Raw genomic sequence first — 256,841 nt, 5'->3', positions numbered from 1 at the left:
AGTAATTTGTCAACCCAATCAGCAATGTGTCGGACTCGAGCGCCAGTTAGGCAGCACACCGTTCAACGATCCCCGTCTTTGTGACAGATTGCCCTATCTGTTCCCCTAATAATTGAGTCCCCCACTACTAGCATCTGTCTGGCCTGCCCTGCTCTCCTATTTCCCTCCTTACTGTAGCAGACATTCCTCCGGCTTTCAGAGGACATGCCTGGCTGCAGCAGTGCTACCCCTGTACTGGCACCCCCCTCATCTGCCAACTTAGCAAACTTATTGGGGTGTGCCAGATCAGGACTAGCCTCCCTGGCACTCTTCCCTCTACCCAGCCTTCTGTCACCCAGCTTGCTACTTCACCGTCCTGCAGCTCCATCCCACCATCCCCCCCTCATCTATCCCATTGAGCGTCTGCTCAGTGAGCAGAAGACTCCTCTCCATATTGTCTATGGATCTCAGTGTTGCCAGCTGCACATTTAGATCCAGAACCCGGGCTTCCAAATGTACAACGTGCTCACATCTCGCACAGCAGTATGCACCCTCGACCGGCTGCTCAAGGATTGCATACATGTGGCAAGATGTGCACTGGATGGCATTAACAATAGTGGAGCACATTTCCTAATGGGGATTGCAGCAGACAGAAAAGTTAAATAAAAAATAAATGCAAAGTATTAATAAAATACAGCTGGCAATTCAGTAATTCCTCCCTTGGAAACCCCCTGAATCAAAAATCACTGAATCACAAATCACACACTTAGGGTACGTTCACACTAGCGTTGCGCCGCCCTGCGTCGGTGACGCAACGCGCGACGCATCGAAAAACGCGCGCAAACGCGCGCAAAAACGCGCGCGTTTTGCGAAGCGTGCGTCGTTTTTGACCAAAATCGGACGCACAGAAAATGCAACTTGTAGCGTTTTCGTGCGTCCGACGCCAGCGTCGGAAACGACGCACACGGCGAAAAACGCAAACAAAAAGACGCACGCGTCCCCTATGTTAAACATAGGGGCGCGTCGCCGCTGCGTCGCCGACGCAACAGCGGCGCAACGCTAATGTGAACTTAGCCTTACCGTCGTTCACACTTACGCTCTGATCACACATAGCTCGTTCAGCTGAAGATTTAAAGAGTTTTTTTTTTTTGCTTGATAGAGGCCATTAGAGTATCCTTTTGATCTCCATCTAACCAATATACATCTGCATACTGCAAAATACTGTAAAAAAAGGAAGATTTTACGACTGCCATAGCAGCCTATAGGTAGAAAGATATCACTGTATGGCATCCATCACTTGTCTCCGTTAGTTGTTTTTGTCTGGAGGCTCTGTCATTGGTGTCTCATCTATGGACCCTTACATCACTGGACCTCCCTGTGAAAGATGGCAGAAGGAGTCATTCTATGATATAGTCACCAGTAATTATACCAATCTTGTGTTTTTATGTTTAATTTTTTTTTAACAATAATAATAAACATTGCATTAAGGAAGAACCTTGTTTTATTCATTCTATTATTTATTTTTAAACTTTGCTTGATTTTGGACATTAAAACAATTAGAAAGTGCGGTCAGAGGACTGTTGCATCTGAGGTATCAAAGAAGAACTCCTCATATCAAAGTTTTTATCTTCTTAATTTATTGCAATAATCATATGATATAGCACTGTGTACTTACAATTGCTCATTTTGCCTTTCTACCAATGAATTCTTCTCTTTTCTCTGCTCTATGAAAAAAACAGGAAGTCTTTTCACCTCTTCAACTCTTTCACCAAGCTGTTTCCTCCTGCCAGAGACTCCTGCAGGGAAAATTCACCTCCTGTTTCTACATAGAGATTAGAAGGATTCAGCTAGTCAATTAATAATCATGTGATGCCATAGACCTAATGGAAAAGAGAAGAATTATCTCGATAGAAAGGCAAAATGAGCAATTGTAAGTGCACAGTGCTGTATAATATGATGATTGCAATATAGTAAGAGGATAAAATGGTGATGCGTGTGCTTCTATAAGTTCATTTTAACCTTTGAATTACAAAAAAGTAAATGAGTGCACCTTTTTTTGACAAAACTGCTCAGACTGAATGCTAGTCAGGGCAGTAGGAAAGACAAAGGCTTAGACAGGAATAATCTTTATTGCTCTTCATAGAGTAGAGGTGAGAAGCCACATGAGAAAGGAGAACTGGCAAAACAACACTGGAAAATACATGATTTATGCAGACTAAGTAATAGTGATTACTAACAACTCAACCCCCTGTGGAGGCACTGGTACCAAAGACTGTATTATTAATTGTGTGGGATGGAGGGAGGCGCAGAAAATATGACAGCACTTTGGGAACTGGAGAACACTTATTGAAGAAGAGATGAAATAAGGAGGCAGGAGGACCAGTGAAGATTGGAGTGGCGGAGGCAGTAAGGAGAGCATTTCACTGTTATGTTAAATTACTATCCCTCTTAACAGCCTGAGCCGACAGACGTTGAAGGCAGGCACAGCACTGATGCTACTCAATAGCAGTACTTCCAAGTTCCTGCCCTGCCTGACCTCTGTATTGGTTAGTCTTTAGACACCATCTTGTGCAGCTGCCCGCCTCTTCTTCCTGCAGGCTCTGCTCCTATGAAAGTAACAAAACTGCAGCTGTTAGAGCAGAGTAAATTAAGTTTACTAACCTGGTGAAATTCATATTAAAAATATATATATAAATATATCACCCAACCTAGAGACAAATCATTTATTCATGTGGATCATGTGAAGTAGAAAAATCTGTGTAATAAAACTTATCTGCTGGCAGATCCATACGTATATACGTATGTATACTATGCCTGTTTGTGGTTTTTGAAGGAAAGCGGGCACCCGAACACCCTCATTGCACAGGGGCCCCTTGGGACATTGTCAGCCCCCAGAATTAGATACTATTTAATTATGGCGTTTTGGCTGCTCTCACATAAACCAGTATATTCAGGTGACAGGTGTGCTTTCAATTACTTGTAATCATTCACAAAATAGGAGAAAAATAAGCTACAAACCAATATTTAAGAACATGTATACAATAAACAGCTTTCTTTGTGTATATACTGTAGTAAATGTTTTATTTGTGAGCCCATTTTCAATTCAGCCTTGCAAGAGTTTGCAAGTAATTCTGCAGCAAGGTCGCAGTGCGCTGGCAAACAGGACTCACAATAAAGCCCTTTTACGCACTCGCACAATATCTCAGCGTCTCCAGAGACAATGTGGCTATTGTTACAGGAATTCGTGCATGAAACGGCTGCTTTTTACTCCTCAACCTCTATGTTCATCTGAACTTGGGCACAGATTCATTCAGCTCTTTCCACAAGTATTTGTTGGAAGGGTCAACAAGAGGAAACCCAGGCAGCTGCTACAAGGCCTTTGGAAAAAGAGGACCTATCCCCCTTGTTACCAGAACATGTGTAGGACTTTGGAGGAACAACATTATCAGCAAACAAGATGATGGAAGAACAGCAAAGGGCAGAAACAGTGGTGTGGAGTGGGAGATTGCGGGTGTTTTCCCCAAGTGCCAATTTTCACCCTCCACCACCACTTATGCTTCATCCAGGAGGTACTTGGCGAACTAGATGATTAAACTAGCCAGGCTATGCTTTTAGATCAGTGTCACAGATTCTCATACAGAGCACGGCAGTGCTGCATTCTGCATAGAAAGCAACTATGATTAAAAAAAAAACTCTCACTATGAATTGATCTTTGTCATCTTGCTTGCTGCCTATGCAGAGCACCATGCCCTAGTAGTAGACAACCCCTTTAAGCAGCAACTGAGATAGCAAATGCTGCACTGTGGCTTCTCATAGGTCCTTGCCTCTTCTTTCACTTGTGATTTTGTAAGGGGAGACTGAGAAATGAATTTCCTACATTTAAAATTATTCCATGTAAAAAAACAAAAACAAACAATCCACTAATGATATAATGAATGTTAAAGTTGTACACGTTTTTTTTCTAACTCTAATCAGTGTCAATTTAGGAATAGAACACTAAGACACGAGTAGTTTCTTTTTTTTTATTTTATACCGCCATGTATTGTGCCATTTTTTCCCCTGGCGTTGTACCAGTCATATAAATACTCATGTGTTAATGTTTTTTATTTTTTTTAATCAGTGTGATGTTTTTAATTATTGATCCAACCTTTGATGGGTGGTAACCTTTATTATGTGTATAAGGAGGTCTTCTCTGCTAACAATATAAACATAATGAAGACCTTATAGTTGTAACTCATGGGAAACAGTCTCTGTCCCTTTGACTTAACCTCTTCCACTCTGGGCAAACTCCCAAACTCAACTCTAACTCTCCCTCCTGTTGGGCAACACAGAATACCAACACTGTTAACCCATGTCACCATTCACATTTCACAAGACAGCATTACACTTCTTCATGGGGAAACGTGGGCAATATGTCCATCTCCTTACAGGTATGCTGCTAAAATATCCCCTCTTTTGTTGATTATCCACACGTCATGTGACTGTGCACTAGGACAGGGAGTAGATTGTAAGACTGGTGAGCAGGATTTTCACTTTATTTGTGCAATGTTTAACTTTATATTTTACATTTTATGTCTAACAGTGCCCAGGCTAGAGTGCCCGAAATACTTGCCTTGCCCAGGCACTGGTCACCCACGCTGGGTCACTGGCTACACCAAACTTCAGACCCTTATGTCCGGTTTGGCAAAATCCAGCACTGTAATGGAGGGTTAGTTCTCAATGATCTTTGCTATAGGTAGATATGAGCACAGTTATTTAGGGTGTATTCAGATTGTGCAGTTGAGCTGCAGTTACAACTGAATAAAAAAAAAACACAAAAAATTAATGAGGTTCTATGCGGCTTTGTTTTTTGTAAGTCAAAAGTGTATATTATGTGATCATTGGAACAATTAGAGAAAAAGTATAACAGAAACATAAGCACCACTTCTGCATTTATCACCCACTCCTGGTTTTGGCTTACAAATACTGATGTAAAATACTGACCAAATACTGCTTGTGTGACAGCAGCCTTAGTTTTATAGCACTCGGCACTGAAAAATATATGGTGGTCTAATTAGCAGCACGGGTCTCACTCCTCTGATGTGTGAACAGTGTCTTGATGGTGGCGGGTGTGTGAGAATGTCTACTACGGTCAGGCAGCAAACACACAAGTCCCATGGCGATACTGACAATATGTTATCTTGGTGCTATTTAAGAGAGAGTTTGATAGAATGAATGTAGCCATGCAGGTGAGAGTTGCTGCCCTTATTTATCAGGCAAGTTCCCGGATCACAGCTCCGCACCATCACACTGCTTCTCGGTAGCGAAATCAGGGGCGGCCATACTGTCAGTGCAGCTATACAAGAGGTAAGGGCAGTCGTGCCCTGATGGCGGCCTGGGGTAGGGAGTCCACTTGTACCTCCATAAACTGATCCCACTCGGGGGCCATATACTGATCCTGCACAGGAGTCCATACACTGATCCTGCACAGGGGCCATATACTGATCCTGCTCGGGGACCATAGCTCCCAACCGTCCCTCATTCTGCGGGACTGTCCCGATTTTCAGGCTTTGCCCCGCAGTCCCGCACGGGACTCTGCTTCTCCTGTAGACAGCAGGAGAAGCAGCCGACACGCCATGCCCCTTCCCCTGCAGTCTATCTTCCAGTGTTCGTGGTACAGCTCATAGGGAGAGAGAGGGGACATTTTTGAGGTGCGTGTCACGGAGGGGGTGTGTGTGTGTGTAGGTGCTGAAATCGTTGCCTGCATTGTAAGCAGAGCTGCTGGAAGTGGGACACATCTACAGCCGGGAGCCCCACCTGTACACTGGCATCTAACACCAGGGCTCTTACCTGCCGGACACAGCCTGGGCGTCAATGTAAGCAGCAGTGGCGCTAATGCCTGGCTTATCCTGCGTGGAATGAGTGGGGCTGAGCATGGAGGGATGGACACTGACAGCCTTTCCTGTTACTGGCCTCTGCTGCTATGATTGCAGATTGACGTATCAGGTATGGAGAAGTCTGTGCAGTTAGCCGTGTGTGTATGAGGTGTATGGAACGGAGCTGAATATGTACGAGGTGTATGGAGCGGAGCTGAAAGTGTACGAGGTGTATGGAGTGGAGCTGAATGTGTACGAGGTGTATGGAGCAGAGCCGTGTGTGTATGAGGTGTATGGAGTGGAGCTAAATGTGTACGAGGTGTACAGAGCAGAGCTGAATGTGTATGAGGTGTATGGAGCGGAGCCGTGTGTGTACGAGGTGTATGGAGCGGAACTGAATGTGTATGAGGTGTATGGAGCGGAGCTAAATGTGAACAAGGAGTATGGAGCGGAGCTGAATGTGTACGAGGTGTGTGGAGCGGAGCCGTGTGTGTATGAGGTGTATGGAGCAGAGCCGTGTGTGTGTATGAGGTGTATGGAGCGGAGCTGAATGTATATGAGGTGTATGGAGCAGAGCCGTGTGTGTATAAGGTGTATGGAGCAGGAGCCGTGTGTGTACGAGGTGTATGGAGCGGAGCTGAATGTGTATGAGGTGTATGGAGCGGAGCTGAATGTGTATGAGGTGTATGGAGCAGAGCCGTGTGTGTATGAGGTGTATGGAGCGGAGCTGAATGTATATGAGGTGTATGGAGCAGAGCCGTGTGTGTATGAGGTGTATGGAGCAGGAGCCGTGTGTGTACAAGGTGTATGGAGTGGAGCTGAATGTGTACAAGGTGTATGGAGCGGAGCCGTGTGTGTACGAGGTGTATGGAGTGGAGCTGAATGTGTACGAGGTGTATGGAGCAGAGCTGAATGTGTACGAGGTGTATGGAGCGGAACCGTGTGTGTATGAGGTGTATGGAGCGGAGCTGAATGTATATGAGGTGTATAGAGCGGAGCTGAATGTGTACAAGGTGTATGGAACGGAGCTGAATGTGTACGAGATGTATGGAGCGGAGCCGTGTGTGTATGAGGTGTATGGAGCGGAGCTGAATGTGTATGAGGTGTATCGAGCGGAGCTGAATGTGTACGAGGTGTATGGAGCGGAGCAGTGTGTGTATGAGGTGTATGGAGCGGAGCCATGTGTGTATGAGGTGTATGGTAGCGGAGCTGAATGTGTACAAGGTGTATGGAGTGGAGCCTGTTGTGAATTCTGTTGTCGGGCTCTCTCCTGTGGTCATGAATGGTACTTCGGCTGGTTCTGTCCATGGACTTTCTCTGGTGGCTGTGGGTGTTTCTGAGTTTCCTTCCACAGGTGACGAGGTTAATTCGTTAGCTGCTGCTCTATTTAACTCCACTTAGATCTTTGCTCCATGCCACCTGTCAATGTTCCAGTATTGGTCTAGTTCACTCCTGGATCGTTCTTGTGACCTGTCTTCCCAGCAGAAGCTAAGTGACTGCTTGTTTTTCTCTGGTTTGCTATTTTTCTGTCCAGCTTGCTATTCTGATTGTTGTCTTACTTGCTGGAAGCTCTGGGACGCAGAGGGAGCGCCTCCGCACCGTGAGTCGGTGCGGAGGGTCTTTTTGCGCCCTCTGCGTGGTCTTTTTGTAGGTTTTTGTGCTGACCGCAAAGCTACCTTTCCTATCCTCAGTCTATTCAGTAAGTCGGGCCTCACTTTGCTAAATCTATTTCATCTCTGTGTTTGTATTTTCATCTTTACTTACGGTCATTATATGTGGGGGGCTGCCTTTTCCTTTGGGAAATTTCTCTGAGGCAAGGTAGGCTTTATTTTTCTATCTTCAGGGCTAGCTAGTTCCTTAGGCTGTGCCGAGTTGCATAGGGAGCGTTAGGCGCAATCCACGGCTATTTCTAGTGTGGTTGATAGGATTAGGGATTGCGGTCAGCAGAGTTCCACGTCCCAGAGCTCGTCCTATATTATCAGTAATTATCTGGTCATTCCGTGTGCTCTTAACCACCAGGTCCATTATTGTCCTGACCACCAGGTCATAACAGTACAGGTGGCCCAAAGTACTAATGCATCTCAATAGAGGGATAAGAGAAGTTCTGAGACCATTTTTTTTTCTTTGCAGTGTGTTTTGTCTCTCTTTTCCCCTTTACATCTGGGTGGTTCAGAACACAGGTGTAGACATGGACATTCAAGGTCTGTCCTCTTTGATGGATAATCTCACTATAAGTGTACAAAACATTCAAGATTTTGTGGTTCAGAATCCGATGTCAGAGCCTAGGATTCCTATTCCTGATTTGTTTTTTGGTGATAGATCTAAGTTTTTGAATTTCAAAAATAATTGTAAATTGTTTCTTGCATTGAAACCTCGCTCCTCAGGTGACCCTGTTCAACAAGTAAAGATCATTATTTCTTTGTTACGTGGTGACCCTCAAGACTGGGCATTTTCCCTTGCGCCAGGAGATCCGGCATTGCGTGATGTTGATGCGTTTTTCCTGGCGCTTGGATTGCTTTATGACGAACCTAATTCAGTGGATCAGGCAGAGAAAATCTTGCTGGCTCTGTGTCAGGGTCAGGATGAAGCGGAGATATATTGTCAGAAGTTTAGAAAGTGGTCTGTGCTCACTCAGTGGAATGAATGTGCCCTGGCAGCAATCTTCAGAAAGGGTCTCTCTGAAGCCCTTAAGGATGTCATGGTGGGATTTCCCATGCCTGCTGGTCTGAATGAGTCTATGTCTTTGGCCATTCAGATCGATCGACGCTTGCGTGAGCGTAAAGCTGTGCACCATTTGGCGGTACTATCTGAGCATGGGCCTGAGCCTATGCAATGTGATAGGACTTTGACCAGAGCTGAACGGCAAGAACACAGACGTCGGAATGGGCTATGTTTTTACTGTGGTGATTCCACTCATGCTATCTCCGATTGTCCTAGGCGCACTAAGCGGTTCGCTAGGTCTGACACCATTGGTACGGTACAGTCTAAATTTCTATTGTCCGTTACTCTGATTTGCTCTTTGTCATCCTATTCTGTTATGGCATTTGTGGGCGCTGCCCTGAATTTGATGGACTTGGAGTATGCTAGGCGCTGTGGTTTTTTCTTGGAGCCCTTGCAGTATCCTATTCCATTGAGAGGAATTGATGCTACGCCTTTGGCCAAGAATAAGCCTCAGTACTGGACCCAATTGACCATGTGCATGGCTCCTGCACATCAGGAGGATATCCGCTTTCTGGTGTTGCATAATCTGCATGATGTGGTCGTTTTGGGGTTGCCATGGCTACAGGTTCATAATCCAGTATTGGACTGGAAATCTATGTCTGTGTCCAGCTGGGGTTGCCAGGGGGTACATGGTGATGTTCCATTTTTGTCTATTTCGTCTTCCACTCCTTCTGAAGTTCCAGAGTTTTTGTCGGATTATCGGGATGTATTTGATGAGCCCAAAGCCAGTGCCCTACCTCCTCATAGGGATTGTGATTGTGCAATTAATTTGATTCCTGGTAGTAAGTTTCCTAAGGGCCGATTGTTCAATTTATCTGTGCCAGAACACGCCGCTATGCGGAGTTATATAAAGGAATCCTTGGAGAAAGGCCATATTCGCCCGTCATCATCACCGTTAGGAGCAGGGTTCTTTTTTGTGGCCAAGAAGGATGGTTCTTTGAGACCTTGTATTGATTACCGCCTTCTTAATAAAATTACAGTCAAATTTCAGTATCCTTTGCCGTTGCTGTCTGATTTGTTTGCTCGTATTAAAGGGGTCTAGTTGGTTCACCAAGATAGATCTTCGAGGGGCGTATAATCTTGTGCGTATTAAACAAGGCGATGAATGGAAAACAGCATTTAATACGCCCGAGGGCCATTTTGAGTACCTGGTTATGCCATTCGGGCTTTCCAATGCTCCATCAGTATTTCAGTCCTTTATGCATGACATCTTCCGAGAGTACCTGGATAAATTCCTGATTGTGTATTTGGATGATATTTTGGTCTTTTCGGATGATTGGGAGTCTCCTGTGAAGCAGGTCAGAATGGTGTTCCAGGTCCTTCGTGCGAATTCCTTGTTTGTGAAGGGGTCAAAGTGTCTCTTTGGAGTTCAGAAGGTTTCATTTTTGGGGTTAATTTTTTCCCCTTCTACTATCGAGATGGACCCTGTTAAAGTCCAGGCCATTTACGATTGGACCCAGCCGACATCTGTGAAGAGCCTGCAAAAGTTCCTGGGCTTTGCTAATTTTTATCGGCGCTTCATCGCTAATTTTTCTAGTGTTGCTAAACCGTTGACTGATTTGACCAAGAAGGGTGCTGATGTGGTCAATTGGTCTTCTGCAGCTGTAGAGGCTTTTCAGGAGTTGAAGCGTTGTTTTTCTTCTGCCCCTGTGTTGTGCCAGCCAGATGTTTCGCTCCCGTTTCAGGTTGAGGTTGATGCTTCTGAGATTGGAGCTGGGGCTGTTTTGTCGCAAAGAAGTTCTGATGGCTCGGTGATGAAGCCATGTGCTTTCTTTTCTAGAAAGTTTTCGCCTGCTGAGCGCAATTATGATGTTGTTAATCGAGAGTTGTTGGCCATGAAGTGGGCATTCGAGGAGTGGCGTCATTGGCTTGAAGGAGCCAAGCATCGCGTGGTGGTCTTGACAGATCACAAGAATTTGACTTATCTTGAGTTTGCCAAACGGTTGAATCCGAGACAGGCTCGATGGTCGTTATTTTTCTCCCGTTTTGATTTTGTGGTTTCGTACCTTCCGGGCTCTAAGAATGTGAAGGCTGATGCCCTGTCAAGGAGTTTTGTGCCTGACTCTCCGGGTGTTCCTGAGCCGGCGGGTATTCTCAAAGAGGGGGTAATTTTGTCTGCCATCTCCCCTGATTTGCGGCGGGTGCTGCAAAAATTTCAGGCTGATAGACCTGACCGTTGCCCAGCGGAGAAACTGTTTGTCCCTGATAGATGGACTGGTAGAGTTATCTCTGAGATTCATTGTTCAGTGTTGGCTGGGCATCCTGGAATCTTTGGTACCAGAGATTTGGTGGCTAGATCCTTTTGGTGGCCGTCTTTGTCACGGGATGTGCGTTCTTTTGTGCAGTCCTGTGGGACTTGTGCTCGGGCTAAGCCCTGCTGTTCTCGTGCCAGTGGGTTGCTTTTGCCCTTGCCGGTCCCGAAGAGGCCCTGGACGCATATTTCTATGGATTTTATTTCGGATCTCCCCGTCTCTCAAAAGATGTCGGTCATTTGGGTGGTTTGTGATCGCTTTTCTAAGATGGTCCATTTGGTACCTTTGTCTAAATTGCCTTCCTCCTCTGATTTGGTGCCATTATTTTTCCAGCATGTGGTTCGTTTACATGGTATCCCAGAGAACATCGTTTCTGACAGAGGTTCCCAGTTTGTTTCGAGGTTTTGGCGATCTTTTTGTGCTAGGATGGGCATTGATTTGTCTTTTTCCTCGGCTTTCCATCCTCAGACAAATGGCCAAACCGAACGAACTAATCAGACTTTGGAAACATATCTGAGATGCTTTGTTTCTGCTGATCAGGATGATTGGGTGTCCTTTTTGCCGTTGGCTGAGTTCGCCCTTAATAATCGGGCCAGCTCGGCTACTTTGGTTTCGCCGTTTTTCTGCAATTCTGCAATTCTCTTCCATCCGCGTTTCTCTTCAGGGCAGGTTGAGTCTTCGGACTGTCCTGGTGTAGATACTGTGGTGGATAGGTTGCAGCAGATTTGGACTCATGTGGTGGACAATTTGACATTGTCCCAGGAGAAGGCTCAACGTTTCGCTAACCGCCGGCGTTGTGTGGGTCCCCGACTTCGTGTTGGGGATTTGGTTTGGTTGTCGTCTCGTTATGTTCCTATGAAGGTTTCCTCTCCTAAGTTTAAGCCTCATTTCAATGGTCCGTATAAGATTTCTGAGGTTATTAATCCTGTGTCATTTCGTTTGGCCCTTCCTGCTTCTTTTGCCATCCATAATGTGTTCCATAGGTTGTTATTGCGGAGATACGTGGCGCCTGTGGTTCCATCCGTTGATCCTCCTGCCCCGGTGTTGGTTGAGGGGGAGTTGGAGTATGTGGTGGAGAAGATTTTGGATTCTCGTATTTCGAGACGGAAACTCCAGTACCTGGTCAAGTGGAAGGGTTATGGTCAGGAAGATAATTCCTGGGTTTTTGCCTCTGATGTTCATGCTGCCAATCTGGTTCGTGCCTTTCATTTGGCTCATCCTGGTCGGCCTGGGGGCTCTGGTGAGGGTTCGGTGACCCCTCCTCAAGGGGGGGGGGGGTACTGTTGTGAATTCTGTTGTCGGGCTCCCTCCTGTGGTCATGAATGGTACTTCGGCTGGTTCTGTCCATGGACTTTCTCTGGTGGCTGTGGGTGTTTCTGAGTTTCCTTCCACAGGTGACGAGGTTAATTCGTTAGCTGCTGCTCTATTTTACTCCACTTAGATCTTTGCTCCATGCTCCTTTGCTCTTAACCACCAGGTCCATTATTGTCCTGACCACCAGGTCATAACAGGAGCCGTGTGTGTATGGAGCGGAGCTGAATGTGTACGAGGTGTATGGAGCGGAGCCTTGTGTGTATGGAGCGGAGCTGAATGTGTACGAGGTGTATGGAGCGGAGCTGAATGTGTACGAGGTGTATGGAGCGGAGCCTTGTGTGTATGGAGCGGAGCTGAATGTGTACGAGGTGTATGGAGCGGAGCCTTGTGTGTATGGAGCGGAGCTGAATGTGTACGAGGTGTATGGAGCGGAGCTGAATGTGTACGAGGTGTGTGGAGCGGAGCTGAATGTGTACGAGGTGTATGGAGCGGAGCTGAATGTGTACGAGGTGTATGGAGTGGAGCTGAATGTGTACGAGGTGTACGGAGCGGAGCCGTGTGTGTATGAGGTGTACGGAGCGGAGCTGAATGTGTACAAGGTGTATGGAGCGGAGCTGAATGTGTACGGTGTATGGAGCGGAGCTGAATGTGCACGAGGTGTACGCAACGGAGCCGTGTGTGCATGAGATGTATGGAGTGGAGCCGTGTGTATGAAGCGGAGCCGTGTGTGCAAAGTGTACCGAGCGCAGCCGCATGTGTAGCAGTAGCTATGTGTGGCCATTATACGGTACAAAGTATCATATGCGGCCAATATACAGTATGGAGCATCATGTGCGGTCATTATACAGTATAGAGCATCATGTTCAGTCATTATACAGTATGGAGCATCGTGTGCGGCCATTATACAGTATGGAGCATCATGTGCGGTCATTATACAGTATGGAGCATCATGTGCAGCCAATATACAGTATGGAGCATCATGTGCAGTCAATAAACAGTATGGAGCATCATGTGCAGTCATTATACAGTATGGAGCATCATGTGTGGCCATTATACAGTATGGAGCATCATGTGTGGCCATTATACAGTATGGAGCATCATGTGCAGTCATTATACAGTATGGAGCATCATGTGCGGTCATTATACAGTATGGAGCATCATGTGTGGCCATTATACAGTATGGAGCATCATGTGTGGCTATTATACAGTATGGAGCATCATGTGTGGCCATTATACAGTATGGAGCATCATGTGTGGCCATTATACAGTATGGAGCATCATGTGCGGTCATTATACAGTATGGAGCATCACGTGTGGCCATTATACAGTATGGAGCATCATGTGTGGCTATTATACAGTATGGAGCATCATGTGTGGCCATTATACAGTATTGAGCATCATGTGTGGCCATTATACAGTATGGAGCATCATGTGCAGCCATTATACAGTATGGAGCATCATGTGCAGTCATTATACAGTATGGAGCATCATGTGCGGTCATTATACAGTATGGAGCATCATGTACAGCCAATATACAGTATGGAGCATCATGTGCGGTCATTATACAGTATGGAGCATCATGTGTGGCTATTATACAGTATGGAGCATCATGTGCAGTCATTATACAGTATGGAGCATCATGTGCGGTCATTATACAGTATGGAGCATCATGTACAGCCAATATACAGTATGGAGCATCATGTGCGGTCATTATACAGTATGGAGCATCACGTGTGGCCATTATACAGTATGGAGCATCATGTGCAGTCATTATACAGTATGGAGCATCATGTGCGGTCATTATACAGTATGGAGCATCATGTACAGCCAATATACAGTATGGAGCATCATGTGCGGTCATTATACAGTATGGAGCATCATGTGTGGCTATTATACAGTATGGAGCATCATGTGCAGTCATTATACAGTATGGAGCATCAACCCCTTTTCCCTCCAGATCAGGATGTCAGTAGGGTCGCTCACCCTAAACAGGCTTAGAGCTCCCCCTTCTGGTCTGGAGTGTGAACATGTTGCATGTGTGTGATACCTGAATGTGGTTGTCTTTCATTGCCTTCAGACATGACATCACTTATCCCCTCAAAGGATAATGACATCACTGCGACGACCAGGACACTGGGGTGCCGCAGGGGCATAGGTGCAACTGGTGCGGGTGCACAGGTGTGACTAGTGCGGAGGCACAGGTGCGACTGGTGTGGGGGGCACAGGTGCGATGGCACAGGTGTGACTGGTGCGGGGGGCACAGGTGAGACTGGTGCGAGGGCACAGGTGCAACTGGTGCGGGGGCACAGGTGTGACTGGTGTGGGGGCACAGGTGTGACTGGTGCGGGGGCACAGGTGAGACTGGTGCGGGGGGCACAGGTGAGACTGGTGCGGGGGGCACAGGTGAGACTGGTGCGGGGGGCACAGGTGTGACTGGTGCGGGGGGCACAGGTGTGACGTGCGGGGGGCACAGGTGAGACTGGTGTGGGGGCACAGGTGTGACTGGTGCGGGGGGCACAGGTGTGACTGGTGCGGGGGGGCACAGGTGAGACTGGTGCGGGGGGGCACAGGTGAGACTGGTGCGGGGGGCACAGGTGAGACTGGTGCGGGGGGCACAGGTGAGACTGGTGCGGGGGGCACAGGTGAGACTGGTGCGCCGGGGCAGGCACAGGATGGAAGCTTTACTGCTCCAGTTTACACTCCCGCTCTTAGGGCTGGTCCAATGGTAATGAAGTACTGGCGAGATCCCGGGCTGTGATTGGACAGCGATGTGAAGCTCGCCCTGTGTGTCCTGATCCCTGGCTCCGGTACTCTGGGGCTCAGCAGGCCCCGCCCCCTCCAGTGACAGCTGCCCGCCCCGCCCCGCGCTCCAGCAGTGACAGCAGCCGGACGGCGCGCCGCTCACCAGTGTGTGCCCACCAGTACCCACAGCATGGGCTGCAGCCACTCGTCATCCGCGGGAGGTAAGGAGACGTCACGGCGCTGAGTGCAGCTGTCATGGTGCTAACATTGCCTGCACAGAGGGCTCCACCGGGAATAATGCAGCCAGCGGTGACAGTGCCTGTCCGGAGCATGGCGTGCTGCACCCGGGTACAGGGGGTATATGGCAGGGTGCCAGCCGCTGATCGCCCGTACATGGGCTCCTGAGCTGCTTGCCCTTTACTGCTGGTGTATTTAGAGGACTGTATTCCTTGTCAGCTCCATCTATCTACCCTGTTAGGACAAATGGAGAGAACGGTGGTCGGAGATCGGCACCCGTCGGCTGGACGATCTGATTGTAATCGCCGCCGGCTTCACTGTGTGTTTGCTACTGACAACCTCTATAGTCACACTTATCATCCCGGGTCACTACACACCTAAACTACATGGCGTCCATGGGATCTTCTGTGGGCACACATGGGCCATCCGAATGTGGTTGGCGGGGCGGGGGGGAGGTGTGGGGGGGGGGTCTTTTTTTCTTTTGCTTAAATGCCTGTATTTCTGGATAAAATAATGTTTGCAATTCATTACAACTTGTGCACAATGTTCCCTCTGTAGCATGTGATCCCCTGTCTTGCTGGCTGCAGAATGAGTAAACTGAGGATCCATCAGTGAGCTGTTCTAATGGGAGACTTTGTAACTATTTTTCTTTTTATGAGTTAATCTTAGATGATTTGTGGCCTCAGGCAACATCAATATTGAATTTGCAGGGAAAAAATGTGTAAAAGCAAAATGGTACTCATTTATTTTAGTGAAACCTGGTTCCAAAAATGATTTTAACTGTAAAAAAAAAACGTTCCACAAGGCGAACAATGCATTTAAATCAGTCTGCATATTTTATTCTGACTTCTCACCATATTGGGTAGGCTTGTGGAGCACTGTGCCCCCTGAAGATGGAGGGACATGCCGGAGATGATGGTATAGAGATGAGGACGGTAGGTACACAAGAACGGGAAGATTTCTCTGGTTAATGGAACCATATCCTGGTTTGGGCAGCACGGTGGCGCAGTGGTTAGCACTGTATCCTTGCAGCACTGGGGTCCCCGGGTTCAAATCCCACCTTGGACAACATCTGCAAGGAGTTTGTATGTTCTCTCCGTGTTTGCCTGGGTTTCCTCCGGGTTCTCCGGTTTCCTCCCACATTCCAAAGACATACTGATAGGGAATTTAGATTGTGAGCCCCATCGGGGACAGCGATGATAATGTGTGCAAACTGAAGCGCTGCGGAATATGTTAGTGCTATATAAAAATAAAAGATTATATGTAAAGATTATATCCTGGATAACTATTGTGGATACTCTTATTTTTTTAATGAGATATTTTTCCATCAAGTGTTCTTTGCAGCCTTCTGATTGGACAGCGCTTATTTTGGAGACACTCAAGACCATTTTCATATAAGTGACATGCACTTTCTTTTTTTTTTTTCAACACTTCTTCAGGGGAAAAAAAACTAAAAAAAAACTTCTCATATGAACAGCAAAGTGGTTTTCTATTAGAAATGAGTTGGAAAAGTTTCCCTAAAGCCTTAGTGCAGTTTCTCAGGAGGATTTTGGAGAGAACATAAGAGAAGCTCCAGGCTGTTTGATATCTCACAAGATACTTGCCGATATTCACATTTTTCTATAACGTATTATTAATCTCAAATGGAAGAAATGTTGCCGGTTTGTCTTAGGCCACTTTCACACGTTCAGTATTTGGTCAGTATTTTACCTCAGTATTTGTAAGCCACAGCGAGGAGTGGAACAATCAGAGGAAACATATCATAGAAATACGTCACCACTTCTGTATTTATCACCCACTCCTGCTTTTGGCTTACAAATACTGATGTAAAATACTGACCAAATACTGCTAGTGTGCACGTGGCCTTAAAGCGTGATAGAATTTCTATTTTCACAGTATTTGTTCTTTTAGGATATGTTAATTCTTCAAGGAATTTGGTGAGGATTTGGGGCGATCGAATTTTGTGCCTAAATGCTCATCACACATTTAAAGGAAACCTGTCACCCTGTGAAGCGCTATTTACCTGTATATATGGGGTTAATCTGCAAGTAAATAGCATTCCAATGCTCTCCTTGCACCTTAGGCCTGTCCCACACGTCCATATAATTCCGGTGCCGGAGTTATCCGTGTCTGTGTGCTCACGTGGTACATCAGTGTGGCACACGTGCGGCAGCCGTGTTCCGTCCGTGTGCCGACTGGGTACCACACGCACAGTGCAGGAGACAGCGCTAGAATTAAGCGCTGTCCCCTGCTTTGGGTGCTGAATCCAGAATTCATTCCTTCTTCCCAGCAGCGTTCGCTGGAGAGAAGGAATGAAAAATAATTTTTTAAAAATTTTTTTGTTGTTAAAATAAAGTTCCCGCTTATTACAGTGATGAATATGCGGCTCCACCCCTATGGGAGGTGGAGCCGCATATTCATCACTGTAATGTGTGGCACCACGTGACCGCTCATACAGGAAGAGCTGCGACGCTGAGATGAAGCGCCGAGGGAGCTAGGTAAGTATTTTAATGCCAGCGGGCGGGCGCACAGGGGGAGGGAGGGGTGAGATTACCGGGAACTTTATTTTAACAACAAAAAAAATTTTAAAAAAAGTTTTTTCATTCCTTTTCTCCAGCGAACGCTGCTGGAGAGAAGAAATGAATGGGGCTTCAGCACCACAAGCTGGGGGGACAGCGCTTACTGTAGCGCTGTCTCCTGCACGGCACACGGACTGCACATGGACAGCATCCGTGTGCGGTACGTGTTTTACTCGGACCCATTGACCTTAATGGGTCCGTGTGATCCGTGCATTCCCACAAACACTGACATGTCTCTGTGTCTTTCAAACGGACACACGGTCCGTGAAAACACGCTGACATGTGCAGAGACACATTGATTTTAATGTGTCTACGTGCTGGAGCCACTGACGTGTGAAACCGGCCTTAATGAGAGTGTGGCTACCGGGAGAGAATTAACTTATTTCCTCCATAGAGCCGCCAGTCATGGGATTGGTGAAGAAAATGATTATAGGCCTTGTAATCAGTTCCTGCATTGCCTCATGACTGAAAGACGGCGGCTCTATGGAGGAAATAAGTTCATTTTCTCCCGGTAGCTGCAACCTCAGAGTAAGGCTGCTGTCACACTATCAGTATTTGGTCAGTATTTTACATCAGTATTTGTAAGCCAAAACCAGGAGTAGGTGATAAATACAGAAGTGGTGCATATGTTTCTATTATACTTTTCCTCTAATTGTTCCACTCCTGGTTTTGGCTTACAAATACTGATGTAAAATACTGACCAAATACTGATAGTGTGACGGCAGCCTAAGACGCAAGGACAGCATTGGAACACTATTTACCTGAAGATTAACCCCATATATGCAGGTAAATAGCGCTTTCCTAGGTGACAGGTTTCCTTTAATACAACTGAAGACTCACAAGAAATACAGATTTCTGGAGCAGATTCTTTGAAAACTGCACATCAGATTTGTCTATGGCAAATCCTAAACATGTGAACATACCCTTAACTATTTTAGGAGTAACTCTTGGCAGTCAGTAATAGTAAGCTGTCTATTTTTCTGTAGTCTCCACATATGCTATCAATTGAATTTCAGCTTAGAGCAGAATGTATCCAGTACAGTAGGAAGATCAATGCTAGTTAATAGATGAAATGACAGATGAACAATGTCCTTTTCACTTGAGCAATAACCAGTTCACGAGTATTAAGGGTTCATACCAGGACATCCACAGTAATGCAGAACTGCTTATTCTGAAAGCCACTGGTACCTAGCACTGAGCCTGTACTGCTAGTCCTCAAAGTGTTAATATCATGTATGCAATAATAGAAATGCGTATTTCATGGATATACCAAAGCTAAGTGCAGCCCCTGAAATAATGGCATACACTGCCGGAGATTAGTTAGGAAACACTTCTCATAAAACTAAAGATAGGGTAAAGTCACATATAGCACCCAAGGTTCAACTCGAGGATGTACTGCAGCCAAAATATGCGACAGCATCCAGTTTTATAAAAAAATCATCAGTTTTTTTCATTTTGTTTATGTCCACAGTTTTATGCAGGTAAAACATCATTTTATTAAAGGGATTCTGTCAAAAGGTTTTTTATTTATAACTTGAGAACAGCACAATACAGGGCAAGAAAGCCAAATTCTAGAAATGTTAGCTTTCCCCCCTCACACACACGCCCAACTGGCAGCTTCCTGTGTACACTGTGCATTGTGAGTAAGCTGCTAATCTGTAGTGGGGGCGGAGTTACACAAATTAGCCTGACAGGCCTGCATGTGAGAACTAGTCCTCTAGTGATAATCTCCTCCTGATAAAATACTGATTGTATTGAAACAACAACACACAGCCCTGGAATCAGGCCCTATATTATGCTGCTCTCAGATTAAATGTCTAAAATCATCTGACGGATTCCCTTTGATGCTTGATGGAAAAAATGTAACATCGGTTTAATCAACTCACTCCGGTAGTCTGAGAAGCGTAGGTGAAAAAGGGCCCAGAAATCAACTAATTAGTGCTCAAATAAGTCAAAATATCGCAACCAGGTTCCTTTACTGTGCTTTCCCCAGCTAATATTGAAATTTTATGTGAAACCATAAGATCACTTTCAGTAAAATGTTGACAGATCCCCCATATAACGCTGTAAATAACATACAGAAGACAGAACATCATGCTACATCCTCTTTGATTTCATAGCATTAGAGGCCTAGCTGTGTTTTAGAAGCCTCTGAATAGGTACAAGGCGTGTTATCCGCTTACTTGGCCACCATCGGGAGATTTCCGCCAGTTTTTACTCACGTACACATCACATTTTTCATTTTATTCTTTATCTTCTTCTAATGAAGATATTTATTGGCTCAGTCAGGACTCCTTCATAAATGCTGTAGTGTTAGTAGGTTTTAATAACTGGAAAAAATTGGCATACATTTAAAAATACTCTTTCAGGGGAATTTTTGAAGACTGGCATGTCATAAAATGGTAACCCTGATGCATGCAGACTTTTCACTCTATGGCTGTCAGTGCAAACACATAGCACTTTAATGGATCATGTTATCCATGTTATGGATATGTGATCCATTGAAAATCTACTATAGATAGCGGATCCTTCCTTGAATATAGAGGCACTTTACTTTACAACTATACATAGTTCTGCAGCGAGCACATTATTTTAATCAATAGAGACCTTTCACACTTGTATCTATTGCATTGTATTGATCATCCAGTATGCGTACTTTCCGATGTAAGGGTAAATTCACACAGGGCATTTTTTCAGTATTTTTTTTTCCAGCAGCAAAACCTGATCTCTTGGCAGGAAAGAAGCTGCAGTAAAAAGCAGGTATTGCTTGTTTTTTTTTTTCTGGCCTTTTTGCTATGTTTTTGTGTGTGTATTTTTGCTGTGCTTTTGGCATGCTAGATTTGTCTCTTGTGCATGCTGATAAAGTTTAGTGCAAAAAAAGACCTATTCTACAGAATCAGGTTTTGGCCCCAAAAACACAGCAAAACCCGATACCTGCATTTTTGCTGTCGATTTTCAGCATTTTTTCACTACCCATTCATATCATTGTGTGAAAAACGCTGAAAAAAAACATGAAAGAAGTGACATGCTCTATTGTGGAAAAAAAAAATGCAAAGCACAAAATACTGATAAAAAAACCCAACCTGTGTGCATGAGATTTCTGGTACTGTAAAATTCAGCTGAAAATTTGCATTAAATATGCTGAAAAAATGCCAAGTGTGAACTTACCTTAAAAGCCTGCATGATATTGGATTGCTACATTTGGGAAATCCCTGCTTGTTTTTAATTAATTTTTTTTATCCGGATTTATAATAAAGAATTAATATTTTAAAATACATACGGTATATAGCATATGTACCGCCTTGCTCTGAGATTTAGTATCTCGGGTAGTGTTTTTTGACTGGTGTTTCATAAAGCACAGAAAGACACCCCAAACTTAAGAAGCTCACAAACGAATCTACGCCAGTTATGAGTTGATGTAGACTTCATGTATAATTTATGGCAATTTCTGCCAATTAAGGCTTGAGTTTTTGGAGTTTTTTCAAAACTGGAAAAAATAAGTTTCCCCTTTTTTGCGTTGTTTTTCTTTCTCTATACCACTATAGACTTTAAATGAACATTTCACCTTATGTTTTTCGCCTCCTTGCCAAATATGAGCCATAAAAATGATGAGAATGTCAAAGAAAAGGCTGTAAAGTGCTGCTTGAAAGTTGCTTAAATGATCTGTCGGACCCGATGTAGGAAGAATACAGCTTTTGAACTCGCATCCAAGCCAAGACGTTAGCAGTTCTCTATGCTCAATCCCCAGCTGCTTTCTCTAGAATATTAGCGCTCAGCCACAGGGCAGTGATTGCTTTTCACAGGAGATTGTTTCCCCCCTAGTGGCTGAGTTGATGGTCATCCCTATTTAAATTCATGATGCATCATTCGGCAAAATGAGGGGTTAATTGTGTTCTGCTGGAGGCTGCTCAGCTTCCGTTTTACAATAATCCAGTGTGGGTTTTTGATAAATTCATTTAAGAAAAAAAATGAAATGAATGATCGCATCGGAGTGGTGAAGCAACTGAAAAATGTTGCTCAGTATCTAGCTGTGAGGTGCATTTCTACTACATGATTATCGGGAACAAGTTTTCCTACGAACGGTCATTTCCTGCTAATCATACAGTGTAAACAGGCTGCCGATCAGCCAGGGAACAAGCAAAATGCTCTTTCATTGGGTGAAATTATCTTTTGGTTTGCATAAGGGATCATCGTTCTCGGCAGCACATCGTTCTATGTAAACAGGACCTGCACTGCCAAGTACAATGGCAGCCTTTGTTCCCAGAATGATTCTTTACTGATCGTTTTGTGCACCTCTGAAGAACCGGCTGCCTGTTTAAACAGGCTATCAAATGACCGCCGATTAGCAAACGTTTAACACCAGTTAGTCTGGTCTAAACCAAGCAGCTTTGGGTACTAACCACACACGGACCATGGACCAGGTCCGGGCATTGGCCACAAACAGACCAGGGAAGCAGGTTAAGACACTGGCCACATATGGACCAGGGGAGCAAGTTCAGGAACTGGCCAGACATGGACCAGGGGTTTGGATTCAGGACCTGGCCACACAAGGACCAGTGGATCTAACAACCCACTAGTTCCAAACTAACTTACTAATGAATCAATATTGCTTAGGCACTTTTCTATTGAGAAGGGTGCCTTTTATACAAGATGGCTCCCAACTATTGGCTGGGGGCAACTTAGCAGGTGCGTGCGCTGCCCCTTTAAGAACAGGTCTGCACGTTCACTAGGCACAAAGACAGGGGCAGTGAGACACAACCAGGACCACATCATGTGACTGAGGCAGTATGTCCCTTGTGATGCAGTGACCCCTGTTACATCTAGGGGGCGCTGCATGTCCTCCTCAGGATATGCATGGAGGCATATCTGTGGTTATAATTGTTGAACTAGCCACCTCCCACCTATGGGAGTGGTTACAAGTATATAATGTGACCATGTGGTCACATGGGAAAAGATGGATGGACCTGAGTGGTCTGAGTGCCAGGTCCTGGAGAGCCTCTGTGTTGGGAGGTCCTGGGAGTAGGACTAGATCCCTGAAGAGCACATGGGGGAGGCCTTGGACCTGGGGCCTGTGTGTTGGACGGTCCCAGATGGGGATGGACGTCCTGAATAGCGCACAGAGAGGACGCGTGTGCAGAGTCCGTGATGGCACTGCGTTTGGGGAAGCTACAGCCCGTCTGAGGATCTGGACTGTCAGGTGACCTGGTGAGCAAGGCATTGCCTGGGACAGTGATCCCAGTTCGGCAGCTTCCCTGAGAGAGAGAGAGAGAGAGAGTACTGACAGGAGTCAGCGTATGGAACAGGAGCTCCTGGAAGGTAACCGAGCTTATGGGGAACTGTGCAGCCACCCATGGTAACTGGATGGAGTAAAGTCCAGCATGATTAGAGACTGCAACTGTAATGTCGTATGTTGATGCCTGTTGTGCTCCATGGACATTAATGAACCGTATGGCGTGCGGTCACCCACGATAACTGGACACAGAGGTTTGGCATGTTTAGTGACCGCATTTCAAAGCCGTATACTATGATGTGAAGATTGATGTAAAGACTGTGTGCTTGTTGTTAATGTTTCTGTGGCTTATGACTCCATAATAAACAACATGGACTGTAAGGGTATGTTTCCACAATCAGGAAACGCTGCGTGTTTGACGCTGTGTAGAGCCACAGCATCAAACACGCAGCGTCCAGATGTTACAGCATAGTGGAGGGGAGTTCATAAAATCCCGTCTCCACTATGCGGGAAAACACGCAGGCAGCAGACCCGCGTAAACGGACATGCGGCGCGTCTTTTCAGAACGTAGCATGTCTGTTTGGTATGCGGCGACGCTCCGTTGCCACGCCGTAAATGTACCATAGACTATCATTAGATGCGATAAAATCGCATCTAATGATTAGTCACACGGGTAGAAACTGCGTAAATGTCTGCCGGCTCACCTGTCCTGAAGTCCTTCGTCCACTGCAGTTCTCGCGATAACTTATGTTATCGCGAAAACTGCCGTGCACGTGACCGGGACTTATCTCCGGTCACTAGTCTGGTTCTCGCAAACAGCTGATCAGCTGTTTGTGAGAACGCTGTAGTGTAGGTGATCGCTGGAGAGTTATCTCCGGTGATCATCTACCAGCTCTGCTTCATCTGGATGTCAGGCATCCAGATGTAGCAGAGCTGGACTCGTCTAGACTGTGTGAACATACACCACACAACATACACCATACAACATAACCATGCAACGACATGCGACAACATACAACATGTGACAACATGCTACATGTTACATGCTGCAGCATGCAACATGTGACAACATGCGACAAGCTGCAACAACATGCGACATGCTACATGCAACAACATGCGACAACATGCAACATGCGACATGCAACATGCAGAAACATGTGACATGCAACATGTGACAACATGCGACATGCAACAACATGCGACATGCACCATACAACATGCAACATACACCATACAACACATACATACAGACATACAGTACATATAACATAGATTACATACTCACCATCACTTGTCACTTTGATCCCCGAAGCCAGTGTCACCTGTAAAAAATATTAAAATAATAAGCAAACAATATACTCCCTAATCCACAGAAATCCAATTAAAACGAGTGTCCCACGATGATCTCCCGTGAAAGCAGCAGCATCAGCTGATGCGACCGCTCTCCAGGGGCTCCAGGAATACAATGAAGGAAGGTATCCTTCCACACTGTATTCCTCCGCCACTGTAAAAAAAATAGTCCCTAATCTCACTTGTGGCACTGCTGTGTGAGAAAGTTCCCACGCAGCAATGCCATAAAGTGAGACCCTGAACTGAGGTAACCTCAGTGATACACTGCAGGAGCCATTGTCTCCTGTCAGTGTGTCACTGGAGGGCATATAGAGCAGTGACATTACCAGATGTCACTGTTCTATAGGGGAGATCGTCGTGAGACACTCGTTATTAATTGGACTATGGCGGACAGGTAGTATACAGTTTATTATTTTTCATTTTTTTGTAGGTGATCGAGTATGGTTAAATTAAGAATAATAAAATACTTTTTTTCTGGCTGTGTCTTTATTTTGTTTTTTAACTCTTTCACTACTCTAAGATTTATAATGGATAGGCGTCTTATTGACGCCTCTCCATTATTAACCCGGCTTAATGTCACCTTACAATAGCAAGGTGACATTAACCCCTTATTACCCCATATCCCACTGCTACACAGGAGTGGGAAGAGAGGGGCTAAGTGCTGGAATTGGTGCATCTTACAGATTTCAGATATTTCTGGGTTGCTGGGGGCTGGTATGTGTAGCCGGGGGGGGGGGGGGGGGCAATATCCATGACCCCTCTCTAGGCTATGAATATCAGCCCGCAGCTGTCTGCGTAGCCTTTCTGGCTATAAAATATAGGGGGACCCCACGTCTTTTTTTTTGGGGGGGGTCCCCCTATCTTTATAGCCAGTAAAGGCTACGCAGACAGCTGCGGGCTGATATTCATAGCCTAGAGAGGGGCCATGGGTATTACCCCCTTCACAGGCTACAAATATTGGCCCCCAGCCGTCGGCTTTCCCCCTCTGGCGCAGAAAATTGCGCGGGAGCCCACGCTGTTTCCCCCCCCCCCCCCCTTTTTTTTTTTTAAATTAAACGTTCATTCATAAACATCGGCCTTGCTATTACATATCTACTAGATCGTGGCCCGATTTTAATGCATCGGGTATTCTAGAATATGTATGTATGTACGTCGCGCTGTGAGTGGGGGTTAGATTCTGCACCAATATCGCTGATTGGTCACAGCCGGCCAACGTAGTATATAGCACAGCCACGTAGTATATAGCACAGCGATGTAGTATATTTCACAGCCCACGTAGTATATATCACAGCCCATGTAGTATATAGCACAGCCACGTAGTATATAGCACAGCCCAAGTAGTATATAACACAGCCACGTAGTATATAGCACAGCCCACGTAGTATATATCACAGCCACGTAGTATATAACACAGCCAACACAGTAGATAGCACAGCCACATAGTATATAGCACAGCGATGTAGTATATAACACAGCCCACGTAGTATATAGCACAGCCACGTAGTATATAGCACAGCCACGTAGTATATAGCACAGCCACGTAGTATATAGCATAGCCACGTAGTATATAGCACAGCGATGTAGTATATAACACAGCCATGTAGTATATAGCACAGCCAATGCAGTAGATAGCACAGCCACGTAGTATATAGCAGCCACGTAGTAAATAACACAGCCCACAAAAAGAATGAAAATAAAAAATAGTTATATACTCACCTTCCGTCGTCCACCGAAGCTGTCCCGCTCCTCGCGATGTGGCTGACAGCTTCCGTTCCCAGAGATGCATTGCGAAATTACCTAGATGACTTAGCGGTCTTTGCCAGAGACCGCTAAGTCATCTGTGTAATTTCGCAATGCATCTCTGGGAATGGAAGCTGCCGAGAGCATCGGGAGGAGCAGGAAAGCTGCGGAGGCGACGGAAGATCAGAATAGCATGATTTTTAATTTTTTTTAATTACTTTTACCATTATATCTTTTTAATATTGATGCTGCATAATCACGGTCCACGGTGCCCAAGGTTACAAAAATGTGATCACACACGGAGGTGAAGCATGAATGCAGTTTGTAAACGCCTTTCAAGGTTTCTAAACCTCTTCATCCTTGTGGTTTCATCCTGATGTACTTGAGAAAGACCCATCTGTGGTTGAAATGTTGTAGTTGCTATGGCAGAATAAAACTTCAGGTATTTTAACCCCTTCATGACCCAGCCTATTTTGACCTTAAAGACCTTGCCGTTTTTTGCAATTCTGACCAGTGTCCCTTTATGAGGTAATAACTCTGGAACGCTTCAACGGATCCTAGCGGTTCTGAGATTATTTTGGGCTTCATGTTAGTGGTAAATTTAGGTCAATAAATTCTGCATTTATTTGTGATAAAAACGGAAATTTGGTGAAAATTTTGAAAATTTCGCAATTTTCACATTTTGAATTTTTATTCTGTTAAACTAGAGAGTTATGTGACACAAAATAGTTAATAAATAACATTTCCCACATGTATACTTTACATCAGCACAATTTTGGAAACAAAATTTTTTTTTGCTAGGAAGTTATAAGGGTTAAAATTTGACAAGCGATTTCTCATTTTTACAACGAAATTTACAAAACCATTTTTTTTAGGGACCACCTCACATTTGAAGTCAGTTTGAGGGGTCTATATGGCTGAAAATACCCAAAAGTGACACCATTCTAAAAACTTCACCCCTCAAGGTACTCAAAACCACATTCAAGAAGTTTATTAGCCCTTCAGGTGCTTCACAGCATCAGAAGCAACATGGAAGGAAAAAATGAACATTTAACTTTTTAATCACAAAAATTATCTTTTAGCAACAATTTTTTTATTTTCCCCAATGGTAAAAGGAGAAACTGAACCACGAAAGTTGTTGTCCAATTTGTCCTGAGTACGCTGATACCTCATATGTGGGGGTAAACCACTGTTTGGGCGCACGGCAGGGCTTGGAAGGGAAGGAGCGCCATTTGACTTTTTGAATGAAAAATTGGCTGCACTCTTTAGCGTACACCATGTCACGTTTGGAGAGCCCCCGTGTGCCTAAAAATTGGAGGTCCCCCACAAGTGACCCCATTTTGGAAACTAGACGCCCCAAGGAACTTATCTAGATGCATAGTGAGCACTTTGAACCCCCAGTTGCTTCACAAATTGATCCGTAAAAATGAAAAAGTACTTTTTTTTCACAAAAAAATTATTTTAGCCTCAAGTTTTTCATTTTCACATGGGCAACAGGATAAAATGGATCCTAAAATTTGTTGGGCAATTTCTCCTGAGTACACCAATACCTCACATGTGGGGGTAAACCACTGTTTGGGCACATGGTAAGGCTCGGAAGGGAAGGAGCGCCATTTGACTTTTTGAATGAAAAATTATCTCCATCGTTAGCGGACACCATGTCGCGTTTGGAGAGCCCCTGTGTGCCTAAACATTGGCGCTCCCCCACAAGTGACCCCATTTTGGAAACTAGACCCCCAAGGAACTTATCTAGATGCCTAGAGAGCACTTTAAACCCCCAGGTGCTTCACAGAAGTTTATAACGCAGAGCCATGAAAAAAAAAAAAAAAATTATTTTCTCAAAAATGATCTTTTAGTCTGCAATTTTTTATTTTCCCAAGGGTAACAGGAGAAATTTGACCCCAAAAGTTGTTGTCCAGTTTCTCCTGAGTACGCTGATACCCCATATGTGGGGGTAAACCACTGTTTGGGCACATGCCGGGGCTCGGAAGTGAAGTAGTGACGTTTTGAAATGCAGACTTTGATGGAATGCTCTGTGGGCGTCACGTTGCATTTGCAGAGCCCCTGATGTGGCTAAACAGTAGAAACCCCCCACAAGTGACCCCATTTTGGAAACTAGACCCCGAAAGGAACTTATCTAGATGTGTGGTGAGCACTTTGAACCCCCAAGTGCTTCACAGAAGTTTATAATGCAGAGCCGTGAAAATAATAAATACGTTTTCTTTCCTCAAAAATAATTATTTAGCCCAGAATTTTTTATTTTCCCAAGGGTTACAGGAGAAATTGGACCCCAAAAGTTGTTGTCCAGTTTCTCCTGAGTACGCTGATACCCCATGTGTGGAGGTAAACCACTGTTTGGGCACACATCGGGGCTCAGAAGGGAAGTAGTGACTTTTGAAATGCAGAATTTGATGGAATGGTCTGCGGGCGTCACGTTGCGTTTGCAGAGCCCCTGGTGTTCCTAAACAGTAGAAACCCCCCACAAGTGACCCCATTTTAGAAAGTAGACCCCCCAAGGAACTTATCGAGATATGTGGTGAGCACTTTGAACCCCCAAGTGCTTCACAGACGTTTACAACGCAGAGCCGTGAAAATAAAAAATCATTTTTCTTTCCTCAAAAATGATGTTTTAGCAAGCAATTCACAAGGGTAACAGGATAAATTGGACCCCAGTAATTGTTGTGCAGTTTATCCTGAGTATGCTGGTACCCCATATGTGGGGGTAAACCACTGTTTGGGCGCACGTCGGGGCTCGGAAGTGAGGGAGCACCATTTGACTTTTTGTACACGAGATTGGCTGGAATCAATGGTGGCGCCATGTTGCGTTTGGAGACCCCTGATGTGCCTAAACAGTGGAAACCCCTCAATTCTACCTCCAGCACTAAAAACTCCCACACCCCTAACCCTAATCCCAACTGTAGCCATAACCCTAATCACACCCCTAACTACAACCCTAATTCCAACCCTAACCCTAATCCCAACTGTAGCCATAACCCTAATCACAACCCTAATTCCAACCCTAACCCTAAGGCTATGTGCCCACGTTGCGGATTCGTGTGAGATTTTTCAGCATCATTTTTGAAAAATCCGCGGGTAAAAGGCACTGCGTTTTACCTGCGGATTTTCCGCGGATTTCCGGTGTTTTTGTGCGGATTTCACCTGCGGATTCCTATTGAGGAACATGTGTAAAACGCTGCGGAATCCGCACAAAGAATTGACATGCTGCGGAGAATACAACGCAGCGTTTCCGCGCGGTATTTTTCGCACCATGGGCACAGCGGATTTGGTTTTCCATAGGTTTACATGGTACTGTAAACCTGATGGAACACTGCTGTGAATCCGCAGCGGCCAATCCGCTGCGGATCCGCAGCCAAATCCGCACCGTGTACACATGGCCTAATTCTAAAGTTATGTGCACACGCTGCGGATCCGCAGCAGTTTCCCATGAGTTTACAGTTCAATGTAAACCTATGGGAAACAAAAATCGCTGTACACATGCTGCGGAAAAACTGCACGGAAACGCAGCGGTTTACATTCCGCAGCATGTCACTTCTTTGTGCGGATTCCGCAGCGGTTTTACAACTGCTCAAATAGAAAATCGCAGTTGTAAAACCGCAGTGAAATGCGCAGAAAAAACGCGGTAAATCCGCCATAAATCCGCAGCGGTTTAGCACTGCGGATTTATCAAATCCGCAGCGGAAAAATCCGCAGAGGACCAGAATACGTGTGCACATACCGAAACCCTAACCCTACCACTACCCCTAACCCTACCCCTAACCCTAGCCCTAACCCTACCCCTAACCCTATTCTAACATTAGTGGAAAAAAAAAATTCTTTATTTTTTTATTGTCCCTACCTATGGGGGTGACAAAGGGGGGGGGGTCATTTATTATTTTTTTATTTTGATCACTGAGATATAATCTATCTCGGTGATCAAAATGCACTTTGGAACGAATCTGCGCATGCGCCCGCCATTTTGGAAGATGGCAGCGCCCAGGGAGAAGACGGACGGACCACGGCAGGATCTGTAAGTATGATGGGGTGGGGGGGAGCACGGGGAAGGGGATCGGAGCATGGGGGGGTGGATCGGAGCGCGGGAGGGGTGGAACGGAGCACGGGGGAGGGGTGGAACAGAGCACGGGGGGGTGGAACGGAGCACGGGGGGGTGGAACGGAGCACGGGGGGGTGTGGATCGGAGTGCAGGGGGGGTGATTGGAGCACGGGGGGGTGATTGGAGCACGGGGGGAGTGGACAAGAGCATGGGGGGGAGCGGAGCACAGGACGGAGGGGAGCCGGAGCAGTGTACCGGACAGATCGGAGGGCTGGGGGGGCGATCGGTGGGGTGGGGTGGGGGCACATTAGTGTTTCCAGCCATGGCCGATGATATTGCAGCATCGGCCATGGCTGGATTGTAATATTTCACCAGTTATAATAGGTGAAATATTACAAATCGCTCTGATTGGCAGTTTCACTTTCAACAGCCAATCAGAGCGATCGTAGCCACGGGGGGGTGAAGCCACCCCCCTGGGCTAAACTACCACTCCCCCTGTCCCTGCAGATCGGGTGAAATGGGAGTTAACCCTTTCACCCGATCTGCAGGGACGCGATCTTTCCATGACGCCACATAGGCGTCATGGGTCGGATTGGCACAGACTTTCATGACGCCTACGTGGCGTCATGGGTCGGGAAGGGGTTAAAATTTCACCCTGTATTGGACATTGTATACACTTTTTTTATTTGCTGGCTCTGAAGATCCAGTATTTGTTTATGAAGATTATGATGGCCCCCAACGTGTATGATATCATCCTCTAATATCTGTACCTTGTCAGTAAGCTGTGACAGGCTAGTAGTGAGGGAATGTATTTCAGTTTTGTATGTGCTCTCCATCCTCTGTATATATTTCTCCATGTCTTGTTTAGTAGGGACAGATGTTATATGATGTTTCAAATCAATTATGGCGTGTGCCATATCCGAATCCCTTGTGAAGGAAGCGCTGTTGAGTGTGTGGGCGTGAGAGTACAAGGAAACTCATTGAGCTGTTTTCTTGTGAGGCGGTAAATTCGCGTTTTACCTGCGGATTTTTTAAAAGTGGTGCGGAAGAATATCCGCACATGAATCCGCAACGTGGGCACATAGCCTCAGAGAGGACAAGTTGGTGCAGGACTTACAAACCTGAGATATCTGGCATCAAAAATGTTAAGACTACTTCTTGTTCCATGCTGAGGTGAGGCAGTAAAGGCACCTTCATACTAAACAACTTCACAACGATATCGCTAGCGATCCGTGACGTTGCAGCATCCTGGCTAGCGATATTGTTGTGTTTGACAGGCAGCAGCGATCAGGATCCTGCTGTGCCATCGTTGGTCGCTGCAGAAAGTCCAGAACTTTATTTTGTCGCTGGACTCCCTGCAGACATCGCTGAATCGGCGTGTGTGACGCCGATTCAGCGATGTCTTCACTGGTAACCAGGGTAAACATCGGGTTATTAAGCGCAGGGCCGCGCTTAGTAACCCGATGTTTACCCTGGTTACCATCGTAAAAGTAAAAAAACAAACACTACATACTTACCTTCTGCTGTCTGTCCCCGGCGCTCTGCTTTCCTGCACTGACTGTGAGCGCCGGCCAGCCGGAAAGCACAGCGGTGACGTCACCACTCTGCTTTCCGGCCGCTGTGCTCATGTAGTGTTTGTTTTTTTACTTTTACAATGGTAACCATGGTAAACATCGGGTTACTAAGCGCAGCCCTGCGCTTAGTAACCCGATGTTTACCCTGGTTACCGGCATCGTTGGTCGCTGCAGAGCTGTCTGTGTGACAGCTCTCCAGCGACCAAATAGCGACGCTGCAGCGATCCGGATCGTTGTCGGTATCGCTGCAGCGTCGCTTAGTGTGAAGGTAGTTTAATAGTGCCCACCCGCTGCCCAGTGGGAAGAGGAGCCCTCTGATAAGAAATCTGCATACCTATTGTGCTGGCAGAGGTGGAGAACCTCAGATTAACCTCTTATCTCCTGAATTCTTTACCATAATAGACTGCATGTGTTAGGCTGTTTATTGCTTTTAATTGTCCTAGGAACAGTCTGACAAGAGAACTCTGTGTGTGTGTAACACCCCAGGTAACAGGTTGTTAGGCTACGTTCACATTAGCGTTACGCTAATGTGCGTCGCTGTTGCGTCGGCGATGCAGCGGCGACGCGCCCCTATGTTTAACATAGGGGACGCGTGCGTTTTTTTGTTAGCGTTTTTCGACACGTGCGTCGTTTACAACAAGTTGCATTTTTCGTGCGTCCGATTTTCGTCAAAAAACGACGCACGCGTCGCAAAACGCAGCGTTTTTGCGCGCGTTTTTGGTGCGTCGTGCGTTGCGTCGCCGTTGAGTCGCCGACGTACCGGCGCGCAACGCTAATGTGAACGTAGCCTTACAGTGATGTTGCCTTCCTTTCGGGGAGGGTGATTTCATGCGTGAAGGCAAGGAGGATTCCCTTTACCAGGTAATTAACCTACATGCAATACATTCTGAATCCAGGCCAGAAGGGGGAGCTCTGAACCCGGATTCAGGGGAGCTTCCCCAGATATATGTATTCTCTGGTCTGGAGGATGAGTTAGGAAGTTGTTCAGACGAGACAGTGGAGGAGAGAGGAGTGAGAACAGAGAGTGGGGCCGTGCAGCCACGTGTGAAGCTGCTGCTCCAGGACGGAAGAGAACCAGAAAGGTTGCAGTGATAGTGAGCACTTGAGGGGAGACGCAAATGAGAAGAAGGAGCTTGGAGGGGAACTGTGACCGGGCACCCTCTTAGCTAGATCGCAGAAACCGGAGCCCAAGGCTGTGTCTTGTTTCACGTTCCACAGCAGAACCGGAAGGACAGAAGATTGTATGTCATCTGTCTGCACCCACACCCGAAGGTGCAGCAGTACACAGAGAACCTGGGTCGTGATAGAGACACCGTAAAAAGGCTCTCATTGCCAACCATACGGGGTACTGTCCCAGGACAGGAGAGAGAGGACTTTGTAAGGGAGCCACAGGCAACAAGGACCATGCATAAGAGCGCGAGCAGGAAGGCTTACAAACCTCACGTGAGAGGAATCCACCATTGCCTCCAGGCCGGCCAGACCACATCACCACCTGTTGCTGGTACCCTGGACCGTGGCTTACTACAACCAGTAAACCAGGTAAAGAGACTGCAATCCTGTGTCATCTGTTTATTCTGGCACCACACCACTCTGGACAAACACATCGAGAGCCCTGGGGACCCTGCTTCACCTGTGGGAAGCGACACTATATTTGCTGCATCACCATCGCCCCCAGAGGACCCTTTTAAGCAGTGTCGGTCACCCCTGACCGAGTACCACAGGTGGCGTCACAAACTTTTATTATTTTCACAACCCCTTTTAAAGACTGTCCCTTTTACTTGGGCACCCAGGGCCACTGACTGGGTCGCCGCCACCGTGACCTCCCCTTTTACAAAGACCGGACCTGGTACCGAGTACCCCTCAGCCCTGGCGGGCATTCCAAGTGCGTTCTCTCAGTGCCATGTCCAGGCCACGTCCCCCTTCACTTTTCTATTAAACAGAACAGCTCATACTGATGGAACTGTGAGATCTGCAGCTCATCGGTGGCCTCTGATAGCCTGCAGCACTCACGTGACATAAGCAATATCATGAGATCGCCCGAGAATCAGTGCCAGTTTGGGAAGTAAATATGGGGCATTTAAAAGGAGTTGTGCACTAGTTGAGCTGTGCACCCCCTTTGATTTTTTTTTTTTTTTTTAAATCCACAAGTAATTTCTGGTATCTAATCTTCATCACAATGTAATATGACTTTGGAAAATATTCTTGTCAGTGCAACCTGTAGGCCTTGGCAAAGGTATATTAGTTTTGGGAGTCATGTCATTTTTTTCTTTAATGCAGAAATGAGATTTCCATTAAGGCCAATAGGGATCATGTAATGGGAGGATGTAATTGGTGGAAAAATGGTCTGAATAAGAGGTGGTTCCTAAATGGTAGAAGTGGGAAGCAGACAATCTGAAAGGGTAGTTAGATTCCAGGGGAGTAAATTTGTGGTGAATGGGGCATATATTAAACCTGTCAGTTCACCCCTCCCTCTCTCCCAAAACACATGACTATGAAGGCAATAGGCATACCAATTATTCTATCCCATTATTAAGAAAAAATGCTACTGTATTACTGAGAAATCCACTTTCGAAATGCTATGCAAATGAGACTGGAAGTGTTCTGGGCGGGACAGAGCACTTCCACTGCCTCAGTTCCCTACTACATTCTCAGGCTATGGCTAGGGTCACACAGCAAACAGAGACAAAACAGGATAAAGCTATGTTCACACGTTGCGTTTTTGCTTCTTCTTTTTTTTTCTCCTTCCAAAACTTGCTCTCTTGGCAGTGAAGAAGTTAAAGTAGATTTTGCTGAGTTTTGTTCAGGTACATTTGTCTATTGTGCATGTTGATTGAAGTTTAGTGCCCCCAAAAGGAATTTGATGCAATTTCCTGTGTTTTCTGCACCAAAAACCCAGCAAAACCTGATACCTGCATTTTTTTCACTTACTAATTTTTTTCTATGGGTGTAAAAAAATGCTGAAAGAAGTGACATGCTGCAGTTTTCAAAAACGTTTTCCAATTCAGTCAAGAAAACCCAAAATGTGTCCATGAGATTTCTGACATCTCGTAGATTTTGCTGGTACTGTAAAACGCAGTTTAAAATTTGCATTAAAAAACCAGCAAAAACGCAACTTGTGAACATGGCCTAAAAGTTGTTGAAGGTTTGGAACTGTAATGGGGGGGCTGAGTAAAAGTAAAAAGGATGTCCTCCACAAAGGTGATGAACCTACGGATACTGGCCACTCAATACCAGCCTAAGTTTGGAGAATAGAAGGTTTGAAAAATACTGATCTGTTTTATAGTTCATGTGGATTATATATTTAGTGGTGGATACAATAATATTAGACTAAGTAACTAAACGCAAAAAAATAAAACAATAAAAATCTTGTTCCTCTTAAATTTGGTGCTTCGAACCTCTAAGAATATATGCAAAGTGCTGACGGCTGGGCAGGATTTCTGATATCGCCTGCACATTAAGGTTAAGAGTCGGTACGTTAATGTGTGTAAAAGCCACTTTAGCGAAGTTAAAGTGCACTTTTGTCCCTGCAGTATATAGGTCAGGGCTGCAAATGTTATAGAAGGATGACTCTGCAAACAGTATGTCCATTAAACATAAATGTTGTGCAGGCACTCAACGTCGCCGTTCAGTATGTAATGGCAAAGGTGATGTTTGTTTAAAAATACGAACAATGTGATAATTGGGGGCTCATTTCTATAATTGCCACATCTCCTGAAAAATTGTGTATGTGTTGTATGAGGTTTAGTGATGAGCGAGTGTACTTGTTGCTCGGGTGACCTCCGAGTATTTGTTAGTGTTCGGAGATTTAGTTTTCATCACGGCAGCTGAATGATTTACAGCTGTTAGTTAGGCTGAGTACATGTGGGGGTTGCCTGGTTGCTTGGTAATCCCCACATGTAATCAAGCTGGCTACTAGCTGTAAATCATGCTGCTGAGGCGATAAAAACTTAATCTCCGAGCAGTCATAAATACTCGGAGACCACCCGAGGGTGCTCGGGAAAACCCGAGCAACGAGTACACCCGCTCATCAGTAATGAGGACTTGTTTTCTCCGACAGATGACCACATCAGAGACCTAGCAGAAGTCCATATAATGGGTTTAAATATGAAATAAACATCTTTATCAAGCAAGAATAACCTTGAAAGTGTTAAATAACGTCATAAGAAATTGATCGCGTAAGAGAGCAGCTAGGCACCATCAACTCCGTCTCTGCTAGAGCGGGGCACCCTTATGCTCAGTATCTCACAATTTTGTATTTTAGATATGGTATGTCCTGTGCTGTCTGTGTGTCCTGGAGGATTAGAGAGCACTGGATGTTTCGTAGCACTCTGTGAAATAATTGTTTAAAGTGCACATTCTCTTTTCAAAGTGATTGTAAAAGATAAAAGTGGGGTCCCACTGATAGTACAGGACATGGAAATGCCAAGCCATTTCCATGTATTATGTGGATGCTTTTACAGTTAATAATCCTTACATTAAGATGGCAACATCTGTGTGTTGCGTCTTCTTGCATCTCCTAGAGGAAATTATGAATTGATTGGGGTTTCCGTTACAAAATTACATACCATTCTTGTGATTTGTTTGAGGTTTTTTTTTTAACTACCAACAACCAGGCAAACTTTATAGCTGGAGAGGAGAGGGTAGAGAAGTCGGCATACAAACGGGAGAACAGGTCTCAAGTTAATACAAAGCATGGCTGGAAAACAGGACAGGGTGGATGCAGACATTAACCACATGGATTTCCCTGCAGGTGATGGAACCTACATTAGGGGCGCCACAGAAGAACGCATTGAGGACCATTGCATGTACAATTCTACCAGAGAAGAATGGAAAAATGTAGCCCACAGCAAAGCCATGAGCGCAGTGACCCATGATTAACTTTGTAGGGAAAGCAGGGGTTAAAATAAATAGCAATTTGCACGAGGCACCAAGAGCAAAGGTCACACCCTCCCATCCCTTTAATTAGGGGGCTCAAGTAAGGTTAAATTATCACGATGTTGGATAATGATGCCATTGGATCATTTCGGCAAGTGGTGGTGAGGAGGTTCTTGGAGTTGGTGGCAAAATTGTGGTGGAGGGGGTTGTATATCAGATGGATGGTAACTTCCCCTTTATGTTTGGATTTTGGTTAATTGCCTGACGGATTTTGTGACTCTTCAGGGTGGGGTCATTGTGAGTCAGTGTTATGGAAAAGGTGTTCCAGCAACAAAGGTGCCCCTGAGCCTGTGGTCCTGGTTGGAGGTAATGCTGGATAGTTAATTATTATTTACTGGTTTCCGTCAGGTTTTGGAGCTCCAAGAACTTCGTTAAGAAAAAGGTTATTTATTGTAATGTTTGTATAATGGCCAATATTTCAAAAGGAAAGGTGTTATGAGTCTTCATTTAGGGGGTCTGTGGGAGCGTGGGGTGGTTATAAAGGAGACAGTTGGAGGGAAGCCTCTACAATACTGCAGTCATGCAAAAGGGACTGTGTGTACCTTGCAATGGCCTTGATGTAATCTATGAAAAACATTATTGTGAAGTTGTGGGTGGAAGGAATTTTTCATGGTGTGGAATAGGAAGCATGGATAGATTTCATGACCAAGTGGCCGCATCTTGTTGCTTGTAAAAAGTAAGATAATATTTAGACAGATGCCAGTTTCTACTGAATCTGGTGTTGTGTTTCTTTTGTTCCAGAGCCTCTTTTTTTTCTGAGATATGTCCGCACCTCGTTTTGTATAAATCTATTTATTTAGCCATATAGATGTGATCCTCAACTCCTCTATGTTCTTCTGTGATCCTCAACTCTTCTCTATGGGTGTCTTCTTGAGGACCACACCCAGTTACTAAAAAGACTTTGGAGGCGATTCATTAAGACTGGCATTGCACATGAATGAAGCGCTTGCTATAGTAAACTGACCTGATTCATTAAGTGTCATCTGATATAAGGCGCGTCTGATATCCAGCATGTGCCACAACTAATAATGTACACCAGTTTGGGGCTGGCATACATTTCTGGAGTAAGTTATGCCACTTTAGTGGTGTAACTTATGATAAAATTGACAGGCTGGTGTGACCATGCCTTGTCCCCCACCCCCCCATATTGGAGCAGCTGGCGAGGACAGGCATGCAAAACACCAAAGAATGCAATATTTATGCGGAACTGCCAAATTGCACAAAAATTTTGCAACTTATTAACCCCTTAAGCCCCAAGGGTGGTTTGCACGTTAATGACCGGGCCAATTTTTACAATTCTGACCACTGTCCCTTTATGAGGTTATAACTTGGGAACCCTTCAACGGATCGTGGTGATTCTGACATTGTTTTCTCATGACATATTGGGCTTCATGATAGTGGTAACATTTCTTTGATATTACCTGCGATTATTTGTGAAAAAAACGGAAATTTGGCGAAAGTTTTGAAAATTTCGCAATTTTCCAAATTTGAATCTTTATGCCCTTAAATTACAGAGATTTGTCACACAAAATACTTAATAAGTAACATTTCCCACATGTCTACTTTACATCAGCACAAGTTTGGAATGGAACCAAATTTTTTTTTTGTTATGTAGTTATAAGGGTTAAAAGTTGCCCAGCAATTTCTAATTTTTACAACACCATTTTTCTTTAGGGACCACATCACATTTGAAGTCACTTTGAGGGGTCTATATGATAGAAAATAACCAAGTGTGACTCCATTCTAAAAACTGCACCCCTCAAGGTGCTCAAAACCACATTCAAGAAGTTTATTAACCCTTCAGGTGTTTCACAGGAATTTTTGGAATGTTTAAAATGAACATTTAACTTTTTTTCACATAAAATTTACTTCAGCTCCAATTTGTTTTATTTTACCAAGGGTAACAGGAGAAAATGGACCCCAAAAGTTGTTGTACAATTTGTCCTGAGTACGCCGATACCCCATATGTGGGGTAAACCACTGTTTGCTTGCATGGCAGAGTTCGGAAGGGAAGGAGCTCCATTTGACTTTTCAATGCAAAATTGACTGGAATTGAGATGAACGCTTGTTGCGTTTGGAGAGCCCCTAATGTGCCTAATCATTGAAACCCCCCACAAGTGACACCATTTTGGAAAGTAGACCCCCTAAGGAACATATCTAGATATGTGGTGAGCACTTTGCATTATAAACTTCTGTGAAGCACTTGGTTGGTCAGAGCCGTAAAAATAAAAAATAATTTATTTTCACAAAAATGATCTTTCAGCCCCCAATTTTTTATTTTCCAAGGGTAAGAGAAGAAATTGGACCCCAAAAGTTGTTGTGCAATTTGTCCTGAGTACGCTGATACCCCTTATGTGGGGGTAAACCACTGTTTGGGTGCATGGCAGAGCTCGGAAGGGAAGGAGCGCCGTTTGACTTTTCAATGCAAAATTGGCTGGAATTGAGATGGAACGCCATGTTGCGTTTGGAGAGCCCCTGATGTGCCTAAACATTGAAACTCCCTACAAGTGACACCATTTTGGAAAGTAGACCCCCTAGGGAACTTATCTAGATGTGTTGTGAGAGCTTTGAACCCCCAAGTGTTTCACTACAGTTTATAGCGCAGAGCCGTGAAAATAAAAATCCTTTTTTTTTCCACAAAAGTTATTTTTTAGCTCCCAGTTTTGTATTTTCACAAGGGTAACAGGAGAAATTGGACCCCAAAAGTTGTTGTCTAATTTATCCTCAGTACTCTGATACCTTATATGTGGGGGGGAACCACCGTTTGGGCACATGGCAGAGCTCGGAAGGGAAAGAGCGCCATTTGGAATGCAGACTTAGATGGATTGCTCTGCAGGCGTCACATTGCATTTGCGGAGCCACTGATGTACCTAAACAGTAGAAACCCCCCACAAGTGACCCCATATTGGAAACTAGACCCCGCAAGGAACTTATCTAGATGTGTTGTGAGAACTTTGAACCCCCAAGTGTTTCACTACAGTTTGACACAGAGCCGTGAAAATAAAAAATCATTTTTTTCTCATAAAAATGGTTTCTTAGCCCCCCAAATTTTAATTTTCCCAAGGGTAACTGTTGTGAATTCTGTGGTCAAGCTCCCTCCTGTGGTCATGAGTGGTACTTCGGCTGGTTCTGTCTATGAGCTTCCTCTGGTGGATGTGAGTGGGGCTGCGGCTTCTGAGTTCCCTTCCTCTGGTACGAGGTTAAGTCGTTAGGTGCTGCTCTATTTAACTCCACCTAGTTCTTTGTTCCTGGCCTCCAGTCAATGTTCCAGTATTGGTCTTGCTCTCTCCTGGATCGTCTTGTGGCCTGTCTGCCCTGCATAAGCTAAGTTCTGCTTGTGTTACTTTTGTTTGCTATTTTTTCTGTCCAGCTTGCTATATTGGTTTTTCTTGCTTGCTGAAAGCTCTGGGACGCAGAGGGAGCACCTCCGTGCCGTTAGTCGGTACAGAGGGTCTTTTTGCGCCCTCTGCGTGGTTGTTTGTAGGTTTTTGTGCTGACCGCAAAGCTATCTTTACTATCCTCGGTCTATTCAGTAAGTCGGGCCTCACTTTGCTAAAACCTATTTCAACTCTGGAATTGAAATCGGATGTCACGTTTGGAGAGCCCTGATGTACCTAAACAGTGGAAACCCCCAATTGTAACTGAAACCCTAATCCCAACCACACCCCTAAACCTCGTTTTTTTGCGGGACAAGATGACGTTCTCTGTTGTGAATTCTGTGGCTGAGTTCACTTCTGTGGTCACAAGTGGTATTGCAGTCTCTGGGCTTCCTCCCTCAGGTGTTTTGGTGAGCTCGTTGGCTGCCTTGCTATTTAGCTCCACCTGAGTCTGTCTTCCTTGCTCCTTGTCAATGTTCCAGTGTTGGATCTGAGCTACTGCATCTTTCCTTGGGCCTGCTGCTCTGCTAGATAAGTGCTTCTAGTTTGTTTTCTGTTTTTTCTGTCCAGCTTGCTATTAACTTTTGCTGGAAGCTCTGAGAAGCAAAGGGGTGCACCGCCGTGCTGTTAGTTCGGCACGGTGGGTCTTTTTGCCCCTTTGCGTGGTTTTCGTTTTAGGGTTTTTTGTAGACTGCATAGTTCTCTTTGCTATCCTCGCTCTGTCTAGAATATCGGGCCTCACTTTGCTGAATCTATTTCATTCCTACGTTTGTCTTTTCATCTTGCTAACAGTCATTATATGTGGGGGGCTGCCTATTCCTTTGGGGTATTTCTCTGAGGTAAGTCAGGCTTGTATTTCTATCTTCAGGCTAGTCAGCTCCTCAGGCAGTGCCGAGTTGCATAGGTAGTTGATAGGCGCAATCCACTGCTGCTTATAGTTGTGTGAGGATAGATCAGGTACTGCAGTCTACAGAGATTCCACGTCTCAGAGCTCGTCCTATTGTTTTTGGTTATTGCCAGATCTCTGTATGTGCGCTGATTACTGCACGCTGTGTTGCCTGATTGCCTGCCATAACAGTACAAGGAGCCCTCCAATGATTTCCAATAGAGGGAAAAAAGAAATCCTGACATCATTTTTTTTTCTTAGCTCTGTCTTCAGTCTTTTTTTTTTCCCCTAGACATTAGAGTGCTTCAGGACACAGCTGTGGACATGGATATTCAGGCTCTGTGCTCCTCAATGGATAATCTCGTTGTAAATGTACAAAAGATTCAAGATACTATTGATCAGAAATCGATGCTAGAACCAAGAATTCCGATTCCTGATTTGTTTTTTGGTGACAGAACTAAGTTCCTGAGCTTCAGAAATAATTGTAAGCTATTTTTGGCCTTGAAACCTCATTCTTCTGGTAATCCTATTCAACAGGTTTTGATTATTATTTCTTTTTTGCGCGGCGACCCACAGGACTGGGCGTTTTCTCTTGCACCAGGAGATTCTGCATTGAGTAATGTTGATGCATTTTTCCAGGCGCTGGGATTGCTTTACGATGAGCCTAATTCAGTGGATCAAGCTGAGAAAAATCTGCTGGCTTTATGCCAGGGTCAGGATGATGTAGAAGTATATTGTCAGAAATTTAGGAAATGGTCAGTACTCACTCTGTGGAATGAATCTGCACTAGCGGCTTTGTTCAGAAAGGGTCTCTCTGAAGCTCTTAAGGATGTAATGGTGGGATTTCCTATGCCTGCTGGTTTGAATGAGTCTATGTCCTTGGCCATTCAGATCGGTCGTCGCTTGCGCGAGCGTAAATCTGTGCACCATCTGGCGGTATTGTCTGAGAGTAAGCCTGAGCTTATGCAGTGCGACAGGACTATGACTAAAGTAGAACGGCACGAACACAGACGTCTGAACAGACTGTGTTTCTATTGTGGTGATTCTACTCATGCTATTTCTAATTGTCCTAAACGCACTAGGCGGTTCGATAGCTCTGCCGTTATTGGTACTGTACAGTCCAAATTCCTTTTGTCCATTACCTTAATGTGCTCTTTGTCATCTTATTCTGTCATGGCGTTTGTGGATTCAGGCGCTGCCCTGAATCTGATGGATTTGGATTATGCTAAACGTTGTGGATTTTTCTTGGAGCCTTTGCGGTGTCCTATTCCGTTGAGAGGAATTGATGCTACACCTTTGGCCAAGAATAAGCCTCAGTACTGGGCCCAGCTGACCATGTGCATGGCTCCTGCACATCAGGAAGTTATTCGCTTTTTGGTACTGCATAATTTGCATGATGTGGTCGTGTTGGGGTTGCCATGGCTACAAACCCATAATCCAGTATTGGATTGGAACTCTATGTCGGTAACCAGCTGGGGTTGTCAGGGAGTACATGGTGATGTTCCATTTTTGTCTATTTCGTCATCCATTCCTTCTGACATCCCAGAGTTCTTGTCGGACTTTCAGGATGTATTTGAAGAGTCTAAGTCTGATGCCCTACCTCCGCATAGGAATTGTGATTGTGCTATCGATTTGATTCCTGGTAGTAAATTCCCTAAGGGTCGTTTATTTAATTTGTCCGTACCTGAACACACCGCTATGCGCAGTTATGTGAAGGAGTCCCTGGAGAAGGGACATATTCGCCCATCGTCGTCACCATTGGGAGCAGGGTTCTTTTTTGTAGCCAAGAAGGATGGTTCGCTAAGACCGTGTATTGATTACCGCCTTCTTAATAAGATCACTGTTAAGTTTCAGTATCCCTTGCCATTGATTTCTGACTTGTTTGCTCGGATTAAGGGGGCTAGTTGGTTTACTAAGATTGATCTTCGTGGTGCGTATAATCTGGTGAGAATCAGGCAGGGAGATGAATGGAAAACGGCATTTAATACGCCCGAGGGTCATTTTGAGTATCTGGTGATGCCGTTCGGACTTGCCAATGCTCCATCTGTTTTTCAGTCTTTTATGCATGACATTTTCCGTGAGTATCTGGATAAATTCTTGATTGTTTACTTGGATGACATTTTGATCTTCTCAGATGATTGGGAGTCTCATGTGAAGCAAGTCAGAATGGTTTTCCAGGTACTGCGTGCTAATTCCTTGTTCGTGAAGGGATCAAAGTGTCTCTTCGGTGTGCAGAAAGTTTCATTTTTGGGGTTCATCTTTTCCCCTTCTACTATCGAGATGGATCCGGTTAAGGTTCAGGCCATCCAGGATTGGACTCAGCCGACATCTCTAAAAAGTCTGCAGAAATTCCTGGGCTTTGCTAATTTTTATCGTCGCTTCATCTGTAATTTTTCTAGCATTGCCAGACCATTGACCGATTTGACCAAGAAGGGTGCTGATTTGGTTAATTGGTCTTCTGCTGCCGTGGAAGCTTTTCAGGAGTTGAAGCGTCGTTTTTGCTGTGCCCCTGTGTTGTGTCAACCTGATGTTTCTCTTCCGTTCCAGGTCGAGGTTGATGCTTCTGAGATTGGTGCAGGGGCGGTTTTGTCACAGAGAGGTTCTGGTTGCTCAGTGTTCAAACCATGTGCTTTCTTTTCCAGGAAATTTTCTGCTGCTGAGCGTAATTATGATGTGGGCAACCGAGAGTTGCTGGCCATGAAGTGGGCATTCGAGGAGTGGCGTCATTGGCTTGAGGGTGCTAAGCATCGCGTGGTGGTTTTGACTGATCATAAGAACCTTACTTATCTTGAGTCTGCCAAGCGCTTGAATCCTAGACAGGCCCGTTGGTCGTTATTTTTTGCTCGTTTTGATTTTGTGATTTCATACCTTCCGGGCTCTAAAAATGTGAAGGCGGATGCTCTGTCTAGGAGTTTTGTGCCCGACTCTCCGGGGTTATCTGAGCCGGCGAGTATCCTCAAGGAAGGAGTCATTGTGTCTGCCATCTCCCCTGATTTGCGGAGAGTGTTGCAGAAATTTCAGGCTAATAAACCTGATCGTTGTCCGGCCGAGAAACTGTTCGTCCCTGATAGGTGGACTAGTAAAGTTATCTCTGAACTTCATTGTTCGGTGCTGGCCGGTCATCCAGGAATCTTTGGTACCAGGGAGTTGGTTGCTAGATCCTTCTGGTGGCCATCTCTGTCACGGGATGTGCGTGCTTTTGTGCAGTCCTGTGGAATTTGTGCTAGGGCTAAGCCCTGCTGTTCACGTGCCAGTGGGTTGCTTTTGCCCTTGCCGGTCCCGAAGAGGCCTTGGACACATATTTCGATGGATTTCATTTCTGACCTTCCCGTTTCTCAAAAAATGTCGGTCATTTGGGTGGTCTGTGATCGCTTTTCTAAAATGGTCCATCTGGTGCCCTTGGTTAAATTGCCTTCCTCCTCTGATTTGGTGCCTTTGTTCTTCCAGCATGTGGTTCGTTTACATGGCATTCCTGAGAATATTGTTTCTGACAGAGGTTCCCAGTTTGTCTCGAGGTTCTGGCGAGCCTTTTGTGGTAGGATGGGCATTGACCTATCTTTTTCCTCGGCCTTCCATCCTCAGACTAATGGCCAGACCGAACGAACCAATCAGACCTTGGAAACATATCTGAGATGTTTTGTTTCCGCTGACCAGGATGATTGGGTGTCATTTTTGCCGTTGGCTGAGTTCGCCCTTAATAATCGGGCCAGCTCGGCTACCTTGGTCTCTCCATTTTTCTGCAATTCTGGGTTCCATCCTCGTTTCTCTTCAGGACAGGTTGAGTCTTCGGACTGTCCTGGTGTGGATTATGTGGTGGACAGGTTGCAGCAGATCTGGACTCAGGTAGTGGACAATTTGACCTTGTCCCAGGAGAAGGCTCAGCTTTTCGCTAATCGCAGACGCCGTGTGGGACCCCGACTTCGTGTTGGGGATCTGGTTTGGTTATCTTCTCGTCATATTCCTATGAAGGTTTCCTCTCCTAAATTTAAACCTCGTTTTATTGGTCCGTATAGGATTTCTGAGATTCTCAATCCGGTGTCTTTTCGTCTGACCCTCCCAGACTCCTTTTCCATACATAATGTATTCCATAGGTCGTTGTTGAGGAGATACGTGGCACCTATGGTTCCATCTGTGGAGCCTCCTGCCCCTGTTTTGGTGGAGGGGGAATTGGAGTATATTGTGGAGAAGATTTTGGATTCTCGTGTCTCTAGACGGAAACTCCAGTATCTGGTCAAATGGAAGGGTTATGCTCAGGAAGATAATTCCTGGGTTTTTGCCTCTGATGTCCATGCCCCAGATCTTGTTCGTGCCTTTCATGTGGCTCATCCTGGTCGGCCTGGGGGTTCTGGTGAGGGTTCGGTGACCCCTCCTCAAGGGGGGGGTACTGTTGTGAATTCTGTGGCTGAGTTCACTTCTGTGGTCACAAGTGGTATTGCAGTCTCTGGGCTTCCTCCCTCAGGTGTTTTGGTGAGCTCGTTGGCTGCCTTGCTATTTAGCTCCACCTGAGTCTGTCTTCCTTGCTCCTTGTCAATGTTCCAGTGTTGGATCTGAGCTACTGCATCTTTCCTTGGGCCTGCTGCTCTGCTAGATAAGTGCTTCTAGTTTGTTTTCTGTTTTTTCTGTCCAGCTTGCTATTAACTTTTGCTGGAAGCTCTGAGAAGCAAAGGGGTGCACCGCCGTGCTGTTAGTTCGGCACAGTGGGTCTTTTTGCCCCTTTGCGTGGTTTTCGTTTTAGGGTTTTTTGTAGACTGCATAGTTCTCTTTGCTATCCTCGCTCTGTCTAGAATATCGGGCCTCACTTTGCTGAATCTATTTCATTCCTACGTTTGTCTTTTCATCTTGCTAACAGTCATTATATGTGGGGGGCTGCCTATTCCTTTGGGGTATTTCTCTGAGGTAAGTCAGGCTTGTATTTCTATCTTCAGGCTAGTCAGCTCCTCAGGCAGTGCCGAGTTGCATAGGTAGTTGATAGGCGCAATCCACTGCTGCTTATAGTTGTGTGAGGATAGATCAGGTACTGCAGTCTACAGAGATTCCACGTCTCAGAGCTCGTCCTATTGTTTTTGGTTATTGCCAGATCTCTGTATGTGCGCTGATTACTGCACGCTGTGTTGCCTGATTGCCTGCCATAACAGTTCTCCCTAAACTGGGTTGTCTGGGGTTCGCCGTGGTGTGGGGGCATGTTTTTACTGTGGGCAGACTGGTCATTTTATCAATGTCTGCCCAGCTCGCGCCAAGATACCTGTTCCATCTAAAAAGCCCGTCCCCCTGGTTGTGTGGAAGGAAGCGACCAGGGAGTGTATATTTCCTCCATTTTTTCGTCTCAGTGTACCTTACCTGCCGATGTGGTTGTAGGTGGGGTAACTGAGAATATTCTGTGCTTGTGGACAGTGGAGCAGGAGTCATTTTGGTGGATGCTCGTTTTGTCCAGAACCATGGCTGTTGTGAATTCTGTTGTCAGGCTCCCTCCTGTGGTCATGAATGGTACTTCGGCTGGTTCTGTCCATGGACTTTCTCTGGTGCCTGTGGGTGTTTCTGAGTTTCCTTCCACAGGTGACGAGGCTAATTCGTTAGTGGGCTGCTCTATTTAACTCCACTTAGATCTTTGCCCCATGCCAGCTGTCATTGTTGTACTATGGCTCTAGTTCGCTCCTGGATCGTTCTGAGTTCCTGTTACTCCGGCAGAAGCTAAGTTCCTCTGTGCTATTTTGCTTGTTTGCTATTTTTTCTGTCCAGCTTGCTTTTGTCAATATTTCCTTGCTTGCTGGAAGCTCTGGGATGCAGAGGGGCGCCTCCCGCACCGTGAGTCTGTGCGGAAGGTATTTTTCCCTGCACTCTCTGCGTGGTTTTTTGTAGGTTTTTGTGCTGACCGCAAAGTAACCTTTCCTATCCTTGGTCTGTTCAGTAAGTCGGGCCTCACTTTGCTAAATCTATTTCATCTCTGTGTTTGTATTTTCGTCTTTACTCACAGTCATTATATGTGGGGGGCTGCCTTTTCCTTTGGGGAATTTCTCTGAGGCAAGGTAGGCTTTATTTTTCTATCTTCAGGGCTAGCTAGTTTCTTAGGCTGTGCCGAGTTGCATAGGGAGCGTTAGGCGCAATCCACGGCTATTTCTAGTGTGTTTTGATAGGTTTAGGGATTGCGGTCAACAGAGTTTCCACGTCCCAGAGCTCGTCCTTATTATCAGTAACTATCAGTTCCATTATTTGTCCAAACCACCGGATCACAACAGTACAGCTGGCCAAAAGTATTTATGCATCTCAATAGAGGGATAAGTGAAGCTCTGAGACCATTTTTTTTTTCTTTGCAGCGTGTTCTGTCTCACTTTTCCCCTTTACCTCTGGGTGGTTCAGGACACTGGTGTAAACATGGACATTCAAGGTCTGTCCTCTTTGATGGATAATCTCACTACAAGGGTACAAAACATTCAAGATTTTGTGGTTCAGAATCCGATGTCAGAGCCTAGGATTCCAATTCCTGATTTATTTTTTGGTGATAGATCTAAGTTCTTGAATTTCAAAAATAATTGTAAATTGTTTCTAGCTTTGAAACCTCGCTCCTCAGGTGATCCTGTTCAACAGGTAAGGATCATTGTTTCCTTATTACGTGGTGACCCTCAAGACTGGGCATTTTCCCTTGCGCCAGGAGACCCGGCATTGCGTGATGTAGATGCGTTTTTCCTGGCGCTCGGATTGCTTTATGACGAACCTAATTCAGTGGATCAGGCAGAGAAAATCTTGCTGGCTCTATGTCAGGGTCAGGATGAAGCAGAGATATATTGTCAGAAGTTTAGAAAGTGGTCTGTGCTCACTCAGTGGAATGAATGTGCCCTGGCAGCAATCTTCAGAAAGGGTCTCTCTGAAGCCCTTAAAGATGTCATGGTGGGATTTCCCATGCCTGCTGGTCTGAATGAGTCTATGTCTTTGGCTATTCAGATCGATCGGCGCTTGCGTGAGCGTAAAGCTGTGCACCATTTGGCGGCACTATCTGAGCATGGGCCTGAGCCTATGCAGTGTGATAGGACTTTGACTAGAGCTGAACGGCAAGAACACAGACGTCGGAATGGGCTGTGTTTTTACTGTGGTGATTCCACTCATGCTATTTTCGATTGTCCTAAGCGCACTAAGCGGTTCGCTAGGTCTGCCACCATTAGTATGGTACAGTCTAAATTTCTTTTGTCCGTTACTCTAATTTGCTCTTTGTCGTCCTATTGTGTTATGGCATTTGTGGATTCAGGCGCTGCCCTGAATTTGATGGACTTGGAGTATGCTAGGCGCTGTGGTTTTTTCTTGGAGCCCTTGCAGTATCCTATTCCATTGAGAGGAATTGATGCTACGCCTTTGGCCAAGAATAAGCCTCAGTACTGGACCCAATTGACCATGTGCATGGCTCCTGCACATCAGGAGGATATCTGTTTTTTGGTGTTACATAATCTGCATGATGTGGTCGATTTAGGGTTACCATGGCTACAGGTCCATAATCCAGTATTGGACTGGAAATCTATGTCTGTGTCCAGCTGGGGTTGCCAGGGGGTACATGGTGATGTTCCATTTTTGTCAATTTCGTCTTCTACTCCTTCTGAAGTTCCGGAGTTTTTGTCGGATTATCAGGATGTATTTGATGAGCCCAAAGCCAGTGCCCTACCTCCTCATAGGGATTGCGATTGTGCAATTAATTTGATTCCTGGTAGTAAGTTTCCTAAGGGCCGATTGTTCAATTTATCTGTGCCAGAACACGCCGCTATGCGGAGTTATATAAAGGAATCCTTGGAGAAAGGCCATATTCGCCCATCGTCATCACCGTTGGGAGCAGGGTTCTTTTTTGTGGCCAAGAAGGATGGTTCTTTGAGACCTTGTATTGATTACCGCCTTCTCAATAAAATTACAGTCAAATTTCAGTATCTTTTGCCGTTGCTGTCCGACTTGTTTGCTCGTATTAAAGGGGCTAGTTGGTTTACCAAGATAGACCTTCGAGGGGCGTATAATCTTGTGCGTATTAAACGGGGCGATGAATGGAAAACAGCATTTAATACGCCCGAGGGCCATTTTGAGTACCTGGTGATGCCATTCGGGCTTTCCAATGCTCCATCAGTATTTCAGTCTTTTATGCATGACATCTTCCGAGAGTACCTGGATAAATTCCTGATTGTGTATTTGGATGATATTTTGGTCTTTTCGGATGATTGGGAGTCTCATGTGAAGCAGGTCAGAATGGTGTTCCAGGTCCTTCTTGCTAATTCCTTGTTTGTGAAGGGGTCAAAGTGTCTCTTTGGAGTTCAGAAGGTTTCATTTTTGGGGTTCATTTTTTCCCCTTCTACTGTCGAGATGGACCCTGTTAAAGTCCAGGCCATTCATGATTGGACTCAGCCGACATCTGCGAAGAGCCTGCAAAAGTTCCTGGGCTTTGCTAATTTTTATCGTCTCTTCATCGCTAATTTTTCTAGTGTTGCTAAACCGTTGACTGATTTGACCAAGAAGGGTGCTGATGTGGTCAATTGGTCTTCTGCGGCCGTGGATGCTTTTCAGGAATTGAAGCGTCGTTTTTCTTCTGCCCCTGTGTTGTGCCAGCCAGATGTTTCGCTCCTGTTTCAGGTTGAGGTTGATGCCTCTGAGATTGGGGCAGGGGCTGTTTTGTCGCAAAAAAGTTCTGATGGCTCGGAAATGAAGCCATGTGCTTTCTTTTCTAGAAAGTTTTTGCCTGCTGAGCGCAATTATAATGTTGGTAATCGAGAGTTGTTGGCCATGAAGTAGGCATTCGAGGAGTGGCGTCATTGGCTTGAAGGAGCCAAGCATCGCGTGGTGGTCTTGACAGATCACAAGAATTTGACTTATCTTGAGTCTGCCAAATGGTTGAATCCGAGACAGGCTCGATGGGCGTTGTTTTTCTCCCGTTTTGATTTTGTGGTTTCGTACCTTCCGGGCTCTAAGAATGTGAAGGCTGATGACCTGTCAAGGAGTTTTGTGCCTGACTCTCCGGGTGTTTCTGAGCCGGCAGGTATTCTCAAAGAGGAGATAATTTTGTGTGCCATCTCCCCTGATTTGCGGCGGGTGCTGCAAAAATTTCAGGCTGATAGACCTGACCGTTGCCCAGCAGAGAAACTGTTTGTCCCTGATAAATGGACTAGTAGAGTTATCTCTGAGCTTCATTGTTCGGTGTTGGCTTGGCATCCTGAAATCTTTGGTACCAGAGATTTGGTGGCTAGATCCTTTTGGTGGCCGTCTTTGTCACGGGATGTGCGTTCTTTTGTGCAGTCCTGTGGGACTTGTGCTCGGGCTAAGCCCTGCTGTTCTCGTGCTAGTGGGTTGCTTTTGCCCTTGCCGGTCCCGAAGAGGCCCTGGACGCATATTTCTATGGATTTTATTTCGGATCTCCCCGTCTCTCAAAAGATGTCGGTCATTTGGGTGGTTTGTGATCGCTTTTCTAAGATGGTCCATTTGGTACCCTTGTCTAAGTTGCCTACCTCCTCTGCTTTGGTGCCATTGTTTTTCCAGCATGTGGTTCGTTTACATGGCATCCCGGAGAACATCGTTTCGGACAGAGGTTCCCAGTTTGTTTCGAGGTTTTGGCGATCCTTTTGTGCTAGGATGGGCATTGATTTGTCTTTTTCCTCGGCTTTCCATCCTCAGACAAATGGCCAAACCGAACGAACTAATCAGACATTGGAAACATATCTGAGATGCTTTGTTTCTGCTGATCAGGATGATTGGGTGTCCTTTTTGCCGTTGGATGAGTTTGCCCTTAATAATCGGGCCAGCTCGGCTACTTTGGTTTCGCTGTTTTTCTGCAATTCTGGTTTCCATCCTCGTTTCTCTTCGGGGCAGGTGGAGTCTTCGGACTGTCCTGGTGTAGATACTGTGGTGGATAGGTTGCAGCAGATTTGGACTCATGTGGTGGACAATTTGACATTGTCCCAGGAGAGGGCTCAACGTTTCGCTAACCGCCGGCGCTGTGTGGGTCCCCGACTTCGTGTTGGGGATTTAATTTGGTTGTCGTCTCGTTATGTTCCTATGAAGGTTTCCTCTCCTAAGTTTAAGCCTCGTTTCATTGGTCCGTATAAAATATCTGAGGTTATCAATCCTGTGTCATTTCGTTTGGCCCTTCCAGATTCTTTTGCCATCCATAATGTGTTCCATAGGTCGTTATTGCGGAGATACGTGGCGCCTGTGGTTCCATCCGATGACCCTCCTGCTCCGGTGTTGGTTGAGGGGGAGTTGGAGTATGTGGTGGAGAATATTTTGGATTCTCGTATTTCGAGACGGAAACTCCAGTACTTGGGCAAGTGGAAGGGTTATGGTCAGGAGGATAATTCCTGGGTTTTTGCCTCTGATGTTCATGCAGCCGATCTGGTTCGTGCCTTTCATTTGGCTCATCCTGGTCGGCTTGGGGGCTCTCGTGAGGGTTCGGTGACCCCTCCTCAAGGGGGGGGGGGGGTACTGTTGTGAATTCTGTTGTCAGGCTCCCTCCTGTGGTCATGAATGGTACTTCGGCTGGTTCTGTCCATGGACTTTCTCTGGTGCCTGTGGGTGTTTCTGAGTTTCCTTCCACAGGTGACGAGGCTAATTCGTTAGTGGGCTGCTCTATTTAACTCCACTTAGATCTTTGCCCCATGCCAGCTGTCATTGTTGTACTATGGCTCTAGTTCGCTCCTGGATCGTTCTGAGTTCCTGTTACTCCGGCAGAAGCTAAGTTCCTCTGTGCTATTTTGCTTGTTTGCTATTTTTTCTGTCCAGCTTGCTTTTGTCAATATTTCCTTGCTTGCTGGAAGCTCTGGGATGCAGAGGGGCGCCTCCCGCACCGTGAGTCTGTGCGGAAGGTATTTTTCCCTGCACTCTTTGCGTGGTTTTTTGTATGTTTTTGTGCTGACCGCAAAGTAACCTTTCCTATCCTTGGTCTGTTCAGTAAGTCGGGCCTCACTTTGCTAAATCTATTTCATCTCTGTGTTTGTATTTTCGTCTTTACTCACAGTCATTATATGTGGGGGGCTGCCTTTTCCTTTGGGGAATTTCTCTGAGGCAAGGTAGGCTTTATTTTTCTATCTTCAGGGCTAGCTAGTTTCTTAGGCTGTGCCGAGTTGCATAGGGAGCGTTAGGCGCAATCCACGGCTATTTCTAGTGTGTTTTGATAGGTTTAGGGATTGCGGTCAACAGAGTTTCCACGTCCCAGAGCTCGTCCTTATTATCAGTAACTATCAGTTCCATTATTTGTCCAAACCACCGGATCACAACAGTACAGCTGGCCAAAAGTATTTATGCATCTCAATAGAGGGATAAGTGAAGCTCTGAGACCATTTTTTTTTTCTTTGCAGCGTGTTCTGTCTCACTTTTCCCCTTTACCTCTGGGTGGTTCAGGACACTGGTGTAAACATGGACATTCAAGGTCTGTCCTCTTTGATGGATAATCTCACTACAAGGGTACAAAATATTCAAGATTTTGTGGTTCAGAATCCGATGTCAGAGCCTAGGATTCCAATTCCTGATTTATTTTTTGGTGATAGATCTAAGTTCTTGAATTTCAAAAATAATTGTAAATTGTTTCTAGCTTTGAAACCTCGCTCCTCAGGTGATCCTGTTCAACAGGTAAGGATCATTGTTTCCTTATTACGTGGTGACCCTCAAGACTGGGCATTTTCCCTTGCGCCAGGAGACCCGGCATTGCGTGATGTAGATGCGTTTTTCCTGGCGCTCGGATTGCTTTATGACGAACCTAATTCAGTGGATCAGGCAGAGAAAATCTTGCTGGCTCTATGTCAGGGTCAGGATGAAGCAGAGATATATTGTCAGAAGTTTAGAAAGTGGTCTGTGCTCACTCAGTGGAATGAATGTGCCCTGGCAGCAATCTTCAGAAAGGGTCTCTCTGAAGCCCTTAAAGATGTCATGGTGGGATTTCCCATGCCTGCTGGTCTGAATGAGTCTATGTCTTTGGCTATTCAGATCGATCGGCGCTTGCGTGAGCGTAAAGCTGTGCACCATTTGGCGGCACTATCTGAGCATGGGCCTGAGCCTATGCAGTGTGATAGGACTTTGACTAGAGCTGAACGGCAAGAACACAGACGTCGGAATGGGCTGTGTTTTTACTGTGGTGATTCCACTCATGCTATTTTCGATTGTCCTAAGCGCACTAAGCGGTTCGCTAGGTCTGCCACCATTAGTATGGTACAGTCTAAATTTCTTTTGTCCGTTACTCTAATTTGCTCTTTGTCGTCCTATTGTGTTATGGCATTTGTGGATTCAGGCGCTGCCCTGAATTTGATGGACTTGGAGTATGCTAGGCGCTGTGGTTTTTTCTTGGAGCCCTTGCAGTATCCTATTCCATTGAGAGGAATTGATGCTACGCCTTTGGCCAAGAATAAGCCTCAGTACTGGACCCAATTGACCATGTGCATGGCTCCTGCACATCAGGAGGATATCTGTTTTTTGGTGTTACATAATCTGCATGATGTGGTCGATTTAGGGTTACCATGGCTACAGGTCCATAATCCAGTATTGGACTGGAAATCTATGTCTGTGTCCAGCTGGGGTTGCCAGGGGGTACATGGTGATGTTCCATTTTTGTCAATTTCGTCTTCTACTCCTTCTGAAGTTCCGGAGTTTTTGTCGGATTATCAGGATGTATTTGATGAGCCCAAAGCCAGTGCCCTACCTCCTCATAGGGATTGCGATTGTGCAATTAATTTGATTCCTGGTAGTAAGTTTCCTAAGGGCCGATTGTTCAATTTATCTGTGCCAGAACACGCCGCTATGCGGAGTTATATAAAGGAATCCTTGGAGAAAGGCCATATTCGCCCATCGTCATCACCGTTGGGAGCAGGGTTCTTTTTTGTGGCCAAGAAGGATGGTTCTTTGAGACCTTGTATTGATTACCGCCTTCTCAATAAAATTACAGTCAAATTTCAGTATCTTTTGCCGTTGCTGTCCGACTTGTTTGCTCGTATTAAAGGGGCTAGTTGGTTTACCAAGATAGACCTTCGAGGGGCGTATAATCTTGTGCGTATTAAACGGGGCGATGAATGGAAAACAGCATTTAATACGCCCGAGGGCCATTTTGAGTACCTGGTGATGCCATTCGGGCTTTCCAATGCTCCATCAGTATTTCAGTCTTTTATGCATGACATCTTCCGAGAGTACCTGGATAAATTCCTGATTGTGTATTTGGATGATATTTTGGTCTTTTCGGATGATTGGGAGTCTCATGTGAAGCAGGTCAGAATGGTGTTCCAGGTCCTTCTTGCTAATTCCTTGTTTGTGAAGGGGTCAAAGTGTCTCTTTGGAGTTCAGAAGGTTTCATTTTTGGGGTTCATTTTTTCCCCTTCTACTGTCGAGATGGACCCTGTTAAAGTCCAGGCCATTCATGATTGGACTCAGCCGACATCTGCGAAGAGCCTGCAAAAGTTCCTGGGCTTTGCTAATTTTTATCGTCTCTTCATCGCTAATTTTTCTAGTGTTGCTAAACCGTTGACTGATTTGACCAAGAAGGGTGCTGATGTGGTCAATTGGTCTTCTGCGGCCGTGGATGCTTTTCAGGAATTGAAGCGTCGTTTTTCTTCTGCCCCTGTGTTGTGCCAGCCAGATGTTTCGCTCCTGTTTCAGGTTGAGGTTGATGCCTCTGAGATTGGGGCAGGGGCTGTTTTGTCGCAAAAAAGTTCTGATGGCTCGGAAATGAAGCCATGTGCTTTCTTTTCTAGAAAGTTTTTGCCTGCTGAGCGCAATTATAATGTTGGTAATCGAGAGTTGTTGGCCATGAAGTAGGCATTCGAGGAGTGGCGTCATTGGCTTGAAGGAGCCAAGCATCGCGTGGTGGTCTTGACAGATCACAAGAATTTGACTTATCTTGAGTCTGCCAAATGGTTGAATCCGAGACAGGCTCGATGGGCGTTGTTTTTCTCCCGTTTTGATTTTGTGGTTTCGTACCTTCCGGGCTCTAAGAATGTGAAGGCTGATGACCTGTCAAGGAGTTTTGTGCCTGACTCTCCGGGTGTTTCTGAGCCGGCAGGTATTCTCAAAGAGGAGATAATTTTGTGTGCCATCTCCCCTGATTTGCGGCGGGTGCTGCAAAAATTTCAGGCTGATAGACCTGACCGTTGCCCAGCAGAGAAACTGTTTGTCCCTGATAAATGGACTAGTAGAGTTATCTCTGAGCTTCATTGTTCGGTGTTGGCTTGGCATCCTGGAATCTTTGGTACCAGAGATTTGGTGGCTAGATCCTTTTGGTGGCCGTCTTTGTCACGGGATGTGCGTTCTTTTGTGCAGTCCTGTGGGACTTGTGCTCGGGCTAAGCCCTGCTGTTCTCGTGCTAGTGGGTTGCTTTTGCCCTTGCCGGTCCCGAAGAGGCCCTGGACGCATATTTCTATGGATTTTATTTCGGATCTCCCCGTCTCTCAAAAGATGTCGGTCATTTGGGTGGTTTGTGATCGCTTTTCTAAGATGGTCCATTTGGTACCCTTGTCTAAGTTGCCTACCTCCTCTGCTTTGGTGCCATTGTTTTTCCAGCATGTGGTTCGTTTACATGGCATCCCGGAGAACATCGTTTCGGACAGAGGTTCCCAGTTTGTTTCGAGGTTTTGGCGATCCTTTTGTGCTAGGATGGGCATTGATTTGTCTTTTTCCTCGGCTTTCCATCCTCAGACAAATGGCCAAACCGAACGAACTAATCAGACATTGGAAACATATCTGAGATGCTTTGTTTCTGCTGATCAGGATGATTGGGTGTCCTTTTTGCCGTTGGATGAGTTTGCCCTTAATAATCGGGCCAGCTCGGCTACTTTGGTTTCGCTGTTTTTCTGCAATTCTGGTTTCCATCCTCGTTTCTCTTCGGGGCAGGTGGAGTCTTCGGACTGTCCTGGTGTAGATACTGTGGTGGATAGGTTGCAGCAGATTTGGACTCATGTGGTGGACAATTTGACATTGTCCCAGGAGAGGGCTCAACGTTTCGCTAACCGCCGGCGCTGTGTGGGTCCCCGACTTCGTGTTGGGGATTTAATTTGGTTGTCGTCTCGTTATGTTCCTATGAAGGTTTCCTCTCCTAAGTTTAAGCCTCGTTTCATTGGTCCGTATAAAATATCTGAGGTTATCAATCCTGTGTCATTTCGTTTGGCCCTTCCAGATTCTTTTGCCATCCATAATGTGTTCCATAGGTCGTTATTGCGGAGATACGTGGCGCCTGTGGTTCCATCCGATGACCCTCCTGCTCCGGTGTTGGTTGAGGGGGAGTTGGAGTATGTGGTGGAGAATATTTTGGATTCTCGTATTTCGAGACGGAAACTCCAGTACTTGGGCAAGTGGAAGGGTTATGGTCAGGAGGATAATTCCTGGGTTTTTGCCTCTGATGTTCATGCAGCCGATCTGGTTCGTGCCTTTCATTTGGCTCATCCTGGTCGGCTTGGGGGCTCTCGTGAGGGTTCGGTGACCCCTCCTCAAGGGGGGGGGGGGGGGGTACTGTTGTGAATTCTGTTGTCAGGCTCCCTCCTGTGGTCATGAATGGTACTTCGGCTGGTTCTGTCCATGGACTTTCTCTGGTGCCTGTGGGTGTTTCTGAGTTTCCTTCCACAGGTGACGAGGCTAATTCGTTAGTGGGCTGCTCTATTTAACTCCACTTAGATCTTTGCCCCATGCCAGCTGTCAATGTTGTACTATGGCTCTAGTTCACTCCTGGATCGTTCTGAGTTCCTGTTACTCCAGCAGAAGCTAAGTTCCTCTGTGCTATTTTGCTTGTTTGCTATTTTTTCTGTCCAGCTTGCTTTTGTCAATATTTCCTTGCTTGCTGGAAGCTCTGGGACGCAGAGGGGCGCCTCCCGCACCGTGAGTCGGTGCAGAAGGTATTTTTCCCTGCACGCTCTGCGTGGTTTTTTGTAGGTTTTTGTGCTGACCGCAAAGTAACCTTTCCTATCCTCGGTCTGTTCAGTAAGTCGGGCCTCACTTTGCTAAATCTATTTAATCTCTGTGTTTGTATTTTCGTCTTTACTCACAGTCATTATATGTGGGGGGCTGCCTTTTCCTTTGGGGAATTTCTCTGAGGCAAGGTAGGCTTTATTTTTCTATCTTCAGGGCTAGCTAGTTTCTTAGGCTGTGCCGAGTTGCATAGGGAGCGTTAGGCGCAATCCACGGCTATTTCTAGTGTGTTTTGATAGGTTTAGGGATTGCGATCAGCAGAGTTTCCACGTCCCAGAGCTCGTCCTTATTATCAGTAACTATCAGGTCCATTATTTGCCCAAACCACCGGATCACAACACATGGCCTGATGAGTAGGTCGCTAGCTATACCCCTAAGCATTCAGGCCATTGACTCCGCCCCCACCCAGCCAGTGGAGCATAACCCAAGTCATAGACAATATACATCTGCGTATAGGGGCTTGTCATGAAGATTCCCTGTCTTGCTACGTCTTGGAGGGCATACCAACTCCCATGGTCTTAGGTCTCCCTTGGTTAAAAAAACGCAACCCGGTCATAGACTGGTGGTCCAGAGAAGTAGTCAGCTGGCGTCAGTCGTGTGAGGACTGCTGCCCAGGAGCTATGATCTCAGCCGTCCTTCTACAACCTGTCCCTTCTTCTCCAGTGGGGGCAGTAGAGGTGCTCGAAGGGAGGAGTGGGGGCAAGACTCTACCCTCACTACTTTCTAACCCGGTATGTCAGAGACCTCTTACGAGGAAGGGTCAGAGGAGGGTGGTGGTTCCCTCGGTGCATAGTGGGGGTGTGAGTCTGGTGATACAGGGGGACGCCACTGTTGTCGGTTCTGAAAAGAGTTCACCATCTTGTGGCAGACGCATGCGTGAAAATAAACGTCCAGGTCCGGACCTGTGTGTGAATGATTACGTATGGGTGTCCACCAAAAATATCAGGTGGAACTGGAATCTGGAGTTCCAGGGTAATCGGGCCATATCGGGTGTCAGCCATTGTCAGTCCAAAGACTTACCAGTTGGAGTTACCCTCAATAATGCCCATACACAACTCATTCCACAGGTCGGCACTTTGGAGATTTGTGCCACCTATGTTGTCATCTCCATCGTGCTGTGTTCACCGTAAATCTGAGGGTCAGGTGACTGAGGAGGTGAACTCTGGTGAATCGAGACGTTCTCACTGTAGGTTGTTTACTGGTGAGGTCCAGTGTTAAGGGTCCAGAGTCCCCTCATTGAATGGGGGGTACTGTCACGATCTATGTTTGGATCTGTGGCAGATCTGGTTTCCTTCAGATTAAAACGTTTTTTCCTTTCTGGTCATTGGGGGTTAATGCAGATTTCTCCCCCCGGTGGCCGCTGGTGATATTGCATTGCATTGCTGCCGGGTCAGCTGATGTTTGTTACCACTCCCACCTTCCTTTAAAATGTCACCTGGTGCATCAGCTGACTGTTGGTTATACAGGTCCTTTGGATACCAACCTTTCTGGAATTGCTGCTTGCTAAGTGCTTTGGTTCTGCAGCTGAATCCTCATTCCTGGTGCCTTACTCTGCTGCGCGGTGCATTGCAGCAGAGAAAGGTAAGTGTGCTGTTATTGTTTCTTTGTCCCTTTGTTGTGTAACTCTCCTTGTGTTGTATTAGTGCAGCGATGGGACCAGTGCTCTCACCTGCCAGTTCCCTACATAGGGATTAGAGCAGGGCAAGTGAGGGACAAGGTATCCTGGTCAGCGAGGGGTTGAAAGAACCCGTATAGGGACGGTAGTAAGATCAGGGCACAGCCTCAGGTGAGTGCAGGAGGTGCCCATTCCCCGTTCCTTACCATCAGGGCCCACCGTTGTTAAAGTGTCCCCGGTGTACCCTTGTGTGTTCCGTCGTTTTGTGACACCTGGACAGTCACTTCGTGACAATAGCATTCTGAACCTGCCGGGCGCCTGCACTTAGAGCCCCGTTGCCAGTAGGAAATTAACTTTATTCCTCCCAGCAGCCTCGCTCTTTCAGTCATGAGGGCGGAGCCAGCACGGGTTCAGTCACCGCTGTGTGTATAGAGCAGCGGCTGTAACTTCGCCCCCGACCCTGACTGACAGTGGCTCAGCATTAGGGCTGGCTGTCAGCCAGTGCCAGGGTTGCATGACTGAAATCTGAACACTGCTGGAAGGAATAAAGTTAGTTTCCTCTCTGCAACTGGGCCTGACTGCTGGTACCAGGCAGGTTCAGAACACTATTAACCTACAGGTTAACCCCATATCTGAAGGTTAATACCATTTTTTTCATGTTACATGCTCCCTTTAACCAACCCTACTCTAGCCCTCCAATTCCTCCTTACTCCTACCATCACACTTAGGGAGCTTGCTTAACCCCTTTCTGCCATTGGACATACAATTCCGTCCATGTGGGGTGGGCCCTAATTCCCAAGGACAGAATAGTACGTCCAGAGCGATCAGCGACGCTCACGGGGGGAGCGCGGCCGGGTGTCAGCTGACTATCGCAGCTGACATCCAGCACTATGTGCCAGGGGCGGTCACGGACTGCCCCCGGCACACTAACCCCCGGCACACTGCGATCAAACATGATCGCAGTGTTCTGGTGGTATAGGGAAGCATCGCGCAGGGAGGGGGCTCCCTGCGGGCTTCCCTGAGACCCCCGGAGCAATGCGATGTGATCGCGTTGCTCCGAGGGTCTCCTACCTCCTTCCTCCCTGCAGCAGGCCTGGATCCAAAATGGCCACGGCATCCGTGTTCTGCCGGGAGGTGGCTTCACAGTGCCTGCTCAGAGCAGGCGCTGGGAAGCCTCACTGCTGTGCACGTCAGATCGCTGATCTGACACAGTGCACAGCAAAGTGTCAGATCAGCGATCTTACACTATAAAAAACCCGCTATAAAAGTAAACCTCCCTTCATCACCCCCTTAGTTAGGGAAAAATAAAAAAATTAAAAAATGTATTTATTTCCATTTTCCCATTAGGGCTAGGTCTAGGGTTAGGGTTGGGGCTAGGGTTAAGGCTACAGTTAAGGTTGGGGCTAAAGTTAGGGTTAGGGTTTGGATTACATTTACGGTTGGGAATAGGGTTAGGATTAGGGTTAGGGGTGTGTCAGGGTTAGGGGTGTGGTTAGGGTTACCATTGGGAATAGGGTTAGGGGTGTGTTTGGATTAGGGTTTGTTATAATTGGGGATTTCCACTGTTTAGGCACATCAAGGGCTCTCCAAACGCGACATTTCAGCCAATTCTGTGTTGAAAAAGTAAAACAGTGCTCCTTCCATTCCGAGCTCTCCCACGCACCCAAACGGGTTTACCCCCACATATGGGGTATCAGCGTACTCAGGAGAAATTGGACAACAACTTTTGGGGTCCAATTTCTCCTGTTACCCTTGGGAAAATACAAAACTGGGGGCTAAAAAATAATTTTTGTGGAAAAATAAAGAATTTTTATTTTCACGGCTCTGCGTTATAAACTGTAGTTAAACACTTGGGGGTTCAAAGCTCTCACAACACATCTAGATGAGTTCCTTAGGGGGTCTGCTTTCCAAAATGGTGTCACTTGTGGGGGGTTTCAATGTCTAGGCACGTCAGTGGCTCTCTAAACGCAACATGGCGTCCCATCTCAATTCCAGTAAATTTTGCATTGAAAAGTCAAACGCCGCTCCTTCCCTTCCGAGCTCTGCTACGCGCCCAAACAGCAGTTTACCCCCACATATGGGGTATCAGCGTACTCAAGACAAATTGTACAACAACTTTTGAGGTCCAATTTCTTCTTACCCTTGGGGAAATAAAAAATTAGGGGCGAAAAGATCATTTTTGTGAAAATATGATTTTTTATTTTTACGGCTCTGCATTATAAACTTCTGTGAAGCACTTGGTGGGTCAAAGTGCTCACCACACGGGATCCGTTGAAGCGTTCCAGAGTTATAACCTCATAAAGGGACAGTAGTCAGAATTGTAAAAATTGGTACGGTCATTAACGTGCAAACCACCCTTGGGGGTAAAGGGGTTAAAGGGGATGTCTGGTCAAAACTGATAAATCTGCAGTCACTGTAGACTTATGAATCCCACCAGCGCATGCACTGTGTGCTGCAGGCATTCACCGGTTTCAAATCCAGGAATGGAGGGTATGTATGAGTTATATATACCCCCGGCCAGTGGCCACGGCCTTGCTCCATACACTTGTATTGAGCCAAAGCCACGCCCCGACCAGTGACGCAGAGGGCCAGTGAGCTTGTCCGACTAGAGCAGACCTGGGCAAGATGCGGCCCGCGGGCCGCATCCGGCCCGCCTGATGATTTTAAACGGCCCGCCAGCTAGCTGTCACTTCTGGCACCGCTCGGCCAGCCGCTTCTGAAGACCACTGGCGGCTGGAGTGAAGGCGACACGCTGTCGGAACTGCGCTTGCAGAGCTGACGGTGATGAGGAGCCATGTTCCCCTGTGCTGTGTGAGCAGAGCTGCGGGTGATGAGAAGCCATGTTCCCTTGTGCAGGAGGATGCAGCAGCAGCGCCGCCAGGTTCCTGTTTCCTTCTCAATCTTCTGCCCTCCCCCCGCATCCCAGAAGTCAACATGTCGAGTCTGCACACAAGAGCAAGTAAGAGCTGCAGAAGAGGGCAGTCCTGGGCCGGTCATGGGGGCTGCAGGTGGGAGAGGAGGGGTGCATGCAAGGCTCGGGGCAGCCTGCCAGCAGGGGTGACTGGGGGGCAGTTGCTGTCTCTGTGTGGGGGGATAGGAGGGCTCCATGCCTGTGCACCTGTATAGAAAGCTCCTGCTTTGTATCATGCATTGTGTGTTCTATATAACAGATACAAACTCTGTACATCTAGTGCTGCGTGTGATCTCGGGGGGTGCGGAGACCCCATTTCAGTGTTTGGGTGGTCCCCCAGGACACTATGAGGCTGTTACAGATACCTCAGCACTTGGGGCTCCTGTCAGCCCCATAGCCATTGCACATACAGTATGTGTTCCACCACTTGGGCGCAGGATCTTGTGAGCAGACGATCCCTCCTGTGATCAGACAGACAGCTCTTTTCCTGTAGAGGGGTCATAATTGCTCTTCACGGGCCAACCCCTTTAAAAGGGAACTTCCTGGATGTTTTTTCTTTTAAATACGGAAGCAGTGGTGTAAATGTGTCAGTGCTTGTCCCCCCATAAAAAATGAGACTTTTTTTGTAATGATCCAATGTGCTAATCTTGAGAAATCTTGCATAGAAACCATATGCAAATCATGCAAAAAGTGCACTGTGGAATGTCAATGCACTTAAAAGACAATACTGCTGCAGTGACACGCCCCCAGTGCACGTCCAGCCTGATTTGCATGTGACGTCTATACTAGATTTCTCAATATTGGTCCGTTGGATTGCTATACAAAAGGTGTATTGTTATTGGGGACAAAAAGCTCCTCCACAGCAATATTCCTACTGCCAGCTGTAAAGACGCGCTGACGGGCCCCTTTAAGCATTTTACCTTGTCATCCAGTCACTGGGGGTAGGTTTCCCTTTTTTAAGCAGTGATCAGACCCCAACTGGAAAATCCATAGTGCTTTTATGTTACAGTGGGTGGATTTGCTGTTTTAGTACAGTCTTAAAGGGGTTGTCCAAGATTAGGAAAACATGGCTGCATTACTCCAAAAACAGAGCCATCCCTGTCTGTTTGTTTATGAAAAGATAGCATATGTATACTACAGTATGGGTGAAAATGAGTTAATTATATTAGTCCGGCCCTCTAAAACCATCCCAATTTCTCATGCGGCCCCATGGCAAAATTAATTGCCCACCCCTGGACTAGAGGGTGCGGCCTTGCTCCATACGAGTGTATGGAGAGCTAGTCCACGCCCACTGGCTGGGGGTATGTATAACTCGTACTTATCCTCCATTCCCTGGTTTAAAACCAGCAAAACCCCTCAGTGCATAGTGCGGTTTTGACCAGACAACACCTTTTAAAGAAGTGGTCTAGAATTACAATATAGGTTTGCGTTTTTTTTCGCCCTGAAACTGCCAGCCCATGGACAAGAGATGTGGTGTTCCTGGAAAAATAAAGCAGACTTTTTTTTTTTTTTGCACTTGTGGGCAATCTCTTTGAAAACCATTGTAATCATGTGCAAAAAGCCCTTTATATACCGTAGTTACAACATACCTGCTCATTTAGTCATAGGGGTGTGCTTCATCGGGTTTGATCACGGTTGTCGCCGCCCACACAATTTGAATGATGATCCCCGGGTTGTGCTGACATCACTCAAATCCGATTTGAAAATTCCCGTGCTTGCGCAGTGTTGGTAGGGTAGTGTCGATCGCATACGTGTTGGTGATGCACATTGCATTACTAGCAAGGCACTGGTGACAGTTTACATTCTACAAATGACAAGACAGGTTCCCCTAAAGCTGTATTAAATGGAGCGCTAAAGCCAATAAAACTTATACTGTATAATTACTTTGAATAGATTTTTGGACCTGAAATAATTTTCAATGTTTAAGTTACAATTTAGCGGGAAACTGTTATGAGTTTAGACCCCTCTATCTTAGGGCATGTGATAGCGGGGTCTCCTGGAGATCCCAGAAATGCACAGTGAATGAATGGCACCACATGGCTGCTTTGTCTGTCATAAGTGGGTATAAAATACAAAGGTTTTATCTATTTGTACTTTGCTTCGTGCCATGTAAGAATAGGAATTGGATCTCCTGTATGAATTCTGCAGTGGAGCTGCCCATTGCTATAGAAGATAAACGACCATTGTGTCTGGCACATTCTCTTCTCCAGTATGCTGACCTTCACATAATGATCAATACTCTGGGACTAATTAATCTCTTGTGATTTTGTTAAGTCACTTTTCTTTAGGTATTCACTGACCTTTTCATGCCAAATTCATCACATGCAGTTCATGAATTTTTCTAGAATAAAATACACTCTTTATTTTAGTTTTTAACCTGTTTTGCAACTTTTTAGCGCAAAAGGGCACAGGTTCTGTTAAAATGTGGCAAAATTTGCATCAAAATGTCTGGCATACATAAAATCACTCGGAGGATGGTCCGTAGTACATTTGCATCTATACACAGTAGTATACAGCACTGCCCACACAGTAGTATATAGCACAGCCCACCAAATCTTCTGATGCAGATCCAGATAAAGTTCACAAATAATTCCAGGAATATCCCACAGCCAGAATCGCGAAGCGCAGGAATCCACAGTGTCTATTAGTTATCATGAAATTCTTAATACAAGATTGTCCTTAAATAGGCTGTGATTCCTATCTAGCTATCCCTAGCTAACTACACAGTCGGTGAGCAGTCACACTTCTCTGTTTCCTCACAAGAATAGCTTTCTTGAAATCACACAGTCCCAAAACAGGAATGCCTCAAGATCTGGATTCCCCACTCTCCATCACCGCGCTGCTTCTTCTCAAACGCCCAGAAACTCTCTCTGAGGTAACTGTCCTGTTTCCAGAATCTACTTGTCTTTTACTCATGGGTGACCTCTGGTGGCTGAACAAAATTACTGCAACAACATTGTAATTATCCTATTACTCAAGGGTGACCTCCGGTGGCTGAACACAGTTACTGTAGCCACACTGTTTATGATAGAAAAAAAAAACATCACCATTTTACAGTGCTGAGGTGCGTGGTTCGTAAAAATCATCTTTCCATTGATGGTTCGCTCTTAAAAGGGATTTGTCTTTAAGTTTTTTTCCCTATAATGTGAAAGGAATACAATGTATAGAGGCCCTGATTCCAGTGATGGCACTTACTTGGCTGCTTGCTGTAGTTTGGGTAAGATCACTTGAGAACTAGTAAACCTGCTGCCATCTAATCAAGAATATTCATGAGCTCTGTATAACCCCGCCCCATCACTGATTGGAAGCTTTCTGCTTAGGCACAATGTACACTGTCAGTCAGTGGTGTGGGCGGAATTATACAGAGCTCAGCATTTGGAGAGCTGCAGCAAAAAACAAAATCCTGGCGATGGGTTCCCTTTAATTGCTAGAATTATTCAGGAGCAAGGATTTTCAGACCTCTGCCAAGGAGGAAGCAATAGGAATGTTCTTTAGAAATTTTGTGCTTTCTTTAATCTAAGGGGAAAGGTTTCTCCTTGTGGAGAGTGACATGCCAGGTTTGGCATGCCAGTATGAGGAGACTTAAATGCCTTTCATGCTCCTCTAGGAAGTTATATACCCAAAGAGGAAGAGGACTTGAACTTTAGTGCCACCTATTAACTGTATTACTATTGGTATAATTTACTGAATTAATTTGAACACCTTCTTTTTACTTTCTAGGTAACAAAGGTCCCAGTAAAGACATGTGAGTATGATGTATGCATATACACTATGTAAGCTTCTTATGACTTACTGTATTGGTTCCTAGATGGATCCATTCTCCATATACACCATATACCTTCCTCTAGAAAAGGTTGTTTTTACACGTCCCTTTCCACTTGGTTATAGAAGCAGGGTGAGTGACAGCAGTGCCACCCCACAGCTTCTGCCGTCACCCTAAAACTAATAGTCATCATGAGGCGACGCTGCTGTCACCCTACTTCTGTTACAGCCCCCGGATGTTTCGTTTCAGTGAATGAGGTGGCAGGGACAGAAGAAGTGTAGCAGCATGGAGAAGTGTCCGCTGCTTCTATCATCACCTCTACTGAAATGGGACATCAGCATTAGATGGTGAGTAAAGAAGCTGTGGTGAGTAACAGCAGTGCCACCCCTTGATGACAATTCGATATAGGGCACTAAAGGAAGCAGTGGGAGTGACAGCAGCCTCCTGATGATGATCCGTTTGAGAATACCCAGAGCATGCTGTGAGAAGCAAACTAATAATTATTGGGAAAAAAAAACATAAGTCGGTGTAGAGAGGGAATGGTAGGGAATTTTTAATTGAGGTACATTAGAAAAGGGGTTAGATTATTGGATTAAATAGTTAAACATGTATGAAATTGACTGTTAGATTCAGACAACCCTTTTAGACACACTCCTGTTGGGGAAAGTCGAGGACCTGACAACTGTATATCAGTATTTCATAAGGCATATCTAGAGCTGCTCACCCCATTTCCTTGTGAAGACATTAATTCACTAACTGAGGGTACATCTTTTGTTCAAAGTCAATTACACCAAGTCTGAATGACTCAACGTTTCTCTAACGCCAGTACAACACATTACCCAAAACTCCCCTTTTCAGTGGCAATCGCTTAAGGGGTACAAATGCAAATTCCTGTTGATCTCATGGTTTGCAGCTCTCATGGTTTGGGAGTATAAATTCTCTAAAAATAGGGATCTTACCCTTTTTTATAGTTAGTAGGAAAAAAAACGTGCACTACTGCAAAAAAAAAAAAAGAAGTAGGACATGGTCATCAAAGCAGAAAATACTTCAGCACTCAACTTGTAAAAAATAATGCAATCATTTTATGAAATCGGCTCAAGTGAAAAGACACAGTTTAATTGTATCTCCACCATATAGTCTTGGTACTATAACTCGGGATGTTATTTACTTTTTCATTTTTTTTATTACATTTTTACAGATATATCTTGAAAAATGTGGTGTTTGGGCTAAATGTTGGATGTCTTTTTTTTCTGTCTTTTCACTTGGGTTGATTTAATAAAATGATTTCATTATTCTTCAAGTTGAGCACGAAAGCATTTATTTTATTGATAATCTTTTTCATATACATGTTTCAAGCAGGCTTATAGCTCCTTCTTTAGTCTTTTAATAAAATTGCGCTCTACCATGATTAATTTTATTTTGGGGGTGGATTATGCCCAGGATAGGTTGGAGGAAAACTTTCTGATCTCAAACTGTGTCATTCAAGATCTCTTCTTATCAGAACATTAGATTGTTCATGTAATTGCCAATCTAAGCTATGGGTATCTCTGTAACAAAAGACTAGTGATATTCCCATAAAATATCTGCCATGTCTCTCTCCCACTCAGACAGCAGCACACCACAACCTCCTGTTTGAACAAAAGACTCCTTCATAAGAAAATCCATGTTATCCAGATCACAGAAGACTCCCATTCCCTTATTGCATAATTCCACTTTTGAGCTAATCTTTCTAGAGACTCTCCAACATCATTAATTCCCTTGTTTTCTCCCTACTCAATACCATATCTTTGATTTAGACTCTTAATTGGCGTACTGGGTATGTTAGCGTGGATAACACTCAGGAATGGAAAACCTTGAAGATTTATTTTCAGGAATATCAGAAAGCCTTTCTATACACACAAATTGTCGACTTTTTGCCGGGCACAAGAAGACAAGTTCAAAATATTGGCAAGATTATTTGGCTACCATTCACTGCTTCCCCATATAGCCCAAAATACTCCTTAAGTTGCCCTACTATCAATACTTCCAAGCACTATTAGGTTTCAGAAAAAAATATATTGTCTGCAATGTTTATCCCACCCAATACATCCCCTTCTATGGCATAGTGGCAGCAGGAAACGTTCTAAATTGAAAGGCGTAACTATTGACAGAGTTCTAGGGAGATTGAGGTATTCTCTAGGTAATCCGATTTCCACACACTGTTCTCCATGGTAGGTGATTGTTGTGGTGCTCCTTCCATTTTCCTCCTTTTCTCTCAATTACTCCTTCCATTTTCACCATCTCTTTTAACCATTTTACTGACCCTCGCTTTTCTCTTTCTAAAGCCGGAGTTACATTAAACGTATGAAAAATCGGTCCGATTCTTCCTGCCAAGAGTCGCACGAGTGTCATGTCAGAACTATCCAATTTTTCACAACTAGCATCCGATTTACAGTACAGAAGTTTGGAGACACATTTTCATTTAAAGATTTTTCTGTATTTTCATGACTATGAAAATTGTACATTCACACTGAAGGCATCAAAACTATGAATTAACACATGTGGAAATATATACTAATGTGGCACCCCTAGGGGTATTTGCCACAAAAATAGTTACTGACAGTAAGTACAAATACTAAAATAGCAAGACTGCACTACCACCTCCGGCCAGAAGGGGGAGCTCCAGAGACTTCCCTTGATCCATTCTGGTCTGAGAGAAGAAATGGCAGTTGGGCCAAGGAGCTGAAAGTGAGAGGTCATACAGTTGAATCTCTAACAGCCCTGTGACTGTTACCAGGCCTAAATCTCCGGCCTGAGGAGAAGAGGGATAGAGAAAAAGGACATTGTGAGAACCGGGTAGCATTAATCACTACCCAGAACAGGCGCAAAGACGGATACCGGATCCGTGGCTGTATTCATTATATATAATACAGCAACCGGAAAAACGTGAGGTGATATCTGCTTCACTAGGGTCGGATGCAGCAACAGACACAGAGTTCAGCGGTACTCCCAGAGGGGGTAAACCGATAAAAGGACTCGGGTTGCCCGTCGAACCAGGACCCGGAGGGGACAGATTGGGCCGGCAGCCAGTTCACATACAGCAGCAGGGCCACACAGAAATTGCGCACAATAAGAGGCGAAGACCCCGGCAGGGTCAAAGTAACTCAGAGTTCCCATACAGACTCCGGTGACAGGACTGGTTGTAAATCCTTTTATGTTAAAGTAAACTGGTTAAACGTTTCAGTGCCTCAGTCTTTCATTTGGACAATAGCCATCTATCCAGGATCGAGATCGTCACCGCTGGGAGAACCTGCTGCTGATCAAGTAAGTGCCTGTCCCCTCATGATACCCCTTACACTGTGCATTGCCTGAGGCCACAGCACCGGGTCAAGCCACCCGTGACATCCCCCTCAAGAGACAGACTCCATTGGTCCGGTGCTGGGTATCCCGGTCTCCTGGGCGTCACAATTGGCGTCACGAACAGGATCTAGCCAGCCCGTATACCGGGTATTGTGTGCCGTGATTGGAGCCCAAAACTGTGAAAACTGGGATGAAAAATCTTGAAAATTGACTTTATTAAAGAAAAATCCATTCCCCATTGAAAACTATTGAAAGTGACTTTTCCCCATTGGTTATAATGGAGTAAAGATGGCCGCCATCCCCTGAGGTAATCACTTCATAACCGTTAGGCACGAGACTGTTAATTGAGCTACGCCATCACCTGAGCCCCAGTCTAACTGAAAAACTTCAGAATCCGCCATTACAGAGCGCGGTGGGTGGGAGCAGCAGGGGGCGTGTCATTGTGGGCGGCACCAAGCTGAGCGCTCTGACATCAGAGCAAGGGGAAAATCGATCCTGCTGCACAGCGGAACGAATCTACACTATCCCGACGGAAGCGGAGGACCGGAAGGGTCCTGATTAACTAAGGGGGCACAGTATGTCGCAGCACGGAGACGCCGCAGCACTCGGCAACGCTAATGCAGCTGAAAGACAGAGTGTCAATAGAGAGTCCGGCAGCGCAGCGGTGCAAGGAGTGGCGCCCATCATGCCAGTGCTGATGCCATATACCCCGGGTGGCCCATGGCTTCCAATGTATGAAGGTGAGCCTAATACCCTTGACGATTTCAGAGAAAAGATGCTGGCCCATTTTGACATGTTCCCTGTGGGTGAAGTTCAGCGTGTTAGTCTCCTGATGATGCAGTTAAGTGGCCATGCTAAGCGAGAAGTCACAGCATGGGCAGCTGATCTAAAAGGCACTGTTGAACGCATATTTGCTGGATTAAAAGCTACATTTGAAACCACGGCCAGCAGCAAAGCTAAAATACGATTCTTTAGTTGCAAACAAAAAGCTAATGAGGGCGTGAGAGACTTTGCCTTAAACCTGCAGGAAGCCCTTAAATCACTTACACTGGCTGAACCCATTTTTAACACCGGAGCGGATAAACTGCTAAGAGATCAATTTATTGAGGGACTCTACACCCCTTCTCACCGGGGGCATGTGAGCATGCTTGTTTTTAAGAACCCTGAATTGACATTTGCCCAATTAAAGGAGAGCGCTATACGTCTCCAGCTGGCAGAGACACCTCGGGATCAGGATCCTGCGCAACCCATGGCAGAGGCACCTCAACAACAGGGAGTGCCAGTGACATCAGCTATGTCTGGGGCCATTGCTAAGCCCCTGGGGCCCAGTACTAATGAGGCTCTTCAACAAAAGCTTGACTCTTTAGCTGATGTTGTTGCTTCAATGGCTAAAACCATGCAGGAGATGAGAGGACACAAGATGGAGTTGGCAAACTGTAGAGAGGATGTTCCATGGATGAGACCCCGGAGATACCCGACATGGAGAGGACGACCCCGCGACCGCTACCAACCGGATGGACAGCCTATTTGCCGCCGTTGCCAGCAGCCGGGCCACTTTGCACGAGATTGTGATTTAAACGGGAATCCCCTGGGAATGCGGGCCGCTTCGCAGGAATGAACTTTCAAGGCCCAACACCCTGGCACGACAGGTACATCGGAGGACGACCCATTATCCCTATCGTGCTGGACGGAATTCCCCTCAACGCTTTGCTGGACACAGGTTCCCAGCTTTCATCTATACCGTATATCCTTTATAAGAGGTACTGGGCTGATGCAGATATTGATAAAGGGCCCTCTGATGTTGAACTAGATATATGGGCCAGTAATGGTAAGTTGGAACCGAAACTAGGATTCAGGGAGATGACCATAAAGATTGGTAAAGTAGAACTGAAGAAACAGGGTATAATTGTTGTTGATGTTGACCGGCGGAACTGTGAACCAACTGTATTGATAGGAATGAATGTGTTAGAGAACTGCTTTTCCGAAGTCATTTCTGTCTTACAGCAAATTGCTGAAACTGCCCAATCCTGCCAGCAGAGAGTTCTCCGGAGGGAAATAAAAGTATTGATGTTAAGGCAACAGGTAGAAGTTGCAGGTGGAGAAATCGGCAGTGTGAGGGTAAGTGATCCAACGTCTATTGTAATCCCACCAAAAACAGAAATGCTGGTATGGTGTAGAGCAGCCATTGGTACTAAGGGACGAGATTATCAAGCCTTAATAGAACCAGTGTACACCGACAGCAGGCCCACTATACTCACAGCACGAGGGATAGTCGAGGTACACCGGGGACGAGTGCCGGTACGACTTTTGAACTGTGGAGAGGAAGAGGTCACTTTGCCAAGGTATGCTACAATGGCAAAGCTATATACTGTTGACAACAATGCCATCACAACCATTGAGCCCTTAGAACCAACCTGTCAGGTGGAAGGCAATGGCTCAGATGGAGAAATGGAGGATTGGTGCCAACAGCTACACGTGGGCATAAATTCAACACCTACCCATCAAAAACAAGGGGTGTATAGGCTAGTGACGGAATATGAACAAGTCTTCAGTAAACACCCATTGGACTTCGGACGGATAGAAGGGGTAGAACACACAATCCCCACAGGTGACCATCCCCCAATAAAAGAAAGATATAGACCCATACCGCCCGCTCACTATCAATGTGCAAAAGATATGCTGAGGGAAATGAAACAGGCCGGGGTAATAAGAGACAGCTGTAGCCCCTGGGCGGCCCCTCTAGTGATTGTCAAAAAAAAGGACGGAACCATGAGAATGTGCGTAGACTACCGGAAGATTAATAACATCACCCATAAAGACGCCTACCCCTTGCCTAGGATAGAAGAGTCCTTAACTGCTTTGAAATCTGCTAATTATTTTTCCACCTTAGACTTAACAAGCGGGTATTGGCAAGTCCCTGTGGCTGAGAGAGATAAGGAAAAGACGGCATTCACCACACCAATGGGTCTATTTGAATTTAATCGCATGCCGTTCGGACTCTGCAACGCATCCGGTACCTTCCAGCGGCTGATGGAATGCTGCCTCGGACACAAGAACTTCGAGACCGTCCTCCTGTACCTAGATGATGTGATCGTCTACTCAAAGACTTACGAACAACACTTAATAGACCTGGCAGAAGTGTTCGAAGCCTTATCCAGGTATGGCATGAAAGTCAAGCCATCCAAATGTCACCTTCTCAAGCCAAAGGTACAGTACCTGGGACACATCGTGAGTTCGGAGGGAGTAGCACCAGATCCCGAGAAAATAAGCGCCATAAGGGATTGGCCAAGACCTACCAGCGCAAAAGAAGTGAGACAATTCCTGGGATTGGTGGGTTACTATCGCAGATTTATAAAAGGATTTACCAAGTTGGCAGCACCCTTGCAAGACACCTTGGTAGGGCAGACGAAGAAACCTTCAAACCGAAACCCTCCTTTTCAGTGGAACGACGAAAGGGAAGACTCCTTTGAACAACTAAAGAAGGCACTAACCGGAGAAGAGGTTCTGGCATACCCAGATTACCATAAACCTTTCATCCTCTACACCGATGCCAGTAATGTGGGACTAGGAGCGGTGCTGTCACAAAAGCAAGAAGGTCGGGAGAAAGTCATCGCCTTTGCAAGTAGAAAGCTCCGGCCTACTGAAAGAAATTCAGAAAATTACAGCTCCTTCAAATTGGAACTACTGGCAGTAGTTTGGGCTGTGACGGAGCGTTTCAAACACTATCTGGCCGCTGCAGAATTTATTGTCTATACTGACAACAATCCGTTGACCCACCTGGACACAGCCAAATTAGGTGCGTTAGAACAGCGATGGATAGCCCGGTTATCTAATTACAACTTCATAATCAAGTATCGAGCAGGTCGCAAGAATGGAAATGCCGATGCCCTATCCCGGATGCCACACTTGAGAGATGTAGAAGAGGAAACGGGGGAGCTTGAAGAAATTGAACTACCAGCCTTCCATCGTCCCAAGGCAAAACATCATCAGTCAAGTACCTATCAGAAACAACAAGAGGTGAATTTTAATCCGTTAGCACACCATAGATGGGCTGACACCCAAGACAGCAATCCGGCTGTGAAGTTGGTGAAGGAACTGTTGACTGAGCAAAGTGCATATCCCTATGAGGATGCCCCAGAAGAGACGCATCAACTCTGGAAAGAGAGAGGCAAAATGTTCCTGTATCAAGGGAAGCTCTGTAGAAGATACACCAATCCGAAAACACATGAATTGGTTTGGCAGATTATTGTGCCTAAACAAGATGTGAAGATGGTCCTCGAAGCTTACCATAATGGTGCTGGTCACTTCGGTTGGAAAAAGTTAGAAGTACTTCTAAGAGAAAGATTTTATTGGGTCGGGATGAGAAAATCAATCGAACAGTGGTGCAGAAATTGTGGCCCGTGTAACCTCAGAAGAAACGATCAAAAGAACCAAAGAGCACCACTGCAGCCCATAATCACCAAACAACCACTTGAACTTGTAGCCATGGACCACGTGAAGTTGACACCAAGCCGGTCCGGCTATGTCTATGCCTTGACCATCGTGGACCATTATTCACGTTTCTTGGTAGTAGTACCCGTAAAAGATCTGACAGCAAAAACAGCAGCCAAAGCGTTCCAAACGTACTTTTGTAGACCCCATGGATATCCGGAACAGGTTCTCACCGACCAAGGTACAGCCTTTGAATCAGAGATCTTCAGAGAATTCTGTAATATGTATGGTTGCAAAAAGATCCGGACGACGGCCTATCATCCACAAACAAACGGCTTATGCGAGAAGATGAACCATATTGTAATAGACCTACTAAAGACTTTACCTGAGACAGAAAGGAATCAATGGCCAGAGAAATTGCCTGACTTGGTGAATCTGTATAATCATGTCCCAGTGAGCTCCACCAACTGCACCCCAGCTTACCTTATGCGTGCAAGACCCGGCCAATTACCAATCGATCTAGAAATGGGAATTCTGAAACCAGACGCAGAAGTTCAAGACTCCAATTGGGATATCATACGGCAAAAGCAGTATCGCCAAGTGCAAGAGAGTGTGGAAAGAAGCCTTCAGCAAACTAGAGAAAGACAAGAGCGAACTTTCAACCAGAATGCTCTAGCGACCCCATTAAGACCGGGTGACCAAGTGCTCAAGAGAAATCGTCGAACCAATAAACTGGACAATCAGTGGGAAGCCGTACCCTACACAGTTTTACCAACAAGAGTGGATAATCCTAAAATGTGTCTCATTAGCAAAAACGGAGGCTTAACATCTGTACTAGTGTCAAGAGACAATCTTAAATTATGTCCGGAAGCATTGAAAGAGCCAGACGTTGTCCAGCCAGAACCAGAAGTTATTCAACCCATACAGGTTCAACCAGTAAAGGAAAAAGAAGAGGAAGTGTATCACACCTGTATAGGAGACTTTCCCAAAACCCTACTAACATACCATGGTGCAGTAGTGGTTCCCATGGTGGCCTTTTACCCAACACCGAACCCAATACCAGAAGTCCCAAGACAGGAAGAGGCTGACCCCGTACTACAGGAGGTTCCAGGCCAGGAAGAACAGATTCCTGGTCAGAGTAATCCCATTCACGGTGGACTTGCCAACTCCATAGTCGTGGAATTATCTTTAGCAGAGCGGGCAGATACTATATCCGCAGTAGACAGTAGTACACCACATGAAGAGACACCGCTATTACGTAGATCACAGCGTAGTACCCAGGGTCAATTACCGGCCAGGTATGCAGATTACCAACTATAAAGCTCATAATGTGAATTGTATATATGTTATGCCGTATATAGTTAAACAGAAAATGTAGTATAGTCATTGCTATCAGTCTGCAACGTTTAAGCCCAGTGCCTACAGAGACTTGTCTGTATGAACTTATTGCATATTCTTGAACTTTTTATCAGGCCGGAGGCACTAAATCAAAGCTCCGGAAAGACTGCTTTTTGAACTTTGCTTTTTGCTCTTTTTGAACTTTCTTTAGACTTTATATTGATAACTCCGTTGGAAAAATGGAACTAAATTCCTGGACACTAAGTACAGTGCCGTTCCTAATACCTTCAAGGATAGAACTGTATTAATGGACGCTATTTGAAGTGACTTTTTACAGAACTCTATTTTTGTTTCCTTGAGTGGTTTTTGTAACTTTTCATTTTTAAGACTCTGTACATATTAATTGTTATTTCAAAATGTTATTGTCCCACAGTCCCGGAGTACTGTTCTTAACTAAGGGGGAATGTGGCACCCCTAGGGGTATTTGCCACAAAAATAGTTACTGACAGTAAGTACAAATACTAAAATAGCAAGACTGCACTACCACCTCCGGCCAGAAGGGGGAGCTCCAGAGACTTCCCTTGATCCATTCTGGTCTGAGAGAAGAAATGGCAGTTGGGCCAAGGAGCTGAAAGTGAGAGGTCATACAGTTGAATCTCTAACAGCCCTGTGACTGTTACCAGGCCTAAATCTCCGGCCTGAGGAGAAGAGGGATAGAGAAAAAGGACATTGTGAGAACCGGGTAGCATTAATCACTACCCAGAACAGGCGCAAAGACGGATACCGGATCCGTGGCTGTATTCATTATATATAATACAGCAACCGGAAAAACGTGAGGTGATATCAGCTTCACTAGGGTCGGATGCAGCAACAGACACAGAGTTCAGCGGTACTCCCAGAGGGGGTAAACCGATAAAAGGACTCGGGTTGCCCGTCGAACCAGGACCCGGAGGGGACAGATTGGGCCGGCAGCCAGTTCACATACAGCAGCAGGGCCACACAGAAATTGCGCACAATAAGAGGCGAAGACCCCGGCAGGGTCAAAGTAACTCAGAGTTCCCATACAGACTCCGATGACAGGACTGGTTGTAAATCCTTTTATGTTAAAGTAAACTGGTTAAACGTTTCAGTGCCTCAGTCTTTCATTTGGACAATAGCCATCTATCCAGGATCGAGATCGTCACCGCTGGGAGAACCTGCTGCTGATCAAGTAAGTGCCTGTCCCCTCATGATACCCCTTACACTGTGCATTGCCTGAGGCCACAGCACCGGGTCAAGCCACCCGTGACATCCCCCTCAAGAGACAGACTCCATTGGTCCGGTGCTGGGTATCCCGGTCTCCTGGGCGTCACACTTATAAACAACTGAAATTATGTCTTACATTCTAGGTTCTTCAAAGTAGCCACCTTTTGCTTTGATGACTGCTTTGCACACTCTTGGCATTCTCTTGATGAGCTTCAAGAGGTAGTCACCAGGAATGGTTTTAAACCTGACAGGGCACACCTGTGAATTGAATAAGTGGGATTTCTTGCCTTATAAATGGGGTTGGGACCATCAGTTGTGTTGTGCAGAAGTCTGGTGGATACAAAGCTGATAGTCCTACTGAATAGACTGTTAGAATTTGTATTATGGCAAGAAAAAAGTAGCTAAGTAAAGAAAAATGAGTGGCCATCATTACTTTAAGAAATGAAAGTCAGTCAGTCCCAAAAACATTGGGCAAACTTTGAAAGTGTCCCCAAGTGCAGTGGCAAAAACCATCAAGCACTACAAAGAAACTGGCTCACATGTGGACCGCCCAAGGAAAGGAAGACCAAGAGTCACCTCTGCTTCTGATAAGTTTATCCGAGTCACCAGCCTCAGAAATCGCAGATTAACAGCAGCTCAGATTAGAGACCAGGTCAATGCCACACAGAGTTTTAGCAGCAGACACATCTCTACAACAACTGTTAAGAGGAGACTTTGTGCAGCAGGCTTTCATGGTAAAACAGCTCCTAGGAAACCACCACTAAGGACAGGCAACAAGTAGAAGAGACTTGTTTGGGCTAAAGAACACAAGGAATGGACATCAGACCAGTGGAAAGCTGTGCTTTGGTTTTGTGAGTCCAAATTTGAGATCTTTCGTTCCAACCACCGTGTCTTTGTGCGATGCAGAAAAGGTGAACGGATGGACTCTACATGCCTGGTTCCCACCGTGAAGCATGGATGAGGTGTGATGGTGTGGGAGTGCTTTGCTGGTAACACTGTTGGGGATTTATTCAAAACTGAAGGCATATTGAACCAGCATGGCTAACACAGCATCTTGCAGTGGCATGTTATTCTATCCGGTTTGCGTTTAGTTGGACCACCATTTATTTTTCAGCAGGCCAATGACCCCAAACACACCTCCAGGCTGTGTAAGGGCTATTTGACCAAGAAGGAGAGTGACCTGACCTCCACAGTCACCAGACCTGAACCCAATCGAGATGGTTTGGGGTGAGCTGGACTGCAGAGTGAAGGCAAAAGGGCCAACAAGTGCCAAGCATCTCTGGGAACTCCTTCAAGATTGTTGGAAGACCATTCCCGGTGACTACCTCTTGAAGCTCATCAAGAGAATGCCAAGAGTGTGTAAAGCAGTCATCAAAGCAAAAGGTGGCTACTTTGAAAAACCTAGAATATAAGACATAATTTCAGTTGTGTCACACTTTTTGTGAAGTATATAATTCCACATGTGTTAATTCATAGTTTTGATGCCTTCAGTGTGAATATACAATTTTCATAGTCATGAAAATACAGAAAAATCTTTAAATAAGGTGTGTCCAAACTTTTGGTCTGTACTGTACATCCGAATGCAGTGCGATTGCTATCCAATTGCAATGCGATTTTAACATGAGCTTTTACATAGAGCAATTTTCTGTCATTTACACATCGTTTTCAAAGGAAATATTTGTCAAAACATACACACACAAATAGAATAAAAGCTGGCAATTCATCTGCCGTGTCCAGTAAAATCACAGCAGGAGCCGACCGGATAGCAGAGATGGATTACATACAGTAAAGACATATAGAATAGATATATAGTTGTCAGTGACAAATACAATTAGTGCAGTGTGTGGGCAAATTACCTCATGTATTTAATTAATGAAAGATTAATTTTCGTAAAAAAATTATGTGGGCTCCTGCACAATTTTGTAACCAGCAGAGGGAAAGCCGACGGCTGGGGCAGATGCTTATAGCCTGGGAAGGGGATAATACCCTTGGAGTTTCCCAGGCTATTAATATCAGCTCACAACTGTACACTTAGCCTTTACTGGCTATTAAATTTGAGGAGCCCACGCCATTTTTTGTTTCTGAAAAATAATTTATTAATTAAATACATGTACAGTAATTTGCACACACATTGTACTAATTGTAATTGTCACAGACATCTATATATTTATCTATTCTATCTGTATTTACTGTATGTAATCCATCTCTTCTACCCCATCCAGCCAATCTGAGCAATCGTGGGCGAAGAGCCTTGGTGAGAGAGGTAAAGAAGAACCTAAGATCACTGTGGCTGAGTTTCAGAGATGCAGTAGGTGGATGGGAGAAAGTCCCACAAAGTCAACTATCACTGCAGTCCTCCACCAGTTGGGCCTTTATGGCAGAGTGGCCCGACGGAAGCCTCTCCTCAGTGCAAGATATGAAAGCCCGCATAGAGTTTGCTAAAAAAGCACATGAAGCACTCCAAGACTATGAGAAATAAAATTCTCTGGTTTGATGAGATGAAGATAGACCTTTTTGGTGAAAATTCTAAGCGGTATGCGTGGAGAAAACCAGGCAGTGCTCATCACCACCCAATACAATCCCAACAGTGAAACATGGTGGTGGCAGCATCATGCTATGGGGGTGTTTTTTAGCTGCAGGGACAGGACGACTGGTTGTCATTGAAGGAAACATGAATGCTGCCAAGTACAGAGATATCCTGGATGAAAACCTCTTCCAGTGCGCCCTGGACCTTCCAACTAGATAATGACCCTAAGCACACAGCTAAAATAACAAATGAGTGGCTTCAGAACAACTCTGACCATTCTTGACTGGCCCAGCCAGAACCCTGACCTAAACCCTATTGAGCATCTCTGGAGAGACCTGAAACTGGCTGTCCACCATCCAACCTGATGGAACTGTAGAGGATCTGCAAGGAAGAATGGCAGAGGATCCCCATATCCAAGTGTGAAAAACTTGTTGCATCATTCCCAAGAAGACTCATGGCTGTACTAGCTCAAAAGGGTGCTTCTACTCAATACTGAGAAAAGGGTCTGAATACCTATGGCCATGTGATATTTCAGTTTTTCTTTTTAAGAAATGTGCAAAAATTTCTACATGTTTTTTTTCAGTCAAGATGGGGTGCAGAGTGTGCAATTAATGAGAAAAAAAAAGAACTTTAATTTACCAAATGGCTGCAAATGAAACCAAAGAGTGAAAAATTTAAAGGGGTATGAATACTTTCCGTACCTACTGTATGTATTCTATCTATTTTAGATATTCTATTCTAACCTGTCAGTGTGATTTTACTGTACACGGCACATGAATTAAAATCAGACAGCACACGCATAGTCTGAGTGCTGTGGCTGTGCGATTTTAATTTTTTTCTCGCACCCATAGGCTTGCATTGGTGAGTCTTGGCCGAGTCTCAGTGACATTTGCTGCATGCTGCGATTTTACACGCACACTGAATACGCTCAAGAAAATAAATGGTAATATGAGCTGCCCCATAGATTAACACTGGGCTGAGTGCTATGCGATATTTTCTCTCATGGCACTCACCCGTATTCTACGGTAGTGTGACGCTGGCCTAAAATGCAGAGTTGTCTTGGCTCATTGACATGGTATGATTGATAAGGTATTATTAATTCAAGTTCTCTCTCTCACCTGACATTTTCAAGAGTCTTTTTGTCGTTTATTGTACCAATAATAGGCTTGCCCCAGCAGTATGTGTTGTTTGCCGCCTTTGTAATACTTTTTAAGCACTATTTTCTATTCAGTTTCTTTTGTATATGTCTTTTAGTCCTGCACTACCTGCAAGTGTGTGATTTCTTTTTGTTATCCCAAAATATTTTAAATAAAACGGATTAAAAACAGAAAATCATACATGCACACTGTTTATATGGGGTCCACAGATAAATAGCTTGTTAAAACAAGTTTGTAATCGATCAGATCTGAGTTTATTTTCTTACACAAAGTAAAAAGCATCAGAAATCTTTGATAAATGAGCTACGCTTTATAAAACTCCAAATCTCCGGCCACTTTTCAGATTTATGTGTAGGTCACACATTTCATGACTAAAAATCTTCACAACTTTCTTTATATAATGCTTCAGCGGTTTAAATCCTCACTAGGGCCTGTAAATTGCCTCTTCTGAGAAAAAGAGGACTTAAACTCTATAGCGCCACCTGTTGGAAGTAGCGATCCTACAAGTCACAATCAACCCTTTAAACGAGTCGTGCAATATGACTTAGGATAAAAGCCAAATCAGTATCTCAATTCGCAGACACGGTGTTTCGGGCTGTTGTCCCTCGTCAGTGCGAAGCATGAGAACTAATTTGGCTAGGTGAGAGGCTCTAGACTGGGGTCTAAGGGGTATCGTTTCTCCTTATGGAGAGTGACATACCAGCTCTGGCTTGTCAAGGTAAGGAGGCTTATTAATCAATAGAGCCTGTTAATTTTAGGAATTACGGGTGAAGTCAGTAATCTTAGACCAAAAATGGAACAATAGAGTACGACCACACAATGTTTGGTCGCGTGCAGTTCTCTCTACTGTAATGGCCAATTGCTACAAGACTGTTTCATATTCGTGCAGCTATTGGTGCCCAACGGGCGGACACAACTTTTGCCACAGTCAGCCGCTGCCTTAAGACATTTTGATTAGATTTTACATTGTAGTCAAAGATTGTATGATAGAATGTCTGCAAGCTTTTAAAAGCCTCCTCTGATTTACAGGTCTGGTAATGTTACATCTCAAGACGACAAACACAGGTATTTGGTCCAATGTTTAATTTATTTGAAATGGTATGCGTCATGAATATTCATTCTAGCAGTACAGGGGCGTCTAACTATTGGCGCAGTGGTAGCCTTTATAGTCCTGGTTAGCATTTTGATTCTACACTCAGCAGAGAGGCTTGTATGTGCATAAGAAATTGTTTTAAAGAGGGTGACTATATTCTGGTCACTAGAAGAGGGGTTCCAAGACCCCTGATCCTCTTCCCTTCACGACCATATTCCGAATTGGAATGGCACAATGCAGATCACTTCAGTATCAGAAATAGCTGAGCAGTCATGGAGTAAGGAGAAGCAGGAGGCTGGGGGCACACTGTATTGCAATCATGGCTCCAGCAAAAAGACAATTATCACTTATCCTATGAATAACTGGTAAACTTCCTTTGTGGGACAATCCCTTCAATGTAATATATTAAGTTTATCACATGAAGTTAGTGTTTTTAATGTATTTTCTTTAAGGAATTATGGAGGAGTATATGTTGGTCTCCCAACAGATACAACGACTACATACAGAGATCCAAAAGGAGCAGAAGGTATTTATGCAATATGTTTTCTTTTTCAGTTGACTTATACCATGTACAAGTGTACTATGTAGGCACGTGCACACAAACACACAGTGGGCCATTAACAGATTATAACCTAGAATTAAAACAAAGAATACATACCCTGCAGTAAGTAAATAAATAGTACAGCATCTAAAAAAAAATAAGTTAAACTTAGTTCACATTTTTTAATTAAAAAAGTGTAAAAGCCATCCCACGTTAACAATGTGTTCCCAATCAGGATGGTTCCCAACTTCGTTATGTGCTAGCAGCCCAAAAGAGACAGGGGCTTGAGAAGGACCTGGGCCTAACTGTTCTGCACCTGCCTGTGTGGAAGCTAAATAGACAATGGGGACACCCCCAAATGTACAAAGTACAAGAAACTAAAGCAAAACCAAGCACTACCTTTGACAAGAGATTATGATCTGGACCCGTGTAAGGATTATCAACTGAAACAACTCCTTCACTGCCGGTGACGTACATGTACATCAAAAGGAGTGTCGCTGTCTTTGTTGTGTGCTGCAGCAGATCCCCGTGCCTGTCATTTTGAATCTCCTGTGAACGCCGGCTCTTGGCCGGTGTTCATAGATCATGATTTCTGCTCTGGTATGTGTGGTACACGTGATCGACGATCGCAGCTTCAAGTATCCAAAGGGGACTAGTGTAAAAATAGTAAAAAAAAAAAAAGTTTTTAAATCTGAAATAAAAATAAAAGTTCAAATTTGCCTTCTTTTGACCCATTAAAAAAAATCATTTGTCCTGTGTTCAGAAATATCCAATCAAAATTTTAAATAAATTCATGCAATCTGAAAGCAGCGTAACGAGAAAAAAAAAAGTCAGAATTATGTCCGATCAAAATATAAAATAATGCAATCTGTAAGCACTGGTCTAAAAAACATAATTCTGTCTTTTAAAAAACAAAAGCTCAAACCCTGAACATGGCCTCACCATCTCCTATGAAGCTCAGTCTGAGTTGATCATTGTACCAAGATGTCAGCCATGGCATAAATTTGCTGCCGTCGATGACTTACAGCAGCATCTAAATGGCTAAAAGCAGCGGTTAGAGCGGAGCTACGACTTCTGCTGTTAAGACACAGATGCCTGCTATGTAACACAGCTAGCCTTTACCACACGTGTAGAGATCTCAGCTCCTGCGCCCTCTGCACACATCAGTGTGGCTGGATTGGTTGCATCCATATGCATTAAAAACAATTAGGAGGCTGATAAATCTCTTAGATTGCATGATAGGGGTAATCTCTGTGACAGTTTACTGTTAATAATGTATGCAGTTTGTAATGTGAAATATGGTGACATATCAACTTTATACATTTGCGTTTTTGACCAGTTTCACCAATAGCTCAGCAATCTAGTCAATTATTCTGCGATTCTGTGTAAATAAAGTCAGTAAGAAACTTATCACTGTGTGTTTGCCAATGGCCAGAGGAATTCAGGAGAGTAACAGAATTAGTTACCCAGAATATGCCTACACTGGCCTGAAAGAATTACCGTAATCAAACCGTGAAAGCACATTACGCCTCTAAGCTTGTAGTCTTCTACCTCCAAAATTCACTAAAAATTAGTTGTGGGAATGTAGCCTTAGGAAGCAAGTTTTGTAGATTTTACCATGGATACGTTCCCACAAGGAGTTTAATTATTTTTTTATGCTGTGTATTTTTGAAAAAATGCAAGTAACCTATTTTACTTAATGGGTGCAGAATATCTGCAACATCAAAACTCACCAAAAGCTCATTGTGGGAACGTAGCCTTAGGCCGGGGTCACACTTGCATGTGCAATGCGAGAAACTTGCGCATCAATACCCTGCAGAAATATACACTGCTTAAAAAAATAAAGGGAACACTTAAACAACAGACTATAACTCCAAGTAAATCAAACTTCTTTGAAATCAAACTGTCCACTTATGAAGCAACACTGTTTGACAATCAATTTCACATGCTGTTGTGCAAATGGAATAGACAACCGATGGAAATTATTGGCAATTATTAAGACACTCAAAGGAGAGGTTCTGCAGGTGGAGACGACATCTCAGTACCAATGCTTTCTGGCTGATGTTTTGAATGTTGGTTGTGTTTTCACACTCGTGGTAGCATGAAACAGACTCTACAACTCACACAAGTGGCTCAGTGCAGCTCATCCAGGATGGCACATCAATGCGAGCTGTGGAAAGGTTTGCTGTGGCAGCGTAGTGTCCAGAGGCTGGAGGTGCTACCAGGAGACAGGCCAGTACACCAGGAGATGTGGAGGGTGCCGTAGAAGGGCATCAACCCAGCAGCAGGACTGCTACCTCACCTTTGTGCAAGGAGGAACAGGAGGAGCACTGCCAGAGCCCTGCAAAATAACCTCCAGCAGGCCACAAATGTGCATGTGTCTGCACAAATGGTTAGAAACCAACTCCATGAGGATGGTCTAAGTGCCCAACGTATACAGATTGGGGTTGTGCTCACAGCCCAACACCATGCAGGACACTTGGCATTTGCCACAGAACACTTGGCATTTGCCACAGAACACCAGGATTAACAAATTCGCCGCTGGTGCTCTGTGCTCTTCAAAGATGAAAGCAGGTTCACACTGGAGCACACGTGACTAAGTCTGGAGACGCTGTGGAGAGCTATCTGCCTGCAACATCCTTCCTCATGACCGGTTTGGCAGTGGGTCAGTAATGGTGTGGGGTGGCATTTCTTTGGAGGGCCGCACAGCCCTCCATGTGCTCGCCAGAGGTAGCCTGACTGCCATTAGGTACCAAGATGAGATCCTCAGACCCCTTGTGAGACCATATGCTGGTGCGGTTGGCCCTGGGTTCCTCCTAATGCAGGACATGCCAGACCTCATGTGGCTGGAGTGTGGCAGCAGTTCTTGCAAGATGATGGCATTGAAGTTATGGACTGGCCCACCCATTCCCCAGACCTGAATCCGATTGAACACATCTGGGACATCATGTCTCGCACCATCCACCAACGTCACATTGCACAACAGACTGTCCAGGAGTTGGCGAATGCTTTAGTCCAGGTCTGGGAGATCCCTCAGGAAACTATCCGCTGCCTCATCAGGAGCATGCCCAGGCATTGTAGGGAGATCATACAGGCACGTGGAGGCCACACACACTACTGAGCATCATTTCCTTATCTTGAGGCATTTCCACTGAAGTTGGATCAGCCTGTAACTTCATTTTCCACTTTGATTTTGAGCATCGATCCAATTCCAGACCTCCGTGGGATATTAGTTGTGATTTACGTGAATCATTTTTAGGTTTTATTTTTCTCAACACATTCCACTATGTAATGAATAAAGATTTACAACTGGAATATTTCATTCAGTGATATCTAGGATGAGGGATTTGTGTTCCCTTTATTTTTTTGAGCAGTGTACTTAGACTAGTTTCCGCTCCATTTTCACTCATTTGAGGTCTCAACATTAAAGGGAACCTGTCACCCCAAAAATCGAAGATGAGCTGCGGCCACCGGCATCAGGGGCATATCTACAGCATTCTGTAATGCTGTAGATAAGCCCCAGATGTATCCTGAAAGCTGAGAAAAAGAAGTTATATTATACTCACCCAGGGGCGGTCCCGGTCCAATAGAAGGCCCCAGACCAGACCACGAGGCCCATCGGAGCGGGACCGGCCCTGGGTGAGTATAATATAACCTCTTTTTCTCATCTTTCATCATACATCGGGGGCTTATCTACAGCATTACAGAATGCTGTAGATAAGCCCCTGATGCTGGTGGCCGCAGCTCATCTTCGATTTTTGGGGTGACAGGTTCCCTTTAATGTAGTAGGAAATCCTAATCCCATGTATCCCTCAGAAGACCGTATTCATAAAAAAAAAATAAAGGATTCAGTAGTCCGTGATTTATTAAGCATGGTCATAAAACTGTTGTGGCAGCAATAAATTAATTTTATTTTGTATGTATGGTGACCAAATGTAATTAACATCTGTAAATTGTTACAGCTGCCAGCCAGTCGAAAGAACGGAGCACAACGCCTGGATCTCCTCTGCCGGAGAATGTCTGCTAGCATAACACTTGACTAAGAACTTTTAGTACCAAATACGGGTAACCACAAGTCCACGATTCTGATGCGACGTCTCATGGATTGTGCATTCTGGAGAGGACACTGTGGGTCACATCTCAGCTGCCGCTCCTGATTGAAGCAAACAGACTATGATGATTCAATGTTATCAAACCACAAATGAGAGCCTGGAACAAGATCACTGCGCAACTGAAAAGTGTTTTTTTTTTTTTTTTTTTTAAACTAGTTAATAATAAATTATACTTTAGATTAACAGACCAATTTGCCTCTGACAAAAAGGCTTGTAAAAATCCATTGCAGTAACTAATAGGAATATACCTTTCAGCTTAAATGGTTATCCAGTTCTATGTACATATTCACTCTAAATTAATATTTAGCAAATTTCTAATTATTATAAAATCTGTTCGCTGTCCTTGAGAGTAACCCACTAGACCTAATATTTCTCTTAGATGTGGCCACAATTATATTCAGTCTGTGAGCCATATAACGGACTTGAGGACGCTGAATTTTACCTACAAATACCTGTATAGGAATTGCAGAACTTTTAATTAATTGAAGTGGCTGTCCACTATTTGGACAACCCCCTCTAAAATGCCCAAATTCCTTGAGGAAAATAAGAAAACCCTATACTCCCCTCCTGCCAAATGCTGTTGCAGGGATTCACTCGGATGTAATATTAAGGACCAGCAGCCGATCACTGATTATGTCACGTGAGATTATGTTCTGCTATAGGTGCCGGCATAGCTGGAACGGGGCTTGTGCGGGAGGAGAGAATAAGGTTTTCATTATTTTATTCAGGGAACTTTGACATTTAAGAAGGAGGATGCCCCATTAAGCAGAGATTTACGCAAATACATAATTGGTTTTTAGTGTGAACTTCTTACTCGTGCATCACAAAGTGAGTTGTTGGAGGAGAAACTTACACTAATCAAAATTTGTGTTTTTTTGAACTCCTTGTGGTTTTGGAGAGTTTCTGCATCAAAAACTACTGAAAAATACAAAAAAAACAAACAGTGTGATCATATGAAGGCTGTATTCCCACAATGCGTGTTTGACGCTGCCTGTTTTCGCTGAGTACACAGTTCCAACATGGATGGGAATTATAGAAGCCTCATGCCCACATTGCTTTTCTTTCCTGAACACAAATTGACCTGGAGTGCGCATTTCAGATCCCCAATGTGTTAAAATTTCAGCGTAAAAAATGAATAGAGAAAAACGCACTTGAAAATGCAATGAACCTAGTTAACATAATAGGTGTAGAAAATCTGCAACAAACATTCACCAAATACTCTTCACTAAGAGATTATGGTGGACATTTGGGCAGTTATAGCAGTCATGGGAACACTAGGCGCAATAAATGGGCTTCTGACACTATGGTCTTGGATAATGACTGTGGGGAAGGATTGGGAAGCCCATCTTATTGTTGGTTGATATGATCACATTTCTGCTCTTTCGTCGATTTTTATATAAGTAGAAAAAAAATACTAAATAAAATTTTATACATTCTAAATTAATAAAAGGATTTTTCTGTAATTTTATGGATTAATTGGCTTCCAGTTTAAGTGCTGGCTCACACTAGTGTATAAATCGGATGTTATTTAATGATATAATGCAGATCAGTGATTATTTTCTTTAGCTGTATTGGGCATGAGGGGGGAAAAGAAAAAAAATTTGCAGCAAATCTGTACAATGCGAGAAAAAAAAAAAATACATGTCATAAGGACTATCAGTATGGCATCAGATTTTTATGGCTACATTACAATTCTGTAACATGCAAGTATGAGCGAACCCTTATACCATCAATTTTGCACAGTCCATACTAGACTACATTGCATTTCTCTCCTCTTTCCTATATGCATGATAAAAATGTATTAAAAGGATGCCCATCAGCAGAATTATTCATTCAGCTGCATCCCTCATTACAAAGGATTTCATTTTAAGTGTTATAAATCATAAAAATTGGCCTCTTTTTTAATATAAACCTGATGTTTCGCCAAATACAGTTTCCCCATCTTACAAAACTGTAATAGAACTGATCCATACAAAGGGAGTCTATAATTTTTGGCTTTTTTTTTTTTGCACACCTATTGAGGTTGAACAAATCTGATCCAAAATAAACCCAAACAGATCAGAGTAGTGAATTTTCTCTCTCTATTTATACAGGTGTAAAAGCTTTCATCTGAAATCCTCCACTCACTTGCATTAGTCTGTGTACTGTCCTTTTGATACAAGAACTAATTACTCACTGGTCTGAATGAACCCTTACTCTGACACTTTGGTATTTTTAAGACCATATTTAAAAAGCCCCAGGTACAGGGGAACCTTTTCATATAGATCGCAGCCATTTAGTGATGCAGAACTGGGCACAGAGAAGCCAGAGGTGAGACATCTTCCACAGCCTGACATAGCCCATAGTCACTGGATTTCACATTTTTTGTGCAGTGGAGGTTAGAAAATAAAACTTATAAGCATTTGTATGTTAATAGAATACCTATAAAGAATGAGTGCATTTCAATACATAAAAAATAAACGACTGGAAGAAAGAAAAATCTGTTATATAAAAAGGTGAATACCGTATTTTTCGGACTAAAAGACGCACTGGGGGGTGCGTCTAATAGTCGCAATGCAGGCTTACCTAGGTGGCAGAGGTGCGGTGGCAGAGGTGCGGTGGCAGAGGTGCGGTGGCAGAGGTGTGGCGGCAGAGGAGGCGCAGTAAGCGGGGTCCCTTTCCCCGGTATGGTGATGCAGCAGGCCCGGTATGCAGCAGAGCCGGGTGAATCCTCTTGTTATCGGTGGTGGCGGCCATTTTCCGGAGGCCGCGCGTGCGCAGATTGAGCGCTCTGCTTCCCGGGGCTTCAGGAAAATGGCCGCCGCGATCTCCATCTGCGCACGCGCGGCCTCCCGCGGCCATTTTCCTGAAGCCCCGGGAGCAGAGCGCTTCATCTGCACACGCGCGGCCTCAGGAAGATGGCCGCGCCCACCGATAACAAGAGGATTCACCCGGCTCTGCTGCATACCGGGCCTGCTGCATCACCATACCGGGGAAAGGGACCCCGCTTCCTGCGCCTCCTCTGCTGCCACACCCCCGCCACCGCACCTCTGCCACCGGACCTCTGCCACCGCACCTCTGCCACCTAGGTAAGCCTGCATGGTACGCCAGGGACCCCTCTCACGCCATACCTCTCACTGCACCTCCTGATCCCAGCACCTCCTGATCCCAGCACCTCCTGATCCCAGCACCTCCTCATCCCAGCACCTCCTCATCCCAGCACCTCCTCATCCCAGCACCTCCTCATCCCAGCACCTCCTCATCCCAGCACCTCCTCATCCCAGCACCTCCTCATCCCAGCACCTTCTCATCCCAGCACCTCCTCATCCCAGCATCACCCCACCTTGCCTCCTGTGACCCTGCTCTGCCACCGCCATAAGATACTGTAAATTCGGACAATAAGACGGACCCCCATGTTATAAAAAAATCTTTTTTTCTGCAATTTTCACCCCAAATTTGGGGTGCGTCTTATTGTCCGGTGCGTCTTATAGTCCGAAAAATACGGTACATCATGAAGGAAAGTCCAAAGATCTAGAATATGTACAAACAAAGTCATCTAAAATACATGAAAGTAATGCACTGAACACACCAGGACATTATGAGATAGATATATAACGGTCACAAATATGTGCAGGTTAGTGAACATAGAACTCAATTTAATGAGACTTTCAAGCTATATTGATGTGAAAAATCAGTATAGTATACAGATTTTGCTAAAGTGATGGTAGCAAGCTAAGCAAAGTGTAAGACAATCAAAACCTCATGATATATACATAATATATAATGTGTTACCTATGCACACCCGACGCGCGTTTCACGGAGGCTTCATCATTGGGGCGGAGGCGTGTTTCGTGCTTCAGTGGGGCGATTAAATATAATACTGTAACGTTTTTTTTTATGTATCTGTTCTTATTATTTACACAGGCCCTGTGGCTAGCTGTCACTTGTTAGCAGGCTTTTTTTTTTTTTTAAAGGGACTCTGTCACCTGAATTTGGAGGGAACAATCTTCAGCCATAGGGGCGGGGTTTTGGGGTGTTTGATTCACCCTTTCCTTACCCGCTGGCTGCAATATTGGATTGAAGTTCATTCTATGTCCTCCATAGTACACGCCTGTGCAAGGCAAGATTGCTTTGTGCAGGCATGTACTATGGAGGACATAGAATGAACTTCAATCCAATATTGCAGCCAGCGGGTAAGGAAAGGGTGAATCAAACACCCAAAAACCCCGCCCCTATGGCTGAAGATTGTTCCCTCCAAATTCAGGTGACAGAGTCCCTTTAACTATGTGTTTTACCAGACTGGCATGAACAGAAACTTGTAAAATATACAGCTAACTTTCTCTAAACTACTTTAATAATGCGCAGGTAAACCCTTAAATATACCTATAAAAAGTACAGACAAATCTTATTCAGAAAAAGCTCATCATCATGATTTATTGTAGCATGGAGAATACAAATACTTCATGGATTTTGTTGCAATCCCGTGATTAAAGGCAGTAATTTCTAAATAATTTAGCTCAAATAGAAACTTCTGAAAACAATGTTGTGGGGATAATTACATTATCCATCCACATGCAAGTCTTTGGCCACCAGCAGTGCAGTCACTGGATGCATGAAGGCTCTATTCTTGAGGAAAGTGCTGACTGCTTGGTCCCGGGCTTTGTCAAAGTTGTAGAGGTCCCTAAAGAGTATACACAAAGTAAAACAGTTAGGCTGGGCTCAGATAAGTGTGCAAACATCATCCACTTTTCATCCAGAAAAAATACTTTTTCTTCATTATTATCTGTATCAGTTGTTTGTTTTTTTTTATCCATATAGCTTCCAACTTTTAAATGAAGAATTTATTAAAAGGTTAAATACAGTTTCCTGTGCTAATGATTAATAGATCCGTGAAAGACGCAAGACATACGGATAGGAAAGGGTTTGTGATGTTTTTGGCACACCCATTACTTATGGGAGAGTCAGATGTGAACTATGGATCAAAGTGCATGCTGTCATTAATATTTTAACGTAGATCATTGTTCAAATCTGTCAATACGTTCTTGTTAGTCAACGTGCTGACTTGCATTGGTCAGTCGCTGTCCGTACACTACCCATTTTTTCCATAGGGAAAGCACAAAGTCTGATTACACTCTAGTCTGAAACAGCGTTTTTTTGTTTTTTAAATGGACTGTCAGCACAGAATGACTGTTAAAACTAAGTCCCGCCACTCGGTGCATCACGGCAGGGCCAACCCTTTGTATACACCTTCCCACCTGACGTAGAGAAACAATCTCCAACCCCCTTATTTGATTGACAGCCCTGGCTTCATAGAGCCAGAGAAGGGTGGGGATAGATGGAAACCAAGCAGGTGGGACGGTGTATATAACTGACTGGCCCCGCCATGAAGCACCCGTACTTGGCTTGAAAAGTCATTCTGTGCTGAAAGTCCCTTTAGGGTATGTGCACACGTTGCGGATTCATGTGCGCATTTTTCTGCACAGATTCTGAGAAATCCGCAGGTAAAACACCCTGCATTTTACCCTCGGATTTACCATGGTTTTTACATCTGCGGATTCCAATTATGGAACAGGTGTAAAACGCTGCGGAATCCGCACAAAGAATTGACATGAGGAAAATAAACCACAGCATTTCCGCGCGGCATTTTCTGCAGCATGGGCACTGCGGATTTAGTTTTCCATAGGTTTACATGGTACTGTAGAACGCATGGAAAACTGCTGCGAATCCGCAACGTGTGCACAGATCCTTAGGAGCTCATACAGCTGTCTGATGAAGGAAGTGATTTTTTTTTTTCCTTTATTGTCCTCAGATGCGTAAATTTACTGTGTAATATCAGAGCAAAGTAAATATAAAAACCGATGCCAACGTAAAAGGGGTGCTAAACCTCTATAAAACAATCATTTGCAGATCCAAAACTCTGCAGCGAGTAATTTACCATGGTAGTTGTTGAAGAATTTTACAAATTAATAAACTGCACTAAGCATTAAAAAATAAATAGCCTATTAAAACCTTTTCCACCCATGTTCCATGGGTCCCCAACAGGCTTTGTCTCCTTTGCTGGAGTAGTGATGTCACTTTCTAGCCACGTGATGCTGCCGCCAAGCACTAGCCTCAGCAGTGTGTGCTCAATGATTGGCTGCAGCAGTCAAGTGGATGTATAGCATTTTGTTGCTGCAGGAAATGAAAACTGAGAATTACAGGGACTTCTGGAGCCACTGTGGATTTAACAAGTAAGTAACCTTTATTTTGATACTATTTAATAAAAGTATAATTGAAGACACAAACAAATCAGATGCATTTTTTTCAGATACAGACTTAAAATCCGATGTAATTACTATAATATTGTCTGCCTCTAGCCGCCACTAGAGGGAGCTTGAAGTCTTATTGCAAACTGTTGTGTAATGTTTTACAGTGAGCTCCCCTAGTGGTAACTGCAGGCAGCAAGACTGTTATCCGACATCTACGCAAGGGACCTGGAGCCCTTTATAGCAGAAGTCCATTCAAAACCAGACACAATCAGTGCATAATTCTGCATAGTAGAAGCTTAACATTCACTTTGATGCTCTATTTGGTTCCAAAATCCTTTTCATATCTTACCGATACAATGGCCGAGTAAATTTCATCCGACCCTGCTCTGTTGCCATTTTTAAAGCCAAAGGAATAACGTCTTCCCACTTTGCAAGAATACAAAGTCGCAACCATCTATATGTGCAAAAAAAATAAAAAACAAAGCTCTTTAAACTTTCAGTAAGTACTAAGATTTAAAACTATTAAAAAAAAAAATTAAAAGGTAATTAAATAAATCAAGGTAGTAGTCAGAAGATATGTCTGACATGTTTACAGTATTTTTGACATTTAAATTGTAAGTCAGGCAGAGGATAAATGTATGTCAAGTAGAACTACATCATATAACAAAATAATGTAATTGTTCTTCACTGAAATTATGGTGAAAAAAATGGAAACAAGTATTTAAAACACAAAAAAACACTTCACACAGATTAGCACTAGGTCTCAAATGTACCAGCAGAGGGCAGGCCTCACTAGGATGGCAACAGGTTTTCCATTGTACCTTATGAACAGTTACATACCTAAATAGAATCTCAGAGTTCTTGACATCATTGAAGTTGTATACCTCTTGCATACGCTTCACATGAGACGCCGGCAATGGATCCTGCTCAGAAAAAAAAAAAAAAAAAAATTATAGTCTGTTCTACACTCACATTGTATTATATGAAAAGTTTCAAATGCTTCTCACTAAATTAGAATATCATCAAAAAGTCAATTTATTTCAGTTTTTCAATACAAAAAGTGAAACTCATTCTATAGAGTCATTATAAACAGGATGATTCTGAACAAGAAGGTTGTTTATTCCTTATTAGGGAAGCACCTTCCTTCCCCAAACTGGCAATCTATTTATTTATTTAACCTTCCTCCACTGATGATTTGAAAAAAATGAAACACGTTGGGAGGCCATGGGGATAACCTTTGATGCTGTAGTATCCTAATGGTGGGTTCTTAATTTTACGGGGACTGAAGTATACCCGTTTCCCCACAATTGTTTGGGATCAAGTTGAAGCATCTTTCTGGAGCCGTTCGTGAGAGACCAGGAGGAACCTATGCATATGAATCTGGGTGAGACTGTTCCATTATTTCAGCAGATGTCTTTTTTATTTTTGGCTGTCAGGCATTATTTGACACCTATTTAGCACAGCTAGATTCTCTGTTCATTGAGAATATAGAAAACAGTTGCATGAGGCCAAAGGTCACTGCTTTACTACTATTGCTCAAACTGTAAGAGTCCACTGGCTGAGAGACTTTGGAATTTATTTGAGTAATTTTTTGATACACCCATAAAAGACGGATATGCAATTTTGGGTGTATATTTGTTATTGTCTGTAATTAGTGTTTGTTTTGTTGTTCTTGTTCAAATTGGTTTTAAAATACTAATATTAAAAGTTAAATTTTATTTAATCTAGTACCACATCTAGCTTGCTGTATACCTGGGCCAAGGAGAAAAAGAACTGGACTGTTGCTCAGTGGTCCAAGCTGTTGTTTTCAGATGAAAGTAAATTTTGCATTTCATTTGGAAATCAAGGTCCCAGAGACTGGAGGATGAGTGGAGAGGCCACAATCCAGGCTGCTTGAAGTCTAGTGTGAGGTTGCCACAGTCAGTGATGGTTTGGAGAGCCGTGTCATCTGCTGGTGTAGGTCCAAAATCAGTGCAGCCATCTACCAGGAAATTTTAGAGCACTTCATGCTTCCCTCTGCAGACAAGCTTTTTGGAGATGGAAATTTCATTCTCCAGCAGGACTTGGCTCCTGTCCACACTGCCAAAAGTATCAATACTTGGTTTAAAAACAAACAGTATCACTGTGATTGATTGTCCAGCAAACTCACCTGACTTTAACCCCATAGAGAATCTATGGAGTATTGTCAAGAGGAAGATGAGACACCAGACCCAACAACGCAGATGAGCTGAAGGCTGCTATCAAAGCAACCTGGGCTTCCATAACACCTCAGCAGTGCCACAGGCTAATCGCCTCTATGCCACGGAGCATTGATGTAGTAATTGATGCAAAAGGAGCCCCGACCAAGAATTGAGTGCATTTACTGGACATGCATTTCAGTAGGCCAACATTTTGGATTTTAAAATAATTTTTCAAGCTGGTGATATAAAGTATTTTTAATTTACTGAGATAATGACTTTTTGGTTTTGATCATTGGATGTAAGTCATAATCATCAACATTAACAAAAATAAACACTTGAAATAGATCACTTTGTTTGTAATGACTATATAATATGGAGTTCCACTTTTTGTACTGAAGAGCTAAAATAAATTACCGTATATACTCATGTATAAGCAGAGATTTTCAGCACTTTTTTGTGCTGAAAATGCCCCCTCAGCTTATACACAAGTCTTTGTTCCTGAAAGTCAACAGGGGAGGGGGAGGGGAGCAGCGGCAGGAGCCGGCGGCTGTGACATCATACTCACCGGGGAACAGGAGAGCCACGCATGACGGGGGAGCCACACAGAGCAGGACAGGGATGAGGGGGACAATAAATACCCGGCTTATATGCGAGTCAGTAAGCTTACCCAGTTTTCCGTGGCAAAATTAGGTGCCTCGGCTTATACTCGGGTCGGCTTATACTAGAGTATATATGGTAACTTTCATGATATTCTAATTTAGCGAGAAGCACTTGTATATAGCACATTTATTTGGACAACAGCGATTTCAGACTAACCCTAACAATAGAGAAAAATCAAGTATATGTCCTTAAAGGGCGTCTGTCAGCTTAACATGTGGCCCTAGGTAAGGACAGTTATATTACACCTACAGGTTCCTGCATCCAGTAGCCCAAATGGCTCAAAACGTGTGCAGTTTGGCGAATAGATGTGCTGAAAGAATACAAGTCCTGTATTTAGGAGAGCACTATAATAGCGCCTCAAGGTGGTAAATGGCAGAATAGCTTGTATGCATGCATAAATAGACTGCCAATCACTACAATCCTAGTACTTCTATTAAAGCACAGAAGTACTTGAAACCAAGCACCAGCGCCTGGAACCACTTGGAATGGCCAAATAGTTCAGTGACATTAGTATTTTTTAGTCCATCTCCACCCTCAACTCCTTCGTGACTGGGCGATTTTCAGGCTTTCATTTTCTCCTCCCGATTTTCCAAGAGCTATAACTTTAATTTTCCATTGACACAGCCATATGAGGACTTGCATCATCAAAAACTCACAACTTGGCCAGCAAAAAACAATTGATTTACCATTTAATGTACTAGAAAATAGCAATAAAATTTCAAGTGCAGTGAAATTCATAAACAAATAAATTTGGTTTGTTGCCATTTCCCGTGATCTGTAGCTTTTTTTTTTTGTTTTTGCAGGTTTATGGAGCTGTGTGAGGGCTACTTTTTTGTGTGGCAAGCTGATGTTTTTATTGATATTGATCGTATTTTGGGAGATCCATCATTTCGATCACTTCGTTTTGCAATTTTTGACGAAGCTGTGGCGACTGAAAAGCCGCAGTTCTGGAGTTTTGAATTTTGGGCTGCCAATGTTCAGAAAGCCGTAACACAGCCTAGCCAAAGGTTGGCACTTTCTGAGATGGGATAGCAATTTAAATGGAATCTGTCAATAAATTGTTGTCCCCTAAGGCACCATATATCACTTCTTCGAAAAGTTACATAAAGCATCCATATTATATAAAATTTAAAAGGGTATTCCCATCGCCAAGATGCTATTCCAATATGTAGTAAGTTTAAAAATAATAATATTAGCAAATACCTCTAAAAAGTAATATAGTACGTATAGTACTTTTAATTTGCTATGTCGCTTACCCCATGTGCAGGGCATTGCAGTAGATTGAGGGTATGTGCACACGATCAGGAACAGGCAACCGCTGCGTCCAAAGCGCTGCCGGCGATTGAACGCAGGTGAATCCGCATGTGGTCACTGAACCATGCGGATTTACCACGTCCAATACATTGTATGGGTGAGATTTATCAAGCAGAGACTCACATCTCAGCAAGATAAATAGACATGCTGCAGTCTGGAGAGATGCGCCGCATGTCTGTCTCCGCAGGTGAGCCGTGGGCGATGGTGCACACATAGTGGACATGGGGTTTCTTGAGTTTCCATCCACTATGCTGTAACATCTGGACACTGCACAAGTACGCAGCGTCCAACCCGCAGCATTTACTGATTGTGTGCACATACCCCAAGTATCCATGTTTGCAACCACTCAGTGACAGCTAGTTGATAGTGGTTGTAACCATGGATACCTAAAGGTACTGCAATGCCCTGCATATATTGAAAGAGAAATGTAGTGCAGTTCTTCTGATTTGTTATGTCTACTTGGAGAATAATAATAAATAATATTACACCTACTACATATTTAGGTAGGAATATCCCTTTAACATGGCACTGTCAGAAATGTTCCTTATGGCATTGCATAGGTAAGTCACCCTAAAACCCAGCAGTACATTGACATGCTAGAGTTTTAAAGGTACAAACATTTTGTGACAGGTCACCTTTAAAGCATATTTACTTTAGTTAGCGGTAAAGTATGCAGTATAATCTCTATGGAATTGTCCGCTTCTCCTGGACTATAGGTGCCAAGATCACTGTGAATAGATTTTACTTTTAAAAAACATGCTTGGCCTATCTTGTACCTGCTTCATCCTAGAAGCATCATTATTAGTAAAGTGGAATCAATGCAAAACAGTTTTCATAATATAATATATTAATACTACAGCGAAGAAGGAACAATTACCTTAAGAAGCAAGAGAGTCAGGAACTCAATTTGCTGATGAGATGATAATTCTTTCAGGTCGGCGGCAGTGAATGAACTCAAATCACTCGCCTTAGCCTAAACAAAATGACAAAAATATGAAAAAAAAAAAAATGATAAAAGCTTTGCCCCAAAAAATAAATAAACGGTGCAATCTGATCTAATTGGTCTTCATGTGACAATCAATCATTTCAGTCTATTAAAAGAAGACCTTTATGTATACATCCTGATCTGCAGACAGTGGAGGAGCTGATCGCATTGATGTACATTTTCGTTGCAATCCCTGGTGTTTGAATAGGACCGCCCACTGGACACATACACAGAGATTGACGGCCATCTTTTCACGTTCATTCATACAGGGAAGACTGTCAATCACTGAACAGGACCGCCCCCTATACAAATTATACTCATTTTTTCCGCCGAACCTATACATCATTCTGCTCAGCTTCTCCTTCTCTATACCATGCTGCCAGCAGATCAGACTGCATGTACAGCATGACGGGTTCCCTTTAAAGTGGCTGTCTTATTTAAAATTAATCCGTAATAGGGCGTATAAAACTTCGAAAGATGCTACCAACAACTAATGGGCAAGTTTTTTTTCTTCTTCTCACGAGAACGCCTTTAGCGTATGTGTCGGGACCAATCCACAAAATAGGCAAATTGTGAAGTTTACGCTGCGGTTGTGCCGCATATTTCACCCTCTCCTCTACCATGATGGTAGTGCATGCTCAGCGGCTTCGCTGTACCATTAATCTTCTGACCGATAGAAACCGGTTACAGCCAAGAAGGACGTTGCACCTCTTACCTCTGTCCATCTGTTGCCAAGTAGAATACAGGCATTGGCAAGAGTCATATCGTACCTGCAAAAGAGATGGACGATATCAGCCCCCAGAGCAGAAAACTACATATGGATTCTCATCGGGGCTAGAGGGGGGAGAAAGAGTCCAAGTAAAACAAACATTGAGGTTTTGAAATTAAAGGCAAAAGATAAATTGGAAAGATCCATTAAGAAGCTTTTCCAGCACATGCAATGGTGTGCATAGAGCTAGATAACAATAATATACCAAGTTATGAGGTAAGTGACTAATACAGGGGAAAGATGGAGGGGTTAGCCTATAGCTACACTCTGGACCACCACTTTCATCCTATATCTTGCCCTACAATAGAGACGAATGGGCTCTATCGGGATATTCTAACCAATGTCTTTACACTGGCTGCCACAAATAATTAGCATCAAGATATATCCTTTTCTCATGTCAAGACTGCTTCTCCCAGACCCCGACTGCTTGTTTAAGAGTCACGCAAACCGAGAATTCCCCTTCCTTGGGTCCAGCTCTAGTACTTCGCTGCTGCACCAGTCTCCGTGCTAATGATGCGCCAGCCAATCTGCGGCTCAGTCTACTTGGGCAGAGCCGCTGAACTCACTCATTCGGTGCAACATTTTCAACGTGACTGACTGGATGGGTGGCCCTTAGAAGGGCAACCAATACTCCAATAGCTACTACAGACTATGAAAAAGGTTTCTGAAAGGGAAGTACCCCTTTAATTTCCGGAAATAAGGGTCTACCCCAACAGTTTAGTGTTTTTGCTCAAGGCATACTTTGAAGACGACTACCCTATTTTAGACCTTGTCACAGTGGCGGGAGGGGCGACTGTGTAAACACGGTCCAGAAACACATTTATCTTCAATATCCAAAGACAGAAATTTGTCATTCGACTCTCGATGGTTTATGGACGACTCTCCAGGGTTTATGCCTAATGAACGTTTATCAGTACTGGAGACAAGTGATACGTAAAAATAGTGTAGACATTAATAAAACTAATAATCTTTATACACAACACCAAGACATTATCAAGCGGTTTTCCAGGTCAGGCAGCAGCTTTGGCAGGGAGTGTATTGTGCCGTATACCAACAGTGTGTAACATATGTACTGTTAGGATTGTCCTCGTGTGACCGCTCATATCTAAGTTACATTTTTGTGGTCACCTGCCAAGTTGCCTCTATTGGATCTATCTGTGAAAGAGACTGAGAACAAGTACAAAAAAGATGCAAATGTGAATGCAGCCTTAGACTTGTGCCACTATTTTAGAAATTCAAATTACAAAATGCGAATAAGGAAGCAATGGCAACGTCCTGATAATTATAATGTGCTTTATTTCAAGTTAATGCTTCACCTACGCATTTTAGGCCATTAGTGGACCTTAAGTATAACGTAACACAAATCGCATTATTAAAAACTTTAGACCAACCATGCATTCCATATTTTTGATATTCGGAAATAAAGCTTCAGTCATAGTAGAGTTGGAAGGGACCTTGTCGGTCATCTGGTCCAACCCCCTGCTCAAAGTGACTAGGATGAACAGACTGCTGGCTTTGCCTTCTTGCGCACATCAACTCTGGCTTTGAAATCAGCCATGCATCCATGTAATTGTGGGTGAGCAGATATGTTCTTAACATAATGACAAGCTAATTATATAATGCTTTCACCTATTTGATCTGGAACAACATATCAATTTATTTAAAAGAATGTACTTTTTGTTTTTAGGTTTGCATAATGTGTACTGTGTGTCTTTTCTACAAAAGTAAAACAAAAAAAAAAACTATACACTGAACAGCATCCTCTAAGTGAAGTGATTTCAGAAATGTATTTAAAGACTGCACACAATGAGAAATAATTTCCTCTGTAAATGTTTGAACAGATAGGTCGAGTTCACACGTTGTGGAATCCGCACGGAAATTCGCAATATAATACACAAATGGGTTTTTTGAAAGCCCAGTCTCACGTTGTGGAAAAAGAGTCCACGTGAAAATAAAAGCATGGGAAAGATAAGAAGCATGCGCATTATTATGAGTATTTCCATAGCACCCTATTCAATGCTTGGTAAAGGGGGGGAGGGGGGTGGAGGGTAGATTTTCCTGCGGATTTCGCTCTACTCCAATAAAATCCATAAATACATTCAGATTTGTTGTAACCAAATCTTCAGCAGAAAATCTCACCAATGTGTATGAACAGCCATAGGGGGAAAAGCATATTAACAATAGAAGCAACAGAAACTCACTTGGGTTGCACTGGCGGCATGCCTGGTGTGTGCATCCACCCATTCCAGTCAACGTTATCAAGAATCTCCACCTGTATTCATGGACAAGAGGAAAACATCATCTATGTTGAACTAGGAAAACAATAACCCAGGGGCAAAAAACAAACAAAACACAACCAAAACCACACTTGTACCTTGTCTTTGAAATATGAATACAGGAACGTTTTCCATTCCTCGGTGGTTACACTTTTATAAGCAAACGCCTGGATGTAGGTTTTCAAAAATCCAAGAAACACATCTAGAAAATAAATTTGTAATTACAATGAACAAAAAAAATTAAAAAAAATCTAGAAATATATCAGAAGGAATAATCAATATTCATAACATAAAAAAGACGGTCAAAGTATAAGTCTTTCAGTATTATATACAATGTCGTGCCGAGAAAAGATGGAAGCGTCAGCCAATAGTAGGAAGCAATGGCCGAGAACAAGGGTGGCACTGTTATTTCCTATGGTATACAGAACTCCAGGCATCTTAAAAATGTGTGTTCCCAGTACAAGAAAAAAAATATATAGTATATGATAAATGTAGGACACACACAAACCATTTTACAAGTTGGGAAAATGGGATTGCAGGTTTACGTTAAATTGTGCATCTTAAACACTTGCTGTAATAAGTTCCACAGTATTGTCGCCCAGCTCTAGCATATACAGTGCCTTGCGAAAGTATTCGGCCCCCTGGAACTTTTAAACCTTTTCCCACATATCAGGCTTAAAACAAAGATACCAAATGTACATTTTTGGTGAAGAATCAACAACAAGTGGAACACAATTGTGAAGTTAAACGAAATTTATTGGTTATTTTACATTTTTGTGGGAATTCAAAAACTGAAAAGTGGGGCGTGCAATATTATTCGGCTCCTTTAACTTAATACTTTGTTGCGCCATGTTTTGCTGTGATTACAGCTGCAAGTCCCTTGGGGTATGTCCCTATCAGTTTTGTACATTGAGAGACTGAAATTCTTGCCCATTCTTCCTTGGCAAACCGCTCGAGCTCAGTGAGTTTTGATGGAGATCGTTTGTGAACAGCAGTTTTCAGCCCTTTCCACAGATTCTCGATTGGATTGAGGTCTGGGCTTTGACTTGGCCATTCTAACACCAGGATACGTTTATTTGTGAACCATTTCATTGTAGATTTTGCTTTATGTTTGGGATCATTGTCTTGTTAGAAGACAAATTTCTGTCCCAATCTCAGGTCTTTAGCAGACTTCAACAGGTTTTCTTCAAGAATGATCCTGTTTTTGGCTCCATCCATTTTCCCATCAATTTTAACCATCTTCCCTGTCCCTACTGAAGAAAGGCAGGTCCAAACTATGATGCTGCCACCACCATGTTTGACAGTGGGGATGGTGTGTTCAGGGCGATGAGCTGTGTTGCCTTTACGCCAAACATATCATTTGGCATTGTTGCCAAAAAGTCTGATTTTGGTTTCATCTGACAAGAGCACCTTCTTCCACATGTTTGGTGTGTCTCCCAGGTGGCTAGTTGCAAACTTTAAACGACACTTTTTATGGATATCTTTGAGAAATGGCTTTCTTCTTGCCACTCTTCCATAAAGGCCAGATCTGTGCAGTGTACGACTGATTGTTGTCCTATGGACAGACTGTCCCATCTCAGCTGTAGATCTCTGCAGTTCATCCAGAGTGATCATGGGCCTCTTGGCTGCATCTCTGTTCAGTCTTCTCTTTGTTTGAGATGAAAATTTAGAGGGACGGCCGGGTCTTGGTAGATTTGCAGTGGTATGATACTCCTTCCATTTCAATATGATCGCTTGCACAGTGCTCCTTGGGATGTTTAAAGTTTTGGAAATCATTTTGTATCCAAATCCGGCTTTAAACTTCTCCACAACAGTATCACTGACCTGCCTGTTGTGTGCCTTGGTCTTCAAACAGAACCCTGAGACTATCACAGAGCAGGTGCATTTATACGGAGACTTGATTACACACAGGTGGATTATATTTATCATCATTAGGCATTTAGGACAACATTGGATCATTCAGAGATCCACAATGAACTTCTGGAGTGAGTTTGCTGCTCTTAAAAGTAAAGGGGCCGAAGAATATTGCACGCCCCACTTTTCAGTTTTTGAATTTCCACAAAAATTTAAAATAACCAATAAATTTAGTTAAACTTCACAATTGTGTTCCACTTGTTGATTCTTCACCAAAAATTTACTTTGGTATCTTTATGTTTGAGGCATGATATGTGGGAAAAGGTTGAAAAGTTCCAGGGAGCCAAATACTTTTGCAAGACACTATATATTAAAAGGATGTTCAAGACTTTTTTTTTCCCCTGAAACTAGGTCATATGTTAACAGGTGTATGTGCCATTACAGGTACCACAGCCAAGTATATATGGGATCTAATGCTATAACATAGGTGACGAATAGGTGCTGTAAAGGTAACCAAACTGGTTCCAATGTAACTTTTCCAAAAAAAAATCTTTAAAAAAATAATAGGAGGTCTGTAAAGCAATATGCTGCCCTAGTTAAGGAGGTATAACATAGGGATAGGTGTATTGTAAGAAAAAGCCTAAATAACACAAGACAATATTGCAACTTTAGGCTTGTAACCCAATACAATACTTCAGGCACATAGTTAGGAATCCAGAATATTCATGAGGAGAGCGCTCCCCTGCCTCTCCAGTCATCAGTGGACCTTTATGGCATACTGCACATATCTACAGGTCTTTAATGTCTGGATTTTGGGAGGTGGTGATTAGAACAAGTCCGATATTTTAATAATGGGTATATTATTATCTATTAGAAAGTTTGTTTTTGGTAAAAATCGGCAGATACTTTATAGTTTTCCAGAAAAGCAATTTTAGAAAAGAAAATGCAGAATATCCACATTTCCTATTGCTGCAGATGGATTGATGAAATATAGAATTGTGAAACCTAACAACTCATTGCATCAGCTATGTGTAACCAACAAAAACCTTTTTGAATGAGCCAAGGATTTCTTTAGAAACGACCATCAATATATAATAATGAATGTAACAAAGAATCACCAACATAAAGGAGTGTTCTTGGTTCATGGTGAAGGTTTCCTGTAGAGGTTGTAGAGCATTGTGTGAGCAATACTATGGAAACACTCAAACAACGAGGGAGAAGGACTGGTGTTCGTCTAGAATAACATAGTGTAATGAAATGATTCAATATATGAGGAGGATGGTAAATAAGCCAACCTTGTGTAGGTACAAAATGTAAAAGACCAAGTGTTCCATAAAAACTAATTCCAAGTGTTCCTAAATCACAAGGCAAGAGTATTGTCCGGTAGTGACCCGGTTGGTGGCAGTTATTCAACGTGACCACCATTCAAAAATGGAGCTGCAGGTTGCAGGTAGTAAAAGTCAGTACTCACACAACCTAGGTAGGGAATCTAGACTGTGAGCCCAGTGCCAATAATGTAAAATTAATGGTGCTATATAAGCGAGTAAAAAATAGAGCTTTAATCTTGTGCTGGATTGGGAATGACTATTCTGCAGCAGGTAGTTTAGAGCTTTAAGTAGCGTCTGTGGTGATTTATAGCTTTATCGTCTTCACACAGAAGTTTATTCTCATGTGACCTGGAAGAAAAACCTACAGTTATCACATGGGTTCTGATCTGAAGGTAGAATTTTAGGATGGTACCCAAAATGCTAAATAATAATCTTTCACACGTCTTCCACATCCAACATTTACAGACCTGGTCCACCAAGAAGCTGCTCCAAGTAGAACAAAAGGGCAAATCCTTTCTCGTATGGTACAGAGGAGAATGCTGCATCCACATCAACTTCATGTAGATTGGGGACCAGGTTGGTGAGCGGATTAGTAGCACCGAAGGTGTTCACCTGTATCGCAGAGAGAATGCCCAGAATATTAGTCAAGTACTTAGTGCAATGGAAGAACAAAAACTGAAGTCGAAAAACAAAAGGAGCGCATGTGGTTCCTATGGCTTCTAGATTTCCAGTTGCTGGGCAATGGTGCACAGTTTGGAGGATCATCATCAGTTTGGAGGATCATCATCATCCATTCATCATCATCATCCATTCATCGTCATCATCATCATCATCATCATCATCATCATCATCCATCATCAAATTCATCATCATCATCCATCCTCATCATCATCAATCCATCATGATCATCCATCCATCATCAACTCTCCAAAGCTGCAAGCTTTGCCTCCGCAGCAAGACCGAGACTGTAGCTGGCCAAAACAGGTCAACTTTAGAGAAACGCTTGCAAGCTCTATAACAAAGAGCTTGTAAGCGCTATACTCCTTATCCAGCACACAGGTCACCGGTGATTGACTGCAGAGGTGGCCAGTAACTTAACCAATAAACAGTAAAATTAAAAATCCCTCCAGTCATGAGAACAGAGAGGATTTTTTTTAAATAAGTAATTTCACAGTACATTTTTTAGGACCACTTTGCAATTGTACCCATTTAGGAAGATGAAAGGACACACTTTAAATCCTGCACTGCCTACTTTTGTCAGACACCAAGCATAACACAAATGGGTCTTCCCATAAAGTTCCTTTCATATATTTACAGCTTGAACAATACCAGACTAAATTATAACGCCGTCCGTCTACAACTGGAGTAAAATTATCACAATTCCTAATATATACACATAATGAAGATAAGACATTCCTACATACAGCGTTTTGAAGTTCTTTCCATCCCCCCAAAGCCTTGAACTGTCGGAACTGCTCTCCATACAGAAGTCCATCAATTCTCCTTTCCAGATAGACCGTGTGACCTTCATTTAACCTGAAACAAAGAGCTGCGACTATATATTCTCTAACATAAACGGGTGAATTACTGACTGATACAAACAAAGGGTCTTTTAACCCCTTAATGACCGTCAATACGTCTTTTAACTGACCTGAGATATAAGAGAATAGCCTCCCCATACAGATGACAATCCAGCATCTGTTGGTTGTACACTATAGCTGACAACTTGCTGTATCAGCCACGATCAGTATTTGCACCATCTAAATCTGTTTAACCCCTTAGATGCTGCTGTCAATAGTGACTACATCATTATAAATGGTTAACAGAGTGTGGGGGCTTCTTCTTTGTCACAATTGGTGCCCTCAGATCATGATTCTGTTGTCCTGATGTTTGCCATGGCAATTCATGACCAAATAGTGGCCTTAGAGTCAGACGACTATAGTAATCTGTTTAGAAGTTAGCAACATTTAAGTGGTAAAAATACACATTTTCATTTCTGTCATACCACTTTGCATTAATTCCTGTAAAGCACTTGAAGGGTTAATAAACTACCTGACAGCAGTTTTCAATATGTCAGGGGGTGCTGTTTTTAAAATGGTATCACGTTTGTGGGTTTCCCAATATCCGAGACCCCTAAAGTCACTTCAAACATGGATAAGTCCCTAAAAAAATACATTTTGTAAATTTCTTTGAAAAAATGAAAAATTGCTGCTACATTTTTAAACCTCCTAAAATGCTAACAAAATAAAATAACATTTTACAAATGGTGCTGATGTAAAGCCGACATGTGGGAAATGTTATTTATTAATGGTTTGCTGTTGTATGACTATCTGGATTAAAGGGATAATCATTCAAATTTAGAAAATTGCTAATTTTTTAACATTTTTCTCAAATTTTTGATATTTTTTATAAATAAACATAAAAAATGTTGAACAAAATTTACCATTATCATAAAGTATAATGTGTCACGAAAAAACAATCTCAAAATCACTGGGATTTGTTGAAGCTTTGCAGAGTTATTACCACATAAAGGGACACTGGTCAGATTTACAAAATATGGCTCGGTCACTAAGGGGTTAATCTGAGAAATACTGCCACAATTACATGTGGGCTGTGTCAGGTACTGCAGCTCAGCTTCGTTCACTTTCATAAAGATAAGCTGTAATACCAGAAACAGCCCATAGACACTGGAAATAAGGAGGCCCAGTTTATGACCACAGAAATTCCCTTTATAATAAAGAAATGAAACATGTCCTATAGCTTCTAAATGCCTTACAATCAATAGCTAGAGGCGCTAAGGCAAAGCTTATGGAAAAGGTCATACTGGCCGGTTATGTATCCCAATCTGGTGGCAATATAAAATAGTAACAGAGACCCCCAATTCCAGCTGTCACTTACTTGGCTTTTTGCAATAGTTTTGATAAAACCTTGATTTTATTTGCCATTTCTCTCTGCCACAACACTTATTGACAGTTTCCTGCCTGCGCTGTGCATAGGCAGAAAGCTGCCATTATATAGTCGGGATGGAGAGAGCAAGAGCTCATGAATATGGAGGACTACACCGCAAGAGCTTATCACTGCAGAGGATGAAGCAGAATTTTATGAAAACTACAGCAAGAAGCCTAGTAAGTGACATCGCTGGAAGCAGGGTCTCTTTCTCTATATTATGCTGCTATTGGATGGAAAAAAAACTGATGAAAAATTCCTTTTAACCACTTGTAATAAGCGCTACGTTTTTGTTTTTTTTTCAGTCACCCACTGATTTTCCATAGGCACTATGTAGAGTTTTTCTAAGTATGGAAATCCGTTGCTGATGATGCATTATCTGCATTATGCTGCTTGAATTTGATCAAAAGTAAAAATACTTGATCAAGCTATAATTTTTTTTTAAAGACAAATATTTTACTTTATGCTTTTTGCACAAGGAAGGATTTCACATTAATTTATTACCTATAGAAAGTGGACCAATATAACGGCAGCCCCATAAGGTGCCATGGTAAGTTTTCGTATGCTTTCCTCACCAGCTAATACAGTTTTTGCTTGGGGATGACAAAGACAACCATGTAAGGAGATCGTCAATCAGACATGTACATACCAGAAATTTTCCCAGGTTCTGTTTGTGACCAAGTTTCCTGTCCAGCTGTGTGAGATTTCATGTGCAATGACCTACAGATTAAATGGGTAAGAGATCCATTTCTGACATCCAGCAGATTAGACATCTGTGAACATTACGGAATGTAACCAAACTCATGAACTAGAAATATATTGTTAAAAGATCCGAAAACCAGTGCAGAGAAATAAAAAAAAAAATGGGGGAGCTGAAAATCATCGTAATGCGACTTTTCAAGCATGATATTCCAACGCAGCTTCCACGGTTGAACGAGGAGAGTAGAAGACATTTCTAGGTTGTAACTGTGCAAAAATTACAGTTGCAGGAAAAAAAAAAAAATAGATCGGCAAGGAGGACTTTCTACATGCACCTTTGATGACCACTACATATAAAACATAGGGATACTAATGAGTCCTTACCATCAGAAGGGAATCGGACGGATTATTTTCATCAGCGTTTGATTAAAGTTTGGTACAAGTGTCAAGCAAATTTCTTGTAAGTGGAGAGAAGAAAAAAAAAAAATCTCCACTCTGACAGCCTATGAAAATGGGACCGCACTTGGATGCAATCCGAGTGCAGTCTGATTTTTATGGACCCATTTGCATTACCATTTTTGACAAGGAAAAAAAAAAAAAAAAAAAAAAAGAATACAGACGTGAATGGCCATTCATAGACTATGAAGATCATGGATAGCCCTCGTATGCAAAAATCGGAGGTGAGAATGAGGTCTTATGTTCACACTACGATTTGCAATTAGTGTCAGAAACAGATCCATTGCGTAACTGGGAAGAACCTGAGGCGGAGGGAATTCACTGATTATTATGGGTTCTGATGTGGGAGTTTTTAGAAAGAAGAAAGCGTTCTGCATAACTCGCTTTTTCTTCCGTTCTGAAACTGACACAAAAGAAACAAGACGACCCCAATCATAATCAATGGGGTTTGTCTTCTATTTTCATCAATTTTGTCAAAGATTTTTTTTCTAGGAACATACAAGGAATGTCAAAACGTAAATGTGAGTGCAACCTTGGCTTCACTTCCCAATTTTTGCAAACAAATAAACAATGGCAAATTGCTATGATGAGAAGTTATATCTGCAATAAATATTTGCTATGGCTTAAAATTTTTATTATACAGTATTTTCATGTGTTTTTTTTTATCAGACATTTTCAATTTTTTACATTTATTAGTTTTCACCAAAATGCACTGCTTTAAGCCGGCTGTCAGTGAGTGGAAGCTGTAACCATGACCGACACTGACTATGTACTGAGCGGTGACTGAAGCCGGAGGCTGCTGGTTCATTTCCTCCCGGTGGCTGTCTCATTCAGTGCGGCGGCTGCAAATCATTAGAATGCTATTAAAATGCAGCTTTAAACTATTTCTGCAGGTTAACAGCGGGTTTTGTTTTTTTACCACATGACCGGGTCCCTTTAAGGCTCATATAGATAATAAGGCCGGGGTCTTTGATCAGACCCTCTGCTCTACTATGCTGTCAATGAGCTTGAGCTTTTCTTATCTGCAGCTATGGACTTCTGGACCAGCATGAGGACTATGCTCATCAGGGGGCAGCTACTGCTTGCCACTTACATCGAGCATGCTTTCCACATCTTGATGAAGTGGTAACATAGGTAAAGTGGTTTAGAAAACCTACAAAGAAATTACATAATGGATGACCGTTCAGGATGAAATTGCAAATCTAACCTGTGGTATAATTTACACTAGTTTCTGCCGAAAGGTATTAATAAATCTATCAATAAGAAGATACCGCGCTACAGGGTATATGATCTATGTGTAAAATGATCACTAGTTCTTTGATGTACATATAAAATGGTAACAAATGAAACTGCAATAAACCACACCTGGGTATGTGCCTTTAAATTAAATGCAGGCAGTGTGTCTATACGATCCCTAGTTCATAAGTGGACATCCAGATGGTACCATGTGGGAGTGCAATACTTAGTCTGTGTCTTAAACCATGGATACAAACAGTCACCAATATGTAGAGATTTAGGGAATAAACCTGGGCCACTTACTAGGATGGAGGAGGGAACCCTGATGAAAGATGAAGTCCTTTGAAATGCGTCAGTTTTTGGTCTTCTTGCTCATCCGTCACTGAGTTTTTGGTGATGTCACCTTGACCACGCCCCCTACCAACCTCGTTACTACACGGTGGGACTTCCGGCCAGAGCGCACCGCCGGTGTCTCAGCTCTAATACTAAGCGGGATCGTACTGCTACGGGAGGACACTCCCCAGGCATCTTACCTCCCGCACAGAGCTTCCAATACCATCGGACTTACAACTTGTGGACCGTGTCCACCACCATCCTAGTAAGTGGCCCAGGTTTATTCCCTAATTGTCTACATATTGGTGACCATTTGTATCCATGGTTTAAGACACATACCATAGTAACATAGTTAGCAAGGCCGAAAATAGACATTTATCCATCCAGTTCAGCATGTATTCCGTCAGAATAAATCCCCCGATCTACGTCCTTCTAGAGAACCTAATAATTGTATGATATAATATTGTTCTGCTCCAGGAAGACATCCAGGCCTCTCTTGAACCCCTCGACTGAGTTTGCCATCACCACCTCCTCAGGCAAGCAATTCCAGATTCTCACTGCCCTAACAGTAAAGAATCCTCTTCTATGTTGGTGGAAAAAGCTTCTCTCCTCCAGACGCAAAGAATGCCCCCTTGTGACCAAGTATTTCACTGCACTCCTACATGGTACCATCTGGATGTCCGCTTATGAACTAGGGATCGTATAGACACACTGCCTGCATTTAATTTAAAGGCACATACCCAGGTGGGGTTTATTGCAATTTCATTTGGTACCATTTTATATGTACATCAAAGAACTAGTGATCATTTTACACATAGATCACATACCCTGTAGCACGGTATCTTCTTATTGATATATTTTGCTTTCTATGCCTAGGTGACAGAATAAGCAGCTGCTTTAGCCCACTGCATACCTGAGAGTGCCATTGTGTTTTACCCTTCGCCACTGTTTTAATAAATCTGCCCTCTCCCAGTTTACCTGGCAAGCTTTTCAAAATAAGCGGGAAACATGAAAGTCAGAAATTTTAGTGCAAATATACCGTTTATCAAAATGTGCTAATTTCTCAAGTCAAAATAGCAAAAGAAATCTGCTAATAAAAGCACTACAATACTTACACTTGCTAAAGATCGATCGCCAGCCTGGAAAATAGAAACATACAAGAACTAGATTCAGACGGATATACCCTGTAACATGTAAAAAGCATAAGAGTAGAGAAGTAAATAATGAAAAAAAATAAATAAATAAAACCTCATTGCATGCATTTATCCCTTAAAAGGGAACCGGTCACCCCCAAAATCAAAGGTGAGCTAAGCCCACCAGCATCAGGGGCTTATCTACAGCATTCTGTAATGCTGTAGATAAGCCCCCGATGTATCCTGAAAGAGGAGAAAAAGAGGTTATGTTATACTCACCTGGGCGGGCGGTCCGATGGGCGTCGCGATCCGGTCCGGGGCCTCCCATCTTCATAGGATTGCGTCCTCTTCTTATCTTCACGCTGTGGCTCCGGCGCAGGCGTACTTTATCTCCCTGTTGAGGGCAGAGCAAAGTACTGCAGTGCGCAGGGCCTCTCTGACCTTTCCCGGCGGCTGCGCACTGCAGTACTTTGCTCTCCCCTCAACAGGCCAGACAAAGTACGCCTGCCCTGGAGCCGCAGTGTGAATACAAGAAGAGAACGTCATCCTATTAAGATGGGAGGCCCCGGACCGGACCGCGACGTCCATCGCATCAGACCGCCCGCTCGCCCGCCCAGGTGAGTACAATATAACCTCTTTATTTATCTCATCTTTCAGGATACATCGGGGGCTTATCTACAGCATTCCAGAATGCTGTAGATAAGCCCCTGATGCCGGCGGGCGTAGCTCACCTTCGATTTTGGGGGTGACAAGTTCCCTTTAATGACCAAGTCTGAAAAGACATCAATGACCAGTCTAATATTTGATTTTGCCTCTCTGGTTTATCAGCAGTTATGACTATTTTTTCACCAAAGTGGCTATATGAAAGTGTTTTATGCAGAAGAAATGATTTTATTTTTTCAACAATTTTTTTTTAGTGTTATTGTGTAATTTATGTCACTTGTGTGATGTGACTACAGAATGAAAAGTCTACTGTTTGATTATTTATAATATGGTTCACTGTAAATAATATTCATTATGATAATTCGTGACATTACTACATTAGCGTGGATACCGAATATATAAGGTTTTTTCTGATTTATATATGCAATAAAATAAGTTTTATACTAAATGGTGTTTTTTGTACTTTTTTTTCCCTTTGGGGGAGGTTTTGATTACACACATATATAATATATCCGACAGTCTTTTACAGCCGGAGACCCTACTTTTATCTTTCTACAGGAATTTTATGGTACTAAAATAAAACTCTGCATTTCTTATTCCCCAAACTGCAACACTCTTATCAATAAGCTGTCTAAATGTTAAGGCTCTTCCCAAGTCAATGTGCATTAACATCAGCCACAGCAAAACACACAAACCCCAAGAACAGGCCAAATCACCTTTCCTGGGCTATAAATGCTCTGTTTGAGCGTCATTATACAGTTAGAGCAACCACTGAGATGTATGGTATTTATTCTTATATTAAAAGGGTTGGGTCCAACACTTAAAGAGGTTGTCCACTACTTTTACATTGAAGGCTTACCCTTAGGATGTCGTCACACTAGCAGTATTTGGTCAGTATTTTACCTCAGTATTTGTAAGCCAAAACCAGGAGTGGGTGATATATACAGAATTGGTGCATATGTTTCTATTATACTTTTCCTCTAATTGTTCCACTCCTGGTTTTGGCTTACACATACTGATGTAAAATACTGACCAAATACTGATAGTGTAATGGCAACCTTAGTATAGGTCATTAATGCTGTTATCGGTACTCACATGCCAAGCTGCTCATTTTACATGCAGTGGCTGCCGCAGGGTGCTGCACATCCACCGCCGATCAGTCTCAATAGTACGAAGCCCCAGCCACTACAAATAGACGGAGCAGGTCGGCAAGTGAGAACTTCCGGCCAGCAGCCACCACCAATAACAGCTGATGTTTACAGGTGCTGGGTGTTGGACCTTGGCAAATCAGACATTGATGACCTATCCTTAGGACAGGTCATCAATGTAAAAGTAGTGGACAACCGCTTTAAATATTGATGGCTTCACCTAAGTAGAAGTCATCAGTATCAGATTGGTGGGGTTCGACACCTTGCAACCCAACAATCAGACCTTTGCATCTCCTGCTGTGGAACAAAACAGCTCCCTAGTCGCTGTATTAAAGGTACTGCAGTTCAGCTCTGATTAGAATGAAAGCTGAGCTGCAGTACCCAAAAATGACCACTACAAAGTGTATAGCGCTGTTCACTTCCAGATCTGTACAGTGCGAACATACAGAGATCCCAATTTTCTGACCTATAGATAGGTCATCAATATACAAATTCCTGGAAAACTCCTTTACACCTCAAACTAATTTTTTTAATTTTTTTTGTATTTAAAGGCAAATTCATCTAGACAGTAATTTACTTCTGGGTATAAGCCAAGAACCCATTTTTGGAAATGGTATAATTTGTTTATTTTATTTAAGCCTTTTTTTTTTTTTTTTTTTTTTTTTACATAGATAAACTTTATTGCAACATGTTTGTTCCTATCTAATGAACATATATTGCATAAATTACAGTGTCAAAGCCAGCATCACACAGCACCGTATTATATACTGATACATGAACTACTTACCAGCACAGTTGGCGTTACAAACGTAAGGCAAGGGTTCTCCATTCCTCCGTATGGGAATGATGGAGGCAAAATGAGCAAGTCATATTTCTCCCAGACGTAGGGGCCTGCCAGAGACTCGGCAAATTTCAGCATTTTTTCTGTCTACAAAGTAGAACACCATAAATTATTTACACACAAATGAGTCTCAAACTTTTTTCTTCTTTTTGAGAAAAGCTGAACATTTAATGTAGCGCTCAGACAACAGCATGCCATTAGCGTCTCATTCTCATGTACAACACCATGGAATCAATGGCGAGCGAAAAATACATTAATTTTAACCACATAAAGGACCTGCGAATTTTTTTTTTTTCCTCGCCTTATTCCAAAAGCCATAACTTTTTTAATTTTCCTCAACATATCTGTATGATGGCTTTTTTTGTGGGATAAGTTATACTTTTAAATGACAACATCCATTTTATCATGTGATGTACTGGAAAGTGGGAAAAAAAAATTCACAGTGTCGCGAAATACGAAAAGGATTGCAATTCCACAATTGTTGTTTGGGTTTTTTATTCAGAGCGTTCACTTTCCAGTAAAAAGTACCTGGCAACATGATTTTCCATGGTTAGTAGGATCACAGAGATTCCAAACATGAAAAGTTTTACTTAAGTGGTGCATAAAAGGGGTGTCTTTTTTTGTCCCTTCTCATTCTCAGGTCCTCTACCAGAGGCCTGGGAGTTTGAGAGTTCTGCGCAGGATCTTAACTGTTCCCAGCATTGCGTTTTTCTGGACAGAGGGCTCAGATGTTGCTCCTGAGATCTGTTGTAGCCATTCTTCCAACTTAGGAGCACTGGGAGCAGTGACCCCTATCACCACTGGAATCACTGATGCTTTCACCTTCCACATCTTCTCCAGTTCTCCTTTGAGGCCCTCCAGCTCCTCATATTCCTTCTTTCTGATGTTGCTGTCACTTGGCATTGCCACGTCTATCATTGCAGTCTTCTGATCCTTGTCTACTATCACAATGTCTGGTTGGTTAGCCAACACCTGCTTATCCGTCTGGATCTTGAAGGCCCACAGGATTTTAGCCCTTTCATTCACCATTTCACCACTTTTTCTGGGGTCTCCCACCTGGACTTAAGGGGACTTAGCCCATATGCGGTGCAGATGTTCCTGTATACAATCCCCGCTACTTGGTTGTGGCGTTCGGTATATTCTGTTCCTTCTTGCATTTTACATCCTGCTACTATGTGTTGGACGGTTTCTGAGGTTTCTTTGCATAGTCTGCACCTTGGATTCCTGCTTCTATGGATCTGGTACTTAGAGCTGCCTCTTGTGCCGCTATGAGTAGTGCCTCTGTGCTGTCTCAGAGTCCAGCTTTCTCCAGCCTTGGTAGGATTTCTCCATGTCAGCCACCTCCATTATCTGTCGACGATACATCCCATGAAGCGGCTTGTCTTGCCATGGTGCTTCATGTTCCCGTTCTTCATGGTAAGGTTTTTAATATTAGACAGCATAGAACTGTCCTGATCAGTGTCACCTTGTCAATGATAGGTTGGCTTTTATGCCATTTTTGATCAAAAATAGCATTCTGTGCAAGCCGGGGTGTGGCCTCCCTCTCCTGAGTTGGAAATTACATTTAAAGGCTTCCCCAAACTGGTGTCCATAGATTGGGATCAGGTCCTTTTGTCTGCCCTTATTCACACCCTGAGGTCAACTTTGACACATGGTAAGGTTTTTAATATTAGACGGTGTAGGACCGTCCGGATTAGGGTCACCTTGTGGATGGTGCGATGGCTTTTATGCTATTTTTGATCTAAAACAGTATTACCAAGTACCCTGTGCTATTTAAATGCACTTTTGCTTTTTACTTATTAAGTTACAGCAGGGTTTTTGCTCATTTTGTCTCTTGTAGGTTTTGTATGGTTTATGGCCAATGTGAACATGCGTTTGTATGCTGCATGTATACCAACTTAAACCAAGCTCAAGCTGGCATCAAAGTCAAGAATATAGCATATGACATACAATGCAAGTCATAGGTCGTTAAGGGCTTAACAGAATTATAAAGCTGTAAAGGCCCACCTCAGCAAATTCATAGGCAGAAGCTTCCAGAGACTCTTTCTCAGTCCATACTGTGGTCCTTGGACCAATCTTCCTGAAAATAATGATATTAAATCATGAATATTGTATGTAAAAGGTGTTTCACAGTTTACAGGGGAAAAAAATGCTTTTGCATGTGGATTAAGATTGGTAGATTTCACCAATTACGGCACAACTTTTGAAATGAAGACATTATTAGAAAAAAAAGAAAAAAAAAAAATCAGAAATAGAGCAAGAAGATCAGGCGCTTTTCATGAATTTGATGGGCAGGCGTAGCCACGCCCAATCTCTGTCCACTTTGGCAGAACTGCATCCATTGCCAAAAAACTAGGCATTGTGCAGAAGTGTTGCTACTTTTTAAAAAGTGGCAAAAATACCTTGATGAATTGCCCCTATCCTCCTCAAGTTCATTTTCTACCAGTATTACTTCAGTACAGTGGCCTGACAGCACTGTTATGCTATTTATATGCAAATTAACTCTACATCTGCAGGTAAATAGCGGTGATACATTCCCTTTAAATATAGGCATTACTTGCTGCAAAATGCAATCACTTACTGATAGATGGGAGGAAGCGGTGTCAATATGCTTTGACCCCCACCTCTTCTTGAAATACTCGTAAAGATGCTGGATGAAGAGCTAAGCAATGTGGTTTCTTATCAATGATTCCCTCCATAGATTTGGTCCTGCTATGAAGAAATACCACAGCCTCTTTAACTTGGCTGTAGCCGTGTTGTAATCCCTTGGGCAGTGGGAAGCCAAGATTGTCAACGTGAAGGAAAATACAATATGGGGATGGCCTATAGCCATTGATTTTTCAGATCGGCAAAGAATACAAATGTTAGACTCTTGTTAATCAGAACACTATAACATATCTTAGCAGTATACTATAACAAGAAGCTGTGCAATTTTTGCCTGTATAGTGAAGAATAGGCCCTTGTATATAGTGTATAACCATTTTAGTTAATTAGCCAAAAAAGCTCATGCAGACGTCCATAAAACAATCCAAGCACGGACCACAGTGCACGCACTGGCTGCGGGTCTCCTGTCCTGAGCATGCCAGCATCATAGAAATTTTTAATGCAGTCACACTCAGGTCGAGAGATCGACAACCAGTCCAATGTCTGCATGAGCCCCAAGGGTGTTATCCATCATATTTACTCTTACTTCCCTGCGATATTGTTCCCCTCAAGTAGTCTGCTCTATGCATTACAGAACATTAACTCTCCATTCTAAGGACAGCAGTGACAGATCAGCGACAGAACTGATGTGCCTTAACTCACACTGCTGAGACTCTCTATATTCCTATGAGATATTGTTTCAACCTGCTATCACCTGAAAGGGAGTAACCAGGAATTTTGGTCTAAAATGATGAGAGTTCTAAATCTCCTGATTTATACAATGTTTCTTTGCTATCTGGATGTACAATTTCCAGTATATTTCATTAAGATGTATCCAAAACAAACAAAGAAGAAAGTTTGACCGCACAGCTGCTGTGAGATCAGTGTGCTGACAACAATGCCTCCAGGCTTGAATAAAGATTGTTGCACCACACTGGACCGGTGAGTGTTGCCGTACTTCTCTTGAGATTTCTTGTTATTTCATTAAGATGCTGCTCCAGTCTATCCCCTATTTATTACTTGTGATAAGCGTCTACCTGTCAGCTCGAAAGCCCTTACAAGCAGAAGGCAGAGAAAGCAGTGTGACAATACAATGGATATTCTGCACACAGTACTAAAACAGCATTGAAAGGCCGTATAACTCAAGGGAATTTTATAACTCACCAGCTAACAACTGTATGGAAACATCTAGATATGCAGCATAATGGGCAAATATAGTGTCGGGGACACTAGTGTAAATAGCGATTCAGATCCGCACAATGGAAGATTTGTATAAAATCTTGTTCAAAGGGAAATGTGAGCAATTGCCCATTTCAACCAAACAAGTGCTCATTTTTTTCAGAGAATATTGGGCATGTTCTGACTGGTTGCGATATGTTTTTTTTTATTTTTATAGCACCAGCATATTGCACTGCACTTCATAATACAGAGGGGACATGTACAGACAATAAAGACATTACAGAGCAACACATAACTCTGCACATACAAAGGGAGTGAGGGCCCTGCTCGCAAGCTTACAATTCATTGTGATGGGCAATTTTGCCATTGCTCTAGAGCGTTGGGCTACGTTCCCATGATGAGTTTTTTTTTTATGTAGGGCATTTTCAATAAAATGCTAGTAACCAATTTTACTTAAGAGGTGCAGAAATGCTGCATAAAATCTGCAACATTACAAATCTCACTAAAAGCTCATTGTGGAAATGTAGCCTAAGAGTCTCTTACAATGTGGATAAGGTAGCAGAGACAGGAACAAGTGCTGTCAGACACACAGCTTAGAGAAGTTGCAGATATAAGACCATTGTATCAAATGGTGATAACTAATTCTAAAACTTTTCGTGGGCGTTTTTTTTTTGCACTCTAACACTACAAATAGTTGTGAACACATTATGTCATATTTCATAATCTGCACTACAAATGGTAACAATTGTGTTTTATGCAATGTACAGTACAACAAGCTTATCCAGGAGTACACTTACCTCCCCTCCAAAGCACCAACCACTAGAGCAATTAAGTAGCTTGGTATTGGCACCTGTTAAAAAAAAAAAAAAAAATGATAATTATTTTAAAAATTGGCATTCTGTAAGGTTAATTTCACACATTTACGCTGATTTTAACCAAACAGTATTTGTTCCCAACATAGTTAGAACTAGAGTTTTTTTATTTTTTTTTTTGCACTTGTTTCTCTTATATTTAACCATGGACGATGCCATCTGGTAGAATTGTTCAGTTTACTACTGTACAAAGCAATACAAGACTATTGTGCGATCTATTTTATGTATAACAAGTCCTGAAAACATTATTGCTCTGTAACCCAGGTGAAAACAAACAAAACAATATCTCAGATGGTCAAAGTAAAAAAGATAAAATTAAAGAAAAAAAAAAATATATATGTTTTACATGTAAGAAAAAAAAAATGAAAGGAGACCCTACATTTTGCTTGAAGCGAAAGATCTTCCTTTTGCAGTCTTGTGGATCAATAAAATCTCCATCATTTAGAGCGCTCATTAATGCAACCAACTCCTTCGGAACGGACACCTACAGACATAAAGGGGGTTTCTCAAACACTGACAGCTTCAATTATTTCAATACTGCAATGGTAAAAATTAATAGGTTCAATTGCTATAAAATGTCACAGAACCCCCCCCAACAAAAACACAAATTTTATAAAACTGTATTAAAACCTCAGGATCCAGTCACCATTGCTGTGGGATTTGCAATTTAGCTGGTAAGGTGAAATACTACAACAGTAAAAAACCCCATAAGATCAAAGCCAAAATAAAAACTGTAGTGTAGTCAATCGTACACTGGTTTTCAATAAACTTTTGTGGTAATGATAGATTTGATAGATTTCGTTTGGTGCCCTTTGTGTTGGGCATTGGAGGAGAGGTTTTAGCTCTCATGAGAGCCTAGCTGGTGGATCAATCTTTAGCCATTATGCTTTTTAAATGTTTTTAACAATGTGTCATTATGGATTTGACGCTAAATAAAGTATTTATTGCCTAATATTAGATGATCCTTACTCATTAGCTCCTATTCTCACTTGTTTTTTGCTGTTGTCAGCTGATCCCACATTTATCGGTAGTGCCCTCAGCTATTTTTTTGTCCAACTCTGCCCCGAAAACCTCAAAATATTTGTGCAACTCAGCATTACGTAAAAACGTTGTTATAACTTTTCAATCGATTTATGCCAGAATTTTGAAGTAATCGCTTAGGCTACTTTCACACTTCCATCTTTTGTGTCACGTCGAAATCCGTCGATTTTTGAAAATGCAGGATCCTGCATTTTCCCATAGGCTTGTATTAGCAACGGATTGTGACGGATGGCCATCCGTCGTGCACTGCATCCATCGGAAAATAGCGGTCCATCGTGGAGAGAAAACGTTCAGAGGAACGTTTTTTTCTGCACGTCAGAAATTCGGTCAGTGACGGGTCCTGCGCTGTCTGACGTCGGCTATAATGGAAGCCTATGGACGCAGGATCCGTCGCTGACCGTCACACACAGGAATCCAACGACGGGTCACTTTTTTTTTTCTCTCTCTCCCCCCTCCCCCCCGCCGACCCTTTGAATCCCATCATTACACTGGATGCGTCACACGTCTTTACTATTTTCGTGACATCCGTCGATACGTCATTTTACTGCAGAACGACACACAGCAGAAGACGGAAGTGTGAATGAGGCCTTAGATGAACCAGGGCCAAGTGTTTCTACTTGGAGAACATTTTAAAAAAAGTTGCAAAAGAATGCATTTTCAGACTTAGCTCCACCACAAAAAAAACCAAAACCCTCAATGTGAGAGATTTATCAAGCTACATGTGTCTTTCGTGACTGGCATCATAATCACCGAGTTTTAGAGAATTTCTTGTGTGAGGAGGATGGTCTCTCTGCCAAAGAACATGTCTTTTTGTAAGAGGATAGCCTTGTGTACCAAAACCACGGCCGGGACAAGGCATAGCAGGTTAGGCGCCCGCCTATGGCACTACCCCTTGCCTACCTTAGGGGGGCACATTTTGGAAAAATTGCTTCCCCCAGACACATGCATTCAGCACTGACAGACGTGGTGCAGGCACACAGGGGAGCAGTCTCAGTCACTGACACCATTCACCTCTCTCTGACTGCCATCGCTCCCTCCCTGCACTCAGTTGTATTTGCGTCAGTAAGAGCCACCGGGACAGGAGCAGAGGAGCTGAAATCAGCCTCCTGTTCCACCAGTAACACAGGATACTCCTGGCCTGCATCCTATTGGTGATGTCAGATGGCACAATGCAGTGACGTCAATAGACCCACTGCTATACAGGATAGAAGAGGAGACGATGGACAGGGAGCATAAGGATTTTTTTTTTTTTTTAATTTGTGTATTGTTTGGCCACAAAATGAGGGGCTGTGCAAAGTGGGGGGAGGACAGTAAAGTACATGAAGGGTTGTGGTGACCATACAATATATGGGGCAGTGGAGGACATTATACTGGGAGTTGTGTTGACCATACGGGACAGGGGACTGTGGTTGATATACTGTGAGGGGTGCCGTGGGGGAATCATACTATACATGGGGGTTGTTTTGGACATCATACTATATGTGGGAGGCTGAGGTGGCCATACTTTATATGGGGGGGTTGTTGTGGTTACCATATCATATGGGCATGATTGGTGACCATCATAATGTGTAGGGGACAGTTTGAGTAGTCGTTACAGTTTGAAGAAGGTAGCGTGGTGATATGACAGCACAGAATGGATATGGAGAGTGGACAGCGTGAAATGGGGGCACAGTATGGAGAGAGGTTAGCATGACAGGGGGACAGTGTGGAGATATAGAAAGTGTAATGGACAATTAGAGAGGGGACTGCCATGGTATAGACCATGGTTCATAAATGTGGACGGTGGGTCATTTATAGCCGATAATGGTAGACAGTGTGGTGACCATATACCATAAGAGGCTAATTTATGGTACAGTATGGACAAATATTTTTATGCAGAGGGCATTTTAATAACGCTCTTATTTTTAAAGGCACTGTTTGGGGATGTGCTGTAGAAGACTGGAGAAGAGGGAGGTCTGCAGAGTCAAGCTGTAGATGTGAAAAGTCAACATGGCATCTAGATAAGATGGTGATAAAAAAGGAAGACGACTCCAAAAAAGAGGTCATCTATAAAAGGTGCCTGATACTAACTGTCTCTCATCAGCTCTGTGGTTCATGTATGGTCCACAGTCTGATAATGGCTGGTAAACAACTCCCAGTATCTTCTTAGCATTGTTAAGCACATACTGGGAGTTTTGGGGTTGTAGGTTCACGTAATACAATTGTTTATGGGCCGACTTGACATTGCAATTGATCATTGTACTTACAGTTAGGGCCAGAAATATTTGGACAGTGACACAAGTTTTGTTATTTTAGCTGTTTACAAAAACATGTTCAGAAATACAATTATATATATAATATGGGCTGAAAGTGCACACTCCCAGCTGCAATATGATAGTTTCCACATCCAAATCGGAGAAAGGGTTTAGGAATCATAGCTCTGTAATGCATAGCGTCCTCTTTTTCAAGGGACCAAAAGTAATTGGACAATGGACTCTAAGGGCTGCAATTAACTCTGAAGGCGTCTCCCTCGTTAACCTGTAATCAATGAAGTAGTTAAAAGGTCAGGGGTGGATTCCAGGTGTGTGGTTTTGCATTTGGATGCTGTTGCTGTGAGCAGACAACATGCGGTCAAAGGAACTCTCAATTGAGGTGAAGCAGAACATCCTGAGGCTGAAAAAAAAGAAAAAATCCATCAGAGAGATAGCAGACATGCTTGGAGTAGCAAAATCAACAGTTGGGTACATTCTGAGAAAAAAGGAATTGACTGGTGAGCTTGGGAACTCAAAAAGGCCTGGGCGTCCACGGATGACAACAGTGGTGGCAGATCGCCGCATACTTAATTTGGTGAAGAAGAACCCGTTCACAACATCAACTGAAGTCCAGAACACTCTCAGTGAAGTAGGTGTATCTGTCTCTAAGTCAACAGTAAAGAGAAGACTCCATGACAGTAAATACAAAGGGTTCACATCTAGATGCAAACCATTCATCAATACCAAAAATAGACAGGCCAGAGTTAAATTTGCAGAAAAACACCTCAAGAAGCCAGCTCAGTTCTGGAAAAGTATTCTATGGACAGATGAGACAAAGATCAACCTGTACCAGAATGATGGGAAGAAAAAAGTTTGGAGAAGAAAGGGAACGGCACATGATCCAAGGCACACCACATCCTCTGTAAAACATGGTGGAGGCAACGTGATGGCATGGGCATGCATGGCTTTCAATGGCACTGGGTCACTTGTGTTTATTGATGACATAAGAGCAGACAAGAGTAGCTGGATGAACTCTGAAGTGTACCGGGATATACTTTCAGCCCAGATTCAGCCAAATGCTGCAAAGTTGATTGGACGGCGCTTCATAGTACAGATGGACAATGACCCCAAGCATACAGCCAAAGCTACCCAGGAGTTCATGAGTGCCAAAAAGTGGAACATTCTGCAATGGCCAAGTCAATCTCCAGATCTAAACCCAATTGAGCATGCATTTCACTTGCTCAAATCCAGACTTAAGACAGAAAGACCCACAAACAAGCAAGACCTGAAGGCTGCGGCTGTAAAGGCCTGGCAAAGCATTAAGAAGGAGGAAACCCAGCGTTTGGTGATGTCCATGGGTTCCAGACTTAAGGCAGTGATTGCCTCCAAAGGATTTGCAACAAAATATTGAAAATAAAAATATTTTGTTTGGGTTATGTTTATTTGTCCAATTACTTTTGACCTCCTAAAATGTGGAGTGTTTGTAAAGAAATGTGTACAATTCCTACATTTTCTATCAGATATTTTTGTTCAACCCTTCAAATTAAACGTTACAATCTGCACTTGAATTCTGTTGTAGAGGTTTCATTTCAAATCCAATGTGGTGGCATGCAGAGCCCAAATCGCGAAAATTGTGTCACTGTCCAAATATTTCTGGCCCTAACTGTAAGTACTTGTGGTCCTGTGATTTATTCACATACTTGTGTTTCTGGTGTTGTAGTCATGTACTGATGGTGGTTCTGGTGATGTATTTAATTTACTGATCATGTTTCTGTTGCCATATTAATGTACTATTGATGGCTCTGATACTCTAATTATGTACTGATGATGATTTTCGTTCCACATTCATGTACTGATGATGGTCCTGGTAATGAATACATTTACGGAATCATCATCACTACATGAATACATCACCAGAGCCATCAAAAGTACATGAACATAGCACCAGAATCACCATCATTACATGTATATGTCACCAGAACCAGAATACATCACCAGAACCACCATCAGTATATGAATGCACCACCAGAAACACCATCAGTTTTGTGCAAGTTGTATATGCCTCACATGACAGATGCAAAAACTATCAAAATGTATCCCTTTATCAATGATGAGGTCGGTTAATTTTCCATGAGTGTATCTGTCAAATGCTGCACACTTAAATGAAGCCAAACAGCCCCATTATTGTTAAGCTTTATTAGTTTCCCTGACTAACATTGGATTTTGCATTAAAAATATAGAACATCGGGGATGAATATCCCTATTTTAATTCGCATCGTGTAAATAGTCTGCAAAAGAGATTGACTTTATATCCAACTTTGAAATTTCCCTGCTGAGTTACAAACCTAGAGTACACCACTTTTTTACTTTTGCTGGCATTTTTTTGGTGAAAAACGTAATATTTCTGGTGGAAATGGTTGTCACATCTCGTTACCTAACTCATCGGTGGGGCAGGTCCATTATGGGTCCTGTTACCTTAGTCTCTTACCCATACCCTTTGCTTTGGGTTGGAGGAAGGGGGAAAGAGTCAAGGGGTGGGCGCCATTGACGTCATTTACCTAGGGCACCAAAATACTTGGTCCCGGCCATGACCAAAAACATAGCACAAATATCTGGCACAAAGCATGTCCATTAGTAAGTGGTGTAAACTTGGTCAAATCAGTGTAAAAATTATGCAAAAATGTAAAAGAGCTTGAAGAACTATGATAAATCTGATACATTTGAAGACTGAAGTCTAAGTTTGCATTCTCTAAAAATTAGACAGTGGGGGGGGGGGGGGGGGGATTAAAAACTAGCTTTTTTATGCCAGTCTTAATAAAATTGGCTCATCTTACCCCAGCGTGCTTAATATTAAGAGGTGTAGCTTAAAATCTTCGCCGTGGTCATGCTATTATAGCGGCGCTTTAGAGATGACCTGTCACCAGGTCTAGAGTAGCCAGTTTTTTCTCTTATTTTATTCCCCCTGCTCCCCTGAGTATTAAGGGTTTTTGTTTTTTGTTTTTTAATAAATCTGCCAAACTGTTCTAGAAATATGGAACGTTTTATTCAGCGACAATTTTATGGTCTTTCAAGGAAATGGTGCACACAGAATTCTCTGTGGGGGTGTCTTTGGGCTGCTCTGCATTATTATCCTGTGATCTATGCCCCCTTGTAAAGATCATAAAAATCAGAAGAAAATAAAGGAGGCCCCATATCTCAGGAACTATGGGATTAAAAACAAAACCAAACAAGTGAAAAACTGAAAGCATCAGGGCAAAAACTGCCACAAATGATTTGTGACAGGTCGTGTGACACAAATTTACATTCAATTTAGTAAGACACCAAGCACTGTTGCCATCATCAGGATATCTTAAACGCACGAGTCACATCAGTGTACTAGTAGGGTCCTAGAATAATCCCAGCTTCTAGTATCTTTTCTTTTGGTAACAAACCTGACAATAATAGGTGAATTTTATTGATGGAGTATCTTGACAAGGAATTATAGTTCTGCAATGTGTAGCCTGGAAAACAGAAAAGAAAAATATGATTGGTAATACATCAGTGATAACTAGAGATGAGCGAATAAATTAGAGTGGAATGGAATTTGACATTAAAGCACATTTGCCAAAATGAAGATTTTTTTTGCAATCTGCCATTTCTCTGAAGCATGAAAAGCAATCAAAAGGTTTAAAAAGAAAAATGTATCCTTATACTCACCTTACGGCTCAGTTGTCCAGTTTGTGGTTGTTGGACTGTAACCCTGAAAACACCCCATGCAGCCTAATGGCATCCATGGCTCTTCTTTTGATTGGCTGACCTTGTCATAACATTACGTGTGCATCATGCCAATATGATGATGTCGTGTCAGGACAGCTAATCAAAAAGGAGCTGTAAATACCGCGCGGCAAGAGGTGGTTCTCCAGGCTTATGTTCTGAGACCACAGGTTACTGACACTTCGTTATCTACCAATGGGGCTTTGAAGGGAACCTGTCAAGTCTAAAAATGTCATTTACCTGCAGAGCGAGCTGTCAGTGTACAGTGAGCCATCACCATTGTCCTTTTGTGCACGCCCGTATGAATAAAAGCGATTGGCTCCCAGGTGCATACAAGTTCATTTGCTCCCGGTAGCGCGCTTTCAGTAAGGCGACCATGCAGCAGGCTAATCTGCAGGTAAATAGCTTTTTTGTTTTAAATAATATGACCGTTTCCCTACAACAAGACGCTGAGTTCAGCGTTAGACAAGGAATAGCAAACAGCAGGACGCCTGGCTGCTTGGGTTTAGCTGGAGAGTATAAGATAAGTTACATGGAAGTTCCTTTTAGTCACTGGATCACGGGTGGTGCATATGTGACAAATGAGTGAGGCTTCAATAAACCATGGGCTTGCTGCCACCCAGGTAAAGGTGTATGTGTAATACCTGCAAAAGGAAGCGGGTATTCCAAATATGACTAAGTAATGTCTGTAGTACGTGATGTGTGTTACCAACATATGTGTAATATATTAGTGACTAAAATACACAATACAGGCATGCAGTATACACCTCCTTATTTGTGAGTGGTGTGTGTTTCAGGCTCTATGATCACATCACATTTTTGCCGCTTCAATGGCTCCATCGACCGCCAACAGGGTTATTGACTTAATTGAAGCAAACAGTAACTTTGCGCTGTTTGACCTAGTTTTCAGTAGTGTCCGCCTTTTTGAGGTTGGCATAAGAGCGTTGTCAACCATTTTTTTGAGCCATCCTTAAAAAGGCAGTGAGTAAAGCGCATTTTTAAAAAATTATTATTACTACAAACTGCATCCAGGGACCAAGGTTTCCAGCCAGGTGTAGGCTGACAGCCATAATACCTTGCAATGCATTTGAATTATAATGTAATATACTAGCAATCAAAGGTATGCATGTTCCTAAAGAAATAAGAGGAAAACCACCCAGTCACAATTAAGAATGGGGGAAAAAAAATTTGATCTGTAGCAGAATAATACTTGCACTTAATTTGTGGTTTGTTTTTTTTTTGTTTTTTTTTTTACACTTATGTGAATGCGTTTTCTAAACTATTTTTGCGCTGAACTTTATTTTAATTAAAAAAAAAAAAAAAAGCACAATACAGAGTTTTTACATTGGCTATATGGCATACACTTGAAAAAATTAGTACAATTTTATAAATACAAACTGGCAAAGTGGGCTTCAAGCACAAGAACTGGTGTGGACTACGAGCGTCAAGTTCCAGGTATGCGATTGCTCTGGGCAACAATTTGTCACCAAAAGAATTGTGAATTAATACAATATATGACAACAAAGGATTACATGTGAGAAGGTCGTCTTATTACCTGGCACTGACTGAAGAGATAAGGATGACTCTTCCCTGCAGTCTGCTCAGGGTTAAGCCACTGAAGGGCCGATGATTTTGGGGAGGTTTCAGAACAGATTTCCAAAATGGCTTCTTGTCCTCTATACAAATTAAACAAAAATGATGATCCAAAGCTATACGAACGTTCCTTTATATAGAGTTAAATATGTGTACAGCAGATCAGGTTTTTAAACTTCCTAAACCATTCCATGATTAGGGATTGTTTTAATTTTCACTTTGTGCTCCAATTTTTTTTTCCCTTCCCCTTGCTCCAAGAGCCATAACTTACCGTAATTTACCATAGACTTAGCCATATGAGGACTTGTTTGTTGCAGACCCCCTTAATTTTGCCATATACCGTTAAGTACTGAAAAATAGGGAATAAAATCCAAGTGTGGTGAAATTATGGGGAAACCCCGGCCTGCCGTTTCACCATGGTTTTTAGGGTTTTGTTTTCACATTTGACATTTTGAGGAGTGAGGGTTGGAGTGAAGTTTTTTAGTCACGCTGTCAAGCACTTCATCCATGCTGACGAAGAGCCTGCATGAAGCGATTGACAGCGTGAACCAGCCGTCACCTCATCCTTCTGTATCCTCTGTCCGGTAATTAATAAAAGGACTATGTTAGTCACGGGTGAGTGCCACAAATTTTTCTATTGTTTGCGCCTTGTAATAAAGATGCAAATGTTCCCTTCAACAAACTAGCATATATCACAAAATTTACCTGTGGGTGCAGCTTAGTTTTGATTGGCCAATAGAGGAGGAGAAATGGCAAATGCCTACATAAAAGTTCTGCTGTAAAAGTCCGGGTGGTTGAAGGGAAAGTTTACACTAATATTACCAGGTGCATAACTTTAGAGACACACAGAAGAAAAAAAAAATCCTCTCATTCGCAATCTCCTTTCCAGGAAGTGCAGATAGTCTACAACCTGGGAAAGAAGCGACATAATCAGGCGCAAAAATGTGTCACATTTTATATTGTGATGTAATAAAAAGGGAAAAAAATACTCCATGCACAAAAATATAAAAACCTTGCTGCATTTTTAGATGTAAATTCTTCAGCCAAATGTATGAATTTATCTATAAATTAATATGAAACACAGACCTCATACATTGTGGGGAGTTCCCCTGCTAAGGTGTCCTGTCTGTCAGCCAAAGTAGGGAGCCAACTTCCAGTGGCTGCACCCCCCAGGAATACAGATGGATTGCAGGGGGTTTCTACAGCATTTAAAAAAAATAAAAAATGCATCCAGACCTCACCCCAAACTGATTAAAAGCCACAGTCATCAATTATTCTTGCTTTTCTATTACAGACATAGTCAATTTAATGGCGGGTGCTACTTTCTATTGGTCACTTCTACAGTGCCACCACAATATGCCTTGGGAGGATTGCATGTAACCTAAGGGAACTCTATGAATGCTGTAGCTCTACTGGCTAATATATAGATGCACAATAAAATAAAGAAGATGAGAAACCAAGGTCTGAATCAATAAAGTGATAAACATTGTACTTAGCTCAGTCATTATGTACACGCTCATTCAGCTGTGATAGAAGGACAAGTAATAATACTGGTCAGAGTCTTCACAACGTACAAGGTTGCAAAATGTAATCACGTATTCAAAGCATTCCAAAGTCTTAAAAGTCAAAGAACCTTATGACGTTTAATCAGGATCTCCTACCGTACAAGAACAAATTATTTGCCTGCGAAGACCAGCCATGATATATAGCGATTCACTGGATGAGCAGATAAAAGTAAACTCTAAAAGAAATCTTAGGTACTTACCGGTAACGGGATTTTACAGAACCCATGATAGCACCACCTGAGAGAGGGTGTCCTTGAAAAGGGCAGTACTTCTCCGCCCCAGTTTGAGTTTCAGAGAATGAGAGGACGTCCAGGCAGTTAGTAACACAACCATCACCAATAAACATTATTTCTTAAAATACACACCACTAGTGATAAAAGGGGAGAGAATATAAGGGTGCCGTCATGGGCTCTGTAAAATCCTGTTATCGGTAAGTACCATAACTAAGATTTTTTCCCCTTCTCCCATGATGGCATCGCCTGAGAGATTTACTTAGACCAAGGCACCTTAGGGAGGGATCACAGCTTGTAACAACTTTCTCCCAAAAAACAGGTCATCAGATAGATTAAGACGGTGATGCTTATAAAAGGTCGAAGGGGAAGACCATGTCGCTGCCTTACATATCCTGCCGATCGATACCTCCGCTTTCTTAGCCCAGGAGGTTGCCATGGTCCTAGTCGTATGAGCTTTCAGTTTCCTACTTGAGGAGTACGCTAAGCTAATGACATCCCTAATCCATCTAGTTACGGTACCCCTTGATACTTTAAGACCTCCCCTAGTTTCCTGGAATAACATGAATAAAGACTCACTCTTTCCCCACTGCTTTGACATGGCTAAATTTTGCACTAAGACCCTTCTAACATCTAACGTGAAGTTTCCGTTTCTCTGCATTTTTTGGGCTGCTAAAAAAGGAGGGGAAAACTATTTCTTGCTTCCTATGAAATGTTGAGGCTACTTTCGGAAGATACGCTGGTTCTGGTCTCAAAATAACTATCTTCCGAGATCTGTATATTCGGGTTGTTGACAGATAAGGCCTGTAAATCACTGACCCAGCAGGCTGATGTTAGGGCCACTAATATCACAATTTTTAGTGCGAGTATTCTGGCTCGTAACTAGTGATGAGCGAATATACTCGTTACTCGAGATTTCCTCCGAGTATTTTTTAGTGCTCAGAGATTTAGTTTTCTTCACCGCAGCTGGATGATTTACAGCTACTAGCCTGCTTGATTACATGTGGGGATTCCCTAGCAAGCAGGCAACCCCCACATGTACTTAGCCTGGCTAATAGCTGTAAATCATTCAGCTGAGGCGATGAAAACTAAATCTCCGAGCACTGAAAAATACTCGGAGGACACCCTAGCGTGCTCGAGAAATCTCGAGTAACGAGTATATTCGCTCATCACTACTCGTAACAATTCTAAGGGTTCAAACGGAGATTTTGTTAGCGTTTCAGAAACCAGGTTTAATCCCAATGCAGCATCTTTGGTGACAGTATTGGCCTTTGTCTATCACACGCTTTAATGAACCTTATTATCCACCTATCTGCTGCTAGGTTGTAATTATATAGTGCTCCTAAGGTCGGAGTCACACTAGCGTATAATAGGGAACATCGCATAACTCTCGGACCAGTGTTAATCTATGGGGAAGCTCACGTCACGTTTTTTTTCCTCAAGCGCATTCTTCGTGCGAGTGAAATCGCAACATGCTGCGATTGTACGCGTATATCGGCCAAGTCTCACCAATGCAAGTCTATGGGTGCGAGGAAAAAGAAAAAAAAAAAAAAGAAAATCTGACACCACACAGAACATCAGTGTGATTTGCGACAAATACGCAACCATTTTCCTCATTTCAGCCCATTGAACCATTAAATTCATTGGGGAAAAGCAGTGAGAAATGTAAAGCCATACGAATGTCATACGGATATATAGGTGCGAGGAAATCTCAGCATCGCATTGCAAACGCATTACACACGGATGACCATACGGAGAACATTTGTGCGACTCTTGGGAGAGAGAATCGGACCGATTTTTCGTACGTTGCATCAGACTCCGGCCTAAAGCAGATACCTGCACCTTAAGGGTGCTAGTGGCTAGACCCATCTCCATACACTTTCGAAGAAACTTTAATATGGCCTTTATCAGGACTTAATCCCCCACGGACCATCCTGAACTAGACAAGAATTTAGCCCATGTTCTCCCATAGATCCTAGTTGTTACTGGCTTCCTGCTCTGCAGCAGGGTAGAGACTAAAGGTACCGTCACACATAACGATAGCGTTAACGATATCGTTGCTTTTTGTTACGTAGCAACGATATCGTTAAGGAAATCGTTATGTGTGACAGCGACCAACGATCAGGCCCCTGCTGGGAGATCGTTGGTCGCTGAAGAAAGTCCAGAACTTTATTTCGTCGCTGGATCTCCCGCTGACATCGCTGAATCGGCGTGTGTGACACCGATCCAGCGATGTCTTCACTGGTAACCAGGATAAACATCGGGTAACTAAGCGCAGGGCCGCGCTTAGTAACCCGATGTTTACCCCGGTTACCAGCGTAAAAGTAAAAAAAAAAAAAACAGTACATACTTACCTACCACTGTCTGTCCCCGGCGCTCAGCTTCTCTGCACTCCTCCTGCACTGACTGTGAGCACAGCAGTCGGAAAGCAGAGTGGTGACGTCACCGCTCTGCTTTCCGGCCGCTGTGCTCACAGTCAGTGCAGAGGAGTGCAGAGAAGCACAGCGCCGGAGGACAGACAGCGGTAGGTAAGTATGTACTGTTTTTTTTTTTTTTTTTACTTTTACGCTGGTAACCAGGGTAAACATCGGGTTACTAAGCGCGGCCCTGCGCTTAGTAACCCGATGTTTACCCTGGTTACCCGGGGACTTCAGGATCGTTGGTCGCTGGAGAGCTGTCTGTGTGACAGCTCTCCAGCGACGCTGCAGCGATCGACATCGTTGTCGGTATCGCTGCAGCGTCGCTTAGTGTGACGGTACCTTAAGGCCGGGGAGAAGCCCTTTTGTATTAATAGTGACCTCTCAAACTCCAAGCCGTCAAATGCAGGCCTGACATCTGAGGATGACACACTGGGCCATGCCCTGCTTGAGAAGATCCGGAGATTCCTGGGATCTGATAAGGACATCCCCCTCATCCACGAGAACAATGGCCTCTTGGGCAAAATGGAGCAATGAGAAAGACATCTCCTCTTTCTTTCCGAGTCTTCCTTAGGACTGCCGGAATTAACACCAACGTGGTGGAAGGCGTAGGCTAGTTTGAAGTCCCAGGAAATGTGTAGTGCATCCACCGCATATGGCTTTTCTCTTGGATATAAAGAGCAAAAATGGTTTTCCTGTTTTGCTTGTTGATGAACAAGTCTATTTCTGTTTGCCTCATCGATCTAAAATCTGCTGAAATAATAGTGGATTCAGTTCCCATTCCCCTTGTTTCAGGGTATTGTGGCTGAGGAAGTCTTCCACCTTGTTTTCCTTCCCTCTTAAGTGTAGTGCGGTCAGCATCAATTGATGTTGTTCCATGAACAGAAGAATCTTTTCTGACAATAACATCAGGGGTTGAGATTTTGTACCCCCCGATGACTGATGTAAGCAACTGTCATCCAGTTGTCTGACATAACTCGAACGTGCTGCCCCCTCTTAGGTTCCCTCAAGGACAGGAAACCAAAACGGATGTGGAGGAGAGGTACTGCCCTTTCATTCAGTAGGTTTCCTGTCCCTCTCTCGGGTGGTACTGTAATGGGAGGGGAAAATACACGATTTCCACCACATAAAAGTGTCTCATCAATGCATCAGGGCAGCATTTCGCAAACCCCGTCCTCACAGCCCCCAACACGTCATTTTTTTGAGGGTCTCCTTAGTAGCTGTGGCCATTTCTGATGCCTTGATTGTAGTTACATTACTTGTGCAATATCTAGGACATCCTGAAAACCGGACGTGTTGGGGGCCGTGAGGACTGACGTTTGGGAAATGCTGCATTAGGGAAAAGGCGACTGTACCTGGTCAGGGGGGACGGAAGAGTGATTTCCAGTGGTGTGCCTTTAAAGCTGTGAGCTGCCCCAAGGGAAAATTTTGCCTCTTGACCATTTAGAGAAACTTTTTTGACAGTGAGATCTTTGGTGTCCAAAATCTATGGAGAATAAAAAAAAAATTTAAACAAGCACACAACGAAGAAGGGCAATTGCTCAGCGGTAAGAATGCTAAAGGGTTAAACTAAGCATAAACTGCTATGCTATTCCTAGGGCATGTGAGTGGTGTGTGATCAGTGGTCACGGCTCTCACCTACATGCTGTGGCTGGTATTGCACCAAACTCCGGTCATGTCATACAATACACAGTGAAGAGAGGAGATTGCCATTCCAAAATAAAAAAAAGAACGACAGCCAAACTTGCAATTATTAGTGGGACCTGACTATCTTCTAATAATACATAGAGGTGGTCTGACTTTTCCCTGATGACAGAAGTAAGGAAAAAGAAGGATCGGGCCATCTTGGATTTTAATACTCATGCCTTAGCTCTCATTGGAAGCAAGCCACCACCAGATCATCCCCTTCTTTCCATGGGGAACACGTGCACATTTGGCTGAGTGTCCATGTGCAAGAAGGGGAGGGTTAAAGGAAACCTGTCACATCGAATAACGCGAATAATCCTATATGTGTTACAAACCTGTCCAGCCGTCTTGCTGAAATTGCAGCTGCCTGGACAAAATTGTCCCCAATACTGAAAGCCAGCAGAGCACCGACAGTCAGCGCTCACTATACTGTACTGTGAGCGGAGGCATTAATCACTGACAGATGCTCTGCAGAACATCAGCGTAGAGCCAGCCGTCATTTAAGTCCTGATGTGTGACTATATCCGCAGCTCAGTGCTGACAGCAGTGACTGAAGCCTCTATGGGCACTGCCTCTATGACTTAGAGCTGGCAGATGGGCACCAGATCATCTTTTGATAAGTTTATTGCTGTAGAAAAAGCACAATGTTTCAAGCACCTGGGGCCTTTATCAAGTCACAGAAAAAGAGAGATATGCCATAGGTTGATAAAGGCCCTGCCAGACCAAATTTTCTGCACTAATAAAGATAGCTGGACAGCATTGTAACACTGTAAACCCACAGGTTAACCCTATATCAGCAGTTAAATATCTAAGGTGAGTTTCCCTTTAAGGAGAAATTGCAGTTGGCCAACAGCCATCTGGGGTACATAGCCGGCCATAGATCAATCCAGCTACCTAGAAACACACAATATTGGTGGTGAAGAAAGAAAACAGTTGAACAATCCTGAGAAATAGACAATAGACTAGAAAGAAATTAAATTACTAAAGTTACAAAGTATAGCATTACAAAGTCGAAAATCAATACATCAGAGAACTGCTACACTTAAAAACAAAAATTCTTGGCAAGAAAGTGCAGCAAGTACAGAGGAGCTACAATGGTGTCATAGAACAGATTGTAAATCTGACACATGATATTATTAACCTGCACAGATAAAGCCATGACAGTGTGCAGTATATCATAGGGAATGTTAGTGTGCCAATCATCTCTCAGGCCGCATCCAGACGTCAGCGTTCCGTGTCTTCACGGATAGTATGAGAGCCCATTATAGACTATAGGGCTGTTCACATACAGGTGCATCTCACAAAATTAGCCTATCATCAAAAAGTTAATTTATTTCAGATCTTCAATAAAAAAGTGAAACTCATATTGCGTCATTACAAACAGAGTGATCTATTTCAAGTGTTTATTCTGTTAATGTTGATGATTATGGCTTACAGCCAATGAAAATTCAAAAGTCATTATCTCAGTAAATTAGAATACTTTATAACACCAGCTTAAAAATGATTTTAAAATTCAAAATGTTGGCCTATTGAAAATGTATGTTCAGTAAATGCACTCAATACTTGGTCGGGGCTCCTTTTGCATCAATTACTGCATCAATGCGGTGTGACATGGAGGCGATTAGCCTGTGGCGCTGCTGAGGTGTTATGGAAGCCCAGGTTGCTTTAAAGGGAACCTGTCACCCCGTTTTTTGAGATTGAGATATAAATACTGGTAAATAGGGCCTGCGCTGTGCGTTACTATAGTGTATGTAGTGTACCCCGATTCCCCACCTATGCTGAGAAATACATTACCAAAGTCGCCGTTTTCGCCTGTCAATCAGGCTGGTCAGGTCAGGTGGGCGTGTTCACAGCGCTGTTTCTTCCTCAGCTTTACGTTGGTGGCGTAGTGGTGTGCGCATGTTGAAGTGACTAATCCACTGTGGGCACGTGAACAAGCAGCGCGCGATCTGCGCTGTCATCCCTTTCATCGGTGGGGGCGGCCATCTTCCTGGGGCCGCGCGTGCGCAGAGAGTGCTCTGCTGCATGGGGCTTCAGGAAAATGGCCGCGGGATGCCGCGCGTGCGCACAAGAGTTCGCGGCGGCCATTTTCCCAAAGCCGAGTTTGCATCTCGGCTTTGGGAAAATGGCCGCCGCGATCTCTTCTGCGCACGCGCGGCATCCCGCGGCCATTTTCCTGAAGCCCCGTGCAGCAGAGCACGCTATCTGCGCACGCGCGGCCCCAGGAAGATGGCCGCCCCCACCGATGAAAGGGATGACAGCGCAGATCGCGCGCTGTGTCTTCACGTGCGCTCAGGGAATTCGGAACTTGGACATGCGCACACCACTACACCACCAACGGAAAGCTGGGGAAGAAAAGAGCGATGTCACCACGCCCACCCGACCTGACCAGCCTGATTGACAGGCGAAAACGGCGACTTTGGTAATGTATTTCTCAGCATAGGTGGGGAATCAGGGTACACTACATACACTATAGTAACGCACAGCGCAGGCCCTATTTAACAGTATTTATATCTCAATCTGAAAAAACGGGGGTGACAGGTTCCCTTTAATAGAAGCCTTCAGCTCATCTGCATTGTTGGGTCTGGTGTCTCATCTTCCTCTTGACAATACCCCATAGATTCTCTATGAGGCTATGGTCAGGCGAGTTTGCTGGCCAATCAAGCACAGTTGTACTGTTTTTAAACCAGGTATTGGTACTTTTGGCAGTGTGGACAGGTGCCAAGTCCTGCTGGAGAATTAGATTTCCATCTCCAAAAAGCTTGTCGGCAGAGGGAAGCATGAAGTGCTCAAAAATGTCCTGGTGGACGGCTGCGCTGAGTTTGGTCTGGATAATGCACAGTGGACCTACACCAGCAGATTACATTACTCCCCAAACCATCACTGATTGTGGAAACTTTACACTAGACCTCCAGCTGCTTGGATTGTGGTCTCTCCACTCTTCCTCCAGACTCTGGGACCTTGATTTCCAAGGTCTAGTGTTAAGCATTCACAATCAATGATGGTTTGGGGAGCCATGTTATCTGGTTTTGTAGGTCTACTGTGTTTTATGAAGACCAAAGTCAGCGCAGCTGTCTACTCGGAAATTTTAGAGCACTTAATGCTTCCTTCTGCCGACAAGCTGTTTTGAGATGGAAATGTAATTCTCCTGCAGGACTTGGCACCTATCCACTCTGCTAAAAGTACCAATACCTGGTTTAAAAACCAACAGTATCACTGTGCTTGATTGGCCAGCAAACCCATCTGACCTTAACCCCATAGAGAATCTATGGGGTATTGTCAAGAGGATGAGACACCAGACCCAACAATGCAAACAACCTGAAGGCTGCTATCAAAGCAACCTGGGCTTCCATAACACCTCAGCAGTTCCACAGGCTGATCACCTCCATGCCAAGCCACATTGATGCAGTAATTGATGCAAATGGAGCCCCGACCAAGTATTGAGTGCATTTACTGAACATACATTTCAGTAGGCCAACATTTCGGATGTTAAAAAATAATTTTTTAAGCTGGTGTTATAAAGTATTCTAATTTACTGAGATAATGACTTTTGGGTTTTCATTGGCTGTAAGTCATAATCATCAACATTAACAGAAATAAACACTTGAAATAGATCACTCTGTTTGTAATGACTCTATATTTCAGTTTTTCAATACAAAAAGTAAACTCATATGTAATAAAGTAACTTTTTGATGATATTCTAATTTTGCGAGATGCACCTGTAACTCTTTTTAGCAAACGGTGCGGAGACCAAGTCATGGACCAAGCTCACCCATTAAAGTCTTTGAGCCTGTAACAAACTCAGACGGCACATGGATAACATGAGAGTTGCATCCTAGTGCTGTCCATGTGTTAGGCTGCTGTCACACTAGCAGTATTTGGTCAGTATTTTACCTCAGTATTTGTAGCCAGAACCAGGAGTAGGTGATAAATGCAGAATTGGTGCATATGTTTCTATTATACTTTTCCTCTAATTGTTCCACTCCTAGTTTTGGCTACAAATACTGATGTAAAATACTGACCACAAACTGATAGTGTGACAACAGCCTTACGCTTTGCTAGAAGCTGGAGAAACCTGCATTAGTTTAACATATGGGAAATACTAATGGGAACCACTGTCTGAACACTGACCAGAAGGCTGCAATCACAGATGTGGGCACAGACTTATTAGAGGTACAAAATATGGCAGCTTACGTATTAATCTACCGCTCTGACGTACAGTCCTGGTAGTGATGGCCTAATGGGAGTAATACAGTAAGAGGACAGAAGTGTTCAGTACCACTAATGGGGTCTCTAGCCGGACGCTGGATAGGTGGAGCCATATCTGGGGAAATCTGATATTGATAATTCCAGAATTACAATACTTGATGGCATTTAACAGTAGGAAATATATATCTGACAGTATGAGCAGGCTCTCTGCACAGATCTGAATGCCATTTAAAGGGGGTCTCCTAAAATCACCCGTGTAATTAGGAATAGGTCTACCAGTGGGTAACAGGAGTGAGCCTGCACTGACACAAGCTGATCCTGGTGCACCCAATGGAGCAGAGTCCTAGAGACCCTCAGTCACAGACTATACAGGTCACCACCACACATGGGTGCTGCACCCAGAGGAAGCGGAGCAGGCACTATAGAATGGGCACAGGTACCAGGCTGGAGAGCGAGTCCTGCAGGCAGCGCACGGTCAGGGCACTGGAGGCGGCGATCACACGGGTGCTGAAGTCCACTCTCAGGTGCAGGCTCAGGTGCCGGGTGATGAACTGCTCCGGGGAACAGAACGAGCTGGGGTCAGACATGATGACAGACTCACGAGCAGAGCACACTGACGGCAAACTGTGACGGCTGCCACACAAGAGCTGCTAGAAAGTAGCCAATCCCTGTGTGTGACGGGGCCACGTGACCGCGAAAGCCCTTATGGGAGTTGTAGTTTTGTTCTGTACGTGTCGCAATTTCCCTTCCAGGAAGAGCAGAGCAGAGTCTACCACCTCACGGGAAGCGGCATATTGGGCATAAGGCACGGAGAGGCTGAGTGACGGCACTTCCATGTTCTACCACTGTGCACCAGGCTTACTTACATGGGGCTGCCTTTTGGAGGCATAGGCTATGTGCACACGTTGCGGATTTTGCTGCGGATCCGCAGCGGAATGGACACTGCAGTTTCGTAGTTTTCCCTGAGTTTACTGTCCCGTGTAAACCTATGGAAAACAAAATCTGCAGTGCACATGGTGTGGAAAAAAAAAAACGAGTGGAAACGTAGCGCTGTTTATTCCGCAGCATGTCAATTCTTTGTGCGGATTCCGCAGCAGTTTACACCTGCTCCATAATAGGAATCCGCAGGTGTAAAATCGCAGGTGGAATCTGCACCAAAAAATTGCGGTAAATCCGCAGTGCGGTTTACCTGCAGATTTACCAAAATCAGTGCGGAAAAATTTTGCAACACTTTACACAATGTGTGCACATACCCTAAATAGACGCAGGCTGTGTAGGTAAATGGCTCAAGTACGCAGATGTGAAGGTGCATATGCAATAAAACCTTTTCTTCAGGCTTTCAGAGCTGAGCCGACCGTTCTTCAGGTGTTTTCTGTCAGGACGCTGCTCCAGATTATACACTGGAAAGCCACGCAGAGGTCCAGGCATCTTTTTGAGCATTTTGTCAGCATTTTCATCCTCAAAAAGTGGGAGAATTTGGGATGTACGAAAAGGAATGAACATAATAACTTATAGGTCCAAAGATATGGAGACGTAGTATAGATTTATTATGCAGCTTGGATATGAGATGAGCATGAATCATTTGTAGACAATTAGCCAATCAACACAGATCCCATATAAACAGCTGTGCATAATATTCCGTGAGCTTGATAGGTGGGGAATGAACAGGAAACATAAGTAGATAATAGGAGAATGAACACATCCCATATAAACAGGTATTTACTATATAATTGTCTAAGGGTCACTTCCATCTTTCTGTCTGTCCTTCTGTCTGTCTTTCACGGATATTCATTGGTCGCGGCCTCTGTCATGGAATCCAAGTCGCTGACAACATGGCTGCTCCTTCCTCCCCGCTGTTAGTGCCCGCTCCGTACTCCCCTCCAGTCAGCGCTCACACAGGGTTAATGGCAGCACTAATGGACCATGTTATGCCACGGTGTAACGCACTCCATTAACGCTGCTATTAACCCTGTGTGACCCAAAGAATGTAATACAGCACAGCCCCCATAGAATGTAATACAGCCCCCCCAATAGCCCCACAATGCAGTTGCTATATTTAAAAAAAACACTACTCACCTCTCCTCGTGCCCGCGCTGCTCCCGGCTCTGGTGTCAGCAGCTGCAGTCTGCCCGCCCGACACACAGAAGGTGCATGATGATATGACGTCATCGCACACCCGCAGTGACAGAGGCAGAGTGAGGAATGATGGGAGAGGGAGCAGACGCTCTCTCCTCCATCATTGCATTCAACTGTACCGGCGTCATAGATGTCGGTATAGTTGAATGCGGCGGCGCTGGTGGGGGGGGAGGCGGCGCTGGCGATCGCCCCACGACTGCCACCTGCCCTTCTGGCATTTGCCAGAAATGCCCGATGGCCAGTCCGGCCCTGAATACGCCATATGTGGAGAAAAAATAATAATTACCGGTAATTTGATTTTCCAGAGCCATGACAGCACCATTACATGAGAGATGGCTCCCGCCCCCAGGAACAGGAAGCCTAGAGCGGAGATAAAAGATAGGGGCAGCACCTGTCTCCTCAGTTTGTTTCCAGAGTATGCAAGGTAACTGCTTTGTTAGTTCGGGTTTATGTACATTACATTTATTTCCAAGGGTTGTTACTTGGTATTAATTACATATTTAATGTATATATTATCCCCATCAGTTTTTTTTTTTTTTTGTAGAGTTCCTCTACCTTTTTTTTTTTTTTTATATTACACAACCATCATTAAGATAGGGCGGGAATTAGTGTGGTGCTGTCATGGATCTGGAAAATCAAATTCCCGGTAAGTAATTATCATTTTTTCCCTTCCCCATGACAGCACTGTTACATGAGTGAAAGAAATAGAAAAAGACTCCTAGGGTGGGACAATAGCAGATAAAACTTTTCTCCCAAAGGCAAGACTTGAAAGCCCCAGATCTAGCCTATAGTGTCGGAAGAAAGTAGAGGGTGAAGACCATACTGCAGCATTGCAAATTTGTTCTCCCGATGCATTTGCCATTTCCGCCCAGGATGTGGGGATAGCTCTTATAGAGTGGGCCGTTACACCCAGTGGAGGGGCTTGCCCCGAAGAAGAGTAGGAAAGTGAGATAGCCATACGTAGCCATAGTAGAGTTGTGGCCTTTTTTTCTCCTGTTTCTCCCCTGGAAGGAGACAAAAAGGGCTGAAGACTGTTGCCATGGTTTTGATACTTCTAGATACTGAAGTAGGCAACGTCTGACATCAAGGCAATGAAAGGTTTCTTCTCCCTGGGATTTTGGGTTGGCACAAAACGAGGGCAAAACTATCTCCTGGTCCCTGTGGAATTTTGAATTTACCTTTGGTAAGAAGGCCGAGTCATTTTTAATTATTACTCTGTCATCCAAAAAGGTATTGTATGGGGGCTCTACAGAGATAGCTTGGAGTTCACTAATACGTCAGACTGACGTAAGGGCAACCAGGAGAACAGTTTTTAAGGTTAGCGCTTTCACTGAGATGGAAGTAAGAGGCTCATAGGGAGGAGAGGTTAAGGCCTTCAGTAGGGTTGAGCGAAACGGATCGTTCATTTTCAAAAGTCGCCGACTTTTGGCAAAGTCGGGTTTCATGAAACCCGACCCGATCCCTGTGTGGGGTCGGCCATGCGGTACGCGACTTTCGCGCCAAAGTCGCGTTTCGTATGACGCGCTTGGCGCCATTTTTTTTCAGCTAATGAAGGGGCGTGGGCAGAGTGATGACATAGGCGTCCACGCCCCTAAGACCTATCGCCATGTTGTCGCTTGTGCGCTGTAGCGATTTGCACTGTGTAATACCAGCTTTTCAGTTGAGGGAGAGGGAGAGGGGGAGAGAGAGAGAGAGAAAAAAAATATATATATATATATCCCATTGGCTTTGCATTGGGTTTCGTGTTTCGGTCGATCCTCGACTTTTCGCCATAATCGGCCGATTTCACTCGACTCGACTTTTGAGATAGTCGGGTTTCGCGAAACCCGGCTCGACCCTAAAAAAGTCAAGGTCGCTCAACCCTAGCCTTCAGCACTAAATTTAGATCCCAGAGAGCTACCTTTGGCCGAGGTTTAAATGGTCTGGCCGAGTAGGAGGCTCGGATGAACCTATATACCCAGGGGTGATCAGCCAATTTTTGGTCAAACAAGGCGCTAAGCGCCGAAACTTGCACGTTTAGGGTGCTGGTAGACAATCCTCTTTCCAACCCTTTTTGGAGGAACTCTAGGACCTTGGTTATTGGGACTTTTTGGGTGGTATTCGACAGGTGTCATCCTGAAAATTCTAGAAATTTTTCCCACGCTTTCTGATATTTATCAGTTTTGATTTTTTCCTGCTAGATAGCAGAGTGGCAACTAACCGATCTGAGAATCCCTTTGCTAGCAGAAGTCTCCTCTCAATTTCCAGGTAGTGAGATTTAGGCTGTGCACTTGAGGATGTGGTATTGGACCCTGGTGTAGGAGAATTGGAACATCTGGAAGGATCCATGGGTCCGAGATGGACATACGTCTGAGCCAGGTGTACCATGCCCTCTTCGGCCAGAAGGGTGCGACCAGAATTATTCACGTTCCATCCTCTCGGATTTTCTTCAGGACTGTAGGGATTAGCGAAATCTGGAAAAACGCGTAGGCAAGTTGGAATTTCCATTGATGCAACAGGACATCCACTCCTTCTGGGTTTTCCCTTGGGTTTAGGGAATAGAATCTCTTTACCTTCCGGTTTTGTTTTGTGGCAAAGAGATCCACTTGTGGAGAACTCCAGATGGCGCAGATTTCTCCAAAAATTTCCTGATTTAAGGACCACTCGCCCTGGTGCAGCACGTTCCGGCTTAAGAAGTCCGCAACAAGGTTGTCCGTCCCCTTTAGGTGTGTGCTTGTCAAGGATAAGAGGTGGTTTTCCACCCAAGAAAACAGTCTTTTGGCCTCTTCCATCAGAGACCTCGATCTTGTTCCCCTTGTCGATTTATGTATGAGACTGCTGTGCTGTTGTTGGACAATACCACTAAGTGCCTTCCTTTGATGTTTTCTTCTGTTTGAAGAATTGCCTGCCTTACCGCCATTAGTTCTTTCAGGTTTGAGGATGTTGCCTCCATTTGAGGATCCCACAGGCCTTGTAAAACTTGATCTGTTAAATGCGCCTCCCAGCCTAATGGGCTCGCATCCGTGGTTAGTACCAATGGATTTTGGACCGACCATGGCACCCATTTTTTTAGATTTTCCGATTTTAGCCACCAATTTAAAGAGACCCGAATTTGTGGCCATAGAACGATTTTCCGATTTAGATTGCAGGGGCTTTTTGCTTGTACGGCCAGGATCTGCCACTGTAACTCCCGTAAATTCCAAGAAAAAAGAGAAAAGTGTTCCAGCTTCTTGATAAAATGTAAAACTTTAATCCATCATATTAAAATTGTAAAGGACACACTCCTGAGACAATGCCATAGCACATGTGAAGAGAGCTACGCGTTTCGACCAGATGGTCTTTGTCACAGCTGATCTACTTAGTAATCCATCCGGTATAAGAAGGACTACTGCACCAATAGAAAGGTGAGACTCGAAGGTCCTACAATGTGAAAACCAAATATAAAACATTGCCATATTATTATAAACATACAAAAAATACATCTAATAAGATATATCAAATACAGAAAAGAACAGAAAAAACTTAAAAATACAAATATGCATGACAGTACTGCTGTTAACCATGTTTAATAGTGAAACATAAGTTCACTCTTTTTATTCAGACCATGCGGAAATCTTGTGCCTAAATTAAATATCCAAAAGGCTTCCCGTGTGAGCAGAGCCCTATGCATATCCCCTCCCCGCGGAGATTTTTTTATTTTTTCAATGCTCGTTACTCTTAGGGAATCCGTGTTCCGTGAATGTGTTTCAATAAAATGTCTGGCTGCAGAAGAGACGGTACGACTGTTGTTAGTTGTACATTTGATATCGTACAAATGTTCTGATATGCGGTTTTTTTAGTTTTCTTATCGTGCAACCAATATATGATTTTTCACATGAGACACAATCTATTTTATACACTGTGAAGCGTGTGTTACAGTTGATAAAGGTTTTAATTTTATACTTATTCTCCGTACCGCTCATACCAAAAAATTTTGTGGTTATTAAATGTTTACAGGTGGTGTAGTTGGTAACATTACATTTATAGCAACCCGTACAACTTAGCCAGGTGCTATTAGGTTGTTCAGAGGAAAAACAATTAGGAGATAATATATTACCTAACGTGGGCACCCTTCTGGCTATAATGTTGCAACCGTGGTTTAAAGGGAACCTGTCACCCCGAAAATCGCGGGTGAGGTAATCCCACCTGCATCAGGGGCTTATCTGCAGCATTCTGTAATGCTGTAGATAAGCATATATATTATATTTATATTATACTCACCCAGGGTCGGTCCCGCTGCTGGTCAGGTCGGATGGGCGTCTCCGGTCCGCTGCGGCGCCTCCTATCTTCTTTCCATGACGTCCTCTTCTGATCTTCAGCCACGGCTCTGGCGCAGGCGTACTTTGCTCTGCCCTCTTGAGGGCAGAGGATAGTACTGCAGTGCGCAGGCGCCGGAAAGGTCAGAGGCCCGGCGCCTGCGCACTGCAGTACTTTGTCTGCCCTCAACAGGGCAGAGCAAAGTACGCCTGCGCCGGAGCCGTGGCTGAAGATCAGAAGAGGACGTCATGGAAAGAAGATAGGAGGCGCCGGAGCGGACCGGAGACGCCCATCCGACCTGACCAGCAGCAGGACCGCCCCTGGGTGAGTATAATCTAACGTCTTTTTCTCCTTTTTCAGGTAACATCGGGGGCTTATCTACAGCATTACAGAATGCTGCAGATAAGCCCCTGATGCCGGTGGGATTACCTCACCCACGATTTTCGGGGTGACAGGTTCCCTTTAATAATAAAGCAAGAGTGGGATCTTCAAATAGAAATTAAAGCCATGAAAGATATAGTTATAAAAACAAGTGATAAGGGGGGTGTAATCGTTATAATGAATTCTATAGATTACAAAAATGAGATCTCCAAATTAATCTCAGACAATAATATCTATAAAAAATTAATCTCTGACCCTACCGCCCTTTTCAAACAACAAATTGACACAATGATTAAAGAAGGTGTTGCTTTGGGGGTTTTAACCTCCAAACAAGCGGATTATTTACATGGTTCACACCCTGTCATGCCCATATTATATGGGCTCCCCAAAATCCATAAGCAGGCTGTATTTCCCCCAATGAGACCTATAGTCTCTAGCATAGGGTCACTAAATGAATTTTTAGGTCAATGGCTTGATTCTCTGCTACAGCCATTAGTTGTAAGAACTCCAGGACATATCAGGGATACCAAAGATGTTCTAGGTATCATAACACAAAAACAGTGGAAATCAGACTTCACATGGTTACGATGTGATGAAGTATCATTGTATACTTGTATTCCGCATGACATTGCGATGTCAGCACTTCAATTTCACCTAAATAAATACAGTACTTATTCGGAGGATCTTACTAATTTTATTTTACAGGTCACTTTTTTTCTATTAACTCATAATTTCTTTTCTTTTGATGCTGAATATTATTTGCAGCGCACAAGTGTTTCTATGGGCGCAAAGTTTTCACCATCTTTGGCAAATTTAGTGATGGCCCATTGGGAATATTTATATTTATTTTCACTGTCCAATCCGTTTTCTTCATTCATCCATTGGTATGGCAGATACATCGACGATACGTTGATCATATGGAAGGGCGATGCATCTGCCATACAAGAATTTATGGATTATATTAATAATAATAACTTTAACATAAAATTTACATTTGTACATGCGGTTTCTAAAATTTCATTCTTAGATCTGGAATTGACAGGTATTCCTGATGAACTAGTGTCCACACGCACATTTATAAAACCAACGGCAGGCAACACGGTTCTCCATGCCAAAAGTAGCCATCCCAGGCACACAATCAAAGCTATCCCCGTAGGTGAATTCACCAGACTGAAGCGGAACTGCAACAATAATAATGATCTGGATAAAGATTTATTCCAATCACGAAATAAATTCAGGAAGCGGGGTTACCCTAACTAGATGCTCAATAGGGTGTTAAATGTGGCTAATCTGAAATATCAATCAGATCTCATTCATGCAGAATCAAATAGCAAGAAGAATAAGAACAAAAATAATAATAAAAATATTTAAAAAACTTCTAACAAACCATATGTTTGTTTACAATTCAGTCCGCAATTTAATTTAATAAAATTAAAACTATCATCAATCGGGCTATTCCAATTCTATTTGAAGATCCCACTCTTGCTTTATTATTAAACAACGGTTGCAACATTATAGCCAGAAGGGCGCTTCACAGTGTATAAAATAGATTGTGTCTCATGTGAAAAATCATATATTGGTTGCACGATAAGAAAACTAAAAAACCGCATATCAGAACATTTGTACGATATCAAATGTACAACTAACAACAGTCGTACCGTCTCTTCTGCAGCCAGACATTTTATTGAAAAACATTCACGGAACACGGATTCCCTAAGAGTAGCGGGCATTGAAAAAATAAAAAAATCTCCGCGGGGAGGGGATATGCATAGGGCTCTGCTCACACGGGAAGCCTTTTGGATATTTAATTTAGGCACAAGATTTCCGCATGGTCTGAATAAAAAGAATGAACTTATGTTTCACTATTAAACATGGTTAACAGCAGTACTGTCATGCATATTTGTATTTGCATTTTTAAGTTTTTTCTGTTCTTTTCTGTATTTGATATACCTTATTAGATCTATTTTTTTTTTGTATGTTTATAATAATATGGCAATGTTTTATATTTGGTTTTCACATTGTAGGACCTTTGGGTCAGGTGAGTTTTTCTCACCTTTCTATTGGTGCAGTAGTCCTTCTTATACCGGATGGATTACTAAGTAGATCAGCTGTGACAAAGACCGTCTGATCGAAACGCGTAGCTCTCTTCACATGTGCTATGGCATTGTCCCAGGAGTGTGTCCTTTACAATTTTAATATGATGGATTAAAGTTTTACATTTTATGAAGAAGCTGGAACACTTTTTTCTTGAAATTCCACTACGTCGAGTTAGGACGAAGTTCCGTGCCTCTTGCATCTATCGGTGAGCTGGCTTTTTTCTCTTTCTTGTTTAACTCCCGTAAATGCATTTGTGCCCATTGAACCATTGTTGCCATTAACATCTCTAGAAGGGACATGGCCTCCCTTACCGAGATGGACCGGGCCGTCTGTGTTTGTTTTATCTTTTGTTTTATGACTTCAATTTTCCTGTCTGGAAGGACACAAACTTGTTTGATCGAGTTTAGCTGAATCCCAAGGAATTCTTGTATCTGAACTGGAAACATTCTTTTTTACGTTTATTATCCATCCCAGCTTGGACAGCAGGTCTCGTACTCTTGTAACTGCTTTTACGCAGTCTCCCTGGTTGTCTGCTATAAGGAGAAAATCGTCTAGATAGGGTACTAGTAGGATATTTTCCATCCTCACAAAGGATGCTATCTCGGAAATTATCTTTGTAAAGATTCGAGGGGCCACTGATAGCCCGAAGGGGAGACACTCGTACTGTAGATGAGTGGGAATTTGATCTAGCTGTACTACCAACCTCAAATATTGTTGATGTTCTACGCAAATTGGAACATGGTAGTAAGCATATGTTAGATCTATCACTGCCATGTAACAGCCCGGATATAGCAGTTTTACCGTTGATTTTAATGTTTCCATTTTGAATTTTTCTACTCGGATGTATTGGTTCAGTGATTTTAAATTGAAAATAGTTCTTAGTGAACCATCTGGTTTTGGTGTGAGGAACAGGGTGCTGTAAAACCCCTTTCCTATCTCTTGTGGTGGTACTTTTACGAGGACTTCTTTTGCCATAAGGAGATGAACTTCCCTTTCTAATATTACTTGGTTTCTTTTGGCCACATGGGTGATTTTTACCTGCTGAGCGGGGTTTGGGGTGATGAAGTTTAACCGTAGGCCTTCGTATAAGAGACTGATTATCCATTGTGCGGTTTCTATTTTCACCCACTGCTTAACAAAGAACCAAAGCCTTCTCCCTACCTGGAACTCGGCGTCATTGTTGTTTGGGGTCTGAGGGGGCTTATTGAAGATGAATCCTCTCTTCTCTCGTTCCAGGACTTTCCTCGCATGGACTTATCCCCTGGCTGACCCCAGCCTGCTTTCCCTGATCCCCAAAAGGATCGTCGAGTATCACTCCAACGGCATCTAGAGAAGGGGGGAGGAGGGAAGTGTTTTTTCTTATCTGTCGCTTTCTCTAGAATTTCGTCTAATGCTTTCCCAAACAAATATTGCCCTTCGCAAGGGACTGCGCAGAGTTTAACTTTTGACTGAAAGTCAGCAGTCCAATTTTTTAACCATAATGCTCTTCTGTCAGAGTTGGAGAGGGCACATGCATGGGCAGCAAAACGTACTGAGTCAATGGCGTCATCCGCTAGGAAACCTGCCGCATTTTGTAATGAGGGTATTACTTCCAAGAGTCTATCTCTTGGACACTTGTCTCTTATTTGCTCGCTCAGTTCTTCTAACCATTTAACCATGGCCCGAGCCGTGCAAGTGGCGGCTACCCCGGTTTAAATGCCCATGTTGATGCTTCCCATGCCGATTTTAGAAAGGCATCTGCCTCTTTGTCAAGGGGATCTTTTAAGGCTCCCATGTCCTCGAAAGGAAGCGCTATGCCCCTGGAGGTACTCGCAATTGCGGCGTCTAGTTTAGGCGCTTTTTCCCATTTCTCACAGATTTCTTCGTGAAACGGATATTTACGCTTAAGGGCCTTAGGGACTGACATTTTTTATTTGGCTTTTTCCATTCTCTCTTAACCCCTTCATGACCTTGGGATTTTTCATTTTTCCGTGTTCGTTTTTCACTCCCCTCCTTCCCAGAGCCATAACTTTTTTATTTTTCCGTCAATTTGGCCATGTGAGGGATTATTTTTTTGCGGGACGAGTTGTACTTTTGAACAACATCATTGGTTTTACCATGTCGTGTACTAGAAAACGGGAAAAAAATTCCAAGTGCGGTGAAATTGCAAAAAAAGTGCAATCCCACACTTGTTTTTTATTTGGCTTTTTTGCTAGGTTCACTAAATGCTAAAACTGACCTGCAATTATGATTCTCCAGGTCAGTACGAGTTCATAGACACCTAACATGACTAGGTTATTTTTTTTATCTAAGTGGTGAAAAAAAATTCCAAACTTTGCTAAAAAAAAAAAAAATTGCGCCATTTTCCGATACTCATAGCGTCTCCATTTTTCGTGATCTGGGGTCCGTTGAGGGCTTATTTTTTGCGTGCCGAGATGACGTTTTTAATGATAGCATTTTGGTGCAGATACGTTCTTTTGATCGCCCGTTATTGCATTTTAATGCAATGTCGCAGCGACCTAAAAAACGTAATTCTGGCGTTTCTAATTTTTTTCTCGCTACGCCGTTTAGCGATTAGGTTAATGCTTTTTTTTATTTGATAGATCGGGCGATTCTGAGCGCGGCGATACCAAATATGTGTAGATTTGATTTTTTTTTTATTGATTTATTTTGATTGGGGCGAAACGGGGGTGATTTAAACTTTTATTTTTTTTTTTTTCCCTTTTTTTAACTTTTTTTTTAACTTTTGCCATGCTTCAATAGCCTCCATGGGAGGCTAGAAGCAGGCACAACTCGATCGCTGCTGATCGCTGCTATGTAGCAGAAATGGAGGTGTGCTGTGAGCGCCGACCACAGGGTGGCGCTCACAGCCACCGGTGATCAGTAACCATAGAGGTCTCCAGGACCTCTATGGTTACCATCCTGACGCATCGCCGACCCCCGATCATGTGACGGGGGTCGCCGATGACGTCATTTCTGGCCGCCCGGCCGGAAGCGGAAGTTAAATGCCGCTGTCTGCGTTTGACAGCGGCATTTAACTAGTTAATAGGTGCGGGCAGATCGCGATTCTGCCCGCGCCTATTACGGGCACATGTCAGCTGTTCAAAACAGCTGAAATGTCCCGGCTTTGATGCGGGCTCACCGCGGAGCCCTGCATCAAAGCAGGGGATCTGACCTCGGACGTACTATCCCGTCCGAGGTCAGAAAGGGGTTAATTACGTTTAATACATTATCATGGAAAGGAAAAACTCTCCGTTTTTTTCCCTTCGGATTGCTAAACATAGAGTCCTGGATTGATTTTTGCTCTTTTGGTGTTTCAACCCCCAGGGTAGATCTGACTAGCTTAAGTAGCTTCCCAACGTCTTCAGATAGTACATACGGGCGACCACACTCTTCATCTGAATAGTCAGTCTGAGTTATCACCGGGTGGTAATTCCCCCGGTTCACCTTCAGATTCCATGTCAGAGATTTGGACAGGCATAGGAGGTGGATTTTCAGAGCTATGTAAACCATGCTGTTTCATTTGCTCTTTTAAGGTACCGTCACACAAAACTATATCATTAAGGATATCGTTGCAACGTCATGCTTTTTTGTGATGTAGTAACGATCCCACTAACGATATCTTTATGTGTGACAGCGACCAACGATCAGGCCCCTGCTCGGTGATCCTTGGTCGTGGGGAATGATCAGGACCTTTTTTTGGTCACTGATCACCCGCTGTCATCGCTAGATCGGCGTGTGTGACGCTGATCTAGCGATGTGTTCACCTGTAACCAGGGTAAACATCGGGTTACTAAGCGCGGCCCTGCACTTAGTAACCCAATGTTTACCCGGGGAATTCGGCATGATTGAAGACAGTTTCAACGATGCCGAAGTCTTTCCCCGGATCGTTGGTCGCTGGAGAGAGCTGTCTGTGTGACAGCTCCCCAGCGACCACACAACGACTTACCAATGATCATGGCCAGGTCGCGCTGGTCGTGATCGTTGGTAAATCGTTTAGTGTAACGGTACCTTTACTGTGATTTTATCTTCATCCCTAACAATAACCTTTATGTTTTGGAGTAAGGATGACAACAACTCCTCAGCCACAGTTTTATTTATACATGATGGGCAAATCCGCTTCTCGTATGTTTTAGGGAGAGCTTTATCACAGAGTGCACACACTTTATTTTTCTGTTTGGCCGTAGCTTTCTTTCCCTGCATAACATGATACCGAAAGACACTATTACTGACGTGTTTTTTGCCTTAGAAAGGCACTCACCCACTAGAACCTCAATACCATGGCAGCCTGTGGGTTGCTTTCCACTGGAACTGGCGATTCCGCGGTCGGGTCCGCCATTCTGCCAGAGACTCTATTACCACCGTTGCTTCTGCTCTGCCTCTTTAAATGTTATAGGGTGAGAGCGGTGTGAGCGTCCCTGAACTCTCTCCCCCCCGGGAGTGTCAGCACACTGCTCCCCCTCGGCGTGCGACGTCACTTCTGGTTAAACCAGAAGTCATCCCATTCACTTAGCGCCAGCTTTGTGATGGGCACGCCTCTTACCCTGGCCCAGCCTCCGGCCAGGAGCGGTCGCCGGGGAGTCCGACGCAGGGAGGATGCATCGCAAGGCAGCTTCCGGATCGGTGAGTGGCGCGCACCCTGCCGCACCCAGCTACCTTTTCGTGGACCTTGGTCTCCGGACCAGTATTGACAGAGGGGGATCATTCTGGTACAGCACCGCAGGCTCTCCGCAGGAACAGGAAACCAAACTGAGAAGAGAGGTGCCGCTCCTATCTTTTGTCTCCACTGCAGCTTTCCTGTTCCTGGGGGCGGGAGCCATCTCTCATGTAACGATGCTGTCATGGGGAAGGGAAAAATACTGTTTGGTAGGGAAGGAGCGCCATTTTACTTTTTGAACACAAAATTGGCTGGAATCAAGAGCAGACACCATGTTGCATTTGGAGACCTCTGATGTGCCTAAACAGGGGAAACCCCCCAGAAGTGAGCCCATTTTGGATACTAGTCCACTCAAGGAACTTATCTAGATGTGTGGTGAGCACCTTGAACCGCCAGGTACTTCACAGAAATTTAGAACGTTCAGCCATAAAAACAAAGAAGAATGTTCTTTTAGCCCCAAATTTTTTATTCACAGAAGGGTAACATGACAAAATGTACCTTAAAAATTGTTGTGCAATGTCTCTTTAGTATGCCGATGCCCCATATGTGGGGGAAAATTACTGTTTAGGCGCAAGGCAGTGACTTAGAAGGGAAGGAGCAACGTTTGACTTTTTGAACACAAAATTGGCTGGAATCAGTAGCGGATGCAATGTCGTGTTTGGAGAGGCCTTGATGTGCCTAAACAGTGGAACCCCCCCACAAGTGACCCCATTTTGGAATATAAACCCCTCAAGGAAAAATACCGTTTGGGCGCACGGCAGGGCTCAGAAAGTAATAAGTGTTTTGGAATGCAGACTTTGATGTAATGGTCTGAGGGTGTCATGTTGGGCTTACAGTACCCCTGATGTACCTAGACAGTGGAACCCCTACAATTGACCTAATTTTGGAAGCTAGACCCCTCAAGGAATTTATTGAGATGTGTGGTGAGCATCTTGAACCCCCAGATTCTTTATAGTATTTTACAATATTGATATTGGATCCTATAGGTAAAGATCTCTCAACTATCAAACAAGACCTCAACCAACTGGGTCATAGAATAGAAGCGGTAGAAGCCTCCCAATCAGAATTAGCCCAATGCACTAACTCCTCCCTGAACTGCCATGTACAACAGGAAGAGCACATAAATCGAATTTATAACATACTAGAAGACCATGAAAACAGGGAGAGAAGAAATAATCTCAGACTAAAAGGCGTTCCAGAATCGATTCTCCCAGAAGCATTGATCCCTACCGCCATTGAAATTTTTCGTTCAATCCTCAACCCATCAGACCCTCTCGAGATTGATCTAGTGAGAGTTTATAGAGCTCTGAGACCAAAACCGAAACCTGATGAGACACCACGAGACGTCCTTTGCCGCTTTCTTGATTATAGAACCAAAGACCTGTTACTAAAAAGAGCCAGAGAGGCAGAATCCATCACTCATGGAGGAACTCAAATCCAAATCTTTCAAGACCTCTCTGCCTCTACCCTTTATAAGAGACGTCTCTTGAGACCCCTCACTTCTGTTCTCCAGCAGAGACTCTACCCCTACCGCTGGCTATTCCCCTTTGGCATCTCCATATCGGCTAAAGACCGGAAATTCCTGATCAGATCTACGGCTGATATAAAAAATGTCTGCAAGGAACTAGAGATCCAACTCGATCAACCACTCATCTTGGAGACTGTCCATGAAACCCACAGGCTGAGGCCTCTCCCTGTGCCCCTCCCTTGGCAAGATTCCTCGGCCTCCAAATCTGCTCGATCCAAGCGACGTCCCTCCAAGACTACATCGCCAAGAGACAGAGATCACGATCCAGACTGATTAAGCTCTAGGGCAAGATGAAGGAAAATTGAAAGAAAGTGAAAATTTCTGTTATCTTTTGCTCTTTCACATATATCTCTTGAATTCATATGATTCTTGCTTCAGTTTATTGATATTTTGCTGTTTTCCCCTCGATCTGTAAAGATTTGTAGTTATGTAGCCAGGGCCGGCGTCAGCACCCGGCGCACCCGGGCAAGTGCTGGGGCCCTGGCGAGATGGGGGGCCCATTGAAAGTACGACACTGAGGCTCCTGGGGGGCCCCCGCAGCTGGACTACATCCCCTGTCCCCTGTAATACACACAACTCCCAGGACTCGGAGCACATCTCAGGCAGCAGGTGGCACAGAGCTCTAGGAGTTTCGCAGCTGCTGGAGAGCCATGACGCGTCGCCATTGATCAGCAGTCTCACCATGGATACCCAAAGTGACATCCGGTTTGTGTTATCACTTCCGGGTGAGAATGAGGACGAGCTCGTAATCCTAAGAGCGGTCCGTTATGCCCTGGGAATCATCAACGTCCAGCACCGCGGCACGCGGGGTCTGACCGTCCAGTGCCCGGAGAATGAGCAGCACGTCGCCAAGCAGAAAGACGAGCAGCAGTGCAGCATCAGTCTGTGTCCGTGATGGGGAAAGTGAAGAAGTCTTCCATCCTGGAGCAAAGACCTACAGTATGGCATCTGAGTAAGTGAGTGATGCTGGGACATGTAGACTACTGTCTGTATATACTACACTACATGGCTGTGTTATATACTACGTGGGCTGTGCTATATACTACGTGGGCTGTGCTATATACTATGTGGACTGTTAATCTGGCATTGTACTATACCTATATTTCTCTGCTGTATCTGTGGATCATGAATTGTGGTTTGTGTTAAAAGTAGGGGGGCCCACTGAGACTCTTTCGCCCGGGGCCCTCAATAACCTGGAGCCGGCCCTGTATGTAGCGCTCTTGCTGCAATCATTGGAGTATTAGAACTCTAATATTTTCTTGTTATATTTGACTCCCCCCTCTAACCTCCTTCTCCATCCCCCGACGAAAGCTATGAAAAATTTCATACTACTCAACGTTGCCCCCTCTTATTTACTATGTTCTATATACAGTGGGGCAAAAAAGTATTTAGTCAGTCACCAATAGTGCAAGTTCCACCACTTAAAAAGATGAGAGGCGTCTGTAATTTACATCATAGGTAGACCTCAACTATGGGAGACAAACTGAGAAAAAAAAATCCAGAAAATCATATTGTCTGTTTTTTTAACAATTTATTTGCATATTATGGTGGAAAATAAGTATTTGGTCAGAAACAAAATTTCATCTCAATACTTTGTAATATATCCTTTGTTGGCAATGACAGAGGTCAAACGTTTTCTGTAAGTCTTCACAAGGTTGCCACACACTGTTGTTGGTATGTTGGCCCATTCCTCCATGCAGATCTCCTCTAGAGCAGTGATGTTTTTGGGTTTTCGCTTGGCAACACGGACTTTCAACTCCCTCCAAAGGTTTTCTATAGGGTTGAGATCTGGAGACTGGCTAGGCCACTCCAGGACCTTGAAATGCTTCTTACAAAGCCACTCCTTCGTTGCCCTGGCGGTGTGCTTTGGATCATTGTCATGTTGAAAGACCCAGCCACGTTTCATCTTCAATGCCCTTGCTGATGGAAGGAGGTTTGCACTCAAAATCTCACGATACATGGCCCCATTCATTCTTTCATGTACCCGAATCAGTCGTCCTGGCCCCTTTGCAGAGAAACAGCCCCAAAGCATGATGTTTCCACCACCATGCTTTACAGTAGGTATGGTGTTTGATGGATGCAACTCAGTATTCATTTTCCTCCAAACACAACAAGTTGTGTTTCTACCAAACAGTTCCAGTTTGGTTTGATCAGACCATAGGACATTCTCCCAAAACTCCTCTGGATCATCCAAATGCTCTCTAGCAAACTTCAGACGGGTCCGGACATGTACTGGCTTAAGCAGTGGGACACGTCTGGCACTGCAGGATCTGAGTCCATGGTGGCGTAGTGTGTTACTTATGGTAGGCCTTGTTACATTGGTCCCAGCTCTCTGCAGTTCATTCACTAGGTCCCCCTGCGTGGTTCTGGGATTTTTGCTCACCGTTCTTGTGATCATTCTGACCCCACGGGGTGGGATTTTGAGTGGAGCCCCAGATCGAGGGAGATTATCAGTGGTCTTGTATGTCTTCCATTTTCTAATTATTGCTCCCACTGTTGATTTCTTCACTCCAAACTGGTTGGCTATTGCAGATTCAGTCTTCCCAGCCTGGTGCAGGGCTACAATTTTGTTTCTGGTGTCCTTTGACAGCTCTTTGGTCTTCACCATAGTGGAGTTTGGAGTCAGACTGTTTGAGGGTGTGCACAGGTGTCTTTTTATACTGATAACAAGTTTAAACAGGTGCCATTACTACAGGTAATGAGTTGAGGAAAGAGGAGACTCTTAAAGAAGAAGTTACAGGTCTGTCAGAGCCAGAAATCTTGATTGTTTGTTTCTGACCAAATACTTATTTTCCACCATAATATGCAAATAAATTGTTAAAAAAACAGACAATGTGATTTTCTGGATTTTTTTTTCTCAGTTTGTCTCCCATAGTTGAGGTCTATCTATGATGTAAATGACAGACGCCTCTCATCTTTTTAAGTGGTGGAACTTGCACTATTGCTGACTGACTAAATACTTTTTTGCCCCACTGTACTTTGTTTTCTCATGTCTCTATGATTCTAATTTTTTCTCTTTTCCATCCATCCTCATTCCTGGACACCCCTCTTCTCCTCAGGATCTGCGGGACGAGCCATCCCTCCGCTTGAATTGCTCTATACTACACACATTATGGCGGTAAACCGTAAGTCTTTTCAGGTTATATCACATAACGTACACGGACTAAACTCCCCAATTCCCAGGTCGCAAACCTTAAATTCCTTCAAAAAATCTAAATATGACATTCTACTCTTACAAGAGACCCATTTTACTAAAGATAAAACCCCTTCATTCGAAAAATGTTTCTTCGACAGGTGGTTTCATTCTACTTCCCCCCCAAAAAAAATCGAGAGGCGTTTCAATAGCTTTCGCTAGAGATATCCCTTTCCTTCTCGTAGAATGTCTATCAGACCCCGAAGGCCGTTATATTTTTATCAAAGGCCTCATAGCCGGCAATATGGTCACCGTAGGCAACATATACGCTCCTAATAAACATCACCTGAAATGGTTACGCAAAGCCTTAACCAAATTACGAACATTCCAGGAAGGCGCGGTTATTTTAGGAGGCGACCTTAATGTAGCATTAGATCCCACCCTAGACACCTCAACCAAAAAAAGCTCCATCTCCTTAAAGGATCTGGCCCGTCTCAAATCACTTATCCATTCCCTCGAATTGGTTGATGCCTGGCGCTACTTACACCCAACCGATATTGACTACACCTTTTATTCACATCCTCACAACTCCTATCATCGTCTGGATTACATCTTACTCTCTAGACCCCTCCTCCACTCTACCATAAGCATAAATATAATTCCCGCTATCCATTCTGACCACTCTATAGTCCTAATTAACCTAGAATTTCACAAACCTTACTCTAACTCTAGGTCATGGAGGCTTAATGAATCGTTACTACAACGAGAAGATGTCAAAAGCCGTATCCGTGAATCACTTCAAGAATTTTTTAAACTTAATACCACTCCTGATATTGACCCTCCACTATTGTGGAAGGCTCATAAGGCCACGATTCGCGGAATATTCATTTCAATTGCCTCGTTCTTAAATAAACAAAAAAAAGCAGAAATCCTAGCCCTGTATAATGATATTGTAGCCTTGGATGCTTGTCATAAGAAAGAATTATCAAATGACGTACTTTCTCAACTCACGAAAAAGCGCCAGTCTCTAAAAGATCTATTAAATGTTCGAACCTCCAAATACTACTTATCCTGGAAGAACAAAATTTTTGCTCACGGAGATAAAGCCTCTAAACTTATGATCTCCTTGATCAAAAAACGCCAGGCTCGAACATTTATCCATAAAATCAAATCTACAGACGGTCAGACTACGCAACAATACAATCAGATCACTGATGTCTTTTTGACCTTTTTTAAAGATTTATATCAACTTCGTCAAAACGATTCAAAGGAAGACAAAAATCAAAGGCACTCCAAAATCCAAGCTTTTCTATCCTCCCTACACCTCCCCCAACTCTCTGCCCTTCAACAAGAATGCCTGCTCAGACCTTTTGACCTCTCTGAAATACAGTCCACCCTGTCTGGGAAGGCAAAGGGGAAATCCCCGGGCCCGGACGGTCTTCCCAAAATATATTACAAATCTTTCTTTGACATTTTGGGTCCCCACCTAGTAAATGTTTGCAATGCAGTTCTGGGAGGAAAATCTTTCCCCCCCCCCCAAGCGCTAGAAGCCCACATTTCCCTCCTTCATAAAGAAGGGAAAGACCCAGAATGTTGTGGAAGCTACAGGCCTATTTCACTGCTTAATGTGGACTTAAAAATGTATGCAAGTCTTATTGCAAAGAGACTAGCAGAGCTACTACCACAACTCATTTCACCCAACCAGACGGGCTTTGTGACAGGCCGGGAGGGGAGTGACAACACCTCCAGAATTCTGCACCTGATTCAATATGCAAAAATTCATGGGACTCGTCTTGTTTTATTGGGGACAGATGCCGAAAAAGCCTTCGACAGGGTGGACTGGACATTCCTACGCGAAACTCTTCTCGCATTTCATATCCCCCCTCAGTTGGTGGACGCAATTTTTCAGATGTACACCACCCCCTCAGCCCGTTTAAAAATTAATAACTTATTATCAGACCCCTTCTATATCCAAAATGGTACGAGGCAGGGATGTCCCCTCTCTCCGATCTTATATGTGCTGGCTATGGAGCCTCTTATCCAATGCATCCAACATGATGCAGATATCAAAGGGATCCAAGTAGGCGGCTTCCATCATAAGTCCGCAGCGTTCGCAGACGATCTCCTGGTAGTGCTGTCTGATCCGGGGAGGGGTATCCCTGCCTTCGTCCGCACATTAGAGCTTTATGGGGAACTATCCAACTATAAAATCAACACCACAAAGTCGGAAGCATTGAGCCTCAACATTAACAAATCCGAAATAGATAGACTGAAAAAATTGTACCCTTTCAAGTGGCCCCCCAAATTCATTACAAATCTGGGTATCAAAATTGGGAGGTCGATGGGAGAGCTCTTGGAATTCAATATTATGCCCTTACTAAAACAGGCTACTTCCACGGTCAACTCCTGGAAAGCCCCCTTCCTTTCCTGGATGGGTAGAAAAAATCTGCTGAAAAGCATTATATTACCTAAATTCCTATATCTCTTTCAGATGCTCCCTATCTACATTCCAAAACACTATTTGGCTAAAATTAATTCCTTCTTCATCAACTTTATTTGGAACAATAAACGCCCTCGAATCAATTCTACCATATTAGCTTTACCAAAATCAGAAGGAGGCATGGGCTTCCCTGATATCTTCCAATATTATAAAGCCGCTATGCTCACTAGAGTAGTTGACTGGATCAGAAGACCCATTGAAAAGCTATGGCTGCCCATTGAAGAACACCTCGCTCCTATGCCTCTGAGAACCATAGCACTACTACATGACTACTCCAACTTAAATCAACTTCCTTCTAACGAATTGACAACAGCTATACTCAAAATTTGGAGAACCGAATTTCCAAGACTGACACCGCCTATCTCCCCAATTCTGACAATACAGGACGTCATTGGCTCGATCCCCCTTAAATTACCCCATGGGGACGTGCCCAGATCACCGCTACCAATTGATGTCTTTTTTATTGAGGGCTCAATGATGAGCTTCCCAGAATTCCAGGCATCTAATCTCCAATTAAACATCACTTTCCTTCACTATAAAATATTGAGGAATTATTGCTATAAAAAGAAAGATCAGCTTAATCTATTCCGCCCAATCACACCCTTTGAACAACTCTGTGCTCAACATAACCCACCAAAAAAGGTTTTATCTATACTCTACAAAACTCTGATTACCGAAAAAGCCATTGCCAAGAGAGCATTCATAGGACTCTGGGAACGGGATCTCAATATTTCGTTCACACAAGACCAGATTACTTCCATCTATAATAAATCACACGGTCCTTCCCAATGTGTGAAGTTACAAGAAAACTCCTACAAAGTGATATCAAGATGGTACCGCCCCCCCTCTCAGATACACCTGTGGCATCCATCCACCTCCGAGACATGCTGGAGGTGCAACACCGATGCAGGTTCCTACCTACATATTTGGTGGTCTTGTCCAAAAATCATGCTCTTTTGGCAACTAATAGCAGATATTATATCCTCGGTACTAGGCAGAGTTCCATCCCTTGACCCTCAGTCTGTGCTACTTAACTTCCCCCTTTGGCCCAAAGAAACTCAAATTTCCAAACTGGCTGGCAATATTATAGCGGCTGGAAAATACCTAATTCCCTCCCTATGGAAGTCTACTCTTATCCCCACAAAAAAGCAAGTCCTAGATAAAATAGATCTATTATACTACACAGCCGAATTAGTAGCAAACACTCAAGAGTCTCTCGCTTCTTTCCGGAACATATGGGAGCCGTGGTCCGTGTACCGTTCCAGCCCTGACTTTTTATTTAATACCTCAATAACCGCAGACAACTAATTGATTAATATTCTCTTCCAAGTAGTATCACTCATGGGATGGCTCGCCCTGGATTATCACCCTATCCTGGATCATCACCACCTTCCAGATCCTCTCCCCCCCCCCTTAACTCTCTCTCCTCCCTCTTACTCTCCCCCTTCGTCTTTCTCTTTTCCATTATCCCAGGTTGCTGGCATGCATAGCTCCAAGGCTAATCAAAAACTAATATGACTCACTTCCTTTTTCTTGGACCTCTCAAGTTAGCTCATCAGTTAATAGTTATAATTGGGTCCTTTAGTCACGTTCAATTTAACTTTTTGTGATTCTACATGTTTATCTGTTTCTCCTTGCGGGCGTTGTAGTGTCGTACACCTGGTTCGTGTAATCTGTGTCTTTTTCCTTTCCTGTATTATACCTTTTTCATTAATAAAAAGAAAGTTGAAAGAAAGAATAGAGGGATAAGAGAAGTTCTGAGACCATTTTTTTTTTTCTCTGCAGTGTTTTTTGTCTTTCTTTTCCCCTAAACCTCTGGGTGGTTCAGGACACAGGTGTAGATATGGACATTCAAGGTCTGTCCTCTTGTGTGGATCATCTCACTGCAAGGGTACAAAACATTCAAGATTTTGTGGTTCAGAATCCGATGTTAGAGCCTAGAATTCCAATTCCTGATTTGTTTTCTGGGGATAGATCTAAGTTCCTGAATTTCAAAAATAATTGTAAACTGTTTCTAGCTTTGAAACCCCGCTCCTCTGGTGACCCCGTTCAACAAGTAAAAATCATTATTTCTTTGTTGCGTGGTGACCCTCAAGACTGGGCATTTTCCCTTGCGCCAGGAGATCCTGCATTGCGTGATGTAGATGCGTTTTTTCTGGTGCTTGGATTGCTTCATGATGAACCTAATTCAGTGGATCAGGAAGAGAAAATCTTGCTGGCTTTGTGTCAGGGTCAGGATGAAGCGGAGGTGTACTGTCAGAAGTTTAGAAAGTGGTCTGTGCTTACTCAGTGGAATGAGTGTGCCCTGGCGGCAATTATTAGAAAGGGTCTTTCTGAAGCCCTTAAGGATGTCATGGTGGGATTTCCCACGCCTGCTGGTCTGAATGAGTCTATGTCCTTGGCCATTCAGATCGATCGGCGCTTGCGTGAGCGCAAAGCTGTGCACCATTTGGCGGTATTCTCTGAGCATAGGCCTGAGCCTATGCAGTGTGATAGGACTTTGACTAGAGCTGAACGGCAAGAACACAGACGTCGGAATGGGCTGTGTTTTTACTGTGGTGATTCCACTCATGCTATTTCCGATTGTCCTAAGCGCACTAAGCGGTTCGCTAGGTCTGCCACCATTAGTATGGTACAGTCTAAATTTCTTTTGTCCGTTACTCTGATTTGCTCTCTGTCGTCCTATTCTGTTATGGCATTTGTGGATTCAGGCGCTGCCCTGAATTTGATGGACTTGGAGTTTGCCAGGCGCTGTGGTTTTTTCTTGGAGCCCTTGCAGTATCCTATTCCATTGAGAGGAATTGATGCTACGCCTTTGGCCAAGAATAAGCCTCAGTACTGGACCCAATTGACCATGTGCATGGCTCCTGCACATCAGGAGGATATTCGCTTTTTGGTGTTGCATAATCTGCATGATGTGGTTGTTTTGGGGTTGCCATGGCTACAGGTCCATAATCCAGTATTGGATTGGAAATCTATGTCTGTGTCCAGCTGGGGTTGTCAGGGGGTACATGGTGATGTTCCATTGCTGTCAATTTCGCCTTCCACTCCTTCTGAAGTTCCTGAGTTTTTGTCAGATTACCGGGATGTATTTGAAGAGCCCAAATCCGGTGCCTTACCTCTTCATAGGGATTGCGATTGTGCTATTAATTTGATTCCTGGTAGTAAGTTTCCTAAGGGCCGACTGTTTAATTTATCTGTGCCAGAGCACGCCGCTATGCGGAGTTATATAAAGGAAATCTTGGAGAAAGGTCATATTCGCCCGTCGTCATCACCGTTGGGAGCAGGGTTCTTTTTTGTGGCCAAGAAGGATGGCTCTTTGAGACCTTGTATTGATTACCGCCTTCTTAATAAGATCACAGTCAAATTTCAGTACCCTTTGCCGCTGCTGTCTGATTTGTTTGCTCGGATTAAGGGGGCTAGTTGGTTCACCAAGATAGATCTTCGAGGGGCGTATAATCTTGTGCGAATTAAACAGGGCGATGAATGGAAAACAGCATTTAATACGCCCGAGGGCCATTTTGAGTACCTGGTTATGCCATTCGGGCTTTCTAATGCTCCATCTGTGTTTCAGTCCTTTATGCATGACATCTTCCGAGACTACCTGGATAGATTCATGATTGTATATTTGGATGATATTTTGGTCTTTTCGGATGATTGGGAGTCTCATGTGAAGCAGGTCAGAATGGTGTTCCAGGTCTATCGTGCAAATTCCTTGTTTGTGAAGGGGTCGAAATGTCTCTTTGGTGTTCAGAAGGTTTCATTTTTGGGTTTCATTTTTTCCCCTTCTACTATCGAGATGGACCCTGATAAAGTTCAGGCCATTTATGATTGGACTCAGCCGACATCTGTGAAGAGCCTGCAGAAGTTCCTGGGCTTTGCTAATTTTTACCGTCGCTTCATCGCTAATTTTTCTAGTGTTGCTAAACCGTTGACTGATTTGACCAAGAAAGGTGCTGATGTGGTCAATTGGTCCTCTGCGGCTGTAGAGGCTTTTCAGGAGTTGAAGCGTCGTTTTTCTTCTGCCCCTGTGTTGTGCCAGCCAGATGTTTCGCTCCCGTTTCAGGTCGAGGTTGATGCTTCTGAGATTGGAGCAGGGGCTGTTTTGTCGCAAAGAAGTTCTGATGGCTCGGTGATGAAACCATGTGCCTTCTTTTCTAGAAAATTCTCGCCTGCTGAGCGCAATTATGATGTTGGCAATCGAGAGTTGTTGGCCATGAAGTAGGCATTCGAGGAGTGGCGACATTGGCTTGAAGGAGCCAAGCATCGCGTGGTGGTCTTGATGGATCACAAGAATTTGACTTATCTCGAGTCTGCCAAACGGTTGAATCCTAGACAGGCTCGATGGTCACTGTTTTTCTCCCGTTTTGATTTTGTGGTTTCGTACCTTCCGGGCTCTAAGAATGTGAAGGCTGATGCCCTGTCAAGGAGTTTTGTGCCTGACTCTCCGGGTGTTCCTGAGCCGGCGGGTATTCTCAAAGAGGGGGTAATTTTGTCTGCCATCTCCCCTGATTTGCGGCGCGTGCTGCAGAAGTTTCAGGCTGATAGACCTGACCGTTGTCCAGCAGAGAAACTGTTTGTCCCTGATAGATGGACTAGTAGAGTTATCTCTGAGGTTCATTGTTCGGTGTTGGCGGGTCATCCTGGAATCTTTGGTACCAGAGATTTGGTGGCTAGATCCTTTTGGTGGCCTTCTTTGTCACGGGATGTGCGTTCTTTTGTGCAGTCCTGTGGGACTTGTGCTCGGGCTAAGCCCTGCTGTTCTCGTGCCAGTGGGTTGCTTTTGCCCTTGCCGGTCCCGAAGAGGCCCTGGACGCATATTTCCATGGATTTTATTTCAGATCTCCCTGTCTCTCAAAGGATGTCGGTCATTTGGGTGGTTTGTGATCGCTTCTCTAAGATGGTCCATTTGGTACCCTTGTCTAAATTGCCTTCCTCCTCTGATTTGGTGCCATTGTTTTTCCAGCATGTGGTTCATTTGCATGGCATTCCGGATAACATCGTCTCGGACAGAGGTTCCCAGTTTGTTTCGAGGTTTTGGCGGTCCTTTTGTGCTAAGATGGGCATTGATTTGTCTTTTTCTTCGGCTTTCCATCCTCAGACAAATGGCCAAACCGAACTAACTAATCAGACTTTGGAAACATATCTGAGATGCTTTGTTTCTGCTGATCAGGATGATTGGGTGTCCTTCTTGCCTTTGGCTGAGTTCGCCCTTAATAATCGGGGCAGCTCGGCTACTTTGGTTTCGCCTTTTTTCTGTAATTCTGGTTTCCATCCTCGTTTCTCTTCAGGGCAGGTTGAGCCTTCGGACTGTCCTGGTGTGGATACGGTGGTGGACAGGTTGCAGCAGATTTGGACTCATGTGGTGGACAATTTGACATTGTCCCAGGAGAAGGCTCAACGTTTCGCTAACCGCCGGCGCTGTGTTGGTCCCCAACTTCATGTTGGGGATTTGGTTTGGTTGTCATCTCGTCATGTTCCTATGAAGGTTTCCTCTCCTAAGTTTAAGCCTCGTTTCATTGGTCCGTATAAGATTTCTGAAGTTCTCAATCCTGTGTCATTTCGTTTAGCCCTTCCAGCTTCTTTTGCCATCCATAATGTGTCCCATAGGTCGTTATTGCGGAGATCTGTGGCGCCTATGGTTCCCTCCGTTGATCCTCCTGCCCCGGTGTTGGTCGAGGGGGAGTTGGAGTATGTGGTGGAGAAGATTTTGGATTCTCGTATTTCGAGACGGAAACTCCAGTACCTGGTCAAGTGGAAGGGTTATGGTCAGGAAGATAATTCCTGGGTTTTTGCCTCTGATGTTCATGCTGCCGATCTAGTTCGTGCCTTTCATTTGGCTCGTCCTGATCGGCCTGGGGGCTCTGGTGAGGGTTCGGTGACCCCTCCTCAAGGGGGGGGTACTGTTGTGAATTCTGTTATCGAACTCCCTCCTGTGGTCATGAATGGTACTTCGGCGAGTTCTGTCCATGGACTCCCTCTGGTGGCTGTGAGTGGAGCTGCTGCTTCTGAGGTTCCTTCCACAGGTGACGTAGTTTATTCTTTGGCTGGCTGTTCTATTTAACTCCACTCAGATCGTTACTCCATGCCAGCTGTCAATGTTCTTGTACTGGTTCAGTTCGCTCTTGGATCTTTCTGGTGACCTGTCTACTCCAGCAGAAGCTAAGTCCCTGCTAGTTATTTATTTGTTCATAGTTTCCTTGTCCAGCTGGCTATCATGATCTTGCCCTGCTAGCTGGAAGCTCTGGGATGCAGAGTGGCACCTCCGCACCGTGAGTCGGTGCGGAGGTCTTTTTGCACACTCTGCGTGGTCTTTTTGTAGGGTTTTGTGCAGACCGCAAAGATACCTTTCCTGTCCTCAGTCTGTTTAGTAAGTCTGGCCTCCCTTTGCTAAAACCTGTTTCATTTCTGTGTTTGTGACTTCATCTTAACTCACAGTCAATATATGTGGGGGGCTGTCTTTTCCTTTGGGGAATTTCTCTGAGGCAAGGTAGGCTTTATTTTCTATCTTTAGGGCTAGTTAGCTCTTAGGCTGTGAAGAGGCGTCTAGATCGTGTTAGGTACACTCCACGGCTATTTTTAGTTGTGTGATAGGATTAGGGGTTGCGGTCAGCAGAGCTCCCACTTCCCAGAGCTTGTCCTGTGTGAGTTTAACCATCAGGTCGTTCCGGGTGCTCCTAACCACCAGGTCCATAACAGGTACGACCGGGTAGTTCCGAGAATACTTGTTCATTCTCTTGCACTAATTTCCGGACCTCTCAATGCTGTTGTTTAGAGAGAGAGTGTCTTCTATTTTTATCTCTCTCTCGGCCTCGTCTTTGGCCGGTGACAGAGGGTTCCCTGTTGGTGCGACAGGGGTCGCCTCCATGACCAAACATTCCTGGTCCTTCCAGGCTTTTAGTAGGTTCACATGATATAATTGTTTGGGTTTTCTCTTCCCGGGCTGGTAAACAGGTAGTTCACTTCCCCCACTTTTTCCCAAACGTCATATGGACCTTGCCACTTGGCCATAAATTTACTGTTTGCAGTGCGCACCAGCAATAACACCCGATCCCCTTCTTTAAAGGATCTGACTGTGGCATTTTTATTATATGTGCAGCATGGGCATCAATCAGATGTTCCTTTACTATGGACCTGACTGTAATCCGGTTCTGCATACTTGCGACATGCTCGATTACACTCCTATGTGAAATTGGCTCCTGTTTCCACGTCTCCTTAGCTACTTCCAGCAACCCCATCGGATGCCTGCTATGCAATAGCTCAAAAGGAGAGAAACCTGTGGAAGCCTGAGGTACCTCGCGGATAGCGAACATCAGATAGGGCAATAACATGTCCCAATCCCTCCTGTCCTTGGAGACCACCTTTTTGAGCATGGACTTGACGGTTTTGTTGAAACACTCAACTAATCCGTCCATCTGAGGATGATACACCGACCTGCGCAATTGCTTTATCTTGAAGAGCTTCCACAGCTCCTATATCACCTTGGACATAAAAGGAGTCCCTTGATCAGTAAGGATCTCCTTCAGTAGCCCAAGGCAACAGAACATGGCAAACAACTGACGGGCTATAAGTTTAGCTGAGGTGTGCCGAAGCGGCATGGCCTCCTGGTGGCATAATCTACAACCACTAATATATGCTGGTGGCCCCGGGCAGATTTAACTATTGGCCTTACCAGATCCATCACAATCCGCTCAAAATGTACCTCTATAATGGGCAGAGGTACCAATGAACTCTGGTAGCTTGCAGTGGGTGAGGTTAGTTGGCACTCAGTACATGTTCCGCAGAACCTCTGCACCTCAGCTTAGACCCCAGACCAAAAAAACACTGCAATATGCACTCCTGTGTCTTTTTGGTTCCCAAGTGCCCTCCAGCATATGTGTGTGAGCCATTTCGAGCACCGCCCAACGGTAGGATTGGGGCACTACCAGTTGTTCTACGTCCTCATCCTGGATTTTATCAACCCTGTATAATAACTCCTGGTTGGTCGCCATACGTGGGAACACCGTCTCCGCACCCGGTTGTTGAGCCACCCGATTTACCTCGATTACTCTTTCCTGTGCTCGGTCAGAGTGGTATCCTGGAGCTGAGCTGTTCCAAACGTACCAGGGGACACGTCCAGCTTGGTGATCGATGGGGTCTCCTCGACCTCTCCTGCCAATACCTCTAGGGGAAACCTATTGAGGTTACACTCTGTCTCTAGGTTAGCGACCCCTTCGGCAGGTATCCCCAACTTGGGATCGTCGGGTTCCGTGCCTGGAATAGCATTTACCTTGGGAGGGTTCATTTTATTTTTCCATAGAAACCAGAAGAGGGTCCATAAGGAAGGGTCTCCACTACCCCCACCACATATTTAATTTCCCCGCAAATGAGACCTCCACTGTTGGGCACTCACGGAGTTCACCATGAATGCATACAACACCCACATTTTTCCCAGTGTGACTGCAATGCAATCCAGCGGCTTATACACTTCTATACGCATCCTGGGAGACACATAGCGACCCTCGCATATAACACCTGTCACTGCCTCACCATCTTTTCAGAAGTGCACAAAACGGTGGCCAACAGCACTTTTATGCAATCCTAAAAAGACTGATACTGCTGCATCACAGGTCCTATGGCATCCACTGTGCCTCCATCTGCCTTATTTTAGGGAATCTTCCCCCGGGTTTCGGACTGAATCACGTATTTCAGAGATTTATAACCCCAATAGAAGCACTCAGCGCAGAGCTCAGGATAAATGTGTGCCGAGCCTTACTGCGATCTTTGGGAGACAGAATGAACAAATCAAAAGCATGTGAACAATTGGTTTTATTTTTTACGCCGTTCCTTGTGTGGTATAAGTAATAAGATAATAAAGGTTAATATTACTATAAGATGACTTTGCTTGGGTCGGTGCGATAACAGTGATATCAGATATACAGGGTGGGCCATTTATATGGATACACCTACAGTACATACCAAAAGTTTGGACACACCTTCTCATTTAAAGATTTTTCTGTATTTTCATGACTATGAAAATTGTACATTCACACTGAAGGCATCAAAACTATGAATTAACACATTTGGAATTATATACTTAACAAAAAAGTGTGAAACAACTGAAAATATGTCTTATATTCTAGGTTCTTCAAAGTAGCCACCTTTTGCTTTGATGACTGCTTTGCACACTCTTTACATTCTCTTGATAAGCTTCAAGAGGTAGTCATCGGAAATGGTCTTCCAACAATCTTGAAGGAGTTCCCAGAGATGCTTTGCACTTGTTGGCCCTTTTGCTTTCACTCTGCGGTCCAGCTCACCCCAAACCATCTCCATTGGGTTCAGGTCTGGTGACTGTGGAGGCCAGGTCATCTGGCGTAGCACCCCATCACTCTCCTTCTTGGTCAAATAGCCCTTACACAGCCTGGAGGTGTGTTTGGGGTCATTGTCCTGTTGAAAAATAAATGATGGTCCAACTAAACGCAAACTGGATGGAATAGCATGCCGCTGTAAGATGCTTTGGTAGCCATGCTGGTTCAGTATGCCTTAAATTTTGAATAAATCCCCAACAGTGTCACCCCACACCATCACACCTCCTCCATGCTTCATGGTGGGAACCAGGCATGTAGAGTCCATCCGTTCACCTTTTCTGCATCGCACAAAGACACGGTGGTTGGAACCAAACATCTAAAATTTGGATCCATCAGACCAAAGCACAGATTTCCACTGGTCTAATGTCCATTCCTTGTGTTCTTTAGCCCAAACAAATTTCTTCTGCTTGTTGCCTGTCCTTAGAAGTGGTTTCCTAGCAGCTTTTTTTATCATGAAGGCCTGCTGCAGAAAGTCTCCTCTTAACAGTTGTTGTAGAGATGTGTCTGCTGCTAGAACTCTGTGTGGCATTGACCTGGTCTCTAATCTGAGCTGCTGTTAACCTGCGATTTCTGAGGCTGGTGACTAGGATAAACTTATCCTCAGAAGCAGAGGTGACTCTTGGTCTTCCTTTCCTGGGGTGGTCCTCATGTGAGCCAGTTTCTTTGTAGCGCTTGATGGTTTTTGCAACTGCACTTGGGGACACTTTCAAAGTTTTCCCAATTTTTCAGACTGACTGACCTTCATTTCTTAAAGTAATGATGGCCACTCATTTTTCTTTACTTAGCTGCTTTTTTCTTGCCATAATACAAATTCTAACAGTCTGCTCAACACAACTCATGGTCCCAACCCCATTTCTAAGGTATGAAATCCCACTTATTAAACCTGACAGGGCACACCTGTGAAGTGAAAACCATTTCTGGTGACTTGAAGCTCATCAAGAGAATGCCAAGAGTGTGCAAGCAGTCATCAAAGCAAAAGGTGGCTACTTTGAAGAACCTAGAATATAAGACATATTTTCAGTTGTTTCACACTTTTTTGTTAAGTATATAATTTCACATGTGTTAATTCATAGTTTTGATGCCTTCAGTGTGAATGTACAATTTTCATAGTCATGAAAATACAGAAAAATCTTTAAATGAGAAGGTGTGTCCAAACTTTTGGTCTGTACTGTAAATAAAATGGGAATGGTTGGTGTTATCAACTTCCTGTTTGTGGCACATCAGTATATGTTGCACATCTCGTATCTTCACAGCATAGATAATTGCCTTCAGATGACCCCAGCATCTGAAACAACGGATACTGGAAGCCTGTGCTAGCACTTCTTCTGCGGTATTGCTATCAGTGTGTCAAGAGTGGGGGAAGAGGGTTGCATTAACAATCCAACACAATGGGCAGCACTTTGAACACATTTTATAAGTGGTCATAAACTTGTAAATAACTTATGAAAGAAAAAGGTACATTAAAACCAAGCACACCATTGTTTTTCTTGTGAAATTCTCAATATGTTTGATGTGTCACATGACCCTCTTCCATTGGAAAAAATAAAGTTGGATCCAAAATGGGCGACTTCAAAATGGTCGCCATGGTCACGACCCATCGTGAAAAGTTTTTTCCCCTTCTCATATACTAATGTGCCACAAACAGGAAGTTGATATCACCAACCATTCCCATCTTATTTAGGTGTATCTAAATGGCCCACTCTGAAATAATCTTTTCATAATTTTCTATAATTTTTTATAATCTTTATTTTTATATAGCGCTAACATATTCCGCAGCGCTTTACAGTTTGCACACATTATCATCACTGTCCCTGATGGGGCTCACAATCTAGAATCCCTATCAGTATGTCTTTGGAATGTGGGAAGAAACCGGAGTGCCCGGAGGAAACCCACGCAAACACGGAGAGAACATACAAACTCTGCAGATGTTGTCCTGGGTGGGATTAGAACCCAGGACCCCAGCGCTGCAAGGCTGCAGTGCTAACCACTGCGCCACCGTGCTGCCCGATTGTTTTTTTTATGTTTGGTTGCTGTAACACACTAAAAGACGCTTTTTTTTTCAAAACTATTTTTTGCATCGCCATATTTTGATAGCTATCATTTTTCCGCATTTCTGCTGACAGTCATGTGGGAGCTACTTTTTTGCAGGACGAGTTGATGTTTTTATTGGTACTATTATTGGGCAAAAAAGGGGGAGAAGCCAGCGCTGCCTATGGTCAGAACGCAATACATACAGTGGGGCAAAAAAGTATTTAGTCAGTCAGCAATAGTGCAAGTTCCACCACTTAAAAAGATGAGAGGCGTCTGTAATTTACATCATAGGTAGACCTCAACTATGGGAGACAAACTGAGAAAAAAAATCCAGTAAATCACATTGTCTGTTTTTTTAACAATTTATTTGCATATAATGGTGGAAAATAAGTATTTGGTCAGAAACAAACAATCAAGATTTCTGGCTCTCACAGACCTGTAACTTCTTCTTTAAGAGTCTCCTCTTTCCTCCACTCATTACCTGTAGTAATGGCACCTGTTTAAACTTGTTATCAGTATAAAAAGACACCTGTGCACACCCTCAAACAGTCTGACTCCAAACTCCACTATGGTGAAGACCAAAGAGCTGTCAAAGGACACCAGAAACAAAATTGTAGCCCTGCACCAGGCTGGGAAGACTGAATCTGCAATAGCCAACCAGCTTGGAGTGAAGAAATCAACAGTGGGAGCAATAATTAGAAAATGGAAGACATACAAGACCACTGATAATCTCCCTCAATCTGGGGCTCCACTCAAAATCCCACCCCGTGGGGTCAGAATGATCAAAAGAACGGTGAGCAAAAATCCCAGAACCACGCGGGGGGACCTAGTGAATGAACTGCAGAGAGCTGGGACCAATGTAACAAGGCCTACCATAAGTAACTCACTACGCCACCATGGACTCAGATCCTGCAGTGCCAGACGTGTCCCACTGCTTAAGCCAGTACATGTCCGGGCCCGTCTGAAGTTTGCTAGGGAGCATTTGGATGATCCAGAGGAGTTTTGGGAGAATGTCCTATGGTCTGATGAAACCAAACTGAAACTGTTTGGTAGAAACACAACTTGTCGTGTTTGGAGGAAAAAGAATACTGAGTTGCATCCATCAAACACCATACCTACTGTAAAGCATGGTGGTGGAAACATCATGCTTTGGGGCTGTTTCTCTGCAAAGGGGCCAGGACGACTGATCCGGGTACATGAAAGAATTAATGGGGCCATGTATCGTGAGATTTTGAGTGCAAACCTCCTTCCATCAGCAAGGGCATTGAAGATGAAACGTGGCTGGGTCTTTCAACATGACAATGATCCAAAGCACACCGCCAGGGCAACGAAGGAGTGGCTTCGTAAGAAGCATTTCAAGGTCCTGGAGTGGCCTAGCCAGTCTCCAGATCTCAACCCTATAGAAAACCTTTGGAGGGAGTTGAAAGTCAGTGTTGCCAAGCGAAAAGCCAAAAACATCACTGCTCTAGAGGAGATCTGCATGGAGGAATGGGCCAACATACCAACAACAGTGTGTGGCAACCTTGTGAAGACTTACAGAAAACGTTTGACCTCTGTCATTGCCAACAAAGGATATATTACAAAGTATTGAGATGAAATTTTGTTTCTGACCAAATACTTATTTTCCACCATAATATGCAAATAAATTGTTAAAAAAAACAGACAATGTAATTTTCTGGATTTTTTTTTCTCAGTTTGTCTCCCATAGTTGAGGTCTACCTATGATGTAAATTACAGACGCCTCTCATCTTTTTAAGTGGTGGAACTTGCACTCTTGCTGACTGACTAAATACTTTTTTGCCCCACTGTAAAGTGCAAATGCACATATTGATTTCTAACTGTATTTCAAAATGAGACATTTAGCAAACAATTGATCAATTCTTTGAGCTACCCCGCCTTAGGCTTTGTTTAATTATGCACCTGTGTCTCAGCCTGTCTCATTCTTTATCTGTGGTGCTGGATGGGCAGTGTGGAGGTTGGATCTGAAATGTCTGTCTGGACCTGGTCAACCTTTATCCTCGCTTGCCTCTCTGGTGCCATGGGGGTGACTCAATAATGCTCCGGTACAGTTTGCATTTAATGTGGTCTTGCTTTTAGTTCATTTAGGAGGCCTTTATGGCACAGCGAATATAAAAGACGTAGTGTAGGACTGCCCCATTATGAGAATGCCGTGAAGTGGCGGGGTGGCTCAAAGAATTGATCAATTGTTTGCTAAATGTCTCATTTTGAAAATACAGTTAAAAATTAATATGTGCATTTGCACTTTATGTATTGCGTTCTGACCATAGGCAGCGCTGGCTTCTCCCCTTTGTTACTATTATTGGGCACATTACATCTTGTTGCTCGCTTTCTATTCCGAATTTTGGGAAGCAGAATGAGCAAAGACCAGCAATTCAGGAATTTGTTTTTGTTTTTTTGCCATTCCGAGCGTAGACAAATTGATAAGGCAGCTTTATTCTTTTTGTCAGTATGATTGCAGCGATACCACATTTATATAGTTTTTTATGTTTTGCCACTTTTACACAAGTAAAACTATATTATAGAAAAAATTATCATTTTTTTTGCATCACTTTATTCAGAGAGCTATAGCTCTTATTTTTCCACTGATGGAGCTGTTTGATGGCTTGTGTTTTGCAGGAGAAGATGACATTTTCACCTATACCATTTTTATTTACATTCGTCTTTTTAATCGTGTTTCCACTTTTTGCTCGGTGGTATGATAAAGCATCAATTTTTTTGAGATCATGCACTATGCATGATCTAGCTAACTTGCTAGAGCCTTGTTACCCGGATATCGTCAAGATGACATCAGGTCACCATGGCAACGATCGGACCCCCACAATGGGCCCCCAACTATTGGGGGTGCCAATTGTAGGGCTCCCTCCCTCTGCTTGTCTTCTAAATGCTGCGATCAATATCGATTGCAGCATTTTGGGGTTAATCTGCTGGTTAATCTGCCGGGAGACTTATTAAGGTGTTTTATGCCAGAATTGTGACATAAAAACATGAATCAGCCCCTAACTAGTTATCATGAATGGGTGAGTTGTATATTTTGAGTAAGAAAATACACGTTAGAGGAAATAATTCCTTGATCAAATATATATTTTTTTAGACATTTGGTGAATTTTTTTATGCCCACAAATCTCTTCCGTACAAGTTAGTGAATTATTGCCTGATAACTGGCAGATGTTTGACCTGCTGTTAACGTAGTAGAGAAGCAGCACTACAAGCAAAATGGAAGCCCAAGATGTTATGCAAAGAAAATAACAAAATACAATAAGGAAATAAAAATGTCACTAGTAAAAAAAAAAAAATATATGTGATTTGTTCCTTTTAATTACTTTTTAGAATCACCAAAATGGTTATTCTGACTGACAGTCACGTAAATGGGATGAAGCTGCAATACTATGCCCCCTTCAAAAGAATATAGCTGAGCCTGGGAAGTAATGAAGGGTATGCTGCCCCTGAAGTAGGGGATTGGTGAAGTAAAGGAAAGGTCTTCAATTTTGCAGTCCTGCAAAAAGATAAGGATAATGACTAACCCCTAAACCATCGAGGCTGGTTTGCACGTTAAAGGGAACCCTGGGAACCCCCTAACCCCCCCCCCCCAGGCGTTTTTAACTAAAAGAGCCACCTTGTGCAGCACTAATGCTGCATTCTGTCAAGGTGGCTCTTTTAGTTCAGGTCCCTGCAAACGCTGCAATAATCGCTTTTATAATGTGCCCCTCATACCTCGAATTTGTCGGGGGGGGGCAGGTCTTTCCCTCGTGACACAGACGCATCACAGCCGTCGCTCAGGGCCTCTACGCGCTGGCCGCCACCTCCTCTTCCTTCATTAGCGTCCCCGGTGCCTGCGCATGCCCCCAAAAAAACTTACGTGCATTTATTTGTGAAAAAAATGGAAATTTGGCGAAAATTTCGCAGTTTTACAACTTTGAATTTTCATGTCCTTAAATCACAGAGATATGTCACACAAAATATTTAATAAAGTAACATTTCCCACATGTTTACTTTACATCATTTTGGAACCAATTTTTTTTTGTTATAAGAGTTAAAAGTTGACCAGCGATTTCTCATTTTTACAACATTTTTTAGGGACCACATCACATTTGAAGTCACTTTGAGGGGTCTATATGATAGAAGATACCCAAAAGTGACACCATTCTAAAAACTGTACCCCTCAAGGTGCTCAAAACCACATTCAAGAAGTTTATTAACCCTTCAAGTGCTTCACAGGAATTTTTGGAATGTTTAATAAAAATGAACATTTAACTTTTTTTTACAAAAAAATTACACCAGATCCATTTTTTTTATTTTCACAAGGGTAACAGGGCAAATTGCACAACAACCTTTGGGGTCCAATTTCTCTTGAGTACACTTATACCCCATTTGTGGGGGTAAATCAGTGTTTGGCCCATGGCAGAGCTAGAAGGGAAGGAGCGCCGTTTGACTTTTTCAATGCAAATTGGCTGGAATTGAGATTACACACCATGTCGCGTTTGGAGAACCCCTAATGTGACTAAACAGTGAAGAAAAAACACAAGTTACCCCATTTTGGAAACTAGACACCCCCAAGGATCTTATCTTGTTCCCCCAGGTGCTTCACAGAAGTTTAAAACGTTGAGCCGTGAAAATAATAAAATCACATTTTTCTCAAAAAATGTTATTTTAGCCCCAAATTTTGCGTTTTCATAGGGGTAAGAAGAGAAATTGCACCATACAATTTGTTGTGCAATGTCTCTTGAGTACACAATATCCCATATATAAGGGAATACTACTTTTGAAGCAAAGAGGAAAGCTCAGAAGGGAGGAAGCGCCATAGCCATAGTGCCATAGCACATTGGCAGAGCCCCTAAGGTGCCAGAACAACAAAAAAAAACTATATGTGAACTCATTTTACAAACTACACTCTCCAATGAATTCACCACATGTGCCTCACAGAATTTTATACCACTGAGCGGTGAAGAAAGAATAAATTACATTTTTACACTAAAATGTTGTTTTAGTGCCAAGTTTTAAATTTGTCTAAGGGCTTATAGGAAAAATTTTTAAAACAAACTTGGTCCATTTTCCCTTAGTGTGCCAATACACAACATGTAATTGGGAAATATTTTTCAGGCACAGTGCAGAGCTCAGAAGGCAAGAAGCTCCATATTTTACTGTTCAGTTTAGTAGGAGCCATGACCCACTGGGAGAGCCCATGAGTTACTAGCACAGCAGAACCCCCCATAAGTGACCCCATTTTACAAACTACACCTCTCAATGAATTCATCTAGGGGTGCAGTGATCATATTGACACCATGGGTGTGTAACAGAATTTGAAACCATTGGGCAGTGAAGATAAAATAACTACATTTTTACCACCAAAATTTTGTTTAGCCAAAGATTTTACATTTTCACAGAAGAAGTGGGTAAAAATAGCACCAAAATGTGTCCCACAATTCCTACTGAGTGTGGCAATACCCCATATGTGGCTGTACAGTACTACTTAGCCATATGGAGAGACTCGGGAGGAACAGAGTGCTTTTTGCCTCCTGGAGCGCAGATTTTACTAGAACAGTTTGCTGACTCCATATACAGAGCCCTTAATTGCTAGAAGAGCAGAATCCCCCCTCATAAGACCCCATTTCGGAAACTATATCCCTTGGGGAATTTATAGGTTGTGAGGCAGTGAGGGGGATCATATGTGAGGATCAATATGTATCCCCCAGGATGCGCATAGCAGCATATTATACTGGAGTGCATTGCAGTCACAGATATAGCTGTTGCTGCAGTGCAAAGTAAAAGTAAGTGTGGACCTGGTCAAGTTATTTGAGCAAGGCAATGTTTAGGAAAACCCGTTAAGGGCTTTTATTTTTGAAGCGGAGTACAGGATGGTAGTGCGGCGGTCCGCTCCCTCCAGACTGGGTCTTACAAGTGGCCTATGGCCAAAGATTCCATTTAAAAACCCTGCAGCAAAGGGTTGGGTGTGTCAGAGTTTTGTTTGCAAACTGCAGAGGAGGTGGCTCTGCAACATCTGCCCCGCTGATATCCCCCCCTGCCCCGCAGATCTCCCCCCTGCCCTGTGGATCACCCCCTACCCCGCTGATGTCCTCCCCTGCCCCGCAGATCTCCCCCCTGCCCTGCTGATGTTCTCCCCTGCCCCGCTGATGTCCTCCCCTGCCCCACAGATCTCCCCCCCTGCACGGCAGGTCTCCCCCCTGCCTTGTGGATCGCCCCTCTGCCCCGTTGATGTCCCCACTGCCCTGCTGATCTCCCCTCTGCCCTGTGGATCGCCCCCCTGCCCCGCTGATGTCCTCCCCTGCCCCACTGATCACCCCCCAGCCCCAGTTTATCCCATTTGGGTTAGGGTTGGGGCTAAAATTTGGGTTGGGATTAGGGGTAGGGTTAGGGTTAGGATTAGGGTTGGGATTAGGGGTAGGAGTGTGTTGGGGTTAGGGTTGGAGATAGAATTGGGGGGTTTCCACTGTTTAGGCACATCAGGGCTCTCCAAACGTGACATGGCGTCCGATCTCAATTCCAGCCAATTCTGCATTGAAAAAGTAAAACAGTGGTCCTTCCCTTCCGAGCTCTCCCGTGCGCCTAAACAGGTGTTTACCCCAACATATGGGGTATCGGCATACTCAGGACAAATTGGACAACAACGTTTTTGTCCAACTTCTCGTTACCCTTGGCAAAATAAAAATTTGGGGGGCTAAAAAACCCTTTTTGTGGGAAAAAATGATTTTTTGTTTTCACGGCTCCGCGCTATAAACTGTAGTGAAACACTTAGGGGTTCAAAGTTCTCTCAACACATCTAGATAAGTTCCTTGGGGGTCTAGTTTCCAATATGGGGTCACTTGTGGGGGGCTTCTCTTTAGGTACATTAGGGGCTCTGCAAACGCAATGTGACGCCTGCAGAAAATTCCATCTAACTCTGCATTCCAAATGGCGCTCCTTCCCTTCCGAGCTCTGCCATGCGCCCAAACGGTGGTTTCCCCTCACATATAGGGTATCAGCGTACTCAAGACAAATTGGACAACAACTTTTGGAAACCAATTTCTCCTGTTACCCTTGTGAAAGTAAAAAATTGCGGGCTAAAAATCATTTTTGAAGGAAAAAAAAGATTTTTTTATTTTCACGGCTCTGCGTTATAAACTTCTGTGAAGCATTTGGGGGTAAAAAGTGCTCACCACACATCTAGATAAGTTCCTTGGGGGGGTCTAGTTTCCAAAATGTGGTCATTTGTGGGGGGTTTCTACTGTTTAGGCACATCAGGGGCTCTGCAAATGCAATGTGACGCCCGCAGACCATTCCATCAAAGTCTGCATTCCAAATGGCGCTCTTTCACTTCCAAGCCCCAATGTGTGCCCAAACACTGGTTTACCCCCACATATGGGGTATCAGCGTACTCAGGACAAACTGGGCAACAAATATTGAGGTCCAATTTCTCCTGTTACCCTTGTGAAAAGTGCTCACCACACATCTAGATATGTTCCTTGGGGGGTCTAGTTTCCAAAATGGTCACGTGTGGGGGGTTTCTACTGGTTAGGCATATCAGGGGCTCTGCAAACGTAACATGATGCCTGCAGACCATTCCATCAAAGTCTGTATTCCAAAACGTCACTACTTCCCTTCTGAGCCCCGACTTGTGCCCAAACAGTGGTTCCCCCCCCCCACATATGGGGTATCGGCGTATTCAGGACAAACTAGACAATAACTTTTGGGGTCCAATTTCTCCTGTCACTCTTGTGAAAATAAAAAATAGCTTGCTAAAAATTAATTTTTGAGGAAAGAAAAATGATTTTTTATTTTCACGGCTCTGTGTTATAAACTTCTGTGAAGCACTTGGGGGTTTAAAGTGCTCACCACACATCTACATTAGTTCCATGGGAGGTCTAGTTTCAAAAATGGGGTCACTTGTGGGGGAGCTCTAATGTTTAGGCACACAGGGGCTCTCCAAACACCACATGGTGTCCGCTAACAATTGGAGCTAATTTTTCATCCAATAAGTCAAATGGTGCTCCTTCCCTTCCGAGCCCTGTCATGCGCCCAAACAGTGGTCCCCCCCCCCACATATAGGGTCCACCACACCCGACGTGCGTTTCGCAAGGAAATGCTTCGTCCTTGCGAAACGCGCGTCAGGTGTGGTGGACTCCTGGCTCTTCTATACCATTTGGGTAAACATTTGTTTATTAGGCATCTCAGCGGTTTATTGTTAGGCCATGGCGGTTTCTATATTGCTCACAGACCGGTGTATATGGCTCATTTAGCCTTGTTATTTATAGTTTGGTACACACCAGTTCTGTGTGCAATATCCAGGCCACTTTCTATGTTTAGTTATGTGTGTCTTTGTTCTTTATATATTGAATATCTATTAGAGTACTGACTTCTAACCATTCGTGTTATACGCCATCCTATTTGCCTTGCCGCTTGTTTTAGTATACCTATATCCCATATGTGTATTACATTGTCACACTAAGTGCTCATACATGCTTTGTTGTTACTTCCAGGTTTCTCTGTCCACCATTGTTTTGTGTCTGTTGTGTCTCACCTTTGCCTTTTAGGCAATTTTATGACCACTTTGTGGTCTTTTTGTTATTAATAAAGGAATTTTTATGCGTTAATTTTGTGTGTGGTGCCTTTTTCTGTAGGTGTATATTTCATGCTTGGCTAACCACGATAGGATACATTATTGGTGTTGTGCCTTATAACTTCCTAGCAAAAAAAAATTTTGTTTCCAAAATTGTGCTGATGTAAAGTAGACATGTGGGTAATGTTATTTATTAACTATTTTTTGTCACATAACTCTCTCGTTTAACAGAATAAAAATTCAAAATTTGAAAATTGTGAAATTTTCAAAATTTTGGTCAAATTTCCATTTTTTTTTTACAAAAAAACGCAAAAATTATCGACCTAAATTTACCACTAACATAAAGCCCAATATGTCACGAAAAAAAATTCTCAGAACCGCTAGGATCCGTTGAAGCTTTCCTGAGTTATTACCTCATAAAGGGACACTGGTCACAATTGCAAAAAACGGCCAGGTCTTTAAGGTCAAAATAGGCTGGGTCATGACGGGGTTAAAGGGCCATAAATTTTGACTCCCCACAGCCTAAAAATAGCAGCCCACAGCTGCCCAGAAAAAACACATCTATTAGATGCTCCAATTCGGGTGCTTTCCCCAGGTCTTTCCAATTGCCCTGTAGCGGTGGCAAGTGGGGTTCATATTTGTGGGGTTGATGTTGCCTTTGTATTGCAAGGTGACATCACGCCCACGGCTTAGTAATGGAGAGCCCTCTATAAGACACGTATCCATTACTAATCCTATAGTTATATGGTAAACAATGACACAGCCAGAATAAAGTCTTTTATCAGAAATAAAACAAAACACCTCGCCTAACGCATAATTCCACCAAAGCCTTCGTTCTGTAATAAAACAAAAAAAACAACCATATCCCTCACCTGTCAGTCGTTGTGTCCCACGCCGTAATCCATGTCTGGATGATAATTAGTTTTAAAACCTGGACAGTGCCAAGATGCGACCATTCTTCTACAATGGTACAGTTTTTCTCACAGGAGGAGAGTTTCCTTCTAAGGGTATGTGTCCACGATCAGGATGGCCGGTGGTTTCGTCGGAGCAGCAAACCCGCCTATGTAGCAGAGCCGGTAGATGATCGCCAGAGATAACTCTCCAGCGATCACCTACACTGCAGCGTTCTCACAAACAGCTGATTAGCTGTTTGCGAGAACCAGACTAGTGACAGGAGGTAACTCCCGGTCACGTGCACAGCAGTTCTCGCGATAACATAAGTTATGGGTACCATGTTGCATAGTCCATGACCTCCAGGATGTATTGGTGGCCCCTGGCAAACTTAACTAGGGGCCCAGCATAGTCTATGGCAATCTGGTGAAATTGGGACCTCTATAATGGGCAATGGCACTAGGGGACTGTAGAAGTGGGAGATGGGAGCAGTTAGCTGATAGGTAGGACAGGATCGGCAATTTCGAACAATCTCTCCGTGACACCTAGGCCAGTAGAACCTTTGAAGGACTCTTGGGTTTTGACTACACCTAGATGCCCACCCAAGACATGAGAATGGGCCAGGTCTACTACCCTATGCCTATAGGATCTCCGTATTAACAGCTGCTTTAATACTTCCCCTCTCAACCCCATTTATCACAGTAACATTTCCCCATGCCCTTTTAACATAAGGTCCTCCATTTGAGCAGTCCCAAAATTTCCCCCAGAAATTCCCAACTCAAGAATCTCAGCCTCATGGGTCACCATCTTGTCCTTATCACCAGCAAGGACACACAGGGGAAACTCATCCACTTCCAACTGCAATGGGGATTCTTTATGGATGAACCATCTCCTGTCTGAGTAACTTGGCAGCCCTACCTTTCGTCATAAGTCCCAGAATAGGCTGAAGTCCTGCCCTATTGTAACTGGGTGCCGCAGGTCCTTAACTACTCCAACCTCATGGGGTTCCGAGCCACAGTTCATTTTTATAGTCACTCTGACAATGGGGTAGTCCTTGGCAACCCTATGAATACAGCGGACACACAAGCTTTCCAAGGATCAACTGGTGTGGAAATGTGGCCCTTACATAGTAACATAGTTATTAAGGTTTAAGGAAGACTTCAAAAAATGTCACATGCCCGAAAATGTTACCAATAAAAATGTCAACTCGTCCCGCAAAAAACAAGACCTCACATGACTCTGTGGACCCAAATATAGAAAAATTATAGCTCTCAAAATGTGGTAACGCAAAAAATATTTCTTGCAATAAAAAGAGTCTTTCAGTGTGTGACGGCTGCCAATCATAAAAATCCGCTAAAAACCCCATTATAAAAGTAAATCAAACCCCCCTTCATCACCCCCTTAGTTAGGGAAAAATAAAATTTAAAAAATGTATTTATTTCCATTTTCCCGCTAGGGTTAGGGTTGGGGCTAAAGTTAAGGTTGGGGCTAAAGTTAGGGTTAGGGTTTGGATTACATTTACGGTTGGGAATAGGGTTGGGATTAGGGTTAGGGGTGTGTCAGGGTTAGGGGTGTGGTTAGGGTTACCATTGAGATTACGTTTAGGGGTGTGTTTGGATTAGGGTTTCAGTTATAATTGGGGGTTTCCACTGTATAGGCACATCAGGGGCTCTCCAAACGCGACATGGCATCCGATCTCAATTCCAGCCAATTCTGCGTTGAAAAAGTAAAACAGTGCTTCTTCCCTTCCGAGCTCTCCCGTGTGCCCAAACAGGGGTTTACCCCAACATATGGGGTATCAGCGTACTCAGGACAAATTGGACAACTTTTGGGGTCCAATTTCTCCTGTTACCCTTGGAAAAATATAAAACTGGGGGCTAAAAAATAATTTTTGTGGAAAAAAAATATTTTTATTTGCACGACTCTGCGTTATAAACTGTAGAGAAACACTTGGGGGTTCAAAGCTCTCACAACACATCTACATGAGTTCCTTAGGGGGTCTACTTTCCAAAATTGTGTCACTTGTGGGGAGTTTCTACTGTTTAGGGGCTCTGCAAACGCAATGTGACGCCTGCAAACCATTCCATCTAAGTCAGCATTCCAAATGGTGCTCCTTCCCTTCTGAGCCCTCCCATGCACCCAAACAGTGGTTCTCCCCCACATATGGGGTATCAGCGTACTCAGGGCAAATTGGACAACAACTTTTGGGTCAAATTTCAACTGTTACCCTTGGGAAAATACTAAACTGGGGGCTAAAAAATAATTTTTGTGGGAAAAAAATAATTTTTATTTTCACGGTTCTGCGTTATAAACTGTAGTGAAACACTTGGGGTTCAAAGCTCTCACAACACATCTAGATGTGTTTCTTAGGGGTCTACCATTTCCAAAATGGTGTCACTTTTGGGGAGTTTCAATGTTTAGGCACATCAGTGGCTCTCTAAACGCAACATGGCGTCCCATCTCAATTCCTGTCAATTTTGCATTGAAAAGTCAAATGGCGCTCCTTGCCTTCCGAGCTCTCCCATGCACCCAAACAGTGGTTTACCCCCACATATGGGGTATCAGCGTACTCAGGACAAATTGTACAACAACTTTTGGGGTCCGTTTTCTCATGTTACCCTTGGTAAAATAAAACAAATTGGAGCTGAATTAAATTTTTTGTGAATAAAAGTTAAATGTTGATTTTCTTGTTAAACATTCCAAAAACTCCTGTAAAACACCTGAAGGGTTAATAAACTTCTTGAATGTGGTTTTGAGCACCTTGAGATGTGCAGTTTTTAGAATAGTGTCAAACTTGGGTATTTTCTATCATATAGACCCCTCAAAATGACTTCAAATGAGATGTGGTCCCTAAAAAAAAAATGGTGTTGTAAAAATGAGAAATTGCTGGTCAACTTTTAACCCTTATAACTCGCTAACAAAAAAAATGTTGGTTCCAAAATTGTGCTGATGTAAAGTAGACATGTGGGAAATGTTACTTATTAAGTATTTTGTGTGACATATCTCTGTGATATAATTACATAAAAATTCAAAGTTGGAAAATTGCAAAATTTTCAAAATTTTCGCCAAATTTCCATTTTTTTCACAAATAAACGCAGGTAATATCAAAGAAATTTTACCAATATCATGAAGTACAATATATCCCGAGAAAACAATGTCAGAATCACCGGGATCCGTTGAAGCGTTCCAGAGTTATAACCTCATAAAGGGACAGTGGTCAGAATTGAAAAAATTGGCCTGGTCATTAACGTGCAAACCGCCCTTGGGGGTAAAGGGGTTTAAAAACAGGCAGAGAAATGTTTTACCTCTCAAGAAGAATCAGCTGTGATCCCATGCTGTAATGTCTGTATATTCTTTTGCCCCAAACCCCCCATCTCCCCCCCAGTATTTTTCAGTGCTCGGTGATTTAGTTTTTATTGCCGCAGCTGAATGATTTACATCTGTTAGCCAGCATAAGTACATGTGGGGATTCCCTAGCAACCAGGCAACCCCCACATTTACTTGTGCTGGCTATAAGATGTAAATCATTCAGCTGCGGCAATAAAAACTAAATTTCCGAGCACTAAAAAATACTCGGAGGACACCCGGGCGTGCTCGGGAAATCTCGAGTAACGAGTATATTCGCTCATCACTAGTGCTAATGCCACCTTTGCACATCAAGCTAGGCCTTATGAAATAATTTGTGACTCCTTTGGACAAGAAATCAGCAACATTTGAGTATCCACAGGATCTCTTCCCAAAGCTTTCAGAAGCAAAAGTTTAAGCTGGGGTTTTCATTGGCCCTCAAATCAAGGAAGTTATAGTGTCAAGTGTTTCCCAGTCTCCTAAAAAAAAAAAAAAACGAAAAAAAAAACATGGATCAGTTTTGTTAAAGTAGTTACAGGCTTCCTTGGAAATGATAAAGCTGAGAACTCCTGCTTTGGTTGAAACTCTGATGAAAAGCTATAGCAAAATGGGTTGCAAGATATTTCTAGAAGTACATATTCTGGGTGTCCATCCTGATAGATTCAAATAGAGCATGGGTGCCAATTCAGAGGAGCATGGAGAGCGCTTTCATTAAGATATCCTATAATTTGAAAGTCGCTACCAGGGAAACTACAATGAATACATGATGGAGGACTACATTTGGGGATTAATGCGTGAACGTGATCTCACATATCCTTGCAAATGTAAAAATATCTAGGTTCCTTTCATCAGTTTGTAGCATTTTTGTTAAAATATACCATTGGTTTGAAATATATTGTATTTTGTTTTTGTTATGAACTTAAACCCAAACATTTGTAATAGTCCTTGCTCAAGGTGATGTAAAATGCGGTTGAGCAAGACACGAGCCAATATCTTGCCTGCAGTGGACAGAAGGGAGATGCCTCGATGGTTGTCACAAGATTGGCGATTACCTTTCCTCTTGTATATGTGGATTATGCTGGCATCTTTCATCTGTTGTGGAACCTGTTCCTTTGTCCACATATATTGGAATAGTTTGGTCACCATTTGCATCAGAACAGGGCCGCCAGCTTTATATACCTCAGCAGGTATAGCATCATTTCCGGGAGCTTTTCCACAAGAAAGTTGTTTTACTGCTTTCCTGACTTCATTTCCACTTGGAAGAACATCAAGCTCCTTGTTGATTTCTACCTGGGGCAGGCGAGCAATAGCCTCATCATTGATATTGGCAGGGCAATTAAGAATATTATTAAAGAGCTCAGCCCACCGTTCCAGAATTTGTTTCCTTTCTGTCAGCAGCTTAGTACCATCTGCGTTAAGCAGAGATGAAGAGCTTGATGACTGGGGTCCATATACAGCTTTGAGCACATCGTAGAAGCGTTTCTGGTCATGGGTATCTGCATAGCCCTGAATTTCGTCGGCCTTCTTGCTAAACCAGATATCCTGCATCTCGCGTAGCTTGATTTGTACCTTTCTTTTTATGTTGGTAAAGGCACCTTTCTTAGCTAACGATGTGGGGTCATTTTGGTACACCTTAGGCCGGCTTCACACTTGCGAGTTTTACGGACGTAAGAGCGCAGAAACTACGTCCGTAAAACTCGCAAAAAATACGGCACAATTATTCTCTATGCCTCTGCTCCTATCTGCCGTATTTTACTGATCAGTATTATACGGCTTTCTACGGCCGTACAAAATCGCAGCATGCTGCGTTTGTCACCGTACTGCGCAAGAAATACGCCAATGAAAGTCTATGGAAGCGTGAAAAATATGGATTACACACGGACAAGCAGTGTGACTTGCGAGAAATACGCAGCGCTGTTAGAGAGAAAAGCCGGCAATTCAGTGCGGTGTACAGTAAAATCACACTGACAGCTTACAGTAGAATAGGTAGAATAAATGTGTACACATAGAATAGGTATATATATATATATATATATATATGTCAGTAGACACATATATGTATATATATTAATATTTTTTCCAGCGCTATACAGCTTGAAAGCCGGTAATTCAATTACCGGCTTTTTCCTTCTCCTTCCTAAAACCCGACATGATTTGAGAAATGGTTTACATACAGTAAACCATGTCTTCTCTCCATTTTTTTTGCAGATTCCACACTACTAATGTCAGTAGAGTGTATCTGCAAAATTTGGCCGTTCTAGCTCTTAAAATAAAGGGTTAAATGGCGGAAAAAATTGGCGTGGGCTCCCGCGCAATTTTCTCCGCCAGAGTAGTAAAGCCAGTGACTGAGGGCAGATATTAATAGCCTGGAGAGGGTCCATGGTTATTGGCCCCCCCCTGGCTAAAAATATCTGCCCCCAGCCACCCCAGAAAAGGCACATCTGTAAGATGCGCCTATTCTGGCACTTGGCCACTCTCTTCCCATTCCCGTGTAGCGGTGGGATATGGGGTAATGAAGGGTTAATGCCACCTTGCTATTGTAAGGTGACATTAAGCCTAATTAATAATGGAGAGGCGTCAATTATGACACATATCCATTATTAATCCAATTGTAGTAAAGGGTTAAATAAAACACAAACACATTATTTAAAATTATTTTAATGAAATAAAAACAATGGTTGTTTGAGTATTTTATTCTACGCCCAATCCAGTCACTGAAGACCCTCGTTCTGTGAAAGAAATAACATAATAAACCAACAATATACTTACCCTCCGCAGATCTGTAACGTCCAACGATGTAAATCCTTCTGAAGGGGTTAAAACATTTTGCAGCAAGGAGCTTTGCTAATGCAATGCTACTCCTCGCTGCAAAACCCCGGGGAATGAGTCTAAATATAGATCAATGAGCTATATTTAGCTTCATTTGCGGTGAGGCGCCCTCTGCTGGATGTTCACAGATCGTGGGAAATTACCTAGAAAGCTCCCAGGCTTTCTAGGTAATTTCCCACGATCTATGTCTGCCAGGCGTGTTTCGCTGAGAGCTGCTATATCAACCTTGTAACGAGCTAGCTCCCGAGCAACCAATGCCGTTCTTCTCTCTGGTCTGTCTGCCTTGGTATTATCCAGCAGAGTTCTCACATTCCATGTGCCAAGGTTGAGAACCATCATTTTCTTTTTCTTTATTGTGTGTCGACCGCTATATGGGAAACCCGCCAGCTACGGTAGGCTGGCCAGGTGAAATGAAGCAGACTATGTTTGAGGCACCTTTTCTAGCCCCTTCCTCGATTGAGGTGAGCAGAGTGATCCTGAACAGGACTGCTCAGACACCCAGGAGGCTGCCGAACTCCACTGCTGCTTTGGTCCAGTAGAGAGCGACCATATGGCCTGGGCCGCCTGCGTGCATGTTCGTGACTACAGCTTCCAGTGAGTCCACACCTGCTGCTTTGCCACTCTCCCATCGCCACAGGACTTTTGATACGCAGTCGGTGAAGTCATGACTTGCGCTTGACTTGGATTAAAGTGAGGAGGAGTTGCGCAGTCGTCAACCTCGCTCTCTCGCCCGTACCTATCGAGCCCCAGTGGCAAGAACTAGGCGAGACAACTGGAGATAGTGGATGGCCAGCAGTGTCCTATATGTGCCTCCCTGCGCCCTCTCAGCACTCCACAACACTGTGCTGGAAATCGCTTGTCTGTCCGTTGAATCTTGGTTTCTTCCGCACAGTCTGCCATATCCAGTCTTCACATGCAAGGGTAGGCAAACCCTTGAAAATCACTGTAGGTCTCAAAGAAACCTAACAGCTACCCTCACCTGGTTTGGCCCGCCTGCCGAGGCGGTGTTCCGGGGTGTACCCGCTGCCACATGCTAGCAGCTACTTGGAGGTACAGGTGAGAGTTGAGCATCAGATGAGGACCAAAGATGGAAGAGCTGTCCAAAAAGGACACGGCAAGCACTCCACCAGAGGTGCTACCTCTATCTAGATACCCCATATACCCCTCAGGCACAAGATAGATAGAAGAGAAACAACAAACCCCACAGTTGGTCTCCATCTTTGTTGTCAGGAATACCCCTATCACATTCAAGGCACAGATGAACAATTTAAAAAGGCTGTACTACCTCCTTATGCATTCACCATTGTTATTGAAGTGTGAGGTTATATAAAATCCAGTGGTCTTCTTGCATGGCATGTGGGTTCTTTGAATAGTGTTTTTTTTTAATCAAGTAAGGTATTGTAAGAAGATGAACCGGACTGGGGGTGCCTCTTTTACCCTGGTTCCGGAACTGTCGGGACTGTCACCAATGTTACATGGGGGAGAGCTTTCAGACACGGTCCAACTTTTGCACTGGACAGTAGGGGCGCTGGTCTGAGATAAAAGGGAGTGAACGTGGGAAAAGGAGATAAGACCTGGCGGGAAGACTGAGTGCGCAGCAGGGTAAAGTGCCAGCCTTGTCAGCGGAGCATCGCGTGAGCTCAATCCCACCTTGCAGATCCCGTGTGACTGTTTGTGTACTACCGACTGCAAAACCTACATTGTCTCCCGTTCCTGGAAGTGGCTCAGACTCTAGACCAGTGACTGCTGTGTGTGCGCGGTCCTGCCGAGAACAGGGGACTAGGCCAGTACTGACTGACTCCTCACCCGCATATACTGCGGAATACAATTTAAATTGTCAATCACGTCACTCCTCAGCCAATCAGGTGCTCAGAGAAGGGATGCCAACCCCTATTTCAATGCAATAAGGAAAAAATCCGGCACTCAAAAAATCAGAAATAGTCCCAATATAGCCGACCGTGTCCCAACACACGCCGCTCCACACGGTCGGCTATAATTGGGACTATTTCTGACATCTATCCGAACTCCTATGGGGGTCACATACACTATACCAGTGATTTTTCTTATCTCTGCATATACTGTCTGATGAAGGTCATAAAGACCGAAATGTTATGAATTACATTGGGATCATTAAATAAACAAATTTTTCATGATTTTTTTGAGTGCCGAATTTTTTCCTTATTATACTGCGGAATAGGGATACGTTCCGGCAGTATCACCCTTTGAGCTAAGCCCGAGACAAAGAAACCATGGGAACAGGTGCCCACCTAGGACAGTAAAGACTTCCTGCTTGCATTGAGAATCGGACCTCCGTTGACTCAGGACAACTCCGGGACATCACGTGCCGCTGGTGTCGGCGCCATTGTTGGAGAGACAATGCAATCAAGAAACCGACAGACTGATAAGTTTACACTCTCTTTTGAACTTACACCTTACGCTAGTTCTCCATTTTCATTCCCTCAGTCCCCACATCGTTATTTACCTTAGCTCCCACACTCCCTCTCTCCCTGTGTGGAGTTTAACTCTGTTAATAAATTTGTTAACTCTTGATCTGCCTCCTATACATGATGACATTCTGGGTAACTGCATTTCTACAGTAGGACAGGTGAATCTGGTGAAACTTGGTTCAGTGTTAGTCATCCAATTGTTACAATAAAATTGAAGATAATATTAGCATGCACACCTCTTCTCCATTCATTTTCTATGGGAATGCTGAAGATAGCCTAGTACAGCCAATGATTTCAAAGGTTGTAGGCATTTGCCATTAACATTTTGGTCATTAGATGCATAGAAGATTTGTTTTTGAAGAATGTGCTGAATGCATAATTTGAAGCTTTATCATCAGAGTTATAGAGGTCCCTTTAATGAATCACAGGAATTATTCAAAGAGGAACTCATGGTATTGCAAAACATACTTTAGTTAATTTTGTTGAATTCGTATTTCATGTGAAAGAATACAGTATTAAGCAATTGCATTGCGAAACACTATTTCCATTTTCAAAGAAAAGGAAGAGGCAGGGATAGGCTTGGAAGGCAGTTCAAAGACTGTAAGGAAAGACAATAGCTTTGCGAAATGCATTAAAGTGTTTAAGGAATCATCTGTATTTTTATCTTTATAAATACATTGTAACATCTACACAAATAAGATGGCTATTGTTACTTACTTTTGGTCACTTCTCAGTCGCAGGCCATTTCTCAATAGGGACCAGACCACTGAAATGACTTAGCAAAGTGGTCTTTTTATAGCAAAGAATTTTGCTCCTGGACCTTGCTTGTGCATAAAGTACATTCTTTTGGGCAATTGGTATTTTTGTTCCTGACCTTAAAGAGTTGGCCACTACTTGACAAGTACTTTTCATGTGAACTAACTGCCATATATAAGCACTTCTCTAAAGGTACCTTCACACATAACGATATCGTTAACGATATCGTTGCTTTTTGTGACGTAGCAACGATATCGTTAACGAAATCGTTATGTGTGACAGCGACCAACGATCAGGCCCCTGCTGGGAGATCGTTGGTCGCTGGGGAAAGTCCAGGACTTTATTTCGTCGCTGGATCTCCCGCAGACATCGCTGAATCGGCGTGTGTGATGCCGATTCAGCGATGTCGTCACTGGTAACCAGGGTAAATATCGGGTTACTAAGCGCAGGCCCGCGCTTAGTAACCCGATGTTTACCCTGGTTACCAATGTAAAAGTAAAAAAAACAAAAAAACAACATACTTACATTCCTGTCACGTTCCTCAGCGTCGGCTTCCCTGCGTCACCCAGTGTCAGCGGCGGTCGTAAAGCAAAGCACAGCGGTGACGTCACCGCTCTGCTTTCCGGCCAGCGCTTACACAGTGCAGGGAAGCTGAGGCCGGGGGACGCAACAGGAATGTAAGTATGTAGTGTTTTGTGTTTTTTTTTTTCTTTTACAATGGTAACCAGGGTAAACATCGGGTTACTAAGCACGGCCCTGCGCTTAGTAACCCGATGTTTACCCTGGTTACCCGGGGACTTCGGGGTCGCTGGAGAGCTGTCTGTGTGACAGCTCTCCAGCGACCAAACAGCGACGCTGCAGCGATCGGCATCGTTGTCTAGATCGCTGCAGCGTCGCTTAATGTGACGGTACCCTAACTATCTGAGAATCTGCTGCTTCGTGTGATGTCATGTCAGATTCTCCTTTACTGCTGGGCTCCAGAATGAATGGGGATGTCTTGTCACTTGGGTGGGCAGGGCTACATTCCGAAGGGCTAAAGCTAGTTTCACACTAGCGTTTAGCCTGGCTGCGGAGGGCTGCGGACTTCCTCCGTGAAGCTCTGCCCACTGCCGTGCCTCTTCATTCAGCTCCACCTATGGCTGCATGCAGTGTGCGCACCCTATCTTTAACATTGGGTACGCAGGCCATGCCACTGTTTGCGGATGCCGCCGCGTATGTCTTTTCGACGGTGTGGCATCGGCACAAAATTGCAACTCGTTGCGTTCAGCGCAGGTCATCGCACCTTCAAAATGACGCATGTGGAGGCATCTCCATACAGCGGCATGGCCTGTGTACCCAATGTTAAAGATTGGGTGCGCACGCCGTATGCAGCCGTAGATGGAGCTGAATGAAGAGGGGCAGCAGTGGGCGGAGCTTCACGGAGGAAGTCCGCATCCCTCCGTAGCCAGGCTAAACGCTAGTGTGAAACTAGGCTAACTTGGTTTCTGTGAACACTGACAGCTCCCCCTGCAGACCCAGCTCTCTCTCCTATCTGGATGCAGTGGCATACCGCCAATGGCAGCAGGCCACATGGGCACTATGGGGCCAGTGAGCTGGAGGGACCCAGTTCAAGTTCCAACATAGGGCTCCACCACCTGTTATTGAATATTCAACCATATCAACATCCCAAAGAGTCAGGGATTATATTTTTACATTATACTGTATGGAGGACTATGGGGAGTGCAATTTAATGTATGGAGGACTATGGGGGGCATTATACTATATGGAGGACTATGGGATGCATTAGTGTATGAAGAACTATGGGGGTGCATTATACTGTATGTACTACTATAGGATGCATTATACTGTATGGAGTTCTATGCGGTGCATTATACTATATGGAGGACTATGGGGTGCATTATACTATATGGCGGACTAGGGGGAGTGCATTATCCTATATGGAGGAGTATGGGGAATGCATTACACTTAGAATTTGTAAAGCGCTGCAGAATATGTTGGCGCTATATAAATAAAAAAATTATTATTATTATTACTCTGAGGACAATGCGGAGTGTATTATACTATAAGGAGGACTATGGTGAGTCCATTATACTATATGGATGACTATGGGGAGGGCATTATACTGTATGCAGGATTGTGGAGTGCATTATACTCTATGCAGGACTATGGGGAAAGAATTATACCATATAGTGGACCATGGGGTGCATTATACTAAATGGAGGAGTGTATAATACTGTGTGGAGGACTATTGGGTGTAGTCAGGGGCGTAACCATGAAGTGCCCGCTGACGCCAGCAAATACTTCAGCCGAAGCCAGCAGCTAGCAGCTGATGTTGGTGTGCACTCCCATCAGCTGCACTCTGACGCAGCTTCAGCAAAGGAAGCATTGTCGGTGGAGTGCAGGAAGGGTTAGTATAATCAAGTATTTTTTTCCCTTCACCCATGACAGCACACCTCAGAAAGAGGGATCTGCCCAGCCAAGACAGGAAACCTATGGAAATAAAAGGGCGGTACCTCTGCCCCCGGTTCAGTCGGGTTTGCTGTCCTGATGGGGACCCTCGCGCTGAAAAGATTTTGCTATTTTTTTTCTACTTACCCACTCCTGTCCTGCCACTTGAAGAACAGGTAAATAGCAAAAATTCACAGCACACTCTAATGGAATTATTTGCAACCATCTGTGGAATTTTATTTTAGACAAAGAAAATAAGTGCCAAGTTACAAAAATTGGTCCAAAACTCAGTAAAGTAGAGACACCCGACGTTTCGACCCTCCCGGGTCTTAATCATGGGGTTTACTAAAAGACAAAGGGTAAGCGAATAAAAAACATGTACTGTAAAGCTGCAGTAGCATCGTACGCAGTGAAGAAGCAGTGACCCACAAATTCAAACAAAAAAGTCTCTTTTAATGTGTTTCTTCACAGCATTAAAGTCCAATTCACATAAATGCATATAACTTCAGTGGATATTATCAGTGACCAGTTTACACCAGTTCAAAGCAATACATATCACATGGCTTTAGATTTGCGGTCCCTAAACAGGCCTGACTTCCCTTGTCCAGTTTCCCTGGGCAACCGCACGCCATCTTACAGTCTCTATACGTCTCCATACACACAGCCTCATATGTTGCAGACACTACACACGCCAGCCCTCCTCTGACTAGTTCTCGTGGGTGTCCTGCATCGCTGTATCAGAGTCTCTTTACAGACTCTTTACTCACACAGTCGTACACAGTTCAGGATATCCTTCGGATAGCAGCCGGGCACCATATCCACCTGTTTGCAATTTGTTGCACATACTAGTCCTCTTTCGGGCACAGGACATCCACCTCCGGGCACAGGACTGTCCACGTCTGAGACCAGTACCATGGATGACTTGCATCTCTGTGTACGCTGCGGGTGCCAGGCTATTCAGCTGCCCTGGGTGCTGGCTCTGCTGGCCTCCATGCACTCTGCAGAACAGCACACACCAGACTGACACTGATGTGCACCTCGCACACCTGGCCTGACCTGGCCAGACACCTGACACCCATACCCCTTACAGCAGGGTTTTTTAAACACACACAAACCTGTGGCCTTCAGCCACCTGGAAAACCCGGACCGGAGATCCGTGACTCTCATGCACACCTATGGACTTCATCCGTCTGCATGCACATACTGGGGAGAACAAACAGCGCCCCCTAGCTGTATCAGAGGCCACAGCCTCACAGTACATATATACAAGAAAAACAATAAGAACATACAGAAAAAACCAATATAACAATAAAAAGAAATTCTCAAGGTGCAAATGGCACGGGGGGCGTGGCCTGAATGTCCATGTGAGCGGACGCGCGGCAGAGCGCTCCCACTGCTGATACTATTATAATCCTGATAAGTCGCCGCTGAGCGGCGTTTTGCGGTGCTTACCAGCAGCTGGAGAGTCCCGGGAGTGCGACAGTGTACAGCGGCAGGCCCGGGGTCAGTAATTATGACCAGGAGGCGGCAAAAGGACGCCGGAGTCGGGGATGCAGGGACCGGCCAAGATGGCGCCGATGCCAGGGAGAAGGCGGATAAGGAGAAGGCTGCATGCCAGAAGCGTATGGCTGTGGCGGCAAAGCTCCAGCAGTTCGCTAGAGTGGAGGCCGCAGAGGAGGCAGAGGAGGAAGCCGGAGCTGACACTGAGGAGGAGGAGGAGAGCCCAGCAGAACAAGAGGTACAGCAGGGGAGCAGGGATAACAGCATGGCGGTGGTAGTAGGGGGATCTGAAGACATGGTGCCAGGAGCAGAGCCCACCCTCAGACGTTTTCGTGTTGGTGTCCTCATGCAAACAGTCCCTGACCCAGCAGATACAGGAGGTCAAGGGTGACACAGCCCAGATAAATGCAGCCCTGCAGAAGATTGACAAACATGTGGGGGTTGTAGAGGAGAGAGTGAGCACTGCGGAAGATCATATAGTGCAGCTGCAAAAAGCTGAGAAGAAGTTTGCTCAAGCAATATCAGAGCTAGCTGCAAAAAATGAGGATCTGGAGAATAGGTCCAGAAGAAATAACATACGTGTAGTGGGCATCCCTGAAAAAACTGAGGGGAGGAATCCCACGGAGTATATCGAAAGCTGGCTGTTGGAGACCTTTGGTGAGGCAGCGCTGACAAAAGTGTTTGGTTTGCGGTAGAGAGAGCTCATAGGGTCCCACCGAAACCACCTGTCCCTGGAGCGAGTCCCTGTACCATGCTTGCCAAAATTCTAAATTACAGAGACAGAGACATTATCCCGAGGAAGGCTAGAGATATGACGGATTTGATAATTGGAGGCCAAAGAATTGCTATCTACCCCGACTATTCCGCCCTGGTCCAGAAAGAACGGATGATGTTCACGGGCATCAAGAGACGGCTGAGGGAACTGGGAGTGCAATACTCCATGATGTTTCCGGCACGACTAAGAGTGGTCGCGTTTGATAAAATTCATTTTTTCCAGACGCCGGAGGACGCTACCCAGTGGATTGATCTCAATGCTAAAAGGCTTAAGGGAAAAGGAGATTGAAAATATGGGGTGATCCGGACGGGGGATATTTCACTATCAAAAGGAAAAGAGATTTGTGACTGACAGTATATTGGTTATGGGGATGTGAAAGTTTGAGGGTGGAGCCGGGCATTACTAAGTAAATGGCCTGGGAGTGCTGAAATGGCTGCTGGTTACGGGGGAGGAGGGGTTTGTGGCGTTCTATAAGTTTATTTAGTTTCCTTGCATTTGCAATTTAATACAAGTTGGAATCTTTTATTCCTTTAAGAACTGCACCGAATTTTGTTATAAACGGTAGTGGGAGGCGGATGGAGAAGGTTATGTTAACAAGAGTGTTCGCAATGGGTGATGGTGCCCCACTCTTGATAAGAGGCAGAATGTATAGTTTTGGGGGGCGTAGGGGGGGGAGGGGGGGAGTTGGGTAGGGGGAGGGAAGTTAGACAGCTCATGACCGGGAGTAACGACAAAACTAAAGATGATGAGTCACAGGATAGGGGGCCGCTTTAAGATACTGAGTTGGAATGTGAGAGGTCTGGTGGATAAGTCTAGGCGAGCTGCGAGTTTGCAATATGCAAGGGATCAACGGGCTTCTATGATATGTCTGCTGGAGACGCACTTGGTACGGGAGAAGGTGGACGTACTAAATAGACGATGGATTCAGAAGGGGTATCATTCTACCTTTTCGACGTACTCAAGGGGTGTGTCAGTATTGGTACCGGTGGGAGTGCAGTATGAAGAGGTGAAGGTATGCGTGGATGTGGATGGTCAGTATGTGGTGATACAATGTATATTATATATAGTGAGGGTGTGCATTGCGGCAATGTATGTTCCACCTCCATATTCAAGCAGAAAGATTAGCGAGGTTTTGGAGAAGGTGGAACGATGAGGGCCGCTACCACTATTAATTATTGGGGACTTGAATAATATTTGTGATAATTTTTGGGATAAAAATAAGAACACCCAGAACAGGTCTGGGGGCACACTACAACATTTGGTACCTATGTCCGCGAAATAGGTATGATTGACCTATGGAGAGTTAGACATGTTGGGGAGAGAGGGTATTCATGTTATTCACCAGCTCATGCTACGTTTTCCAGAATTGACATGGCGCTGGGTAATCGTCTGTTAGACACAATAGTAGGGGAGGTGCGTTACCTGCCAAGGGCCCTTTCGGATCACAGTCCAATTGAGGTGGAGTTTAAATTGTTGGGGACACAGGCCGCAAACGGTAGAGAATGGAAGATCCATCCTAATTGGTTACATAGTATTGATTTGGAATGTATAGGAAAGGAGGTGGTGGAATTCTTTGTTTTAAATGATGGGAGTACAGACGCTCTTACTGTTTGGGATGCAATGAAGGCGTACCTGAGAGGGCTACTATTTAGAGATATTAGTAGGTGTAAGCGGAAAACGAGAGAGGCAGAGAGGATGGCGGTGGATGAGTTGAGGGCTGCAGAAGACGAGATGGTAGTATTGGGAACTTCCGAGGCTGGGAGAAGGTTGAGAACAGTGCAAAATCATATGGAGAAGATTCTGTTGGGGAAAGCTGAAAGGAAGCGGGAGTTTCAAAGGGTGGCTTATTATCAGGAGGGAGAAACAGTGGGTCACATGCTATCGTTGGTGACCTCTGCTCAGCGAAGTACCTCATATGTCCACTCGTTGACATCTGTTGGTGGAAGCAGGATATCTGAAACATCTGAGATTATAAAGGTTTTCGCGGACTTCTACGCGGACTTATATTCCTCCCAGGTTGATGGGTCGGCCGGAGATACAGAGACTTTCTTAGAGAGTCTGGGGCTGCCGAAATTGAGTGAGGTGGATAGGGAGAGCTTGGAAGCCCCTATCACGGAGGAGGAACTGAGTCGGGCGCTGAAGTCCATGGCCAATGGGAAGGCGCCTGGGGTTGATGGGTTGCCAGCCGAAATTTATAAAAGCTTGGGAGAAGTGTTGATTCCCAGATTAAAGTTGGTACTGGAGGAAGCTAGGTGTCAGGGGTGCCTCCCTGCCTCTATGAGTGGTTATTCTGAAGGAAGATAAGGATTTGGGGAAACCTGAGTCATATCGCCCAATCTCTCTGTTAACCATTGATGTCAAGCTTTTGGCCAGGGTGTTGGCTTCCCGTCTGTCTAGTGTCATTACTAACCTTGTGCATCCGGATCAGTCTGGCTTTATGCCTGATAGATCTACTGCGGTTAATCTGCGGAGGCTGTATATGAATTTGCAGCTGAAGTCTGACAACTGTGGCCAGAGGGTTATTGCGTCCTTGGATGCCCATAAGGCGTTTGACAGTGTGGAGTGGGGATATCTCTGGCAGGTGTTGAAGTGTATGGGTTACTATGTTACTATCTTCCTGGAGCTATGTTACTATCTTCCTGGAGCAGAACAATATTGTATCATACAATTATTAGGTTCTGTAGAAGGACGTAGATCTGGGTATTTATTATGATGGAATATAGGCTGAACTGGATGGACAAATGTCTTTTTTCGGCCTTACTAACTATGTTACTATGTTACTATGGTATTGGACCGCAGTTTGTGTCTTGGATTCAACTGCTATATTCATTGCCGATGGCTAGAATCAGAGTAAACGAGGAACTATCTCAGCCTATAAAGTTGGCTAGAGGCACGAGACAGGGATGTCCGCTTTCGCCTCTTCTGTTTGCTCTGGCTGTGGAGCCCCTGGCCGCCAAGATTCGACAGTCTGATGGGGTCCCTGGGTTTAGATATGGGAGTGTTGAGGAAAAGATAGTGTTGTATGCGGACGACATTTTGTTGTTTCTGGCTGACCCGGATGACTCCTTGAGAGGGGCCATTGAGATCATTGAGAGATTTGGTTCCTTGTCGGGGCTGACGATAAATTGGGATAAATCGGTCCTGTTTAAGGTAGATGGTGTGGGAGAGAGTGTGAATGAGCCATTGGGAGAGGGGTGGCTTAAGGTGGCATCCCACTTTAAATACCTTGGAATATGGATTTCGGTGCCAGTTACGGAGTTTTTACATAGGAATCTGACTCCTGTCATGGGTGTGCTCAAGGCAAAAGTGGATACGTGGAATAAGTTACACTTATCGGTGGTAGGTAGGGTTAATCTTATTAAAATGGTGCTGATGCCCAAAATACTTTACGTCCTTCATAACCCTGAATTATACTTTCTTGCAGCCCAAAGTCAGCATTTGAAGGGCTGGGCACGGGAGGCGTCCTCCAGTGCGGTACAACACTTGATGGAGGGGGTGACAAACCGACGCCCGGTGGTGCAGTGTTTGGAGGATGGCTCTTTGGGAGCTTTGGGGAAAATGTATCCAACTATGTTTCTGATATGTAAGTTGTGGATTAGATTGCGGCAGATTCGGGGGGTTACGGGATTGACTAAATTCACACCGATATGGTTTAACAATAATTTAGTGGAGTTTGCGGCTCTGGGGGTGCTGACAGAGTGGCAGGCTAAGGTAATCTGCTATGTTAGTCAGATAGTTCAACAACGAGTGTTAAAATCCTTTTCCCAGCTACAGGGGGAGTTTGGACTGAGATCTTCTGGGGAGCATCAATATGCTCAGATGAGGCACGCCTTTGGAGCTCAAAACAGGGGCGCTGGCATTAGGATTCAAGAAGACATAGTTTTGGAATATGTGTGTGGGGACGGGACTACAAGGGGAGTCATTTCCACCCTGTATAAAGACCTATTGCATACATATTTGTTGGATTTTCCTATAAAAGCGAGAGCTAAGTGGGAGAGAGATCTAGGTCCAATAGAGAATGAAACCTGGGAGTCGGTATTGGAGTGGGTTCCACGAGTATCATTAAGTGAGCCATATAGGCTATCGCAGCTATACATCTTGCACAGAGTCTATAAATCTCCGGAAGTTTTGCATAAAGCGGGGTTGCGTGCTGACTCTGAGTGCCTGAGATGTGGGACTGAGAATGCAGGAATATATCACATGATGTGGACGTGTCCAAGACTGGCAGCTTTCTGGCTGGTAGTTCTGAGTCGTGTGGAAGGCGCGTATAGATGTAGGGTTCCGAGAGACCCAATAGTGTGCTTATTGGGATATGTGGATGAAATTGGAGTGGATAACACCTGGAGGATAGCAATTGCAGGCTATTACAGTATATATGGCTCGGAAAGTGATAGCACGGAACTGGATTAAGGAGGAACCGCCTGCAAGGGGTGAATTCCTGCAATATGTAAAACACGGTCTCAAACTGGAAAAGGGGGTTTACAAGAGACGCGGGAAAATAGAAACGTTTGACAAAATGTGGTCTCCGTGGCTCGAGCTGGGATGAGTTGGTAAAGGGAATGGGAGGCTGAGGGCCTTTGAATGGTGGAAACTGCTAGAGGAATAAACGGTCATAAGGGAGTTAAGCGGCTTATAGAGTCATTAATGCCAGATATAGAAGTTCAAATGGAGAGGAGCTGTCATGGGGGGGGGGGGTTTGTTGGGATTGTTGGGGGTTTCGAAAATGGGGAAACTTTGTATGTAACAAATTGAAAGATGGATGAAAATGTAATGTTTATGTTTATTCTTAATAAAAATCTATTTAAATAAAAAAAAAAGGTGCAAATGGCACAAATAGAGTTGCAACCAGGTCTAATACATTAGTCGATATCTAGCAACATAACATAGAGCCATGTGAATAGGAATAAGGTAGGGAATAAGTCATACAGTATCAACAAGTTTGTGAAGAACAGGCACATGCCTGAATGCTGGCCTTCAGGTGTTGGAGGCGCCGTCCGTGGGTCGAGAAGCACTTATGTCTAAAGCTCCCCATCATGGAGGATCTCAGAGGACAACAGCAGCCGCAGCAGCCTTTACAGCAGCAGTCACCGATAATTGTGCCTGGTCACCAGCTCTGGCACGCTAAGAGGAGCAGCTGAACAAGTGGCAGGAGTGGCAGCCGTCCTGGTCAGAGGTCGCAGGAGGGACATCGTATGTACTCATGATCAGCCTCTGAATCTGGAACCCTTGATATGACAGCGGGTGGTGAGTGATCTACGAGAATATTACCTATTTTGTTAATAAGGGCCACTTCTTGCTTAAATCACTAAGGGCCTAGGAAGGCTAGCACCAAAAAGAATAAAACATGTGCCCTTGTAGGACCCCGCTGGCGGTCCATTGGCAGACAAATCTCTGTTCTGACTGCATTCAAAAAACTATATGAGATGAGACCCCTGACTTTGCCACGAGCCTTAGGTCCATGATTAGGGCTGAGGTGCTAGGTTCTCAAGGTTCCCAATGCATACAAGGACGGGGATAAGGAGCCATGCAGACAAGGATGGGGATAAGGAGCCATGTAGACAAGGATGGGGATAAGGAGCCATGCAGACAAGGATGGGGATAAGGAGCCATGCAGACAAGGATGAGGATAAGGAGCCATGCATACAAGGATGGGGATAAGGAGCCATGCATACAAGGATGGGGATAAGGAGACATGCAGACAAGGATGAGGATAAGGAGCCATGGATACAGGAATGAGGGAGCCTGATTAATTGTTAGAAAAGTAGCGGACTCTTTATTGGCCCATGAGGCAATGTTTTGGATCCATAACTGAACATTTCTCTGATATGGAAGTGAAATGTTGCCACATGGGCTAATAAAAAGTATAAAAAAAATTGGTTCCATTTTCTTCCACAAAAGTGGTACAATTTTCTTCCCACTTGCTGTCAGTGTGTAGTCGTTTTTTTCTCAGCAGATGTTGCAGTCCGATACACGGCGAGTCAGACCATTGAGGAGATGGAGAAATTAATTTCTCCTTCTCCACATCTGTGCTGCCAGAGCATTGGAGCACTGACACTTGGCTTACGCTCGCAGCAGAGCAAGAGCCGGGTATCGTTGGCATATCACATCCGATTCCATATTCTAGTGTGATTCCACCCTAATGAGTACCTGTATTAAGCCCACATTAACACGGTCAGTATTTGGTCAGTATTTTAATCAGTATTTGTAAGACAAAACCAGGAGTGGGACAATCCAGAGGAAAAGTATAATAGAAACATATGCACCACTTCTGCATTTATCACCCACTCCTGGTTTTGGCTTACAAATACTGAGGTGAAACACTGACCAAATACTGAAAGGGTGAATGTGGCCTTATCTATATTGTACTGTATATCTGCACAGTACTGCTCCTCCTGTCCTGTATATGTACACTACACAGTACCGCTCCTCCTGTCCTGTATATATATATATACACTGCACAGTACCGCTCCTCCTGTCCTGTATATATTCACTGCACAGTACCGCTCCTCCTGTCCTGTATATACAGTATACACTGCACAGTACTGCTCCTCCTGTCCTGTATATACAGTATACACTGCACAGTACCACTCCTCCTGTCCTGTATATATACACTGCACAGTACCACTCCTCCTGTCCTGTATAGATACACACTGCACAGTACCACTCCTCCTGTCCTGTATATATACACTGCACAGTACCACTCCTCCTGTCCTGTATATATACACTGCTCAGTACCGCTCCTCCTGTCCTGTATATATACATACTACACAGTACCACTCCTCCTGTCCTGTATATATAAACTGCACAGTACCACTTCTCCTGTCCTGTATACATACACTGCACAGTACCACTCCTCCTGTCCTGTACATATACACTGCACAGTACCACTCCTCCTGTCCTATATATACACTGCACAGTACCGCTCCTCCTGTCCTGTATATATACATTGCACAGTACCACTCCTCCTGTCCTGTATATATACACTGCACAGTACCACTCCTCCTGTATATATACACTGCACAGTACCACTCCTCCTGTCCTGTATATATACACTGCACAGTACCGCTCCTCCTGTCCTGTATATATACATTGCACAGTACCACTCCTCCTGCCCTGTATATATACACTGCCCAGTACCGCTCCTCCTGTCCTGTATATATATATACACTGCACAGTACCGCTCCTCCTGTCCTGTATATATATACACTGCACAGTACCACTCCTCCTGTCCTGTATATATACACTGCACAGTACCAATCCTTCTGTCCTGTATATATATACACTGCACAGTACCACTCCTCCTGTCCTGTATATATATATATATATATATATACACTGCACAGTACCACTCCTCCTGTATATGTACACTGCACAGTACCACTCCTCCTGTCCTGTATATATACACTGCACAGTACCACTCCTCCTGTCCTGTATATATACACTGCACAGCACCACTCCTCCTGTCCTGTATATATACACTGCACAGTACCGCTCCTCCTGTCCTGTATATATACACTGCACAGTACCACTCCTCCTGTCCTGTATATATACACTGCACAGTACCAATCCTTCTGTCCTGTATATATACACTGCACAGTACCACTCCTCCTTTCCTGTATATATATATACACTGCACAGTACCACTCCTCCTGTATATATACACTGCACAGTACCACTCCTCCTGTCCTGTATATATACACTGCACAGTACCACTCCTCCTGTCCTGTATATATACACTGCACAGTACCACTCCTCCTGTCCTGTATATATATATATACACTGCACAGTACCACTCCTCCTGTCCTGTATATATACACTGCACAGTACCGCTCCTCCTGTCCTTTATATATAGACTGCACAGTACCACTCCTCCTGTCCTGTATATATACACTGCACAGTACCACTCCTCCTGTCCTGTATATATACACTGCACAGTACCAATCCTTCTGTCCTGTATATATACACTGCACAGTACCACTCCTCCTTTCCTGTATATATATATACACTGCACAGTACCACTCCTCCTGTATATATACACTGCACAGTACCACTCCTCCTGTCCTGTATATATACACTGCACAGTACCACTCCTCCTGTCCTGTATATATACACTGCACAGTACCACTCCTCCTGTCCTGTGTATATATATACTGCACAGTACCACTCCTCCTGTCCTGTATATATACACTGCACAGTACCGCTCCTCCTGTCCTTTATATATAGACTGCACAGTACCACTCCTCCTGTCCTGTATATATACGCTGCACAGTACCACTCCTCCTGTCCTGTATATATACACTGCACAGTACCACTCCTCCTGTCCTGTATATATACACTGCACAGTACCGCTCCTCCTGTCCTTTATATATAGACTGCACAGTACCACTCCTCCTGTCCTGTATATATACACTGCACAGTACCACTCCTCCTGTCCTGTATATATACACTGCACAGTACCAATCCTTCTGTCCTGTATATATACACTGCACAGTACCACTCCTCCTTTCCTGTATATATATATACACTGCACAGTACCACTCCTCCTGTATATATACACTGCACAGTACCACTCCTCCTGTCCTGTATATATACACTGCACAGTACCACTCCTCCTGTCCTGTATATATACACTGCACAGTACCACTCCTCCTGTCCTGTGTATATATATACTGCACAGTACCACTCCTCCTGTCCTGTATATATACACTGCACAGTACCGCTCCTCCTGTCCTTTATATATAGACTGCACAGTACCACTCCTCCTGTCCTGTATATATACGCTGCACAGTACCACTCCTCCTGTCCTGTATATATACACTGCACAGTACCACACCTCCTATCCTGTATATATACACTGCACAGTACCACTCCTCCTGTCCTGTATATATACACTGCACAGTACCACTCCTCCTGTCCTGTATATATACACTGCACAGTACCACTCCTCCTGTTCTATTGTCAGAGAGGTGACTTTGGACTTTTGGAAGGTCAATACTGGTTTATTATTCTCCGGGTTTTTTTACTGGGAAAGTAAAAAAAAAATATTGGAAAACCCATTTAAATGGATATGGGTTTGTGTGGCAGGCAGGGCTGCTTTATTGTTCCAGTCCGGCCCTGTGTTTGTCTGATTATACAGCGGGACTGTGCGTGTCTGTGTCAAAATATATATATTATATATTCGCATGCTTGCAGTAACCAGACCACCTGTTCCCGGCGCCGGCACCAGAGAATCATCACAGTGCTCACGATATGAGGATTCACACATAGTGTCTGTAGACATGTAGCTTAAGATCCAAAAACCCCTTTAAGGATGGGTCGCTACTCATGGGCCACTACTGTGCGCTTGCCCCCCAGGCTAAAATTTGCCAGCCAGCCCCTGGTGAGAAGCCCTTAACAGATCCATAATAAACTCGCACCTCACCACCTGGAAGAGACAGTATAGTCAGTTATAATGTAGAAAGGATATCCTTCGGCACTCAACAAGTCCGCAAATATTTGTTCTCAATGAATACCGATTTATTGATAGACAGCCAGCAAAAAAACAGACATCAGAACTCCAACATTTCGGCATACAATGCCTTTGTCAAGGAAGTCTGTATATGATCCACAATATTTATGATACGCCGTTTTGCCAAAGATGGCTTACTGAAGAGAAATAATATATAGTAACATAGTAACATAGTTAGTAAGGCCGAAAAAAGACATTTGTCCATCCAGTTCAGCCTATATTCCATCATAATAAATACCCAGATCTACGTCCTTCTACAGAACCTAATAATTGTATGATACAATATTGTTCTGCTCCAGGAAGACATCCAGGCCTCTCTTGAACCCCTCGACTGAGTTCGCCATCACCACCTCCTCAGGCAAGCAATTCCAGATTCTCACTGCCCTAACAGTAAAGAATCCTCTTCTATGTTGGTGGAAAAACCTTCTCTCCTCCAGACGCAAAGAATGCCCCCTTGTGCCCGTCACCTTCCTTGGTATAAACAGATCCTCAGCGAGATATTTGTATTGTCCCCTTATATACTTATACATGGTTATTAGATCGCCCCTCAGTCGTCTTTTTTCTAGACTAAATAATCCTAATTTCGCTAATCTATCTGGGTATTGTAGTTCTCCCATCCCCTTTATTAATTTTGTTGCCCTCCTTTGTACTCTCTCTAGTTCCATTATATCCTTCCTGAGCACCGGTGCCCAAAACTGGACACAGTACTCCATGTGCGGTCTAACTAGGGATTTGTACAGAGGCAGTATAATGCTCTCATCATGTGTATCCAGACCTCTTTTAATGCACCCCATGATCCTGTTTGCCTTGGCAGCTGCTGCCTGGCACTGGCTGCTCCAGGTAAGTTTATCATTAACTAGGATCCCCAAGTCCTTCTCCCTGTCAGATTTACCCAGTGGTTTCCCGTTCAGTGTGTAATGGTGATATTGATTCCCTCTTCCCATGTGTATAACCTTACATTTATCATTGTTAAACCTCATCTGCCACCTTTCAGCCCAAGTTTCCAACTTATCCAGATCCATCTGTAGCAGAATACTATCTTCTCTTGTATTAACTGCTTTACATAGTTTTGTATCATCTGCAAATATCGATATTTTACTGTGTAAACCTTCTACCAGATCATTAATGAATATGTTGAAGAGAACAGGTCCCAATACTGACCCCTGCGGTACCCCACTGGTCACAGCGACCCAGTTAGAGACTATACCATTTATAACCACCCTCTGCTTTCTATCACTAAGCCAGTTACTAACCCATTTACACACATTTTCCCCCAGACCAAGCATTCTCATTTTGTGTACCAACCTCTTGTGCGGCACGGTATCAAACGCTTTGGAAAAATCGAGATATACCACGTCCAATGACTCACCGTGGTCCAGTCTATAGCTTACCTCTTCATAAAAACTGATTAGATTGGTTTGACAGGAGCGATTTCTCATAAACCCATGCTGATATGGAGTTAAACAGTTATTCTCATTGAGATAATCCAGAATAACATCCCTCAGAAACCCTTCAAATATTTTACCAACAATAGAGGTTAGACTTACTGGCCTATAATTTCCAGGTTCACTTTTAGAGCCCTTTTTGAATATTGGCACCACATTTGCTATGCGCCAGTCCTGCGGAACAGACCCTGTCGCTATAGAGTCACTAAAAATAAGAAATAATGGTTTATCTATTACATTACTTAGTTCTCTTAGTACTCGTGGGTGTATGCCATCCGGACCCGGAGATTTATCTATTTTAATCTTATTTAGCCGGTTTCGCACCTCTTCTTGGGTTAGATTGGTGACCCTTAATATAGGGTTTTCATTGTTTCTTGGGATTTCACCTAGCATTTCATTTTCCACCGTGAATACCGTGGAGAAGAAGGTGTTTAATATGTTAGCTTTTTCCTCGTCATCTACAACCATTCTTTCCTCACTATTTTTTAAGGGGCCTACATTTTCAGTTTTTATTCTTTTACTATTGATATAGTTGAAGAACAGTTTGGGATTAGTTTTACTCTCCTTAGCAATGTGCTTCTCTGTTTCCTTTTTGGCAGCTTTAATTAGTTTTTTAGATAAAGTATTTTTCTCCCTATAGTTTTTTAGAGCTTCAATGGTGCCATCCTGCTTTAGTAGTGCAAATGCTTTCTTTTTACTGTTAATTGCCTGTCTTACTTCTTTGTTTAGCCACATTGGGTTTTTCCTATTTCTAGTCCTTTTATTCCCACAAGGTATAAACCGCTTACACTGCCTATTTAGGATGTTCTTAAACATTTCCCATTTATTATCTGTATTCTCATTTCTGAGGATAATAATAAAATAAATAATCTTTATTTTTATATAGCGCTAACATATTCCGCAGCGCTTTACAGTTTTGCACACATTATCATCACTGTCCCCGATTATTGTCCCAGTCTACCAGATTAAGGGCATCTCTAAGCTGTTCAAACTTTGCCTTCCTAAAGTTCAATGTTTTTGTGACTCCCTGACAAGTCCCCCTAGTGAAAGACAGGTGAAACTGCACAATATTGTGGTCGCTATTTCCTAAATGCCCAACCACCTGCAGATTTGTTATTCTGTCAGGTCTATTAGATAGTATTAGGTCTAAAAGTGCTGCTCCTCTGGTTGGATTCTGCACCAATTGTGAAAGATAATTTTTCTTGGTTATTAGTAGAAACCTGTTGCCTTTATGGGTTTCACAGGTTTCTGTTTCCCAGTTAATATCCGGGTAGTTAAAGTCCCCCATAACCAGGACCTCATTATGGGTTGCAGCTTCATCTATCTGCTTTAGAAGTAGACTTTCCATGCTTTCTGTTATATTTGGGGGTTTGTAACAGACCCCAATGAGAATTTTGTTACCATTTTTCCCTCCATGAATTTCAACCCATATGGACTCGACATCCTCATTCCCTTCGCTAATATCCTCCCTTAAAGTGGACTTTATACAAGACTTTACATAGAGACAAACCCCTCCTCCTCTCCGATTTTTACGATCCTTTCTAAACAGACTGTAACCCTGTAAGTTAACTGCCCAGTCATAGCTTTCATCTAACCATGTCTCGGTTATTCCCACTATGTCAAAGTTACCTGTAGATATTTCTGCTTCTAGTTCTTCCATCTTGTTTGTCAGGCTTCTGGCGTTTGCGAGCATGCAGTTTAGAGGATTTTGTTTTGTTCCAATCTCCTCACTGTGGATTGTTTTAGAAATGTTCTTACCTCCCTTCTGAGTATGTTTTCCTGGGTCGTCTTTGTTCGAGTCTAATGTTTTTCTTCCCTTCCCCTCTTCTTCTAGTTTAACGCCCTCCTGATGAGTGTAGCGAGTCTTCTGGCGAATGTGTGTTTCCCAGGTTTGTTGAGGTGTAGTCCGTCTCTGGCGAGGAGTCCATCATACCAGTAATTCACACCGTGGTCCAGGAATCCAAATCCTTGTTGTCTGCACCATCGTCTTAGCCAGTTGTTTGCATCAAGGATCCTGTTCCATCTCCTGGTGCCATGCCCGTCTACTGGAAGGATAGATAATGACTGCAATCATAGGAACAATTCATGCTATGCCATTGCCAAATGATTAATGGCTAGAAAAGATGAATGATAACTAAGAGAAGTAAGTAACCGGCGTGCGTCCCGTGGCTCCAGATTTGAGAACAAATATTTGTGGACTTGTTGAGTGCCGAAGGATATCCTTTCTACATACGATTATTTTTCCTTTGAGCACCATACAACTTGGAGAGTGCACCACTTTTGACCTGTCGAGTAGTCAGTTATAATATCAGGGATCCCGGGTGTAACTACTGCCGGGAGGCTACTCGCCGCAGTAAGGGAGCCCAGAACAGAACGGCAGAGAACTCACCAGGTTGCAAGCAGGACCTGAACCATGTGGCACAGGTGGAGTGACCTTTCTGAGGTCAATAACCGGGAGATAAACAAGGTACTGGAGGGTGAGACAGAAGGATAGTCAGGTGGAAGCCGGAGGTCAGAAAGTTGAGTAAGCGAGTGACTAGAAACACAAAAGCAAAGAAGCTGAGAGAATCAAACAGACCAGATCGAGCATGGAGAGCAAACAAACAACACAGTATGCACATGCACAGCAGAAGGTCAGGCACACAGACAGAACGAAAGTATAACTGACAGAGAATCCTAGTCCAGCATGGGTATAAATATCCCTCCCAGATCCAAAAGGAGGCCACAACAATTAACCCTGAAAGGGCAGGGCATTAGCCCTGTCCAAACCATCACGGACCTCACTTTTAATGTCACTGTTTAAATTGTCCTAAATTGTATTGAATTTATTGTCTGTACATGTCCCCGCTTATTTGTAAAGTGCTGCGGAATATGTTGGCGCTATATATATAAAAAATATTATTATTATAGCCCTGTAGCTTGGTGGCTTTGATGCCTGACTGGAGTTTCCATGTTGATGTAAGGCAGGTTAATGGGTGGTAGTTGGAAGTAACTGTTCCTTTATGAGGATCCTTCATGATCAGCATTGTTCTTCCTTGTGTTAGCCAAGCTGGGTGGTGGCCTGCTTTTAGTAGTTGGTTCATCTGCATTGCCATGTGTTCATGTACCGCTGTTAATTTCTTTAGCCAGTTGGTATGGATCATGTCTGGGCCAGGTGCTTTCGAGCTTTTCATGTTCTTGACCCACTGTTGGATTTCTGCTTTTGTAATGGTGACTGCTTCTTGCTCTAAGTGGTTGCTGTGTTTCATTTTCAGATCTTGCAGCCACATTGCACTGGTGTTGTGTGTTTTTTCATTCTCCCATATATTCCTCCAGTATTGCTCACTCTCAGCTATTGGTGGCGTTGCTGCCTTTGTTCTGTTACTCTGTAGTTGAGAGTACACCTTGGATGGTTCTTTGGAGAACAGGGCATTTATTTTATTGGTCTCAGCTTCTCTAGTGTATCACCCCTAGTCTTGCAGCTAGTGCTGTGAGCCTTTGTTTAGAAGATGTCCCCACCTGAAAGTGACTTCCTGTCCTTGGCTGTGGTGGAACGAATGAGTCATGTTGTGGGCAGACACAGAAGTCATCATAACAACCTGTTACCATGGATGGTAAAATCCAGTGTGTGACACAGATGATGCATGCACACCACCAACGCACTGGTTTGGGGAGATATGGATGGTGCAAATGAATGGAAAGCATAGTGTAAATTATGTTAGTTAGCCATAATAGAAGGATGATGATCCTGGGGTCGGAAAATGTAAATGTATGGAGTATGTATGTAGATAATGTGAGTTAAGGTCCCAGAATTTCTAAACATTAGGATGTCACGACTCTGTTTTCGGGTGTCCCAGGACCATGGTCTTCTTCCCAGTCCCTACCACTTGGGGTGACATAGCGCGCCCTGTTCCTGTACTAATTCTGATGGTGAAGACGCCGGGGCCACGTAACTTAAAATAGCTCCTGAATCTCAGTCTATACCCTTCCCCAAACCAGGGAAGAAGGGAGTAGTACTGTACCATAATGCACAAATCAGACCAACCAGGTAATATGAACAGGCATAATGGAACATACCAAACATACAAATACACTCACACAGATAACAGAGGAATGCACCCAGGAGTGGAGAATGAGGTTAAACCAAAGTAGGAGAAGAAAGGGAATTATCACACACTCAAAACCTAGCAACAGTCACAGATAAATCCACCAAATGCATTCTCCAATAACAACCAACAACAACCTCCAGCCATGCAGCATAAGCTAACGCTGACAATGAGTTCTAGTTAGGGCCCAGATTATATATGAGATGGGAGTGGCTAGCAGTGCACAGCTGGGAGCCTTAATGAAGGAAAGCTTCCAGGAGGAATCAACTGAGCAGATTAACCCCTGCACTGCTTAAAAGAAATATATCATAGAAAAAGAAACACGCAGCAACACTCACCGAGCCTGTGGTAGGAATTCGACTTTATTGAAGCATCTTTGTAACAATCTTCACGGCACGGCTTCTTTCCCTACTCCCCCGTGCCGTGAAGATTGTTACAAAGATGCTTCAATAAAGTCGAATTCCTACCACAGGCTCGGTGAGCGTTGCCGCGTGTTTCTCTTTCTATGATATATTTCATGTACTGTTTTCTAACGCGAGCACCTCCTGAGTACGTCAGTTCTAGTGGCCAACTGCACACCGGGTTCCAACACGGGCTGTTGACCGTTAGTAGGCCCCAACCCAACTAGTAGGCCAAATGCTGTGTAATCTAAAAACTACTTAATGAAAGCCTGAAGATCGAAGCTGAGGAAAGCAGACCAGGAGAAAACCTTGGAGCGGCAGACACCGTTAGTAGGCCCCAACCCAACTAGTAGGCCAAATGCTGTGTAATCTAAAAACTACTTAATGAAAGCCTGAAGATCGAAGCTGAGGAAAGGAGACCAGGAGAAAACCTTGGAGCGGCAGACACCGTTAGTAGGCCCCAACCCAACTAGTAGGCCAAATGCAGTGTAATCTAAAAACTACTTAATGAAAGCCTGAAGATCGAAGCTGAGGAAAGGAGACCAGGAGAAAACCTTGGAGCGGCAGACACTGTTAGTAGGCCCCAACCCAACTAGTAGGCCAAATGCTGTGTAATCTAAAAACTACTTAATGAAAGCCTGAAGATCGAAGGTGAGGAAAGGAGACCAGGAGAAAACCTTGGAGCGGCAGACACCGTTAATAGACCCCAACCCAACTAGTAGGCCAAATGCAGTGTAATCTAAAAACTACTTAATGAAAGCCTGAATATCGAAGCTGAGGAAAGGAGACCAGGAGAAAACCTTGGAGCGGCAGAAACCGTTAGTAGGCCCCAATCCAACTAGTAGGCCAAATGCTGTGTAATCTAAAAACTACTTAATGAAAGCCTGAAGATCGAAGCTGAGGAAAGGAGACCAGGAGAAAACCTTGGAGGGGCAGACACCGTTAGTAGGCTCCAACCCAACTACTAGTCCAAATGCAGTGTAATCTAAAAACTACTTAATGAAAGCCTGAAGATCGAAGCTGAGGAAAGGAGACCAGGAGAAAACCTTGGAGCGGCAGACACCGTTAATAGGCCCCAACCCAACTAGTAGGCCAAATGCTGTGTAATCTCAAAACTACTTAATGAAAGCCTGAAGATCGAAGCTCAGGAAAGGAGACCAGGAGAAAACCTTGGAGCGGCAGACACCGTTAGTAGGCCCCAACCAAACTAGTAGTCCCAATGCAGTTTTCAAATTACGATAGGCTGAAAACCTGACAATTGAAGCTCAGCTTTTTTAAGAGGAGGACAGCTGTATTGAGTGGCGCAGACAGACACAGGTAGTAGGCCTTAAACCAAAAAGTTGGTTCAAAGCAGTTTAGAAAAGGTTACAGGGGTACACAGGCAGCATTGGTGTGGTCAGTGGAGGACAATTGGAAGGAGGGACCGCAGACAGACTTACTAGGCCTAAAATAAAAAAATAGGCTCTAAGCACTTTAATAGGTTCCAGGGGTACACAGGCAGCATTGGTGTGGTCAGTGGAGTACAATTGGAAGGAGGGACCGCAGACAGACTTACTAGGCCTAAAATAAAAAAAGGAGGCTCTAAGCACTTTTTAATAGGTTCCAGGGGTACACAGGCAGCATTGGTGTGGTCAGTGGAGGACAATTGGAAGGAGCGACCGCAGACAGACTTACCAGGCCTAAAATTAAAAAAAAGTAGGCTCTATGCACTTTTTAATAGGTTCCAGGGGTACACAGACAGCATTGGTGTGGTCAGTGGAGGACAATTGGAAGGAGGGACCGCAGACAGACTTACTAGGCCTAAAATAAAAAAAGTAGGCTCTAAGCACTTTAAGCACTTTACAATAGGTTCCAGGGGTACACAGGCAGCATTGGTGTGGTCAGTGGAGTACAATTGGAAGGAGGGACCGCAGACAGACTTACTAGGCCTAAAATAAAAAAGTAGGCTCTAAGCACTTTTTAATAGGTTCCAGGCATACACAGGCAGCATTGGTGTGGTCAGTGGAGTACAATTGGAAGGAGGGACCACAGACAGACTTACTAGGCTTAAAATAAAAAAAGTAGGCTCTAAGCACTTTTTAATAGGTTCCAGGGGTACACAGGCAGCATTGTTGTGGTCAGTGGAGTACAATTGGAAAGAGGGACCGCAGACAGACTTACTAGGCCTAAAATAAAAAAAGGAGGCTCTAAGCACTTTTTAATAGGTTCCAGGGGTACACAGGCAGCATTGGTGTGGTCAGTGGAGGACAATTGGGATGAGGGACCGCAGACAGACTTACTAGGCCTAAAATTAAAAAAAGTTGGCTCTAAGCACTGTTTAATAGGCTCCAGGGGTACACAGGCAGCATTGGTGTGGTCAGTGGAGTACAATTGGAAGGAGGGACCGCAGACAGACTTACTAGGCCTAAAATAAAAAAAGGAGGCTCTAAGCACTTTTTTAATAGGTTCCAGGGGTACACAGGCAGCATTGGTGTGGTCAGTGGAGGACAATTGGAAGGAGGGACCGCAGACAGACTTACTAGGCCTAAAATAAAAAAAGAAGGCTCTATGCACTTTTTAATAGGTTCCAGGGGTACACAGGCAGCATTGGTGTGGTCAGCGGAGGACAATTGGAAGGAGAGTCTGACACAGTTAGTAGGCCAAAATAATAAATTGAGGTTAATGTCTGGCAAAAAAGAAATTTAACAAATAAACAGGTGGCATACCTAGGTACAGGGGTGGGCTCCTCTGCTGACTTGCAGACAGTGGTATTTGGCGCAAAGTATTAACTGGTGTAAATGTAGAACAGGGCCCCTGAATATTTTTGCTAGCATCATATATGTCAACAAATTGGTATTGGCAGTGCCATTGAAGGATTTAACCGCATAGACTAAACAGTGGTGGAGCAGTGAGAGATAATTTTGCAAGTGGTAGAGCACTGTTTGAGCTTGGGGGGGGACACTCTCTCGTGACCGGCGGTACTGGCCCAGAGCCCCTCATGTTACAATGGTGTGTCTGACGTTGTGTGCGCACCACCACCGCCAGAGACACTTCATTGTACTATGAGGGACCCTGTGCCAGTGCCGTTGCCCAAAAGTGGGCACACCCACTTCTTCAGACAAACGGCACTCTCACGGGTGCTTGCGCCAAGTGGTGACCACAGCCCCGTGTGGGGAGTCAGCCCATTTAGGGAGGTGTAAAAATGTCGTATGCTGGACATACAGCAGCTGCAAATGGAGAAATTGGAACACTCAGTAAGACCAGTCCAAAAGCAAGACCTTTTTACAGGAAAGCTAGGTGTCAGCGGGGAAAGGTGGGGCAAAATAATTAGAAATCCATGATTGGTTCATTTTAATGAAGGTTAGATCATCAACATTTTGGGTAGCCAGACGACTACTTCTTTCGGTCAGTATTGAACCAGCAGCACTGAATACTCTTTCTGATAGCACACTAGCTGCTGGGCAAGCAAGCTCCTGCAATGCATATTCTGCCAATTCAGGCCAGGTGTCTATTTTGGATGCCCAGTAATCAAATGGGAATGACGGGTGAGGGAGAACATCGATAAGGGAGGAAAAATAGTTAGTAACCATACTGGACAAATGTTGTCTCCTGTCACTTTGAATTGATGCTGCAGTACCTGTCCTGTCTGCGGTCATTGCGAAATCACTCCACAACCTGGTCAGAAAACCCCTCTGTCCAACGCCACTTCTGATTTGTGCACCTCTAACACCTCTGTCATGTTGCCCCCTGCAGCTCGTGTGAGAACCATCCCCGCCGCTGTGTGCTAGGAATGCCTGAACCAAACGGTCTACAAGAGTTGCTTGTTTGGTAGCCAATATTTGCTCAAGGTTCTCATGTGGCATGATATTTTGCAATTTCCCTTTATGGCGTGGATCCAGGAGGCAGGCCAACCAGTAATCGTCATCGGTCATCATTTTTATAATGCGTGGGTCCCTTTTTAGGATGCGGAAGGCATAATCCGCCATGTGGGCCAATGTTCCAGGTGTCAATTCACTGCTTGTGCTGGATTGAGGTTCACTTTCTGGCAAATCAACGTCACTTGTCTCCCTCAAAAACCCTGAACCTGACCTTGCAACACCACCATTTTCTATTGCCCCCTGAGAAGCTTCCTCATCCAAAAATTATTCATCCTCCTCCTCTTCGCCCGCCACCTCGTCCAGTAGACTTCCCTGACCAGACAATGGCTGACTGTCATCAAGGCTTCCCTCGTCCTCGGCTGCAGACGCCTGCTGCTTTATGTGCGTCAAACTTTGCATCAGCAGACGCATTAGGGGGTTGCTCATGCTTATGATGGCGTCATCTGCACTAACCAGGCGTGTGCATTCCTCAAAACACTGAAGGACTTGACACAGGTCTTGTAGCTTCGACCACTGCACACCTGACAACTCCATGTCTGCCATCCAACTGCCTGCCCGTGTATGTGTATCCTCCCACAAATATATAACAGCACGCCTCTGTTTGCACAGCCTCTGAAGCATGTGCAGTGTCGAGTTCCACCTTGTTGCAACGTCGCTTATTAGGCAGTGCTGGGGAAGCTTCAGAGATCGCTGATGGTTCTGCATACGGCTGGAGTGTACGGGCGAACGGCGGATGTGCGAGCAAAGTCTGCGCACCTTCAGGAGCAGGTTGGGTAACCCAGGATAACTTTTCAGGAAGCACTGCACCACCAGGTTCAAGGTGTGAGCCAGGCAAGGAATGTGTTTCAGTTGTGAAAGGGCTATGGCAGCCATAAAATTCCTTCCGTTATCACTGACTACCTTGCCTGCCTCAAGATGTGCACTGCCCAGCCATGACTGAGTTTCTTGCTGCAAGAACTCGGACAGAACTTCCGCGGTGTGTCTGTTGTCACCCAAACACTTCATTCCCAGCACAGCCTGCTGACGCTTACCACTAGCTGTTCCATAATGGGACACCTCATGTGCAACAGTGGCAGCTGCGGATGGAGTGGTTGTGCGACTGCGGTCTGTGGACGAGCTCTCGCTTCTGCTGGAGGACGAGGAGGAGGAGGGGGGCGAACGCCTACAGCCAACTGTTTCCTAGACCGTGGGCTAGGCAGAACTGTCCCAATATGGCTGTCCCCTGTGGACCCTGCATCCACCACATTAACCCAGTGTGCCGTGATGGACACATAACGTCCCTGGCCATGCCCACTGGTCCATGCATCTGTTGTGAGGTGCACCTTTCTACTGACAGATTGCCTGAGTGCATGGACAATGCAGTCTTTTACATGCTGGTGGAGGGCTGGGATGGCTTTTCTCGCAAAGAAGTGTCGACTGGGTATGTCGTAGCGTGGTACTGCGTAGTCCATCAGGGCTTTTAAAACTTTGCTTTCAACTAACCGGTAGGTCATCATCTCTAATGAGATTAGTCTAGCAATGTGGGCGTTCAAACCCTGTGTATGCGGATGAGAGGATGAGTACTTCCTTTTCCTAATGAGAGTCTCTTGTAGGGTGAGCTGGACTGGAGAGCTGCATATGGTGGAACTAGCGGGGGTGGTGGTGGACATGGCAGACTGAGAGAGGGTTGGTGATGGTATTCTTGCTGTTGGCCTACATACAGTATTTCTTACCAAGAACCTGGTGATTCCCTGACTGCTTTGGCCTTGTGACGATACCTCCACATTTGCTGCAGGTGGTGTGGTAAACGGTGTGCTTACAGTGAGGCAAGGAATGTAGTGTTGCTGACTAGCTTCATTGTGAGCGGGTGCAACAACGTTACGGGACGTTTCGTAGTTAGTCCAGGCTTGCAAGTGCATGGTGGTTAAATGTCTACGCATGCAACTTGTATTCAGATTTTTCACATTCTGACCTCTGCTAAAGGTCCTTGAGCATTTCTTACAGATGACTTTGCACTGATCATTCGGATCTTGGTTAAAAAATTGCCAGACTTGCACTCTTCCTACTATTGAATACCTTTTCAGGCATTGCACACTGAGCTACTTTAACCGGATGGCCATGCTGTCCTACAACTGTTTTTGGTTTTGACACACGTTTTTGGCCAGATACGGGCCTGCCAGATGAAAGCTGTTGCGATGTTGATGCCTGCTGCGGCTCCTCCTCCGCTTCAGAGCTACTGCCGGCGGCACCCTGTTCCCCCAATGGCTGCCAATCGGGGTCAACAACTGGGTCATCTATCACCTCCTCTTCTATGTCCTGTGCACCTTCCTCTGTGTCACCATGTAAGCCGGTGTTATAGCGTTCGGGACGGGGCACCATAGTGTCATCAGGGTCAGATTCTGGCTCAGTACACTGAGAGGGCAATGTTGTGATCTGAGTCAATGGAACAGCATAATAATCTAGCTGTGGCTGTGCATCTGTGCACTCCATGTCCGATTCATCTTGTAATGGGCATGGCCTGTTAACAATTTCCCTTTCTAACCCAGGGACGGTATGTGTAAAGAGCTCCATGGAGTAACCTGTTGTGTCGTCTGACGCACCCTTCTCTGTTGTTCTGGGTGAAGGACACAAGGAAGCGACTTGTTCCTGACCGGGAGCATCCACTGACGACGCACTGCTTTTAAATTTTGCACTTTCCGAAGAGGAGGCGAAAGAGCTAGAGGCAGAGTCAGCAAGGAAAGCCAAAACTTGTTCCTGCTGCTCCGGCTTTAAAAGCAGTTTTCCTACTCCCAGAAAAGGGAGCATTCGAGGCCTTGTGTAGCCAGACGATGACGCTGGCTCAACAACTCGAGACTTAGGTGCTATATTGCTTTTCCCACGACCACCTGATGCTCCACCACCACTACCATCATTACCAGCTGGCAATGACTGCCCATGGCCACGACCTCTTCCACCAGACTTCCTCATTCTTGGAAAAATGTAACCAAACTAACAAACGTTATATGGTACTGTAAACCAGTTACAAGGTGTACGTAAACTTGTTGTGAATTTAAATCTCTAGTTTATAGGTGTGTGAGACTGCTGGGAAAATCAGGCCCACTGTATTACACTACACAGTTTGAGTGGCAGAAAGTGGATGACAGATGCCACAAAGAGGACTGATGCAGATGCACTCAGTGGCAATACAAATCTCCCTTTTTTATGTGTGGGAGACAGCAGGAAAAAATCAGACCCACTGTATTACACTACAGTTTGAGTGGCAGAAAGTGGATGACAGATGCCACAAACAGGACTGACGCAGATGCACTCAGTGGCAATAGAAATCTCCCTTTTTTATGTGTGGGAGACAGCAGGAAAAAATCAGGCCCACTGTATTACACTACAGTTTGAGTGGCAGAAAGTGGATGACAGATGCCACAAACAGGACTGACGCAGATGCACTCAGTGGCAATACAAATCTCCCTTTTTTATGTGTGGGAGACAGCAGGAAAAAATAAGGCCACTGTATTACACTACAGTTTGAGTGGCAGAAAGTGGATGAAAGATGCCACAAACAGGACTGACGCAGATGCACTCAGTGGCAATACAAATCTCCCTTTTTTATGTGTGGGAGACAGCAGGAAAAAAATCAGGCCCACTGTATTACACTAGTTTGAGAGGCAGAAAATGGATGACAGATGCCACAAACAGGACTGACGCAGATGCACTCAGTGGCAATACAAATCTCCCTTTTTTATGTGTGGGAGACAGCAGGAAAAAATCAGGCCCACTGTATTACACTACAGTTTGAGTGGCAGAAAGTGGATGACAGATATATCAAAAAATACAAGGGCTGTCGTAGAATTTCAATCTCCCTACAATGATCAAAGGACAAGTATGCCAGCAATAAAAAGGACTGCTGCACACAAGAGTGTGGACAAAGAAACAAGAGAACTGTGCAGAAAAGAAGGAGCAACAGGATTTTTGCTTTGAAAAAAGCAGTTGGTTTGCACAGCGGCGTACAAACAGCAATGCAGCTATCAGGGAGCCTTAGGATGCAGCCTAATAAGCTACAGAGCTGATGCACCCAAAAAAAACCTCCACTGTCCCTGCAAAGAAAAGGTGGTGTTGGACAGTGGAAATCGCTACAGCACAAGCAGTTTGTGGGTTAATATTCCCTTGCTAACAATATCCCTGCATCAGACGAAGCTACAGCAACCTCTCCCTATGCTCAGATCGGCAGAAGTAAGATGGCGGTCGGCGTGCACGCCCCTTTATAGCACCTGTGATGCCGCAGAAAGCAAGCCAATCACTGTAATGCCCTTCTCTAAGATGGTGGGGACTGAGACCTATGTCATCACGCTGCCCACACTCTGTGTCCACCTTCATTGGCTGAGAAATGGCGCTTAACGCGTCATATGAAACGCGACTTTGGCGCGAAGATCGCTTACGGCAAGGCCGATCCCACACTAGGATCAGGTTTTCATGTCGGCGACTTATGAAATTGACCGATCCGTTTCGCTCAACCCTAATTATGACCATGTGATATTTCAGTTTTTCTTTTTCATTAAAGTTGCAAAAATGTCTACATTTCTGGGGGGGGGGGTTCAGTCAAGATGGGGTGCAGAGTGTACATTAATGTGAAAAAATGAACTTTTTTGAGTTTACCAAATGGATGCAATGAAACAGAGTGAAAAATGTAAAGGGGTTTAAATACTTTTCAATCCCCTTGTATACGTAACCAATCATAGATTCTGTCTTATACATTCTGTACAAAACCAGTCATGATTTCACAGATTATGACAGACAGAAGATGGTACCAGTGGAGGGCTGTGGAATCAGACTCTCTTTAATTGTATCTTCATTTGTATTTTCATCTGTATATCATATCTATTTGTTATGCTGCACTCAATAGCAATTTTACAGAAATAACATGTGTGTCAGTGTGCAGACTCTCACTATGTCATGAGAGCCCATAATGCAACATGTGATAAGTATATTGATCTGTTCATTGCAATTTTCGTGAAGGGTGAAGAAAGTAAAAAGATTTGCTTTGCCACATCACATAAAATGGCCTGAAATGTAATATCTTATTATGGGAACTAAGCAAATGGAATATGTTATTATTACAGAAAAAAAAAAACATTGCTGGATTATATAAAGGTTATATAGCATTTGCATGAAATAAGAACTAAATATACCTTACTTAAAGGTTGTGAACCTTCCCTTTAATTACCCAATAAGATTTGTAAACCATTACCTGCAATTATGAAGTAATAAGACTTGTGTAATCGACTGACAAACTGCTGATAAGATGTTAAAATTAATAGAAGCGAATGAATAATTTGCATACCACAAAAAGGAAGTTATTTAGGGAAGTATTAAGTAAATTTCCCTTGCTCAGCAATATATTGTGAAATGACTATATAGCATGTAATACTTCAGTGAGTATGGAAAGTATTCAGACCCCTTTAAATGTTTCACTCTTTGTTTCATTGCAGCTATTTGGTAAATTCAAAAACTTCATTTTTTTCACATTAATGTACACTCTGCACCCCATCTTCACTGAACAAAAACAGAAATGTAGAAATTTTTGCAAATTTAATAAAAAAGAAAAACTGAAATATCACATGGTTATAGGTATTCGGACCCTTTGCTCAGACACTCATGTTTAAGACACATGCTGTCCATTTCCTTGTGATCCTCCTTAAGATGGTAACATAGTTAACTGTTGGGTCCTAGAGGGAGAAAGATGCAAAAATCAAGAAGGTGCTTGTAGAGCTATTCGCAAAAACCTTCTACAGCCGGATCCAGAATGACTGTCTGTCACACCTAACATACCCGTGACAGCAACTGATCTAAATTAATTTAACTAATTAACAAGTTTATTGATTATAGAACTTACAGTGGGTACTGAAAGTATTCAGATCCCTTTAATTTGTTTACTCTTTGTTTCATTGCAGCCATTTGGTAAATTCAAAAAAGTTCATTTTTTTCTCATTAATGTACACTCTGCACCCCATCATGACTGAAAAATACAAAAATGTAGTAATTTTGCAAATTTATTAACAAAGAAAAACTGAAATATCACATGGTCATAATTATTCAGACCCTTTGCTTAGTATTGTGTAGAAGCACCCTTTTGAGCTAGTACAGCCACGAGTCTTCTTGGGAATGATGCAATAAGTTTTTCACACCTGGATTTGGGGATCCTCTGCCATTCTTCCTTGCAGATCTTCTCCAGTTCCGTCAGATTGGATGGTGAACATTGGAGGTCAACCATTTTCAGATCTCTCCAGAGATGCTCAATTGGGTTTAGGTCAGGGCTCTGGCTGGGCCAGTCAAGAATGGTCACAGAGTTGTTCAGAAGCCTGGCCTTTGTTATTTTAGCTGTGTGCTTAGGGTCATTGTCTTGTTGGAAGGTTAACCTTCGGCCAAGTCTGAGGTCCAGGTGGAAGGAAGACTTTAAGTCCATCTAGTTCAACCCATAGCCTAACATGTTGATCCAGAGGAAGGCAAAAAACCCATGTGGCAAACAGTAAGCTCCACATTGGGGAAAAAATGTCCTCCCGACCCCACATACAGCAATCAGACTAGTTCCCTGGATCAACGCAATATCAAGGAAACTAGTGTATATAACCTGTACTATTATACTTTTCAAGAAAGGTATCCAGTCCCCTCTTAAATTTTAGTAATGAATCACTCATTACAACATCATACGGCAGAGAGTTCCATAGTCTCACTGCTCTTACAGTAAGGAATCCGCGTCTGTGATTATGCTTAAATCTTCTTTCATCCAGATGTAGAGGATGCCCCCTTGTCCATCTCAGGTCTATGAGTAAAAAGGTCATTAGAAAGGTCTTCGTAATGTCCCCTCATATATTTATAGATTAAAATAAGATCATCCCTTAGTCTTCCTTTTTCCTAACTAAATAACCCCAAGTGTAATAACCTATCTTGGTATTGCAGACCCCCCAGTCCTCTAATAAGTTTGGTCGCTCTTCTCTGCACCCACTCTAGTTCAGCTATGTCTTTGTTATACACCAAAGACCAGAACTGTGCACAGTATTCTAAGTGTGGTTGAACTAGTGACTTGTATAGAGGTAACATTATGTTCTCCTCATGAGCATATCTGCCTCTTTTAATGCATCCCATTATGTTATTTGCCTCACACTGGCCACTTAATGTGTGTTTGTCGTCCACCCATACGCCCAGGTCTTTTTCAATGACGGTTTTGCCCAGTGTTTTACAATTAAGCACATAATTATACATATTTGCTCTACCCAAGTGCATGACCTTACATTTATCCCCATTAAAACTCATTTGCCATTTATCAACCCAAGCTTCTAGTTTGCATAAATCCTCCTGTAATATAAAATTGTCCTGTATTGATTACCCTGCAGAGTTTAGTGTCATCTGCAAATATTGAAACTCTACTCTGTATGCCCCCTACAAGGTCATTACTAAATATTTTAAAAAGAAGCTGGCCCAATACTGACCCCTGTGGTACCCCATTACTAACTGTGACCCAGTCCGAATGTGCTCCATTAATAACCACCCTTTGTTTCCTATCCCTAAGCCAGATCTTAACCGACTTACACATATTTTCCCCTAACCCCATTCTTCTCATTTTATGTATCAACCTTTTGTGTGGCACCGTATCAAAAGCTTTTGAAAAGTCCATATACACTATGTCCACTGCGTTCCCTTGGTCCAGTCTGGAACTTACACTACCATTCAAAAGTTTAGGGTCACTTAGAAATTTCCTTATTTTTGAAAGAAAAGCACCATTTTTTCCAATGAAGCTAACATTAAATGATTCATAAATACACTCTATACATTGCTAACGTGGTAAATGACTATTTTAGCTGCAAACATCTGGTTTGTAATGCAATATCTTCATAGGTGTATAGAGGCCCATTTCCAACAACCATCACTCCAGTGTTCTTATGATACTTTGTGTTTGCTGATAGTGTAAGAAGTCTAATGGATGAAATAAAATATACTCAACCAATGACCACACTGGCGCTGCACTGCTATGAATCCAAGAGGAGAGAGGGAAAGAACAAATAAATAAAAATTACAGGAAAGCAGCTGGTACTTAGGCAGGGGTTGTGCCGACCTCTGTCAATAAACTAAATAGCAATGAACAAACACAAAAAAATACCGCGCTATAACCGCCCCTCTAAGGAGGCTACTAGTGCATGAATACCCTATTGGTATATATAAGACCAACTGGCTGCGGGCCCAAAGTGAAAATGAAAGTACAAATAAAGTGCAAGCTTATATTATGCCCCTAATTGGCACCTGGTTCCACAGCACAATCTAGCTCCAACAGTGTTAATATTTACTCACATCTACCTGCTTAAGGGTAGAGAATTACCTACTTCAACCGCCGGGTTGATGAGGCTGGCGTGCAGGGGTCCCGTGGCGTTCCTATACAGCGGGTGGGGCGGAAGAAATGCTTTGGCCGCAGGGTGGATGTGACCGGCGTGCAGGGTTGCTGCGCCGCTCCGGATCAGCGGGTAGGACGGAGGAGGTGTGGGCAGTGCAGAGCCAGCGGCGCCCCGGCCGGTAGCGATACTGGATGCACGCAAGAAACAGGACGGTGGCCGATACCAGTCGGCCACTCGACCTGGCAGTGACGTCACTAGCTATGGAAGCAGCGAAGGATCAGTTTCAGCCAACGCGTTTCGAGGTGGGACGCACCTCTTCGTCAGGGTTACGGACCCTTCCCTGTGAAGCCACATATATTGATGTAAACTAATTACCTCCGCCCCCTCACCTTAACCCTTTGCAAGCCTGATTAACCTATCGGTATATTGTGAGCTGTCCTTCATAGATACTCTTTCCTATTGATGAGGTCAATCGGTCCTTTTTATTGATCTAATAATATATATAAAAAAGAGAGCTAAATTTTATTACCATACATTTAAGACTACAAATAGACAACAAATAATAATAGCTATAAATACTATAAATACTTAAAATACTATAAAAATGCACATACGTGCAATTGGTTGAGTGAACAGCAATTCATTAAAAAGACAACAAACTGCTATGATATTGATATAAACACTAGAAAAAAATATATATATATATGAATAAAGATAAAAATAAAGATAAAAATAAAAATAAACATGTATAGAAGTAGGAGAACTGGGGTGCAAAAATTACTGTAACTTAGTGTGCGCACATTTGTACATATATATATACACACATTTTCTATCGGATATGCATCCCAGGGATACCAGATCTCCATACTTGAATGTGGTTAAAAGGCATATAGCTCTAGCTCATGATTAAGGCCATTAGGGGCCAAACTATCCAACATAAAAATCCATTCGGATTCCTTCCTGGACATCTGCTTGATAAAATCACCCCCTCTCCAATTAGGATGGACTATCTGGATGCCACAAAAACTCATACTTTTAAGAGATTGTTTATGCTTTTCTTTAAAGTGGCGCGAGAGTGGATGCCCCATAAAACCTTTTAAGATGTTCTTACAATGCTCCTTTAAACGGATACTAAGATGCCGTTTAGTGCGGCCCACATACAATTTCTTGCATGCACATTGTATGATGTAAATTACCCCCTTTGAATTGCATGATATATCATCTCTAATAGTGAACACTCTTGTTCCATAAGCATTGGAGAAGGCAGACTGCTTATCTTTTTTGAAAGTGGTATGCGTGCAGGCGAAGCACGTTCCACAGGGAAAAAAGCCTGTTTTAGTTGTTGCTGCACTAGAATGGTTACCTCGTCCATTTGAACCTATCATTTTGGTTGTAGGGGCTATAAGCTGACCTAATGATTGAGATTTTCTATATATAAATTTGGGAATAGTAGGTAGAAAATCTCCTATTACCTTGTCTTGCCTCAAAATTGACCAGTGTTTCCGTATAATTCCCACAAATTTTTTATGATTAGCATGGTATCGTGTGATGAAGGGTAAATTAGAAATCTGGTCCTTCAGGTCTACCTCCTTAATATTATTTACGTTCTTATTATTTGCCTTTTTCAACAGAGATTCCCTTGGTAGGATAGCCACATCGTATTGTGCTTTTTCCAGCAAGGATTTTGTGTAGCCCTTATCCATAAATTGCTGAGTTAAATGATTGGCTTCTTGATTGTAGTCTACCATATTAGAGCAATTCCGTCTAATTCTAGTATATTGGCTCTTAGGTACGTTAGCTAGCCACACTGGTAGATGACAACTAGTAATGTGAATAAAGCTATTAGAGTCTACCTCTTTGCGGTGACATTTAGTGTGCAATTGGTTATTGTCCACATAGATATTTAAATCCAAGAAATTTATGTTAGTTGTACTAATGTTTGGGGTAAATTCCAGGCCATACTGGTTGCTGTTGAGGCCTGCAATGAATTTGTCCAGATCAGATTGCAGGCCATCCCAGATAAAAAGGATGTCATCTATAAAGCGGCGCCATATAACTAGGCCTGGGTGTAATAGGCCTTCTGACATAATATGTGACTCCTCCCATTTGGCAACGTATATATTTGCATAACTTGGTGCGAAGCGCGTCCCCATGGCGGTCCCCCATGTTTGTAAATAGTGTTGGTCCTCATACACAAAGAAATTGTGTTGCAGTATAAATTTAATGCAATCCAAGATGTATTGAATTTGGGTTTGGGTGTAAGTGCCTAAGGAGCCAAGAAAATATTCCGCTGCCTCGCAACCTTTCTCCTGATTGATAACTGTGTACAGAGATTTGATGTCCAGGGTTCCCAGTATGTACCTCTTATTCCATTTAATTTCCTTCAAAATTTCCAAAGTATGTCCTGTATCTTTTAAGTATGCTGGAATAAGTTGCATACATTTTTGTAAATGTACATCCACATATCGTGATAAGTTGGCGGTCAAGTTGTTAATTCCGGATATAATCGGCCTGCCAGGTGGATGTGTTTGATCCTTATGTATCTTTGGAATATGGTAGAACACCGCCTTACTGGGATTCTTGTTTAAAATGTAATGATACTCCTTTGTGTTTAGGATGCCTCTTGATTTACCTTTATACGCCAATGCACTTAGTTTAATAATATACTGGGTGGTTGGGTCATATCTTAATTTCTTATATGTAATGGGATCACTTAGGAGTCGTAACGACTCCTGATGGTACATGGAGTGATCCAAAATTACAATGCCCCCACCCTTGTCAGCTGGTCTGACAACAATGTTATTATTCGTTTGTAGATCTTTTATTGCTTTTCTTTCCTGTGAATTCAAATTATTCGGTAGATATTGCATGTTTTTAGTGTTATATTTCCTAATATCTCTTGAGACCAACATATCAAAGGAATGAAAAGCTTTGGAATACTCCTGTATTGGGTGAAAGGTAGATGCATTGGCCAGAGACGTATGTACATATTCAGTAGTATTACACAGTCTAACATCCGTAGATATATGCTCCTTTTTCAAGAAGTACTTTTTGAGGGCCAGATTGCGGAGGTATTTTTTCATGCTAATATATAGCTCAAAGGGTTTGGCCTGTTTGGTTGGGGCAAATTTTAGCCCCTTCTGCAGCAGCGAAATCTCATTCCCAGATAGTTGGTGTGAGCTGAGATTATACACATGCTGGGGATTATTAATTACTTTATCTGATTTCTTTTTGGAGAGTTTGCCCCCTCTTTTCCCTCTTTTTGCCTTTGTTTTGGAAATTTGGCCTGGAAAAAATCCCGATTAATTTGTGATTGAGTGAATGTGGTTTTATTTTTCTTATAAGTTGCGCCAATTTTGGCTGTACTCGTATTCTTGCTTATTACTTTATTTAAGCGTCCTTGGTTGGATTTTGCATTCAAACCCGCATCATTCATAATGACAGAAGATGCATTGGTAGCTACTTTTCTTGCTGTGGTGATATGTTTTTTATTTGGAATATGTCCCTTATCCACCCTTATATTAATTGGTGTTTTCCTGGCTGGGATCTGCTCCCTCAATTCCGAGTTTTCCATGCATGATAAAGGTGAAAACCGATTATTAGAACAAATGGGCGTGTTGTCACATAGAGTGTATGAACATCCCGGAGATCCCCCTTCAGTATTAATAATCAGGTCAGTAAAATTATTACTAGTTCGACTAATATTCCTATTTCTGGGAACCGGTGTATATTGCGTAGAATTAGACTCGGCATAAATGGAGAATTCCATTGAAGTATTACAAGTTGGACTAGGTGACAGAATATATTCATCTACCGTAATGAGTCTATCCTCAGATGTAATACTGACATTATTCACTGATGCGGGTGGATTTGGGATCCAACTTTGGGGGACATTGTCTCTACGGAATTTAGACATTTTTTTGTTTATGATTTCCTTTTCTTTAACTCTTAATCTTTGGAGAATATTATCAGCAAGCTCCTCATCATCCTGTGTGAGATTGCAGGACTCTAATTCTTTAAAAATGTTATTAATTTGAGACCCAATCTTGGTCATATTTTGGGTGCGCTTGCTTATAATAAACTCTAGGGCCTGACGCGAAAAACCTTGAAACATCAGATCCCATTCATCCCGTATAACAGGGTCCCCGAAATCACCTGCAAGGCTTTTATATATTACCAGGCCCTTAGGAATAATATGGGCCTGTAAATATTTTTCAAGTGAGGCTATCTCCCACATGTCCCTCATTTCAGCATTAAGCATTTTTTCCAAGTTTTTTAGTAGGTCTCTGCTGTAATAGAGGTCAGGGGGTGTGGGGTTCTTAGTGGCGAACTGCTCTTTAATAAATGCCAGTCGTTGGTTTCTATCCTTGGCTAGAATATTCATAGTCATAGTGCAGCTGCCTGAATGTGGAGGCACAAAACAAAAATAAAATAAAATATACTCAACCAATGACCACACTGGCGCTGCACTGCTATGAATCCAAGAGGAGAGAGGGAAAGAACAAATAAATAAAAATTACAGGAAAGCAGCTGGTACTTAGGCAGGGGTTGTGCCGACCTCTGTCAATAAACTAAATAGCAATGAACAAACACAAAAAAATACCGCGCTATAACCGCCCCTCTAAGGAGGCTACTAGTGCATGAATACCCTATTGGTATATATAAGACCAACTGGCTGCGGGCCCAAAGTGAAAATGAAAGTACAAATAAAGTGCAAGCTTATATTATGCCCCTAATTGGCACCTGGTTCCACAGCACAATCTAGCTCCAACAGTGTTAATATTTACTCACATCTACCTGCTTAAGGGTAGAGAATTACCTACTTCAACCGCCGGGTTGATGAGGCTGGCGTGCAGGGGTCCCGTGGCGTTCCTATACAGCGGGTGGGGCGGAAGAAATGCTTTGGCCGCAGGGTGGATGTGACCGGCGTGCAGGGTTGCTGCGCCGCTCCGGATCAGCGGGTAGGACGGAGGAGGTGTGGGCAGTGCAGAGCCAGCGGCGCCCCGGCCGGTAGCGATACTGGATGCACGCAAGAAACAGGACGGTGGCCGATACCAGTCGGCCACTCGACCTGGCAGTGACGTCACTAGCTATGGAAGCAGCGAAGGATCAGTTTCAGCCAACGCGTTTCGAGGTGGGACGCACCTCTTCGTCAGGGTTACGGACCCTTCCCTGTGAAGCCACATATATTGATGTAAACTAATTACCTCCGCCCCCTCACCTTAACCCTTTGCAAGCCTGATTAACCTATCGGTATATTGTGAGCTGTCCTTCATAGATACTCTTTCCTATTGATGAGGTCAATCGGTCCTTTTTATTGATCTAATAATATATATAAAAAAGAGAGCTAAATTTTATTACCATACATTTAAGACTACAAATAGACAACAAATAATAATAGCTATAAATACTATAAATACTTAAAATACTATAAAAATGCACATACGTGCAATTGGTTGAGTGAACAGCAATTCATTAAAAAGACAACAAACTGCTATGATATTGATATAAACACTAGAAAAAAATATATATATATATGAATAAAGATAAAAATAAAGATAAAAATAAAAATAAACATGTATAGAAGTAGGAGAACTGGGGTGCAAAAATTACTGTAACTTAGTGTGCGCACATTTGTACATATATATATACACACATTTTCTATCGGATATGCATCCCAGGGATACCAGATCTCCATACTTGAATGTGGTTAAAAGGCATATAGCTCTAGCTCATGATTAAGGCCATTAGGGGCCAAACTATCCAACATAAAAATCCATTCGGATTCCTTCCTGGACATCTGCTTGATAAAATCACCCCCTCTCCAATTAGGATGGACTATCTGGATGCCACAAAAACTCATACTTTTAAGAGATTGTTTATGCTTTTCTTTAAAGTGGCGCGAGAGTGGATGCCCCATAAAACCTTTTAAGATGTTCTTACAATGCTCCTTTAAACGGATACTAAGATGCCGTTTAGTGCGGCCCACATACAATTTCTTGCATGCACATTGTATGATGTAAATTACCCCCTTTGAATTGCATGATATATCATCTCTAATAGTGAACACTCTTGTTCCATAAGCATTGGAGAAGGCAGACTGCTTATCTTTTTTGAAAGTGGTATGCGTGCAGGCGAAGCACGTTCCACAGGGAAAAAAGCCTGTTTTAGTTGTTGCTGCACTAGAATGGTTACCTCGTCCATTTGAACCTATCATTTTGGTTGTAGGGGCTATAAGCTGACCTAATGATTGAGATTTTCTATATATAAATTTGGGAATAGTAGGTAGAAAATCTCCTATTACCTTGTCTTGCCTCAAAATTGACCAGTGTTTCCGTATAATTCCCACAAATTTTTTATGATTAGCATGGTATCGTGTGATGAAGGGTAAATTAGAAATCTGGTCCTTCAGGTCTACCTCCTTAATATTATTTACGTTCTTATTATTTGCCTTTTTCAACAGAGATTCCCTTGGTAGGATAGCCACATCGTATTGTGCTTTTTCCAGCAAGGATTTTGTGTAGCCCTTATCCATAAATTGCTGAGTTAAATGAGGTCAATAAAAAGGACCGATTGACCTCATCAATAGGAAAGAGTATCTATGAAGGACAGCTCACAATATACCGATAGGTTAATCAGGCTTGCAAAGGGTTAAGGTGAGGGGGCGGAGGTAATTAGTTTACATCAATATATGTGGCTTCACAGGGAAGGGTCCGTAACCCTGACGAAGAGGTGCGTCCCACCTCGAAACGCGTTGGCTGAAACTGATCCTTCGCTGCTTCCATAGCTAGTGACGTCACTGCCAGGTCGAGTGGCCGACTGGTATCGGCCACCGTCCTGTTTCTTGCGTGCATCCAGTATCGCTACCGGCCGGGGCGCCGCTGGCTCTGCACTGCCCACACCTCCTCCGTCCTACCCGCTGATCCGGAGCGGCGCAGCAACCCTGCACGCCGGTCACATCCACCCTGCGGCCAAAGCATTTCTTCCGCCCCACCCGCTGTATAGGAACGCCACGGGACCCCTGCACGCCAGCCTCATCAACCCGGCGGTTGAAGTAGGTAATTCTCTACCCTTAAGCAGGTAGATGTGAGTAAATATTAACACTGTTGGAGCTAGATTGTGCTGTGGAACCAGGTGCCAATTAGGGGCATAATATAAGCTTGCACTTTATTTGTACTTTCATTTTCACTTTGGGCCCGCAGCCAGTTGGTCTTATATATACCAATAGGGTATTCATGCACTAGTAGCCTCCTTAGAGGGGCGGTTATAGCGCGGTATTTTTTTGTGTTTGTTCATTGCTATTTAGTTTATTGACAGAGGTCGGCACAACCCCTGCCTAAGTACCAGCTGCTTTCCTGTAATTTTTATTTATTTGTTCTTTCCCTCTCTCCTCTTGGATTCATAGCAGTGCAGCGCCAGTGTGGTCATTGGTTGAGTATATTTTATTTTATTTTTGTTTTGTGCCTCCACATTCAGGCAGCTGCACTATGACTATGAATATTCTAGCCAAGGATAGAAACCAACGACTGGCATTTATTAAAGAGCAGTTCGCCACTAAGAACCCCACACCCCCTGACCTCTATTACAGCAGAGACCTACTAAAAAACTTGGAAAAAATGCTTAATGCTGAAATGAGGGACATGTGGGAGATAGCCTCACTTGAAAAATATTTACAGGCCCATATTATTCCTAAGGGCCTGGTAATATATAAAAGCCTTGCAGGTGATTTCGGGGACCCTGTTATACGGGATGAATGGGATCTGATGTTTCAAGGTTTTTCGCGTCAGGCCCTAGAGTTTATTATAAGCAAGCGCACCCAAAATATGACCAAGATTGGGTCTCAAATTAATAACATTTTTAAAGAATTAGAGTCCTGCAATCTCACACAGGATGATGAGGAGCTTGCTGATAATATTCTCCAAAGATTAAGAGTTAAAGAAAAGGAAATCATAAACAAAAAAATGTCTAAATTCCGTAGAGACAATGTCCCCCAAAGTTGGATCCCAAATCCACCCGCATCAGTGAATAATGTCAGTATTACATCTGAGGATAGACTCATTACGGTAGATGAATATATTCTGTCACCTAGTCCAACTTGTAATACTTCAATGGAATTCTCCATTTATGCCGAGTCTAATTCTACGCAATATACACCGGTTCCCAGAAATAGGAATATTAGTCGAACTAGTAATAATTTTACTGACCTGATTATTAATACTGAAGGGGGATCTCCGGGATGTTCATACACTCTATGTGACAACACGCCCATTTGTTCTAATAATCGGTTTTCACCTTTATCATGCATGGAAAACTCGGAATTGAGGGAGCAGATCCCAGCCAGGAAAACACCAATTAATATAAGGGTGGATAAGGGACATATTCCAAATAAAAAACATATCACCACAGCAAGAAAAGTAGCTACCAATGCATCTTCTGTCATTATGAATGATGCGGGTTTGAATGCAAAATCCAACCAAGGACGCTTAAATAAAGTAATAAGCAAGAATACGAGTACAGCCAAAATTGGCGCAACTTATAAGAAAAATAAAACCACATTCACTCAATCACAAATTAATCGGGATTTTTTCCAGGCCAAATTTCCAAAACAAAGGCAAAAAGAGGGAAAAGAGGGGGCAAACTCTCCAAAAAGAAATCAGATAAAGTAATTAATAATCCCCAGCATGTGTATAATCTCAGCTCACACCAACTATCTGGGAATGAGATTTCGCTGCTGCAGAAGGGGCTAAAATTTGCCCCAACCAAACAGGCCAAACCCTTTGAGCTATATATTAGCATGAAAAAATACCTCCGCAATCTGGCCCTCAAAAAGTACTTCTTGAAAAAGGAGCATATATCTACGGATGTTAGACTGTGTAATACTACTGAATATGTACATACGTCTCTGGCCAATGCATCTACCTTTCACCCAATACAGGAGTATTCCAAAGCTTTTCATTCCTTTGATATGTTGGTCTCAAGAGATATTAGGAAATATAACACTAAAAACATGCAATATCTACCGAATAATTTGAATTCACAGGAAAGAAAAGCAATAAAAGATCTACAAACGAATAATAACATTGTTGTCAGACCAGCTGACAAGGGTGGGGGCATTGTAATTTTGGATCACTCCATGTACCATCAGGAGTCGTTACGACTCCTAAGTGATCCCATTACATATAAGAAATTAAGATATGACCCAACCACCCAGTATATTATTAAACTAAGTGCATTGGCGTATAAAGGTAAATCAAGAGGCATCCTAAACACAAAGGAGTATCATTACATTTTAAACAAGAATCCCAGTAAGGCGGTGTTCTACCATATTCCAAAGATACATAAGGATCAAACACATCCACCTGGCAGGCCGATTATATCCGGAATTAACAACTTGACCGCCAACTTATCACGATATGTGGATGTACATTTACAAAAATGTATGCAACTTATTCCAGCATACTTAAAAGATACAGGACATACTTTGGAAATTTTGAAGGAAATTAAATGGAATAAGAGGTACATACTGGGAACCCTGGACATCAAATCTCTGTACACAGTTATCAATCAGGAGAAAGGTTGCGAGGCAGCGGAATATTTTCTTGGCTCCTTAGGCACTTACACCCAAACCCAAATTCAATACATCTTGGATTGCATTAAATTTATACTGCAACACAATTTCTTTGTGTATGAGGACCAACACTATTTACAAACATGGGGGACCGCCATGGGGACGCGCTTCGCACCAAGTTATGCAAATATATACGTTGCCAAATGGGAGGAGTCACATATTATGTCAGAAGGCCTATTACACCCAGGCCTAGTTATATGGCGCCGCTTTATAGATGACATCCTTTTTATCTGGGATGGCCTGCAATCTGATCTGGACAAATTCATTGCAGGCCTCAACAGCAACCAGTATGGCCTGGAATTTACCCCAAACATTAGTACAACTAACATAAATTTCTTGGATTTAAATATCTATGTGGACAATAACCAATTGCACACTAAATGTCACCGCAAAGAGGTAGACTCTAATAGCTTTATTCACATTACTAGTTGTCATCTACCAGTGTGGCTAGCTAACGTACCTAAGAGCCAATATACTAGAATTAGACGGAATTGCTCTAATATGGTAGACTACAATCAAGAAGCCAATCATTTAACTCAGCAATTTATGGATAAGGGCTACACAAAATCCTTGCTGGAAAAAGCACAATACGATGTGGCTATCCTACCAAGGGAATCTCTGTTGAAAAAGGCAAATAATAAGAACGTAAATAATATTAAGGAGGTAGACCTGAAGGACCAGATTTCTAATTTACCCTTCATCACACGATACCATGCTAATCATAAAAAATTTGTGGGAATTATACGGAAACACTGGTCAATTTTGAGGCAAGACAAGGTAATAGGAGATTTTCTACCTACTATTCCCAAATTTATATATAGAAAATCTCAATCATTAGGTCAGCTTATAGCCCCTACAACCAAAATGATAGGTTCAAATGGACGAGGTAACCATTCTAGTGCAGCAACAACTAAAACAGGCTTTTTTCCCTGTGGAACGTGCTTCGCCTGCACGCATACCACTTTCAAAAAAGATAAGCAGTCTGCCTTCTCCAATGCTTATGGAACAAGAGTGTTCACTATTAGAGATGATATATCATGCAATTCAAAGGGGGTAATTTACATCATACAATGTGCATGCAAGAAATTGTATGTGGGCCGCACTAAACGGCATCTTAGTATCCGTTTAAAGGAGCATTGTAAGAACATCTTAAAAGGTTTTATGGGGCATCCACTCTCGCGCCACTTTAAAGAAAAGCATAAACAATCTCTTAAAAGTATGAGTTTTTGTGGCATCCAGATAGTCCATCCTAATTGGAGAGGGGGTGATTTTATCAAGCAGATGTCCAGGAAGGAATCCGAATGGATTTTTATGTTGGATAGTTTGGCCCCTAATGGCCTTAATCATGAGCTAGAGCTATATGCCTTTTAACCACATTCAAGTATGGAGATCTGGTATCCCTGGGATGCATATCCGATAGAAAATGTGTGTATATATATATGTACAAATGTGCGCACACTAAGTTACAGTAATTTTTGCACCCCAGTTCTCCTACTTCTATACATGTTTATTTTTATTTTTATCTTTATTTTTATCTTTATTCATATATATATATATTTTTTTCTAGTGTTTATATCAATATCATAGCAGTTTGTTGTCTTTTTAATGAATTGCTGTTCACTCAACCAATTGCACGTATGTGCATTTTTATAGTATTTTAAGTATTTATAGTATTTATAGCTATTATTATTTGTTGTCTATTTGTAGTCTTAAATGTATGGTAATAAAATTTAGCTCTCTTTTTTATATATATTATTAGATCAATAAAAAGGACCGATTGACCTCATCAATAGGAAAGAGTATCTATGAAGGACAGCTCACAATATACCGATAGGTTAATCAGGCTTGCAAAGGGTTAAGGTGAGGGGGCGGAGGTAATTAGTTTACATCAATATATGTGGCTTCACAGGGAAGGGTCCGTAACCCTGACGAAGAGGTGCGTCCCACCTCGAAACGCGTTGGCTGAAACTGATCCTTCGCTGCTTCCATAGCTAGTGACGTCACTGCCAGGTCGAGTGGCCGACTGGTATCGGCCACCGTCCTGTTTCTTGCGTGCATCCAGTATCGCTACCGGCCGGGGCGCCGCTGGCTCTGCACTGCCCACACCTCCTCCGTCCTACCCGCTGATCCGGAGCGGCGCAGCAACCCTGCACGCCGGTCACATCCACCCTGCGGCCAAAGCATTTCTTCCGCCCCACCCGCTGTATAGGAACGCCACGGGACCCCTGCACGCCAGCCTCATCAACCCGGCGGTTGAAGTAGGTAATTCTCTACCCTTAAGCAGGTAGATGTGAGTAAATATTAACACTGTTGGAGCTAGATTGTGCTGTGGAACCAGGTGCCAATTAGGGGCATAATATAAGCTTGCACTTTATTTGTACTTTCATTTTCACTTTGGGCCCGCAGCCAGTTGGTCTTATATATACCAATAGGGTATTCATGCACTAGTAGCCTCCTTAGAGGGGCGGTTATAGCGCGGTATTTTTTTGTGTTTGTTCAAGTCTAATGGATGGTTAGAATACCCTCAATAACCCTTGTGCATGTATGTTAGCACAGCTGAAGTTTAGAGAACTTAAAAACCTGACCTTCATTTGAGCTAGTTGAGAATGGAGCATTACATTTGTTGGTTCCATTAAACTGTCAAATTGGCCAGAAAAAAAGAACTTTCATGTGAGACTTGACAGTCTATTCTTGTTCTTAGAAATGAAGGCTATTCCATGCGAGAAATTGCCAAGAAACTGAAGATTTCCTACAACGGTGTGTACTACTCCCTTAAGAGGAGAGCACAAACAGGCTCTAACCAGAATAGAAAGAGAAGTGGGAGGCCCCACTGCACAACTGAGCAACAAGACAAGTACATTAGAGTCTGTAGTTTTAGAAATTGATGCCTCACAGGTCCTCAACTGCAGCTTCATTAAATAGTACAAGCAAAACGCCAGTGTCAACGTCTACAGTGAAGAGGAGACTCCGGGATGCTGGCCTACGGGGCAGAGTGGCAAAGAAAAAGCCATATCTGAGACTGGCTAACAAAAGGAAAAGATTAATATGGGCAAAAGAACACAGACATTGGACAGAGGAAGATTGAAAAAAGTGTTATGGACAGACGAATCCAAGTTTGAGGTGTTTGGATCACACAGAAGAACCTTTGTGAGACACATAACAACTGAAAAGATGCTGGAGGAATGACTGACGCCATCTGTCAAGCATAGTGGACATAATGTGATAGTCTGGGGTTGCTTTGGTGCTGGTAAAGTGGGATATTTGTACAAGGTAAAAGGGATTTTGAATAAGGAACGCTATCACTCCATTTTGCAACGCCATGCCATACCCTGTAGACAGCGTTTGATTGTTTGATTGGAGCCAATTTCATCCTATAACAGGACAATGACCCAAAGTACACCTCCAAATTATGCAAGAACTATTTAGAGAAGAAGCAGGCAGCTGGTATTCTATCTGTAATGGAGTGGCAAGCGCAGTCACCAGATCTCAACTCCATTGAGCTGTTGTGGGAGCAGCTTGACCGTAAGGTACGCAAAAAGTGCCCATCAAGCCAAACCAACTTGTGGGAGGGGCTTCTGGATGCATGGGGTGAAATTTCAATAGATTACCTCAGCAAATTAACTGCTAGAATGCCAAAGGTCGGCAATGCTGTAATTGCTGCAAAGGGAGCATTCTTTGATCAAACCAAAGTTTGAAGGAGAAAATTATTATTTCAAATAACAATCTTTTTTTTCGAACCTTGACAATGTCTGGACTAGATTTTCAATTCATTTGGCAACTCATTTGATTAATAAAAGTATGAGTTTTCATGGAAAACACAATTGTCGGGGTGACCCTAAGCTTTTGAACGGTAGCGTACCTCTTCATAGAAACTGATCAGATTAGTCTGACAGGAACGGTCCCTAGTAAACCCGTGCTGATATTGGGCCATGAGGTTATTCTTCTTCAGATACTCCAGTATAGCATCTCTTAGAATACCCTCCATGATTTTACCCACAGTAGAGGTTAAACTTACTGGCCTATAATTTTCAAGTTCAGTTTTTGTCCTCTTTTTGAATTGGCACATTTGCTATACACCAGTCCTGTGGTACAGACCCTGTTATTATGGAATCTTTAAAGATTAAAAATAATGGTCTATCAATGACTGTACTTAATTCCTGCAGTACTTGGTGGTGTATCTCATCTGGGCCCGGAGATTTGTCAATTTTAGTGATTTTTAGACGCCGTTGTACTTCCTGCTGGGTTATGCAGGTGACATTTCATGGAGATTTGTTTTTATCACTGATCATATTGTCTGCCATGGGATTTTCTTGTGCAAATATTGTTGAAAAAAAGTCATTTAGCATATTTTTCCTCATCCATCATTTCACCCAGACTATTGTTAAGGGGGCCAACACTAACATTTTGTAGTTTCTTACTATTTATGTAGTTAAAGAATATTTTGGGATTATTTTTACTCTCTTTGGCAATGAGTCTCTCTGTCTCAATCTTTGCTGCCTTGATTTGCTTTTTACAGAATTTATTTCATTTTCTGTATTTAATGCCTCATCACTACCTACTTTCTTTAATTCTCTAAATGCTTTCTTTTTGTCACTTATTGCGCCCCTTACAGCTCTATTCAGCCATAGTAGTTTCCTCCTATTTCTAGTATGTTTATTCCCATATGGTATGTATTGTGCACAGATCCTATTCAGAATGCTAATAATCGTCTCCCATTTTCTTTCTGTACTTTTATGCCTCGGGATATCGTCCCAGTTAATTGCACTAAGATCATCTCTCAACTGTTGGAAATTTGCCCTCCTGAAATTTAGTGTCCTTGTAACCCCTCTACTACACATCTTATTAAATTATACATGAAAACTTATTATTTTGTGATCGCTATTACCCAAGTGACCCCAACCCTTATATTTGATATGCGGTCTGGCCTGTTGGTTAATATTAGGTCTAGCAGTGCCCCCCTTCTTGTTGGGTCCTGAACCAGTTGTAAAATGTAATTGTCTCTCATAGTTGTCAAAAACCTATTACCTTTGCTGGAACTGCAGGTTTCTGTTCCCCAATCTATTTCAGGGTAGTTGAAGTCCCCCATAATAATGACTTCTCCTTAAGTCGCAGCTTCATCTATTTGCTTTACGAGGATATTCTCCGTTGCTTCCATTATTTTTGAGGACTTATAACAACCCCTATCAATAATTTATTATTTTTCCCCCCTCCCCTTATCTCCACCCATAGGGACTCTACACTTTCATTAGATTCACATATTATCACACAGGATGGGTTTTAAGGATGATTTTTCATATAGACACGCACCTCCCCCTCGCTTATCTGTACAGTCATTTCTGAACAGACTATAGCCCTGTAAGTTAACAGCCCAGTCATGGCTCTCGTCCAGCCATGTCTCAGTTATCCCCACTATGTCATAATTATGTTCCAATAAAACTAATTCTAATTCCTCCATTTTGTTGGTGAGGCTCCTGGCATTAGTATACATGCACCTTAAGTATCTCTCTGTACCTCTATTCTTTCTTAAATTAGTAACTGTTCTAACCCCACCCACCATGCCACCGCCACCCCCAACTTCATTATTTGTGCCCAGGTCTCTATCTGCACTATCTTCCCCTCCTATAAAATGAATACCCTCCCCCCAATCCCTAGTTTAAACACTCCTCCAACCTTCTAGCCATTTTCTCCCCCAGCACAGCTGCACCTTCCCCATTGAGATGCAGCCCATCCCTAGCGTAGATCCTGTAGCCAACTGAGAAGTCAGCCCAGTTCTCCATGAACCCAAACCCCTCATTCCTACACCAATTCTTGAGCCACTTATTAACCTCCCTAATCTCCCATTGCTTCTCTAGAGCGGCACGTGGTACAGGCAGTATTTCAGAAAATACCACGTTGGAGGTCCTTGCTCTAAGCTTGCAGCCTAATTCCCTGAAGTCATCTTTAAGGACCTTCCACCTACTTTTAACTTTGTCATTTGTACCACTGTGCACCTTGACCGCTGGGTCCTCCCCAGCCCCTCCCAGTAATCTGTCAAACCGATCAGCGATATGTCGGATTCGAGCGCCAGGTAGACAGCACACCTTTCGATGATCCCTGTCTTTGTGACAGATTGCCCTATCTGTTCCCCTAATAATTGAGTCCCCCACTACCTGCACCTGTCTGGCCTGCCCTGCTCTCCTATTTCTTCCCTTGCTGGAGCACACTCCTCCAGCTTTAAGAGGATATGCCTTGCTGCAGCAGTGCTACCCCTGTACTGGCACCCCCCTCATCCTCCAACTTAGTAAACTTATTGCTACTCCTTCATTGGAGTCCAGCTGTGTTTAATTAAACTGATAGGACTTGATTTGGAAAGGTGTGAGCAGGTTGCGGGATGAAGTGATGGACAGGAGACAGAGCAAGGGTTAATAATTTTAATTAACACTGTAGTACTCCATGCAGGGAGATAAAAGGTTAACAGAGGATAGGTAAAAAGTTCAAAAATAAAGATAAGGTGCAGGGGTTAAAAAACTGTGGAAAAAGGTGTTGACAGTTCTTGGGGGTTAACTTATCCTGTCAGACGTTTATCATGACGTAGTTGTCCTAGAGCAGGAGATGGCACCAGCCACAGCTGGTGCAGCACTTGTCCAATACAATCCGGCAGGTAACGATGATCCATCTTCTGGCTGCAGCAGTTGGTCTCCGGTACCTTCCGCTGAGCCCCTAGTCCATATACTGATGTGGCTGAAGGAGTGGGAGCCACTGCACTGTCCGAATCCTTCGTGGCCCAGAGGATATACACTGGTGTGTCGAAGCGCAGACAGGAGTCCTGCGCCCGGTCTTGCTCTGGCGGCACATGCGCAGCAATCGCTAGCCCGGAACGTTCAGCACCTAGCTTTGTGGTGGCCAACGGGCCCACCGAGCGTCTCTCCTCAGTCTCTAGCAGTGGTGGTGGGGAAGCTCAGGCACGGGTCTGAGTTATCCCTATGCTCGAGGGCCGGAGCACTCACTTTCCCCTGCTGTGCACTGTCCCTTCTGGCCAAGTCTGCCTGTTTCCGCACGTGCTACATCCACAAAACCTTAGCCACGCCCTCTGCTTCTGTAATGATTGGTCCAGTCTCTTATACTTTCCCCTGAACAACATAGGAGACAGCCCAGACAGTCCTGGACCCGGTGCAAGAAAAGTACCTGCCGCACGGTCCCTCTTCTAAAGGTACCGTCACATTTAGCGACGCTGCAACAATATAGACAACGATGCAGATTGCTGCAGCGTCGCTGTTTAGGTCGTTGTGTGGTCGCTGGAGAGCTGTCACACAGACAGCTCTCCAGCGACCAACGATGCCGAAGTCCCGAGTAACCAGGGTAAACATTAGGTTACTAAGCGCAGGGCCGCGCTTAGTAACCCGATGTTTACCCTGGTTACCATTGTAAAAGTTAAAAAACCAAACAGTACATACTTACATTCCGGTGTCTGTCACGTCCCCGGCGTCAGCTTCCCTGCACTGTGTCAGCGCCGGCCAGCCGTAAAGCAGAGCACAGCGGTGACGTCACCGCTGTGCTCTGCTTTACGGCCGGTGCTGACAGTCAGTGCGGGAAGCTGATGCCGGGGGACGGGACAGACACCGGAATGTGAGTATGTATTGTTTTTTTTTTAACTTTTAAAATGGTAACCAGGGTAAACATCGGGTTACTAAGCGCGGCCCTGCACTTAGTAACCCGATATTTACCCTGGTTACCAGTGAACACATCGCCGATCCAGCGATGACAGCGGGTGATCAGCGACCAAAAAAAAGGTCCTGATCATTCCCAGCGACCAAAGATCTCCCAGCAGGGGCCTGATCATTGGTCGCTGTCACGCATAACGATTTTGTTAACGATATCGTTGCTACGTCACAAAAAGCAACGATATCGTTAACGAAATCGTTATGTGTGAAGGTACCTTTACACTGGCACACAACTATCTACAGTGGGGAAAAAAAGTATTTAGTCAGCCAACAATTGTGCAAGTTCTCCCACTTAAAAAGATGAGAGAGGCCTGTAATTGACATCATAGGTAGACCACAACTATGAGAGTCAAAATGAGAAAGCAAATCCAGAAAATCACCTTGTCTGATTTGGCAAGATTTATTTTGCAAATTATGGTGGAAAATAAGTATTTGGTCACCTAAAAACATACAAGATTTCTGGCTCTCACAGACCTGTAACTTCTTCTTTAACCCCTTAGTGACAAAGCCAATTTTGTACTTAATGACCAGGCCAATTTTTACAATTCTGACCACTGTCTCTTTATGAGGTTATAACTCTGGAATGCTTTAATGGATCCCGCTGATCCTGAGAATGTTTTTTCGTGACATATTGTCTTCATGTTAGTGGTAAAATATCTTTGATATGACTTGCGTTTATTTATGAAAAAAACAGAAATATGGCAAAAATTTTGAACATTTTGCAATTTTCAAACTCAGAATTTTTATAATTATAGAGCTATGTCACAAAAAATACTTAATAAATAACATTTCCTACATGTCTACATTAAATTAGCACAATTTTAGAATTTTTTTTTATTTTTGTTAGGAAGTTATAAGAGTTAAAATTGACCAGCGATTTCTCATTTTTACAACACCATTTTTTAGGGACCACTTCACATTTGAAGTCACATCAAGGGGTGTTCATGACAGAAAATACCCAAAAGTGACACCATTCTAAAAACTGCACCCCTCAAGGTGTGCAAAACCACATTCAAGAAGTTTATTAACCCTTTACGTACTTCACAGGAACTGCAGCAATGTGGAAGGAAAAAATTAACATTTAACTGTTTTTTTCACAAACATTTTACTTCAGAACCAATTTTTTTTTATTTTCACAAGTGTAAAAAGAGAAAATGATCCACAAAATTTGTTGTGCAATTTCTGCTGAATACGCTGATATCCCATATGTGGGGGTAAACCATTGTTTGGGCGCACGGCAGAGCTCGGACGGGAAGGAGTGTCATTTGACTTTTTCAACGTAGAATTGGCTAGAATTGAGATCAGACACCATGTCGCCTTTGGAGAGCCCCTGATGTGCCTAAACAGTGGTGTCATGATCCAGTCCGGGGTTTCTGATTATTCTCTCCCCAGGATGGTCATGCGGGGGTTAATCTTCCTTGCCTCGTTTTGGAATCTTTCTGGCTATTGCACTCCGCTGTTACCTGCAAGCAGTGTCAGTTATAGTTCCTGTCTCTGGCTTGAGCAGCAGACCCGTTATACCCTGATTTGTCCTTTGCCGTTTACCTAATTCCCATTCCTGTGGTCCCCTGTGACTTCGCTTGTTGTAGTACTTGGTCTCCGTGTTGTGACCCCCTGATATTTGACTCGGCTTGCCCTCTGACCTGTTTGACTGACTGTCTTGTGTCTCTGCTCCCGACCAGCTCTGACTTTTTTAGCTTGTTTCTGCCAACGTTTATTGCTGTGACCTCTGGTACTTCGTTCTCTCTCTGTTGCTGATCCGACTTTTTCTGACTACTCTTCCGCCACATAGTGGCTTCTGCCTGCTGCTCTGTGATTTCTCTGTGAGTGTACCTGTTTTCCTTCACCTGCACCCCCTGGAGGAGGTTGTGTGCTACTGTGCTGCAGCAGGCATTGCAAGTGGAAACACCCCACAAGTGACACCATTTTGGAAACTAGACCCCCCCAAGGAACTTATCTAGATGTGTGATGAGTAGGGTTGAGCGACTTTTACTTTTATAGGATTGGGTCGGGTTTCACGAAACCCGACTTTTTCAAAAGTCGGGTCGAGTGAAATCGGCCGATCCTATAAAAACGTCGGGGTCGGCCGAAACTCGAAACCCAATGCAGTGCATTGGGTTTCCAATGGTTCCCAGGGTCTGAAGGAGAGGAAACTCTCCTTCAGGCCCTGCGATCCATATTTAAGTGTAAAATAAAGAATTAAAATAAAAAATATCGCTATACTCACCCTCGGACGCGCCCTGGTACTAACCGGGAACCTTCCTTCCTTCGAATCAGCGCTTGCAGGACCTTGCGGTGACGTCGCGGTGACGTCGTGGCTTGTGATTGGTCGCGCGACCGCCCATGTGACCGCTCGCGCGACCAATCACAAGCCGCGACATCACCGCGACGTCACCGCAAGGTCCTGCAAGTGCTGATTCTTAGGAAGGAAGGCTGCCGGAAAGAAGCAGGGCGTGTCCGAGGGTGAGTATATTCCTATTAGGTATATACTCACCCTCGGACGCGCCCTGCTTCTTTCCGGCAGCCTTCCTTCCTAAGAATCAGCGCTTGCAGGACCTTGCAGTGACGTCGCGGCTTGTGATTGGTCGCGCGAGCGGTCACATGGGCGGTCGCGCGACCAATCACAAGCCGCGACGTCACTGCAACGTCACCGCAAGGTCCTGCAAGCGCTGATTCGAAGGAAGAAAGGCTGCCGGTTAGTACCAGGGCGCGTCAGAGGGTGAGTATAGCGATATTTTTTATTTTAATTCTTTATTTTACACTTAAATATGGATTCCGATACCGATTTCCGATATTGCAAACATATCGGAACTCGGGATCGGAATTCCGATACCAGATTCAGAAGATCGCCGACTTCATGGCCGACCCCACACAGGGGTCGGGTCATGTTTCATGAAACCCAACTTTGCCAAAAGTCGGCGACTTCTGAAAATGGCCGACCCGTTTCGCTCAACCCTAGTGATGAGCACTTTGAACCTCCAAGTGCTTCACAGAAATTTATAACAAGATAATCGGGCTAAGAAATTATCAAGGGACCTGAAAGATCTACAACTAAATAAGATCTACAGATGGAAAAAACCACCTGTTTCTGACCCTATCCCTAGTCGCTCCACATCCATATCATCTGTTCTATCTCTGAGTGAATATTCTGATGCTTCTACTTCTTCATCTAAATCCTATAAGGACTCATTCAAACATAAACGGAATTTACGCAGTACACCATACAGGCGCAATAATGACCGTTCTTCTGACGATAACCGCCTTAATGTAATTAATTTGAGTACTCATTCCCTATCAAAAACAGACCTTGAGGTTCTTCATAAAGGCCTCTCTTTTTGTTCAGATGCTAATTTCAATACTTTTATTGCCATTAAGGACCTGCACATCTTTTCAAGATCCTTAGTTTAAAAAATATTTTCATGACGAGACCACACATGATTTGTTTCAGACAGACATGGAGCAGGAAGCACTACTGAGTCTGATCGAGCTTGCTCGAGAAAATTCCATTTCTGAAGGAGGTAAGATTCCTCCCTGTATCATACCACAGTCAAAAAATTTTCCCCCCTTTTTACTTGTCCTAACATAGATCTCTTTGTAAAAATTGTTAGCGAAGAATTTAAAAACATTCCGCGTAATATTACTAGAGGGAATTTAAAATTTTGAAGAGCGGAAAAATTTGGACAAATTAAAAAATCTAACCAATGTTGTAATTAAGCCTGCTGATAAAGGGGGCAACATCGTAATATGGCCAATATCCATGTATGAGACGGAAGTATTCAAGCAGTTAAGGAATAGGGTTTGTTACAAAAAACTCACCTTTAATCCTCTATCAACCTTTGTTACCAAACTCTGTGACATCCTCAATAGGGCAAATGCTAAAGGGATTATCTCAAAAGAATTGTCTCAAGCGCTGACAATTAAGGAACCGTGCATACCTACTTTCTACCTTCTTCCGAAGGTACACAAAAATATTGAGTCCCCTCCTGGTAGACTGATTGTCTCAGGTCACTCTAACTTTCTTGAGAACGTAGGTGAATATATTGATTTCAAACTCCAACCTATTGTGGAATGTCTCCCCTTCTTTATCAAGGATACTGGTGATTTTTAAAAAAGATAGATGGACTTCACGTAGATGAAAACGCCATATTAGTTACATGTGATGTAGAATCTTTATATACCATTGTGACGCCCAGGAGACCGGGGTACCCAGCACCGGACCAATGGGGTCTGTCTCTTGAGGGAGATGTCACGGGTGGCTTGACCCGGTGCTGTGGCCTCAGGCAATGCACAGTGTAAGGGGTATCGTGAGGGAACAGGCACTTACTTGATCAGCAGCAGGTTCTCCCAGCGGTGATGATCCCGATCCTGGATAGATGGCTATTGTCCAAATGAAAGACTGAAGCACTGAAACGTTTAACCAGTTTACTTCAACATAAAGGGATTTACAACCAGTCCTGTCACTGGAGTCTGTATGGGAACTCTGAGTTACTTTGACCCTGCCGGGGTCTTCGCCTCTTATTGTACGCAGTTTCTGTGTGGCCCTGCTGCTGTATGTGAACTGGCTGCCGACCCAATCTGTCCCCTCCGGGTCCTGGTTCGACGGGCAACCCGAGTCCTTTTATCGGCTTACCCCCTCCGGGAGTACCGTTGAACTCTGTGTCTGTTGCTGCGTCCGGCCCTAGTGAAGCTGATATCACCTCACGTTTTTCCGGTTGCTGTATTATATATAATGAATACAGCCACGGATCCGGTATCCGTCTTTGCGCCTGTTCTGGGTAGTGATTAATGCTACCCGGTTCTAACAATGTCCTTTTTCTCTGTCCCTCTTCTCCTCAGGCCAGTGATTTGGGCCTGGAAACTGTCATAGGGCTGTTAGAAATTCAGCTGTATGACCTCTCACTTTCAGCTCCTTAGCCCAACTGCCAGTTCTTTTCTCAGACCAGAATGGATCAAGGGGAGTCTCTGGAGCTCCCCCATCTGGCCGGAGGTGGTAGTGCAGTCTTGCTATTTTAGTATTTGTATTTAGTGTCAGTAACTGTTTTTGTGGCAAATACCCCTAGGGGTGCCACACCAGCATTAGACATTCAGATGGTATATATGCGATAAAAACTGCAGCTCCAGGGTACTGCAATGGGCGCATCATATGCACCCGCGTACGCCAATCTATTCCTGGGGCTGTGGGAGAAGGACCTCTTTCGGACAGTCACCAGTTGATGTGCCGTGTACTCTTATGGACATGGTACATTGACGATATTTTTTTCATTTGGCAAGGCTCGACGGAATCACTGATACATTCAAATCTCATCTGAATGAGAATAACATAAACATTTGACTCATCATTTTGATAGAAATTGTATTGAGTTCTTGAATGTATCCGTGAAATGGGATTGCAACAATGTCCTTCAAACAGATATCTTCAGGAAACAAACATCCACTAATACACTTCTACATGCATTTTCTGCCCATCCAGCATCACTCATTCGGTCCATTCCTGTTGGCCAGTTTTTAAGATTAAGGCGCTTATGTTCTACAGATATAGATTTTGAGACCCGTGCCAGAGAATTAAAAACCAGATTTATTCATCGTGGATATAGCCACCGGAGCATAAAAAGAGCCTACAATAGAGCACAACACCTTCCTAGAAATTACCTTCCATATTCCACTTCTGAACCTCCGGCAAGCTCACAAGCCCGTTTTATAGCTAATTACCATACTGAAAATCGGAGAATGAGGGATATTCTGCATAAAAGCATGGCCAATACTTTTGGCAGATCAAACATTAGCGAAATATCTCCCTAGAGAACCCAGCATCACATTTCGCCGTTCTAGGAATATTAGAGATATTGTAGTCAAAGGCCACTATCAAAATGAGCCTAAAACTTTTTTATCTCAAATTCAGCAAAAGAAGGGCTGTTTTCAATGTGGCCATTGTGTGGCTTGTCCGAACGTAGATAGAACAACCACGTTTAGTAACTCTTCAGGCTCAAAGTCTTTTAACATCAACCACTATATCAACTGTGAAACTAAAGCCGTGGCATATTATGCAACATGCCCTTGTTCTAAAATCTATGTGGGCCTTACGACTCGTCAATTTAAAATACGCGTAAGAGAACACGTTAATGGTATTATTGCAGCTCGAGGTGAACATGATCTGTCAATCTTGAAAACAATTCCTAAGCACTTTAAACAATATCACAATTGTGATCCATCTTTGTTGAGGGTACAAGGCATAGATAGAATTATACCATCTATTTATACCATTTATATGGGGTGGTAATGTCAACCAAAGATTGGCTCAGATGGAGACAAGATGGATATGGACACTCGACACCATGGATCCCCTTGGCCTGAATGAAAGCATAAGTTTTGCGCCTTTCCTTACAACCTCCTAGTCATCCTGTTATTTGTCCTTTTATTCTATCCTGATTTAAAAAAATAATATAATATTGTACTATGTGTTATGAAAGGCAATTCAGTACCACAATGGACATAGCGGTCAGAGCACATACAGTGATCTGACAATAACTCAAAATCATAGAACGAGCTCTGAGACGTGAGAACTCTGCAGACCACAATCCCTAATCCTCTCCAAACAACACTAGAGGCAGCCGTGGATTGCGCCTAAAGGTACCGTCACACTTAGCGACGCTGCAGCGATACCGACAACGATCCGGATCGCTGCAGCGTCGCTGTTTGGTCGCTGGAGAGCTGTCACACAGACCGCTCTCCAGCGACCAACGATGCCGGTAACCAGGGTAAACATCGGGTAACTAAGCGCAGGGCCGTGCTTAGTAACCCGATGTTTACCCTGGTTACCATCCTAAAAGTAAAAAAAAACAAACACTACATACTTACCTACAGCCGTCTTTCCTCCAGCGCTGTGCTCTGCACTCCTCCTGTACTGTCTGTGAGCACAGCGGCCGGAAAGCAGAGCGGTGACGTCACCGCTCTGCTTTCCGGCTGACCGACGCTCACAGCCAGTACAGGAGGAGAGCAGAGCACAGCGCTGGAGGATAGACGGCTGTAGGTAAGTATGTAGTGTTTGTTTTTTTACTTTTAGGATGGTAACCAGGGTAAACATCGGGTTACTAAGCGCGGCCCTGCGCTTAGTTACCCAATGTTTACCCTGGTTACCAGTGAAGACATCGCTGAATCGGTGTCACACACGCCGATTCAGCGATGTCTACGGGGAGTCCAGCGACCAAATAAAGTTCTGGACTTTCTTCCCCGACCAGCGACAGCACAGCAGGGGCCTGATCGCTGTTGCCTGTCACACTGGACGATATCGCTAGCGAGGACGCTGCAACGTCACGGATCGCTAGCGATATCGTCTAGTGTGACGGTACCTTAACTCTGCCTATGCAACTCGGCACAGCCTGAGAAACTAACTAGCCTGAAGATAGAAAATAAGCCTACCTTGCCTCAGAGAAATACCCCAAAGGAAAAGGCAGCCCCCCACATATAATGACTGTGAGTTAAGATGAAAAGACAAACGTAGAGATGAAATAGATTCAGCAAAGTGAGGCCCGACTTTCTTAACAGAGCGAGGATAGGAAAGATAACTTTGCGGTCTACACAAAACCCTAAAGAAAACCACGCAAAGGGGGCAAAAAGACCCTCCGTACCGAACTAGCGGCACGGAGGTACACCCTTTGCATCCCAGAGCTTCCAGCAACAAATTAGACAAGCTGGACAGAAAAAATAGCAAACAAATAGCAAAGAAGAACTTAGCTATGCAGAGCAGCAGGCCACAGGAATGATCCAGGAAAAAGCAAGTCCAACACTGGAACATTGACAGGAAGCCAGGATCAAAGCATTAGGTGGAGTTAAGTAGAGAAGCACCTAACGACCTCACCAGATCACCTGAGGGAGGAAACTCAGAAGCCGCAGTACCACTTCCCTCCACCAACAGAAGCTCACAGAGAGAATCAGCCGAAGTACCACTTGTGACCACAGGAGGGAGCTCTGCCACAGAATTCACAACAACTTTGTATTTTATATGATTTTAGCGAGCCTTCTTTGTCCATTACACTATTACGTTTCTTGTTTTTCATTTTTCTTTGTATTTATATTCTGTATATTTTTCTTATTAGTTATCCTATGTGATATATCAGAATCTATGGGCCCTCTTCATCGATTGTTCGTGACATCTGTTTGGATATTTGCCTTGTGTTATTCTTCTTCTTTCCCTGGGGCAATTACACAACAACAGCGGTTATTCTGTGAAGATTTAAGATTTCCTCTTATGTTCGCTTTTGATTTTGATGTAATTTTTGTATTATTCATTACTCATTAATAGTATTGTCACTTCCTTTCTTTTCATATTTTTCATTTGTTTGTTTTTTTTCATTTGTTTATTTATTCATTTACTGTATATATTTAGATTTATCACTTTTTTGCCCCATCATTATTATTTTTCCCATTATAGTTATTTTTTATTATTTTTTTTTCGTTTATTTTCATTTTTTTATTATTCTATTTTTATTATTTTTCCTAATGTCCCCTTTTTAGTCTTTATGTTGGTTTAATATTGTATATTCACCATTATGCAGTACTCACCGGTATATATATATGTACTGTTCGGGCCGTGGCTTTTGACTTTCTTTGCACATTCACATTTTTCTGTCTGCCAGGACCTGCATGTCACATGTTCTCTTTCTGACCAATGACAGTGTGTCAGGTGGTCAATTATATTGTGTGCACATTGGTTGTTTTTACCTGCCAGGACCTGCATATCACATGTTCCCTCTTTACCAATGACAGCGGGTCAGGTGGAACACTTGCTGACATTGTGTTCCACAGGGCTCTGCCTGCCTTGTCCGCGCCCCTTATTGCGTCAGTTGATTGTGGCACCATGGGTTACGGGGGAGGGTAGTGCGGGTCACCGTGGTAACCTCTAATGCGGGCAAGCGTCACTCGTGCCTGTTCCCCCTCTCATTGGCTGCTCGCTTGATTTATACCTCTGCTCCCATGGATGACGCCATCCCCTGACGAAGGCAGACGCCGAAACGCGCGTCGGGGTCGGGCGCATCCTAGGGACTCTGCAGTGTGCTCTAAGGTAACTATTTGGAGGGTTTTCATCTGGAGACTGTATTTGGGCAGCATATATTTATACATATATTATCACTAGGTATTGTATTATCCAGCGATTGTGCTGGTTTTTCTCCTTCCCTCTCCACACTATGCATTTGCACTTTAATAATATAAATATATTTTTTTGTATACTTTACTTATGCCACCTTTTGTATGCACTTTTATTGCACCTCTCTTGGAGTGGCAGCCTATTTAGTAATTCTTCTGGTTAATTAACTGCCGCACATGTTCACTGCCGTCTCCTACTTTATGTATTTATGCATTTATTTATTTTATGCTACTCTATACTCTGCAGTTTGTTAGTCCCTTTGGTGTGCCCCTCAAGTTCTGGTATTGTTCCCACCAACCCCCTCTTTTTTATCATTTTGGTATTTATTAAATAAAATTTTGATTTTATTCTACCACTGGACTTATTTCGGGTGTTTTTCACTGTTGTTGATTGTATTTTCCGATTGTCCTCGTTGAACTATCCATGTAGGCACACACAGAGGCGGGTATCTTTTACTCTATTATATTTCATATATTACCCCGGATATTTTGTGTGTGCATTTTGCTTTGAGTTTTCCTTAATTCTAGAAATTTATAACGTAGAGCCGTGAAAAAAAAAAATCATATTTTTTTCCACAAAAATGAACTTTTTCCCCAAAATTGTTATTTTCAGAAGGGTAACAGGAGAAACTAGAACCCCAAAGTTGTTGTGCAATTTGTTCTGAGCATGCTGATACCCCACATGTGGGGTAAACCACTGTTTGGGTGCATGGCAGAGCTCGGAAAGAAAGGGGCGCCGTTTAACCTTTTAATCTAAAAATTGTGAGAGCAGATGCCATGTCGGGTTTGGAGATGTGCCTAAACAGCAGAAACCCTCCACAACTGACCCCATTTTGGAAACTACACCCCTCAAAGATTTTATCCAGGGGTATATTGAGCAATTTGAACACACAGGTACGACACAGAATTTAATAACATTAGGTCATAATATTGAAAAAGTTCTTTTTTTTCACAAAAATCTTGTTTTAGACCTGAATTTCTCACTTTTTTCAGAGATTATGCTAAAAAGTGGACCCCACAATTTGTTACCCACTTTATTATGAGCTCGGCGATATCCCATATGTAGTCAAAAAGTTCTGTTTGGATAAACGGCAGGGCTCAGACAGGAAGGGACACAATGTGACAAATTTGGCTTTTTTTAAATAGATTGTCATACTGGCAGAGCCTCTGTGGTTCAAGAGCAACAGAATTCCCCCATAAATGTCTTTTTTTTATAAATTGTACCCTCTAATCTATTTATCCAGGGAAGTAGTGTGTAATTTGATGCCACCATTTTTATGCAGTTGATGCAACACAAGTTTGAAAATTTCCAAATTGCATTTTTTCCCATTGTCTCTTTTATGATTCTTTTTAGTATGTTCTGAGGAACACACCTCAAATTTTATTGCACAAATTTTTGTGTTCAGAAATATATCCAATATGACACTAATGTGAGTACTGGACACACAGCTTTGCCTATAATAATAGATGGCACACCATTTTGTCTTTAGGGTAAAATTGAAGTTCCAGGACCCATTCAAAGCTTCTAGAGACATTGAACAAACAAAAAAATACTTTCAGGAATTATTACTCACGGAGGGAGGCATGCTTCTAAAAATACATTGGCTGATTATAAAATTTGGTCTTGCTAACTAAACAGTTGTCACACGTGCGTATATAGCAGGAAGAATACACTGTACTGGAATGAAAGGCAAAATGTGGAGGAAAATGCAGCCAGCTATGTGGCAAAGCTGAGTCTGTACAAAGATGAAAGAATACCAGCAGGGCTAGAATGACAGATACTTTCAGAGACTGGTCGTACAACGTCCATTTAGCTCCATCAATCCCTATATGAGAGATGAATGTGCCAATAGACATGGTTCGCCATAGCAAGCTCTCACCTGCCAAGGTCAGAACCGCTATAGGCACAAAACAACCAGTTCTCTATAGAAAGTATTGTCTGGTACCAGAGGTTCGGCAAGAACCATAAATTAAAGCCCATAGTGTATAAGTACGGAACGTCCTCATTATTAGAGATCCTCCAATAAAACGATTATGCCCATATCACCAACATAAATATAAGTAATATAAATGGAAGCAAAAGTTTTGTGTAGCAAGACAGTCATAAAAACAGTCAAAGCTAGATGAATGGTCAAAAATGTTTGAGTAACCAAGTCCTAGAATTTATTTTCAGATGACTTGACTTTTCAAGAACATTTGTGGGGTCCACAGTCTGGAGTGTACAGACGTGGATACGCAGACGAGAATTTGCTGGAATAGTAGTTTGGTATGTGATTGATCAAGTCCTAGAATTTTCAGATGACCTGACTTTTTAAGAACATTTGTGGGGTCCAAACTCTGGAGTGTACAGACGTGGGTAGGTGGATGAGAATTTGTTGGAATAGTAGTTTGGTATGGGATTGATCAAGTCCTGGAATTAATTGTGAAATGGGGTAAAATGGGATCTACTAATGGAAATATTCTCTATCACTTGTTACAAATTACTCTACTGGGGCCACTAAGCAGAAAATAAAAATTATAAAAAAACAACAGCTTATAATTATAGGTGGTGTGGTAGGTCTCAAAACAGGGGGAGAGACAAAGGCCTGGTTGGAATGGGCATGTGGGGCAATAGTGTAGGAGGTGCTGTTATGGACAGTAAGGAACACACTGTTACTTTAACCTTCGTCCGGCTGAGTAGGTACAATTGTAACTATTCCGTTTTAATAATAATAATAATAATAATAATAATTTTATTTATATAGCGCCAACATATTCCGCAGCGCTTTACAAATTATAGAGGGGACTTGTACAGACAATAGACATTACAGCATAACAGAAATACAGTTCAAAACAGATACCAGGAGGAGTGAGGGCCCTGCTCGCAAGCTTACAAACTATGGGGAAAAGGGGAGACACGAGAGGTGGATGGTAACAATTGCTTTAGTTATTCGGACCAGCTATAGTGTAAGGCTCAGGTGTTCATGTAAAGCTGCATGAACCAGTTACCTGCCTAAGTATGTAGCAGTACAGACACAGAGGGCTAATACTGCATAAAGTGTATGAGAACATGATGCGAGGAACCTTTTTTTTTTTTTTTTTATTATAAATAGGCCACACAGGGATCGTTAGGTTAATGCATTGAGGCGGTAGGCCAGTCTGAACAAATGAGTTTTTAGGGCACGCTTAAAACTGTGGGGATTGGGGATTAATCGTATTAACCTAGGTAGTGCATTCCAAAGAATCGGCGCAGCACGTGTAAAGTCTTGGAGACGGGAGTGGGAGGTTCTGATTATTGAGGATGCTAACCTGAGGTCATTAGCGGAGCGGAGGGCACGGGTAGGGTGGTAGACTGATACCAGGGAGGAGATGTAGGGTGGTGCTGAGCCATGGAGTGCTTTGTGGATGAGGGTAGTAGTTTTGTACTGGATTCTGGAGTGGATGGGTAGCCAGTGTAATGACTGGCACAGGGTAGAGGCATCGGTGTAACGGTTGGTGAGGAATATGATCCTGGCTGCAGCATTCAGGACAGATTGGAGCGGGGAGAGTTTTGCAAGAGGGAGACCGATTAGTAGAGAGTTACAATAGTCCAGACGAGAATGAATAAGTGAAACAGTCAGAGTTTTTGCAGAGTCGAAATTAAGAAAAGGGCGAATTCTAGAAATGTTTTTGAGATGCAGGTAAGAAGAGCGAGCCAGTGATCGGATGTAGGGGGTGAATGAAAGGTCAGAATCAAGGATGACCCCAAGGCAGCGGGCATGTTGCTTTGGAGTAATGGTGGAACCGCACACGGAGATGGCAATGTCAGGCAAAGGTAGGTTAGTAGAGGGAGAGAACACGAGGAGTTCAGTTTTTGACAGGTTTAGTTTCAGATAGAGGGAGGACATGATGTTAGAGACAGCGGTAAGACAATCACTGGTGTTTTCTAAAAAGGTCGGTGTGATATCGGGAGCAGAAGTGTATAATTGGGTGTCGTCAGCATAGAGATGGTACTGGAAACCAAATCTACTGATTGTTTGTCCAATAGGGGCAGTATACAACGAGAAGAGTAGGGGGCCTAGGACTGATCCTTGAGGAACCCCAACAGTAAGGGGAAGGTGAGAGGAGGAGGAACCAGCAAAACATACAGTGAAGGATCGGTCAGAGAGATAGGAGGAGAACCAGGAGAGAACGGTGTCCTTGAGGCCGATGGAGCGGAGCATAGTGAGGAGGAGCTGATGATCCACAGTGTCGAATGCTGCAGAGAGATCCAAGAGAATTAGCATGGAGTAGTGACCATTAGATTTAGCTGTTAGTAGGTCATTAGAGACTTTAATTAATTAGAGACTTTAAAATTGCAATAACTTTTTTTTCCGAAAAGCCGTAGAGGGCTGAAATTTCGTGACATCTATGCAGTTTTGGTCCAGAATATATTGGCCAAATTTCAATAAAATATATATGAAGGTACAATTGTACCTCTGCAGCCTGTTAACGTTGTAAAATTATGGAGCCTGATGAAGGCTAAGAGACTGCACCCCCTTGTCTGGCAGGATCGAATGTTCTGCTTCTACCCTGCAATAGACTGTGTGAATGAACTGGACTGTGCAGATGGCAGGGGTGGAGCCTGAACAGTGTGTGTGAGCTGAGGCTGCTGCAGAGAGAACTTTGTGCTGATAGCTGCAAGAGAGGAGAACTGTGTCCTGATATAGCTGCAAGAGAGGACCCCCAGACTGTAACGGAGTGGACTTGTGAGATTTGACAGACTTTTCTGGGTGCAGGGAGGGTGGCTGTCCTGTGTTAGTTCGAGGAGCCACAAAGATACCGAGAAAGGGATTTACAGTTTCCAGGAGCACCTTTAGGACCCAGAAGCAAGGAGAAGACCATGTTTCACGGAGCTGACAGAAAGCCGTGCACACCACCGTACTAGACTGTTGGGGCCCCCCGAGACTGGATCTGAGTCCCCAACATCACCGTGACTTTGTTCCTGTTTTGTGCATGTCAGGGCCTAGTGTAGGCTTCAATAGTCAGAACATGGCAGCCGTGAGGCCTACTTAGTAAAGGCCAGGGAGGTTATACATAGAGTAGCATCATTCTTTGCTTATTTTTTGCATTTACTTATGTGAAGTATATTGAGTCTGTAACAGATTGGAGCACCGTGCTTTTTTATGGACACGCTAACGAATATAACTCTTGTATATTATCTTTTGCCATTGCATATCCCTGTTTGCATCTTCCTCATCCACTTCATTCCTTGCCTTCCAATAAATCTACCCTTTGTTGTTTGCACCTCATCTTGTGTACAGTAGTCTTCCTGCACAGTGGTGGTCCCCCGGCCATCGCTTCAATAGTACCAGGAATCACTCTGTCTGCCATGCTTCCTACAAACCCGGCATCTTTTTATGAGGATACCTTTGGGTGGGAGTAACAGGGATAGGTTGAGGAAAATGGCACTCTGCAAGTCTCCGGGAATCCTCAGAGTCGAAGGCTTCCCCCGGTGCCATTGAATCAAACATGAGGCCCTCTACAATTATTTCCTGAAATTGGAGGAATGTGAGTGATCCTCGGGACTTTTTATACAGGACAAAGCTGTTGTATGTGGAAGTTTGAATAAGGTAGATTGCCACCTTTTTGTACCAGGCCCTGGTCTTCCACTTGACCAGGTATGGTTGCAGAACTTGGTCTGACAAGTCAACGCCTCCCATATATTTATTATAGTCTGTGACGCAGACCAGTTTTTCCTTGTCCCTGGTGATGCTCCTGTCTCTGACCGTCACAATGGTGTCCGCATGCAGTGTGGTCAGCATGTAGACGTACTTCCTGTCATTCCACTTCACGGCAAGAAGTTGGTCACTTGCGAGTGAGAATGACGCCCCCTTCTCCAACTGTGACGGAAACCTCACTCAGTTTTTCCTGTCTGTCCCACAGGCCCCTGTGTTCGCAGTGTGGAGGGATTTATATAGGGGGATGCTTGTGTAGTAGTTGTCTGTGTACATGTGGTAACCTTGATGGAGGAAAGGCGTCATTAGCTCCCAGACAATTTTGCCTGTGATGCCAATTGTCTGAGGGCAGTTTGTGGGGTTTATTTGGTGGTCCCTACCTTCATAAATTAGGAAGGTGGAAGAGTACCCTGATGAGCTCTCGCAAGTTTTGTATAATTTTATGCTGTATTTGGCTCGCTTGGAGGGGATAAATTATCAGAATGACAGACAGCCCTTGTAAATTATCAAGGACTCGTCGACTGCCACATTGTTCTCTGGGGTATAGGAATTTAGAAATTAATTTTGTAGGAGGGAAATTAGGGGTCTCAATTTATTTAGCCGGTCATAGTTGGGGCAAGTTCTTGGGGGGCTTGGGAATTGTCACTGAAGTGGAGGAATCTCATCAGTGCTTCATAACGGACTCGGAACATGACAGCTGCAAATACTACAGGGGTGCTGTTGACAGCTTTTGTTGCCCAGTAAGAGCGGAGTGTGTTTTTTTTTAACTAAACCCATATTCAGGGTAAGGCCTACATTTTTTTTTAATTTCCAGGACTTTGTGGGGATCCAGGAACGGGATTGAAAGCCAGTGGCTTTTTGATAGATGTATTGTCTAGCACATAGGTTTGTTTGGTGGACGATTAATTTCTGGACTTCTGGGCTAATGAATATTTTGGAAAAAATCAATGGGGGTAAAATTGGCGACATCTACTCTTATTCCAGGGGCTGCAGAAAAAAAGGGGGATTTGAGGGGAAAATGAAGTGTCGTTATACCACAGCGGTGGGGAGACTGTGGTACTTGGTCCTGCCTGTGAAGCTTCAGCAGTGACGACCGACTGTGCTACCATCTGGCTGGGGGAGGGGATCCAGTGGAGGAAGAGTCATCATCACTGAAAACTGCTCTACTTCAGAGGCAGATTCTGTTTCACTGCCGAAGTTGCTGGAGCAAAGCAGGCTGTACACTTGCTCTGCGCTGAAATTTCTGAGTGCCATTTATTTATTTCCCTGCCTAACGAAAAACTAACCCTAATTTTTTTATTCCTGCTAACCCTAATCCTAATACGTCTAACCCTAAACCTACCCCTAATACCTCTAACCATAACTGCAAAAAATAATTTAAAAGAAATTATTAAAAAAATTATCAAAAAAAAAATATATATATTTTATAATCCCCTAACAATGGGGATTATGGAGAACGGTAACTGGATTTTTTATGAAGCTTGCAGATGCAGAAATTATTTTTTATAATTCTGACAGGGCAGCACTTCAACTGTAGTCTATCTTTCTTCTCTCTCAGAACAACAACAAGGAGAGAAGAGAGAGGCACAGCCAAAGTGCTGCCATATTTACCAAATATTGGGGGTTTTGATCACTGTGTTGGCATCTTTTGCAGTAATCAAAACCCAGCAGCCAATGAGAAAATTCTCATCGGTTGCTGGGTGCTGGCCGGCAGATCATGCACAGTGCACCAGCTATTTTCTTTCTGCCGGAGGAAGGAGGGGGACAGTGATCCGGTACATAAGGTACCGTGAGGGGCTCGGAGGACCCTATTTCTCTCTCCTCTGATGTGCCATCACTTCAGAGGAGAGAGAAATTAAATGGAAAATCACATTTTTTTTTCAGTCACCGTTCTACAGTTAATAACGGCGATCACAACGCGGGGATTGGCAAAAACCGACCTGAATCATGTTCTCTGGGGTCTGGGCTACCCCCGGAAGCCAAGACCCTGGCAAAATTCTGACTCTGGGGAACGCTATACACTTTTTCCACAGCACCGTTAATTAACGGCGCTGTGGTTGAAGTACCCTTAACTACAGCCTTTAAAAGGCGTATCGGCTATCATTAAGGGGTTAAGAGGCTCCTCTGTCCTCCACTCATTACCTGTATTAATGGCACTTGTTTGAAATTGTTATCAATATAAAAGACACCTGTCCACAACCTCAAACAGTCACACTCCAAACTCCACTATGGTGAAGACCAAAGAGTTCTCGAATTACATCAGAAACAAAATTGTAGCCCTGCACCAGGCTGGGAAAACTGAATCTGCAATAGGCAAGCAGCTTAGTGTGATGAAATCAACTGTGGGAGCAATAATAAGAAAATGGAAGACATACAAGACCACTGATTATTTCCCTCGATCTGGGGCTCCACGCAAGATCTCACCCCATGGGGTCAAAATGATCACAAGAACGGTGAACAAAAATCCTAGAACCACACTGGGGGACCTAGTGAATGAACCTGCATAGATCTGGGACCACTGTAATAAAGTAACACACTACGCAGAGACTCAGATCCTGCAGTGCCAGATGTGTCCCCCTGCTTAAGCCAGTACATGTCCTGGCCTGTCTGAAGTTTGCTGGAGAGCATATGGATTATCCAGAAGAATACTGGAAGAATGTTATATGGTCTGATGAAACCAAAGTAGAACTGTTTGGTAGGAACAAAATTCGTCATGTTTGGAGGAGACAGAATGCTGAGTTGCATCCAAAGAACACCATACCTGTTGTGAATTCTGCTTTTGGGCTCCCCCCGGTGGTTACAGGTGGTAATGCAGTTGTCCCTGGGCTGCAGTCTTGGACAGGTGTATCTACTGATTGCAATTCTGACTGGGGTATTTAGGTTTGCAGGACTCATTGGTCCTTGCCAGTTGTCAATGTTTCTTGGGAAGTGTTGGATCTTTGTCTGGCTTCTCCTGTCTTCTGTCTGTTTCTTTTTCTGTGGCACACAAGCTGTGTGCTTATATTTTGTGCTATTCATTTGTTTTCTCTTGTCCAGCTTAAACTGTGTCAGTGTTTTCTCAGTCTTGTTGGATTCTCTGGAGTTGCAGATATATGCTCCACATCTTTAGTTAGATGGTGGAGTTTTTGTATTTTCTGTTGTGGATATTTTTGGAAGGATTTTAATACTGACCGCTTAGTATCCTGTCCTATCCTTTCCTATTTTAGCTAGAGTGGCCTCTTTTGCTAAATCCTGTTTCCTGCCTGCGTGTATCTTTTCCTCTACTACTCACAGTCAATATTTGTGGGGGGCTGCCTATCCTTTGGGGTTCTGCTCTGAGGCAAGGTAGACTTCCTATTTCCATCTATAGGGGTATTTAGTCCTCCGGCTGTGTCGAGGTGTCTAGGATTTGTTAGGCACACCCCACGGCTACTTCTAGTTTCGGTGTTAAAATCAGGATTTGCGGTCAGTATAGTTACCACCTACTCCAGTGAAAGTTTTCATGCTGCTCCAAGGTCACCTGATCATAACAGAACAACTGGCCAATAATGAGTTAAATGCATCTCAGAAGAAGGGAAGAAAGGTCTTGAGCCATTTTTTTTTCTTCAGTCTGCTTTGTCTTCTCCTCCCTCTTAATCTCTGGGTGGCTGAGGAGCCTTGTGCTAGCATGAATGTTCAGGAATTAGCTTCTCGTGTAGACCAGCTTGCTGCTCGGGTACAGGGTATTTCTGATTATATTGTTCAGACTCCTGTTTTAGAACCGAAGATCCCTACTCCTGATTTGTTTTTTGGTGACAGGTCTAAATTTTTGAGTTTTAAAAACAACTGTAAACTGTTTTTTGCTCTGAGACCTCGATCCTCTGGTGATTCCATTCAGCAGGTTAAAATCATCTCTCTGCTGCGTGGTGATCCACAGGATTGGGCATTTTCCCTGGAATCTGGGAATCCGGCTTTGCTTAATGTAGACTCCTTTTTTCAGGCTTTAGGATTATTATATGATGAACCTAATTCTGTGGATCAAGCTGAGAAGACCTTGTTGGCCCTGTCTCAGGGTCAAGAGGCGGCAGAATTGTATTGTCAGAAATTCAGAAAATGGTCTGTGTTGACTAAATGGAATAATGATGCTTTTGCGGCAATTTTCAGAAAGGGTCTTTCTGAATCCGTTAAAGATGTTATGGTGGGGTTTCCCACGCCTTCCGGTCTGAGTGATTCTATGTCTCTGGCCATTCAGATTGACAGGCGCTTGCGGGAGCGCAGAACTGTGCGCGCTGTGGCGTTATCCTCAGAGCAAATTCCTGAGCCAATGCAGGGTGATAGGATTCTGTCTAGAACGGAACTACAAGGTTTCAGACGTCAGAATAGGTTGTGTTATTATTGTGGCGACGCTTCCCATGTCATTTCTGTCTGCCCTAAGCGGACAAAGAGGATCGCCAGTTCATTTACCATCAGTACTGTACAACCTAAATTTTTGTTATCTGTGTCCTTGATCTGCTCATTGTCATCATTTTCTGTCATGGCGTTTGTGGATTCAGGCGCCGCCTTGAACTTAATGGACTTTGAGTTTGCCAGGCGTTGTGATTTTCCCTTGCAGCCTTTGCAGAACCCTATTCCTTTAAGGGGCATTGATGCTACACCCTTGGCTACAAATAAGCCCCAGTTTTGGACACAGGTGACCTTGCGCATGGCGCCAGGCCATCAGGAAGATTGTCGATTTCTGGTGTTGCATAATTTGCATGATGCTATCATGCTGGGTTTTCCGTGGTTGCAGGTACATAATCCTGTGTTGGATTGGAAGTCCATGTCTGTGACTAGTTGGGGTTGTCAGGGGGTTCATAATGATGTTCCTTTGATGTCAATTTCCTCTTCTTCCTCTTCTGAAATTCCAGAGTTTTTGTCTGATTTTCAGGATGTATTCGATGAGCCCAAGTCCAGTTTCCTTCCACCGCACAGGGACTGCGATTGTGCTATTGACTTGATTCCAGGCTGTAAGTTTCCTAAGGGTTGACTTTTCAACCTGTCTGTGCCTGAACATACCGCCATGAGGAACTATATTAAGGAGTCTTTGGAGAAAGGGCATATTCGACCATCTTCTTCACCGTTGGGAGCGGGGTTCTTTTTTGTTGCTAAAAAAGATGGTTCCTTGAGACCCTGTATTGATTATTGCCTCTTGAATAAAATCACGGTCAAGTTTCAATACCCTTTACCTTTGCTTACCAATTTGTTTGCTAGGATTAAGGGAGCTAGTTGGTTTACCAAGATTGACCTTCGGGGGGCATATAATCTTGTTCGTATTAAGCAGGGTGATGAATGGAAAACTGCGTTTAACACGCCCGAAGGCCATTTTGAATACCTTGTGATGCCATTCGGGCTCTCTAATGCTCCATCGGTTTTTCAGTACTTCATGCATGATATCTTCCGGACTTATCTTGATAAATTCTTGATTGTATATTTGGACGATATTTTGATTTTTTCCGATGATTGGGAGTCTCATGTGCAACAGGTCAGGATGGTATTTCAAATCCTTCGTGACAATGCTTTGTTTGTGAAAGGGTCTAAGTGTCTTTTTGGGGTGCAGAAGGTTTCTTTTTTGGGCTTTATTGTTTCTCCCTCGTCTATAGAGATGGATCCGGTTAAGGTTCAGGCCATTCATGATTTGATTCAGCCCACATCCGTGAAAAGCCTTCAGAAATTTTGGGGTTTTGCAAATTTTTATCGCCGTTTCATTGCTAATTTTTCCAGCGTGGTTAAACCCTTGACCGATTTGACGAAGAAAGGCGCTGATGTAGCGAATTGGTCCTCTGCGGCTGTCTCTGCCTTTCAGGAGCTTAAACGTCGATTTACTTCTGCTCCGGTGTTGCGCCAACCGGATGTTTCTCTTCCGTATCAGGTTGAGATTGACGCTTCTGAGATTGGGGCATTGGCCGTTTTGTCTCAGAGGGATCCTGTTGGTTCCTTAATGAAACCGTGTGCCTTCCTTTCCCGTAAGTTTTCGCCTGCTGAATGCAATTATGATGTCGGCAATCGGGAGTTGTTGGCTATGAAGTGGGCGTTTGAGGATTGGCGACACTGGCTTGAGGGAGCTAAGCACCGTATTGTGGTCTTGACCGATCATAAGAATTTGATTTACCTCGAGTCAGCCAAACGGCTGAATCCTAGACAGGCTCGATGGTCCTTGTTTTTTTCCCGTTTTGATTT

At 43.8% G+C, this 256,841-nt stretch overlaps 2 protein-coding genes across 3 annotated transcripts; one reads left to right on the top strand and one right to left on the bottom strand.

Moving 5' to 3' along the window:
- The first annotated feature begins 14,979 nt into the window (after window positions 1-14,979).
- C4H12orf75 (chromosome 4 C12orf75 homolog) lies at window positions 14,980-86,242 on the top strand. 2 transcript variants are annotated; one of them, XM_069764468.1, is made up of 6 exons: window positions 15,011-15,084; window positions 64,954-64,978; window positions 65,246-65,343; window positions 80,063-80,098; window positions 80,579-80,652; window positions 84,630-86,242. In XM_069764468.1, the coding sequence occupies exons 3-6, from the start codon at window positions 65,249-65,251 to the stop codon at window positions 84,692-84,694; spliced, it is 270 nt and encodes an 89-aa protein (XP_069620569.1). In that variant the 5' UTR covers window positions 15,011-15,084; window positions 64,954-64,978; window positions 65,246-65,248; the 3' UTR covers window positions 84,695-86,242. The 2 variants fall into 2 exon arrangements, with proteins under 2 accessions (XP_069620570.1, XP_069620569.1); XM_069764469.1 differs by lacking the exon at window positions 65,246-65,343 and having other exon boundaries at window positions 14,980-15,084.
- Window positions 86,243-89,163: 2,921 nt separating this feature from the next.
- Window positions 89,164-135,887, bottom strand: LTA4H (leukotriene A4 hydrolase). The gene is made up of 19 exons (XM_069764467.1): window positions 135,687-135,887; window positions 130,707-130,837; window positions 125,102-125,222; window positions 123,225-123,293; window positions 116,901-117,005; window positions 116,447-116,499; window positions 113,835-113,907; window positions 111,774-111,914; window positions 109,158-109,181; window positions 105,968-106,038; window positions 103,797-103,908; window positions 102,840-102,984; window positions 99,289-99,392; window positions 99,116-99,186; window positions 96,861-96,915; window positions 96,038-96,133; window positions 91,847-91,929; window positions 91,356-91,460; window positions 89,164-89,439 (listed from the first exon to the last, which is right to left on the bottom strand). Exons 1-19 carry the CDS (start codon window positions 135,831-135,833, stop codon window positions 89,319-89,321), a joined length of 1,827 nt encoding a protein of 608 aa, XP_069620568.1. The 5' UTR covers window positions 135,834-135,887; the 3' UTR covers window positions 89,164-89,318.
- Between the last annotated feature and the right edge of the window lie 120,954 nt (window positions 135,888-256,841).

Source organism: Ranitomeya imitator, chromosome 4, assembly GCF_032444005.1.
Source record: "Ranitomeya imitator isolate aRanImi1 chromosome 4, aRanImi1.pri, whole genome shotgun sequence".
NCBI lineage: Eukaryota > Metazoa > Chordata > Amphibia > Anura > Dendrobatidae > Ranitomeya > Ranitomeya imitator.
Note: the sequence above shows the minus strand (reverse complement) of the source record. Positions and strands in the feature narration are given on the sequence as shown.

Excerpts from the sequence above, each read along its gene's own strand:
- C4H12orf75 (XM_069764468.1), top strand. The coding sequence starts at position 65,249 with ATGAGGTGGCAGGGACAGAAGAAGTGTAGCAGCATGGAGAAGTGTCCG. Across the intron at positions 80,099-80,578 it reads TCTCAAGACGACAAACACAG|GAATTATGGAGGAGTATATG; the intron begins GTATTTGGTCCA and ends ATTTTCTTTAAG. Across the intron at positions 80,653-84,629 it reads AGATCCAAAAGGAGCAGAAG|CTGCCAGCCAGTCGAAAGAA; the intron begins GTATTTATGCAA and ends AAATTGTTACAG.
- LTA4H (XM_069764467.1), bottom strand. The coding sequence starts at position 135,833 with ATGTCTGACCCCAGCTCGTTCTGTTCCCCGGAGCAGTTCATCACCCGG. Across the intron at positions 117,006-123,224 it reads AATTCACCTATTATTGTCAG|GTGTCCGTTCCGAAGGAGTT; the intron begins GTTTGTTACCAA and ends TTATGTCTGTAG. Across the intron at positions 99,393-102,839 it reads GCAGCTTCTTGGTGGACCAG|ATGTGTTTCTTGGATTTTTG; the intron begins GTCTGTAAATGT and ends TTTATTTTCTAG.